The 288,358-nt window shown below is 32.7% G+C and overlaps 1 protein-coding gene and 1 long non-coding RNA gene across 3 annotated transcripts; one reads left to right on the top strand and one right to left on the bottom strand.

Annotated features, from left to right (window-relative positions):
- Nucleotides 1-45,844: 45,844 nt before the first annotated feature.
- Nucleotides 45,845-246,046, bottom strand: LOC143236821 (uncharacterized). 2 transcript variants are annotated; one of them, XM_076475419.1, is made up of 24 exons: nt 240,938-246,046; nt 146,291-146,368; nt 145,204-145,386; nt 108,670-108,786; nt 104,357-104,449; nt 95,543-95,719; nt 92,458-92,508; nt 91,693-91,802; nt 86,573-86,661; nt 84,876-84,988; nt 84,604-84,713; nt 77,978-78,069; nt 76,551-76,627; nt 74,516-74,706; nt 73,121-73,237; nt 71,733-71,770; nt 70,318-70,429; nt 59,777-59,863; nt 58,340-58,407; nt 57,159-57,307; nt 55,014-55,188; nt 53,912-54,082; nt 49,935-50,208; nt 45,845-48,064 (listed from the first exon to the last, which is right to left on the bottom strand). In XM_076475419.1, coding segments are annotated over exons 1-24 (6,663 nt in total). In that variant the 5' UTR covers nt 244,928-246,046; the 3' UTR covers nt 45,845-48,063. The 2 variants fall into 2 exon arrangements, with proteins under 2 accessions (XP_076331534.1, XP_076331533.1); XM_076475418.1 differs by lacking the exon at nt 45,845-48,064 and having other exon boundaries at nt 49,141-50,208.
- On the top strand, nt 244,766-287,613 carry LOC143236823 (uncharacterized). The gene is made up of 3 exons (XR_013019762.1): nt 244,766-244,901; nt 284,874-284,992; nt 286,986-287,613. It is a non-coding gene; the product is annotated as an uncharacterized LOC143236823 (long non-coding RNA).
- The last annotated feature ends 745 nt before the right edge of the window (nt 287,614-288,358 follow it).

The following is a 288,358-nucleotide window of genomic DNA, read 5'->3' as shown; positions in this document are numbered from 1 at the left end:
GAAACCGGCAATACACAAAAAAAGTATATAAAAGTAATATAAATTTTTCCTTTCCAAGGAACGAGTTACACATTGCTTCTGAAAACACTACATATATAATTAAGTAAACATGCCGCATATTGGTCCTTTAAATAAAACATTAAAACATACGATAACCATATGATTGCAAACACACCTGATTTTCTTCTAAGGAAACGTCGTCCTTTTCCTTACAAATAATTGGTATGCTAGATCTGTTCTAACAAATACTATTTTCGTAATCGTTTCAAAACATAGACTTGTGTTCATTCTTGACTTATTTTTCAGAGAAATCTATTCGACTTTCCTATTCGTATCCTCCCTAGCCTAACGTCATAACAATGTAGATGTAGTGTCACACATATAAAGCCTGCTTCATAAGCTTTTATATAGCAATATAAAGTATCAAAGCTTAGGAGCTATTTACACTTTTGTTAGCGACTAATCTCAATTAAAAGTACAATGTGCACTCAAAATAAAATATGTTATCAAAGAAAAAATGGAACTGAACTCGTGTAACTCACGAACTTTGAAAAAATCGAGCCCAACTGACCGATACTTGGCTTTTATATGATTTGATTTCGTTGGAACTTTGTAAAGACATATTTTTTAAGTTTTATGAAAATATCCTAATTGAAAAGCGCTTACAATCAGGTGATATTAGCTTGAGCAATTAGTGTAAATAATGAAGCTCGATACGGTTGTATTGAACACATGCGGGTGATGACAAGAATCTGTCAATCTAGATTCTATGGCGTTGTTATAAATGAAGCTGTTAACATAGGTTTAAAAAGAAACAACTATCATAATATATTTTAAAAAATCTTGTTGGTTCCATAAAGTGTTGGTTTGTCCCAAATAATATGGTTGCGATCCTAAACCTAATGTTAATTATTATCAAGTGTTATTTTTTTCATATTTGCTGTAGTTTGTTGGTGTGTATTGATAAAAGGTCCAGCCAGTCTAATAGAAAACACCTAAGCCGTTAAAAAATGATTGAGGTAGGATTTGAAAAAGTGAATTAAAAAAATTCGGCCACACTGGTAGTCTTACTTATAATATTGATAGGAATTCTACAGCAAATATTCATTCATTAGCTAACTAGGTCGCGTATTTTATTCAACTTGGAATATGGCGGTAGGTAAAACAAAATACGCGGCCTGCCTAACTAATAAATGAATATTTGTTGTAAAATTGTTATCAATACTATGAGTGTAGCTACCATTTTTATTGCCAAATTTTGTTTCCTTCTTTATAGTCGCACACTTAATCCAAAGTTGTTTTAAATTAAATTATTAATGCATCAATATATATATATATATATATCATTCATCTATGATTTACCTGAAATTTATAACCAAACTAATTTCTCCCTCCTGTAATTAAATGCACAAGCTCACAATGACCCTTCTGAGCTATACATATTGTATATGTATAACAATTAAAAGGAAAAAAAATTCACATGCTATCAACTCACCCCAGTTTATGCATTTTGTAAAAGCAATAATGATAATCTCATAAGGCACAATAATCAGCTTCATTATCCTCCATCACGTGTCAACTCTTAATACACTACAAGTATTCTCCTAACGAGTTTAAATTACTAGAACCTAAAACGCACCCAACTGAGAATCATCACACTAATATAACTATCTATCTACGTCCAGCCCCCAGCCTTCAAGTGGCTCGGCGGTACGTCTGCGGATTTGCAACGCTAAAAACCGGGTTTCGATACCTGTGGTGGGCAGATCACAGATAGCCCATTGTGTAGCTTTGTGCTTATTTCAAAACAATAACAATGTCCAGCACCGAATTCCGGTTAATACTAACGTATATATATATATATTCTCAGGCCTTTCTTGAAGACATCATAAGGCTTGTATTCTAAATCACAGGCTATAATTGTAAAGTAATAAGTATCTAGCTATATAAAAGAACAAACTAATAATAAGAGTTAGGTAACACTGTAAGCTCATAATAACCTTACCGTGAGTACTTTAAAATCACTTATCTGTTTTTGAAGTCTTTTATTTAAAGAAAAGTTTAGAAATTGAATAATTTTGATGAAACATTGGTTAGAGAAATTTGAAACGTAATATAAAATAGACAAATTTTATAAATTTTCAAACAAACAATAATTATTACATTTTTTCATTAAATGTTGTAAACTTTTATTGCACAGTTCAATTAAATATTTCATTTGGATCTATAAAAATGAGAAATATATTCCGTTTTTTTAAATATATTCTTTTAAGTTTAGTCTACATGTTTTCATGTAACAATAACAAAAATAAATGAACAAACGTTGGTGATAAAATTATTTTTTATGGAACACACAATGTGAAAGGTTATAAATTTATCTGAACTATTTGTTAATTTCTATTTTTATATTCAAGATACATTAATGTAACGAACTGTGGCTTACTGTAGAAACTATATAGTCTTCGTGAGAAATTGTGTAAGACTTAAACACAAGACAAAAAGATAAATAATTTTAAACTTGCTTTGTTGATTTATTTCTACACACCGTGAGACAGAAAAGTTTATTTTTTTGTCATGATTACTGTTGTGTTTATCATTTATTCATTATTTTTTTCAATCATTTAGCTCATCTATGAATTTTCAGATGCGTTAAAAACTCTAACTTAACGTCTAGCTAATCATTTGTATTTTGAGTAAATATGTGTGAATGATGAAAATGACACCAGCTTCCGTAGCAGCTACGTGCAGTTAATAATAATGTAACAGAAGAAGATGTAAGTTTATGTTTAAATGAGAGTGTACACTCGTGACTTACTCTGTGAATAAAGACCCTAACAATAACTTTAATAAGAGAGAGAGAGAAAGAAAGAGTTAGTCACGAGAAGGTCAGTGTACCATTTGTGTTTATTATTCGATAACGATATTAAAGGATTATTTTCAGAATATTGTATTTTCTGAATTGTTTTTGAATTAGTTTTTTCATATTTTTCTGATTCCGTTATTGTAGATAATATTGATTTGTTAATATTTATGATAAATTATTTACTGATATTGGTGTAAAGTCCTGGCCAAGTACTTCTTTATTAACTGTGTTTTGATAAGTGTTGAATTTATTTCTAAGTGTCCTTATTCTTAAAGACAGTTTTTTGGTAAACATTTATTGTATCGGCGTGTCAATTTTAGGCCATTATGTTTGCTTCTGAACAAAAAACCTTTTCTTAAAGGTTGAATTGTGACTTTGGATTTTTTTGTTTCTCAATTTGATATCGAGTGGCTAATTCAGCAATAATTTAAGTTCTGTAAACTACAAGTTAATTATAATTTGAAAATAGCTGTGACACTATAGCAGTGTGTGAGTCTGATTTAGCAAGTTTGAAGCAGTCTGTGTCAGTATTGAACAGGTGGAAATGGCAACAACATTAACGCGTATTGTTACTGATCTACTAGCGACAGAACCTACGGACCTATGGAAAATTTGGCGATTTACGTAACGGTAGTTAATACACCACTCCTTCCTATTGAAGTTTGACAGAAAGTCGAATTTTGGTATCTTGGAGTTACTAAAAAGTTCTGAAATACATTTTTATGTGTATCACATATTTCAAAATGAATGGGTGAAAACTGGTTTCTTGATTGAGGGGAGGGTTACTAGTATGACGTAATGTTTTGGGATCGGAAATTAATTTCAGATATTGCGGAAAATATAAAGAAACATAGAATAATTTGTAATCACTCGTATTACGTAATATTGAATTGGCTAAGGAAATCTTTGATAGAAAACACAATACTAATATATGGGATTCAGTTCAGATATTTAGTTGGAAAACGGTGAAAATTATGGAACCTTAAAGCTACAGAAAGAAAAATTGTGAAGTGTGTAATATCACAATTGCACGTTTATTTATGAGAATACTTGTAATGCCACTTTGTTATATCTATTGCTGATATGCTTATGTTTATTAAACAATACAAGCATCACTAGAACGGTAAACAAGAGCCTCTTACTAGTAAAGTGGTTGAAGCTGAGCATAATAATACACCTATACGATACTCCAATTGAAATAAAATAGGGCAGTTATCTATGCATTGTTCCAAGAAAATAAAATATGTGAAGTTGGAACAACAAAGCAAAGAACACCAGTTGGGAAACGAAAGGAAGGATAAAAAAGGAAGTTTGAGTCCCGTGAAAGTAAAATTTTCAGTACCTATTTAAAAAACAAACAAAACATATCTGCCACACCTAACCCTAAAAATCAATAGTGAGAAATTGGGTAGGATTATACAGTACTAAATGAATATGTATTGCAGCAGATCCAGAGAACTGAGCCAATACTTCAAGTATAAACTTTGAGTAATAGGTGCCTTGGAGTAGGAGTAATATTTTTCTTGCAGATGGAATGACGAAATAACAACCATTAGAATATGTTGAAGCAAAACTATTAGTAACAAATATCATTGTTGACTAATTTTTGTTGTTGTCAAAGATTTGGGCGTATCTCATCTTATTGGAAAAGACTTCATTCAACGAAACGAAGTAAATATTAACTTCTTCACAAATGTTATTGAAGTAAATGTACTATCTGTTAGGTATGATTCTGATAAATACTGACTGAGGAAGTACAATGTTTTCATTTAAAGTGAAAAATCAAAACAAGTTGTATTGAAATATGCCAATATATTTAACAATAATCCTGGTCTCACTGCCTTGTCTAAATATAGTATTGTAACCATAAAAGAAAAGTCTGTGTTTAGTAAAAACTATAATTATTTTCCACTAAATTACAAGTGCTGGATATTCAAGTGGACGAAATGCTCGGTAATGTGTTAATTAACCCCTTCCACTTTTTTGGCTTCTTTAGTAGTTATTATCAAGAAGAAAGCTAATGATTTTAGATTCTGTGATTACTATAGAAAGTTAAATAAAGTATTAGAATCTGATCATTATCCAATGCCTTACATAAGTGATATACTGAATACTTTGTCAGGGGAAAACTGTATCAGCATGTCAGAAAAATCCATTGTATATTGGCAAATACCTATTAAGATAGGGGATAAACATAAAACTGATATCACAACGGATATCAAACTATGCCAATTTAAAGTGATGCTTTTTGGTCTTAAAATGTACCACCACTTCCTTAAGATTTGTGGACAAAGGCTTTAAGAGGAGAAATTGAATGCTTCATGGCTATAATGATGATATGATAGTGTTTTTGCTCGCATTTTAACAAACGCCCTAGAACTGGTTTTCTGATAGTTATGTACAATTAATTTTACCGTAAATGTTTCTTATAGCACAATTTACCAATCAGAAATATCATTCTTTGATAGATTGTTTAGGTAGAGTATTCATGATGAAACTTTGTAGAATGGACGGCAACTGCCTGTTGTGGAGACACAAGTTTAGAGAACGACTTTTCGAAAGGAAATGAGCCCGAAGTTTATGTGGTTCCCCTGTTTCCTAACTTTCAAAAACTTTGAACAGTTTTTTTTTACACAGCGATACTTCAAATGTTTGATTACGGACAGCTCTGTGCCAGTAGAACAGTGAACATTACACAAATAAAAAATACTACTACAGAGTTAGAATGTCTAACCATAGTTTAGGCTATGTAAAAGTTCAAAGTATACCTAGACGGAGAAGATTTTAAATTTATCTCTGATTACAATGTCTAGAAATGGTTACAGATAGCTCTGAAGGTAACCGGTAGGCTGCATTGATCTCTAAGATTACGAGACTTAACATTTGAAATATTGCACAAAATATTAAAAGAGAACCAGTTATCTGATGTCTTAACCAGACCTCCTACTGACTCCCATTACCCAGAAGAAACTCCAGAATTGGGCATCGGTAAGCTATCACCTAAATGTTTTGCTATTGTCATTGTTATTACTAGAGAACAATTGGCTACTGAACAAGTTAAAGATGATAAATATAAGTGTATTTACTTTCATTTAAAAACTGGATTATTACCAGATCATTCTACTATATTTGCAGAGACTGTAAGTAATTCCATGCCCTAATTCTTGAACAATAATGTTCTTTATTACACAAAAAGGTTTTTAGTAATGATGATTTCAGACCATTTATTCTAAACAAACATTGAAACTGGCAATGCTAATCAAATTGCAAGATAATTGTATAGCTGGTAATCTAAGTATCCAGAAGCATTAGACAAGGTACCCAGATGTAGTTATTGGCCTGATATGAGAAAGGACATAAAATATTATGTGTCGTCAATTCACATTTGTCAAACCACTAAATTTGATCAGAAGCAGCCACATCGATTTATGCAAAGCACTAAACTAATGGAACCATGTGAGATAACAGGACTAGATGTCATGAGATTTTATTCTAACTCTCGAGATGGAAAAAGTTATTTGTTGGTTGTGACAGATTATTTCAGTAAATGGGGTTGAATTATATCCTTTCAAGCATGCAACTTTAAAGATGATTGTCAGAATACTAATTAATGTATGCTTGTGTTGATATGGTATTCAAAAGACTCTCGTATCTAATAATGGACCACAAGCTGTGTCTCATCTAATGGATGAAACTTGTAAAGCGATGGTAATTAATCACGCCTTTACAACTCTATATCAACTTACATAATATTTTTGAAAGAGAAAATAAAATATATTGGTTGAATGATAACTGTTCACAGTTTTAAAAAATAGTAGAATTTGGGATAATAATTAAACTGAATGTACTTTGGCCATTAAAACTTCTATTAACAGGTCTACAGGTTACACACCAGTCAAACTTCACTTGGGACATGGCATCTTCCTTCTTTGGGACTGACTAAAGAAATATCCAACAGCACCTCAAACCTCTGATGAACGAAAAGTTTAATTACAAGATGTGATACACAAACAAGAACTAACATAGAAAAGGCTCCAAAGCAACATCAACAAGTTTACATAGTAAGAGACATCTAGATAGATTTAAATTAGGTGATTTTGTGTTCTTAATGGCAGTCATTTGTCTTCTGCAGTAAATAATTTTACTGCACAATTTTCTCCCTGGTGGAATGGACTTTTTAAAATTACAAAATGTGTTGCTCTATTAGTGTATAAATTAAAAGTTTGTAAATTAGGTGCAGTTTTTGGACGATGTCGCATATCGAGTATAAATGTGTGTGCGTATATATATATATATCCCTAGTGACATTTCTTTCGAGATTGAAAAAAATGGTAATCGTCCTGGACAATTGTAGTAAAGCAAAAATGACGACTACAGAAGAGTTCAGAGTTGTTCACTCACAAGAAAAATGGCTTCTGTCAGTTAATTATCGTAATTAGCTGGTCTTAGTGTTAAATTCTTGGTAAGCTTATCCAGAGCTGCAAGCTATTGAAGATTAAGCTGAAGATTCAAAACCACGAATTATACTTTTCTTGTATGGTATCTGTACTTAAACTGTAAAGGCTTATAATGTTGGTATAAAGAAAGAGTGAAAATTAAGGATACGAAAATTGAGATACTTTATATAAAGTGATTAATGTCATCCTTTTGTTTTCCAAGGGAGAAAAATGTGAGATAGCAAATTCAAATTTTTACTATTATGGTTGTGTTTGTCGTTCATTTATTATTTCCCTCTATCATTTAATTTATCTATAAATTTTCAGTTGCATAAAAACGCTAGCTCACCTTCTGGTTAATCACTTGGATTTTGAGTAAATTTATACATGTATATATGATGAAGTTGACGTCAGCTTCCCTAGCAGTGACGTACAGATACTATTTATGTATCAAAATATTATGTAAATTTATATTACATTAGGCTGTACTTTCGTAATTACTCTATAAATACTGCCAGAAGCGTAACTAATAGAGTGAATAAGTCACAGAACAGTAAATTATTGCTGTTTGTCATACCATATTGATATTGAAAGGAATTTTCGGAATGTGATATTTATTCTATTTTAGGAGGGAATAAGGTTTACTTTTTGGCTCTTTACCCTAATTCCAATATTTGAAATAATATTTATTTATTATTATTTATGATAAATTGTTTATAATATTGGTGTGAAGTCCTAGCCAGACGCTTATTAATTGTGTTTTAGTTTGGTTTGTTTTGAATTTCGCGCAAAGCTACACGAGGACTATCTGCGCTAGCCGACTCTATTTAGCAGTGCAAGACTAGAGGGAAAGCAGCTAGTCTTCACCACCCACCGCCAACTTTTGGGCTACTCTTTTACCAACGAATAGTGTGATTGACCGTCACATTATAACGCCTCCACGGCTGAAAGGGCGAACATGTTTGGTGTGACGGGTATTTGAATCTGCGAGTGTGTTTTAGAAAATGTTTAATTTGTTTCTAAGTGTTTTTATTGTTGATTAAATTGTTTTTATTGTTATTGTTAAGTCCTGTTTGTAGCGGCGTGTTCACTTAGGCCATTACAGCACATTTTACTCATTTCATCATTCAAATTTGCTATACATTTGAAAAATACGCAACAGAGTAGACGAAGATATAAAAAGATCTTTATTTTTAACTTCATCTTTCAATCAATCTATGATGAGAAGTGAGTTTCATATAAGAAAATCACAAAACACGGGGAATTTTTATACATTTAATAAAGTGTTAATGAAAGATAATTCATGTTACGGTAACAATTTTAAAATATACCTGAGGAAGTAGGACTGTTTTGAAATACACAAAAATAACTGTCGTACTTGAGTTGAACAACCATGGTTTTCAACTAAACTTTTGGTATTGTGGTAATTTTGTGATGTGACTAATAATGTGTTAAAACAAATATATGCAAGAGTTATTAAACACAGGAACAATCTTGCTTTCATCTGTGTCAGTGACCACGTGGCGACCACCTATGAATAGATAAGTGTCAACGTTTGAGTGAAATGTTACTGATAAACAATAACTTCAATGGCATATAATTATGGCTACAAAGTTTTACGTGTTTTAACTGTATAGTATGTATTAAATTTAAAGTTAATAATGTATAGAAAATTGTAGGTTTTGCAATTTTAAGGAGTAGTAAACCAATTGTTTGAAGAATAATATATGGCGATCCCCTAAAATAATGACATCCTCTTATTTCTAACCATTCATGACGTTATTAAGACAATGATGTGACCACGTGATCATTTTTGGCACATGTCCTAGATCGCATTTGAGAGTTTATCTCAAACGTAATATCATTACGTTTGTAAATAATTTTTAAATTAAACAGGTTATTATTTCAGTTTAGTAATCGCATGTGAAATATTTTTAATACAAATTAATACTGACAGTATTCACGTGGAAAAACTTAGTTATTAGGGGATTCGATGTTAAATGCACGACGACAACTCTTAATGCTATTGAGCTTTGAAAATATGCTTTGTTCTTATAATTTTATATGTTGAATTGGCACATTACTTTGCACTATAGGAATTTGGAGTAATATAATTGTTAGATATGTATGAGTTCCAGCTGACGTTAAATTGACTATTAAACATGTACAGATACATGAATAAAAGTAGGAAAAACATTCCTGTGCAGTTTCAGTTTTGTTTGCGAATTTAAGCAAACATTTAAATGCCAGACATATAAATAATACATTATAGTGTTAAAATGTTAACAAATTCCTCACTACCAAATTATTGTACACTACCGATTGCCCGTGGTGTTAGTGCTCATTTGTGGTGCTAGAAGTTGGTAGAGATGACTATGCATGGTGACTATGGGCGATTTACAGCCTTGTAGAGTAATCTCTGTTGAATTCTTGTTTGTTTATTTTTGTTCAAACACAAACCAGGTCAAATACTTCATAAACTTCAAATCTGCCTGTGACCTCTTCACCTTCGTTTTACCCCAATACGCGCAGCACATTGAGCTGCCCAAATTTGTCTGTATATTTGAATGCAGAAAAATAAAGTTCTCCCTTACGGAAAAAGAAGGCGAAACAGAAAAACCGTGACGCTTATATATATATATGTGCAAATATATGTGCACACAGGATAAAAATTTCGCGATGTTGGGGATTGCACATCGTGCAATAAAAGGTTTTTTTTTCTTCCAGTATCATACCTATAAGCAAGAGTTTCATTAGCGCGTTAAGGCGTGCGCTTCGTAATCTGAGGGTCGCGGGTTCGCGCCCGAGTCGCGCCAAACATGCTCGCCTTCCCATAATGTGACGGTCAATCCCACTATTCGTTGGTAAAAAAGTAGCCCAAGAGTTGGCGGTGAGTGGTGATGACTAGCAGCCTTCCCTCTAGTCTTACACTTCTAAATTAGGGACGGCTAGCACAGATAGCCCTCGAGTAGCATTGTGCGAATTTCAAAAAACAAACAAACAATTCATTATTGTATGATGATTATTATTATTAATTCAGTCAGTAAGTATTCTGTTACTTTCTCTTTCCGTCTTATAGGTCGGGGAATATAACTGTGAGCAATGTGCATGTAGGCTATTTTGAGGTTGTAGCATCTTTTGAATTAAAGGATTAGTTTCTCTCAGTCATCAAGCAGACATTGTTAACTAGATTACTGAAATCCCAAATGGCAATGTCTCTAAAATGTTAAATAATCGATTATGCTATTAGTTCTTGATATACTTCAAGTTTAAAAATTCAAAAATTTAACTTATGTAGTTTATTTCAAGGATTTGACTATTTTGAATTAAGCTAAAAGTTTCACAATGGGCTATCTGTGCTCTGCCAATCACGGGGGCCTGGCATGGCCAAGCGTGTTTAGGCGTGCGACACGTAATCTGAGGGTCGCGGGTTTGCATCCCCGTCGCGCCAAACATGCTCGCCCTTTCAGTCGTGGGGGCGTTATAATGTTACGGTCAATCCCACTATTCGTTGGTAAAAGAGTAGCCCAAGAGTTGGCGGTGGGTAGTGATGACTAGCTGCCTTCCCTTCAGTCTTACACTGCTAAATTAGGGACGGCTAGCACAGATAGCCCTCGAGTAGCTTTGTGGAAATTCAAAGAAACAAACAAACCCATCACGGGTATTGAAACCTGGTTTCTAACAGCGTGAGTCCGCGAACATACTGCTGTGCCCTGAGAGGCTACATTAAGGGTCAGAAAACATTTAGTGATAAAAATGGTTTGAGCTCAAATGCATACATTTGTGTAAAATATCGCTCCTTTCCTTCGTTTTAGGCCTGGCATGGCCAGGTGGATGAAACACTCAACTCCTAATCCGAGGGACGCGGGTTCGAATCTTCGCCACAAGAAACATACTCATTTTTTCATCCGTGATGGCGTTACAATATAATGATCAGTCCCACTATTTGTTGGTAGAAGAGTAGCCCAAGAGTTGGCGGTGGGTGATGATGTGTAGCTGCATTCCCTCTAGTCTTACACTGCTATATTAGGTACGGCTAGCACAGATAGCCCTCGTGTAGCTTTGTGCGAAATTCAAAAAACAAACCTTCGTTTTAAAAACATTATACGTGTGTGCGTGTTTTCTTATAGTAAAGCCACATCTGACAATCTACTGAGTCTGTATTCATTCTGTAGATTAAAGCTTCGTATTTTCACTTTTTGTTAATATCTCAGAAAACAGCATATGTTATATGTTAATATCTCTTAACATGAAAAATATTTATAATAAAACATAAATAAAAATATAAAAATTAACTCACAGAGATATAATAAAAATATAATAACAATCATTAGAGTGTATATTTTTGTTATTGCTTGTTTGTTTGTTTGTTTTGGAATTTCGCACAAAGCTACTCGAGGGCTATCTGTGCTAGCCGTCCCTAATTTAGCAGTGTAAGACTAGAGGGAAGGCAGCTAGTCATCACCACCCACCGCCAACTCTTGGGCTACTCTTTTCCCAACGAATAGTGGGATTGACCGTCACATTATACACCCCCACGGCTGGGAGGGCGAGCATATTTAGCGCGACGCGGGCGTGAACCCGCGACCCTCGGATTACGAGTCGCACGCCTTACGCGCTTGGCCATGCCAAGCCATTTTTGTTATATCAAAGCCACATTGGGCTATCTGCTGATTTCACTGAGGGAAATGGAAGCCCTGATTTTAGCGTTATAAATCCGTAGACCTATCGCTGTACCAGCAGGGGACAATAATCGTTAGAATCAATAAAATAAAAATTAACTATAATAAAAAAACTAAAATACAAAATAAAATTTTCATAGAAATTGAAAAGCATAAAATTATGTTTACAAAAATTAAATAATTATCAAAATCATACAAGCAAAATATTACAAAAATAAAAAATAATAAAAACTCAAAATATAATAATACAGAATTAAAAGAAAAACATAGAAATTATGGAACTAACAAAATTGAATAATATAATTAAAGTAAAAATAATAATAAAAGTAAAGATATTAATAAAGAAACTACCAAAATAATATAAATTAAAATTGTAAAAAAAGCAATTATGATACTTGAGAAATAAATAAAAGTAAAAATAATCATACAAAATTTTAGAGAACTAATAAAACTAAAAATGTAATAAAATAATTCACATAAAATAAAATCTAAAAATTAAAAGTAATGCTTTAATTGAAAATAAAAATAAAAATTATTAATAGAAAGAAAATAAAAAATAAATATATTAAAAATATTAATACCGAAATTATAAGTAAAATATTAAGATACCAAACAATAAAACCGTGATAAACTGAAATAAAATAACTTTATTTGAATATGAAAGAAAGTAAGAAACAAAAAATGTAAACCATAGGAATAAAAAAAATTAAATAAAATAACAAAAAGAGTGAACATTGAAAGACTGAAATTATAGAATCAAATGACTTCAATTAACCCCCCAGTGGCTTAGCGGTTTGTCTGTAGACTTAAAACGCTAAAATCCGGTTTTCGATATCCGTGGTAGGCAGAGCACTGATAGCCCATTGTGTAGCTTTGTGCTTAATTCAAAACAACAACAACAGCAACGACTTCAATTATGAAATATACTTAAAATAAAAACCAATTTACCGGAATATAATAAAAATAGAATGATAATCGTCATAAGGTAAGGATTTATGAAATATAATAAAAAATTGAAACACTTAACAATGAAATAAAGTCATGTGAATAACATCGTATCATATTACGACATATCCTGTCAAATGACGTCATTTGATGGCTTGTGACGTTTTGACATCATATAATAATATTAATAGGTAAAACCATTAAAAAAAGAAATTACAAAATGAATACAATCAAAAGTTGAAAAGTGATGTAACTGAAAACAATTCATACAAAAAACAGTTAAAACAAAAATACATAATACAAACATTTATAAAATAAACAAAACTATTATAATCATCGTCACAACAAATAAAAACGAGATGTAAAGAATTAATGGATATAAAATAAGAAAAAAAAATTTTAATAATTAATTAAATTATTAAATAATTAATTCGTAGTTCTATACGAATATTTTTTCCCATAAGGTGGTCACTTTGCGCAGTACACACACATATGAATTTTTCATTTTTATTAACCACTACATGTTTGTTTAATTAAAGCCATTTCTATCAAGAAAACTTAAATATAAAGTTATATATTATATTCTATATCTATATCCTGAGTCCAGTTTTTATAGATGTTGTTTTTAGCTTATTCACAATAGCACCATACTACGCCATATATAGTCACGTTATGACATGTTCCGTCACGTCATGTCATGTCATTATCCAAATTATTTAATACTGGTGAATGTTGTTTTTATCATTTAACTAGACAAACTCTCTTTCTTAACTGGATTCATTAACATAACTTTAGGGCTCTCAAGAGCATTAAAAGCTTGACATAAAAGTAAAACAAATATCTAAAAAGCTTTTCATAATGATGTATAATACACTTTCATATTCTTTACAAATAGAGAAAACTGAAACGTCGCTAAAGGTATTTTATAACTTTTACAATATCTGAAACCAAAAGTATTCGCTAAGATATTCAGTCATGTATCTGTCAAATACATTCTAAGAGATTATATAACGTGCTATTTGATAGAGAACCTCTTAAAGTACAGAGATGTAGTACGGCAACATTCATTTTGCCACACAATGAGTTTATCGCAGTATCAAATTTCAATAAAGTGTTTTTAAAAACTGGGCCAGCTGGTGTACTTTTAATAAAGTAAAAAGTTGAATATGCGGTTTTCACTCGTGGTCAGTTACTCACACAACGTTTTTTAATATCGCTTTCTCCACATCATGAAAATTAAATATCATCCTTTTGGTCAACTTTTTAGACTTTTAAAAAGAGGATTTTATAACTAAATGAATGTTTGTAAAATTAAAGTTACCTCGCAACTATGTTTCATTAAAATAGAACATGTATGTCAAAATATCTCTTCCATCACTGTTATCTTTGATCAGAAGGATTTTAGAATTATCGAAATAGCAATATGTTTATTTACTTGAAGCGGTAGGAGGTTCAAATATTTGTATTTATACTTTTCATGCATCTAGTCTTTGGAATCTTTTAAAATAACTGAGCTTGCTAAAAACAACAGTCTTCTTTCATCTCAAATCTTGTCACAACTTGGAATCCTTCAATTTAAATATTGCCTGTGTTACAGATTTAATATTATTTTAATATTTGTGTTTGTTTCAATTTAATATAAATTTAGAAACGAATGTAACTTACATTGTTAAACGTCTACTGCGCAAGTCCAACCTGTTCTCTAAATTTGTAGAAGATTCTCGAGAGAAAGAATCAACATTGTTGAACCAAATGAACTTTCTAAAACTTAACGTAAAAAATTATAAAACGACACGTCAAGAGAAAATTTTAGTATACTGTTGATCTGCTACAGTCAGTATGTTCTCAGTTTCATGTGTTTTTTTATTGCAAAGCCACATCAGGCTATCTGCTGAGCCCACCGAGGGGAATTGAACCCGTAATGTTAGCGTTGTAAATCCGTAGACATACCGCTGTACTATCGGGGGGGGGCTCTCAGTTTCAAGAGCTATAATTACGATAAATGCTTATTAATCGGAAAATTACAGATATTTCATCAGGAAAGTTTATAGCTTTCGAACATTGTAAACTGTTCAACTTTGGATGTTAGTATTTCTACGTGGACGTTAGATATCCATCTTTGTAAGAAGTAAGCTTGTAAACCAAGATAGACCAAACAAGAATAGAGCGAGCTAGTATTTACTTGAAGTGAAGTGTACCTTTGTATCATCATCAAATTAATTCGTTCGTCGTGGACTTGGACCGCCGATTAGGTATCCAGTTCCGAACCAGATGGAAGACTGAATATTGTTTACAAGTTTGTAGAAATTGTTATTCATAAATCATTATTTGAAATAACCAATACTATAAATTTTATTGTAGGTAAATATAATAAATTAGATATATATCGACATTCCATTAGCTTCTGAATTAAATTCAATTTAAATTCAAAATTCTGTTTATTTAAACTCGAAATACGTAACATACGTAACATAACAAATTAGAGACGCGTCTGAGATAAATTATAATACGTAACACCTGTAAATAAATATAGCTGAGGTAGTCTTAATATAATGTACTCTTGTAATTGAAATAAAGCTAGTACAGTGACTTTCGAGCACTTTCAAAAAAAGAGACTGGTTAAAGAACGAATGTAATTACGTTTTTATTACATTAAAAGATAGTTTAGTTGGTTGGTTGTTCTAGACCTAAGCCTTATTAGACTATCTGCTGTGTCAACCGTGGGGAATCCCAAAACTTGGATTTTAACGTTGTAAACTGGAAAACTTACTTCTGTTCCACCAGGAGCACACATAGAAAGTTTTCAATTTAGTTGTTTTGATGTGATTACATAAACACTAATTTTTAAGAAAATGTATACCACTAGATATTTTCACGAAATTTAACGTCTAACTAAGTGAAAAGTCTGTAAAAACTAACTTTACAAAACTTGACTTTTTCAATATAAGTTGAATAACCGTAGTTTAATGTAGGAGTCCAAAGTCTTTGAAAATATGATTTCTTACAAGGGTAAACTAAAAACTGAAATTATGTTTTTAGAATTTTTCTTTTTGTTATTCTATCTAATGAAAAGTAGTCTAATATATTATTAGGTTACATGCTACACATCTCTAAACACAACTGAACAGAAAACAATTAAACTCACACACATACATATATATTATTAGTATTAGAACTCGTTGAATAGTAGATCTTAGAATAAAATGTTTTATTCTATTTTATTTTATTTTAAATTATTTTGGTCCACACGAGAGAAAGAAACGTTATTAAATGAGTTAATAAAAGTTTATTAAAGGTATGCACAGTGAAAAATGTCAAATCGCAATAAGTAACAAATGAAGCACACAAAATCGTTATCTTTTTCTTTCATCAAATAAGTAAAGCCAGACTTATTTTAATGTTTACAAATAAATAATTATGACTTAATTTGGTAATATTTAGACATTTTTGGTTCAAATAGAAATAGTTAGAGCCAGTAATTAACTTTGTTGTGATTATGTTTTGTTTTGTTTCTTTATTTTTGTTATAATGTTTAAAAATTATCATACAAAAACCGAAGGATTTCGGACGTTTCAACAAATTATTATACGTAAACCAAAGCATTTTTAGATAACTGACAATGCTTGAAAATGTTTCGTTGTTTATCACTAAAGTATGATTCACACTTCAGAGCCACTCTTGGGATAAAAGTTATTAGCCTTTTACACGCCATTACGTAGCATATGCTAATGACAATAGTTTAGTGTTTCGAGTACAATTATTACAGCTTCTAAAATTTTATTGCTTTTCAGTTGGTAAGGCTCATTTTGGTGTGAATATACAGTTAATGCTATGGCTTAGCTCGTCTTACGCACAGTATTGATCTTCTGTGAAATCAAGACTATGTTCGTTGCATATTTGAAACAGATGAAGTTCATATCCCCATTATTGCAAGGAGCTCAAATATCAACTCGCAATTAAAAATAAAGGTGCTGGAAATCACTGTTTGAGAATCAACCCAATGTGTCCTTGGCGTACACACTGGATCTTCAAAATAAAAGTACTAGTTTGTAGTACTTATATATACGCATGTGACAGTCATCACGTCTTGCATTACAGCAAGTAAACATTAATTAAAAATATCATGTTTATTTCGAAATTACAACACAATATTTTTGCCCAGTTCACTCTGTCATATGATGAAAGAGACGTCTCTATAAAACTTTAAGTTTCTTATACGTTCATTAAGAGATTGCGAAAAATGTTCCAATCATTTCAACTTACGCTAAAATTAAAGGCTCTATCATTATATTACAATGAAACTCTTGCTTATATGATATTGGAAAAACAATTTTATTACGCGATGTGCAACCCTTAAATTATCGAATTTTTTATTCTGTGTGCATGTAGATTTCCAATAGGGGCCACGGTTTTCCTGTATCGCCTCCGTTTCTCGGCATTAAGAACTTTATTTTTCTTTTTTCTCAGAGTGCATATATCACGTCATAAATAGATCACACATGGATCTAATGCACTGACATCACGCATAATTAACAATAAGCTTTCTACTTGCGAAATAGTGGAACTGATCTTCTAAAAATTATCTTTGATACTAAATAAGTAAATCTAGAAACATAATTATGATTACTTGAATCTCTCCGTGACAAAGAATGTGAAAATTTTGAACCCAATACAAACGTTATTTACTTTTATTACGTAAGTAGGAAAACGTGAACATTCTTGTTCACATAAAACTGGGACCCGGCATAGCCAGGTGGTTAAGGCATTCGACTCGTAATCTGAGTTACAGCCGTGGGGGTGTTATAATGTGACGGTCAGTCCTACTATTCGTTGGTAAAAGAGTAACCCAAGAGTTAGCGGTGGGTGGTAATGACTAACTAACTGCCTTCTAGTCTTACACTGCTAAATTAGGGACGGCTAGTGCGCCCTCGTATAGATTTGCGCGAAATTAAAAACAAACCAAACTCATATTCGTATTTATATATTTTCTTAACTTTTATCTTTTTTTTGCTCTCTATGAATTTTCGGACATGAAAAATTTAAGAGACAAACAGAGAAACAAAATATTATTTGACCATGCTTTAAACATAATAACTATCCAATATGTTGATTTGCAACAAATTGAGCATTAAATGTTTGTGAAAAAATAAATAGAATACATAAAGAATTCGAACATAATTGTAGGATTTTGCTGAGGACAGTGGTAGAAAAACGAATATATCAATCATGAACATTAAATTTTGTACGGCTATCCAGAGATATTCATTTCCAAGTAACCAAGCATTCCAAGTGATAAGTATTCAAGGGTCAAGACACATACAAATGCATATACAAGATATATGTACAAATTATTTGGAGGTGGAAACAAGTTAACTAGTGAACGAATATATGAAAATTATACAGTGTGACAAAAAAAAAACAGCTTTATATGCGCATTCACATTGAGGACTTAAGCCTAAACGAGAAAAAAGTACACAACATAAATAATTTTTATCTGTGCGTTAACAGAGCAACAACCTAAACCCTGATTATACGTGTTTGTAAAATTGAAATGGAAGGACTTAGTTATTAATTGTAAAATAGTACACATGTAAGCGCAGTGATACGTTAAGAATATAGTGTATCTTTATTTTACTCCTCACTGACATGGTAGATTTTTGTCTAATCGCAGAAACTATATCATCAAGTTACAGAGACTAGGTAGTTAATCCCAGGTATAATGAATAGCTCTAGTATATTGTCTTTACATGGAATTATAGGAAACAACATTCTATTTTGTATGGAGAGTATCTCCCCACTTTTAATTACCATTATGAAAAAAATTCACACAAAAAGTATTAGTTATTACTGTAGGGTTATTCATAGTATTATAAAAATATATAATTTTTAGTTCATCAATATTAGCTCTACCATGAAATAGTGCCTACATAAATAGTATAGTTAACAATTAGGAAGCTGAAGAGACAGGGGGAGATCAGATGTGTATATAAAACTCTGTTTATATACATATACAAAACAAATTGATCATATGATTGAAAGGTGTTACTGAGATAATATAAACATGAAGGTGTAGTCACATTTACGCAGGTCAGCAACAAAATGAGTAGCAATGAGACTTCTGCTTTCAAAGAGGTTTAACAGTAGGTGTCAATATCAGTATTAAATATCGTATTATGAAGAGACTGTTCAGCCACTCGGTATCGGACAAATAAAAAAAAACAGGCCTATAAAAGGGTTTAAAGTGTGGCAAGAAAGATCTTATGTCCATAAGCATCCACATTTCACCAAAGTAAACCCAGTATTATCAGGTTAAATCAGTGCAGTATCCCAAATTCAAGAAAGTAAATCATATAACACCCAAATTAACTAACTCAGTATACTGCCCAAATTAACACATCATAATATTAAATTAACCAAGTCAACACAGTAGAATACTCAGATTTAACAAGATACATACCAAATACCCAGTTTAGCCAACGAAACGTAATTACGTACAGTGTCGTACCTTTGAGAAAGTTAGAATCAAAGTAGAAATATGCATAGTAATAGGTCATAGCAGTTAACTGTTGAGAAGATAAAAAATTCCGGTCACTAGAGTGTAACTTTTGGCGGTTCCCAAGTATACTGATCTTATGATGCGATAAAAATAACACAGTTATTCTGACGACTAACTTGTGAAAAATCAAACTGGACATCAAACTGAATCCAGGTTGGTGTATTCGTTCAATAGTGGTCAAGAGTAGAAAATTATCAACGTGTAATTCGAAACAACTACTCAAAATCCTATATGTCAACTAACAACAAGTTTTAAAACCAAATATTCTACGAGTAGATGGAAAAGAATGTCTTCAGTGATACTTATAATATAAACTGTTCTCTGTTAATACTCATATACATTTAATGTCATCTTATTGGCCTTTTTCACCCGTTTCTATAGTAACAGTAGAGTACAAATATGTAAGAAACCACATTGTGTGTTTGTGTTGCTCCGACTGTGTAATCTATAGAGGCTGTAATAATGTTAACAACGTTTTTATGAAGTTAGTTGAATGTTTATTTTTCTGTTATAACAATCAAAATGTACCTAAGTTTGTCTACAGTTATATTCATTCTAAAATGCTGCACATACACACTGTGGGCAAGGACATTTCTAATATGTTACAATAACAATTTGCTATATGACTTCATTGTTTCGGACCAGCAAGGTCAGGTGGTTAAGGCAATCGACTCGTAATTGGAGGCTTCGAATCTTCGTCGCGCCAAACATGCTCGCCATTTCAGCTTCTGGGACGTTATAATGTGACATTCAATCCCACTATTCGTTGGTAAAAGAGTAGCCCAAGAGTCGGCAGTGGGTGGTGATTATTAGTTGCCTTCCCTCTAGTCTCACACTGTTAAATTAGGGACGGCTAGCACACATAGCCCTCGAGTAGTCTTGCGTGAAATTCAAACCAAACCAAACTTTGTTGTTTGAAACTACCTCGAAGGACAAAATAATTACAAAAATATCTTTCTTGACCAATGTGAACACTGGATTTCAATCCGATGAAGTATGCATAAGATGAACTTAAAGTTTGTATTTCTTATGGTAATCTGTGAAAGAACATCTGTGAACCACTTGTAGAATAAAAACATCGACAAATAGGGTGAATATTTTGATAGGTTCGATTAGTAATGACGGTGATGATAATAATTAAACCGGCCATTTTTGATCTATTTTACATATGTGAAAAATACTTAGATAGCTTTTCGTCCTAGGTTTCATGGTAAATCTGTCTCCAGTGCAGTGAACCTTTGAAACGTGTTCAGCAATCTACACTACAAATTAGTTCATTTAGACAAGATTATTAGTTTTTATTTCCATGGCGATTACATTATTTGGTTTAAAAATAAAAAAAAACATTTACCACCTGATGACTATTTTAAACTAGAATGAGAGTATTACCAGGTAATAGTAAAGGAAAACCTAGTAATATTGATAAATTTTATTCGAAGTGCACACACACGCGCATGTTTCTATGTGTTATTATTAATACCAAAATAAGGTATATTGTGGAAAATATATTATTATTGATACTGTATTTTTTAGGAAGGACACTAAAAATGAAGTTCACTGAAAACAAACGACGTACTTTAAGGATTTGTTTAGCCCTAACGAACAGCCTTTGAGCACCTGCCATATTGAAGCGATCTAAACGTACAAGACCGAGCTGTTGTGAATAATATGTACTACTGTATTATCTCTAATGGTATTATATGTCCTGAAAATATTTTCTATGAAATATACGTCTATTTGTAAATCTTACACCGAATAGAATGATTCGAGATTATTAACACTTACTTCAGGGTACCTGTTTAGGAACCAAAAAAAGATACAAAGAATGATATTGTACAAGGTTCTCCTTCCTTATTACTTTTCACCGTAACGACCTCATTGGATGCTAGCTGCATACCTTGATTTGTGAAAGATAATAATTGACTCATTTAACTCACATTAAGTATATGTTTCTATAAAATCAAAGCCAAAGTACCCAAAAACAATTGCCAATTTTTCATGATACGTTTTGTTCTCCTTCTCTGGAAAAAAAAAAAATCTTTAAAATAACACATATTCACCATCGAAGAGTTTATGTTTATCAAACAGAAAAATACGGTAATCGAGCTAGTCGACTTTGGGTGATAAAAGCTAGCAGAGACAAACACACACAAACAATGGATCATTTTTATAGTAATATTCTGACTGTCACGCAATTAGTACATTTAGTTACGATTATAATTGTAAACAAGTACAATTGTATTTGTGTGACGTATTTTAACAATGTTAATGTTTCTTTGAGATTTTGGATATAAAAAGAAATATTCGTGTCAATACCATGAACATAAAAAATTAGTTTTGTGTTGCATGTGAAAGTTTTGTTTCTGAAAATAATTTTTTGTACTTACAAATTCAAGAAGTTAGGATTTTTATTAGTGGTATAAAACACATCAACAAACAATACACAATAAAGAAATCATGAGTTGTCCAGTATTTTGATAAGAAAAAAATAGTCTACGAAGTTTTTAAAATTTGTGACGACTTTCGTAGACTTTTTTTTACACAGACATTTCGAGAATACGAAGAGCTTTGAAGGAGTCTTTATTTTTATATTATCTGATTTATCTAAAATCGTTTTTCTTAACAGTAAAACTATCATAATGGAAATGAACTATTAGAAGTTATGGATCGTCAAAAGCTTCAACTTTATTGTACCTGTTAATTAAATTAAATGTACTTTCAACACTGGAACACTATCACTACAATGGCCTTCTTTCGAACACAACTTTTGTATATTCCTAATCCTACATAAATTCGAGAAAGGATTCATAAATGGCATACAAAATAATTAGTTAAGGATGGATCTATGATTTTTAATTGTGAGTCTTCAAATAGCACATTGTTTTTAATGAAATAGCTAATTGTTTCCTTAGATGTCTTCTTTTCTTACAGTGACATTCTGATAAAGGCCACTTCTAGTATCGAATATGTTTATTTCCACCTATGCCACAGCTCCATAGAGATAAAGACTTCACTGTTGCTTTTGTACTTATAAGAAATATAATCACAATTTATAAAAACAATGTTCATTTTCTTTACTTCCATTATTACATGCTATTACTTTACACCACAATTACTATTGTATCAAGCTTTTTGAATGATGTCTAGGTCATTTTTAATTAAACCACACATTTGCTACAGACTTTTCACCTATTTAGACGTTCAATTTCTTAAATGAATCACGAGAAAAAGCGGCTTACAATTATACTGTTTAAAAAATAGCTTTAACGTGTTACAAAAAAAAAAAAGAAAGAAATTTGTAACTTCAAAGAATGACTTTAGGACTATCTCTTCGGCTAAAGGCTCCGTCAGGGTACACAGAACGGTGTCGACTACCAGGATAATATAAACGTCCTGGATAGTAATACAAAAGTCTGACGAGTTTTTTTAAAACGTTAAGTGGACTTTTCAATGTTGAGGTAAATACTTTGATTATTGAAAACTAACATAAAACTTCAGTTTGTTACATATTCACTAACCAAAATGCTCCCTAGCGGCAGAGCGGTATGTCTGCGGACTTACAACGCTAGAATTCGGGTTTAAATATTCATGGTGGGCAGAGAACAGATAGCCCATTGTGTTGCTTTGTTCTTAACTTAAAAAAAAAACACTAAACAAAAAAAATTATCGGCAAACTTTATTTCCGTTGTCTTTATAACAAAAACTGAGAAATAATTTACTGTTTTTAAAATGTATGCATAATGAGTGCAATGTAGTAAAATTATTACGTATAAAATGTTATACTACTGATTCAAATGAAAAGAAAAATGATATACTCATTTTAAGGTTGTCGTTTTCGTTTACCACATGGAAAAGTCACTTAGGAACGCTGTGAAACATATTTAAGTTTATTAAAAAAACACACACAAAGAAGTTTGCAACACTAAATATATTAATTTCTTGTTCTATATAATACAACAGTAGAGATTTTATTTTATAGAAATTCAGAAAACCTTTTCTAATTGGTACAAAAACTACTTCTGATGAAAAACGTCTTAAAAGCACATAAACAGTTCTCCAGCGGCAAAACGGTATATTTGTAAACTTACAACATCAGAAACCAGGTTTCAATACTCGTACAGAGCGAAGCACAGAAATCTAAACTACAGAAACTCAGTTACTTGTAATTATGTTAGTTTGAACCAAAGTAGGGATAAAAAATTTTAACTTTAAGTAATTCTGTTTTTGTTGTTTTGATTTTTTTGTTTCAATATTTTTTGTAGCATTAAAACTTTCTATTTTACTTACGTATATATTGATCCCTATCGGCCTTAATAAAATTTAAATTTTTAATACTTATTTGTTTCCTTTTTATTAGTTATTTTTTGTGCACCAGCAGTACCAAGTGTGAGGAGCGCCATTACCAGATTCGATTTTATTATCCGTCAGGATCTCCACCAATATATCCTTAGATTTAATAATATGAACAAAGTATTGTATCATCCGTTTTATACGTATAGTATTCTTTTCGGTACAATAAAGGGTCCCAGAAGGAAGAATTATGTAAAAAAATCAGAGCGATTTTTCGTAATTTTTCTATACTCTTGTCTGAAAAAGTCACTTACTTACTGAAATGAAAACTGGTTGAAATAGTGGAATTTTGATTCGCTCCATAAACTCGTATATAGCAGTTTAGGCGGTTTTATAATTATAAGTACAATAAGTATTTAGTTTGGCTCAATCAATACTGTGAAATATTTATCGTTAGAATTCAAAAATCTAAAACACGGTTTGAAACAGGTAACTTTTGCGACAGCCATTTTGTTTCATCACGATCCTTACTATCAAATGCTACTGTACTTAATGACACAAAAGCAATTTGGAAACAAATAGCAATAAATAATATAATAATTGAATTATAAAATGTAACATCTGAGTTATGTTTATCAGGACCTATCCACGTTATATGTCTGTCTTTCTGATATTTCGTAGGCATTCCAATTTCATTGGCTTATCATCGCAACATATAGTTTCAAATTTTAGTGAGCAATATAATGGAAATTGTAAGAAATAATTTGATATTTTAATACAGAAGAACGCAACACAGATTTCAGATCTAAAAAAACGGACTTCATCATGCAAGATTTTCGATACGTTAATTTTAATGTCTATTTAAATATACCTTCAGAAATGTACTGCTTAAAAACGATCTTTTATTGTGTTTTAAGTAACAATTTCCTATTTCAATAACTATATAAAAGTATAATTACATTTCTAAATTTTATTTCAGCTACAAGTGCCAAAGTTTTTATATCCAAATAGGCCACACATTGCACCGAAAACATCATCGTACTTTCTTTATTATTATTTTCTTCTTTACAAAGCCTTCGTTACAAAGCCTTTACAGAACACTTTAGTCCCTAGAGCTTGAATCATTAAGCTAATGGAGTCTCTAATCCCCAAAGAATATTAGCATTTGTTCGTTTAAAAGCCTTTGTTATCTGTGAAGTAACGTTGCTAACCTTTGAGAAATTATTCCCTTAGTTTCAAGATAGTGGACATAAGTTTAAAGTAAGGGTAACATCAACGTTTTTCCTCTGATTTTTCTAGAAAAATCCTCCAGACGTTCGTGACTGAGGCTATGACACTAAAATATTTATCCTTTTTTTGAGTAATAACTATAAATTATCCTTATAGGAAATACGTTTAAACTTATAACTTTTCAGTACATCGGTATTAAGATTACAAGTATTCCATCTTTTGCATTTTTAACATTTTTACTTGGACCACTGTACATTTCCATATTAATGTAGTGTATAGTGAGTCGAAAATGTCGTGAATACCTAAAAGTAGCCAATAATTCATCAGTTTATTTAATGAGTATTTAGTAGTCTACGCGTTTTTTGATACTAAAGTTATTTTCTGGGCCGTAATTGAAGATTAAAGTATAGAAATGACTCCAGAGTCAAAAAAGTTTCATAACCACTAGTGAATAACATTTAATAATGTGTCTCAATTAATATACTTTATTATATTTAACGCATATCTACATAATGGGCTATCTGAGCTGTGTACAATACATGGATGGAACCACAAATTTTAGCTTTATATGCTTTCAACTTTACTAGTGAATTACATAAATACAGACTTTGGAAACCAATATGACCACAAAGACAAAGTTCACAACGATTTTACTTAATTATTACAATTGTTAATGTGTTATTTATATTTCAGTATTATATTTCAATGTGCACCTCACAAACACCAATTGGAAAGAAAGGAGGCTTTTGAGCGATATTTTTCCTTTCCACACGTTTGTATCAGTGTAATTCTGAAAGTGTTTCATGATGTTTCGATACAATGGTTAGTCTTTCCACACGTTTGTATCAGTGTAATTCTGAAAGTGTTTCATGATGTTTCGATACAATGGTTAGTCTTATTGGCTTATATATGGGGAAATTAAACCCCATAGATGATACATATCATATTGCATATATTAAAACATGTTAAAATGCAGGTAACAAATATAATAATTTCATGTGCTTTGAATTACTCCTTGTAATAAAATAAAGCTAATACTGAGAAAAGAAAATCATTTCAAGTATATTGAACCAACAGATACATTTTTTTCTACAAGTGGACATTGTGCATAATACGTAAAATGTTTATCACCTCCATATGAAGAAATATGGAAGCAATGACCAAACATTATAATTTGAAATGATATATTTAGATATGTATATATAACTGGGCTTAGGTAATTGAACTTCTATCCTTGTTTCAAATAAACATTTTTAGCAGTTGTAACATTGCGTTTCAAGTTATAAAATACAAAAAGAAATAATACAGTTTTTACTCTTCCGTATGTTTTCATACTGTTTCAAAACAAAGGTATGTGAGTGACACTTTCTGGCTTTCCAATAAGAACTAAACTTGATTTTCTTCATTTCGTGGTAATACAGTTACTAACACGAAATGTGTTAGATCATAATAAGTAAAATATTTTAACATAACTACCAAATAACTGTTTTTTCTAGATACGTCAGCTTTCATGAGAATAGTTAGATCAATGATGGGAAATTTGATCTAAATATCTTTATACAAGTCGAAACTGACATTTTCAGCTGGGTCATCAAAAGCTAAACTCTTTCCAATAAGTCAATATCCTTTCTTTAGGTTAGAAGATCAAAATTATATAGAGTATCCCAAGTTAATCCTAAGTAATGATCTGTAGGTAGAAATAATTATCTCTTTTAAGTTCTAATCAAAATGACGAGAAACATATCCTAAAATACTGTTAGCTTTTGTGCTCAGAGTAGAGCACTGTCCTCATGGATGAAGTGATTTATCTACCATTACCCTTTTCTTAAGTTATATTATTAAGAGTGTTGCCATCCATATACGATAAGCGGTAAGTCTGAAGACTTGTAACAATAAAAAACTGGTTTCGATATTTTTATGTAGTTTTGTAATTAACAATAAGCAAATAATACAAACAAGAGCATTTATATTAAATATGTGATACAACTTACGAAAATAATAAAAAATAAAAAGAATGCAAAAAATAACATGTGGATAATGCAGCTATGCATTGATTATCATAACATGACTTTTAATATTGAAATTTAATGCTATACTGTAAAAATGTACGAATATAAAATGATTACAAGATTGATTGATTCGACCGATCTCGTATAGAGGGAGTTTGTAATGATAAAGATTTGTTTTAACTCGGTTTTCCTTGCCTGTAAGTCGTAGGCTCTTTGTTACATTACATTGATATTATGACAACAAAACTGCATATAAGTAGCCAGGAATATATAACTTCCAACTGCAGTAATACTAAAGTCAAGTTATTGCAGGTTGTTTTACGTAACTGTTTATGTCGTGCATTGTGTAGTTTAAAGTAATGAACTGGTGGTTGATATATTATTGTATCATGTTACTAGAACTTTTAAAATTTGTATCGTTATTTCAATTGACCATTATTGTACAATAATATCTTCTAGTGTGTGTAGGGAATGTTCTTTACCTCTGACGGTGTGTGTGTATATATATATATATGCGTTAAACATTTAGTTCAGGAAAAAGAATTAGATTTAATCTGCATGATTGTGAGCCTATCCATAAAGAGCATATAATGACGATTTTAAAAGTGAAATTATTACATATTGTATTGTAATAACAGAGTAGGAATAACAATTCGTCTTATCAAAGTATGTTCTAAAATAACTGAACCATTTTGAAATACAACAGTGATAATCAACAGCGTAACGAGCATGTGTATACACGTTTTACTTGTTTTAATATATTACTTTAAAACAAGTGGACTATGTGCTCTCTGATCATTGTTGAAATTTATCACCAACAAGTCTCAAACACCTACCGTAAAGAACCCAGCTCAGACAGAAAACCTGACACTTATGTTACAGCTTACCCATTTTATTTGCTTCGCTATGACGTATATAGGCAACAGTACTTCCTATCCGATCATTTTCAACCAATGGTTCTATTCTTGTTTTGAGGCTAAGATTTATTACAAACTTTATTGTACCAGAGAATCAATAGAAAAAGACGCAATTTCAAAATAAACTCTGTAATAGTAAACATTTCAGTTACGACATCAAAATATCACTTGCCAGTGTTTTATTCAGTCTATGATATTCAATTTCAGTGATGCCTGATAGAAAAACAAAACGTTTTTGCAAAATGCAAGTTAAAGAATAAATTAAATGTAATAGAAAAAACAAACAACCCATAAACAAATGAATGCAAATGTACTTAGAATCGTTAATTTTTTCCTTAACAAAGTAACGGTCTTCTTTTCTCTGGTTATTTTCTGACTACTGTGGTCGCAAGCAAGAGAAAGAAGAAGAAGGGTCAAAACCAGAAGATAGAAATACGAAAGTATCGAACTTATATATTCTGGTAATAAAAATAATTTGTAAGGTATCTCATAGGTCTACAGATATATACTTCAACCAACTGTATACCCGCAATCTTAAGCAAAACCATTCCCCCCAGTGGCTCAGCGGCATGTCTGCGGACTTACAACGCTAACAACCGGGTTTTGATACCCGTGGTGGGCAGAGCACAGATATCCCATTGTGTAGCTTTGTGCTTAATTCAAAACAACAACAAAACAAACAACAACAGCAAAACCAGATGTTTCGATTTCTGCATTGTTTGTTTGAATTGGCTACTTACAAAACATTCGTACAGAAATATGTACATTTTGGCAGGAGATTGAATAAATACTTCATATAATAGCACGTGTTTTATGATCTTAAGACATCCAGTCAATGATAATGGCAATAACTAAATTTATAAAAAATATCACGTGAACTATACTTCAATAAAGGTATGTAGAATAGTGAAATTAACGGCTATTTGAGTCATTACACCAATAGTATTACTACTACGTACAAACTAAGTTATCCTTAGCTTGATGTAAAAACTCCAGGCTTATTTGTACCTGTACTGCAGAAATAATAAAATCTAAACGTTTATTACGCTAGTTAATATCCTTCAAAAAACTAAAACAACTATACTAAACTTTAATAATACCTACTTTCTTCAGAAAAAAACAAACAAACCATAATTTGCAACAACTAATATTTCTAGCATTTAAAGCACACAATATACCCCCCCCCCCTCTGTCTTTAAGTACCATGTCTGGACAAAAAGTTAACAATCATAGCCTACTACAGATCCGTAACCTTCGCTGTGCTCAACACCTCTGCTTCACTCAGATTCAGTTTCGACTTATTGATAAATACTTCGTTTCCTTTAATTATTTCCTGTTAACGATAAATTTTCTATTTTGTCTTGTCTTACTACATGACCCAGAAACTGGTATTGTTATCTCCTAATTGTTGTTATCATATCTCTCGCGTATGTTCTTCTCAGTACCTTCTCATTCGTCACATAATTTGTCCAAAATATCCTCAACATAAAAAATATACATAAAAATAAATATATGATGATGACGATTGCCGTAATTACAAGGTTACCTTAATATATGTATAATGAATAAATCTCACAGTAAATAAATAAATATATATATTTATATGTATATATGTAATTGTGATGCATTTTTTCTAGCAGGTACATATTTCATAGCAAAATTCTACTTGATTTAATACATACATTAATTAAATCTACTAAAGGAAGTTTGAAACATGAGGAAATCTATTGTGCAAACTACTGTAACAGTTGATTAAATTAATTCTCTTAACACAATGTTTTGTTTCAACTTCCTTACTTTTTGTATCGAGTGTAATTTTAGAGAAATAGATCCTTATTCCAAATTATTATTTTGTTCATTAGTATATGATAGCGCCATAAGGACGTTGAAACAAGTAGAGTTTATTAATATTGAATTATATTCCAGCATGAAACGAACCTTCAAATCCAAACCTGTTTTTAAAAACTGTATGAGAAGTGTTTTTATACAGGAGCGCCACTTCTGATTTTTAACGTTTGATGTTCACTTACACTTTAGTTTTTCATTTTTTATTTTATTCAATACATTAGTTTTCATATAGCGTTTCGTCTCCGTCTGCTGCTTCCCAGACAACCAGGGAGTAAAAGTCATGTTTCATAACTGTATCTTGTCTGAGTGCATTTGTACTACTGGATATTTGCCTGCTTTTAATAAGACACAATACAGAAGTTGTTTGGTCAAAATGTTTCATTGTCTTTCTATATCCAAGCTTATACTCGTTTGGATTTGTATTCACCGCTATTTAGGTGAGTAGGGTTTATAATATGATAGTGCATTACGCTAATACTTTTAAAACCGCTTGTATCAGTACTTCTACAAATAAATCTAGTAAAATAGACAAACCTATGACTTAAAAGTATATTTCTTTTTACATTTAGTGTGCCTAATATGTATTCAACAGCATACTAGTGTGGGTATTACGAGGTTAAAATACATAATAACAATCATTCTTCATATTTGAATGTTCCATAAATCTATTATATTAATTAAATATTGAAGAAACACTGTACTGTTTGAGAGTAGTTGAACATATAAAGGCAAGAATATTGAAATACAATTAACAATTTTTTTTACTATAGTACGCAACAAAATATACGAACGTCCTTACAAAATAGCGCGATATAAAGGATTGTTAATTCCATTTGAATAGAGCTTGGTATTATGTATACAGCCTATATAAGCTGTTAAAACGTAATATATTAATAGATAATACACCATATTACCCTGTAGAACCTGTATTAAATTTAACAACATCATTATTCACAGTTTAAGACAGGTTTTCAGTAAAGAGAAAAATAGTATTTGGTAAATTTTCAATGTTACATTATTTGACATACGTCTCTGCTGACAAGTACTTTTATCAATACCAGAACTCATCAGGCCAGCTCTATTACAGCCAACAAAGTAATGGTTTAGACGTTGCTTATAAATAAGATATTTTGAAGGCATGGAGTTTCATAGTACCTATGCAGAATTCTTAATATAGTGACCTCACATTAAGTTCAAAAATATTTAAATAATATGAGTAATGCCATTCTTCACTGATACAATACGAGTTTACAGTAAGAATAGAGTACGATAGTAATACTGTTTCAACTGTATTTTGATTATTATATTTCGCTTAATACTAAAGTTAATGAGATCATCTATGTCAACATACAAACTAAATAAAATGACAGCATTTGAACAAGATTGTTTATTCTGCTGACGTATCAGTCAATCAATTATTTTTAAGCAATACGTAATATTCTTGGTTCTTGTTCAAGAATAGCTTTAAATACTTTCTACTTTCTCTAAAAATTCCCCGTAGCGAAAATTTCTTCACAATATCTTCGGAAACTTTTTCTTATGACCTATTTCTTTAAGCCTTCTTTTCACGACAAACTTATCTTACTTTTATCAATTCTTTCAAAAACAATGTATAAATGCAATACTACCACTTCCACCAGGTATATACTGCATACCAGAATTCCATCTGGTTTAGTTTTCAGCTCTTCTAACGCAGGAATATTGCATAAAAATAGTAAGAAATAATAAAACACTTTAATTTCTTTTTTATTTCAAGCGACAACTCCTAAATTTTGATTTTTAGATTGTTGTATTGTCGTGCGCTAATATTATTTACAAGAAACTTTGAGATATTCACCTCAAAAATATTACACGTTAATATTTAACAATAAATTAATTAATTTAAATATGCCATTTTTAGTTATATAACAAAGATATAAGTAGCAAATTATAACGACAATTACGTTATGGGCTCTGAGAATACCCAGAAGGTTGAGTAAGTCATATTAAAATTAAAATTATTTTAAATATACAAATCAATAATTCACTTGAGAACCACAGTCGATACAAAGTTGCGACGGAGCGGCCTCTATAAGAACTACATTTTGACACTGCTTGGAGTTTCACCAGTATTGTCATGTCACCGAAAATCGATCTATTTATGGAAAATCAAGTAACTGCGACTTCCGATGCACAGTATTAACACACTCAAATTAAAGATGTGTTCATATCAGGAATTAAGAGTTTTCTAGACGGTGGTATCCGTTATATTTAACGGTATTGGAAAACAACAAGTCTTAACCAAGACAACTAAAAAAGAAAAAATAGTGGCATCTTATGTAAAGTAATAATCCACGAATACAAAGGTCAGTGGCAAAAGCCGTCCACTAAGCGAAAGTATGCAACATAACCAAAAGGATTTCCGCCTAGAAAATCAACACAAGTCACGTGTACATAGGCTACTTCCACGAACTATCCCTTTAATTAACGAATACCAGAATGAAGTAGAGAAAAAAATGGATGTTCATGCTATTCCGTACAAAGATATGGTCAAGTAAGTAGATGCACCATCGATTGATTTAAGTAAAACAATAATTTTAAAAGGGCCAGTGGAAGACATACACTAGATGGTTTGTGAAAAGCCTGCATGGAGAGTGCATGCTTTTGACAAGCTAATCTTATGACGGAACCTTTAGAATCGAAAATTATGATGCATGGCTATTTTCAACATAAACAGTCGTCAGTGGAATAATGATTGGACATTGTGACATGGATGGTACAATGCAGTGAAGTTCCAAGATCGTTTCAATATAATTTACTTAACCACTGTAATGCATTTTATGAACACAAACAAAGAAATTTTTATGTAACTGAACAATAAAATAATTTTAACTTAATATTTTTAAAGGCACTGATTTTATTTTCTTTATGTATTAAAAACTATCCAGATTTGGAATTTGAAAATAATTATAAATATTTTGCTAATGAATCATTACTGATTTTATATCCTTCCAAACGTCTAGCAATTTTTAACAACTCACGTTAATACAATAGTTAATTCGAAAGGGACCTTAACATTAGTTTTTAAAAGATTAACATTGTAATTGGTTTAAGCAAACTCATCAAAGAATCGGGTTCACAGTAAATAAAACAACAACGGATGTTGTCAGGTAACATTTCCCAAGAGTGTAATCAAATCGAAGTGTATTGATGTTGAGAAAAAAATGTGCTTCACTAATTCTAAGAAATATGTCTTTTTAGATCAATTATCGGTGTCTTGGAAATATAAACGTTTGAAATTTCGATATCAATGAGCTGTATCATAAACGTGCGCCTCTACCTAGTTAACGTAGTATAAAATATTCTTTGATAAAGTAGTGTGGCTTTATTCTAAGAGATAAAAGTGTAAAACTATCAAAACAAGAAGAAAGAAAACAATTCAGTAAAACGAACAAGAAATTTGTCAAACGTATAAAATTAGAATACGAAAAAATTAACCTATACTATGAAATAAAGCATAATTTATAAACAATACACAACTGCGCATATAATATCTTATTAATGTGTTTACCAAATAATTCTTGGTACTAGAAAAAAAAATGTTATAAATGGTAGTTACAAAAGTAGAAATGTAACCAAGCTATATGCTTTTACCTTTTAGAAAGAAAATGCAATTATACAAAAAAATAATTTATTGTGGAACACTATGAAAGATTGTGATACAAGCTATACACTAGATTAAAAATAAAATATCTCAACAATTTAAAATGTATACCCATAAGCTTCAGAAAGAACGTTCTTACTCGTTTTGACCTATATAATTCGTTGGGCCATGTTTTCCCGAAGGTAAAATGTAAACTTCAAGATTATTGTAATTAACATCACAATCCAACTAAGCATACTAACTCTTATAACGTATTTTACGTTGTGTAATGTAATAAAGAATATAACATAGCATAATGTTCAGGAAAAACAATGGACCTATTAGTCCATCTAAATTATTTCATTATGAAACCATTAAATAAATTTAAAAACTTTCAAAGAACTCTTTGTTTCTTCCACCCAACTTATATTTTATCCAGTTAGCTAACGTATCCGTTAAACCTATCAAAATAATTTTCACAAAGCCGTTTATATAGCACCTTGTCGAAAGTATTGTGAAAATCCATATACACCAAATCTACACCCTCTCCTTCATCTATCTAAGTAGTAACCCTTTACAAAGAATGTCAAAAGATGTGTATGGCAAGATTTTCCCTTAATGAAACCATGTTTACTAACCTATAAAATACTAAACTTTGTCAATGGATTTGCAAAGCATCTTTTATCAGATTTTCAAACACTTCCTTCACAACTGCTGTAAGGCTAATACACCTACAGTTACTTGGAAACTTTTTATTGCCTCCCAAGTGAAGAGGAGAAACATTAGCTTACTTTCAATCGTTTGCCACTTGCTAGTTATTCGAGTACTTATAAAAAAAAATAGTAGCACGTGGCTCACATATGCACTCCTTAACCTCCGTCAAAACCCTTAGGGAAATACCACTTATCGTTCCTTAAAATTCCCAATTTTTTTCTTAGGCTCACTATTAATGTGATTATCTTGTTTCTATCTCTCAACTGTTCCAGGTGTGGAACACTGCTTAAAGTTTTATTAGTAAAACTGAAAAAAAGCAGAATTTAATAGTTCAACCATCTCTTTATTATCAGATACAAGCTTTTCTTTTTCACCACTTAAGAGCCCTACCCATCCTTCTATGTTATTTACTCTTAATGTACATATAGAATTCCTTACTATTAAGTATTACATTTTCAGTTAACCTTTTCTCATATATCGTTTTTGATATCTTAATTTCCTACTTGACCAATTTCTTGATCATTTAAATCTCCTGTTATACCAGTTCATTTACATTTCTTACATTTGTGTTACTTTCCTTTAATTTTTATTCCTTATACCCTTTGTGAGCCAGTTCGGTTTTTCACTTGCAAGCACCTTTTACTTTCTATAAGGATTATCTTTATCTTGAATATTTAAAAAAATTATAATAGTTTTCCACATTTGACCAGTGTCTCCAAATAACTCAGCTGCCCAATTCACAACAGGTAATACTTGTCGCATCCTTTCAGATTTTGCTTTTTGGAAATTTGTAACCAAAATGTCGTCAATCTTGATCTCCATGTGTTGCAAAACATCGAATATAACAGAGCAACGAACACTTGAATCCAGATGTTCCCTTTACGTTATGAAACTTGTATGTATATATATATACATATATATATATATATACAGTTGTGTGCTTTCATATACATTTTTAGAAAAAATTGTAATTTTACGTCTACAGGGAATCGTACTAGGCTCGCAAACATTGTGGTACAACACTAAACTGGTTAATTTTGAGTATGTTTAAGCGCAAAGCTACACAATATACTATCTGCACTGTGCCAACCAGGGTTATTAAAACCCGATTTACTGCTTAAAATGCCTTTGAACTAGCATCTCAGCCATGGAAAAAGTGGCTAAAATGATGAAATTAATAATTTATTTATTTCATCGTCTTATCGTCACAGGCGAATAAGGTGGACCTTAGCGAATCAAACGTATAACAAATTATTTGGAATAAAATATATTCATATAAATATAACATACATTATTGAGAGATTGCGCATAAACGTGGAAATGACAGCTTTGTTTCTTTCGTTTTCATGATTAGTAACTTATATGAACATCTAAACTTAATCATTAAGTTGTAAGTTTTTAACAACTAATTTTCATTCTACCACCATCAAGGAAGTCCTCACAGAGAATATTTCTAGGTTGTTAATTAAAAGGATTCGATCTTGATAAAAGACTGGTGCATTAACCATTCAACTATTGTTTTCTCCTATTAGAACTTCAGACCACTAATTATTTGACTTCTATGCTATATTGTGTTACAAGTTAGGTAGATATAGAAAGTTTACCTTCGTTTTTTCCTCGCATGTTACACATATCGTGTTATTTTAGTATTTTTTCTAATTTATTGTGTTGTCTTGTTCTCTAGTATCGTGAGTTAGTGCAGACACTTTGTATCGACGAGCCTTATATGTCTTTTATGCTTCCGAATTTTAACTTCTTGTTGGTTTTTCTTTACCCAATTTATTGGAATCTGTATTTGTAGAGAATGCTTTAAATTGTTTGTTTTTTCTTTTTGATTGGGTGGTTTGGTGTGCTCTAATTACAATAATATTGTGACTGCTGAACATTATTTTACCTCGTGTTGTTCACTCAACCTCTGCATGATTTTAAAGGCCTATGACATAGGGTAACATACCAGTATGTGTGCATTTTTCCTGTTTCACCCTGGTGTTTATATATATATTCTTTATCAAGTTTTCTAGATTGTAGTGATGTTTTTCTTCGTCTTCGTTTTTATTAGCTCCTTTATTATTACAGCTATTGCACTATTTTTTCTAGAGCTTTATTATACCTTTAAGGTATAAAAAAAGAAGTAATTGAGTGTGTGAGTTTATACGATACTTCAACATAAACAATCTTATGCAGAGACAATAAATTTTTACGTAAATTTACTATTCATACAATCATACACAAGTTAATTGAGGAATTGTAGGATGAATTTTCTCTGAATTGAGAAACGTATAGTAAATTGGATTGCAGTAGGAAGAAATAAAAATTAATAGTGTCCAATCAATCTGGACACTTGTTCCTAGTGAGGTGTCTCGTAGATCAGTGATTTTTCTGATTTATATTAAAGGCAGAGAGAGGGGCATACTTAGTAAATTAATAAACTTTATAAATGACATTAAAATCTTGAATATTTTTAGCTTACTCAACTTTGCATCTGTTCAAGAATTTCATTCACAAACACCTATAAATATGAAATATAACGCATTTGGATTAAACCTTTTATCACTGCTGTTGTACCATCTATGACAGAAGGGCATTAGTGGACCACTACAACCATATCATTACCTCATCACGTTACTGAATTTACTCCAAATCAACAACATTATTCAATCAAGAAATGAGCAGCGACAGAAAGGTGCGTTGTCAGACCCAGTTCAAAATAATTTCAAAAAAATGCATAAATAGAATAAGAAATATCAAGTTATCTATCTTGTTGCCCATTTAAAAATACGATATTTTTAAGAACACTAAATAATATTCCAGCTGAAAAACAGTTGGTTAATTGGTTACTTGGCGTTTATTGGCGCAAAGCGATTAGGCTATCTGCAGCATACAAATAGTAAAAAAATAAAAGTAGAATTATTAAAATACGTAAAAAGAAATCATGTTAAAACAATATAAAGTCCAATTTTTGAATTAAAAACTTAAGAGTTAAAAAGGCCAATGGCCTTTAAATATTTAAAAGCACAACTGAGGTGAACAGTGTCACCATCGCCAATTACATTGCCCAATATCAAGAGTGAACCTATGGTAAAAATGTCTGACAAGATGCCGTCGTTATAACCGTGAGCGACAGTCGAACTGTTGTGACTTGAGTGTCACAGAGAACATACATTGGTGCATCAGTCCCAGATAAAAGAAAACGATGAGTTAAGAAACTGTGATCAATGTTTAGTTTAGCCAGGACAACTTCCTCTTTACGATTCATACAGAAGGAATGTGACCAAAGTCCAATTAAAAGTTTTATCTGGAAAAGCTTGTAATCGCGTTGCTCAATCCAAGTCAAATGTCAACTGGCGCAGAGCCAAACCTTGAACACAGAACCATACCCCATTTATGGGGCAGGCGCAGTCGTGATAGCACCAGAGCAGACAGACTTAGCTATGGTGTCAGTGAGCTCCCACCAATACCAATGTGGCCTGATATCCAGAAGAATTGGATAGAAATGGATGATAAAGAGAAACGAGCAAGTCGGTTTTGAATATCGACGAGAACAGGGTGAGAACTAACGTGAAGCGATTCCAGGACCAGTAGAGAGTTAAGCGAATCGGTATAAATAGTGCAGTTCGTGTGCAGCATAGCTTCTACGTAATCCAGGGCAAAAGAAATGGCGTATAATTCGGCAGTAAGCAAAGAAACTGTAGTGGGGACACCTATGTGCAAACACCAAACCACAACAAACTATGACAGAGCCTACAGAGTCACTTAATTTTTAACCATCCGTATAAATGGGAATGGAATAATGGTTCGAAAGATGTTCGGCAAATAGCGGACGGTACTTCCAGTCAGTAGTATCTACCCTCTTTAGACGACTCAAAAAAAAAGGTCAAATTTGGGAATGGTAATAAGCTATGGTGGGATGGGCTAACCAGTACAGACGTCATCCAAAAGCAGATTCAGTTCCGCCAACTGTGCCTGGATACGAAGGCCATAAGGGGCAATGACAGACTGTCTATTCTGTAAATGCATAACCTACTGAATAAAAACACAACCCCAGGTGGAATGCTATGGTAAGGATCGAAGTATTACCGCATACAGTAAAGACAGTTGCAAATAGTGGAGGTGTAGAGGTACATGAGACTCAGTGTACAATCTCTGAAGTGGAGAAATGTAAAAAGCCCTTGTATAGAGCCAAAGACTCTGATGGTGAACAAGGTCCAACATCTTCAAGGCCGAGGCCCTGGCAGAGCCATAGACCAGAGACCCATAGTCCAGTTTCAATCAAATGAGGGCACGATAGATTTTTACTATAGAACATCGATCCCCCTCCCCAAGAGGTGGACGAAAGGACATAGAGGATGTTCAGTGCCCTTGTACACTTGACACGTAGCTGTTTGATGTGTGGAATAAAGGTCAACTTACAGTCAAAGATAAGCCCGAAGGTCTTTGCCTCAAAGATCAGGGAAAGCACAACTTCTATGAGATGGAGATGGTGAATACTCCATTGGTGACAGAAGTGCATGCAAATGGTTTTAGAGTGAGAAAAGGTAAAACCGTTTGCTGTTGTTCACTTCAGTAAATGACTGAGGGTAATCTGTAGCTGCTGCTCAATAAACTTCATGCTCAATGACTAACACGAGATGTGGAAGTTGTCAAATTAGAGATTGTTTGCAACTAAAGGGGTAGTTGTCCACTTGGCATTAATCTGTATAATGAAAAGTATGACACTCAACATACAGCCCTGATGGACTCCAATTCTCGTGGGAAATATCGGAAAAGTGTCAAATTCACACCAAATTGGTATCGTTAGTCAATTAAAAATGTTTAATAAAAAGGGCAAATGGTCATGCAACCCATATGAGTGAAGGTCTCACAGAATGCCATACCTCTGCATAGTATCATAACCTTTCTCAAGTTCAAAAAACACAGAAACAAGATGTTGTCACTTGATAAAGGCTTTCCTGATTGACATTTCAAGTCGAATAAAATGGTTCACGGTAGAATGCTATCGTTGGAACCAACACTGGGTAGGCGAGAGGAGGTTGTTTGATTCGACGAACCAAACAAGACGAGCATTAGCCATCCTCTTTAAGATCTTGCAAAGACAGCTCGTCAAAGCAATAGAATGGTAGTTTGAAGGAGTCTTGGGATCATTCCTGGATTTAGAAAAAGGATGACAATAGCATAGCACCAAGTTTAAGTAAAAACATACATATAAATACAGCTGGTTTGGGTTGAGAAATTTTTTATGTGGAGGAGCGAACAAAGTTTCGACCTTCTTTGGTCATTGTCAGGTTCACAAAAAAGTAAGAGGTAACTGAGACAAAATCATAAAAATTCTAAAAGCAGATAAAGGAAACGCTTTAGTCATAATGATCACGAATGAATACATCCAAAACATGAAGAACATCCTATCAAACACAAACAAATTTAAACCAATATACACAAATCCAACAAAGACACACAAAACGCAAATGAACAAAATACTACTAAAATGAAAAAAAGCCAACACAATTTCAAAAAACACTTTATTCCTATCTATACAAGACTGACTCACGCACACCACAAATATACGGCATTCCCAAACCTAATAAACCAGATTATCCATTATGACCAATAATGTCCACATATGGATCGTTTAATTACAATCTTGGTAAATACATAGCATGGGCATTCACCAAATATGTAACATCAGCCAGCTCATCCATCAAAGACTTTTAATTTCAAGTCTAATCTTAATAAACTTAAGCATAAAGCATTAATGGCCAGTTTCGATGTTATACCCCTCTTTACAGAAGTCCCAACCACTGAAGCCTGCAAGATAGCCTTAGAACTCTATATCCGAGACTCTAACCCATCAATAGACATCCCCAGCAACCAATTAGCAACCCTCATAGAATTACCACGATGAAGACAAACTTCATGTTCAACAACCACAACTATATACAAACAAATAGCCTAAGCATGGGTAGCCCAGTATCACCAGTTTCAGCAAATATTTTTATGGCACAAGTTGAAACACAAGCAATTAACACAATATTACATCCACCACTATACTGGTACAGATATGTAGACGACACGATTGCGGGATTCATATCTACACAACACACACTTAACTCTATACATCCCAGCATTAACTTCACATGTGAACAGCAAGAAAGCAATCAAATATCATTTCTTAACCTTAAAATTACATGAACCGATACACAATTTAAAACAGAAATTCACCAAAAATCACCCATATTGGACTACACATTCCTTGGGATTCATCACATGAAACAAAACAAAAACTCAACATACTAAGAAACCAAATAAACACAGCCGTGAAACTATGCTCACCACGTAAAATTAACGACGAATTAGACAAAATAAAACAATACTTCATCAACATCAATAAGTTTCCTCCACAAACCGTAGGAAACATTATATGCACACACATAGACAAAAAACAAAATCAACTAAAAAAGTAAATATATCTCACAAATTAAAAAAATCACGAAACCATATACTGCTACATACCATATATTCCCGACATCAGCAGAAAAATAACCAACATTTGGCAAAAACTAGTAACAAAATATGACATTCCAGTTAATACCAAATTTATTCAAAAACCAAGCACAAAACTGAGGTCTATACTATGTGAAAACTACACTGACAAACAGAACACCAACATTATTTATAAAATACAATGTGATAACTGCCACGACTTCCATATTGGAAAAACAAGTAGAAAAATGGAAACCAGATTTAAAGAACACAAAAAGTCACCTTCACACGTTTTCGAACACTTCAAATCAAATAAAAACAACATAACTATAGAAAACACCCAAATACTAAATAAAGAAACAAACATAAACAAACGCAAAATTGAAAAAGCCTTACTTATACAACAACTCAAGCCCAAAATAAACCAATACAAAGGAACACCTTTTTACCTATATTAGTCAATATAATCAAATGTCTAAGCACGCCCTCTACATTCCTACACTCAGTTACACAACCCCTTTCAAATATGTGGTCAGCTATCGGTCAGTTGCCTTTTTCTTTCTTTGTGAACCTGACGATGACCAAAGAAGGTCGAAACGTTGTTCGTTCCTTTATATAAAATTTTTCTCAACCTAAACCAGCCGTTTTTTACATACATATATATTTTTCTCTACAAGTGGGTTTTCTTGTCAACACTGATTATCACTTCAGTAAAAACATTCTCCTGCCAGATTCGGTTTTAAACAACCAGATGAATAGCAAGAGAGGTAGGAGAAAGATGGCGCAGCATTCCATAGCGAATATCATCAGGTCCAACTGATGTATTGCCAGACTGATGAAGAGCAAGTTTGAGTTCCACCAGTGATCATCAGAAAGCAAGATCAAAAGGGGGCAGGAGTATACTGTCAACTGACCTTCTTGTCCCATATGACTTTGGAACTGGTGATAGAAGAGATGCTGGTTGTAAACTTAATCCAAGATTCCTTCTGGCTTTAACATCTTACTTGCCGAGCATGTTTACGGGTCCACTGGAAAGCAATGCAGTTTGAAAATGTAGGACATCTACAAGAGATATCCCAGGCTTGTTTTTGAACCTTCCATGCATATGGCACACAGGATTCCACCATGGACGAGGATACCATGGAAAATGTGTCGTGGTTTTAAGAATAGATTGAGCAGTTGCTTGGAAAATATGGTAACTTTTTTCAAACAATCGTCTATTGATGGTTTACAGATGATGGCAGGATCAAGTTCTGAGAGATCAGTGAAAGAGAGCCAGTTGGTCTGGTTCAGCTTCAACCATGGCACATCAGTCGGGTGGCATCAATCACAGCCAGTCTCCCTCAACATGATAGGAAAATTATCACTGCCCCATGGGCCATTGTGAAACCCTAAGAGAAATTAGAGAAAAGTGAAAGGGAGCAGATAGTGATATCAATAGCAGTAAAAGACTAACTAGGTGCTTGAACATAAGTATAAGAACCATTAATGGGAGGGGTGGTCTATAGAACATATGTTTTTGGATCATAACCTTTCTCTATTCAGTAATGGTTTTTATACTTATGTTCAAGCACCTAGTCAGTCTTTTACTGTTATTGATATCACTATCTGCTCCCTTTCACTTTTCTCTTACGGTTTCACAATGGCCCATGGGGCAGTGATAATTTTCCTGTCATGTTGAGGGAGACTGGCTGTGATTGATGCCACCGGACTGATGTGCCATGGTTGAAGCTGAACAATAGAGACAGGTTACGATCCAAAAACATATGCTCTATAGACGACCCCTCCCATTAATATCAGCACTATCCTAGAGGGGATTATACTCACTAACGTTCCCCAGGATTTAAAAAAAGAGATGGCAACTATTCAATAAGAGCATCAAGGTTTTACTGATCATATGTCTCCTCAGAAGACGGGTAGAGAGAACAGTGATGGTACAACCCAAGGAAACACGGATGGCCACAGCCTCTAAGGTCGCGTGTATACTGAGTGGCAAAGATAGGGCGGGCACATGCTGATCAATCAGTAGTGCCAACCCTCCATCACACATCCTTTAATTTCTATACAAAGAAAACTGCCAAAAAGTGACTGTATCGGCACGTTCCAGAAATGTTTCCTGCAATGAAAGATACAGGATAGTATGAATCGATCACTGCTTTGATGTCCAAATTAGAATGAAAACCTTGACAGTTTCACTATAGTAAAGTGGCCATTTTTACTAAGTGAAGGAAAATTGGGCAGAGAGCCATTCTGTTTTCGATCATGTTGTTTCTCTTTATTAGAAAGTCTATTGACCTCCATGGATCCTGCCCTGGGTCAAGGGGAGAGGTCTCTGTCGGTAGATGAAGATTCCAGTGACTAAGAGCGTGAATGAATAATCATTCTGCATCTCGGGGACAAAGAAGGTGGACCTGAGGAAATGCCAGAAGCTGAAGCCAAAGGAAAGGGATCTGGGGAGCAACTGGAAGAAATGATGGAGATAGAGATAGATGTTTACAATGACTTGTCAACTCTCTTAACCATAGAGGAAAAAAGCTTCTTTGCATGATGTGAAAACGACTCTGTTGGAGACATGGAGGGATCTGTCTGCACTCTCACTGTAACAGTGAAATGGATTGCAGCAGCATACATCCGAGATGGAGCGGTAGAGAGTAACTTTCGAGCCTCGGGTAAGAAATGTTGTGAACCATTTTCAAATGTTGCACCTCTTTTTCCTCCATCTACCTAGGGCTAGCAAGAAAGTAAGAGGAGAGAGAGCCTCTACAATTAATACAATGAGGGTCCATTTTGCACTCATAAGCATCATGGTCCTTGCTACTGCAAGAACACATATCAAGAAACCATGACATGATGTCTTTGATTGATCGAGCCACTGACACTAGAAACATCTGACAGAATTCTGAATATATGGTCACACCTTGCGAGTTAGGTAACCCACTTTAATGGTGGTGATGTAAACGTCAAAATTCCAACTTTGCAAGTGGAGATATGCCTCACTGCAGAAACTCCTTGGGTGGAAAAACCAGTGAGGATCTCTATCTCGAGGATGTTCTTCAAACTACTCCTAACAAATTCAAAATAGCATGGGGAGTAAACTTAATGAATATATCCCCAATGGCCTTCGAATGCAAATGGAATTCATTCTGTTTTGAACTGGATGTTTCTATCAAGATGTCTCCAGAACGTACCTTTCTGATTGATTTAGAAGAGCCAGTAAGCCCCTCTAGTCCCTTCTAAATAAAAAAAGGGAGACATTTGCTTTAAAGATTTGTCTGATAAAGAATATCATAAAATTATTACATATGTTGAAGAAAATGAAAATTGATGTTCAGAATCTTCAAGACGTGGTCGTTTGCTTATGGTTTATCTTTTTATTATTTTATCTTTATTTTGACTTGATGGATCCATAATAAAGAAAGAATATTTCAGTACCCACTGATCCCACCCACCATGGATCCCTACGAGGGGAGGCACTACAATACCAAACAGGGACACTGCATCACACTGAGAATGTCCAACACTGGTACTTGGTGAACACCAGCCCAAGTTGACCAGCCAATTGACCCTGGGGGGCACCCCACAGCCGTCTGTCTACAGGAATTCAAGGCCAAAGTGGTGTGTTAGGGTTGGACCCTTTATCCACCAGGATACTCTCTTCCACTTCATGGGTCATCATGCATGGTAAGCATGTGCCTTAATGTTTAGATCCCAGAGGAGTGAGACTGAAAGTACAGAACCTTCTTTGGGAGGTTCTCTCACCATATATGGGAATCCACACCGAGGGGTTGAAAGCCAAAACAATGATCAAACTGCCTTATGAAACAGATTGGAGTTATATACTGGAAGGATGTTTCCAAAGCAAAGTTCAGAAACAGTGCATCACAAAACTTACAAAAGTAGAAAAGTTTGCCCAGTTATCTTATTCAGATGCTCCATGTGAATTGATGGACTTATTTGTAAATGACTTATTCATTGACATAGTGGATAAGAATATGTATGTTAAACTAAAGCAAAGTAGGTGCATATCCTTAAAAAATATCTCCAGTTTGTGATAAAACTTGAATCCATCAAGTTTACAAATACACAACTGAAGGCATTATTCAGAAATTATACAACCATGTGATCAACTGGTATGATAACATCAACTCCTTTTGATGATAGTCTATTTACTCCAAATGAAGTAAGAAGTTCATTTTTTTTAAGGAAACCAGTCCATTAGTTAATGGACTCGCTGATGGGAAGCCTTGCAACATGATACTTGACACCAGTTCTATAGCAAAATCTGTATGAATTGATCTGGTTATGAACTATGTAATATAGCTTACAAAAGTGAAGAAAGAAAATGGACTGATGCAAACAGAAAGTGGACATAAAACTTCAGTAAAAAAAAGTTGTATATCTTTCTGACTATGGAAAACTTTTATTGTGTGAATAGACTTATTTCATATAGTTTCTTAATCAATGATTCGGATATCTCTGTACGCTACTTAACAACTACAACACCAGAGAATGAAATTCCAATTGCAATATATACTAGAAGTTATTAAGAGTAGCATATTTTGACCATGACATGGAATAAAATAATTTAGTGTGTCTGGGAGGATTGTTTATTGGAAGAGCTCTAATGGATCTGAAAAATAAAGATAGCATCATGTTTCATGATTGATACTAGAGATGCAGCTCAATATCTCAGTTAACCAGACAACTCTCAGTTGTGAAACAGGTTAAACTCTCAAGGAGAGAGAAGTCATGAAATAATAAAGAGTAAGAAAACTGAGTGCTAGTTCTCTTTGGGTATCACCTACTGTACTTGTAATGAGGAAGATTGGAGCCACAATGGTCTACTGAAAGGTGAATAACGTCAATAAAAGGGATGCCCACCCACTATCAAAAATTGATTCTATGTTGGATGCTTTATCTAAATCAAAAATGATTTAAAAACATTATATCTGAATAGTGGATATTGGTAAGTGCAAATCAATGAAACAAGTACGGAAAAGGAAGCTATTACTATTAGTAAAGGTTTAGGGAGTTAAAAAGTTTAGATAATGTAAATGCACTTGCCACATTTCAATGAGTAATGGAATGTATTCTCTGTGAATCATCCTGGAATGTCAGACAAATCTTTCTGGACAACATTTATAAAAACCTCTCTATAATTGCAATGACAAAATTTTATACTGTATGCAGCTATAGTTTTCACTAATGTTGTGGAAACATTTTTTTCAACTGAGAGAAAACAGATAACAAATGACTTTTTTTCTTTTTTTTCAAAATCACCATTTTTAAATTTTTATTCAAAATACTTTCTTGTTTGTTGACACCAAAGGCTAAAGCTGCTACATTCGTCATGGAAAGAAAATAATTTTGAAACACAACAAACACTTTTTCCAGTTACAAAGAAACTGTTTTACACTAATGAATGAGTGTACAATACAGAATAAAAATAATAGGTGTAATGGTACCAAATGAAACAGACAGAGAGCAAGAATACTTGACAACATCAATGAGAGTTTAGGTGGTAAATTACACTGGGGACTGCTGTGAAACAGACTAAAACAAAATACATTTAGAAATTTCTGTACCTCACTTAAAGGCACAATTTTAAAAAATAGCATTTTTAATGGAAAAAACACCAAGCATTATAAGCATGCTTGATCAGGAGTCAATATCAATACCACAATTAACAGACTTGATGAGAGAAAAATATTCATTATTCACAAATACTGATTAGCCTTCTTTTATATAATTACATACATAAATAACTATATTGTACAGTTTTTACACCAGTAACCAGATTTTCATCATATCTTTCAATATTCAGTTAAATGCAAAATCTTTTATATGAATTCTTATATACATATTTTTATAACACAAACTTTCGTTTCAATTCAAATTCTACAACATATATTTTAAGCATCACACAGAATAAATGAAGGCTTAATGAACCACACTAAATTCTGTGATTTCAACAGGAGCATTTTCGAAAAACAAAACTTAAATCGCTACAATCTATTGGTCTATGATTTAAAGTTATTAGCTATAAAATAGTAGAGACCACAGCTTGTACCTAATTTAATACCTAAAAAATGATCTGAAACATTAGAAAAATATACGAAGTGCATACTATCATCTTAGTAGGAATGCATGCTTCAAAAATGAAAAAAGAAAAATTGTGTTTACCTATGATGCATTACAAATATTCATCTTTATGTCTTAACATTGATTATATGCTTTTAAAAACAATACTTGCAAATATGTACTTAAAAATAAACAGGAGAAGTCAGACACGGATACACATTGACAAAAATATTTTTGTGTATAGAAACAAACCTTAAAAAAAACCTGTGAAAACACCACATACTGATGCAGTTAAATTTACTTCATTTGTGACATTCTGAGTGCACCAGTTCAAATACTTACTTTGCTCTCACTAAAGGTAATATTTTCAATCTATTCAAAATTTAATTTGAAATACTTTATCTATATACATATAGTATGGACTGTGCACTACTACAAATCTGATCATATGCTTTTCAAAACAATCACGTTTATCATTTCCAAACAAAAATGATAATGATACATTGTTATTACTAAACATTTCTTGATCTGACTTAGATTTCATGACACACAAAATATAATTTCCATAATGAAATAATTTAAGATCATAAATTGAAGACATGCTGTTAATTTCTTTATTTATTTTCTATATATCATGAAATATGTAAAAACATATCTTCACCACAAAGATTATGTTAAAAATGTTCCTGTTAATCATCCTGTTAACTTATTTTAAAATAAATTATTCATGTATTTACCCACACAAAAAATAACAATTCAATATATCAATTTGATAAAATAAATTAAATGGCATTTAGGGTTTGGAATTTATGTTTTTCATATACTGTGTGTATCTGCCTAATTACAATAATTTTTTGTTCAATCTTTTGAAACTTTGGAACTTGTTACCTTTTGTTGTTATTATTATGTTATTCTACACTTAAAGCCCTTTAACTCAAATCACATTTACAAATGGTAACTAGTTGTTTTTAACATGACCAGAGAAAAGTTGCTAATGCTGTATATTTAGAAACATATTACTGATACCCTAATGCAAAATCAAAAAGTATATACATGGAAATCTTAAATTTTGAACTGCCTACTTCTATAAAACATTAGAAATTCACTTTTTACTCATGTTTCATTTGGCAGAATGTTGTGTGTTTGCCTTTTATGTAACAGAAGTGTAACTTTTGTTTTCATTTTCTTTGTGTTTATAAAGTATAGAATAAGTAATCTAACATTATCGGCTTCAAAATCACATAACAATAAAGAAAAATTAAATAAAAAAAATCTGTTACGATGACATAGTTGCTTCAAGTTTTTATTCAGTAGGAACAAACAATGACTCCTCTTGTTGCTGGTATTTCTCAACAAACGTTAGTTAGTTATACATCTTTCTTGTACGTAGAGCTCTATTTAACAAAATTTTACAGATTACTCTTTTTACACATGTTCATACTATTTAAAACTAAGTCAAAGATAGTTGGGTGTCTAAACTGTTGATCTTTAGATAACAGATATTTCTAACATTTGATTTCCTTGTCAAGAAAGTTTAATCGAATAAAAACTTTCATAACATCAATTTCAGGAAGAAAGAAGTCAGCATACCATAATTTAGTGGTTCCAAAACTTTTAATACCATCAGACTTTCAAACCAGAGGATTACAACTGATGCATATAATTTACTGAAAGAAATTTATGACTGGTTAAAAGAAATAATTCAAAGGTTAGTCAACAACAGAGCTGGCTAATGGAATAAATTAGTAACATACCTATACTGACACACAATTGTGAGGCATGGGGTTTATTTTCTTTTTAATGTTTTCTTTTAAAGTTCTTGTGTATCTCTAGAATGCTTTGTGCATGCTCTTGTAAGTTTCGAATCTGTCGTAATATGTGACAGAAAAGGTGTTATTTATGATAGCTATTCCATATTTTGGCCTAAAAGACTAGAAAAAAGGCAATTAGTGAACAGTACCTATTACCAGCTCTTCAGCTATTCTAATCAAAAATAGATATTTGACCATCATTCATATAAAACATATATGGCCCCAAATTGCACAGCATAATTTTATGGCAGCAGGACATGTGATTAACAGTTCAGTACACTAACCACTGGCTTCTTCCATCCAGAACAAAATAAAATAAAACAATCACATTTGAAGTGGGAAAAAGTAAATTTACATTTTTACTTGACAACTGTCACAAAAGTACTTGATAAAAAAAAGCATGCAATAAAAATGATTGTAAAAATTAACTGAGATTCACAATATGTGGATACTGATTATATCTGCAACTTCTAGTAAAAGTGAACTATTGTTGAACTGTTGTTTTTAACTTGAAAAATGAAGTGAATGAGGTGATCTATATCTATGTCTATTTAGATTTAGTTTGGTGCTTTGTATACCACCTCGCTTACTTCATCAATGCAAAGAAGGTGGGTAAAAGTGTTATGAAATAGCTTGTTAAACCACAATTCTTGATGCTCAATCAGAAACTGCTCAAGTGTTTATTCAACATCATAAAAACTACAATTTATTTGCCAAAATATTTTCAGCTATATTCAACATTTTAACATCTAGAAAATGTATGGAATTCATGTAACAATTAAGCCAACAGCCAATATAACATTCATTACCCTTGGTAAGCATCATCTAACAAAGTTAATACTTCCTCATTTTATCTAAAATTAAACAACTGATATTTTAGTTGTGTCTCATTTATCAGTATAACTGACAAAAGAAAATAAAGCTTCTTCACAAATTTTAATTTTAAAATTGATTTCCAGAAATTTCATTAATCTGAAACATTTTTTCATTCTCCATCTCATAATCACAGCTTTTCATATTAACTTAGTTGACTGACTAGTTAAACCATTCTCATCTCACAGATTAAACCTATCTAACACTTATGTCATTCCACAAACAAATAGAACAAAACAAATATTAGCTCACAACCAAACCAAGTCTTAGTGTTAAATACAATGATACACTCTGTACTGTAGTACTGCTGATATATTAAAATCCAAATGCTAAAATATATAGCAGACATCTATATCATATGATGACATATCATCAGATTAAATATAAATAGAAGATTTATTTTTAGTTTTGTGGTGAGGTTTAAGATTCCTGACTTTAATTTGTGACAACTATTTAGTTAAAGACTTGAAAACTAAAAGTTTTTCAAATATTACAAAACAAAAATGAGCTTTATGTATTCACACAGAAATAATACCTATACAAAACTGGACAGTTGCAGGGATATTGCAACTATACTTGCCAGAGTAATAAATGGTTTGTGCTATCCTCGCGACCTGCAACATCAGATTGTCCTGAGTGACTAAAGTCCTCATATCCATCTCCTCCACTAATCACTAAGAAACGATAGGTTGTTGACTTAGGACTAGAAGTCATTCTTCTAGCTGCTGCTCCCTCTTTCCCATGACCTGATCGATGTACATATTTAGAACAACTAGCTGTATCAATGACTGTACCTGGGACTGTTTCAACATATGTGAGGAAGCGCACATGTCCCGTATGGCCATGAGGAACTCCTGTTAAATTCATATTAAAATAAATAACATATCTGAGAATAACAAAAGAAATCTCACAACTAATACATTAAAAATTATACCTGTAAAGAATGTTTACAGTACTTATGCACTTTTTCTCATTTGTTTTCAACTAGTAAATGTATATTTTGCAAATTACTAGGATCTAGCAATAAATATACACAAGTTAGATGAAATTACAATATGGGAAAAACATTTAAAAAAAACATAAAAAACACATGCACCATACAATCATTCATAAACTGCATAAATTATAAAAAACGTCAATATTCATTGCTATTTTGAGCATAAGGAACAGATTAGAGAAAAACTGTAAGAAACACTAAAGAAACATTTCTCCAATGGACATTTTCCAAGCCTAGTATATAACAGTCTTGGTTACATGGAGATTTAAAACAAGAGCTACATGAATGGTCATATGATGAAAACTTTTTTTTTTATTCAAGTACAGATTGGGCTCAATTTCATTAAGAGTTCAGTTGTTTTTTGACTTGTGAAGACAACTATAGAAATGTCTTAAAACAAAAGAGCTTCAATATGAAATGATCTCACTATTCTATGTTTAGCTAGACAATGTTTTTAAATAAAAATTTACACAGATGTCAAGAATGATTTATTAGCATTGCATTTGAGATATCAAGTTGCAAGTGGAATATTCTGACTTTCATGGTCTTTAATTTTAGAAAATTTAGTTTAATTCTATCATCCTAAATATCTTATTGTGTATATCATTATACATTCAATCATTTTAGATCATATCTTAGTCAAAAACTAAAACCACAATCTACTGAAATCTCATTTTATTTAAGGAGTGTTATGCTGAAACAGTAAAAATAGACTCTATTAAATGAAAAAAAGGCTAATTTAAACAGTAAAGATAGCTAGTGTCAGAAGAAGTGCATCTTCATTTTCATGTTAATTTGTTTAAAATGAAATTATTTAATCTTTTGATTGTAGAATGTTTGAAATACAAGTCAATAATTATTATATATTTTAGAACATAATGTAAGAAATATCAAAAGTACTTGAATAGTTGACTAAAACAATGAACATGTTTAATATTGGTTCCATAGTTTTTTTGCAACGTGAGGAGCAGAGTATCTTGTTAATATAAGCAGTTTTGAAAAGTTATACATTATAAAAATCATATAATATAAAAAAAATTATTATGGATTTTCCTATTTTGAAGTCCATTATATATATTATCACCACTGTTTATGTTAATCCTAACAAAATTGTAACTTACTTAATTTTTCAGATAAAGTTAAAATACTTCAAGGAATATATAAATACCACAAGCATTAACAAAATCTTTTGGTCTATATCCACATAACTAATTATAAAAACTATATATACAAGTTATACATCACCTATTGACAACAAACCCAATCCCATATTTATAACATACAGAGCCTGAGTGTATTATATTGAGTCTATTTCAGAGTATCACTGCTCATTAAAGTCCATGTTGCCAGATCTGCTCATGTTCTCATGTTCTGTCTGACAACCAGCATCTTGACAACAGCCATACAGTGTATATTATGTTGTAACAGATTACATTATAAAGCTTACATGTCTCAAGCACACCATATATTCCTATGTGCTTTTTATAACATAATGGTTTTCTACTGCCTGTTTCAAAAGTTCAACCTCACAGAAATCAGTAGGTGTTGCATCTGCCAACTTAACCAGAATCTTCATATGAAATAGCATGAATATCTATTTCAATCTCCAGCTGTCTGAGGTATGTGATGGTTGCATGAGATGTATGATCAAAAGCCTTATCAATTCTCAAATCCACCATGTTGAACTCATTTACAGATAAAGATCCTTCTTGTTTGTGTTGGGTATGGTTGTTGTAGGCACATGGATGATTTTTTTAAATGAGCATTGACTTAATACAACTGAGGTATGGCTTCCTGCAAGTTTATTTTTGAATGATTCTGGTGGCCCAAACTGAATCACATTCCTTTGTTTTCCAATGCCATTAAGTTCGGGAGATACCCCATCTTTGCAATTCTAAACCTCTAATCTAGTTTTCACTACTGAATTAGGGCCAGCCACATTCAGCAGTAGAATTTGCCTAATAATCATCAATAGTCTTAAAGAGCCTTGAAACTCAAAAAAACGAACCTAAACACATCTTTATAATGTGAGTGATTGAATATTTCGAATCAAAAGTAGTTGTTACAAACTAAAGCCAGAAGTAATCAATTTTTAATGATGTCAATTTACCTATGAAAATCAAAGCAACTTGTTGATTTGCATATTCAAAATTGTTTTAATATAAAATAATCAGTTGTCTGTATGTCAGGTATTACTTGAAAATTGTATAACTAACAACAAAAAATATTCATTACAGATCCACTTTATGCTGAAGAAGCAGCTTCAGTTATGGCAAAAAAATGATGAATTAAAATTCAGTGATAGGTAAACATTTTTTGAATATTTTGAATTTTTAGTTTCTAATGAAAGTTATCACTAAACATAATATAAAAACCTAATTTTAATGTAGCAACACTATAACAAATTAAAAATCAAATACCTTAGGGCGAGCTCATGAGAACTGTTTATTTTGTAGCCTTCATACTAAATTGCATAATAATTAGTTATGTGTATAAACATCTAGCTTTGAATATTTCTCTCATTTATTCATAAAATTAATAGGATGTTTCTTTTAATCTTGGATGATAACAATACAATTAAATCAACAAAATATGCAGCTGAGAATTGTTTTTTAAAATTTCATTCCTCTCTGCAAGTTAATAGACCAAGCAAAAACAAATACTCATTTATTTCTGAAAAGTATGTCTGAGATTAAAATTATTTTAATTTTTGTCTGGTGTGATCACCTTTCTAGACATCACAATAAGTACAAAGAAGAAATATCAAAAAGAACATTGGAAATATAGTTTAATAATTTCATTGCTTTCAATTGATGCCTTCAACAAATTGCAGTATATTCCACTATCATACTTGAATTCTTTAAAGATAAAAATAAATCTTCAAACGTTTTTGAAGCCATAAGTAAACCATTTAGAAAAAGCCATGCTTCTACTAATGTAATAAAGTTCTATATCTATACTTATTTAGATTAAATTTTGAATATATTTTAAAGTTTATGTTCCACTGAAAAATGCAAAACAAGGGAAATATATATAGTGCATCAAAAACCTAATCCTTAAATTTTTAAAAGGAGACACTTACTGTTGATTTTCTTTTATGGAACCAGTTAATATGCAGATTGTAAGGGCAATTTTTTTTTTTCCTTTTAAGAAAGTGCCAATTTTTTAAAATTGTAATTATTGTCACTTGGTGATAAAAATATCAGAATTATTAACTGGAGATCAGAATTTTCTAAGACTTGTATAAATGACATGTTTATTTAAATATTTGGATTTCTTCATGAGAAGACTCATTGATATCCAATTTTAATAAAGGAACTTTCAGTAACTATTAGCATTACAGTTTCCTTCCAACCCATACACAATTGTTACATTGATGTTAAAACTTTTTTTATACATTTACATTATATTCATTTATAAGAACTGTAACAAAACCTCCAGACAAATCCTTCATGTAAGTTGACTCAAATTAATTAAAATATTACATGTGTACATATAATTTAACTGTGTATATTCTTTCTGCCAACATATACATCCTCATACAACTAAATTCTACTTACCAACAACATTTGGCACATTGTCCAAATGAAAGGTAGAGAATGTCAGGTGAGGTAATGACATAGTCAGTATAACACCTGCACTAGTTCCAACCCATAAATGGTCCTTGCAAGCTAGCAAAGCTGTTACTCTTAAACATGCTGCTTTGTGTTGACGAATTATATCATCACAACCTAACAAATGTAAGAAAAATACATTTTTAAACAAATATCACTCTATCAGACATTTGAAAAAAATCTATTTGAGCTGATTAGTGTTTTTCTCAGCAAAATATGAATAAACATAAATAGAAAACGTGACAGCACAAACTATATGCCACTTACCAGAATATGTTACATGAAATTTAACTTTAATCACAACCAAAAGTGAATTGTACTATACATCACTATTTTGTAAAATTAAGACTGACAAATGTATGCATTTTTGATGTTATAAGTTTAAAACTGAATATGGGTTTAACCAATCAACAACTTATCAAACTTTTATGTTTTCACACTTACAAAACACATAAGAAAAAACAAAACAAAAATCCACTTCCCATGGTTACAAGAGATACAGAATATTACTATTAGTGGAATATGCACACTAAAAACATATTCCATGCAGTATAAGTCTCAACTTACAATAAGCCATATATCACACACAAACTATAAATAAATTCTTAAACACGTTCTACCAGAAAATACTTAAGAGCTAAGAATCCCAGTAAATTTTCTTTAGCCTAAGTGTACCTGTCTTGGGAGTTGTTCATTTCGTCTTTTATAAAAAGAAACAAATACATCAAAAACTTTGCCCCAGGTATCTTAAACAATTTATAAAAATTGAATATTTTCATTTCTTTACACATGACTTGTTTATTTATAATTAAAAGAAATGTCATAGGAACTAATGGAAGAAAATTTTATATAGTAAAGGGAATTTATTCAACAATGTAGACATTTCTAACTGCACACACTTACTAATCTCTATAGATACATCTGAGATTATGAAATATACAGAGTACACAATTACATCACAAAAGCTAAAAATAATTATAATTAGCAATTTCAAATGTAATTACCAGCAATAGATGAGCATTTACACAAAAGATAAATATTCACATACCAGATAACATTTTGGTTACAGCAGGAGCAACATTAACTTCTAAAAGTGTCCCATAAGTTGTGGCATGAAATAGTCTTAAGATGGCACTGTGCTGCACAGCTATCCACACTCCCAGACCTGAAGTTACCATACAGAGCACTGTTTTGGATGTGTCACTCGTTACTTGAAAGGAGAGCTTTGAGAGAGAAAGAAAAATATGTAAATGATTTTATCTACTCCATGAAAGTTACCTCTATACTATTATTTTATTTTTCTAATTTATTTGTTTTAACAAAGATAATTTTTCTTCTGAAGTAATTTTAATACAAAACCTTTTTTAAAATTTATGTCTAATTTTCCTTTTTGATTTTTTAAAACTTTCAAGTTCCAATAGCTAGAATTGGTAAATAGGCAGGTGGTGGCATTGCTTATGTAAGAAGGATGAATTAATTTGTGATGACATGAAACCCACTCAAATAAAAAAATGTATCTCAGGATGGCTGGTATGGGTATTAGGACTTTTACCCATACCACTCATCCTGAGATAAGCTGTGTAAGAATGGTTTGAATTGTTTGTCAAAACGATATTTGAAATTTCTCCTCTTGAGGTCATCAGTACTTTACATTATTACCACACAGTTTCATTTTATAACAATATTGATGTAATGACTGAGTCACAAGTTCTGAAAATGTCTGTAAATATTGTAGCAAAAAGCTTGAATTTCTGGGTCTTCTTCCTTCTGGTTCTTTTTAATTATATGATAACTCAAAAACCAAAACAACAGTGTCAACCAATTTTCCTGAGGTGACATAATTTCAAATGGAATATCCACTTTCATAAATATTATTAACTAGTAGTAATTTAAAAAAAAAATCTAGTGTAAGCAATGTTATCACTATACTTTGAAGTTAATTTTCTTACAGAAATCTGGTGTTCCTCTAAGGTTGAAACAGCAATAATCAGTCAATAATAAATAAATGATAAATATTACAGATGGAATCTCATTGTATTTAGAACTTGGTTACAAAAGTAACCTGTATTAAATAAAAACAAGGAAACAAGTAAGAAATGAATCAAATGTAGAAATGGCTAATATTAATATGAATATTAATCCTAGTTTTTGGTCAAAAACAATAAATAAATATACAGAAAAAAGTTTGGTCTGTTGTTGTTCCTGAATATCCATGGTGTAAAACTCAATATTCCATGTGATGCTACATTTGATGTTCCAAAGAAAACTGTTAATTTATTTGTACACTACTTATTCAATATTTAATGTGTAATTAAGAAGAAAATTATCAAACAACTACATTCTCAAATTCAGTCATAATGTTTCTTTAAAACCTAGGCTAAAAGGGCTGTTCAACATTAAAGATGGAAAACAACTACTGAAACCCTCAATGGTGGTATATGAGTCCAAAGTACAACTAGTAATATACTAGATTAGTGACTGGAAGGCTATCTAGTATAGAAAATACAATGTGAAATACTAGTAATATCACCAGCTAATGTTCAAGTGAGTGTGATGTTATGCCTATCTCCATATTTGTTCATGTCACAGTCTGTGAAAGATTCCATACTAAAATATTAAAATGTCTTACAATTAACCTAAGAAAACTAGCTCTTAACTATAAAATGAGCATGCTACCACTATATTTTTAACTGTGGAAGTGTATAAAGAAAATAAGAGAATGTGGAAGCTAAACTCCTATAAAATTTCCGGAAAATAAATAAAAATGGTTAGAGAATAATCATAAAGCAAAAATACTAATTAGTATTTTATTTGAAATATATTTTTCTAACAGAGATGCACAATTTTATTAGAGACATTTACACAAGTAAATAAAAGTAAATTTATCTAGAAATAAAGTAATTAAAGTATTCACTAATGTTATCATACAGTAAAAGAAACCAGAGATTAAATATTTTACAATATTAATATTGTTTAAAACAATATCAAAAACCATGCAACATTAATAGTTTTAGGAAGAAAAGTTAGTATTTAAAGATTGTAGAAATGTAAAAAATATTCATCATAGAAAATTATTTTCACTTCTTACTATAACTGTTTTATATATTTAAAAAATCTTGAAAATACAGATGACACTAGGTACTAGTGCACTGAATATGAAATGAAAGTCAAGATAACTGAATCATCCTTTTACCTCAATCTCTAAATCTGTAGTGTTGAGCACCTTTATGTAGTTTTGACAAGCACACCAGACTTTCCCTGCAACAGCTAACATTTTTGTCACTGGTGCTGTTACACTTCCCACAAACATACACTGAGGATCTGTTGTATTCCACCCACCACCTGTAGCCATGACAACAGCATAAAAATTAAGCAGGGTATAATCATATCTATGAGTTACTATTTAAGGACAAATTGGTAACCCTTAACATTGTAGTATTGTTTCTAATATTTTATGTATAAGGAACATAACATCTCTGTGATACAAAGCTGTTAGTTAACATATGTGGTAATTACTTCCTTATCTCTCACTTTCTATTATTTTATGAGATCATGAAAACAAATAAGACTTGTAAAACATTCTCATAAATAAAAGTATGTTGAAATGAAAGTGCTTGTCAGAAAAATCAGTGTGTAACTACAGTAATAGATGATTAAGGTAACCTTGAGGTGTTAGAATGTTCTCATACACTTAATGTATTTTACAAATTATGCAATTATAAATGTCAGTGTAGATTACTGATGAAACACTTTTACCTGAACAATTCCATGTCAGTGTCAACCATTGCTTATTTAAGAATATCATATAAAATTTTTCAAAATTTGTAAAATTTTAATCTTAATAATGCTATTAAAGCAATACCACCTAAGCATCAAAAGAAAGTTACCACAGAAAACATGATCTCCTGCAGCAAAATTTATATTGCTAAATTGACAAGACTAAATTAGTCTAGCTATAAGTATGAAAAACTAATATTATTATGGTTATACACTATATGACTAATATACTAGTCATATTGTGATACTATTCCTATGGACTCTTTTAATTCTTGAAAATCCCTACAGGACTAGATAAGGAATGTAGTGATTAAAATGTAATAAAGCCCAATGTTAAATTCTAATGACAAGAATAATTGAATTTGACATATTATCGAGGCTTTTATAAACAATAAAAAATTAGAAAAATTGTTGTAACTGCTTTTGAGTAGATAGAAGAAAGTTCAAAGATGACATCTCAGTCACAATACCTTCAGATTGAATGTACATAAAGCCTGAATTTCTTAATTTAAAATAATCACAATTTTGTACTATTAAGTTTATACAGTTTAAGCTCAAAATTCTTATCATTAAACTTCACAAATATACCATACTTACTCAAATCTTGCTGATATATGATTACATCTCCATTTGTCAAGGCTACAAACACTCTGTTATCTAAATATCTAAGAAAAACAAAAGAATTCTTGCAATTTATACAGATAAATGTTATGTTTCTAAAACGATTCAAATTGTCCACAGTGAATCCACCCAATAAAGGAAAATAAACCTAAACTCCACAACAAAACCTTCTCCATAACTGATTAACATGTCCAACATTGCACATGTGCAATGTACCCCCCACCATGGTTATCCATGCAATTCTAAAACACAATGATAACACAATGATAAGTGACATGCAACGAAATTAGTATTTTAAGTGCCTTTATTTTGGATTCATTTTCACTCACCTACATAGAATTTATATAGAAAAACAATAATACAGTTAATAGTTACTGTAAAACAAACAAAATTAACTTTCTTCAACATCCTCTCAGTGAAATTAACTTAATATTGGCTTGTTCTACAGTAAACTGGTTTAAAAATGTAGTTCAACAAGCTTAAAATTGAAATATGTACATATTATAACCATAAAATATTTCAGTGACTGACAGATAGTGTATCCCCACAGCAATGTGGGAACTACTTCATCAGTCACCTCCAAAACCTAGGATACATTTCATAATCCCATGTTGTAGCTTGTACCCTAGGGTCCTTTTTTAAAAAATATGCAGCATATTTTATTTCATGTTAATGTGTTTTGGTTTATGGCTTGAAATATTTTATGGTTATAATATAATTCATCACAGGTTGGGATTTGCTGTTTATAATGCAGTCCTTCCTCATAATTTTGTTTATTCATTTAACTTCATTTAGATGTAGTTATTTAATTTCACTAAAATATATATATATATACATTTGAAAAATATATTTTATGTAAACATATACATATATATATAAGATATACCAACTGAAAGAACACTGTATGACATTTAGTCATAGCAAAATATTCAAACAGCTTACTTCTGAAATTAACATAGAATTTTCTGATGTTCATACTATAAGGCACAATTCTATATTTAAAATGTTAAACATTATGTTGAACGATTTATATTTACAAGTATTTACATGAACAATGTTTGAAATCAATATCATTAAAACAAAATTTACATGTGCAAAATGTTATGAAGTGTAGACTGTGAACTGTATCACTGTACTACTTATTAAACTTTTAGTGTTCTGACTCTCAGTTTATCATTAAGTTTAATTATACAAATGATCAACCAGAAAGCCAGTTTTAATGCAGGATTTATATTTACAGCATATCTAAGTCAAAATCAATCTAGTTTTACTATTATAACATCAACATATGGAATCAATGTATAAAATCTATTAAGAAATTCTAAAAGCACACACAAAAAAGAAAAACTTTGCTGAAAAAAACAAAAATGACTTTATAAAAGCATCTGAAACAAAATTATTGAAAATACTTACATAATACACTGGATAGAAAAAGAGTGTTGTAAGACGAGTTTGTGTTTTTTAATGCGAATGTTGTCATTACAATTGTAGATGTGGATGCTAGAAGAGAATTCAAAGAGATATGTAAAAAAGTGACAAAGTTTTCAATAAAATGAAAAATCTTAAAAATAACAAAAATTATAATTCTCCTCCACTGAAAATGTATTTCCAATAGGTACTTACTTCGTCACACACAAACAACTATTCTCATTCAATGCTACTCTGTATATACAAATATTTTTTGTGCATGCCACTAACCTTGAAGCTCCCAACCATCTGGAATTGATTAATTACAATGCACCTTGCATGCAAATCATCATGCAACAACCCTTCACTAATAACTCTCTTGACACATGTGATTCTCTCTATTCAATTCTACAAAACTACTACTTTAAGGTTTGACAGAAAATGGAAGCACCAATTTTCTGTGTGGAGCGTGAGTAGAGGTAAGTACATATTGGAAATACATTTTCAATATAGAAAAATTATATCTTCCAATATGGTACATTACCTTTGCTTATATAAATAGCTAAAATCCCACATTGAACAGGTGGATGGACTGGTACGAGGGAAAGAAAGAAGCCTCCATTAAAGTATTCAAAGGACACTCCCAAAGAGTTAGTTTTCTGAATCTAAGATCATATGTGAGAGACTGAATCACTTTTGTACTAAGTACACCCTTTGCTTAGTGTGAGAAAAAGGTGTCACAGATATAAAGAGAAATAGGTAGGAACAACCAACAGGGAGAGAACTATGGTTAGATAAAGATCCGAACCACATGATATATGAATCTCAAGCCCATAATCCATAAATGTGGGTGAGAGCAGCAGGATGTGCCTCCATGCTTGTAGAGTGGCTAGGGTGCAATGGACTGTACATCACAAATCAACTACATCCAAAACTCAGGCCACCAGGAACCGACATCTACACAGAGGTATGATGAGGATCATATCATCAGTTAACTACAATCCTATATAGGCTACTGGGAACCAAAATCCATGTAGGGAAAGGAACGAGGGCCATACAGCTGCTAAGTCGACTACACTTCAAAACCCAGGCCACTAGGAACTGACATTCATGTGGGTGTAGGAAAGAAGAGCATACCATCTTCACCTTAAATTCATGAAAGATGAATGTATGAGGTGTAATCCCAGTGGTTCACAGTACTTCCAATGAATGACAGGATTAATATGCAGGGAAAAAGAAAGGTGCATGATGAGAGTCAAGACACCAAGAATTGATAATGAGGAGAAGGGTACGAGAATAAGAGGCCAAATGAATTACAATTCGAACTCTACAGGTTAGGGAGGAAGAAAAAATTATGGAAAAAGAAGAGGATTGAGAGAAGGAAACTGTGGAAATGGATTACACAGAAATAAACTGTAAAAACAATGAAACGACCCACAAAATGTACTGTACAGGAAAAAGTAATTTGGCTATAAACATGAAAGATAATATGAAATGAAAAGTGAACAGGAATATATCAAAGGAGTCATGAAAATGTAGGATGATAAAACTGATTCAGAACAAAGGAAAAATATTGAACTGAAACAGCCAAGAAAACTAGATCTGGTACTGAAAACATTAATCAGACAGACCTGAATTGGAATAATATGGATGAAACAAACATTTTGTGAAGACGACTGATGAAATGAGAAAAAATAACAACTAAAGTTATAAACTGTATGTAATGTGGTTAGAGAATATTGACATTCAGGGCAAGTGCATGATGAACTAAAGATCAGAAACAAAAGAGATAACTACCTGGGAATTGATAAAATATCCTGAAATATATTATAGAGGAGTACTTCACAGGAAGCAGAGCCACCAACAGTTTTGGAGGATCAAGAGTTCACTACTTGGAAGAAAGTGTGATGGGAGTTGAAATTTAATCAGTGATGATGACAAAAGCACCTGGAACACAACCCTCCACGAGACATGTAATTTTTTTAAAATTCAAAATAAGGAATCCACTGTCTGCCACAAGGGAAACAAGAAAAAGTGTCTCTTTGGTGAGTGAGAGAAGCCACCACTTTAGAAGAGTCAAAATGGAACAAGATTAGTCAATATTTGTATACAGGTTAAAAATGAGTACAAATGCTCTTAACTTGACAGATACTACAACTTTCTATTTGTCTTTATTACAAATCCATAAGGGCAAGGCATGAATTATATGTGATTTGATAGTTCATTCTATTCAAGCATATCTACTTAATATTGTATGGGTATAAATTTTGATTACTTTCAAATTTTATTTCATGAGAAATTTGCAGAGAACAGTGTGCTATTATAAGCTTATAATCTATTATAAAATTATTAATTTTAAAGTCAAAATGATATTGATATTTAATACCACCAATTACTAACCTTATAAGCCTGGCATTATATAACATAGGGATTGTAGTATTAAATAATTAATACTATGATACAATACCTAGAGTATCACACTACTAATCTTAATAACAATGTGGATCAAAATTGAAAAGTAATTTATAATATTATGAAGCCATTCTACAAAAGTACAAAATGTTTTAAATCAGGATGAAAGAAAACTATAATCTACCATGATTAGAATTCAATAAACTAAATATCCTTGCTATTAGTGATATTTTCCACTGTAATCCTTATACTATTTCATGAGATTGAGGTCTGGCTTTGTATCTTGCTCTGTTTGTTCTAATTTATTTTCAGAAAATAAATAACCAAACAGCATAGCCACTTTTCAAAACTTAGTTCATCCCAACAATGAAAAAAAGTGCTACTCATTACAGTCTCAAGAAATTAAGAACTAAAATGACCTAAGAGCTTTGGGCTTCAGAGTTTCAATAGATGGAATTCCTCAGGGCTCAGTTTTATAAACTTTATTCTTTCTGATTGAACATCTACAAGAAAGATGAATGAATGATTAATAAACTACATTTCCTGGTGATATTAACGTTTTAGGTGTAATTTTCATGGGAATAACCTTACTTGTGTTTGAGAAAAAAAGTAACTTGGTGTTCTGGCTGATCAGTTTCATATGTTGTCCAAGCACTGTGTGCTGTTGCTTGAGGCAGGGCAAATAGCTTTTATTTTATATTTAAAGAAATAGCAAATACAAGTAGAAAGAGGTTAAAATTCACTGTAGAGGTTACTGGTTAGGCTATATGTGGAGTATTGTGTTCAGTCTTGGGCTCCTTACTATAAGAAGAGCATTAAATTGCTGAAAATAATTTGGAGAAAGGGTTGAAAAGGTTGTAATACAAGGACAGGTTAAAATTCCTGAAATTGTTTTCTCTTGTAAACTAATGATTATAGAAGAAATGATTGAGGTATGTGAGACTGCTGAGGGAATTGATTGTGTTGATACATTATTTACTATAATAATGAAGAATGATAATGATGCAACTAGGGGATACAAATACAACTTTTGGCAGAGTAGGCATCACCTTCAATTAAGACACTTTTATTTTTTTAAGAAGGTGAGACCTTTGGAATGGGTTGCTCACAGATGTGACAAATATAACAAATTTAGGGAAATTTATGGGAAAGCTCAACAAATATTTCAATGATATGGACTGGTTTTCAGTGTTTTATTTTCACTTAATTTTTAAGATAAAATTTAATGGAAAAAAATAGCTTAGATAAATCAAGAGATCCATTGTTGTCCTTGAGTTGTATGTTATGCTATATTATGAATGAGATTCCTTTAGGATCTAAAATTCTTTTAAATCTATTACATTGTTCAAATATTAATGTATACCATAGTATGCATTAATATTATAATACATAATGCTGCATGTAATAGTTAACTTAGTGAGCCAGTATTTATTAAATTCAATTTTTCACAAAATTTCCAGGCAGAATTCTCAATATTTCTTAAATCAGTAAAACAATTTCTGATGTATCACAAAACACAATTATATATATAATACGAAACATGCAATCAGGTTTTACATAAAAGATGTTATTTATACCTTTTTAGCATTTTCATTGAAATTCTGATACATTTACAAGATTTACTGTTACTTCCAAATCTTAGGATCATGGGTTAAAATCCCTATTACACCAAACATGCTTGCCCTTTTAGCTGTGGAGGCATTATAATGTGAAGGTCCAACCCACTATTCATTGATAAAAGAGTAGCCCAAGAGATGGTGGTGGTCAGTGATGACTAGCTGCCTTCCCTCCATTCTTACCTGTTATGAAACCAAAATCTGAGATCTTACCCATTGAAGAGCAAGAAGGATGAAAGCAATGTGCAGGGAATCCTCATTATCTGTCCATAATCTAAAATTCTGGACTGTTGGTATATGCACTCTGTCCCTGAAGCAAGGAATATGTGAATAAAATGGAACTATGGATGAGGTGTAAGTAGAGAAACACAATTTGTAATAGCATCCTGACTTAATGGGCTAATAAGCTCCTTTATGTCCCTATAAAGTTTATGAATTTATGAATATACAGTACCAGGACAGAGGGTGCATTCATGTGGGTGGAGAATATCATGTGAATTATACTGCTAAGGGAATTGGGAGGGGTATAAAAGACTGGAGCAAGCAAGAAAAATTCACATCACTGCTTATATGGGCAAAGATAAAAACTTGATGGTCAAATACTAGCTATAAGTTGAAAAGGAGATATTCATGTTTTCATGTTTTGGAAATATAACAAATTTCAGAGACAACAATGGATCCTACTGATCCATTTTGGCTGTCTTATCTTCTAAATTAAACTAAAAGTATTAAATAAATTAATTTTAAAAAATTCTCAAAGATAGCCCTTATCATTTATACAATTACCAAACTATATTTTAAACTAACTTAAATATAAATCATTCAAAACATAGCAAGGTAACCTTTTCCAGAGGCCAAGCAACCATGTTAAAAAAATAAAACTGTTTGAGCTGAAGATGATTTCTACCCTATCAAATTTAATATTCATATCATCTGTTCCTATCATTCACACTATTAAATATGAAAAAGATGATGTAACAAAATTATGAAGTTCTTTAACAATCTTAAACACTTAACTGGCTTGGATGGCTTCAAGCACTGATCATCCACAACACCAATTTTTGTTCTTTCATAAAAATGTTCAAGTTATTCTCATCCAAGTTATACTTAAAATTATGATAACCCATATACATTATCTTGCATTTATTATAATTAAAACACATCTACCATTTATTCATCCAACTCACTAAATGATTTAAATATTTCTGTACAGCAGTTATATCCTCATCACAACCAACAACACCTGAGTCTTTAATATCATCAGCAGATTTAAGTAATTTCTTGATCATTCCTTCATCTCTGTCAATGATGTAAATCAAAATGACAAAGGCATTAAGACTGAGCCCTGAGGTACCCCACTTGTGCCATTAATTCAGTTTGACTGAGCCCCATTTATAAATGCAATTTGTTTTTTTACACCCAGCCAGTCTTCTACCCAATTACCTAACTTATCCACCACACCTATAGAGAATTTTCTTTAAAAGCCTTTTATGTGGCACAATGTCAAATGCTTTCTTAAAATGCAGATACACCAAATCTACACCCTTACTCTCATCAACATATTTATTAAACTTTTCAAAGAATGTCAAATAATTTATAAGGCCAAATTTTTAAAAATAAAACCATGTTAAGTATCCAATAAAATTCTAAGCTTTATTTTATGACTTTACAAAGTATCTTTTGTCAGTCTTTTCAAATATTTTCCCACAACCAATGTAAGACTAATAAGCTTATTATTACTGGAATAGTTTTTCTTTTCTACAGCATATAGATCCTGATCATGACACACTTGAATGTCACAGTAGGGAGAACGTTTTTTTTGTTAACCATGCAATAAATCCAAATACTGCAGTCACCAGATATAAATGTTTGTTCAGATATATCTGAAAGTCAAACCAAAGGGATTAAAGAAATCCTTATTGTTATTTTTACATTTCGAGATATCCTTTTATCAAACGTCCTTTTTGATGTCCTAATTTCCTCTTTAACTAACTTTCTTGGTCTTCTATACTCTTTTAATCTTCCTTTCATACCATACAATCCATTTAAATTTCTTAAATTATCTCTTATACCCTTTGTCAGCCAATCTGAGTTTTGAATTGTAGCCATCCTTTCTTCATAAGGAATATGTTTATCTTGAATATTTAAAGATTTACTAAAGTGTTAAAGATTTACTTCAAACTTTTTCACATTTGATCAGTGTCTCCAATTTACTTCAAACTTTTTCACATTTGATCAGTGTCTCCAAATAACTCAGCTGCTCAATTCACAATAGATAATTCCTGTTACATCTTTTCAAAATTTGCTCTTTTAAATTTTGCAACTTAAATATTATTATTCCTGATCTCCATATGCAACAAAACATCTCTCTTCATAAAGCAATGATTACTTACATCCAGATAATCCCAAATTTCCACCCTCTCTTCTAACAATTTCCATGTTAGAAGTTAACAATAAATCTAAAAAAGTATTATTTCTAGCAGATTTCTAGACCAATTCATGAAGAAATCAATTTTGATCAGCTTCCAAAAACCTTTCTCCTTCATGGTTTGACTCTATCATTTCCCAGTTTATATGCCTGAAATTAAATTCACCTATAATCATGACCTCATTAACAGCTTAAATCTTAACTTCGCTTTATAGCTTCTTATTAATTTCATTAGTGTCATCTGGTGGTTTATAATAAATTCACATTAAAGCATTCTCCACTTATATCCACTAATAGAATCCTAAATTGATTCAATCTATTTGCTGTTACCTTTGATATTCTCTACTTCAACAGGATGTAACTCACATTTCATATATAAAGCTAATTTCCTAATCTCTTTAGTACTTTATGTTTATTAAATAATCTATAATCCTGTATTTCAAAGAAATATATGTCATTAAAAATTATGTACATTTAACCATGTTTTAATTATTCTGACATCAAAATTCTCCATTCCCATCAGTGCCTTAAAATAACCTGTTTCTTATACTTTTAGCATTAGAGTAGTACAAATTAAACCCACTCCTAAAACTACATCTATACTCATTTCCAATGCTAAACTTTTCCTATATCTTTTCTTTGCATTTTTTTTATCCTGACCCTCAACACTATCTACTCTTAGTTTAAAACTTCCCTTACAACTGAGTTAATAGCCCTAGCAAACAAGCCTGCCACTATCCTATTTACGTTCAAACCATTAATTCCAAAAAAACTTCCTTCCTCCATTAAACTGAACCCACAAGTTCAAACAGCCAATCTGTTCATCTTTATATATGATAAAGAGGCCTTAACTTAATTGATTTTATCAACCCCTTGTATGTATTAATTAGCTCCTCTGATCTTCCCTTCTTTACATTATTAGCCTCTATATACATTCACAACAAAAATTCCATTATTGCTAACCTCCATTATTATAGCTCTTGCTCTGTTGCTGTATCCTTCTCCTGTGCCCTTTGGTAGCATAATCTAATTCTTTTCCTCATAATTACCCTACTGACTATCCTATCCAAATGCTTTCTGTAACATAATCTCCTTAACTTTATCATTTACACCCTTCACTGACCATTTTGATTTTCTTCTCTTAAACAGTTCCTAATCTATACAAACCTAGGGCTGAAAACTGTTATTATATATACTTATTACAACTAAATTTATTAATTTTACCTCTAATGTTATTCTTTCTAACTTCCTAAAAGTCATTATTAATTAATGTATTTCTTGCATGTTAAAGCTTAAACTCCTCTAGAAATCCTGCTGCCATTTCCTAGAGTTTACACTTCGCTTTATTTATTGCCTTTATTTTAATTAGAAATAGCATAGCCTCCAACTTGTCCTCCAGCCAATAAACCCTACATACAAATTACACATCTTCACTACTTGTCTCTTTAAAAGTATGTAGAAGTCCTGACTTCTCAAATAAAACCACTTCCTTGTACCTATCACACCATACAATCTGTGAATATTTAACTCTTACATAATTCTTAATTACTGTATTTTTAGCCTGAAAATAATTTTCAATATCTTTACACTTTCTAAACCTAATCTAATGTTGTAGTACAGATTACACAAATAAGATCTAATTCAAAACTTTAATCCTACTATTTTTAGTTACCAACCTTATTGAGTCTAGTTATTGTTTTGTTATTTAACTTAAATTACTACAAATAATAATAATAACATTAAATAGTAATCAAAAATCTATAACAGCATAAGAGCTTAACTTTTCAACCAACTACCAATCCTCTGGTACCTGCTCACTATTCAATGATTTATAAAAAAAAATTGTAGTAAGTGACTTGTATATCCAATTCTTAACCTCCTTCATAAACCTTTGAGGAAATATTATCTGGCCCAGGAGCCTTATCATTCTTCAAACTTCATAATTACTACAAATAATAATATTAATATTAAATAATATTCAAAAATCCATAACAGTATAAAAGCTTAACTTTACAACATCTTTTTCTTACTCTGAATCACTCAAAAATAAAATATAACAAGAAAAACAAAATACTCTGTATCTGTAAGCTGACATATATAACTATTATGCAATTAATACATAAAACAGCAAACTGAAAGCTCATTTACTTATCTAACATTTTGTAAAACATGTCATGTTTTCAAACATCCTAAGAATTAGAAGTAGCAATGTACACTTTAGTTTCTGGTATCCAACACAGCAGTCTATGAAGGCAAAAGTAGAACCTGCGATTTTTTTAAAAGTTATTTAAAAAAGGTAGAGCACACAAAAATTATGTGCTACAATAAATTAATAAGAAGTTCATAATAAACTTACAAAAGCAACAATCTTAAAGCGAGATTTCATGAATAAATCTTTTGTTTTATTAAATATGTGATCTCAGCATGTAGTTTGTTATACAGAAATCTGTTTGTGCCAATTTTCTGACTGATTCTTACTTCACTAAGATACAAGTTTTCAAAAGCTTCAAAAATATACATGCTCAAAATAATCTCACACTGTGTTAACACTCTAAAAACTCTGTGCTGACCATGCATGAAAAATTAAATATTTATGCTAGGGATAAACCTTTAAAAAAATTATTATTCAATATTGTTCATATATTTAAAAATGTCATCAACACCATTAAGCAAAAGCCCTAAAACATAGTAAAATCACATTTTCAAATATCATACTACTTGGGATTATTAATTGCAGAAAACTTTAAGATTATTAAATTCTAAATGATGGTGAAAATTTATTACATTTAATGAAGAAAAGATTTATCTACACAGAGCAGTGTAGCAATTTCACTCTTCCTGATGAAAAATCATTGTAACTGTACTTTATCCAGTCAAAGGACTATTTCTCAAATGGCTTCAAAAACATTTAATATCACCACAAAAATAAGCTGAGTATAATTTCCTAAGAATATTCTTATTAATAATGAAATTTAACTGGCACTATCCCTAAAACAGACACTAGACTAAAACTTTCAAAACTTTATCATTCATATGTATTGTAATTTTTGTATTCCATTATCGGTCATTTTTCTTTCAAAGTAACTAATTTAATTTATAAACAGTGATAGATGATGAACTGTGAAAAGCAGTTGTATAAGCAATGGAACAGAAAAAAAACAAACCCTGAAACAATTATACACCAAAATAAAAAAAAAAACTTCACTTGCAGGCCAACCTTTACAAGATTAAAAACCATAAGGTATTAACACTTCTTCAAGCCCATCATATTAACCCTCATTTATATGTAACATATTGACACTCCTTCATATACAATGTGTCAACACTTTTTCATATACAATGCATCAACACTCCCTCATACACAATGTATCAACACTCTTTCATACACAATGTATCAACACTCCCTCATACACAATGTATCAACACTCCCTCATACACAATGTATCAACATTACTTCATACACAATGTATCAACACTCCCTCATACACAATGTATCAACATTCCCTCATACACAATGTATCAACATTACTCCATACACAATGTATCAACACTCCCTCATACACAATGTATCAACATTCCTCATACACAATGTATCAACACTCCATCATACACAATGTATCAACATTACTTCATACACAATACATCAACACTCCCTCATACACAATGTATCAACACTCCCTCATACACAATGTATCAACACTCTTTCATACACAATGTATCAACATTACTTCATACACAATGTATCAACATTACTTCATACACAATGTATCAACACTCCCTCATACACAATGTATCAACACTCTTTCATACACAATGTATCAACATTACTTCATACACAATACATCAACACTCTTTCATACACAATGTATCAACACTCCCTCATACACATCTTACCAGTACTCCTTCAAACACACTATATCAACACTTTAAAAAAAAACAAAAAACGTGAACTATCTGAAAAGAGTGGAATTTTATTGTTCTGTCTAGTTTTAAATGTTCATTTTTATGTAGTTTTTGTAAGACATAGTAATTAATTTTCAACAGGTTTTTAAGTTTTAAAAATGTATCAGAAATTTGAAACGTATACACACCAGCCATCTTCTGTACCGAGCCACATTGTAGGTTGCTGATTGTCCAATTCTTCTTTGGAATCTTCTCTTAGCAAAAAGTGTTCACTGCTCTGCTTGTTAGAAGAGTCATCTTCTAAAAACCACAAGATTTGATGATACAAAGGACACTTAGTTAAAATCAGAGCCTGAGTTTATGAAAATAATAAATGCTATGTTTTTCATACTTATCATTTAAGCTTTAAAAATACATAACTGTTCTTTGTAAATATATAAAGGAAATATAGAAAATGAAACATTAGTTATAGTTCTTGTATGTTACACTTAGATATTCTCAACTTTTTCAGTTTAAGTTTAATGTGGTAGTTATGATTTAGATAGTTTATACACCAAGAGTGTTAAATTTAGTTATGTTCAGAAGCAATAGTTTATTGCAAGTTTGTTGACGTAACTATGTATGAATCATACATTATGCAGTTCACTAGTAAGAACTGGTAATTATTATATTATTGTGTCATGTTAGTAGAACCTTCTGAGCTCTTCTTATTCTTTTAATTGAATATTATTATACCATAATATCCAATACTGTATGGAATATTATAGACACCTATCAGGGTATATATATATATATATATACTTGTTAAAAATGTAGTTGGATAAAAAAATAGATAGATCTAGGCTGTGTGATTGTAAGTTTAGTCATAAATAGCAAATATTGATGATGTTTAAAGTGAAATTTTTACAGATTGTACTGTAATAACAGAGCAAAAAAGGATAATTTGTTTTATTATTTGTGTTCTAAAGTAAATGATCCAGGCTGTTTGAACTTTGATGAAACAGAGCCTATTATTTAAAGCTCTGAATATAAGTCTGATAACCCAACAGAATAACAAACATTTGATTTGTTTCATTACATTATTTTAAAACAAGTGAACTGTGTGCTGTGTATTTACTGTTGAAATTTATTGCCAACAAGTCACAGGCACCTACTTTAAAGAATCTGCTCATAAACAAAATCTAGCAGGCCCCTTTGATTTCTTTCTAAACTATGAACATTTATTTGTAGAAATCACATATAATAACTACTAATGTAAATACATGTCATTTTTCTATAACTCAGCTTTATAATTCTTGAATTATTATTGCATCAATCATTTCAAGTTATTTTTTAAATATTTTGCTCATCTCTCAAAATTTTATAATGCTTGCCCAAAATCTGTACCTTAACATACATTTGTCAAACATTGACTATAATTTAATTCTCATTAATAATTTTCTTTAAAGTTTTAAAAAATATAACATATGTAAAACTAAGTAAAGAAACAGGGAAGTTTAAACATATTGTAAAAGCTAAATATAATACTAAGGATACACCTGTGATTTAAAAGTAGCCATTATTCTTAAGGTATTACCAAAACATTATTTTGTGTTGTACATACCTTGAGATTCTCCATCATCATCATCTGTACTGGAATCACTAGAATAACAAAAGATTGATGTCACTCACTGTAACATTTTGATATACTTGACATAAAATCACTTTTTTGAACTGAATTTATTCATCTGCACCTCTACTGGATATCTTTAGATCTGGATAAGTTTTTTCAAAAGTAAATAACTAAATTTACATAATATAACTGATTTTTAATAGGCCACTCACAAGTGAGTGTGGTACATTTTTGTTGAAAAATCAACAACAATGCAGTCTGGTTTTCTTAATTTGAAATTATATTTTTTGGACATTATCATTGGCTAAAAAGAAAACATTTCCTGCACTCTTTTAGTGTTGGGTTGCAAAAGTTGATTTGAAATGGTAAGGTGACTGAATACTGTCAGCACATTACAAGTTTAATGGCCAAGCACAAGAAGCCCAGAATAGCCAGGTGGTTAAGTCACTTAACTCATAATCTGAGGGTCGCAGGTTCAAATACGCATCACATCAAACATACTCACCCTATTAGCCATGGGGGCATTATAATGTTATGGTCAATCCAATTATTCGTTGGTAAAAGAGTACCCCAAAAGTTGGCAGTGGGTGGTGAAGAGTAATTGCCTTTCTTCTAGTCTTACACTGCTAAATTAGAAGGAGCCAGCACAGATAGCCCTTGTGTAGCTTTGTGTGAAATTCAAAACAAACCAAACAAAACACAAGAAACATGGAAGTCTCTAAATTATATACAGAGGTATTCAGGAACTGCTTAGAAACACCTTGGTATATGCTGTATAGCAAGATGAGTACAATATTGTGCCTGTAGCTGTTTTCAAAGAGTCCCCATCTGCTCATCCTATTGCTGACTATTGTTCACATCTCAATTGAAAGGTAAACATAAAAAGGTAATAGTAGAACTATTATAGTTTGGCAGGTGCTTAATTAATGCTGCTGAGAATGTGGCTTTATTAATATATACTACTATAACCAAGTGAGAAGACCTTAATACTAGCTAGTATAGAGACTTGATGGTGTTGTATTTCACCTAAAAATTTATCAATTACCAAATGAAAACTTGTCTTGAAAAGATACATCCAGATTGAGCTTACTTTTAATATTTAACAAACTGTAGTGTCAAGACACCTCTTGACTCTTGAAGGACGTGCTAAAATAATATGGCATAAATGAAAAATATATTGTTTACTTATTTGTTGGAAGTTAATCACAAAGCTACACAACAGGTTTTCTGTATTCTGCCTGCCATGGGTATTAAAACTCAAATTTTTGCATTGTTCATCCATAAATAAAATTTCTGTTACACTAGGGGAGAGAAGATCAATAATATATTAAATACTGACTACATTTATAGATCATACTACTGAATAACATGAACTTTACCTGTCAAACCGAAAATACTTTTCACTACTGCTTTGGTCAGCATCACTATCAATATCCTGGATATCACTGTTGACAGTAAGACTGCTTTCAGGTAGAAAAGAACGTCTCCTATTTATTCTGTGTGAAACAAAAACAAATACAAGGAAATAATTATTTACTATAAACTTAAAACATCATATAATAGGAACTATTACAACTATATTAAATATTTTAAAACATTCTTTAAATACAACAAATCACCTGAAAACAAGTAAAATATATGTCATCATGCTGACAAGCTAAGAAATATTTAATATTCTACTGATATGTTCTATTATAACAGAAATTCCTAAATAATAATCTGTGCTTTATGTACTAACTGTAAAAAGTTAACAATATTAGTTTCCTTTTCAAGTATGTTAATAATACAGTAAACAGCATATGAATTACTTTTAATGAACTAGTTACTAAAACATATGAAACAAACAATATTTATTTCTAAATGTTTTGACATCAACAAAATTACAATATTTCATTTCCAGATTTAAAATCAAATAAAAATTATCTTAAACACAGGAACATTAACATGAATGTTTATTAAACTTCATACATCATTAAATGAAAGTTTTTGATTTATGTATTTATTCTATACTGTACATTTTACCTAAAATATATGCAAAGTTTCAGAATACCAATGTAATGGAAAGTCTCATTCATTTTGTTTTTCAGAAAAGAATGATGATGAACTATGATCTTCCATCATTGCTTAGCAAGCTAATTTAAACTTGCAATAATGAATCACAAGTTCAGTGTGATTTAGTTTTCATGGTACTGTATTCCTGTATGCCAGTAAGGAACTTGTTAAACCATGTGAATTTATGTCAAACATTCTTTAAAATCCAGAATTCACCAATTATTATTTGGTGGAATATTCTAAGATAATTTGTTTGTTTGTTTGTAATTAAGCACAAAGCTAAACAATGGGTTATCTGTGATCTGCCCACAATGTGTATCGAAATCCAGATTATAGTGTTGTAAGTCCCTAGTTGTACCGCTGTGCCACTGGGGGCATCTGAAGACTAATTTTATAAATCTTAAGAGTGGCAGATTATTTTACTAAACTACTTTGAGGAAGTGAAAATTAATAAATAAGCAGAATTTGAATCTTTGAAACTATTCATATAATATTTATGAACTAAATCATTGTCTGTCATAGAATTGTTTATGTTTTGTATATTCAGTAACCTTAGTTGTTGAAGAAATGAGTATCCATGCAGGCCATTTACAACAACAGCTTCACCAAATATATTTTTTGTCTTATGCAATGTTATTGTAATGAAAATAATCATTAATACAAGTATTTTCAAGTTAACAAATGTGAAAGTTCACCAGTAAGAAATAATCTTCAGTACTTACACAGAATTAGCAGCAGGAATTGCTGCCATACAAACTATCCTGGCACTGCACACACCATTGCAAGATGTTACTGTCGGTTCTGGATGGAGACTTAGTATACAAACTTGACCAACATAACCATCACTATTACATACCCAAACATATTTCAGGCCAAGCTGATTTAAACTTAATGTTGGTGCTGCACATGTAAACTGAAAAAAGAAAAGAAAGAACTAAATAAACGATAAAAGCAACAAGACAATTACATACACAATAATTTTCACTAACTGGTTTTTAGGTCCCATTCATGCCAATAAATTATTACCTTACAATTTCTTCAGACATTAAACTAAGTTTTTTTAACCAATACTTATGAATATTTTAGCTCAATCTGAAATTAACAAAGCTAAAACAACCAATGAAACAAAATTTTAATATCACTCTGTAAAATCACACATTTATACTTGTCAATTGACTGCATTAATATGGTTCACTTAAATGTACATAAATAAAAATCTCAATGTTTAAGATTCCCTAACAAATGCCTTAAAATGGGAATAAAATATATTTATGAATGTTTACATTTCTGCTGAAAAACAGACAAAAACCTTTTTCTTGCTAGACTGCTATAAAACTGGTCTTGTCTCAAGATTTCTACAACAGATTCAAAAGAAAATCTTTCATACCAAGAACCAAGGATGAATTCTTCTTCCTAAAATGTGAGCGATATTTACTGACTATTTTTACTTTGAAAACTATCAGAATCAAAGAGTGAAATGAAAGACAGAATGAGTACTTCAGAGCCATAACTTAAAAAATTAATTGTAACTTATGTTACAAATTTTATCAAGAGTTGAAGTCACATCCAGAAACTCATACCTTTAAAAAAAAACAAGATTTAAAAAAAAACTTGCCAATGATTTTCAAAGGTTTATTTCACCTTGTTGGTCAGAAATTTAAACAGAGAAACAAAACTTTCTACATAAAACTTTTTCAAAATATTTATCTGTTGCAGACACTTGAACAATACTATCTATTGTTTTCGTTTCAAACATTCTGGGTTGGTCAATTCAGATGTCATTTGGATCACACTTATTATTATTTTTTCCAAATTACATGGCCCAAATTCAGCCTGATATGCTAAATCTGGTCTTAAAAGAGCCTCATAAAAAGAAATAACATTTTTCATTAGTTAAATTTATTTTTTAAGTAAATTTGGCAAATCATTTATTTTTTTACTGCAACTGAGTACTCAGTAGTAAAATGTAAAATCCTATTGGTTATCTCATCTTCATGTTCCTTAGTAAACAACAAGAGTTCTCATATGGAGTGAATATTTTCAAACTTTCAGTAAACCAGAATATGACATAATATTCTTTGATCTTGAAATATGTGTTCAAAGAACTACTGCAATTGCTTTGCTACATTACACATAGTAACAACTATATACCTACATCTAAACTTAATTAGGAAAACTATATTTGTATTAATATACTTATCCATCTCACAAATTGCTAAAGCTCATGAGATACATGAGATACAAAGCTGAAAATAATATCCTGTTTCAACTACATGTTCTTATTTTATCACTTTAAAGTTTCAGTTTTCAAACAAATGTTTTTCAGCAACAAGGTACAATTTGCTTTTATATTTCATTTATCTCTTATTCAACTTGTGCATGTTCACCAATAACATCACAAGGAAGCTAATTATCCTTTTCAACAGAGCCATCTTTTGTATTTTTATTTTGTATGTGTTTTTACAAAAATTTAAACAAGATATTTTTGGTAACTTAGACAGTATTCTAACTAAACAAAAAACTTGATAATTTTAAAATTCCATTATTTCTCAGCAATGTAATGAATTTAACTATTTTCTTAGTTATTTTTCTTTTTAATAGATAATCTTAATATTTCAGTCTGAAGAGCCTATTTCAAGCACATGCAGATGTGGTTAAAAATTTGCATAGCTTTGATAGTTATACAAACTGAGTCTTAGTTTAACAGTATAACAAAAACCTCAAAAACTTTAAACTTTATAAATATTTGTATCTTACTTGTAGTCCTGCCCTTGTCTTACGTATTGGAAGTGGGTACAGAAATTCCGGTGGAGGCCTCTTATTTGTATAAAGTGCTGAAAGTAAAAATCTGAGATGAACATGTGAACAGGTTTTTTTTTTCATAATTGCTAAATCATATTATTTTGACAACATCATGAACAGGTAAAACTATGATTTAAAAATTACAAAATTTTAAAAGTGAAATTTTATTGCTTATGTTACAGATTTATTATTATATATTTATTCAGATACCAATGTTTGTTTAAGTTAAACTTATATTTAGAAAGGTACATAACTTATACTTTTAAATCTGTATTGTGAAATTCCTACCTATTCAATGAAGTTGTGGAATATTCTTGAGTTTAAGACTCAACAATATATGTGAGTACATAAACAACAGTGCATTATCAATATTGTTTTGCAGGCTAAAATTTCTAGAAACTCTCCTCACACATACAAATATAACCAACACAGCATGCCAAGAGACAGTATATATTTTTGGTTTCCTACAGGTGGGATACAATAAACCACAGAAGCTATAACCGTGATAAAGAATTATTATTGGGAATTTCAGATATAATGAACAGGTATGTTTATAGATTTTCAACATTACAAACTATTTAACTACAGTGGACTGATTTTCAACACTTGTAATTTTTATGAAACCATTATATAACTTCATCAGTGAAAAACTCACTGAAGAACACAGAGCTAGTTAGCTCCCTGTTAAATGAATTGCACCTATATCAACACAGAATTAATTTGTTCATCATGAACCCTTTGTAAGATATCCAGTTCTAGACCAGATAGAAGACTCAATAATGTCTGTAAGTTCAGAAGATTTCTGTACATAAATCATTATTTATAATAGCCATTACTATAAATCATGTTATTGTTTGTGTATTAAAATATATTTTTGTTGGCAAATATCATAAATTTGACACCTTTCAACATTTATTTAACTTTTGAACCTAAATTACAACAGAACTCAATTTTAGGCTATGTGAAATTGTAAAACATAACATTTGTAAGTCAAAGACTACGTATAGTATATAAATATATATGGTAATAAAATAGAAAAACTGAGAGAAACAACATAAAATTAAAACATTTGCAGTATATATTGATCTGTTTCATTGACTTTACACTACTTTGCATGGTATGTAACTATTTTTCACTAATACGTTAAAATTAACCAAATCATACTTTATTTATGATCATATATATATATATATTTACAGACAATATCATATGGATTGTACAGATTAGACTTTCTTCAAATTCAGTGGCCTAGTTCTTTCTCTTTTTATAATTTACACTAGGCTTTGTGCCAAAACAAAAATCAATGAGTTTATGACTTCCAAATGCAAAAAACTCCTGGTTTGTTTACATTTATTCATGCAACAATAACTATATATCCTCACCTAGTTTTTGTTTTGCTTCGTTGAATGCAGTTTCCCATGAAGATCTTTTTTCTGGTGTTGGGTAGACAATGTTAATTGTATCTACACCTTCTCTGAAATGTCAGTATAATGAGTTTATTACAAATTGAAAACAACAGGTACAAAATTATATGTTTAAAACAAATTGTTACACTCAATAATACATATACGGTGTCCAAGAGGTCAGGAATAATAGGTGATTTTTCAGCTTTTCTTAAATTCAGATATGAGACCCATTATGCTATTGACAGAGCATGAGATGGTTGAGTTAATCCATACTTGTCTCGAATTACTAAGACAACACGTGGAATAAATTCTGTGAAATTCACTGAAGTGCCTGTGGTTTCAGACTTTTCAGGAAATTTTTGTAGAAAGATAACAAAACAAGGTCAGTATATATATATGGAAAACAAAACAACTATTGTAGAAGATTATCCTTCACAAAGTTCTCGGTAAACTAAATATAATACAATAATAAATTATGCAAGGAAAATCAAAATATAATTACTTTAATAAAATTCAATATTTATTTATTTTAATTCAAGGAAACCATAAAATCAATAACATGTGCCATATATATGACATTAACATTTTTTTTACATAAAATACAAGTTCCATAGGACTTGCTCTCTGCCAATAACAGAATAAAAGGATTGCAATTCCTCAACAACACCTACCACCAGTTTTTTTGCCTATTCGTGTCTGACTAAATAATCAGACCAAATGCTGAAAAAAACGTATTTTCCATATTATTCAACCAATGCAGGTTATGCAACATTGTCCAGAATCCAATAATACAACATTGTTTTCAAAGCTACCTAAACTATTTTTAGTGTATTAAAATAAATCCAGGTAAAGGAGGCACTCTCCTTGGTACTGTTTTATTATACTTTACATTTAGGGACAACATAGTTGTACCTGAAGTGTTTTCTAGGTTCCCATCAAACCCCTTTCAATTTGCCCATCTAGAGCAAACAGTAATTAGCAGGTGTCATCAGTTCACTTTTAACAGTTTCATTGTTCTTCTCAGTAAGTTTGTTGCTCAAATTACCATGAAAGCCAAGGTCTTGACTGTGAGTTATTTTGGCTTGCAACTCATTACTAGAATTCCTTGTGAACACATTAAAACTATAAAAAAACAGTTTCTCATCAAAGTCATAAGTGATGAACTTAATATCATATGTACATTTTCATCTTTAACCAATTTAAAGCTTGTTTGACCCAAGGAAGATAAACAATTATGGGCATCTAGACATTTTCAAAACCAACACATCCAGAGTTGTTTTATTTATTCAGCATATTATTCAATGTGGACTGTAGTAAAAGTAGATGAGCTGGGTATCTCTGGTATTCATATTACTATTACTATTTTCAATAAACATTCTTTGCAGGTCCATAAATTCTTTTCCTTACAGCAACTTGATTTAAAGTAGTCTCTTGGTGGCTATATAAGCAGTAAGCTTGAGGGCTTGTAATTCTAAAATTCGATGTTCATCCAATGGATAGACACGACACACACAGATAGCTCATTTGCAGTCTTGCACTAATGCAAACAGATACCAACAGACTGGCTGTAACAGTTACTGACCTTTTACAATCTTATACAGAACTGTAACACTGATAACGTAATTTATATAAACAGAAATGGGCTCAACGATAGCTCTGTGGTCTCTAATTTTAATATACCTTAAAAGTTCATAATATGAAAGCTTATATTGCATGTTAAAACAATCATAAAAACAAACATACGTTTATCTGAATAATAATCCTTGAAATAAAATGAGCTTGAAAACTGGAAGAATGGATCTCAATACCAAGATATGGTGCTACCAAACGTACTTTACATTTTCAGCTATGAGGACAAAACAAGAGTGATAGTCAATACTACTATTCATTACGAATTTCAGAATAGCCGCTTCTGGTTGGTGATCCTGCCAATAGGTTGTTTTTCCTCCTATCGACAATTACAAGTCAGAAACTTATATGCCTGCACCATAGTTGTCTTTGATCAATCCAATTTTACCCAGTTATGTCCATAAAATGTTATTCTGGTGGACAAACAAGCAAGCAAACAAAGCATAAAATAAGTAAATAGCTGTGTTTCAACAATATAAAATTTGCTATAGCTTTTAACAGCAAAGGACTGTAAAAAGTACTTATAAACCCCAAACCATACATCTAGAAAAAAATTTGGCAAAAACAAAATTTTACGTAATGACAACTGAGCTTCTTCATATGTATGTTATAAATATCCTGTTATCAAAGCGTTTGTTTATTTTCGAATTTCGCGCAAAGCTACACAAGGGCTATCTGCGCTAGTCGTCCCTAATTTTGTAGCGTAAGATTAAAGGGATGGCAGCTAGTTATCACCAACCACCGTCAACTCTTTGGCTACTCTTCTAATCAACGAATGGCAGATTTGACCGTAGCATTATAACGCCCCCACGACTAATAGGGTGAGGATGTTTGGTATGACGGGGATTGGAACCCCGGCCCCTCAAATGAGGAGTCTAGCGCCCTAAACACCTGGCCATACATATAGAACAAAAAATATAAAGAATGACTACATCTGATCAGACTAAAATTCATTAGAACAGATTACGCAGTAGTAGCTAATTATAAATCAATGCTGAATTAAAACCTTGAATGCTAATTGAGTTACTGTCTTAAAATAAACATGTTATTGGTTATAAATGTTAAGCATTGTTGAATATTTACTTAAGTTTTACTAATGGATAAGCTTTAGTTGACGCTTCTGCAAGCACTGAGTCCACCCTAACATTAATATAAAAAAATGGCATATTAAGAATAGTAAGTACCAGTCGATTGTATTGTTATAAACAAGACTGTTTTTGGCAGGTACAATAAAACGATCACCCGTATTAAACGTTTAAAACAACGAACTTTGACGGGCACTTGGTTTGTAAAGAACAGTTTTTGTACATCTATCTGAATGATATGACCATCGGACAATGTCAGAAGCATTCGTGTACATTCTAGTCACACACAAAAGTTTAGATTATTTCTATTTTATCTTGTGCGGTCAAACATTACTTCAGGCAGATCAACAGTGAATAAGAGCACCTCGACAAACACTAACGCTTTACGCGTTACTCTTGTGAAAAAAAGTGGAAAGAAAATCATTTATTTCCGTCACTATGGCAACAAAATTGAAACGGTATATAAGGTATGTTGATTTATATTTCCTTACTTTGACACAAGATTCGCTAAAATACCCATTTTGTTTTCCTGGAATATATTACTTGTTTTACAGACATAGCTTTCACACTATGACTTTGGGCGTCTCTGCGATTGTGTGTGGGTGTACACAAACACCAAGATTACTAAAGTAATGTTTTTTAAAGAGTTATCTTCGTTTGATGTTTTGAAGTGGTTCGCAATTCGGATAGAAATCTCTAACTTCAAAACAATTTAAATAAAATACCTGAGAAAAGTGTAAGTAAATGATGTACAATATCTTTTCGGATATTTTACAAAACTGATGGATTTTACACATTTCCTTTACTGTTCTAAATTAAACTCTTTTAAGTATAGTTTACACATTTGATTGAGCTCAGTGCGTAAAGTTCAGTGTACGTATTCCATGTATAAGGAACATATAATGAAAATCTAAATTTAACTCAGCACGATGTTATAAGAAAAACCCACGACGTATTCAATTTGAAAACTACATTTGTTGTTCTAAAATATTATCCAACTAGCTATATTTTTTTTTATTGAAAGTGCAGTCGTAATCTCACACACATTCCAGCTTCCCAATGGCACAGTGGTATGTCTGCAGAATCACAAGGCAAGAAATAGGGTTTTGATACTAGTGGTGGGTAAAGCATCGATAGCCCATTGCGTAGCTTTGTGCTTAATTACAAACAAACAAAACATATTCCATAAGCAACAAAATTTATTCTATTCTGAAATCTCTCTATTCCTTTTAATTAGATTATTTAGTGACCTCGTGCAAAGGTTTAAAAACACAAACATCTATTTCTGAAGTACTTAACACACGATTCTTCAATTACTGATATAAGAAACAAGCACACTGTTATTAACGAATACGGCTAAATTAGGTTTCACTGATAGACTACCTATGAATTATTATTGTAAGGGATAAGTTACACAAAGAATGATAAATGTAAAGATCTAAGTCCGATTTTAAAATAGGATACTAAAGTATTTTCTTCGAATATTTACGAGGTCAGTTTATTTTTTATCGTAGTTCAAGGATAATGCGTAAAGTTCGAAATAGTTCAAAAGTTCTTAAAGTTTAAGTTCCGTTTTCCGTTAACTACATTTATTTTTAATTTGAAATATAATCTACTGACAATTAAAGGCGTATATCTGCAACTTGTATGTGATATAAATTGTATTTTGTAAACAAATACACATATTTTTCTGCGATACATTAAGCCTCCTTCCCCATATATATACATAAACACATTTGCAGAGAGTCGGTTTATTTGAATACGAAAAAAAAAAAAAATCATGTGATATGTCTGAAATATAATCGTATCATGGTTAGAGAGTACACAAAAACTAAAAACAAGGAGTCTCCATGTCATTACAGTTTATTTGTTTGAAGTTAACTTCAAAGCTACACAAAGGGTTATCTGGGTTTTACACTGAGAACCCATCCATCACAGTCATATTTATCAAAGACAGCTTCTTTAACAGTTTTTCAAAGATATTTATCACCGTGATTTATCGATCGTCGAATGTTTTTTTTTACAAAGAGAAACTATGACCGTTAACAATGGTACTTAGCCAAGAGAATATTTAGTGTACCTTAGAATGATCGCAACTGAATAATTTCTTGAAGACTAGCAAGTATTCGACTATTTCCAACAATATCATTAAAAAGATATTACAAGGAATGTCATACGACAGCCACCAAAAAGTCCAAAACTCACTTATCTCAGCACTATTTCAATAATCTTTAAACCACAAAATGTGATAGTGAATGGACTTGTAGACTGTGACTTTGTCTGATAAAGCACGTTTCATTCTTCCTATGTTTACGGGAAATTTAAAATACAGCAAAAAACCATACAAAACGTTTGATTTTTTTTTGTTGTTTTCACAACAAAGCAAGCAAGTGGAGTGAGTGTAATGGTGTGGGTAACTTTTTGTTTTTTTGTATCAGGAGTTAAGTCCTTTAATTATTTTAGAAAAGCAAATAATACCCTTAGTGTGCTCGAGTATTGTATGTCATCATGCCAATTTTATAACATTGCCTTATTAGTGCGAAAGGTAAGAAATTTTTAATATTATGTTGTAAAAATCCATTGTGACTATATCGCCAAAAATGTTTTCGAAAAAGTAAGACGATAATTTTTGACAACTTTGTTGAGTAGCACACTAGTAAAACCACTAGATTTCAACCTAAATAAAATACTCAGGGATAAATGTGAACACTAATTTCGTTACTATTATTCTGTGACAATTTCTTTGAAACAGCTTCATACCATACTTCTCGATGAAAGGACTATAATAGAAAAAGCTTCCGACGCATAGTGAAGCCTAAGCTATGCTGGGTCCCAGCAATTACCGCAAAGTTAGTTTACTTCAATTATAATGGAGACCCTAACAATCTGCCCAGTAATCACAGTAAATCTACTACTGAATATGTGTATTCACCTAACACAAACAAGTCAATCTCCAGTTTCTAAAATCATGAACAATTTCACATTGCCGGAAATTTTTTTGGAAAATTTTACTTTCAGAACAGAAACGAACTGACTCAAAAGAGAGATTCTAATGTGTAAAATGTTGCTTGCCTTCTCACAACCAGAAATCATCTTATCAGAACATATTGTTTTATTCAATTATATTCACAGTTGAAGTAACTGTGCATAACTTAATAATGATCGTACATTGTTCAGTATAGAATGTCTTATGAGATAGTAACTTGAATATTTCGATTTTTTACCCAACCATAATCTCTAAGCCACGTTAGGCATTTTTAATAAGAATTTTATGAATATCGATATGGAAGGTATACATTAAGAAATCGCAAAATATGTTTACTTGTTTAGAGCACAAGTTATATACCATGACCATATTTCACTTTAGTTGCAACTAATAGGTTGTCTTTCAAAGTAAGCTTTGGTAGCTAACTTATACTTCTATGTATTTTTTAGTATTTACTACTGTTGATAATTGTAAACGTGCATGCTTCTTATTTGTATTTATTTGACTTAAAATTGTTTTAACGCACTGACAATAGTGTTGTCTACAAAAAGTTGAGCTGTATCTGTATACCATCATATAAATTTCAGTAAAATTTTCTACCGTCACCTCATTAATAACAAAGGTTTTCTAAATACATTATCAACATTTAGAAAAAAACAACATCAATAGTAATAATTTCTGATCAATTATGTGGAAAACACCAATAAAAAACGACACACAACGTTCTTATTTTGCAGAAGATTAAGTTTATAATTACAATATACAGAATCACGTGTTCCATATCTCGAAACAAATTTCCATTTAACTTACACATTGAAACTTACGATTTATCAAGGAATTTTTGTCATCTTACACATAAGGATTTTGTGATATGAAAAATGTATTGTAATAGCAATACTTACGGTGACGTTACAGTGAGTTGTACACTCAGGAGCTGTGGATCTGTGGTCTGCTTATCAATTAACTGTTTACTGACAGCATTCAGTACTTCCTCGACTGCTTCGTCCAATATCTACAGAGGAAATTTAGGCTTAGAAAACAAAACATGACCCTACTTTGTATATTATACAGAAATAAGCATTTTTTTTTATAGAGAGAAGCCAAAAAGTAATTTCTAAATCATCAGAATCTTCAATTAAATCAAACTCTCATAAAGAAAGGAAAAGAAAATTACCTGATGCTGACATTTGAGTTTTCCAACTAATTCATTTATGCGGCCTAAAAGAGAAATATCTTCTTCTAAATTTTCAATTTCTTTCATTGCTTTCTTGATGTTAGTATCGGTACCTGTGCAAAGTTAACAGTTTTCATTAACTAGTGACAACAAAAGTTGAGTTTCAAGGTACTTTTTTATCAGGCACTAATTTTTAGAAGGTGTGACTCATCTAGAAGAGACAATCGGTAAAAGAAGAGATAACAGAAAAAAATATATACATTGTCACTTAATACGTAGGTAATTTAATACCAATTAGCATGAGTAATACAAAAGCTAGTGAACAATGATTTGGTAACGTTATGGAAATAGACGAAAAAAGTCTCTCTAATTAACAATTTGTATTACTTGTTTATTTGGAAACATGTTTTATAAATGTCAACAAACTGCCATAATCTATACTGTTGATCTGTAGAAAACAAGTAATAAAGGAAAATAACTTCAAAAATATGTTCTAATATATATATACTATGAGATCTTTCATGTTCGTTTGAATTAAGTTAAATTTGAATAATATCATGACAACTCTGACATAAGTCTCTGTGTGACTGCTATAAAGTTCAGTGTCTTATTTCTGATTTCAGCAAATTATGTGGGTCAAAGACTGGGAAGCTTTCTTATTCGTATGATCGAATAAGCATTGCTTGTGACAAAAATCTAATTTGTAGTAATACAATGAAAACTTATTTGAGAACCATCGAATGAGCATATGTACTGAAACGTATTAGTTTTCGAAATAAACAACACCTCAAGAAATATCTAACCAATTAGATTTCACACCTTCTGAAATTTAAGAAATTTGTTAAACATGAAAAGAAGTCGAATCACAAAATAAAAGTTAAATATAATCAAATATGACTACTAGGTTCACAACTCAGACAAAGTTAGAATTGTCTAGTCATGAGAACTTGGGCGACAAAGACAAACATTTATCGATATTTTTGTTATAGTTTTATAAACAGAGGCCTTAGTTATAACAAACTAGTCTTAACAATAAGGTATCTGTGGTGGATAAAATTATGTTACTGAATAAATGGAACGAAAAAATGTACTTGAAGCACTTAGGGTAATTTAGTACATTTACTTTCTATCATTCTACAATTATCTAACAACAATACTGTTTGTTAATACTAATATTTAGAATAACCAGCACTCGTAAAACAATCTTGGTTGTCGAAAGGTTACCACAGTTTAGTGAATTACTTTTAATATTATCCTGTTGTTGTTTTTTTTTAGAAACTAAGCTAACAGTTACTGAAGCCTTATCAGTGATTTCAAGATTTTGTAAGAGCAAAACAAGGATTTCTTTCTTCAGTAGTGTGGTCTGATAAAAAACGTGAACAAACTTAAAACACAAAACAAGGAAACCTTGTTAACACAAACGTTTTCCTTTCGGATGGAATGCCGTTCTCCTTAGAATGGATTCCGAGAGCGCTTAGGTTATTGAGTTCCGTATTTGGTGGTTTATCGATTTTTGATTCTAGAATATTTCTTAGTATCTACACAAGCTAAGTACTGAATAACGAATGGTAACCATAAATGTGCACAACAGATGAGATATAAAAGAAGAGCTTAGGTTCCAATATATTGATACACATTACACTAGGTTACACAGGCCTGGAAACAGCAACAAAAATCAAATCGAGTAAGTAACTTACTTTTTGCTATGTCTAGATTGTCTAATGGAAATCTCATTAACATTTTGTACTTGTTCATCTCGAGGGTTCCAAAGGTTGACGGCGAATTTCTATTCAGTAGAAGAAAAATTAAAAAAATGTTCATTACTGTACTCTATTTCAACCCATAGTTTCGAAGGTACAGTTGTTAAGACTTATGAATATTCTTGAAAATGAGTGGTTTTTCAGCTAGACTTTTAAACATGAATTAGCAAAATCGGCATATCGTTTTTCGTACACTTTATTTAATTCTATATATATATTTGTTTTGTAATTTATATTGTCCGGCAGTATATATGATACCATGACGCATCTGATCTTTATGAGCAAGGGCGTAAAACTGTAATTTGATTAGTTATACTAATTAACAGACTGATTTTTAGTTTTGATTTAAGAAAGCAGGTTGCTCTAATTTGTAATTAATATTAATTGTAACTCTTTGGTTATACATCAGTGTCATTTATTCATACTGATATTTTACAGTTTTCTCTTTACAAAGTTCATTATCGGTATGAATTACAAAAAACAACTAATTTGTGTACTAATTATTTGGTTTCTCCGGTTGGCTTAGGGGTAAGTTTGAGGGTTTGTAAGGTGGACAAACAAACTAAATAAATGTTATTTATGTTAGAATGGCATATTTAAAATAAATTAAGCCAATCTTTTATTTATGATTCTTTATAATTTACTTTATATCTTTTATTCTATTCATAGAATATATATACAAAATCTTAAGGCCAATGAACATAAAGAAAAAATATGCATTTTGCGTTGTTAGACTTAATCACTTATTTGAGTAGAGCTTTGAAATAAGAAGAAAAGGGAAAATAAAAATAAAAAACTTTTTTTAGCATTTAATAGGGAAAAAACATGGCAAAGGCTATAAAGTTCACAGAGTTTGAACATAGCAGAATTGTCGAGCTGCAAAAGCAAGGTCTCTCTCAATGTGCCATTGCTGGTGAGATTGGGCGTAGTGACACTGCTATTGCAAATTTCTGAGTGATACGGAAAGAGAATTTCAAGTGGTCGGCCCATAAAATTTCGCCGGCGTTAAGCAGGAGAATTCGACGGGTTGTCCGGCAAGATACCAGCCGATTGTAGTACCAGATTAAGACCCTTACGGACGCAGAATGCAGCTCAAGAACAATAAGACGGCGTCTACGAGAGAAAGGCTTTAAAAACTGTAAACGTCTTCAAAGGCCATGAAACAGCTTGGTTAAACTTTGCTGAGAAGCACCAAACATGGGAAGTAGAAAAGTGGACAAAGGTTTTGTTCTCTGATGAGAAAAAAATTAACCTGGATGGCCCAGATGGCTTCCAACGTTACTGGCACGATAAGGATATCCAACCGGAGACATTTTATACACGACACAGTGGAGGAGGTTCCATCATGATCTAGGGTGCTTTCTCCTTGCATGGAACAACAGAGATTTAGGTTATACAGGGGCGTCAAACAGCAGCTGGCTACAATGGTATGTTGGAGAGAGCATCCTTATTGACTGAAGGCCCTCGCTTGTGTGGAAATGACTAGATCTTTCAGCAGGACAACGCTGCAGTCCACAATATCCACAGGATAAAGGACTTTTTCATGGCGAATAACGTGATTCTTTTGGAATATCCAACGTGTTCGCCCGGACTGAACCCCATTGAAAATGTTTGAAGGTGGATGGCAAGGGAAGTCTATAGAAATGGACGTCAATTCCAAACAGTGCATGATTTTCGTGAAGCCATCTTAACCACTTGAAATAACATTCTAGCTAGCCTTCTGCACACCCTTATATCGACCATGCCAAAGCGAATGTTTGAAGTTATTCTCAATGATGGCCGTGCAACTCACTACTGAGACCACACGTTGGGCATTTCCTACCCTGCTTAGGACTTCTTTTTCGTAGGGTCTTAAACTTTTGACCAGCTAGTATTTAGGCTAATTTCATAGTATTCACATTTTCTCTATTAAATGCTGAAAAAGTTTTTTATTTTTGTTTTTCCTTTTTCTTATTTTCATCTTCCGAAGCTCTACTCAAACAAGTGGGTTGAGTCTAACAACGCAAAATGCATATTTTTTCTTTGTGTTCATTGGCCTTAAGATTTTGGCCAGTAGTGTGTGTGTATATATATATATGTCTTGTACATGTACATGTTTTCCAAAGCCTTTATCGTGTTTAACTTTGATTTAATCTCTTCTTTTCATTCTTCTAAGTCTGATTTTTTATACTTTTGGTTGTCCCCTGAAATGGAATTTTGTTTTTCTACTTTAAAGTTTAATTTATATATTAATTGTTTCTAACATGTACACCATCCGTAATAACTGTTTCTGGAAAACATACTCGGTTTTCATATATTATTTCAAGTACTTAGTGTTACGTGATCTTAATGAATATAGAAAGGTGTTAAAAAATACACATACGACCAAAAACTTGATAAAAACCTTCCAGCTGTAAACAACTAAAAGCGATTACTTTACGATCGTTATTCAGAAAGGCTTCTTGTTTTAACAAATAACGGGCGACAGTAAGCAATGACCAAACCTTTCTTTACTTGAGATGATTTTAGTTTTAGTTTCCAATAATGAGTTTTATTCACAAAGTCTCTACAATTTATAAATTTTGTAACTCTCGAATTGGAAAAATACTTAAGCTTTAATAATTAGCTCTGCTGCATCAGCCCTAGCCCTCCCCTGTAGCACAGCGATAAGATTGTAGACTTATAACGTTAAAAATGTTATGGGCAGAGCATAAACAGCCCATTGTGTATAGTTCTGTATTTAATGACAAACAAAACATCAGCCCTATAAACTTTTTAACGCTCATTAATTCAACAATGCATAAGGTAGACATTTCTGGGTACAACTTACTTTATGTAACATTCTTTCCCAAGTTTTATTTTCTTTTATATAGCTTCTGTTAATTTCCCATGTTCCCTTCTTTAATTTTTATGGTAATCTGTAAGCCTAACCACGTTCGTTGCGTAGATAAGGTCTTAGCTTCTTTAATTGTCTTAAAACATAAGATGATATTTGGAAAAAAAAAAAAGTGTAGAAGCTTAGTGTTTAGAAGTTTACTTTTCATTCACAATATTTAAGTGTATATTAATGTACAATATTATATGTAACATACAGTTTAATCAGAAGAGGTTAACGTAGAGTAGTATTTTAGTAGACCCTTAACGTAAACCATTATAGTGTAAAGGTAGCGTACGATATTAAAATGTTAAGAATGTAATGTTAAATTCATCAATGTAGCAAAATATTGTCCTTTAATCTAGATTTAAAGTTTAGAGCTATTATTCTATACTAAAGTATAGTGATTATGTGTAAGTTTTCTAAGAGTGCTACTTCATGTTGAAACGCAATATGAATTTTGTTTAAATTAATATTTGAAGAAGTTCCACATATATTGAGTTTAACTTTAGACTATCTCGTTATAACCGATCTTGCAGTGGAAGGCTCCTAACGTTAACATTTAATTAAAGATTTCAAACAGTTCTTGTGTAATTGTTTCTGTATCATGCCTCCAAATAAAAGCTGTTTTTGTCAAATTCTAAATCATATGCTTCCCTTACGGTTCCTAACTTGGTTTTCACTAGCTGAGATTTTATTTTGTTTAACGTTTTTTTTATTTCAGATTCCTGCTTGTGGCAACATTTTGTTTGGACGAAATTTATAGTTAAATTAAAGTAAATTTAATTTACAGAATATGATTTTCATGTACTATGGGTATAGAAAATTGATTTATATCGTTAAAAGTCCTGACTTACCGACTTACATGATTACAACACAAAAATTCCAAATTTTGACGCAAGTCTGAGAATAAGCATTAGTTAACACTCACGAAAATAAACCGATACGTGTTGAACATTTCTGATAATGTAGGTTAAATTATATCAGTTTTTCTACGAATACTACCAGTTATTTTATGTACAAAATTTAATAAACTAACAAAAGTCTAATAACGTTCTTGATGTATAAGGGTTAACATTGCTTAATACATGTTAAAAATTTTGAAACTCGGATAATTTACAGTACAAAAATCAAAACATAATTTATTCTCTCTATATATAAAATTATCATAAATATATAATTAGTTAAGTACGTTTTACATACAGCGAAAAATGGAAAAGATTGTTGTTGTTTTGAATTAAGCACAAAGCTAGACGATGGGTTATCTGTGCTCTGCCCACCACGAGTATCGAAACCCGGTTTTTAGCGTTGTAAGTCCACAGACATACCGCTGAGCCACTGGGGGCAAATTGAAAAGAAAATGTTACGATAACTTCTAGTTTTACTCTGAATTTGTAAAGAAAACTTGTTAATATTATTTATCTTGTGGATATGGCAAGTGTGATGTGGTTGAGACATTATAACATATTCTGCTTTGCTTTTTACTCGTAAGTTTCTAGAACTGAATCAAGAGTCACATCGCCATGACATTTCGTGTTTCATTAACCGTCTTGTTCTCTTTCCGTACAAGCAGTTAGTTCCACGAACGTGTGTACGTCGTGTCGTTACATAAACGGTGCACATTCCACACAGTTGTAAGGACTTACATAAAATTATGTGCGAGTATTGAATCTTTTAGTAGAGTAAATTTATTTTTTGTGGAATTTATTTATCACGAACAACAATATTACTGAAAGATTAAAATATAACAAAGAAAAATACAACATACAATATAACAATGGTAACGAAACAAAGAGCGTCGAGTGTGAGACGACCGCTAATAACAGATAACGTCAACAGATAGCTGAGCTTATATTCTAGATGAATTAGTGTATAACTTTATGATGAGATACTTATTTAAAATGTGATCTTTCAAAGTAGATCCACACTAATATTCATTTATGTTTTCACTTTACAAAAAAAGACATGTTTACAGTTATACTCTTATAATCTCACATGTTGTGTCAAAAATGTTATTCGCTTACTACTTTAAAAGAACGAAAACATATCTATCCGCATTTTGAGAGGTTTCATGAAACGACTTCAGTAGTGAAACTGCATACTCTTGTTGAGTCTTTGTACCCATAATGCCCTATCTATTGATTTCTGAATTTACATTTTAGTAACTTTCAACAGGAACTGAGGAAAATAAAAGGAGACTCACGATGATGTTGAGGGCTTTCGTATCGTTCCACTTCTTTTCTTTATACTGGTGATAATCAAAATATCTGAGAAAAGAAAGATACACCGATCTTTCTTGATGCCTAGCCCGCCCTGTTAAGGTAATACGAGCGGTTTGAATATGTTTATATTCAAAACACTTAAAACCCATAATCCGCAAAACACGATATGAATATAAAAATATACATACACATATGTATCAACTATAAATGGATTTATGGGGTGAAATATTTCCATGTATATTCTATAGGTTTCTAAGCAGCTAAATACAAGTCACATTTCCTAAATAATTACTTTATATTAGAATGTTTCAAATATAATGAAGTAGGAAGTTAATTCAAAAATGAATTTTCTATATGATTCATATCGAGGTGATGGACGATACATTTTTATTATGAAAAGTACTCTCTTAAGTCAAGCCTAGTAATTATTATGAGAAATAATGCACAAACAGCCAAAGGCAATAATAATATAACATGTTTTTATGTATAATCAGGAAAAAGAAGAGATAAATGATAGATTACGTTTAATTAGATTAAGAAATGGTAGTCAAGTTTATTGTTTCAACACAGTTCACTTATTTCCACGTGAGGATTCATTACACATTACATGTTTGCTTTCATTATATTATTATTTGGTTGAAAACTGTTAGCTCTATAAACCTTACACACATATACATAATTACAAAGCTGTGTCTCATAACTTATCATTAAGACAAAACTGTAATGAATATCAATAATTAACTTACTGTAATGGAGACCTGGTCATAACGAATAAATATTCTATCAGGCTGGACAAGCTGTAAAAGTCAATAAAAGAAAAAGTGTAATAATTATCTTACACGTTGAATAAATTAACTGTGTTTGTATAATCACGAAGTCTAAAAAATGATACTATTTCCAAATTTAATTGACAATTCCATATGTATAAAATAGAATTCTTCTGTCAGTATAAAATCAAATGTCATGAACATAATAAGTAAATGAATTAGAAAAAAAAAACGACTATGCTTTTTGTACTGGGGAACTGTATTTTATACGTACGTAATTTTAACGTGTTTTTCTCATCCTATATAAATCTTGGGTTCACTGCGGTGAGTAACAAAAATGAAAAGATGACTAAAAACATCATAAGTATAAAATATTTATATCTAAATTCCACTGTCTGTTGGTAACGCTCAAATTGCCTCAGCTTCCGAGCCTCAATCGGAAATCTAGCGTTCAAATAGAACAATAGGGACTTGTTATAATTTAGAGGCGTGATCACGTTTAGAGCAAACTCTTATATTAATATTCATAAAAACACAAAAATAGCGATATTTCAGATTAACATTTATCGAAAGAGCCCGTACATCAAAATGCTTCAGTAGATATAACGCTCAACCTTCATGTTGAAAACTCATTTTTAAATCCCAGTTGAGTCGGGACTTCTTCAATTTTTTTTTTCAAATAAATCATAATATTTACATCAAGTTTGTTTTTTAATACCATAATATATATAGATTACAGTAGCGATTTGAGATACTGGTTAGCATTTGAATTTAATTTTTTTTATTTCAATTGTAAATTAACACTTAATTGTTTTATAATGGGTGTGTTTATGAATTATTATGCCCTTTATATGATTTGGTTGGTTGGTTTGGCGTTTTATGGCGCAAAGCAACTAGGCTATCTGCGTCTCCTTTATATGAAAAAGTTACATTTCTCTAGTTCCTCTGAAATAGCTTGAAGTTTCTTAAAATTTTGTTTTTTTTTTTCTAATTTCCCGCCATACGAAGGTTATCTACACTAACTATCCCTAATTTATCAATGGCCTACTCTTTTACCAACGAATAGTGGGATTGATCGTCACATTATAATGCCCCCACGGCGAACATGTTTGGTGTGACAGGGATATGAACTCGCAACCCTCAGATTATGAGCCGAACACTTTAATCACCTGGCTATGCCGGGCTCTTTCTTAACACATTAGTATAGCTTGTCCAAAAATTACAGTGATATATATTCTCTAATTTAATATTTTATCGCATTTACTTTTCAATATAATGGTTTTTGAAGGTTTTTACAGTTATAAAAAATAAATATTCATCGAGATTTACATTTAAAAATATCTTTTGAACATGTTAGTTTATTATTGAATGAAATAATAATCATATAAAATGCATAAAAATTATGCTATATGTAAAACAAACTATGAATGGATATAACTAAAAAAAATGTTAAAATACTATGCAATTTTTCAATTATGAAAAGCTCATAAAGCAAATAAATGTTGAAGAATGAACTAACACGAACTTTTATTTAACCAAATTAGGATATTAAGAATTGATACTCTTGCTATTGATAATACATATAACAATTGTACATAAGATGGTATGTAATAAACCTACATGAGGTTAATCAACTCTGTTCATTTTGACCCAAGATGTTTAACACTTCAGCATGAAAAATTCAACTGGTAGTTTAAAATGCTTTGTTAGGACGTATAACTAGGGGTATGACATATAGTATTAATGTTACACACACGCACATATTCTACACTTTTAAGGCTTGTACTCTCATAAACAATCTGTATAAGTATTAGGTGGCGTTTCAGTTATTACGTCATATGTTGTAAGACAGCCTGTATGGTATTGATCGCCAAACTTCGTTTGGAGTGGTATACAACAAACATGATACAGAACTAAAAGGATAGTTGATACACACTTTCTGAACGACAGACCCGCTTCAGACTAGCACAGATTGATGTGATTTAAATCATTTTATATCTTATTATAAAAAATGAATGTTTGTTCAGATTTTTATTCATAATGTATAACTGTGTCTCACTTGTATGTAATTAGAGAAACGGATTAAATTGACACCATAATAAAATGCTGAAATCAGCCTAAAGTATATGCACAGATGCTTTGATATTTACTAGGGTAAAGCAAAGCCACAATAGTAAAATACTTCTTTATTTTTCGCACACAAACGTGTGCGAATTAAAATATTCCTTTCTTGTTCATATATATATATATACACACACAACAAGTATTGTTTGTTGTTATTTATTTACCCCGCAAGGGATAGGTGCTCATAACCGTCCCTAATTTTGAACTGATAGGTTCAAGGGAATTTGTCAGCAGCAGTCATCGTCAACCCTTACCCTACTTTTCACTGCCCGAATAGTGGTATTTGACCGTCACTCTTATAACGTAACAACTATCCAAAACTGTTGCGCTCGTTTTGGCAACAGCAGAAAGCGAACCACAAACCCCAAGGATTCGTATCAGGAAACGCTAGCCACTAGGTCCTGCTCATTTCACAGAGATACAAGTAATACACCTGGTGTTCACATTAACTGAATTCTGTCATTGATATCTGAAAATGAAGTGATCTTGGAACGAGTATTCCTTTAAAAAACAAAACAAAAAATACCACTAACAAGTTTTTCAAAATCGACAGGTTAACATTTTATGCTACGAAACAAAAGTTCAGACCAAATTTTATAACTTATTTGAGATGATTAGTTTTTATGAAGATCTTTATAAAGAAAAGTGCGACCTACAGCGATTTTTAATAAGAGCGGTTATAATGAAGTGATAACTATAGATTAATTCATTAAAGGGCCTTGCCAATCACCAGACAGTATTTTTCAATAAATAACTGAGGTTGGATTAACTAAAATATAGGGCACTGCTTCTTAAATAATGTTGAGCTAACATAAATTTCCATCGGCCACCAGTTTAATCTCCATCTTTGACGTTTATAAAAGTAACGATAAACGTAAGTGCACCTAAAAGAAACAAAAAAAAACTTTTCGTAATGGAAATATGGAATTTAGTCACTTACATCAATGACTCCTTCTATTAGTTGACTTATTTCCTTCAACCGTTGCTGTAGTTGATCGTTTTGAAATGCTTCTCGTTCCATTCGATTAATTTTCACAGCTAAATCATGGATTTCCTTCTGGGCTAATACCAGAGATTGATAGTCGGGATGGTCAACGGGTGTATGTTTCAGAAGCTCCTGAAGTAAATGTATATATTTATATAAAAAACTTTTGTTAGTTTGTTGTTAAACTCATAATGGGTTACCTGTGCTCTGTTAACTATGGACGTCGAAATTTAATTTAGCGTTATTGGCTCTCAGATTAGCTGCTGCGCAACCAGGGTATCATATAAAAGAATTACTTATATGTCGTTATGAAAATTACTATGTACACCAGTAAGGATATATATGGTTGAAATTGTCATATTAATTTTAAAAAGTGTTTCATGAATAAAATGCTCACTATAAATTCGGATATTTTAAAAATACAATAAATAAACTTCTTTGGCAGTATTCGACAAAAGTTTTGTATTTTTAAAACAATTTTTGTTTTAAGCACTAAGACATAATTTTAAATATATATATACTGCTGGCCAAAATCTTAAGGCCAATGAACATAAAGAAAAAATATGTATTTTGCGTTCTTAGGCTCAATCACTTATTTGAGTAGAGCTTCGAAAGGACAAAAGACTTTTTCATGGCGAATAACGTGATTCTTTTGGACCATCCAGTGTGTTCGATCGAACTGAACCCCATTGAAAATGTTTGGGGGTGGATGGCAAGGGAAATCTATAGAAATGGACGTCAATTCCAAACAGTGCATGATTTTCGTGAAGCCATTTTCACAACTTGGAATAATATTCCAGCCAGTCTTCTGCAAACGCGTATATATACCATGCCAAAGCGATTTTTGAAGTTATTCGCAATGACGGCCGTGCAACTCACTACTGAGACCTCTTGTTGGGCATTTCCTACCCTGCTTAGGACTTCTTTTTCGTAGGGTCTTAAACTTTTGACCAGCTAGTATTTAGGCTAATTTCATAGTGTTCACTTTTTTCCGTATTAAATGCTAAAAAAGGTTTTTTTAGTTTTATTTTCCCTTTTCTTATTTTCATATTACGAGAAGCTTTACTCAAATAAGTGGTTGAGTCTGACAATGCAAAATGCATGTTTTTTCTTTATGTTCATTGGCCTTAAGATTTTGGCCAGCAGTGTAAATTAAATATGATCAAGAATTTGAAAGTACTTTGTATCCTACTTACTATTTAATTTTGTGTAACCTAAATGGCAGTAACCTAGATGGTAAAAAGCAAACATACGAAACACTTAAAACTCTAAATGACTTTATTTAGAGCACTTAGCATTTAAAAGTTTTCTTAGTAAAGCTGTTTAGAACAGTGAAGATATGTGTAGACTTCAGCTTCTCCAGATACAGTAGTTATGCTGTATTTGATAGCATGCTAATTTTCGGATAATACGTGAAATACGAAAAGGATATGCATAAAAACAGCTTTGGTTTGGGAATTTCGCACAAAGCTAGTTGAGGGCTATCTGTGCTAGCCGTCCCTAATTTAGCAGTGTAAGACTAGAGGGAAGGCAGCTAGTCGTCATCACCCACCGCCAACTCTTGGGCTACTCTTTTACCAACGAATAGTGGGATTGACCGTCACATTATAACGCCCCCACGGCTGGGAGGGCGAGCATGTTTGGCGCGACTCGGGCGCGAACCCGCGACCAGCAGATTACGAAGGGGACGCCTTACCGCGCTAGACCATGCCAGGCCAAAAACAGCTTTCAAAGAAGATGGTTTCAAAGAAGAATATCGGTGCAGTTTTTTTTTTAAATTTCGCGCAAACCTATATGAGCGCTAGCCTTCGCTAATTTAGCAGTGTAAGACATGAAGGAAGACATCTAGTCATCACCACTCACCGATAAACCTTGCGCTAACTCTTTTACAAACGAATAGTGGGATTGACCGTAAATTATAACGCCCCCACGGCTTAAAGGGCGAGCATGTTTGGTGTGACGGGAATTCGAATTCACGACACTCAGGTTAGGGATCGAGCGCTCTAAACACTTGGTCATGTCAGATCAAAATCAATGCCGTTAATGAAGAAAATTAAAGAGAAAGTATATTAAAATTGTAATATTTATCTTATCTCGGAGATACTCTTTCTTAGGTACAAAAACAAACATGGAAATTAAAGAACTGTTACTTAATTTCAAATGTAAAATATACCGTTGAATATGTTGTTCCTTTAAAAATTTTGTCCGATACCTTCCTTTTAAATGGAGATAATGTCACTTGCGCCCATGTTATTGTGCTTAATAAATTACTGTAATTTGGTATGAGTTAATATGTACAAGTAGTAGGGGAAAATTTATTGCTAAATATTAAAAGTTATGTGGAGCTGAAAGTAGACATATCCGGCATGATCCGGCTAACGTTTTGTTTTGTTTTCCTTTCTAATATTGCATGTAATAATAATAATGTAGCTAATATGATATCGTGAAGATCATTTTGTTCTATCAAATGCTGATTAAATTATAGTTACTGCAAGAATCAGGTAGGCGCCAGGTCTGTTAAAGAAAGATGATGATGAACAAAAACAAATAATTTTGGTTTTTCGATTTTGGGACGCTCTAGTTAGCTAAAAAGCGTTATATACACAAAAGATAGAGCGATTATGCCAGATAGATCTTCATATCTAGCTTCTGGTGACCTGCAGAGAAGAAAGTTAAAACAACTTTTGTATTACTTTAATACATTCGGTCGTGCCATTCGTAGATATAGCGCTAGTGCATTCTCCGAGAGTAACAAAATGATCTTTTTACAACAAGGCGTGGTGTTCTAGTTTAGATTATGTTGTTAGTTTAGCTATGTGATGACGGATACCTACATTTTGTTGTTATATATGTTACGATATATAATTGAAATATTAAGAATTGTGGAAGTTGCATTAAGAACTGTTGATATATTTGTCATATTTATTTCTATATGGCTGACACTTAAATTCATATAACTGTTGAATGTAGTAAAAAATTAGTTATACATCATTACTATTATATAGATATATTGTAGTTATCTTTATATGATAACGACGCACCATACACACACGCATATATATATATATATATATATATATGATAAAAGAGGGAAAGTTTAAAGCTGATCTTCCTAATTTAAAAATTGTTAAAAATATAGCATTAAACACCTTATTTATTAATATATTAAGATATTTAAATTTGAAAAATATAACCTTAATTTAATATTATATATTCTGCAAATTATAGCAAGTCCAGATTTTATTTTTATGAAAGGTTGATTACGAAAAAGTCATACAGTCAAATTATTTACTTCACTATACATTACACATTGATGATCTAACTAACTTGAATACTCAAAGTATTAATTAATCAATATATTACTCTTTTATATATTATATTATTCAAATTTAGACATAAAACGTCCCCATGTGGGACAGCGGTAAAATCAAAGGTTTGATTCTCCTCGGTGGACATAGAGCTCGAAGTGGCTCTATCGTGAAAACCTCAAACGTAAACGTAAAAAAAATATATACTTTGCAAGTCAAAGAATTGCTTTATTATGTTAATAGTATTACCTCATTTTTACATAAAAGCATTATAATACCAGCATATTAAATATTCCTTTTTAACATAGACATTTTAGTTACTAGATTTAAATGAATTTCAAACAACGATACTGACTATTCTTTTTCTAATATTTACAATTAAATATTTTAATATAAATTACATTTCAGAACAAAAATTGTTGCGTCAGATTTTTACATTGTGTTATTTTAGTTATACCAAATCTGTTTCTCTTACTGTGTGTTGTTGGTAGTTACTGATGGTTGTTTACAGAATTCCGTGTCTAGTTTAATATCATACTGCATGGACAATGATGAAATTAGTTGATGTTTTGCATTATTAAAATTATTTTTATTCATTATGGTAATAAATACTAATCTAGTCTTTTCTCAGTTAAATGAAACTTTATTACAGGAATGTGATCATTATGTAAGTTAAAGTTAAAGCTTATAATGATTCTTATTCACTATTCACTCCCAGTGGCTTGCTTTTAAAAAACTTGTTTTTATTTACTAATCTATTTCAATAAGAACAACTGTCTCCTTACAACTGGTAGCAAACGCTAAACGGTGATTTTACATATAAGATGTTTTGGCCTTCGGGATTCATTTTCGCTCCCAAATGTAGTTTTATAATTTCAACTCACATGTAAGGAATGCGTATTCCCAGAGTTATGAAACTCCTACGAGTTTGCATAATTGCTTCATGATTCTACCTTTTTCAAAATGTACGGCTTGCATATTATATTTATTCGTGTGTTTCATGTGTGTGTGTATCTCTATCTGTGCGACATCATGGTTTTGTTTTGTCTAATTGAGTGAAATTAAATAAATCATTAAAGTTAGAAGGATATTATTCTATTAATCGCTCTTTCTACTGGACATTAGAATGTACGTCTATTGAGTTTATATACACTAGTTGCCAACTTATGTACCGTTTCAGACCAAGCTCTGATTTGATCTGCACTTTTTTTAGATATGTCACGTCATACTTGCAGCACTGCAAACGACTAAAATATGCATATTTCAGTTCAGTCTAACGTATTTGGAAAAAAGGCAAAAATGCAGCAGGGTTTTCAATGGCAATAGGAGCACTCCTATCCGTAGTCACAATTGTTAAGACAATTTCACTGGTAGATTGCTCCATATTTGTCATTCGGTTTTATCAGAAATGGTAAAAGTTGAATAAAATGTCTTCTGTGAGGGAGAATTCTGGCCTCAAGCAGAAAAAGAAGAAATGCAGTTAAACAGGACGGTAGAGTCCAGTCGTAATCGAACAACAGATAAACTGAGAGTCATTCAGTGCAGACTAATCCATACTTGTTGCTTACAAACAACGTTGAGAGGAGTGGCTTCCGGCAATAGCTTTGTTTGTTTGTTAAAATTCGCGCAAAGCTACTCAAAGGCTATCTGCGCTGGCCGTCCCTAATTTTGAAGCTACAGACTAAAGGAAAGGCAGATTGTCAACACCACTGACCTTTACCAACGTCACATTGTAACACTCCCACGTCCCACGGCTGAAAGGGTGGGCATGTTCGGTGATGAGATTCGAGCCCATAATTTGAGAGTTAAGTCATCTAACCATCAGGGCATAATTTTTTTTTCCCTTTAAAAGGCAGAATAAACATCACAGTTCACCTCAGCATTATATATTTTCAAGTGCATTTATCAATGTTTCATTAGCGTGCTGATGGATGCAGTTACTTCTCAGACTACAATGTTTCTGTCCTTCATGCCCAGACTGTGAGTGCATAGTTTGAGAAACGTGAAGGAGACTAGTTATCTCCCAAATCATCAACCTAAGATCTCGATCCAATTGGAATATGTGAGACATGACTTGCTCCATGATTTGCGTACAATATTAATGGTTAAATAGGTAAAGATCAACTAACGACAGCTTTCAGCACCTTGTGGATTATATGCCATATCGTGTCATGACTGTTATTCGGGTAAAAGGTGGCCTAATTCGTTATTAGATATATACTTAATAAAGTCAGTAATATCTGTTGTAGGAAACTTTCATCGATTATGAAAAAACACTGCCCAATAAAATTTATAAAATAAGTATCGGGAACACCAACAGTTACAAACGATGCATTAGCATATGTCATGTATATAGATATATATTCCCCGAACTGGAAATTGAATGAAACAATCGTGTTAATAATGCATGAAAAATACTCTAAGAAATTATAAATTTCTAGTCCTCCTAAAAATCGGAATACTTCCTACTCATCATTCTTTTTTTTGGAATTTGTACAATATAAGGTTACCAATCTAAGTTCGTATTGAAATTAAATTCCTTCACAAGAACACAAAAAACAACGATGTACTTAAAGCGTTAAAGGTGCCCTCTGTCTTTTTTATTATGAAACATTAATAGTATGCATAAATTAATTAAATAATTCACTTTAGTTCGTGATGGGTATTTTCGTCACTAGAACAACAAATTAGATTTTAAACCTCACATAACGAGTTTAAGTAAAAAAATAAATATATATATCTAATAATGAAACGTGCAAATGTTTGTGATGATGAATAACAGCTTATGAGACCTACACGTAAGACCTTCCATACGGAATAAACTCTCAGCACTAGAAAACTTTCATTGACATTCCAAATATACAGGGGAATGTTTTTTCTGTCTTTTAAAGTTCGTGCAAAGCCACAAGATGACTATCTGCGCTAGCCTTCTCTAATTTAGCAGTGTAATACCAGAGGGAAGGCATCTAGTCATCGCCACCCACCACCAGTTCTTGGGCTACTCTTTTAACAAGGAATAGTGGAATTGACCGAACATTGTAACGCCCCCACGACAAAAAGGGCGAGTATGATTGGTGTGACTGGGATTCGAACCCATTACCTTCAAAATACGAGTTGAGCGCCCTAAATACCTGGACATGCTGGGTCATAGAAGAATGTAATTAACAATATTGATGTGGGATTAATTTGTGTTATCAAGTTGAATACCACAGAATAACAAACACAATATGCTTATTTATATGTATAAAGCTAATGCATTATAACTGTATTGTGTGTTTTTTCTTCTAGCAATAATTATTTGAAAAACTTTATAATTTAAACTCTGCAAATACGATTCAATTGTAACACGAATTATTGTTTAACATTACTTGTTTTGCACACTGTACGCTTAAAATTAATCATTTTTACGCTGCTTCCTTCTTTATTTGTCTTCTAGTGGTAATACTGTAATAAGTTAAACCACATCTTGCTTGTAAGTTCTTAAAGCAACATTAGCGCTACGAAGTGTTTAGTCAAGTTTCTCGATTTCTTATACACGTGTACTTTAATCAACATTTTTCCCAAAATGGTAACATTTTTGCGGTGATAGAAATTTCTTACCAGACAAACTTCTGTGATCCTCCTCAATTTCATTTTTCATTAACGAGCGTTAATTACTTACTTTAGAATAAATATTCTGTGATATTTCCAGGCTCAAAGCTTTCAAGAGCCAAATATTCTAGATACAAGGAAGTAAAATCAGTGTGACAACTGAAAGTTATACAGTCACTAAGTGTTCGTAATTTATTAATTTAACTTTAGTAGGCCGTGGCATGAGGTGTCTTCATCACAGGAGACGTGCATGAATTTACTTTGCAAATACCACAAGAAATAACTCTAATTCTAAACAAATTATAATTTACGTTAGAAAGTGTTCTAAAATTTTATTTAACGCTAATTCCCCCCACACGATGATTCTAAAATCACACTGAACTTTTGTGAAACTCGTATTTGGCACACATTCAACATTTTCTCTTTGATTATCATTCAAAGAAGTATTAAATGTTGTTAAGATCCTGTCTTATTTCTGAGTACTGTGAGTTTTTACATGACTACTAGAAATAGTTTGTAACTTTTACAGATATGTTTAAACATGTCTTCGGGATTTGATATTAGGCATCGTGCATGCGTATTCTACAAAAATAAATACACTAGTTCCTAAAAGCGAAAGTCAAAATAAGCCAGATAAGGCCCTTTTTACCAACCAGTCGATCCACAATATAGTATTAAACAAATTATCTAGCGATATAATAACAATTTAGATAAAGAAACTCAAAAAAGAGGATATGTAAAATGAGTATCATCTTCAACTTTTGAGAACAATAAACAAAGCAAATCCAACAATACTTACGATACTGCCCCCCAGTGGCTCAGCGGTATGTCTGCGGACTTACAACGCTAAAATCCGGGTTTCGATATCCGTGGTGGGCAGAGCACAGATAGCCCATTGTGTAGCTGTGTGCTTAATTCAAAACAACAATCTTACGATACAAATTACACATGAGTGCGTTTACATTGTTTTCTAAGGTTTCACACACAAATTCTTAAGGACCAGTTACAGTGAAAGTATGTGAAGATATGTTAAAAACATTTAAATGAAATAGTCGTGATGTACTGAAAATATATATTGGTTTAAGCAACATTTCAAACTGATAATATCCTTAAAATTTAATAAAGCATGATCATGCAACTTCGTGTGAAAACATTTCAAGAATATACTACAGATTCAAACTTAAAGTCGTAGACAGGCAATATTCAGCTACTGCCAGGGTGAAAGTAAATATTTGTCTACTATCAACTAATTAGGTTATGCTCCTTTCAAGCATTTGAGTTTGAAGAGAAGTTTGTGTATCGGTAATGACATTTATAACAAACATAACTGTTGCTTATATATAACACATGTCTGTTCTCGTTTAACAGGATCTGCAAAAGAATGACACCGTTCGGTGGACCTAGTCTGCTCACAGTATTCAAAATAAAAGAATAGCCACTAGTTTTAATTAGAATGATAAAGAATTTAAAACATATATATTTTTAAAACACTCCAAAAAATGAATTGTTAAATTTTCACAAGAACAGGGGTAACAAAATTACGAAAAAGGTTTCGAAAATGATAACCAGAAAGTGTAATTTAAAGTTTATGTAACAAATCAACGCACCTATTTTTTTTTTCAATGTTGAACTTTACAACTAGTACAATTTTTATCCTATGGTTCATACTATCAGCGAAATTAGTCTGGTGCAAACGTTAAATAACACTCAAGAAACATTCATTTTATAGCTTCATTAAGAAACAAATAAAAATTAAAAATTATTCTACTTAACAGAGAGTGGCAGTAAACTGTATTTGTCGAACATTTTCCAATTTTCTATATTTAATTGACACTAGAGTACCACAAAGAAAGAAAAAAGTGGCACTTACTTTGATAAGTAATTCGTACCGTGGAATACGCTGGACAGGCATTATCAACAGAGCGTCTAGTGTAAGTTTTCCTTTGTGTTCCCTTGCCATGTGCTACAGGATAATTTAACAGATGAATCATATCAGGTTCATGACAAAAAATAACAAAAGAGAAACAAACTAAAATTTACAAGTTTTTTATCTCTAGTTATAAGAAATGCTAATATTCTATTTATCATCATTAGTAAAGCTATTAGCATGTCATAAGCGAATAAAGCAATATTAGAATAATCTAAACATGTTCAACATTTAGTTGATTAATACAATATAATAAGATACTGGAAACATGATCTCTTCAGTGTTTCTTAAACCTGAGGGATAGTTGTAACTTTGTTAGGGGATAATTTTAAACAATATACATTCTGTGCAAGATTTTATCGGCAATGGTACCTATTATAAGAACTGAAGTACATTTGTCCGTGATTCTTGTTAAAATATCACAACCAGATACCAAAATAGCTCAGCATACCATAAGGTATGGAAACAAATTTAAGGCAGGGTGCTGAGCGCTGTCAAACTTTTTTTTTTAGTTTTCAGAGTACAGTGAATTCAAACTTCCAAAGCAAAATTTAAACATTACTATATTTCAAAGGTAAAGCATTTTACACCGATATAAAAAGAGAAATCACGTAAGCAGAACATATTTCCACATCCTGTTTGACCAAAGACTGACAGCATATGTTATATTGATATATACGTGTCCTTCAATTAACACTTTGTGTGAGAAATTATTATTAAAATATTTATAACGTTCAACTCTAACACCGTTTTCATATGAATAAGTTGAAAATATAAACGCATGCCGTTTAATAGCGTATCATACGTCTCGTACTTAAGGATGCATGTTTTGTTTTTGTTTTTGAATTTCGCACAAAACTACTCGAGAGCTATCTGTGCTAGCCGTTCCTAATTTAGCAGTGTAAGACTAGAGGGAAGGCAGCTAGTCATCACTACCCACCGCCAACTCTTGAGCTACTCTTTTACCAACGAACAGTGGGATTGACCGAAACATTATAATGCCCCCACGAGGAAAAGGGCGAGCATGTTTGGTGCGAGCGGGATTCGAACCCGCGCCCTTCAGATTACGGGTCGAACGCCTTAATCCACCTGGCCATGTCGGGCCAGGGGATATGTTAACATTTTCGTTATTAATAATAATATTAATAACATTTTTCTTATCGATGACTTTTGGAATTAACGCAGGCATTCTATTTTAATTTCCACATAGTAACCTTTAAACTTTTGAATTTCCAAACAGTTACTTAATAATTCTATTGTCTGGTCACATTAGTATATACAGGTATAGTTAGTATACGAAATAATCTCCCAGTTTACACGATAGTTCACAGCATATACGAGAGGTATACGAATAGAAATACGGTTTTACTTTCTCTAGGTTAATAATCCAATTTCAAAATACAAACAACGAACATACAACAGTGCTATTACAGATGCGAACAACCAGACATAGCTTTTTAACGTCTCCATTTGAGCAATTTATTTTAATATTCTGTAAACTTCGCGTAGCTAGTTTGGTAAAATACAGGTGTGTGGTGTTTTGGATATAGTTGTGTAAGCAGCTTTAAAACTACGAAGCCCGGCATGGCCATGCGTGTTAAGGCGTGTGACTTGTAATCTGAGGATAGCGGGTTCGTATCCCCGTCGCGACAAACATGCTCACCCTTTCAGCCGTGTGGGCGTTATAATGTGACGGTCAATCCCACTATTCGTTGGTAAAAGAGTAGCCCAAGAGTTGGCGGTGGGTAGTGATGACTAGCTGCCTTCCCTCTAGTCTTACACTACTAAATTAGGGACGGCTAGCACAGATAGCCCTCGAGTAGCTTTGTGCGAAATTCAAAACAAACAAACATTAAAACTACATTACAATTAGGAATATTACACGTATTTGAATATAATATGTCAAAGCAGTTTCCTTCCGAGCTCTTGATATGTTGTTTTTTACCTTGTAATACATTGTTAGAGCCAATAACTAACAACTCGTAGTTGCTATTTTGTAAATGTGTATTAATATCGCCTATTGTGGAAACCTATTACATGTGATGCCTATTTTACGGGAAGAAAAGCTCATTCTTTTTACGTCCCTTGTAGTAAAAACAGATAAGAATAATCTCTTTGCACGATGTTAAGTACAAATTATCATCATCCATCAGTGTATGTTCTGTCTGTCTTAAATTCAAGCATATAAATGATATCTGAAGTAAGGAAGTATATATATTAAATGTATCAACGTAAATGACGATAATGACGAATTTTTAACGTGTTTTAATCTTTGTATTTATTGGTTAAATAATTAAAATACAGTAAGAAAATAATTCATGTTTATGCCTGAACAGTACGTTTTCTGTCAGAACAGTTAAACTATTGTGGTCGGTTGAGTTTGAAATATTTTTTAAGAATATTCAGTTTAACTTTGCCATGAACAATCTATCTGGGTAACTTAATACTTAATAATATAGTAAGTGTTAATTACTTTCTAGTGAACGATATGCGCGAATTTTATAATGTCATTATCTAAGTAAAATGGAAATAAATACAGTGAATTTTAAATTCTAATTACTAATTCAACAGAAGAACAACTAGGCTCTAGTAGGTCAATATTAATTTAATATACTTAAAGTATTTTTATGTTCGCGGAAACAGTTGTTTATTCCACACTATTTTCTTTCTTTTTCAGGGCTTCAAGTGTAAGGAAATACATTTAACAGTTAAGTACACCATAAGTCTTGTAAAAGTTAAATCAATTCCAGGCGTAAGAGGTTAATGGTAAGATCAGTTGTATGATTTTCAAAGAAGTGCTTTCTAGATATTGTACGTTAAAAAACTCTGGTAAAATCAATAGCGCATTTTGAAAAGTAAGCGTTTATTTTAATAGTTTCGCACACGTTGCCTAACTGTAGCTACATTTTCTATTATATGTATGTTATGCCTCTCCATTTCACTTGTTCAGACGTATGAGTTCTGATTTATTTTTATTTTAGAATTTAAACCATTTATTTTGATCGTAGAGTATTAATGGATGTACCTATCTTATTACAATCACTCTAACTTTTCAAACACCCCTTGTGTCAAGAAAGAGGCCTCCCACGGAGAGATTCAAGTGGCAATAATCCTGTTTCTTCCTTCTCTAGTATTATTGCCAAGCGATAATACGTGTAATGTTCAGAAAACAAACGTACTGAAGTTAATCATACTTTATAAGAACAATGATCCGAGCTATTTCTATCCTTAATGCTTTCTTCCATCATCGAACCTGCTAAGTCAGATGGCCATCATTATGCACTATTTCTGAACACTACAGTTTGTACTGTAAGCTTTTATTTGTCGAAATAAAAATTAGACTACACATCTTAACAAACTTTCCACAGGCCCTTCACTGCATACATAGATCTTAATTTTTAAGACCACGTTTAAGAGACCAAAATCACAAGAAAATGCATAGGAGCTACATCGAGAGATTTGACATGCTGTGATTCAGTTTTCATAAAACAGCCGCTGATTTCGAAGTGCGGATGGAAACTTGTGAGCATTTGCTGACTTTACGTTCTTGTTAGTAGTGCTAGAAGGTATGCCTACATTCAGTGAAAATGAATTATTTTTGAATCAGAAGCTTCTCTTTCGCAAACATTTGTCCAGATTGGCTTTAGGTATTTCGGATCTTGTTGCTGTCCTATATGTTTTGCAGTGTGAATTTTATCACTTTCGTTGAACATTCCCTTCTTGGAAACGTTGATTTATTAAGGTTAAAATCGTTTAATAAAGTCGATTCATTAATATTCTTTTTCAAACAAAACTGCAGCATAATACTTAAACCATTAAACCTACTCTGGTGCACTACGATGTTGAATGATCGAAAAATTGCCATGAATGAAATATACATAGGTGCCACATTTCACAATTGTCTTAACATGTGTGAATGGTTCATATGTAAAATGCGACTATGTTATCCTGTGTATTAAGGAAGCTCAAACGAGAACTTATCACATTGCATAATTGCCAAATTTTCCATATAAATGTCAGTTTCTCAACATATTTTTCAAATAAGAATTTTTCTAAGAGGAGAGGAAATATTTTGTTATTTGAGATTTGTTCTTGTTTTCATTTCGTTTTTTTTTTTTTTTTTTATCATTTTCAAATGTGCACAAGTATATCTATTTCAATATCTTATTATCATAACAGTTCACATTAAATACCTTCATGGTACATACAAATAATATTTAGTCGTAAGAATCACGTTAATTATTATACCAACTTACCTGAAGAAATTTGGCGAAAGCAGGCTTTGCTTGTGATGCCAACTTAATTGCTTCTTTAGCTGACTTCCAGTTGTTGATAAAGGCGGTGTATGTATCAATGACATGTTGTTTAGTGAACTGCAATGTCAAATACAGAGTTTTAAAGTTAGATAAATATATAACAAAGCAGAATATGAATTTCAGATATGTTTTACGAACCTCATAAAGTGATCAATGACCTAAAAAACGGTAGGCAAATTAAGCCACAACATACAGAAATCTAATACAAATCTGTCAAAGATACGATTAAAAACAAGATGGAATTTGTCTTTTAAGAAAAACAAGTATTCGTAGAATATTTTAAGAGTGATAACAGATAGCTCAACTAAAAGGCTTAAAAATAAATCAAGTACTTTGTTTTCTGTAGTTGTTATTGAGCCTTCGTTCAAGATTTTATCCAAGTTAACCTAGCTCTTGCTGGAAATAGTGATGAAAACAAATACATTTTCCCTAAGCCACATTCAGTAGGAGCTCAGACCTTCAAAAGAAAGTTAATATTCTACGTAGAAATACCTCAGTAAAAGAGCTTTATACGAAAAGTTTTTTGTTTTTTTTCCTGTTGAACATAAACTTACAAAATTAGCTACATACTTCCAAGTTTTACTTTTGGTTTAATTTTTTTTCTATTTTAGCAAAGAATTAGTTATACTATACAATTCAACCACCTAGTTAATTAACAAAAAATTAACAAACTGATTTATATTAGTAAGAAACTTCACCATTAACGTACAGTGACTTACACATAAGCAATAAATATAATAATAAAAAATAGCTTAGAAATAAATTTTACAATATATTACACAATAATACCTACAATCCATTTTGTATATTTTCACATTTTTCTACACTGAAAAAGATGAAGTTGTGATGAACATGTTCATGGAAAAATAAGTGAACAAACCCATGTGATACTGCTTGAATCTCGTGAATATTTGTCTCTGACTGTGGCTGTTCCTACAGTCTAATGAATCAACTACTGGAACAGAGTAAATTTAAAAACGTTGATACGGTAGTGGTTGATTTGGGTCCAAAATAACTTCAAGGGTCTACACAGCTACAAGACTTAACCGAGATATAAGATGGCAACTTCTCTGTTACAAGTACCACAAGGTTTAGAGATGAATCTTCCACGTGTTTTAGGGTTTTACTTGGAATACAAAGATGGTTCAAAGGTATAAGTACCGTGGACTGCACTATTATTGCATAAAGTTCAAGGGATAGCTACAGGTGTTCTGGCCAGTTTAAACTAGTGTTGTGTAAGATAGAACTGGCCACAAACTCTTTTAAATGTAGCAGCCAGTTTGCACTAAAGTAGGTGGATAGTTCAGGCAGCCAAGAGCTTAGCATCACATGGTATGATCCTGTGACGGTTCATGGACCTGAGTTTGAGATGTTAGTAGTCTCTAAAATAACCAGAACATTCTCGATATTGCTGCGTATCAACAACTCTAAGTGAAATCGCTACTTTATCCAGTAAACATTAACTTTTTTGTGACAAGTGGTGACAAGCTGCATACTGCTTTGTTTTTGCACACTCCCCTGAAAATCAAAAGTAATCATCTTTGATCTTGGTTCAAGCTATGGTATGCTAATTATGACAAAATTCTTGAAGCTATCAAAAATTTCCTCTTGTATAACGAGAAAATTGCAGTTTTGTAAAAAAATAATTGGTAGAACAGTGTAATACTAGTTGTTTGTATGTTAAGAATGACGTTGGAGTGCACCCAAAGATACAAGTAGAGCTTTGAGTAGTACTATAGCTACATTTAGTAATTTTTTTATTTCTGCTGTGGTGATGGAACCAACACATGAAACACTTCAAGTTATGTTAAGCAAGCTAGCTGCTCTTCCTCGAAGATGTATCTATCACTGATATGTCTAGTTTTAAGATAGGTCACATAGCAGAGGTAAAAGTGGAAAGTCAGCTACCAATCTGAACTCAATAAAGGGCATGCTAATGTATTGCTAGTACTAAAGTAGGTATCTGGAGAGATTAACCTTAATATATCATAGTATACAAGATACAGGTGATACTCAACGATGAAAACAGAATATTCAGACTACCTTGATTCCTTTGAAGAATGCTTCGTTGCTTCCCATTGATAGGTTTAGTATGAAGGAAGTATTTAATGGCAAAGTTCTGTTATTTTAATTTGTCGTTGTAGTGCTGCCTATTTATGCCAATTGTTTAAGGTTGCCACATGACTCTATATTGATGAAAGCAGGTACACATTTTGAATGAAAACATGAATGGCAACAAGAACTCCAATTTCTAAAACGTATTTTTATGAAATATTATCCTTTAATTTTAGATAATGAAGACAGAAATAGTGTAACTGGAGGAGTTTTACCACAAATACAAGAATGCACACACTTGTAAGTAAACAAGTCTTGAATGCTCGAGTATACTGTATACTATCTAGAACTAATGCAAATACTTCTGGCTTAGAAAATTCACTGTTTGCACTCCTGAAATAACTGATAAACTTAAGAAGTATGGAAAGTATAAATACACATTGAATAATGACATAGCTTAGTTACAGAGTACCAGTTATGCCGGTGGCATAGAAACACTGATGGTTCTTTCTCCAAACCAGTGATACCATGTCTATCTTTGAATATCCATATCTTGGACATAAGCAAAAGTCAAAGCCTTTATAACAGAAACAAAACATTGATGATAAATAATGTAAATGGGGACAATTCTTCTTGTGGGTGAACACAAGAATAACTGTTTAAGATTACTTAAGATCTTCGATCTCATGATGACATTTTATGGAACCAGGGAAAAATAAAGTGGCTACTTTCTCAATTTTCATTTAGAGAAGAAGTACAGTTTCTAGTGTATCTCGAATTTCGACAAAGCCCCTAAAGGAAGAGAAAGTTAGTAGATTTAATGCGTCATAAATAAATTAGATCATTTATATTGTGTGTTGTAGAAAAGCCACATCAGTCTATCTTCTGAGTCCATCGAAGAGAATTTTAGATTTGTAAATCTGTAGACGTACCGTTGTTCCATCAAGGAACTCATCCATATTATTCTGACAGCAAAATATCAGCATTTAATTTATTTGAAAACGCAAAATTAAAATACTATTATTAGTCATTTATAAATTTCATGAAATGCACTAGGAGGTGTTTAAATATTGGAATAAAAGCCGATCTAGTTACTCAGAAATACGAATACCTGAACCACGATGAACTAAGATAGTTGTGATTTACGCCGCTGGGAGGATCTTACATAGTTTTATTCACTGATTTGTTTTCTAAATATATATAACTAACCATAAAATGATTTTCAGTGTCACCCGACACAGAAAATTTTGAATTAGAATGTTACGTCACCACCCACAATGTAAAAGTTATATAATTTACTTTAAAAATAGTTATGAAAATGTTCCGTACTAAATCGCATTTTCAATCGAATATAACTTAGAAAAAATAATATAAAAGTTTGTTTTTTATCAATATATATTCGAAAAAAATGTTATATGTTCACATATTTATCTGAAATACGATTCTAGTTTCTTCGTTGAATTTTACGTAAAATTACTCAAGGATTATTAGCCCTAGCTATCCTTAATTCAGAAATAAAAGTCTAGAGGAAAAGTAATTAGTCTTACTCTAATCAAATAATAGGTTTGATCTTCACATTATAACGTCCTACGGCTAAAAGGACGAACATGTGACTTAAGTAAGAAATAGAACATTGTAAGTCGAAAACTATAATCACTAACTCATGCTGGGCTCTTGACTATTCAAGAAGCCATCTTTCCATGAAATTAAAATCTCTAAGAGAAAATGGATGTTATGTTGTAAAAGAGACGGATGTACTTGCTACTATCTACGACCCCCAACCAGAACCCTTTATTTTGCCTATAATTTTTGACTAATGTATGAGATTGCGCAAATTTTTATTTTGTTTCTATTTACTCAGTACACGAGGTTGGTTTTGTTTTTCCTGGATCGTGCGTCATGAGAAATAAATAATATGGGCGCACGAAACATGGCACATGACAAAGTAAACTCAAAACTAAGTTTCCAGAACAACATTATTTACTGGAAACAATGTTCATAAGATACTGTTGGTTATAAAATTATCTAGCAATGACTTATTAATTTTAACAAAAACTATCATATCATGACTTTAGATATAAACCTTTAATCTTTCTACCCTTCCTGTGTAAGATTGCGTTTCTTCGTGATGTAAAAAATGTACTTAAACGTACCAAAATAACAGATCAATCACTTAATTTCAGTCTGTCTATGCATGGACACTCTTGGTCGTATCGATTGTTTCGTAGTTTAAACATGATAAAAAATAAAAAAGTGTGATAAGTTTAATAGTGTGAAAGAAGTGTTATAAATGTTAGAAAAATATATGTAATTAAATACAATATTTTAGGTTTTGTATATTGTTGATTAATTAACTTTCAATATGAGTGAAAATCAAACGTTTTATTTTCTTCTTTCAGGATATAATGGATAGCTAATGTTGCTTACAACTTTGTTTTTTTATTAAATGATCAAAATCTTAATTGTTAGTAACGCAATAATACGTAGTATTTAATTATACTCTCTTTTTTAAGCTTGTATGAACGCAAGAAACAAAATAGCTTAAAATAACAAATGCTTCAATACATCATGGTAAACACGAAAAGGATATTTAACAAAAGTCAATTTAAACCGTATTTGTACCTCTATGCCCTCATTACACAATAATACTACAGTTCCCAGCTTCCATATGTTAAGGAAACATCTACAGTGCCACTCAGATACACTTAAATCCTGTGTGTATTTGAGTGCCCTCTTCCGTTAAATGCAAATTTTCAAGTGGGCAGAAAAGAAACAACAGACAAAAGTGATATTTATGCTCAAGCACACAAATCAAGTTTAAAGGCGTAACTCGATTTTTATACTCCGAGTGTACAAAGCAAATACCTTTTAATTGTAATGCCAGAGTGGATTCCTCTTCCTTATTTACACGGCTCCTTCGTAAGCAAACACATGTGTGCATCTAAAAATAAGATTTTGGCACTGAGTTCTCCAAATAACACTTGTTGTTCCATACGCCACTAGATTAGCAACATGGCAATAAATTAACTATTTTATTTTATTTTTTCTTTATCCAATTAAACTGAATTGAACATCCGAAGTGAAAATGAACCTTTAACAACTTGGGCTAATTACAATAAGTTTACTGACAGGATCGTAGCCTTGGGATTCTGATTCAAATCGGAAACAGTAACTTTTAACAAATGTATTTATAAAGCATTTTGCATACAAATTTCTCTGTATGATTAGTTAATATTAATAATTACGTGGAAATGTTTTGACATAAAGTAAGTTAAAACACTTATAAATTTATGACTTATAATCGTTGATTAAGTTCAAGTTCTCTGGGCTGATGTTAGTTGTATTGTGAGTGTTGGTATATTGTTAAGCACAAACTTACACAATGGGATGTCCATGTTCTGCCCGCTGCGGGTTTCGAAACCTGATTTTTGACGTTGCAATCACGCAGAGTTACCACTTAGACGTTATACCTGAAATTTCTGGTGTAAAAACACTACCTGAAATTACCCTGTTTATCAGTCTACCTTGAAAACAAAATTCACTGCTGTCTAAGAAAATATTAAATTTATGTACATATGAAAAAACATATTACATGTTTATCCTTAAAATACACTTATTTATCTATTTTATTTTATTAATGTTTATAATATTAAATTCAGCTTAATTGGCTAAAGAAAAAATAAATATATATAAGTACTGAGTATTCTCTCCCAGAAACAAGAAAAAAGTGCTTTTCTAAAATTTGAAAACAACCAATATGCGAAATGCGCAAATTTCCACGATATTCAAATACTTGTTTCTACTCTTCTTCTAAAATTAGTACAGAACGTGTATATTCCGGTATATTTAGATAACCACTCTAAGTTCCTATGCAAGTTTTCTTCGTATAGTTACAACACCTTTGTAAATTCAAAGTACATATTACTTTGGTTCGATAAACATTACATACAACAACGGAAATCTCATAAATGATAGCCTCACGTGGGTCAGTGGTAAACCCGTAGGCTTATATGTTAAAAATCGGATTCTCATTCCTTCTGTGTGGTTTTGAGCTTAACAATAAACTCACTCATAAAAGTTGTTTGACATAATAAAAATAAAATTGAAACTCAATCTATTACTAAATTGACCACTTGTCAGTGAGTTACAACTGTTTCAGGGGATTATACTAATTATTAGACAAGAACAAGGGAAAACATTTATTTTAATACATGGTTTTATTCCAGCCATGATGCTAGAGAAGGAAGACAGTTAGAAGGATATGTTCTCTATTCAACCTGATTCAATAGAAGAACATTATCATGAGCATGATAATTCTGTAATATAGGTTTGACAATTTCTGCAGGTATTAAAAAGGACTCCAAAGATGACATTGCTGGCATATAAACAGTTGAACATTTCTGAGGTATTCTAGAATCTAAAAAAATAAAAACAGATCTTGTAGTCACAAAATCTTGAGTTGAAGTATGTAACTGTATACTGAAAGCTATCTGGAAGGCATAAATGTTTCAGAATCTGTTGACTGTGGTAATAAGTGATAGAGGCAAACAACAAAGGATAAATGAAGGAGTCATACAAGTATAGAAAGACAGCATACATGAAAGTTTAGGCGAGATACGATTATCTGAAATGGTACCTGGATATTTTAGAAACTAATTAAGAGTTCAAAGACGATGCTAAACGGAATTGGAACCCACGACCCTCGAATTACGAGTCGAGTGCCTTAACCACCTGGCTATGCCGGGCCGTGATGTGCTGAAAATCTGAACAGGATATATCATCTAGACCAGGGACAGTGCTGCCATTAGTTGCTGAGAACTAGTTGAATATCATGCACAGTAATGATGAGGTTAATCAGAGAACAGTTCACAGATGATGAGCAGGAGAGCGTGTCATTTATAAAAAAGGATATCTGTGATATTTATTTTGTTTATTGAACGTTGATTCAGAGCATGAAAGCACAAATCCAAAAAGGAGGTATAAATATATTTATATCTGCTTTCGTTCGTTCAAAGGCTTAGGACTTGTCTAAAGGAACAGGATAAGAATAAGTTGTTTCTTTTGTTGTTACTGTTTGTTTTTTGCCTGTCAGCAAATGAAACTGTTTCCAATATTAGGAATAATACGTATAATTACGCAGCGTATTATATATGTGATGTTAACATCCATGCTTTACTGCTTGGACGTAGTTACGAATTGTCTTTCGAAGGCTAAGAAGTCTGGATAGAAGAATAGAGTTTATAAAATGGTGGAAATTTATAAATATGTCGAGTAGAAGCGTAATAAATCTAGTACGCGACAAGGCAGTGCTAACCTCTGAGGTTTGCAATATGAAGTATGGGCAACAAATGAAACGACACATTCAATCAGAAATTCGAATGTGCCAGCCAATGTGTTCCCATGAATAAGAGAAGACATATTGTAGTCTAAATGTTGAACTGCACGAGCGATGCGACATCAGTAAGCTGACCAACAGACAATGCAAAAATGTAAAGAAAGGAATCTGCTTGTCACAAACATAACGAATCTTAAGATAATCTTTGGTGAGAGGTAATCACACTCTAGAGAGTGTAGTATGATGGTGAAAAGAAGAGAAGAAATGGACTCAAGTGGGCTACAAGAAGCGAATGGCTATAAGGAACCACAAACATGACACAGATGGATTAAAAATTGATCAAATTCTGAATGCAAGACTCTAAGTTTATTTCAGCAACATGCAATAATAGGAAACTTTGTCAAATAGTGGATCGATCAGTAGTATGTTAATGAAATACGAATCAAATATCGACAAAAAAAAAAACATTGCGTTTATTTTAAACTCCTGCCCCAGGGTCCCTTTTCACTTATTGGCTTTTTAGATTACAATCATGTTTATCAGAAAGTTTACTTTCATCGACTGATGCGATTAAATAAGAATAACCAAAAATTATATATATTTGAGTTGTATGATTTGGTGGGTAGTGCTAAGTCAACTCACTAACTGCCCGACCAAAGCCACTCAAAGAAGTAAGTTTATCCTCGATGACAAGAAAACCCACTTGTAGAGAAAAATATATATGTAAAAATGGCTGGTATGGGTTTAGAATTTTTATGTAGAGGAGCGAACAACGTTTCGACCTTCTTCGGTCATCGTCAGATTCTCAGCCCATACCAGCCGTTTTTACATATATAAGTTTATCCTCATAGTAAAAAACCCTTATAAATAAAAAAAAGAAAACAGCTGATACTCTTGAAGAGCTAGTTAGTAGACCAGTGGCTCTGTTAGCTGGAAGTCCTAGATTTCTGATTTATTTCTGTCGGATATCAGTCAACCTGAACACTGCACACTTAAAGAGGATAGGCTAGATTCCAAAATACAACTTGTCACAACGATTTCTAGGAATTTCAGAGATTTGTATAAATTAAGAGTACGTTAAAAATGCATAAGGCTAATTTTATTTTTACTTTACAAATGTTTGCACGTGTTACCCAACAAATATTTGATTGACTGTGAATAAAACAACATTAAAAACAATAAAAGTCTGAAAATATCCGTAAACAAAACAAACACTTGGTTGTTTCTGTGTAATTTCTAAGTTGTCTAAACTCGTGCAATAGCTGTAATAGAATGTTGGTTTAACTGATCATGAAGAAAATGGTTGTAACTAAATACTTCACAATGTGGGTTTAATGCATCATTCTCATCAAGAATCACCATCACAGGTGAGATAAGTAATACTTTCATCTTTAGTATTTCCGCCTACTTACCACTTGCTTAAATGCCTTTCACGAATTTCTTGACTTTACGATCAGAAGCTAATGATATAGAGCTCCCTTTTCTCTGACTTACAATTTCAGCCTTCATGTGATGTTCATTACAATTAATGTTCATGCCATTGAATTATAGATAACAAAATATCAATGAAATTAGAAACATAGTGTTATACGCATTATAAAAGAAGAAAAATGCACGTTTTGTGCATTATTCCATTTAAAATACTATCAAAATAGAATGTAAAGGAACATATACAATTTAAAAGCTTTATTTAGAATTGTAATATAATCGTTTACGCAATTTTGACCTAAATAAGCATATTCTACGGTATGAAACATTTACAGTTTCCTAACAATAGTCTATGATTTTGTGTATGCAAAAATAGGGTTCGACAAAACACCTGGTTTTAATTTGTTTGGAAAGAAATAAAATATATCGAACCTTCCCATATATTAATTTCAAATTAATTAAATCATTATTAAAAATTATGCAGTAAACATCTTTATATTTCAAGGATGTAAAGCATATACGTTAATACTAAATTCTTTCATTTTTATATTAAATGCCCACCATCCAAAATTAAACATGCTTACAATTTCTGCTATCAATTTAATGTTAATGGATTTTTCTCATTAAATATGTCTTTTTCACCTGGTAACATTAATATTTATTTATTGTTATAAATTATCCCTCGTTCGTTAACTGGTGTGTTGATTTTAGTGCAAAGCTGCTGGAGTATTATCTCCATTAACTATAAATAATTTTGAAGTGAAAGTCTAAAGGGAAGGCAGAAAGTTAAATACAACCACCGCAAATTATTTTGCTACTCCTGACCAACGAAGGGATTGATTGTCACATTGTAACTCTCATTCGGCTGAAAAATGGTGAACATTGTATGTTCGGCGATAGGTTTTAAACTCGCGGTCCGCAGATTGTGTGTTATGTGTCCTAACCAGGCCGGACTCGACATGACTTCTTCCTCCAAGATCAATGGAAGATAAGATTTCGGAATACTCCCGTCAAATGCGGTATGTATTGCGTTGGCTTCACGGAAATGGTGCGGCGGTGTATTTTCGTCATTCACATGTACTATTTAATACAGTAGTAGTGAGAAGAATTGAAATGGCAATGAAACTTGTAAAAACAGTAAGATAAACATGGTATCAGGTTTTAGAATCGTTGTTGGGCATAATAAAAAAGTTTCAAAGTTCGGTTTGTTTTGAATTTCGCGCAAAGCTACACGAAGGCTATCTATGCTAGCCGTCCCTAATTTTGCAGTGTAAGACGACTAGTCATCACCACCCATCGTTAACTCTTGGGCTACTCTTTTACCAACGAATAGTGGGATTGACCATAACATCATAACGCCTCCACAGCTGAAAGGGCAAGCACGTTTAGTGTGACTAGAAAATCAAACCCGCGACTCTCAAATTACAAGTCGAGTGCCCTATCCATCTGGCCATGCCGGACCTTCAGAGTTCGGGCTGTTAGAAAAGTTTTGTCTCGAAAAAAATAAATAAACAGACAGACACGATTTGCTTTAAACTTTTCCACGAAAATAGCATACTTACGTGCCACGAATATCAAACTTGTGAGGATGAACTGACAATTATTGAACGTAATATTATGATGTAATCTCAAAACGAAAACCGTTTGAAAACAATCGAAAAATCAAACGCACATGATGCAATGCGTATTAAATATACCAACGAAAAAATAACACGGTATTTTCATTTTAAATTGGTAAAAGAGCAAGTATACTAACATATAAGTACTACGTACGCATATCTATTACATGTCTTTTTTTTACACTTTTTAGTTATTTTATGTTCAAAATCTCAACAAATAATCCACTGTTGAACGTAAAAATAACTGAAGACCTAATACAGTTCTTTCCTCTTTTAGACTATATTTTAGGTATAACCGCACAAATAGTTACGATAAAATTATGAAACGTAATAATAATTCATCGTCTGTAATTAAGTTTAGCCGTGTACCTTTCCATACAGTGAACAACAAGAACATTGCAATTAACACCTCATGGGTCATTTCAAACTATTGGTTCACCCAAACCAGACAGCATCATGAGTGTACGTACTTGGGGTATGTATCTGTAAAACATAAATCACTGGTGAAGGTTACACCCAGATCATCATATCTTAGTACCTACTGTATTTATTATACTTTATTATTTTTACGAGGCGATTATTTTAAAACAACATAGGATTTGCCATTAACTGTCATATATAATTTTCAATCATTCCACTCTGCTCAAACAAAATGTAATAGAAAATAACCTCTATACGAACTTGTACTGCTTGTACTCACCACACCATAAACGACTCTCGATTTTTCTCATAAAATGATGCCATTAATCGTCGTTATTGTTTATAACTCGGGATTTCGCGCATGCGCAATAAGTAGTAATTAGAAATCTCACTTCCCTTTTCACTCTTAATTTGTACAACATGAATGTGCTTAGAAAAATACATGTACTCATAATGGAGTCCACTGATAACTTACAACAAAAATGAGGAAATTAAGATAATCTACATATTGGTTTGTTTGTTTCTGAATTTTGCTCAAAACTACAAGAGGACTATCTGCGCTAGTCGTCGCAAATTTTGCAGTGTAAAATTAGGAGGAAGGCAGCTAGTCTTCACCACCCACCGCCAACTCTTGGGCTACTCTTTACCAGTGAATAGCGGGATTGACCGTCGCATAGTTGAAATGACGAAAATGTTTGATGTGGCAGAAATTCGAACCCCCGACTCTCCGATTACAAGCCGAGTGTCTTAACCACCTGGCCTTGCAGCGCTTATACCTATTGAACAAAAGGTTAATATCAGGTATACCCAGAAGCTATATTTCAGCAAGAAAGGCTTTCATTTGCCAGATCTATACAAGTGCCAGCCACAATGTTTAAGTGCATATACATCTACCTTGCCAACAAAAACCCAGAAGTCCAATATCTGTTTTGTGTATGAACATCATTGTTTACGTTTACACCCGAGAATTGTCATCTGTTAATATCTGCACTTACTAACTGCTCCGTGTCTATTTCTTTTTTTTTTCTTTTATAAATATGGAATCCAGGAGGTGTTGTTACCAAGAGAACCTTTATTTGACAATTAAACAACGATATGATGTTAACTATTGTAAACGACCGAGTTCCAGTTCCTTAATCTTATGTTACTAAAGAATCCTGGATCGACATTCCTAATAAATTACTAAATACCAGCCTTTATTCAAACTTTTCTAATTCTATATGCGTCTAAAAGACAACAGGCCTAGCATGGCCAGGTGGTTAAGACGCTCGACTCGTAATCCGAGGGTCGCGGGTTCGAATTCCTGTCACACCAAAAATGCTCGCCCTCTCAGCCGTACAGGCGTTATAATGTTTCAGTCAATCCCACTATTCGCTGGTAAAAGAGTAGCTCAAGAGTTGGCGATGGATGGTGATGACTAGCTGCCTTTCTTCTAGTCTTACACTGCTAAATTATGGATAGCTAGCAAAGATATCCCTCGTGTAGCTTTCCGCGAATATCAAATGAAATCAAACATTGCCTGCTTGTCAATAGTACATAGAAGATATTAAAATATTTTTATATCAATTTTATGTGTTTTGTTACTCTTGCATGATATTTTCCAGCAGCTGATCGTGAGAAATTATGGCGCCAGCTGCGACACAGTAAATAGTTTGAAGCTTTAAAAAACTGCCTACTGTGTAAGTTAATCAACGTTACTTTAAGTTTGTTTTTGTTGTTTTATGTTGTAAATACTACAGCAAGACCTGTTGTTACTCACGTAGATAAACATTTTCTGCTTATTTCGTCTTATTAACAGTTGACAACAACCGAATACTCGGTTTATACTGTACGAGGTCTGTTCAAAAAATACGCGGACGTCATAAAACAAAATGTACTTTATTTAGAAGTTACAGGTCTGGGACCCCTTCAAAGTACTCTCCTCCCCAACGCACACACTTATCCCAACGGTGTTTCCACTTGTTGAAACAGTCCTGGTACGCTTCTTTTGTAATGTCCTCCAGCTCCTTCGTCGCATTTGCCTTAATCTCGGGAATCGTCTCAAATCTTCTTCCTTTCAAGGGTCTTTTACGTTTGGGGAACAAGAAAAAATCGCAAGGAGCAAGGTCAGGTGAGTAGGGGAGGTGGGGAAGAACAGTGATCGAGTGTTTGGCCAAAAACTCACGAGTTCTGAGGGCCGAATTTCGCAGCAACGCGGTGCATCTTCAATTTTTCGGTCAAAATCTCGTAACAAGATCCAACTGATAACTCACACTCTTGAGCAAGCTCCCTGACAGTCAGACGTCGATTTTTTCCGCACCAGGGTGTTGATTTTGTTGACGTGTGGGTCGTCAGTTGACGTGGAAGGACGTCCAGGACGCTCATCATCTTCAATGGACTGTCGACCATCCTTAAAACGTTCATGCTACTTGAAACATGCCGTACGCTTCATAGCAACATCACCGTAAGCCGTGTTAAAAACTTTTGCTATGCTTAACACATTTTCCAAGTTTAACACAAAATTTCACAGCAAGTCGTTGCTCCTTCAGGTCATTCATTCTGAAATTCGCCAAACGAAAAAATCGCACTTCACTTAAAACCGCGTAGCTAATACACAAATGAAGATATCTGCAATCGGGAAATGGCGTCGTAATCAGCTGATCTGTGCAAACCTAGCGACACGAAGCTGATTCCCCTGGAACCAACTGGAGCCGCGCAATTCAAACAGTCCGCGTATTTTCTGAACAGCCCTCGTTTTGGCCCGGCATGGCCTAGCGCGTAAGGCGTGCGACTCGTAATCCGAGGGTCGCGGGTTCGCGCCCGCGTCGCGCTAAACATGCTCGCCCTCCCAGCCATGGGGGTGTATAATGTGACGGTCAATCCCACTATTCGTTGGTAAAGAGTAGCCCAAGAGTTGGCGGTGGGTGGTGATGACTAGCTGCCTTCCCTCTAGTCTTACACTGCTAAATTAGGGACGGCTAGCACAGATAGCCCTCGAGTAGCTTTGTGCGAAATTTCCAAACAAACGTATACAGGGATTACAATTTACTTTTCAGAAACCCCACTATAAACATTGTTCCAGGGTCAGCAGTTATAGCCTTTTTATTAAGACACATGGTAGTGTGTCCTGTGGGCAAAACGACAGCAGGTCACGCTGTATGTTATTAACACGGGTGATAGTTTAGCAGTTTTTCACTTTCTGTACCTTGGATAGTGAAAATCCAAACTATCAATATATTTTGAGTAAACGCGCTTTAATTGACCCTTACTTTACATACAAATTTCGAAATGCACGAAATATAAAATCTTCAATTTTTATTGAACGTCTTCCTTGTTTTTTCGCACCTAAAGTACGGAAACATTATTTGATAGAATAACATACTTTAATAGATATTTTTAAAGTATAGTCCAATTATAGACCTTTACAACTTACAATTAGGTGTAAAAGATGCTCTAAATATAAGGAAAATGCGAAAATTATTTTTAAGAAAAGCTTGCTCAATTTTAACGAAACTTTTGCGCACGCCCACGCAAAAAGGCATGTAAGCTACGGTTTAACGTTTTTACTGCAGCTTCATCTAACAGTAAAGGTGATAGGTTTTATTTTTTGTCATTTGGATTCAAGATAATTGATTTAGAGCATTAAACACACAAGGTGAAAGCAAACTAGGTTAGCAGTGTCCAGCTCAAACTACGAAAAGAACCAAAGAGGTAGACGGTGATTATTTGTTACTAATTTTGAGGCACAAATTTGCTAAATTTTATTAAATTATACTAATTAAAAAGCGTTCGGCGTTTTGCAGTATTAGTTTAAATAATTGACGTAATGATGCTTGGTACAGCTGTACCGAGTGCATGCAGGTGATGACAAGAAACTATTAATGAGGTTTCCACGACATAATTATAAAAATATTAACAAATAGAAAAAACTACCACTACATAGTTTAAATAATCTGGTTGGTTCTGTAAAGTACAGGCTTACTCTGAATAATAAAGTTGCGATCCTAAAGTTAAATGTTGGTTACCATCGAATGTTACTTTCTTACTTAGTGTGGTTTAATGGTGTGTACTGACAAAAAGTCATGATGTCTAACCAAAAACATCTGTCGTCAGAAAAGGAGGTACAGCCAAATACAGATTGAGAACACAACTCAAAAGAATGAAATCAAAATTGGCAGCCGAACTGTAGTTACACTTATAGCATTGGTCAACATCTTAGATAAAAAAAAAATTCATCTGTTAGCGAACGTGTAGACCTATAGATGTCATATGGAAAGTTAAGAGTTCCAGTTGTGTATTATGAAAGCCATGTTAGTAATATTATCTGTATGTGCGGATGTTTATATAATAAAGTCACATCGGGCTATCTACTGTATCCACCGAGAGAAATCGGACCCCATATTTTAAAACTGTAAATCCAACTACTGTCGCTTTCAAACTGGTTCACGTTCCTCTGATATCATATCCTGGTAAAATACATTTTATATAATACAATATGCAATGGTATATATATAAAATATACAGAAAACAGACACATGCTAATTTGTATATCACTAGGCTATCTTACATGGAGTGAATACCAACATGTATGTCATCACGGAACTCGGCATAGCCAGGTGGTTAAGACACTTGACTCGTAATTCAAGGGTCGCTTGTTTGAATCCTCGTCACACCAAACATGCTCGTTCTTTCAGCCGTGAGGGCGTTATAAGGTGATGGTCAATCCCATTATTCGTTGGTAAAAGAGTAGCCCAAGAGTTTGTGGTGTGTGGTGATGGTCACGTGTCAAAATAGGAAGAGGGATTAACTGAAGAAACGGTTCTCCATATCAGAGTTGTGGTGACTGTTGTTGTAAAAACTTTATCTGAGCATATGTATCATTGCGATAGTAGCGGCCATTTTGTTCATTGAATTCCATAGAGAGTGCTAGAGTGTGAAATGTTTGTATGCTTTCTCCCCACATTTTGTGTTTGTCGTGTTATAATTTGTTTGTTTCAAGTTAGGCACAAAGTTACTCAATGGGACATCTGTACTTTGCCCAGCACTGGTGTCGAAACCAGGTTTCTAGCGTTCTAAGTTGGCAGATATGTCGCTGTGACACAGGGGCCCTTGTGTTATAGAATTTTTGCTTGTTTGTTTGGCGTAAGAACGTAGCACTATCTGTAGACAACGTTAACAACGTAAGTTACATCAAAATAATGAATGTTCAATGACAACAATAATGGGGGTGGTGGTGGAGGGAGATGTGAAATTCCAATATCCTGCCCCTTGTTGCAAAGCGCCAGCCCACAAAGTTTAGTTGAAATTGACCCTGCAATATAGGAGTAGTTAGATAACGGACATACACACAAACACATTGAATTTTTGGTGCTTTATATAAACATATATAGATCAGTTTATGGTCATAAGAAATGCAAGAGAATATTTGTTGCAAAATGCTCTAAAAAATTGTAATCTGAAAGTTCTAGTTTTATACAAAAAATTACAGACATTTTTGAAATCACTTATTTTGATAGTTTATATACAAAAGGTTCTTTGCCTGTGATTTGAAAGTAAATAAAAAAGGATGCTACACTACCTTAATTAATAGAGCTTCTGATTAAGAAGAAAAGTATAGAAAAGTTTTTAATACAAAATACAGTAACTACAGTTCACATATGATAACAGCGGAGAACATGTTTGTATGAAATTAGCCAATATCTTTTTCTTGTTTTGTTTTTTTTGTTGTTGTTGTTAAGCGCATCACAGGTATCGGAACCAGATGTTTAGCGCATTAAGCCTACAGCTGAGGTACTGGGGAGCTAACCAAATTCTCTAGTTAATTATCAATGTGTGTGTGTGTGTGTGTGTTTAGGTATATTGATGCCATGAAAAGTTGGCACAGTTTATGTTTCCACATGTGGCATGCATAGATATTAGTGTGCATACTATCCAAAACCGTGTTTAGAATTATAATAATTAACCACAGGGTTACTTATGTTTCAGATGTATTACGTATACACTGTCATACAGCGAAAAGGTAAACACCAACAATGTATGTATTTATTTTATAGATCTGACTTATTTGCTTAAACATGGATTAAAATATACACAATGAAAAAAAATAAAAAAGAAGAGATACAACAACCCGTTGTCTTAAACTACATGTCTGTGTAATTGAATTTTGGGGCATATTTTACAGCGTGGAAACTTGAGCAGTACATTCACGTTCATTCCACTTCTAAGTAACTTGTAGGTTTACTATACACCAAATAATGTAATATTTGATATTTAATTTCATCTTCTTATTATGAAAGTTTTGAAAAATGTTTAATACAGATTTTATGTGTATTACTACGCCAGTTAAGACATAAAATATATTACCTCTATTTACTGTTTGAACAATATTTAAAGTGCAATGTTCACTAACAATATTTAATAACTATGTTTAGTATTCGTATTTTATTTTTATTGGAAAGCTAGGAATGTTAGCTGTTGTCTTTCTCAACGTAAAACTATTATCCAAAGAGTTGGCAATAAGTTAGCAGCACCCTACCACTCGTACTAAGAGCCTGGCCGTCACACTTACAATGCACCCCCAGCTTAAAGTATCTGGAATTTTATGGTATCACGTGGATTTGAACCCGCAAGCTCCAAAATCCACAGGTCCATCACAAGGTCAACCCGCAACAGCTATAGTTATATTTCTAAAGGTTCCAGCTCTACAGTTCAATGGCCAACGATTTTAAACTTAAAGATACACATTAAGAAATAAAACAAAAATTTTTCGACGATTTACAATAGTGGAAGGTTGTAAGTGATAGTCCAGATAGTTGTGAGAAATGTAATATAATTTTGCCTTTCAAAGAAGAATCGTGTTATCTTCTCATATTAAAATCTCTTATCTTATGGAATGGTAAAGAACTGCGTGTATATCACCGCCTCAAAATTTCATTAGAGTTACAAAATGTTGCCAAAAATAATTTGACATTCACTCGACGACTCACGTTTCACGCTTAAGTTCTTCAGGTGTCGTGATTATTCTTCCTGTGTTGATTATGAACTTAATCTTAACATTATGATTCATATCAGAACGAGACTAAGAATCTGAAATATAAAGAACAATAGTTATAACAGTAAGTTTTATTTCATAGTAACAAAGAATGAGCGAGGTTCCTTGAGGGTCACAATGTGTACAAAAACGCACGTGTTCTTGCTATATCTAGGTAGCACTTTTATTAGCAAAGATGCAGTAAATTTTGTTTATTAGTTCATATTCTAACAATAAAAGATTCATTATTAGAATTAATACACTAAATTTATATTTCATTTATTACAGTATTCTGAGATGAATAAAGAGGCTAAGAAATGATACATTAAAATAATTGTTGTGATGCATCTTTACTGAAGCGATTTGATAATTCGAATATTAGTTACTTCATTAGTTCTGCATGGAAGTTTATTGGCATGTAATAAATTTATATATACGTCTGTTAAGGTATATCGAGTATTTTTAACGTGTTTCAGTTCTGCATGACATTAACATTTCTGTAAAATGAATTAGTTCCATTCATGGATTAGTTTTACTATTAAACTAAAAATGAAAATGTTTACCATATGCAAGTTCTACATCCTTTGCTAGTACCTTTGATACTTGCTTAGTACTTTTCTGTCTGTTGAAAAACGAATTGTTCTAACCTGTTGTTATTTCTGAGTATGCGATGTCGCGCTGCAATGGCAAGCACCTATTTGCTTAATGAAAGCCTACCAGACTTCTTGCAGGTGTACGTCTGTTGAGTTACATTTTGATGTAAAAAAGTATTTTTAATTTCTCAGTTACGCACAGATAATTAACGTCAAAGGTAACACGATTAAAACCTAAACTCCATAATTCAGCCATCCCTTTCTTCGTCTTATCATCAAAGAATACAATATTCCAGCATCGTGTATACACAATACCCTTTTTTCATAGCGAACAAATATATTACCATTATTAAAAACATAAGTACTTTATTTTCAACTTGGATATAGAAACTAAAATTACTCTTTTTACGTATACGGTATTCACTAAGAGACGATGATGCAAACATTTCATATTGTTTGCACGTACGTAACAGATTTTCTAAAACTTAGTGTTTTCAAAGTTTATTCATAGAGAGTTATTTGTTAGTTACATCTAGTTCTTGCTATATCAAATCCGTTCATGTATTTAAAGACGAACATAAAATTGTACATTTTAAAGGATATAATTAAATCATACTGGGAATCTACGAATGACTAACTAGAACGACGATTAAACAAAGTGGAGATCGTGCAAAAACAATAATAATATTTAAACAATTAAATACATATCATATAATAATGACACAATATCTTATATTTTTACAGTGCATTTCATGCCACCTTATACGAACGTTGTTGAAAATTTTGAAACACATACTCGTTTTATAATATAATTGAGTGGCTGTTAAAAACCACTTATATTTATTCGGAAAATACCCAACCATATAGAGATTTAAAGGGAGGTATATATTATAGTTATGTTCAAAAGAAAGTGCTGAGGATTAAAAAAAAATTCAATGCTCTCTGGAATACTTAACTGCAAATAAAAAAAACTGCTTGAAAAAACAAATTAGGTGTGACCGTTTACATTTTTGAAATAATTCAATAAAGATTGGATTTATAATTATCTTAAAGTTCAAACAAAACAAACAGTTGTACATTCACCAATTTCAGCAATGAAATACATCAAGTCAGGGTATACAGGAATAAATGCCATACATTTATGACAAACAGTAGTACATTCACCAATGTCAGCAATGAAATACATCAAGTCAGGGTATACAGGAAAAAATGCCATACATTTATGACTGGCTGAAAACTGTAGCTTCTGGTAATATCATCTGTAGTCACCTAACATAGGCCTATGAAGCAATTCAGTTGTATTTTTTATCATAACAATTAAATATATTTATACTTATTAATTTAATTATTTTCTAGTTTCAAATGTTGCATTGTAGTATTATTTGATCTTACTCATCTTATTTTTAATGTAAGTCTACCATAATTGTGTTCTCAACCTTGATTTAATTAGTAATTCACACCCACCTTCTCTGAAGACGATATCTTTATTAGGTGTGTATTACAATTAAAATACGTCTCATAAACAGATACACGAATTTCTATAATAAAATGAAGAAGCGTTGTAATTACCTAAAATATTTTTAATAATGAAAAATATATATTTATTGGAAGAAGATAATTATTATGTACTAAAATTTTCATGATCCATGTTAAATTTCGAATAAACTTCAAAGAAGAATAGTGAATAATAGCTACTGAAGAGATGTTTATATAAAATAATACCTATTCATAAATTCAGCGTCTGATCGCGTGCCTGCTGTAATTTATAGTCTAAATCTACGTGATGTTTTAATATGTTAGAATTAGTACTACCTATTTAATTTTTTTTTATTTTCGTTGTTCTTTTTTTCTATTGTTACGATGCTGTATTTTTATTCGCTGTAGGTGTATCACCTGATCACTGATGTAACATATTTAGCACGCGAGCTCTCTATGAATATATTGAGTTTTTTATGTTCAAAATAAAAGGTCTAAAGTTTCTGTCAGTAAAAACAGAGAAAGATAAATGTATTTTGAGAAGTTTGATTAGCCATTTCAAATAGAGATTATTTGTATCGAACTCGAAAAGTTTTTAAACCCAAGTATTACTCGTAGGTTTTTGTTATAAGCTATTATTAACTTTCTTTTTCCTTACGAGTCTAAAGAGTTAGTTAGTTTAAGATTTAGTCTTAACTTTTGTAACATCTGTAAGTCCTCTGCTTTTTTAGTACTGATGAAAACCGTTTTTGAAAATAGTGACAAATTTTGATGTAATTGATATAAGAACAGTAAACCTTTGGTAAGGTACGTCTAGTGTAAATTTCGATTTTGAATTACTAACTTGAAGCTGAATTTCGACATACTAAGTTTGAAGTGACTATGTTGAAATGGATTCCTATGTTTAAGAAATATTAGTTTTTTTGTATTGTACACTTTGGTAAATTATTGTACATCAGTTAATATTTGATGCTTATGTTTTTTTTTATATTATTTTATTTGTTTATTTTTGAATTTCACGCAAAGCTACACGAGGGCTATCTGTGCTAGCCATCCCAAGTTTAGCAGTGTAAGACTATAGTTACAAAACTACAAAATTTTCATTTTTTTACGTATTATACAGCACGGTAATATGGGATCATAACAACTGGAGGCTCGTTCGAGATGTGAAAATGAAATAAGACGATAGTTAGAGTCGGTTTGTTTGTTTTAAATTTCGCACAAAGCTACTCGAGGGCTATCTGTGCTAGCCGTCCCTAAGTTAGTAGTATAAAACTAGAGGGAAGGCAGCTAGTCATCACCACCCACCACCAACTCTTGGGCTACTCTTTTACCAACGAATAGTGGGATTGATCGTAACGTTATAACGCCCCCACGGCTGAAAGGGCGAGCATGTTTGGCGCAAAGGGGATGCGAACCCGTGACTCTCAGATTACGAGTCGCACGTCTTAACACGCTTGGCCATGCCGGACCAGTTAGAGTGGGTTGTGAGAAACTGTTAAACTATTTATAATATGTTTAGTTGTGCAATATATATTATTTCTGTTTTCTATAAATTATCTAAACGTTTAGTTTAGATCTATTTAAAATGTTATTGTGTCAATATCCAAACTATTTTAATTTGAAAGTAATTTATAGTTTATTTTGGTATAAAATTCTGTGAATATATTTAAACCATGTGAAGTTAGTGTGAAATGGCTGAAAATTTCAGTGCTGAACAGTTTCAGAAAACAGACTTTATCAAAAGAGAAAAAAAGATCAATTGAAATAATGATGTAAAGAACTTAACAATATCCGTGAAGCAAAAAAAAAAAAAATGGAATTAGGCCAAGCTAATTGAATTAAAAACATGAGAAAATACTTTGTCAATGATATCATAAAATAATAATATCAAGTTGATATTATTTATAAGGCAGTAGATGAGTCACAAACTGAAAATACTACTAATTCTAAATTTTTAAACTTTGAATAAGTACAGAATCAGAATAAGAATCTTGAAATCATTATAGAAATAAAAAGCTTGAATTTGAACATATACGAGAAGGTGAAAATCGAAGGTTTCAATACAACAATTAAGACTTGAGAAAAAAAACAGAAAAAGAAATTAGATCACAAATTATCAAAGTTCACGGTCAAAGATGTTCTAAATCTGAGGATCAGACTAGAAGATATGGAAAACTGTTGACATTGTTAGTACATATCTTCCTTCTATCAGTGAGAATGATGTTGATAGTTTTTTTTTTTGGTTTTTGAGAAAACATGTACACTTATGGAAGTTCCCAGAGATAAATGAATATATGTTATTGTAATTAAAATTAACAAGGAAGGATTTAGACGTTTTTTCAACTTTAAGTATTGAAGAGTGTGCAAATTATAATGTTGTCAAAAAGAAAAGTTTAGAACACTGTGAACAAATCCTGTAGAAAAACAGGCAAAATTTTAGCCAAAGAACTAAAATTATGTACTAAGTCATCTGTTGAATTTGCAAGACGTAAGAAAGGCATTGACAAATTAAAACAACTCATTTTGATTGAAGAATTTCTGTACAGGGCACAATTTAATGTCAAAGTACGTATTGAAGATAAAAACGTTGAGACTTTATCAAAAGTTGCAAGATTGCCGGATGAGTTTGTTTTGATTACAGTTTAGTTTGGTCGGAAAATTCAAAGTTCCAAAATTGTGTAAATTCTGGTTTTACTGCTAACAAAGATAGAAAGAGAGAACAAACAAATAAGGCTAACCAAAATAAGATAAATTCTGAGAGGAAAGTTGAAAATGAAAATTCACGCATTTGTTATTACTGTAGGAGACTTTGCCATTTCAAATCAAATTGTCCAAAACTAGAATACAAGAAAACCCTTGAACAGTCTGTGTATAAAAACAAATCTAAAGGAAGAAATTTTCACAAGTCACTTAGTTCTAATGGATCCAAGTACATGACAATTTTGGAATCCGAACCTTCAGATTTTGATCGCTTTATGAACAAGAAGATTGTTTCATTTGTTAATGCTAGTCATTCTGTTGTCTGTGTCCCTGTGCTCATTACTTCGTTTAAAGACACTGGAGCACCCCAAATTTTGTTGTAGCGAAGTATGGTTTTAGAAAATATGCTGAATCCCAAGGGAAAAAGTATTTTGATCCATGGCATCTGTATAAATTACACTTCTGAACCCTCTGCATAGGTTTCACTTATAGAGTAATTATGTTACTAGTCTAATAACAGATGGACTCGTTGTTGAACTGCCTATCAAAGGAGTTTAATTATTTTTATAAACTGATATTGCAGGTGACGAGGTTCATGTTATGCCGATTGTGCAGGATGTTCCTATTAAAAACCAGAAAGCGGAGGACCTGAACAAAACTTTTCCAGAAGCATTTCTGTGACTATGGCTAGTCAGAAATCTGATCGTAAATATATAGCTAGGTTGAATAAATATTCAGACCCTAATGACAGTTTAAGCACTATGATTTAAGCACTACATTTTTTGTAGATTTAGATTCTGGAGACAGCTTGGTTCCTTCAGTGAAATTTAGGATGAATAAGCAAACTTTGGTTCAAAATCGGAAACAGTATCCGAGTTTGATTCCTCTACAGGAGCAAGCTAACTCACAACAGGAAACAGAGAAACTCCGTTTGTTATTACTTTCAAAATGACGTGTTGTTTGAGGAAGTGGAGGGATGTTAAGACTCTTGCTAATAGGGTTTGGCAGATTAGAAACTAAGTAGTTGTATCTGATGTTCATAGACAAGTAATTATGTCTTTAGCACATGACTTATCTCTGACTGGACATCTTAAAATTACCAAAACTAAACTGAGGTTCATTCAGCAGTTTTATTGGTCTGGACCAGTAAAAGATGTAGGTGAATTTTCTAAAATATTTAAAGCTTGTCAAATAGTTGGAAAACCTGATAATAAAGTTTGCGAAGCACCTTTGAATCCCTATTCTTTCTGTCAAAGAACCATTCTTTAGAGTTATTCTAGATATTGTTGGGCCCCCTCCAAAGAAAAAAAAAGGAATACGACTTTTATTAACCATCTAGGATTAGAAAACTAGGTAGACTGAAGCTATTGCTATCAAAGAATGTTTAGCTACAATTGTTGCTGAAAGATTAATTCATTTCTTCTCGCATTTTAGTTTACCTATGGAAATTCAAAGTGATCAAGGTGGTAATTTTATGTCACACGTTTTTCAGAAAATCATAGAAGATTTGGCATCAAGACACTTAGGTCTACAAGTTACCATCCTCAGAGTCAGGGAGCACTTGAACGTTATCATCAACTTTTGAAAAACATTCCCAGGAATATTGTTTTGGAAAACAAAGAGGATTGGGCTTAGAGACATCTTTAGTTTTGTTCCACAAGGAATGTTCCTGTTCAGTCAGTGGAATCTCTAGTTTTAGCATATTTTCTCACAATGTGAGAGAATATTTGTTGTTGCTCAAATACAGCTGGTTGGAAATCGATAAGTATAAGCAAATTTCAAAAGATCCCTACTCTGAACTATAAGAAGAGTTGAGATATGAAAAAGTATACTGAAGTGTCACCTAGTGACCAGTTTGTTCAAAAAAATTTAAAGCTCAAGCAAAAACAGAGCAATCAAGAAAAAGGATGTATGCTAAAATTGAGCTAACATCTAATGGAAATGGTTATCAAGTAATTGAGAGGAAGAATGCAGAATAAAAATATAAAAAAACAAGATTTAGAAACTATTCAGCCAGATTTTAAAAGGATTTGCATAAATGCTGTACCACATGCATACACAGAGAAGGTGCATGTACATCTGAAATATACTGTTGAGAAGACAAAAACACCAAATTATAGAAACAGAACTTTAGCTGGTGGTCCTTAGTATAATATGATCCTGCCCTTCAAGGCTCGAGTTGGAAAGACGAAATCAGCAGAAAAAAACCCATCTTTAAGCAATCTTGACGAGGAATAAAGAGGAAAAGTAAGAGAATTTTGAAATGGAATTTGTTTATAGAAATAAAGCACAATGCTGGAAAAGAAAATGTGCTGGTAGATGCTTTATATAAAGTGTAAATACAGAATACATTGTAAGTAGTATTATTTTTCTATGTTGAAAAATTTAAACAAAATTAAGGATTTGTTAAGTTTTGTATTTTCCTCTTTTTGTTTTCTTTGAAGAAGAAAGAGATCTTACTATGTCGATCAGATGTCTCGCCTGATTGTAAATAACGTTTTTTTCATTTTGTTTTGGTACGTGCGCTCTCTATAATGGTTTTCTGATGTTCTACATAAGAGGTCTCTAGTTTCCGTTAGTACAAATATATATATAGAGAGAAAAGTCTTTTTTGGGAAATTTGAATGGCCATTTCAGACCACTGATTTTTTGTATCGAACTCAAAAGATTTTGAACCTGAATATTAATCGCACGTTTTTGTTATAAGTTTTTAGTATTTACGACTATAACGAGTCAGTAGGTTGGTTGATTTAGTGTTTTATGGCACAAAGCAGCTAGGCTATCTGCGCCGAGTCAGTAAGTGCAAAATTTAGTCTTAATTTTTGTAATTTCTGTAAACCTTGTGATTTTTGAGAACTATTGGAGACCGTTTTTGAAAATATCGACAAGTTTTAGTGTATTTAACATCGTAACAGTGAAGTTTTGTAACTGTACATCTAGCGTTAATTTCAATTTTGAATTTATAATATGAACCTAAATTTACTTTTGAAGTGATTACATTGAATTGGAGAGAATTCCTACATCGATCTATCAAGAAAGATGGATTTTTTGTATTGTAATCTTGTATAAATTATTGCATATAAGTTAAATTATATTTGTTTTTCATATCATAATATATAATATAGCTATAAAACTACAAATTGCAGAGTTGCCTTTTTTGTTTGTACGTATTACAGAGTATGGTAATATGGGTTCATAACAGTGTGTAATACCGTATAACCGTTAAGAAATATGTTGAAACTAAATGTAAACCAGAACTTAAATTTTAAAAAAATGGCAACAGTTCTGTCGTTTTCAAAAGGAAAGATGTTAATCATCTCAGCACTATATATGACATAGCAATGCCGAACGAGAACACCTTGTAAATGTTTAATGAAGTAGCAGTAGACTGTGGTATTACATTGTACAGAATGCAGGATGGACCTACGGCATAGGATTTTTGGATCTAGCGAGTTTGGTTCGAATCCGTGCAAAACAACAAAATATATTTTGCACTTTACACTGTGAATTGGTTATAAGAGTGACAATCAATATCCTACCTTAGATAGTGGATGATAATGTGCTGTTGACAGGCTGCCTTTCCTGTGGCTGATCAGTAGAGAAGGCGGCAGTTAGCTTTAGTAGTTTTATTATATTACATATAGTTTATTTTTGGAGTAACAGTGTTCTCTGAATTGAGGAATTAATATCTGTTTCACCTAGTCTTTACTTGAAAATGCATTTTATTATGAGAAGCTACAAAAACATTTTGCGATATTCAGTAATATATTTTTTGATAAATTAATTCTATTCAATTGTAATTTCAATCACGTCCTACAAACCTGTAGAAGTTTGTTTGATAGAGGCCTTTTGAGAAAAAACTTAGTAGTAAAATTTGATAGTAATGCAGCTTACTAGATTTGATATTATAAGTAGGAGAATTTTATGCAAAAAAAACAACTTTTGTTCCTTTTTCTATTAACTAAGAATTGTACAGACTCTTAAAACCCCAAGTGAAGTAAGCTTAAGGATTATTTGTAAAGAAAATATTTCAGAATCAAAATATTAACAGTTCATTCAAAGTTAAGTCACAAGTATAACGCCCCAAAACAAGTTTATACAACACTGTTTGTGAAGTATCCAAAAATCTATTTACATACTTGAATGTCTCTTCTTTTATAATACGATATAAAGCAGAATCTGAACTTAGTAGAAATCGTCGATGAAAAACATTATAAACAAATATACGACTAATCTTTTCCTGTACTTTAAGATCTGAACAAAAAACGTGAACTTCTCATAACTTAGAGAATCAGTTACAGCTTTATTTTGAACGGTTCAGAATTTAGTATTTTCAAGTTGTTGTTTTTTTTGAAGGACACTCGAAAGGTGACAGAGTGAAAAAAAAAAGAAATTGATCACAGAGCTTTTCACGTTTCACAGACTTTGTTAGAATTGTTATATTATAAATATAAACTATGTGCTTTACAATTAAAATATTTAAAAATTAAAAACGTAAACTGTTAAGTTGGTGTTAAATTATAGTCTATCATGAAAACTTTTTAACTATTTTGTATTCTAAGACGTACCTATACCCAATTCTATGGTTAAGATGTCGAACATAGGTGTAACAGGAAACCGGACATAAGGATGCAGTAATGCTTATTCCTTAAATTGCGATATTGTATCCAGCAGCATTAAAGTCTAAAAAGCCACAAGTCACGTACATGCTACGGATCAATGCTTGTTTCTTGCTTTGTAAAGTAAAGCAAATTGAAAAATACAAGTCCAACAGGTAACATCCAAAAACATGCTGCAAATCCTAACCAGTTAATAAATATACTTAGATGTAGCAACAAACGTTGCTAAAGTGTATGATAGGCAACTAGGTAGACAGAGTTGTTTGTTTCTTTTTTAATAAGTTGCTTCCTAACATTAAAAGCCGAAGCTCAAATAGAATTAAAACTTAAAAGTTGAGCTTTTTGTAAATTTCCACTCTTCGAATAAAGCAGTCCACATGTTAGTCGTGGGTAGTATTGACTTGATTTCTTTCCTCTGATAAATCATTTCATAATTAAGTACAGCTAACGCAGATAGCTATCAAGCAGTTATGCGTCGCATTCAGTAAAGAGCAACAACAACAACTCCCCTGCAAAAGAAAAGAAACGTCAGTTTTAGTCTCCTTTAGGGTAATAAATAATTCAATAAAAACAAAATTTTAAGTATATTTCATTAATAACCATAACTCGAGTCTAAGTGATAATTCGAAGTTAAACATCTTCATTATGTTCTGTGTTCTGATAACTAGCATTATTTGACTGAATGCAACTGATTCTAAATAATGAGCAGTTGTAAGGGTTGTCTCGTAAAGTTCTGCAATTAATTTTTTTTAAAAAAAGGGCAAAACATAACGACTGGAAGAACTGTAATGTTCAATTTGGACTATATTTTATAGTCAAAACTTACCCCCAAGAGTCAAAGTTTGGCTAACCCTTGTTACGAATTACTAATCAGGTGGAAAGCAGCCAACCAATGTCATCTGCCGAATAAAGATCTGTTCTTTTGAACTAAATAACGAAATTGATTGTCATTTTATCGCTCCATCAAACAAAACTACGAAGTGTGTGAAACGACATTACAGTTCGAACCTTGGACACTCCATTCGCAGCCCGGCACAACACTATGGTTGATAACAATATTTATCTTTTTATTACAAAATATAATTTGCACTCATAATGTAGGTTCAAGATAGAAATAAAATAAAAACCCTATAACCAGAACGCTTTTGAAAGGTCCATCTTTTCACTTGAACTTTAATATGAGTATAGCAAACAGACTAACTTGATGCACGTCAAATATTTTGTTTGTTTGTAGTCAAGCATGAAGTTAGAGAATGAGCTGTCTGTATTCTCTCTACCACAGGTATGGAAATCCAGTTTCCAGTGTTATAAGACTTACCGATGTGCCACTGAGGGGTGCATATCAAAGCCAAAAGTATTGTGAAAAAAGTAAATAACATAACAAAACGAAAAGTTTCATGATCCAAGTTTTAAAAAGTAACGAATAATGGAAGAAAAATAACCTATCAGACAACTTGCACAAGAGTGTTCTTCTTTCTGTAATAGCGATATACACTACATGGCCAAAAGTATGTAGCCATCCCTTCTATAGAATTAGGGGGTTCGGCCATTTCAGCCATACCCATTGCTAACAGGTGCCTAAAATCAAGCACACAACCATGCAATCTCCATAGACAAACAAGGGCAGTAGAATGGATCGTACTAAAGAGCTCAGTGATTTTCAACGTAACACTGTCATAAGATGCCACTTCTCCAACAAGTCAGGTCATCAAATTCCTGCCCTGGTCAACTGTAAATGCTGTTATTGTAAAGAGAAAACGTCTAAGAGCAACAACAGCCCAGCCACTAAACGGTAGGCCACACAAGCTCACAGACGGGACCGACGAGTGCTGAATCGCGTCGCGTGTAAAAATCGTCTGTCCATAGTTGCAAAACTCACTACTAAGTTCCAAACTGCCTCTGGAAGCAACGCCAGCACAAGAACTGTTTGTCGGGAGCTTCTTGAAATGAGTTTCCATGGCCGAGCAGCCGCACACAAGCCTAATATCACCATGCGCAATGCCAAGCGTCGGCTGGAGTGGTGTAAAGCACACTGCCACGAGACTTTGGAGCAGTGGAAACGCGTTCTCTGGAGTGATGAATCACGCTTCACTATCTGGCAGTCTGACGGACGAATCTGGATTAAACGGATCCAGGAGAACGCTCCCTGCCTGAACGCATAGTGCCAACTGTAAAGTTTTGTGGAGGAGAAATAATGGTCTGGAGCTGATTTTCATGGTTTAGGCTAGGCTCTTTAGTTTCAATGAAGGGAAATTTTAACGTTAAAGCATACAATGACACATCTTTGGTTCCAGTGTTAATTTGTTTATAACTGCATGTGAACCAGTTGATAATTAGTGTAGTTTGCTGCACATATAAGCTTAATTGTAAGTTAGTTTCAATTTAAAATATCATTTTTTGCTAGTTTAAAATAAATATCATTCGCACCTTACTTTTTTCTAGGCCTCTACATATGTCCTACATCTTATATTTTGTGTATGAACAACTCTGTCAAGGAAGTAGAAGTTCACCGATAAAATGATGGAGGGTTGCTAGTTTCAGTAGATGGTACAAGCTATGCCATTTACATGAAAGATGAGGTTGATCGTTATCGTGTAGTCATAGGAAACCAGACCTGTGTGTTTGAAAAAGAGAATGACCCCACAGTGCTGAGGTAGCTTCAACCAAACGTTTTAGATATGCACTAATATACCAAAAAAATTGTTTTTCCTTTTTCTAATATTTCACAAAAAAACTATTTTGTATGTTTTGTGTGCTTCCAAATTCGTGGCAACAGTTTGGGGAAGACCCTTTTTTGTTTCAACATGACAATGTCCCCGTGCTCAAAGAGAGGTCTATAAAGACATGGGTTGCCAAGGTTGGTGTGGAAGAACTTCACTGGCCTGCACAGAGCCCTGACCTCAACCAAATCGAACACTTCTGGAATGAATTGGAATGCCGACTGCGAGTCAGGCCCGACATCAGTGGCTGACCTCACTAATGCTCTTGTGGCTGAATAGGAGCGAATTCCTGCAGCCATGTTCTAAAATCTAATGCAAGAGCTTCCCAGAAACTGGAGGCTGTTATAGTAGCAAAGGGGAAACCAACTCCTTTATAATGCCCATGGTTTTGGGATGAAAAGTTCAACAAGCACATATGGATATGGGTGTCCACATACTTTTGGCTATGTAGTGTATATGTACAACATGTTGTAGAAGTCTTGACTTTCAGTAGATCGATATTTAGAAAAACAATTAGCATACTACCTATATCCTAGCTCAAACGAAGGTAAAATTCTAATTGTAAAAGCTTGTTTTTGCACATTTCAGCTGACAACATGCACGTCTCTCTCTATATATATATCTTCTTTTTTCCTAATTTGAAAGCATAGAAGAGTAACATATTATTATTGCCAGGGTAAAAATAAAAGTAAAACAGGAAGAGCGTTTCGTCTTCATTTATTAACTACTTGTGACCAACTTTTAACATCTTTGTCTAACATAGAAATAAAACACTTGTTTATTAAAATGTTTTTTTGCACTCACTTTGATGTGCCCAACATTTTAAACTCAGCAGTAAATCAAGCAGTGAGGTAATATCAAGTAACTTATTTATATATGGTAACATCAATTGCGTATTCAATTCAACAATTAATAAGAATGTGAAATGGTGGAAATTACAACTATATAGGTAGTAAAGTAATTTGTAAAGTGGGTCAAAAGTGCTTTACTGAAAAAGTCACGAAGAACGTGCTCGAAGCCGTATTTTTTTGTCTGTGAAATGTTGTTATTTTTCTTTCTATCCATTACTGTGTATTTATATTAGTAAAATTAAAGCTCTGTGTGCTTAAGGAATGGAATACGTGCAGATGGATGCCAAAAACTGATTAGGTTATGGGCTACACGATAAAGTGTTATCACAGTTGCTCTAGATCGACTATTAATACTGATTTTCATGTGTGTGTATGTGAGAAAGACTGACTATTTTGATGCATTAATATCAGAAGATTTTGCATAAAAGCATGGTCGGTGATAAGTTTAAAACTTAAGTGGAGCATGTCACTAATTCTGAATTCCACTTTAATAAACTTACAAAAATAAAACACTTGAACCTTATCTAACTCTATGAACCATATGAAGCATCTCGCTAATACTGAATTTTACTGTGATACACTTAGAAACACGATAGTCTCAGCACTTCTAATTCTATGATCCACATTCTGAACTTAGTTATTGACAATGTCATATATTGCAATTGCAATGTATGTAATTCCAAATGTAAATAGAGCTAAAAAATTTGGAATTATTGTTTCAAGTTCTATGAATTAGTCTTTCAGTTTGTGAACAATAAATACTATTTCTCTATGAAACAAAAACTCGAAGAGTGTGTTCTCGTGACAAATGCATAAGCAGTAGTTATAATGATCAACACTCTACCAATTTATTAAATGAATACACTTTAACTGCATGACAAAACTGGTTTAGCTCCAAAATATTAAACTGCAAAATGCACATGTCGCAATCATCTACAGAGTGCTGTTCCACATGATATTATGTATTTGATGTCACAATTATTAACTATTTCTTGTAACCTACAATGATGATTTAGAGACAGTTCGTAGTAAACTAAGAATAAGATACAAAGTAGAAGGATACTGTAGCTATGCATTTCTGAGGTTCTAGAGGTTAGTCAAATACTATATGCGAATTGTACTCTTCAAATGAGTATCATCTTCCACTTCGACTGGTCAGTCTAAGCCAAATTGGTTTCAGGAAGTCACAGACATATCTCCAGTACAAACGAGTTTGTAATACATCTGATTTTTGTGTACAACAGACCCTACATTTTACTAAATATTTACCATAATTTGTATATATCATACTCAGTAACATCGGAATTATAGTCAACATTCCTTGTCAAGTACGGAGTCGGTCCAATGGACCGACCCTATGCACACTCAGTAATAAAATATTTTGAACCTCACTTCTGAATTTGAATATATGATGGTAACTGGACTATCTTCAATATTTTGAACACATCGTATATTCCATACAAGTTCAAATACTTCACTATTCTTTTCATTAAAGGAAACTTGCCAACGAAACTCTGGTCCAGTACCTTCATCTACAGTATGTTTACCTTTTGTCTTGCAAGACTTACCTTTCGGCAAAACCTTGATATATGCTTACAGCACTTAAAAAGTGTCTTGATGTAAAACATGAAAATAATGATGTTTTATATTATATTTTGAGTGTTGGTTTTCAGAGTTAAAGTATTCAACTTGATGTAAAAACAACATTGTTGATTAGGTAAAGTGTGCCCCTCAGTCTGCGGACTTAAAATACAGGTTTCAATCCCGTGTTCAGCAGAGCACAGATAGCCCAGTGTGTAGCTTTGTGCTTAATTTAAAACAACAACAATACAAAGCGTTTGGTGAATATTCATGAAAATTAAGACATTTAGCTAAATATCACACTGATAGAAGTTGGACACCCACAAAGCAATCAACATAAAAGTGCTTGCATGAAAACCAGCAAGTGTTGAAACTATTGTTTGTTATAGTTGCTTTATAATGCGATTTCATAAATTTACACAAGTTCATTAAATCTGAATTTCTAGGTCTGAATAATCTTACACATAAGAAATGTTCTTTATTCTTTTCCTTCTTGAATTACCATCTGAAGTTCGTAACATATTTATATTCTCTGCATTTGTAAATGGACTTAATAAGGACTAAACTAGGAGTGACTGGCGCAGATAGCCCTCGTATAATTTTGCGCGAAGTTAAAAAACAAACAAACAAAACAATTGCGAATTTTAAAGTAGTCAGGCGCTCGTTTTGAGTTTCACCCATGATATAAACAAGGTAATTTGGGATATCTTGGAAACAAGAGGATTCTGATATCGAAGGAGGAAAATGCTGGGATATTATTATATGCGGTAAATTTCAAATACTTCATTTTCTTAATTTCTAGACATGTGTAGTATAGTAGAAACTGAATTAAAATATATCTCATAAACTATAACAACTCTTATCAACATGGTAAGTTTTCACTGTATTCTTCGAAACATTGTTTTACTAACATACTGAAAATTTCAATTTTTGAAAAGTACACATTGATATTACCACCTGCAAAATATATCAACCACTTATACGTACCCTTACACATTCCTCAAAGTGCCAAAGGTATACACATTTATAATGTTACGTTTGTCATTGCTATCTTAAACAGTTGTCAGTTTTTCTTCCTAAAATTCTAATTCCTCTATACGATAAAATTTTCAAATAACAATACATCATACTGTTTACATTTACCATCTGAAGTTCGTAACATATTTATATTCTCTGCATTTGTAAATGGACTTAATAAGGACTAAACTAGGAGTGACTGGCGCAGATAGCCCTCGTATAATTTTGCGCGAAGTTAAAAAACAAACAAACAAAACAATTGCGAATTTTAAAGTAGTCAGGCGCTCGTTTTGAGTTTCACCCATGATATAAACAAGGTAATTTGGGATATCTTGGAAACAAGAGGATTCTGATATCGAAGGAGGAAAATGCTGGGATATTATTATATGCGGTAAATTTCAAATACTTCATTTTCTTAATTTCTAGACATGTGTAGTATAGTAGAAACTGAATTAAAATATATCTCATAAACTATAACAACTCTTATCAACATGGTAAGTTTTCACTGTATTCTTCGAAACATTGTTTTACTAACATACTGAAAATTTCAATTTTTGAAAAGTACACATTGATATTACCACCTGCAAAATATATCAACCACTTATACGTACCCTTACACATTCCTCAAAGTGCCAAAGGTATACACATTTATAATGTTACGTTTGTCATTGCTATCTTAAACAGTTGTCAGTTTTTCTTCCTAAAATTCTAATTCCTCTATACGATAAAATTTTCAAATAACAATACATCATACTGTTTACATTTACTAGTATAATGTAAATATTAAAAAGTTTCTCCATTCAACAATTTAAGCTTCTGTTTTTATAAAAAATATTGAAACTTCTTTATCTTTCAAAAATTGTCTTTTACTCCCACGACACCTATTCCAGGTCTTCTGTATAGAGGTTAATTATGTTATATTAAAACGATTTTGGAGCCTCACCACGTACTTATAATCGATATCGCCACATACGTTCATGATGTGTCTGATGATCACCTATTTTGGCAGTGCAGTTTCTTATCCAAAATTCTTCGTAAGGCTGTCATGTCCAAAGTATGCATTTCCATTCCGTAGGACTTCAATAGTCCAGTGAACGACGACGGTGGTTTCTGGGTAACAATTTGAAGAGTAAGATCGCACAAAAATCTGAATTAACCGGTGTGCCTACATGTGGAATTCACAAATGTTTGTTTTATTCTCCAGCTGCTTGAAGTAAGCAACGTTTGAATGGATATGCCATGGAATTATCTAGTGTAGCTGTGAGCTTTTTCAGCCAGAGACACTTCTTGATTATGATGAGTACTGTTGCCTGGTGCGTGCACCTGGACGGCTTTTGCTATTAACCTTCTGTTCTTTGCGTTCGTATATTCTAAACTATCACAAGTCGTCTTACTTTGTTTACCATGACTGGTGCGCGACTTGTTACAAGTCTCATTCCTAACAGTTCTTGTGTCTCAAAATGAACTCTATTCCTTTGTTTTCCAATGTCATTAAGTATAAAAAATATCCCCATGTTTCTTTAAAATTAATTACAAAGCTTCAAAGTGGGCTATCTGTGATCTGCCCACCACAGGTATCGAAACGCTGGTCTGCAGACATACCGCTGTGCCAATGGAGGCCCCCATGTTGGAAAAATTCCAAGTACCCGATCTAAACACACCTTTATAATCTGAATGTAGGAATTTTATGTTGGAAAGGGCTGTTACATACCCTTCCCATAACCGATCAATTTTCTGGGGCATCACACTACACTACAAACATGCGCTCATCAAACAATGTCAAAATGTAGTTTTGATATTCTGTTCCACCGCGACTTTAAATCAGTTGTGATTGTCATGTGATCTACTGATTTACATAATCAAAATCATTTTAATATAGCTCAACACCTGATACAGGTATTCAAACATTTATGTATTCCAAAGTTTATACTCATCTAATACATCGGATATATGGAAATTCTTGTTTAAATATTTTATACTTTATCTATTTACTGCATTATACACATTTCATTGTTTAACGTATAGAATATTCGGCCTACCTTAACAATCATACTTAAGTCATTATAAGGTTTACAGTTTAAATCTTTTTGTCTGTAGTATCAATATAGAAAATATTTCACAGACCAGTGTTTAGATGTCTCTATTACAGAAAAAATATACTGAAGAATTTTTATGTTCCAGAACATACATTTGTCCCCTTAGTTAATATCAAAAGTTAGTTTTGCTTAACAACCACCATTCCTACAGTAAAATATAACTTAACGTGGTGTAAGTATTATGTGAACTTTTAGCACACAAATACATTTTATTCATTATAAAGTTCTTCTTACACCTGTAGACTCGCATAAATATTTTTCTGTTGAAATTACTGTTGAGTATTTAGAAAAATCAATACATTTGTAAGTAAAAATGAGTAACTGATGTTATTGTTGACATTCTACCTCACACAGTTACGCTATGTCAAATACATTTTAATTATTCATTACTCCAAATAATAGGTGTTAAATGTAATACAAATATTATTTTGTTTTATATTTCAAAGTTGAACTCGGTGTATTATGATTGATGCTATGTTTGTGTATTAGTCATCAGTAATATGTTTGTCGTTTAAAGTTTTCATTATAAAATATTAGAAAACTGCGTGAATTTCCCAAGTACTTGATTTGCTAGGACAAACGTAGCAGCCTGAATTAAAGTTTTAGATGCAATTTACTTTTTGAAGAGGTTTATTGCATACATAGGTAGTTTTCAAGTTCATGTAGTTCGCTCAGCCTGAAATTATAGGGATGTTGCCAAGACATATATTGATTGAATCACAGTGTGTAATCTTACCTTAGAGCGCGACGAAGATAGATTGATTGAAAACGTAACTAAAAACTCATAAAAACAACGACCAGCAATATCTTAGCAATAATTATTGTTCGTAGTCAAGCTATCAAACACATTTAATACTAGTATAGCACTTAGGAGACTCCAAATGTTATATAGTTCACGTACTACTTATCACTACAGTTTCTAGACACTTGAAGAAGCAAAAGAAAGACTCACAGCGTCTACAAACAAATCTCCAATCTTCTGTTTGTTATCCCAATAAGATAGTCGTTGGTGAAGCGATTCTGAAAATCTCTCGTGATGTGTAAGAATTTCTGGTATTTTGTAGAATATTTCGTCAACAAGAATTATGTCCACTAAACCAGCATTCTCAGAGCTCTTTAAGGGCTTCATATATTTCTAAAAATACATTAATATTAAATATTACTGCTTGAAATTGCCATTGTGATATAATTTTAAAGAGAACAACAATAAACAAAAAAAATACCATGATTGACAAAGCTTATAGGAAATAACAACATTCATATGTTTAAGTTTTCAAGGAAAATTACTTTACATCGAACAATTTCACAAATTTAATACTCTTTTATATTTGATTTTTACTTGAAATGTCATATAAGTCACCCTTATTTAAATATAACGATGCATGAAAATATTCTGAGATACACAAAACGTATACATTCTAGTGTTGTAATCTCTGCTTATTTTGCAATAACCCATTCAGACGTGTAACGACACAACACTTCAATTTGTCATTTTATATTCATTATAAAAGTACAGTAAATCAGGTACAAAAACATATTCCGATTAAATTTGCATTCATTTAATAATTTATTGACCAATTCTCCACTTAAAAATGTTTTAAAATATATTTTATTGCATTTCTGGAGCTTAAATAATTTTATTGTGTCCAAAATATGTAGATGTAGACACGTTACTAAATTATTTCAGAGTTTATTTCTTTGTTAATACAATATAACATAATGTATTAATATTTAAGAAAAACGCACACACACAATAACACCGAAGAGTTAATATTCACAATGCATTATTTTTCCTGCACTAGTTACAAAAATAAATAAATTAATACATATTAGCTACTTATTTAATGTGTCACTTGATTAACCTTGAGTCTCTTGAAGTCTAACAAAGATTAGTAACAGTCATATTGAAAGTTTGCTTTTACAACTTTTATTACATAAGATGTTACAAACAATCCATATGTTTATGGTGTGAGCACTCTGATAGGTATTAAAAATAAGAAACAAACCATGATTCAACAATTCAAGCCTTTATTACTTACATTCACTAATATCTTTAGAGAATCAACATAGGAAACTTCTGTGTCATAAATTTCTCCCACTACATGAGTCCTGGTGTCCTGAGAAAAAAAACAAGTCAGTCTTAAAACTTCAAAGTGTGATACTACAGTATTGAAATTATTCCAAATATGAATAAAATTTCGTTTAATAAAGCAGATGCACTAAATACATTTTTTACAGAAATACAAAATAGAAGTGACTCAATATATCGGGTAACGTTTTTTGATAATGCAAATCACTAAAAAAATCAATCTAAAAATTGAACTAACAAATGTTTGAGACTTGTTATTTACACCAAATATCAATTATTTAAAACTAATTGTAAAAAATACAACTAATGTAAAATATATGATAGTATAACATCTGGAACAACAAACACACGTCGTTTCTTGACAAACAACATCCAACAGTACTCGGTAAAGCGAATGTTTATCTCAGCAGAGGATGGAATTTCTCTTGCATAACACCGAAACCTTTAAGAAAGAAGTTCTAGTTTTATGGCGGTACAATAACTTCGGACTTACAACTCTAGCAACCGGGTGTCGATACCCTTGGGGTACGAAGCATGGATAGTCTATTGTGTAGCTTTGTGCTTAATTACTAACAAATCTAGATCTGTGAGGAATAAAGATGGAAGTTATAAAAAATTAGTAAATCATCGGTGTAGGTTGTTTGTTAAAAATATAAAAGACAGAATCGTTAAAAATTATTTACTTCAGAAATATCTGACAAAATGACACAAAAATGATATCATGCATTCAGTTATATCTGTAGAACAAATATGCATTTTAAATGCGATGAAACCCAGAAATATTTCAAATGTTTTCTGATGAAATTTACGTAAAATATTATCAGAAAAAAATACTGATAAAACGAATGCAGTCGGTTTTAATTTTTACTAATAATAAGGCCTAAAATAACTATGAAGCCCAACCTATAATTCGATTCACAACTTATCTATGAAATGTACTGACTTCAAGGATCCCACCCCTCGTCAGTCACCATGGGCAAAAGCCAATCGAAAACACAAGACAAGACGAGAATTTTTATAGTGTTTGGTTGTTATATTGTACGTATGCTATTTTTAAGAGTCCTATATTCAACCACAGTCAACCTATATTTATACAGGATTTGAACAATATAGCATTGGTGTGGATGAGTAAAAATACAGTTAAAAACACCCTAAATAAAATACAATGTCTGTTCCTTTCGAATATCTCGCCAGCCTTCGGCGTTCAAGCAGTTACTCCAAAATTATTGCATTGCATATACAGATAGCATTTCAAACAAACCATTGTCTATCATCGACCAACTCAGCTGACAAGCTCTGCTACTTAACGAAAGGTTTCCTGAACTGTAACTTGTGAGAGATAGATAATAGATGTTAAATGTTATTTTTACAAATCTCTAAAGCATGTAATACAAGAAAAAATCGCGGCTTAAAGTGATGTTTACAACAAATATCAGGCTTATAAGTGTTTCAAACCCGTAACTTTAGTTTTAATTTAATATACGGTTTTTATCTCCAGGTAAGTCGTTTTGGTTTAAGATAAGTCATTTTGAATAATTCTAAGCTTGTTTTATTGTTTGTTTTGTTTTGTCTTCGGATAAGTGTTTTTATTGGATTGTTTAACGTAAGTCGTAAACGGTTGCAAGGCGCATGGTAAAGTAAGTAATTTTGATTGGATTACAGGTTGTATATTTTTATTCTGATAAAGTAGGTTTATTTTAGTCATTTTGATTGATTCCAGTATTTTTTAAGTAATTAATTTTGATAAGACTTACAGATTGAGTCTTGAAAAACGTAACTGTTCGATATGTAGCTTCTGCTATGTTTGAATGTGTGATGTACGTTTTCGATTGACTGTATGACTTGATGGTTTAGTCAAATGGCGTGAAATTACACTACAGCTTATAGGATTAAGCTACACGATCGACTGTAGCTTAATTTGCCTTTTGGTTGAAAACAGAATGTACAATAAAATTGCTATTTGGTATATGCAAATTGAGTTATACTTTTTTCGACACATAACTAAACGCCAAGCTCAGAGACCTCAAGGTCCAGAATTGCTGACCAAACAGATGAGAACTAGTCAGTAGCACCTAACATCTACAGAGATACTCTTAATCAAGTAGAGGGATCAACTGTTACCTTTATAACGCACCACAGCTGAAAGCGCAAAGCGTGTTCACGGTTTATGATAATAACTCTAACCTCGTATTTTCCTACTCAGAATCTGACACCCTAACCATTTAACCATGTCGGACCCATATTAGCACAGGCGGTCTTACCCCTGAAGCCACGCCATTTAATCTACTTCTGAGTTTTCTTGTCATTATGGAGCTCCCATTTACTGAATTCTTCCCAGAATGACTAAGACCGCTCCTACGTATTAGAACAGTCAAATGTTAAGATGCAATTCAAGCCACAGTAATGTTTGTTGTTAATGATAATCGTATTAAGTGTACTAAACAATCTAGTTGTCAGTATTTTCATATTATAAGAGCTACATTACAAAATATAACAATATAAACGTGGTTAAAAATAAAAACCATCCAGCAATAATTAATCTCGTTATCAAAAGAAAACGAAATGACACAATTACATATTTTTTCTTAAATAAGTCTCAGTCATATTAATTTTTAAATTATAATTGAACATAGTACAACTGTGTACGTTATAATTGTTTCTTTGTCTATTGTGAAGTTCAAAGCTAAAACAGTGGGCCATCCGCGCTGTTCCATCCTTGCACAACTGATCTTTCAAAGATTTAAGCTCCAGTTGCAAATGGTCAAAATATTAAAATATTTAGCATTGTTACGGTCAGAGTAGGTAATACACCGAAAAAAAACATTAAAAATATAAAATATTCAATAAGTATGAAATTCAAACTCGTACTTGTGATAATAGAAGAGTTAAGGACGATATGGATACTCTCATTTAAAAAGTAAGTAATGGAAACCAGTTACGTAAAGTTGACAAATCGTAAGGTACCTAGGTACCTACAAGTCCTTCGATGTTTTACAAACAAACGTTCGTCGATTCGAACGACTTCAACATTTAAGTGTGTAGTGATCGAACGTCAATCTGTATCATGGTTAGCAGCCGAACACACCGATGTTCAATTACTATTAATTCTCAATAAACAATGCGTCGATAAAAATTGTGTTGCTTTAATTAAATTATACGGCATATCGAAAGGAGATGTTTTAACTACGGCACTGTTTTTCAATCAACATGCTAAATTCATAGGTTGGGGGAGTCTCAAACGTTTTTATCCACATCAAAGGAGCCTCAGACTAAAAAGAGTTTGGGAACCACTTAAGGCTTACTATCAATTAATAACTTCTTTTTCTTTCTTACAAAACTTATACTAATTACTAACTAGTTTTATAAATATGTTTTGACTACTTAGAGTCCCCCGCTAGTACAGCGGTATGTCTCCGGATTTACAATGCTAAAATCAGGGGTTCGATTCCCCTCGGTGGGCTGAGCAGATAGCCCGATGTGGCTTTGCTATAAGAAAAACACACACATAGACTACTTAGAACAACTGTTTTCTGCGTTGATAGTGGCCAAAGTTCAGTCCTTAGCCACCTTATTCACTCGACTAGGATTACCTTCCCTTCCCCTTTTAGAACTTTAATCAACCAAATGCTTTGAGCGTTTTCAAAGGGATTATACAAGTTTACTGAGTCATATACAATGATTACTGAATGTATTTTCAGTTATGTAAATATATAAGACTTTTTTACCTTTCTTTCACTCAATTGTGATTTTTATCCTATTATTTCAGCATTATTCCAATTTATTCTATGGTATTTAACTCTGCTATGGCAGACAGATCAGTATTACTGAATTTTGTATCTATACTGTGTTTCTAAAGTGTAGCTTTTCTTGATCCTTTTGTTTCTCCAGTGTGTTGGAATCCACATTCACAGAGGATGGTATAAATGGTGTTTTTCCTCTCCATTGGTCTTTCTTTCTGTTCGTGTGTTAGATCGTATTATGTTGTAGCTTCTTAATGCTGTCCTGACTTTACGTTTGTTACATATCCCTCCATATGGTTTCAGGAGGAACTTCTGATGTAGTGTAATATGGCTTATGTCTGCAGGTTTCTTCCTGTTTATTCTCAGTGTTTATCTTCCTTGTTTTCATCTTTATCAAGTGTTCCGGGTATCTACTGTTAAGGATAGATGTAGTGGTGTGTTTGTCTTCCATCTTTTTAATTTCTTTAGTATTACAAATCATGTTCATTTTTGAAATGTCAAGTTAATTACCAAGACATCCTACATCATATGTACTTCATGTAAACGGTGACATTTATGTTTCGCATTTACGAACATTGCACATTTTTGTTTCATGCCCCACTACTGAAGGCAAAACAAACTACGATGATTTCTTTAGGAAAGTAATATTAGTCAAACATAAGAAAACAAAACAAACACTACTTATAATATTGTAACTAAATGACTATTAATCACACACGTATATATACTTTTGTCGTCAAACTGAGGTATACCTAGCGTTACAACACAATAAAAAGTGTTAGGTGCTGCGAACATAAAGAAATCAGTTGTGACTGAAAAATCTGTTAATGCATTGGTGTTCAAACTAATTCGACGTGTTCCTTAGCAAGAAACTTGAGTTTTGATTAAGCATAGCTTGATTCTTGTGTCAGCGTAATCTACTATTTTCTATTCATTAAAAATAATTTACCAATGAAATATAACGGATGTACACTCTTCGTAATTTGAAAGCTAAGCTATTTCTGATTAACAAAGCATAAATACAAGGACTTCGTATGTTACGAAACAACATAGAATTTTACACCTACGTAATATATTTATATATATTTTTTAACACCCATTATCTCTCAAAATTTAACCTTAGAAATAAGTCTTTCAACTTAATATAGTTATTATAGAGTTCAAAACGTGAACCTCTTCCTCGTTGCATTTACCTTGTTCTCTTACATTATATATTTTGGGCAATGGAATTTAATATCAAGATAATTTAGTCAGTTATACCTTCTAATGTAGCATGATAATTAGCCTAACCTTCCCTGGTGTATCATAGTGTTATGTAAGGACTACCACAAATGAAACCGAATTTAGAAGTGTTTTTTTTTTTACATTCATTAATTTCTATTGTTTAGTAGTAGCGAATATGTGATACAAAACTTTGAATATACACTTGTATACACACACACACACACATATATATATATATGTAGATAGAAAAGGAGGAGGCTTGATTGTATCTCTCTACTGTTATTAGACTACTCAATACCTTTGGGCTTTGCAAATGTGGATGCCAATGAAACGCTTGAATAAGGAAGATTCTAATATATGCAGAACTCTTGTATACAATAATACTAAGACGTGTAAATGAACGACAAAAGACGTTCATTAAAGTGCATCCGTACACGACCTGCCTCTAAAGGATGACGTTCAAGTTTTGCATTTACGAATCATCGCATACTCTGTATCACTCCTGACGTCAAAATCTAAGCTTACAAACCAAAGTGGCGATTCTCTAAGATAATAAGTTAAGTGAAATATAAAACAAGTAAGACAACTGGCACCTATAACATCGCAAATACGTGACTAAACACACAGCACGTCTTCAATCGTAATCGCGCTATGAAATCACAAATAAAGAGTTGTATAATAAATAATAGCAAAGATGTCATTACAAATTAGAACACAATTTACATGCGTTCAATTTGTAATAACAAATGAGGGTAACGAAAAAGCGTGAAAAAAGGAAGTTATTTCATCATTGTATAACATTTTGTAACTGCACTTTGACTTTCTCTCTCTCTCACTTGTTCATGTTATCTTAATGTGACATACTTATTATGATTATTTGACTAAGTGTGAAGATTTGTATTGATATTGTTATGATACAGGGCCTGGCATAGCCTGGTGGTTATGGCGCTCGACTGGCAATCTGTGAATCGGGGTTTCGAATGTCCTTCACCGAACATTCTTGCCCCTTCATCTAAGAAGGCGTTATTATGTGATGGTCAATCTTACTCTTCATTAAGTAAAGTAGCAGTCTAGGAGTTATTGACTAACTTCTCTCTATAGTCTGTCACTGCTAAATTAGGGACGACTAGCGCAGATAGCCTTCAAGTACCTCTGCGCAAAACTCAAAGCAAACATTACGAAACAGAGTGCGTATTTTGTGTTATGAAAGTTAGATCATAATTCCTTGCTATCTGTTCCAAACTTCGAAGTTCTCTTCTTTTGGTTTTTCCGTTGCAAACTTACTCCCACCCAGTTGAAGTAGGTCGGTATTTTATTAATCCCAGAATTTTTTTTCCCTGAGTGGTTGGCCCAGTTGGCAACCATATTGAACGAGCACGTTCAGCAACGAGGATTCGTACTAGCGACCCTAAGATTGCGAGGCAAATGCCTGAATCCACGGACCATGCCAGGCGGTCTAAGTTTTTTGTTTTTTTACAGGTGCTAATGAATAAAAAACACTGACAGTCCCACATCGGATACTATCATTCATTCCAACCAAATCCATTCTCATTACATATAACTGAGTTCAATATAACATGAAATAAATCCGCTCCTCCAAAGCCAAATAAATTTTATACATCCACACATACTAATGTCTTTCCATATAATAACGGAACCCTGACAATGTTCTACCTAAACAAATCTTTTATCGCTAGCTTTGCAAACAAGAACTCATCATTCGAGTGTGAAGAACACGAGTGGCCGACGTCGTTAATTCAAATCATTACTATCTTGATAAATGTCCAAGATTATATATTTGGACATAATATATAAAACTTTTATATATTATAAAAAAATATAATGTCCAAAAGGAATGTGTGGTCCTTTTCGTTGACGTCCTGAAATTCAAATATAATGGACTGGCGAGACTTAAAACAATAAAAAAAAGATTTCATCTTGCATAGTTGACCTTCCACGACCATGCTCAGGCTATTTAACCCACAGACAATTTTGATATTGTTTCCACTACCTCCTAATGTGAATCTACATACAATTAAATAAATCGTCACTTGTCTCTGTGCTCGTCCTTTTGTTAATAATTTGAACAGTTCTATATCAGTTAAAATCATCGTCACAATGTAAATTGATTATATAGAATCAATAACTTAAATTAAATCAATCCCCAAAATAATAAGTTAGCAGATAATCTGACATCAAGATAAATGGGATGTACTATTTCTTCAGGATCAAATAGGACGTGCACAATTAAAAAAGGCTTACTTAAAATTTCGCGCAAAGTTACACGAGAGCTATCTGCGCTGGCTATTCCTAATTTATAAGTGTAAGATTACAGTAAAAACAGCCATTCATCACCACCCACCGCTAACTCTTGGGCTACTTTTTTACCAACGAATAGTGAAATTGACCGTAACAATATAATATCCCCACGGCCGAAAGGGCGAACATGTTCGGTGTGAAGGGGATTCGAAGCCGCGACCCTAACCACTTGGCCATGCTGGGCCTTAGAAAAAGCTTTCGGACGTTCTACCAAAAGCACGCGTAAAGGGTCCTGACAACCAAAAACATACCAATCTTTGAAATTTGATTTAGGAATAGCTTTCCAAGTCATACTGAATTTCGTTTATTCTAGTTTCTAGATATAAAAAAAGGAAATTTTATCCTATCCATTCTATTATAAAGAATTCATGATATGCAATTTGAAGAAGGAAACATAATTAAAATATACATATAAATTGAATAAAATTCTGTCTTGATAAAGTCTAGTAATTGTAGGCTTTACTTTGCGCCATCATAAAACGTTCTGAATCATAAACTGGAATCGTGTCATTTCGTTTGAAGTTACCTTGGTCTATTCAAACACTCCCTTAAAAGCATAAACACACATGATCTAAAGCGCAACATTAAAGTAAATAAGTAAAAAAAAATAACTGATTTAAGTCAATAAAAGAAATTTTTACTCACTTGAGAGATTTTATTAAAATAAAAGTGTTAAGAAAATAACACTGATCTACAATTTCATATTAACAGGTATGTAGAAAAGTGTTAATTTCATCAAAGGAACGATAATTTTGTAACTTGTTTACAAAATAAAAGTTGAATTTTAGAGAAAAGTACGTACTTACCTGGTTAGGAGACAACACAAATATGAAATAATTACGACGAATCGTTTTCATGCAGTTTTGTATTGCAATCTACACTTACGAAACCGTAAACAGAAATATTGGTACTAGACTTCAGTTGTACATTTCTATGTTGTTTTGTATCAGCAGTTATGTCATAAAATATGTCTTAACTAGCTCTTTGTACATAGAAATAATCTAAAAACATATTTTTTGTAATTCTTTCATCAGTTGCTTATTATCAGTTAAGCAGTTATTATTCAATCAATTGTTATAAATAATTGTTTTATTTAAAATATGCATTACTTAGACCGCAAATCCTGCCCAATAGAACATGCTCCCTAACCCCCTACAGTCGACTCACTATAATATTTTATTTCAAAAATATCACAAAATATTTAATATCTTCTTCAACTTCAAACCACACATAGCAACATAGTCGTTAACTACTAAATATTGTTTTCAAAACATCTCTGAATATTTTTCTAAAAATATCAAAATGCCAAGGATGAGAGTAACCATTGTCAAAATCCACATTTAGTTAGGTGAAAAATTTATACTTTCAAGTTATTGAAAAAAAAATGAATGAGTTTGTTCATCTGAACATCACGATTGAAGGATATGCCGGTCATACGCTAGCCCCAATGTTTTCGTCAATACTATATTTTATTTCTCATCCTTTGGATGGGCTGTCGTCAGCATAGACTTGTTTTGTTAACAAACAGTTGAGTATAGTTAAAAATATTTCAAATACATTTTCGCTCAAAGAAAACTTATAATTTATGAAATTGTGAAACGATAAATTACGACCACACTCTGGCATTCAGTTCTATTATGTACACGATAAACATCAGATGGTCTGAGAACTAAAATACTGAAGTTGAATGTATATGTATGTATATATAAACATATAGATTTACGAAAGAGTAAGATGCAATCAGTAATTATCGCTTATGTAGTAAAGAAATTATCATATTATACTTTAAAAATTGCAACATTTACGGACGTAAATAAAAAAAAAATCACTACACGAACAAAATATGTCCACGATTTCTACTCGCTACGAAACCAGCATTTAAGGTATTATTTAATAGAAAACAAATGTTATTAACTTAGTGCTTTAATGTTTCTTGAAAATGTTACTAGGTTTGTTTGTTTGCCTTTGAATTTCGTGCAAACCTACACGAAGGCTACCTGCTAGCCGTCCCTAATTTAGCAGTGCAAGACAAAAGGGAAGGCAGCTAGTCATCACCACTCACCGTCAACTCTTGGGCTACTCTTTTACCAACGAATAGTGGAATTGACTGTCACATTATAACGCCCCCACGGCTAAAAGAGCGAACATGTTTTGTGTGACGGGGATTCGAAGCCGTGACCTTCGGATTACGGTATTACTAGGTCAGGACGTAGTAGATTTTCGAATAAAAACACTGTTAACAGTCGAATCTTTATGGAATATACTTATGCATTTTAAAATCAAGGATCACGTTACGAACCAAAAAGGCTCGGCATGGCCAAGTGGGTTAAGGCGTTCGACTCATTATCTGAGGGTCGTGTGTTTGAATCGCGGTCGCAGCAAACATGCTCGCCCTTTCAGCCGTGGGGGCGTTATAATGTGACGGTCAATCCCACTATTCGTTAGTAAAAGAGTAGCCCAAGAGTTGGCGGTGGGTGGTGATGACTAGCTGCCTTCCCTCTAGTCTTACACTGCTAAATCAGGGACGGCTAGCACAGATAGCCCTCGAATAGCTTTGTGCGAAATTCAAAAAAACAAAAACAAAACATACGAACCACAGAAAGAACGACTGCCTTAAATTCTGTCGCCTAAGGTTGTATTCTTTAATTCTGTTAAAGCTATTACAAACTTCCCATTACACGAATTACATTATTAACTAATGTTCACATCAGATTTCATGAATTTAGAAGCTCAGTACTCTTCCAAAGACATATACAAGACAACTGGTTCAAACATTTAATTCGTTTAAATCACTTTAGACACACTAAAGATATTATATATAATTTAAAGAAAGATTGAGAAAGGCTATAATTAGTAAATAAGCCTACTGCCAGAAAAACAATAACAACACAAAAAATAGCCATCATTCAATTATACGAAAAAATAAAAAACAAAGATGAAAATACCAGAAATAAATATTAATATGTGATACTACAGCCAACAAAACAGCTTAGATACATGGATAACTTCGTGTTAGTTAAATTACATGAAACTCGATATTTCTATAAATACTACAAAATCAAAGACTAATGTAAATTTATACACATTCCTAAATATTAACAATTATTTGTATACGTTTATCTTACATATATTCTTCTTTACATTTTGGACCCACTAACAACTATTTTACTCTATTATTTACTTTTACATTTCTTAAATAATGTATTCATTCTGGTTAATTAATTTCGTTTTCAAAGATCAAGTACTCATAATTGTAGGTCAAACTGTTGTTAGTTTTCAGCAGTACTGAGTGTTTAGTTGTTTGTTTATTTATTGTAATACAAGAAATTACCGTGCTCTGGGAAAGGCTGGTTCCAACTGTGAATCTCCTACAGAAGAAGTATCGCCTGATGCGATCTGATATCCACGGATCACTTCTTGCCCGCTTGTTGTAACGTCTCATGAAGTTTAGCATGATCAAATGCGTACTGGTACGCCTACGGTTTGAGCGTTTACACAGCTCAAGTCAGTACACTTATACTTCTCCTAACGAATACATTTTCATCCGCAGATAATACCAAAGATGGTGCCACACACTAACAGAAAAATTGTTCTGTACCTTAAAAGTCATTGTCGTTACACGTCACATTTACAGGTTTTCTGTACAGTATAACAAATGCCCACTGATTTAAATATGTTTCAAAATTAAAATGTCATTGACTAAAGTCATAAATTAGTTGAAAAGTAAATCTCTTAAAATAACTTTCCTATGCAATTCTTAAAATACAAAATTAGCTTTAATATCTACGCTGTACACATTTTCTTAGATAATCACAACTGAAGTTCGCCCACGCTCGTTTATCACAAATAAGCTTCAAGTTGAAATCATAAAGGACTTGAAAGTTAGTCTTAAACCAATTCAAACTGCTTTTCAGTCCTCCCACGATAATAAATCTGACAGCTACATTCCTTCAAAATACATTATAAATCTATTCTTCAAGATTAATATTAGTAAATATTCATTTCAGTTCTTACATCTATTATTTTTGCCAACAACGTGATTTTTTATGAAATTTTTTTTTCATAATATTTTTAATCGGTAGTTATTAATAACTGAGTTTCCCTTTTTATAGGCAAGTTCAAAAACTTATAAATTTCAAATAATTAAAAATGTATTCAGCTCTCTGTAAAATTAAGGAAACATTAGGTTTGTCGAATATTTTTCCGCCTTTCATAACGAACAACTTTCTACAACATTGTCAAATACATCCACAGATTAAACTCGTGATCATTTTCTAAAGAAAAATTTTAAAGATTAGGTAATTTTTCGGATTGGAAAAACGTTTCCTATTGTCATCCAATGATATACTGAAAAGTACAAGAATATCTGTTAGATATTTCCACATTTTATAACAAAAAATAAATAAAAAAGACGAATTATGTCTTCAGCCTGTAATACCTCTATTACCACTATTTACAAACCATTTTACTGATTTTATTTTTTACTATAATAAAGTCTTTAACTGAAAAAGTACTCAATCAACTAATTCAGGCTTATTATGCAGTATTCGGTCTCAGTGAATTCTTCCATAGCTTAACTACATCTGTTGTGTAAAGAAAGTATAATTATGATATGCTTAAAATTCAGTCTGATTAAAATGTGATAATATGTTAAAATCATTACATTACTATAAAAGCATTATTATTCTGTCCCTCTTTCTTGTAGATTTGTTGTTTTCACTCTGTTACAAAAAGGTAACAAATACTCTAATTGTCATAGAAACAACATGTAACATATCTCTGAGCTTGACTGGATAGAAACTTAAAACATTCGTAAATGATATGTAATAGTTACACTAATTATATATCACACAACTACGAAACAGAACAACAGTAAGCGCAGATATAAAGATATTTTCTTCTAACCAAAGATTTGATACGAGAGTTCTCTTGGAACTATTTACTGCAAAAAATACGGGAACAAAATCATTTCAGAAAAACAATCAAGCCTGTCATACTGTACAATAACAAACGTGATATACACTATTTGTAATACACAAATATATGTTAAGCCTAAATTAAGAAGTAAATTTTTTCTTACAAAATGAAACAACTTCAAACTAGTCTTGGACAATATAGCAAATGAACATGAAATAGAACAGTAATCAACACAATGTTTCTTAAAGTTAACAACCGTTATCTAACAGTCGAAAACAGTGCAGTCATCTAAATACCTAGTATTTAGTAACAGAGCAGAAAAATATTTACAGGAGATATTTGAACCAAAAGACAAAAAAATTATCCTAATAAAAATACCAGTGCAGACATATAGAGCGACACCCACAACCGACGATATCGGCAAGGTTAAGCTGAGCAGAACGTTATAGCCTAGGGTTTTTCCAAAGGAAAAAAAAAAAACTTCTACAGCAAGATGACTAACGCTTAGTTATACGTTCACAAAAAAGACCACACGAAACGCTTAGGTTGAAGCAGTTACCGAAACTACATTTCGTATATCATTTCTTGTATAAACACCATATCATAACACATTCACGATACAATGGAAGTACTAATAATGAACAAAAACGCCAAAGTAAGTCACCGTAACCAGCTACACAAATTGTCTTCACCACAACTTTAGACGTTCTACCCTTAGAGACTCTCTCCAGACGATTTGATTATTACTATTTCAGCTAGTGATCTCAAATTGAGAATTCTGATAATTTTACTAGAACGATTGTACGAGAGCGCCGCCTTCAGAAAAGGGTCACGGTTACTGAGCGTAGGCAGAACAAAATGCGATTCTAATACGCGTGCTCGTTTTGTTACCATGACGACGAAGATGGCTGTTAGTATTCTCCGAAAACCTGGAGGATCAGAATCATCTGTACACTAGCTCCTGCGTTAGATTATCCAGTAGAGTCTAGATGTTATAACTTTATTTCATCTGCGAAATATACCTCTAGCGATGGACTATTAGGTTGAGGAATAATTCGTGAGCGTTTTTAAATAATTTCATTCAAGCATTACATGCAAGACTATACAATACTTCAATGCATGAACACATTACACCCAAAACATTTATTATGATACTTTATTTCACGTAATACCTAGGTATATAGTATGCATTGTTTTAAACGAAATTGCAAGAAATTAAATGCGAAAAGCAGATGGTGTCGAAAATGCTCGATTTTGTCCACTTGACATTCCATTTAATGAGCTGAAAATGAAAGCAAAAATTAAAGACATATGAAAATCAAACACACCATCTATTAGAGCAAAAAATTATCTACCAAATGATATGAAATATTTTGCGAAAGCGTTTCATTTATGACTATATTTTTTTAACTTGAAAAAACGCTCACGAATTATTCCTCAACCCAATACATTTTGTATTATAAGAGATGAGTTATTTTATTTTTTTAACAGATAGAAAGTGAATCGAGTATAATGAAATGTTTGCAAAATAGTAGACCACTTGCATATATAACTCATATCATTACGAAAAACGCTGGTTGAAATACCTTAAGAAATAAAATACTACGTCTTAAAGATAACAATAAAAAATATTCATTTTAAAAGATCACAGTAATACACCTAAATGATTAAAACTATTTCAACAATTAGAATGAATATGTTAATTTATATTTACAAAGATATTTAAAAACATATTAACGTAGTAATTACAAAAGCAAGTAGAAAAAAGCCATAATTACTACATAAGGTATCGTAAAGAACAATGAAGGTAAATATTTCAGTGGTGCTTGTTCTTCTGGGTCCCTGTTTTTAAATTATTAGCTGAAAGTACATGTTCAAAGCACGGATAAAACGCAGAGGGGCTAGATCCGAACTCCGATCCTTTATGCCACTTTTCTGAGCGACCTTAAACGTGCATGCGAAGTTAAGCAAAAACTGGTCAAGCGATTTTCAATTATATATAAGTGGACACTACATAGGAGAAAAATATAGGGCTCCCATGAAAGTGACATTGGGGAAGAGTCAAGCCAAATTCCCCATTTTCCTTCCCGTGGAAGACCTAAGGGTACATATCAAGTTTAGTGACAACTGGTCCAGACTTTCAATAAATAATTTCTGGTAAGACGATTTTTCTAGTAATTAAACACCTTGTGGGAATTATCATATGAATATTGCTTAACTATACAGTACGTTTCTGTCAGCTTGTACATGTGTAGGTTTTCGTTTATCAATACTGAAAACATATTTAATCAAATTCTCGTCCTCTAGTGGCTGGCTCAGAGGTAAGTCTGCAGGCTTATGACACTACAGAGCAGAGAATGTCCATTGTGTAGCTTTATGTTTAACAAGAAATCAAACTAATAAAATTATTTCATGGTATATGTACACCATATGTACAAAGATTTGCCTGTGGAGGGCATTCTGATAATAAATATCTGAGATTGATCATTTTGGAATGGCGAAATAAGAGGTTACCAGGAAATAAACATGTTCTATTGTGTATTCTATAAGGATCACATAATAAAACTCATCAATTTATTAAATATTTGTCTGGTAATATGCGAAATCCGTTATCAAATAACAGGTATTAATTATAAAAAATCTGCAGAAAACACTCAGCGGTAAGCCTCAAGACTCAAGGTTAAATACCAGGTTTCGATACTCGTGGTGGGCAGAGCATAGATAGCCCATTGCATAGCTATGTACTTTATAACAAACATATAAGTAAATAAATATTTGTATTCCATAGACGTTGCCTAACTATTTGAAAATTAAGGTTTAATGTATTTAACAGAAGAACAACATTAAGAAATGTTGAGATATATATAACTTACCATAAGAATACATAAAGACATAACCCCGAATGGCACAGCGACATGTCTGTGAACTTAAAACTTTAGAAACCTAGTTTTCAATACCTGTGTTGGGAAGAGCACAGATATCTCATTGCTAAGTTTTGTGCTTAATTTCAAACAAAATAACAGTTTATATTTTAAATATTCGTAATTGTAATTTAAAAATTCAACATATTCTATTTTCAATTCTTTTATACATGCATAGCCCATTGAGTAGTGTTGTGTTTAATTACAAATAACCAAACATAGTTAGTTTCGATCACGAAACTTAAAACTTAAACATTATGTTGTCGTACACTACTTTACAATGAGAAATGTCTTATACTTCAAGATCATAAATTTATATGTGTATATAGAGTAATGAAGTTGTAGAATCTATTCATACATTTAGTCCTATTTGTTTCAATTCTATCTTTATCCAGATGATTATAGGATCCCAAAAGTTTGCTTAAATCCATATTTATTGTTTTAAACAATAATGGCGAACTCTTAGGGTACTGTTTGATGTTTAAAAGATGGAGTCAGGATTACTGAAGTTGGCTTGTGAGTCATCGTTTCAAAGGATCGAAAGACATAGACATATCAGGTGCAATGATGTGTGTATAAAACACCTCGATAAAGTTTGATCAAGTACACACAAGTGAATGCTGAATAAGATATTGGAAAAAATACGCACTGATATGTTTGGAACGTGTGTTTAAACAATGAGAGAGCGGAACTGTTTGTTTTACTTTTCATTATGCAAAGTACACATCTCGTTTGTCTGACCTCTTTTCCTTGGTCTCGGTTGCTCTAAAGACGGAGAAGTTAAGGACGGTGAAAATTCTAATGAGTTCTTAAGTATCAGATATAGCGTAGTGAGCAGCATAGCAGGACTATAAATCTGACAATCCGCGTTTCGCGTGCTGTTGCTCCTAAAACGAGCTCCGCAATTTGGGACCATGGTTGCACTATACGAATGATGGACAAATCCAATTGTTCAGTCAGGTAAGGTGTCTAAAAGTTGAGGTTGATAGTCTGAGAAAAACAACAACACGAACAATATTAATTAAATATGGATTATTTTTTCCATGTCCAGTGAAGTAAGTATACTATTCAAAACAGTAAAAAAATGGTTTTAACTTGTAATGTTAAAATCGTTTATATTTGTGAAAATTTGTTATACGATGTTCAGTCATTCAGCCAACATTCACAAATAAACAACTGACATATGTTTTATATCGTTACAGATTATGACATCTGTGTGACATCAATACCGTACGTTTTTTAAATTAATGCTGACAAAACAAATCGTGAGTTTTTCTCAACCACTCTTCTGAATGATATATTTTCAGATCATCCTTACTGTCTGAGATCATTTGAGGATATTCGATGCGTCTCCCAAGAGCATCTTGAATATGCTGAATGATTCTGAAGTGTTAAGTGAAAGGTGTTCCATTCAGAGCATTTCTTCTTTAAGGAACGTTATTGACCAATTTATCACGGAAAGTGGACGTTATCACTCACTTTGTTGAAGTTAGGACCAAATGCACCAAAGTATCATAGGACATGGTCCCTATAATGCGTTGCAACATTCCGAAGAATAATTGTTCCTATTAACACCATACTTCCACCACCATCATGTGCATCACGTTCCGTATAGAAATGGAGTAGATACAGTTACAGGTTTCTTCCGAATGAGTAAAGGTCTGTTATCAAATTGCAGGACTAAGCTTGGTTCATCTACAAAATAATATTGAGCTACTGTATGTTTTCTTAGCAGCATTGCAGGCAAGGTTTATTGTGCTTTACTATGAGCAAATGTATCTACCTGAGCGTCTGCATACAAGTTGAATTAGTGAAATCTTTCATACCCTTTGCGCACTGACACTATATCCTGTTGCGGTAGCGAGTATCTGATTGAATCTCAGAGCCTTTATGTACCCTACGATCACAGTCAGCAAGAACTCACACACATCAGTCACCTGTACGTCTTGCCAATGATAAACAGCCTTGTGTGGATTTCTTAAAAGCCGTACCATTGGACACTTAGAGTAAAATGATTCACTTTGTATTTTAACATTCTAAACTCAAAATATCTAGATCATTTATCCCTCTCGAACACTAATTTATGATTGATAGAGAAACTTGTGACCTGAAGTGCCATGTATTTTTAGAACTAAGAATGAAACATTTCATTTGAATTGAATTTGAACATTATCATAAAAACTTAGAAAATCGTTTAATACATACACTAGTAAACCTTTTGGTACATAATTCATATGATTGTAGAATTATATGCATGTTTGGTGATGATCAAATTACATGAAGCCAACACAAAAATTCTCCTTAATATTAAACCATTTCATTTGGACAAGTAAATTTAACACTTTTCTTTTCAGTTCCGATGTGTTACTCTTTGAATCATTTTATTTTAAATTACAATATTCCGAGCGAATAACCCTTCTTGTGACCTTATATTTTCATGCACAAAACGTTTCTTAGCTTATCAGTTTACAACACCTTCATAGTCTTCAAATCCTAAAACTATCCCTTTAAAAATTAAGCAAGAAAAAACGTAATATATTTGATGTATCTTCTTTCCGTTTGTTGAGGAGGCCTGTCATGGCCTTGTAATCCGAAAGTCGCGGGTTGGAATCCCTGTCACACTAAAATATGCTCGCCCCTTCTAGCCGTGGGGGCGTCATAATGTGACTGACAATCCCACTATTCGTTGGTAAAAGAGTAACCCAAAAGTTGGCGGTGAGTGGTGATCACCGACTGAAGAAAAAGCAACCGGTGATCACCATCCACCGCCAACTGCTAAATTAGGGACGGCTAGCGCAGATAGCCCTCGTGTAGCTTTGCGCAAAATTCAAAAACAAACAAACAAAACCAACCCTTTGTTGATCGAAATATGACTACGAAAGATAGAAAACAGTAACATTATAAAACAGGTGTGACAAATACAGTCATGTGAAAAAGTTAGGATAAACTACGAAAGCCTGTGTATTTTTGTAACATTTTTGGATATATATATATTTTATCTCAATTTCAACAACACTAAGAGATCATAGGAATATAACTAAACAATTAAAACTGAAGAAAAGACTTTTCAAGATCTTCTGTAAATGTAATTATACAAAAATGCATATTCTAACTGAGGAAAAGGTTAGGACACCCTACCCCCTAATAGCTAGTGTTACCCCCTTTGGCTGAAATAACTGCAGTGAGACGCTTCTTGTTGCCATCTACCAGTCTCTGGCATCAGTCGGTCTGAAGAAAGTTTGTCCCTCTCCTCAATGCAGAATTCTGTCAGCTATGAGATATTTGAGAGGTTTCTTGCATGTAAAGCCCGTTTCAAGTCATTCCACAGTATCTCAATGGGATTAAGATCTGGGCTTTGACTCGGCTATTCCAGGACTCTCCATTTCTTAGTTTTTAGCCAGTCCTTGGTGGATTTACTGGTATGATTTGGGTCATTGTCGTGTTGCAGGGTCCAGTTCCGCTTCCGCTTTAATTTTCGTACAGATGGTCTTACATGATCCTCAAGCACCCTCTGATACACAGTAGAATTCATGGTGGGTTCTATTATTGTGAGCTGTTCAGGTCCTGCTGCAGCAAAACAGCCACAAACCATGACACTTCCAACTCCATGCTTCACAGTTGGTATGAGGTTCTTTTCCTGGAATGCTGTATTTGGTTTGCGCCAAACGTGTCCTCTGTTCTGGTGTCCAAATAACATTATTCCAGAAGTCCTGGTCTTTGTCTACATTCTCTCTGGCAAACTTCAGTCTGGCCTTGATGTTTCTCTTAAAGAGCAAAGGTTTCCTCCTTGCATACCTCCCATGCAAGTTAAACTTGTGCAGTCTCTTTCTGATTGTAGAGACATGCACTTTCACATCAACAGTAGCCAGAGCCTGCTGTAGGTCCCGTGATGACATGTTAGGGTGTTTGGAGACCTCTTTTAGCATCTTGCGGTCTGCTCTCGCGGTGAACTTGCTTGGACGACCATACTTGGGCATGTTGGCAGTTGTCTTGAAAGCCTTCCACTTGTTGACTATTTTCCGGACATTGGAATGGCTGATTTCAAAATCTTTTGGGATCTTTTTAAATCCCTTATCAGGCTCATAAGCTGCTACAATTTTCTTTCTGAAGGCCTCAGACAGCTCTTTTGATCTCACCATGGTGCTCACTCTCACTTCAACAGTCAGGAGCACACCAAACTAAATGTCTGAGATTGAAATAGAGCAAGCCTCATTCAAAATGCTGAGTAACGATCTTCTAATCATGTTCATCTGGATGATACTCCTGTGTGTGAGTTGAGCCATTTTAAGTAGGAATAAATGTGGGGGTGTCCTAACTTTTCCTCAGTTAGAATATGCATTTTTGTAGAATTACATTTACAGATGATCTTGAAAAGTCTTTTCTTCAGTTTTAATTGTTCAGTTATATTCCTATAATTTCTCAGTGTTGTTAAAATTGAGATTAAATATCTATATATCCAAAAATGTTTCAAAAATACATAGGCTTTCATAGGGTGTCTTAACTTTTTCACATGACTGTATATTATATGATATTGAGTAAGCCTTCGACTTTGTGAGTAATAAAGTTAAATGCTCGTTTAAAACTCATTATGTTGCTGATTCATTTTTAATACTACTGTGCAGCGTATCTATGCTTCAGCGGTTCGATTCAAGATTTTGAAAGTGTTCTGTTATAAACACATTAATCTTAAGACGTTGAGGTTACCAATTTGAAGCTATGCTTTTCGGTAAGAAATAAAAGAAGTAATACATAAAAAACGAAAAAAGATAAGCCAATTTCAATCAAACTTTCTGATGAAAATTGGTAAAAGTTTCTAAGTGATGCTTGTCACAAAAAAATAAATGATTAAATTGAACCATCCCAACTGTTAAAAGAAAACTGCTTGGGCGAGAAATTCGAAAGAAACAACGCAACGCAACTTATTTTTTAGTATTGGCTAAGAAAGACAATAATATAGTGCTATATCTAAACATGGATTATTAGAAACGTTTTTCTACAATACTACTGTTCAAAAACTGCGTATTATGGAAATAAATCCGTATAAAGTACGTATATGTTTATGAACACTTTACGATAATTCCTAAACACGTGTATCAATTCTTATACAATCATACTGAGAACTTCTATATACATATAAATAAATAAATTTGGTAAGAATATTTTCAGTTAATGTAACACAAATGAAGACAAGAGAAAATTTGGTGCTTTCAGGCTGTCCCTAAACACCACCCTTGAGAATATTAGAAATTTAAGCCCATTTTCTATTTTTCAGATAATCATCTATTTTTCCCGTTAAACTCCAATAAAATATTGGTATCTACGTACCGACAGCAGCTCATTTCATAAATCAATCAATTTCCTTCTAAGAAAAATAAAATTGAAGTAAATGGTCCTTAGCCTTTCTTTTCCAGATCTTAAATTTGTGTCTTCTCATTCTATTACCTTTAGAATACAGCAGAACGAAATCAGAAGCCTTTATCCTTCCAATTTCCCTGATAATCTCGCAAGTTTGAATAACCGCACTCTTCACTCTTATTTTTAGCAAAGAAAATAGGTTAACAGATAATAAACTATCCCTATACGACAACAGTTCCATCCCGGCAATCATTCTGATAGCCCTCCAATGAACGATTTCCAGTAGGTAAACATCCTTTGATAGATACGAACAAAAATGTGCATCTGTTGACAGCTGAAGTGCGAATTGTTACAAGTCTCTTATTAGATAGTCCCCGAGCCCTAGCTACTCCATTCATGTTCTAATAACTTACACACTATTCACAAAAATATAATCAATTTTCAGTTACATCACATCACCTACGCGACTCCAGACAAAATCAAACGTACTTCTGAAATAAGTTTTCCACCGTAACTTTATATCGGTCACTATTTTCACGCGGGTTAAAGACTTGTATATTCAAAATCGTTTAAACTTAACGTATTCTACTCTTTGTAATTAACAAAGAAAAGATATTTTCAGACATAATCCTCTTGTATACGTTCTTTAAGTTCCGAAAAACATCTTTGAAAAAACCAAACAAGTTCTTTTATAAGTGTAAGAAAACGTTGTAAAACAAAGTTTAACTTATGATTGTATCTTTTTCAGCTTTACCGTATACACTTACTTTTCAGAAAGAACAAGATAAACAAGCTGAATTAGGACAGTCTGACATTACTTTAAGTTAATTAAAAAGGCTGTAAAGTTAAGAAAAAGTGAAAGAGATACGTTTTCTTTGCATTTTCCAGAAGTTTGGTTTTGGTTTGTTTTGAATTTCGTGCAAAACTACACGAGGGCTATCTTCGCTAGCTGTTCCTAAGTTAGCAGTGTAAAACTAGAGGGAAGGTAGCTAGTCATCACCACACATCGTCAACTCTTAGACCACTCTTTTACCAAAGAATACTGGGATACTGGGATTTACCGCATAATACAACGCCTATACGGCTGAAAGGGCGAGCATGTTTGATGTAACAGGGATTTGAAACCACGATCCTCAGATTACGTGTTGAGTGCCTTATCCACCTGGCCATGCCGGGCCCCAAAAGTTTGTAACTGTCTCAGAACATAAAGTAAGAAATATGTTTGTTTAAAATTATTATGGAAAAACTGCCAGTATTATTGCGAGCTCAGGGCATTAAGAACGGTATTAAAACAAAATCACATACTTTCCATAAACGTTTCGTCAGATGAATAGATAGTTATTACTTGTTGCAAGGATACTATTAATAATTTCCAATAAGTAGCATAATTGTTAATTAGACTTAAATATTGTAATCTTATTTAATTGCAATATTTGGATATAACTTGCAACAGGAACTTTATTTTAAAAAATATAAATGTAGATTTTCTTGAAGTTTTAGATTGAACAGTTACTAATGAGGATGTTCAATGAATCCATGATTTTTATTCCCAAGGTGACAAGATTTTCAAATCAGGTAAACTAGTTTTCATCATCCAAAATTTATGAATAAAAACCAGGTTCGTGCTCGTGTTGAAATTGTTGCCTCTATTGAAAAAGATGAGTCATAACATTTAAAATACTACTCGTTACACTTTTTTCACGAATGAGTTTTGTTTTCAAAGATATTTTATTAAGGATGCACACTGGCCATTTGTTAAATCCACAAGTTCTATAAAAACCAATGTAGCAGAAAGTGAAATATGGCAAAATGTTAGTGTGTGTACTGCCAAGCGATTATAGGTTCGATTATTCGACATAATAATTGATTAATTTTACGAAAACAATTAACTATTATTCACGATAACCACTATTTTCGATTATTCTAGCCATCATTTAACTGAAATATTACCATTATATAAGCTTTTTATCGACAATGACGTTGTTAAAGCTTATTTAGATGCAATTTAATTTATCTGAATCATTTCTTGCACTGCTAAATAAGTGATAAATAGCACAGATAGGCCTCGTTTAGCTTTGCGCAAAATTCAAACCAACTCAATTATTTTTCCAAGTGCGTTCATTTTATGAACTGTAACAGGTAATAACTAAACGGCCACATTTCCTAAAGTATGGGGTAATATCAATATTGAATTCATTTCATACCGGGATAACAAGGAAAACGTTAAAAGATATATCAAAGATGCTGTGATGTTTCCTGTAATAAATATATTTTAGAAACAGACATCAGTCATAGATCTGGATCTAGAGTCAATAATTTGCTATGATAATTGGCTAATATGTTTGCTACATTTCTCCAATTGCTCTGTCTCCCACGCCATGTTTATTACCACACTGCCTGATGCGTAAAGATAAACTCTCTCTTCTTTCTAGTATCTTCTAAATTTCGTCATTTCTTACTAGTTGAAAGCTGCAGATAATTTTTCTCCCTATCTTACTAGTATTGAATAAATTGGGACTGTATAAAATCAAGTAAGGGATTTCATAAAGGAATTTCAATTAAAAAATCCTATAACATTTGTTTTTTTCACTCTCAAGCTTCAAAAGATATCGTTTCCATGACAACGAAAATCGTCAAGCATCATCAGCTACTGCGACTAATCTAATACTAAAGACCACATGTGTGGTTAGTGCTGTTTACAAGCTTGTATAGCCCACGAGAGAGAAGGCCAAATCTCTTGTGATAATAAAAGGACATAACGTGTCTCATCGACTTATTTCCTCAAATAGGACAAATATTTTTCTCCAACGTTATACTTCTCTCGATGCTTGTTTACTCACAAAAATAGAAGAAAAACAAATGTGTCACATACAAAACGGACCAAGAAAACAGAAATGGTATGAAAATATTAGAATACGATTGAGGGAAATATCACAACTAAAAAAAAAATATTTTGTACGAGAAAAAAAAACGAACTTTAGTCAAGACTAAACGTGTACGAGATTCCACAAAAATGCATTGTTTGTTTTTTTGAATTTCGCACAAAGTTAGTTACTCGAGGGCTATCTGTGCTAGCCGTCCCTAATTTAACAGTGTAAGACTATAGGGAAGGCAGCTAGTCATCACCACCCACCGCCCACTCTTGGGCTACTCTTTTACCAACGAATAGTGGGATTGACCGTCACATTATAAAGCCCCCAAGGCTTGAAGGGCGAGCATGTTTGGCGCGACGGGGATGCGAACCCGAGACCCGCAGATTACGAGTCGCACTCCTTAACACGCTTGGCCATGCCGGGCCTCACAAGAATGCATCATATTAGTGTTTTTTTTTAATTATGCAGGTAAAATAAATCTTAAAAGTGAAAACTAAATAATAAATTAGAAAAATACAGGTGATTACAACATCCCTAACGAAACAAAATAAAATACAGATAATAATTTTCAGTCTTAAAAACCAATATTACCGACTGAGAACTAATGTGATAACAAAGCTACACAGAGAGAAATATTTGTTTTATGATAAAGAAAGAAAACAGAGAGAAAAGATGCTTGACCTTCAGATAAAAAACAATATCACAGATAATTTTAAAACAAAATAAAAGTTCAAGAACGAAACATTCCGAAAAAAACCACAAGACAACGAAACAGTAAGGTTCGTTTTGTTTTGAAATTAGCGTGAATCACACGCAGGCTATCTGCGCCAACCATTACTAATTTAGCAGGGTAAAACTAGAGGGAAAGCAAGTAGTCATCACTACAAACTGACAACGCTTGGGCTATACTTTTACCAACGAATAGTGGATTGACCAAGACATTTTAATGCACGCACGGCTGGAAGGGCAAGCAGGTTTGGAATGAAGGGGAATCGAACCCGCTACCCTCAGATGATGTGTCGAGTGCCTTAACCAACTGGCTATGAAAGTTGGAAAGGTGGATACTTGACGTAAATGAGAAAATGATAAATCAAAAAAAAATGTGAAGTCATCTATACAACAAGATGAAGGAAAAATAAAATATTTAAGTTGTTCAAAAAGCAATATGTAAGCATATTCTCAAGAAACAAGTACTAGGCAGTGGTAGATAATATTACTGGTCCCCGAAAGTGGTCTGTTTCAAGAATAAATAGAACAAAATTAAGAGTAATAAATATTTTTTTATTCTTGCTTTAAAGTTCGTATGTCATGCCGTGTCGAAGCCAACCAAGTGTATAATTCTTCTCATGATTGTGGCATGGACACGTTTTAATGACGTCTCGACAGTACAAATTGCACTGTTAAGTATTCCTTATGTGACATCATTTTAGTGTCTACTGACTAGCTGACAGACAACACACCAATATACAGTGGTGCGACTGGTTAAAACATATGATCCCTCTAGATGGGCTTCGACTCTTTTTGGGGAAATAAGGTAACAAATTAAATAGAAAGAAATAAGACAAAAGAAGTAAAACACACAATTAATACCAGAGAAGGAAAATTAACAATTACTTGAATAATGTCCTATCTTCTAATGTGATTTATTACAGTAGTAACCAGCTGTGACTGAAGAGGAAATGAGGAAGAAATGACAATTCAGTCTATTACAAACCTAATGATTTGGAACCGCTGTAAAGGAAATAACTTCGTTGAGTCACATAAAGATCCACTTCGTTCTAAAATCGATATACAACAATAGTGAATAACAACGCCATATCATAATATGGTGTCCTTTTTAGTTGTTTTATGTCAACAACTTGTAGTGTTTATTACATACATCAAAACGTATAGATCGACCAGCACCCAGGTACATGTGAAACATGGAGTAAAGATAGATGTCTATGCCGTGAGACATCCAGACACTATACTCATATGACCTGATGCTGAACCTGTTTAAAAACATCGGCCTTTCTCAATCAATGTGCTACCAAATATTTTAAACAGGTCAAAGAAATACTCAAAGACAGAGCACTTTCACTGCACAACAAAGTTTTTGCTTCTTGAACACTGTTGGGTGTTCCTTGTAGATTTTTGGCTGCTGATCACGAAAATCATATCCAAATTTGCCCTTTTCATCGAAATCTTCAGTTTCACCAACGGAAAAACGATATCAGGGCAACTGGAATCTGTCAATGCTTGCTGACTACTGTTGGACACTGCAACGTGAGGCACCGGACATTGAATACAAACGAAAATCAGGAGCAAAACACTTTTAATTATGTTGAATTTAATAGCGAATTAAAAACATAAACGCATTTAAATACGTTATTGCTAGTAAACACAATTAACTGTCTATTTCTCAGAGTTCCTACGTGATGAGGCAAAACTATATTTGTGCATACCCACCAGGTACCTGTCACAATCAGCAAAAACTTTTCAGGAAGCAAAACTTTTCAAAAAAATCGTTGTGCAATGTTTTCGGGTGAGTAAGTGTCTCAAAAATTCAGTTTACAAGCTAAACGCATGCAAAGTGACGATAAACCATGACTGCAGAAAAAATGTAAGTGTACTGTCAATATGAGAAACGTATGACAGAAAAACACTAAGAGACTGATTATTACAGGACCAAGCGTGTCCTAGTGATTAACGTTTCGGGTTTTAAAATTGACATTCGTATCCCGTTACTGCCAAAAAGAAAACAAAAAGCATTCTCCCACTTTAGGGCAGTAGATAAGAGTAAGGGACACCAGTTAGTTCTGACACAAGAGCAGCCCATGAGGTGGTGATAAGTGAATGGAGTCGAGTAACTGCGTTCCTCCAGCCTATCATTACAAGAATATGGACGACTAGTGTTTGTTTGTTTTTTTTTAATTTCGCGCAAAGCTACACAAGTGCTATCTGCGCTAGCCATCTCTAATTTAGCAGTGTAAGACTACAGGGAAGGCAGCTAGTCATCACTACCCACCGCTAATGCTTGGGCTACTCTTTTACCAACAAATAGTAGAATTAACCATCACATTATAACGCCCCCACGGCTGAAAGGGCGAGCATATTTGGTGTGACGGGGATTCGAACCGGCGACCCTCGGATCACGAGTTGAGCTCCCTAACCACCTAGCCTAAATGACTAGTGAAGAAAGTAATCATCTAACATACAAAATTATTTTATGAAAGCTATTAAGTTCGCATTAATATATTCGCAAATTTAACACTGTCAATCTGATTCTGGAACTTCAATCCAAAATATATTGTTAGTTTAACAGATTAATTTTAGGTGTATAACAAATTACCAAGGTTTTGTGATATTTGCCATCACAAATAATGAAAATGCTGGTACGATATTTCAACTGTCACATACAACGATTTTTTAACAAGGTAACATATCCGAAAGTATGTTAAACAATAGATATAGAAGTTATTAGCTTAATTAAGATCACATTATATTCCATGACAAAAAGTTTAGGTTTGGTTTGATTGAAGTTAAGCACAAAACACTATGTAACACAAATTTTGTTCCTGGATAATATGTGTTATTTCTTAATTGCTTATGTTGTAAAATATAGAAAATGGCTATTATTCTCTTCAAACTTAGCTTTTATGACGCGGATAATAAAATTTAGAAATTAACCTATTTTCTATGTAAAAACAGGCAAATTTGCACATTTTCATTTACATAGGGTCTGAATAAAACAACATATGAATCAAGTTTGACATGTATATATACTAAAGTTATACAAAAATGAACAAAAATATTTAGCAGCGAGTAGTTTTTTCGAGATTTGCGACTGTAATGTAAATTATTTTCACGTATCAGTCCCCAAATACAGTCTCCCATCATGTTTTCGTCATACGCTCCTTGATAGCAGTGTTCAAAGTCCAGTATATTTTGGTGGAAGCGCTCGCCTTGCTCCTCTGAGTATGTTCTCATGTTCTCCTTGAATTTATCAAGATGAGCGTCAAAAATACGGACTTTTAGAGACATCTTGCAGTCAATTTTGTTGTAGTTCTCACCAGAGCCTCAGCCAATTCCTAATAGGTTTTGGCCTTGTGATCGCCAAAGAAGCCCCGAAAAACTGCGACAAATCTGCCTCAGGCTTTTTTCCCTTCCTACTGAGCTTATTGGGGAATTCTGTGCACTCCAGGATTTTCTTTAATTATGGTCCAATGAAGAGACCAGCCAAACTGGCCTTTACCTCAGACAGCTTAGGGAAGAAGTCTCGAAGGTACTTGAAGGCTGCAGACTCCTTATCAAGAGCTGTAACAAATTGTTTCATAAGACCCAATTTTATCTGCAATTGTGGGAACAACACCTTCTGGAGGTCCACTAGTGGCTCACACTTGGCATTGTTCCTCCCCACAGAGAACTCGGTCCGTTGTAATAAACTGGCCACATGCACAGCAGAATGCGTCTAGAGAATGCTTGCAGCTTCTTCATGCTATGCCTGATAAAATCAGCTAGGTCTATGTGTTCATTTAGGGAGCTAGAACTAAATTGAAGTTCGAGAAAATTCTCTATCAACTACTCAGCACTGAATCTACCTGTAATGTTTTGGAAAATTGGTATTTTGAAATTTCATTATCCAGGTCTCAAAAGCAAACTTTGAAGAGAAAAATAGATCTTTTCCATTTATTTTAGGCATAATTAATTGAGAAATAACACTTTCTGCCGAGGAACAAGAAAAAAGTACAAATTTTGTTACATAATGCTACCAGTGCTCTGCTAACCACTGGTATCGAAATAAGATTTTTAGCGCTATAAGTCCGCAAAATTGCCGCTGTGCTAACGACAAAACAAGCGGAAACACTGACAGTATCAATACGAATAAAAATAGTGCAAAAATGAGAATTTGTTCTTCGAATTTCGTTCAAAGCTACTGAAGGTCTATCTGCGCTAGCTGTCCCTAATTTAGCAGTGTTAAGACTAGAGGGAAGGCAGCTAGTAATCACTACCCACCGCCAACTATTAGGCTACTATTTTACCAACGAATAGTGGAATTGACGGAACATTATAACGTCCCCACAGCTGAAAGGGCGAGCATATCTGGTGTGATGGGGATTCGAACCCGCGACACTTCGATTATGAGTTGAGTGTTTTAACCACCTGATCTATTTGATGAGGTTTTGTAAACAGATTTAGAAAAAAAATCATAAAATGAACACTACTTTTCAGGTTCTAAAATGTTCATGATTCATTTGGTAATTTAGAATACTAGAAATTTAAGTCATCTGGAATTTTAAAACAGAAAAAACACTTTAAAATGTTTAACATGAATCTTAAATTCCGAAAATGTGGACTGTATTAGTCACTGTATTGACTCTAACATAGTGTAAATGTGCGTGAATGTTAAATGTGAGTATATTTATGCATTACATCATTTTTAGAGTTGCTCATTTATCAGACAGATTTGATAGTCTTACAATATAACTAGTATGTGGTTGTAAGTATTCTTTGATTCGTTATGTGTACTTTGAATACATTAAAACATAATTAGTACTTACATTAGCCGATGAATAGCATAAAGGCCCGACATGTGTAGTCTTGCGTGAAATTCAAATAAACAAACAAATGAACTTAAAGCGTGAACGTTTTCACAAACTTTCTATTGTAAATATCATAGTTTTATCGCAGTTCATAAACAAATGTAAACGCTATAACTTTAGGCATAATGCTGTACTAAGTTTAACTTCTTGTTTCAGTCGTCCTCCGCTGGTACAGCGGTAAATCTACGGATTTACAACGCTAAAATCAGAGGTTTGATTCCCCTGGGTAAACACAACAGATAGCCTCATGTTGCTTTGCTGTAAGAAAAAAAAACATACACACACAACCTTATATAACTTACAATTTAATTACAAATGTAAATAGAGAGTTGTAAATATTTTCAGAAAAAATACTAACAGAAAAAAAAACGGGTAACTTCTCTCACATGTTCAGAAATTCGTCGCGTTCAATCGTTATGGCTGTTTTATCTGCGAAGGGTAACGTTACAGTTGACTTATATTTTGCACATACCCCCATTTCAACAGCTGGAAAATATTGCGTAAGTTTCATTGGTCCATGTATGATATAATTCTCCAGTGACACCATGAATTAACTTGAAATTATAATTTTTGTCTAATCCACCGATCAAAAAAATTAAAATGTACATGTTGCTAATTTTATAAAAATGTCTTTAAAATATGAAACGTAAAATATTTGTTTTTTTTAGAGGAAAATTACACAAAAGGCTGTGTCTATTGCAGGGAATGGAATACTTATTGGATTTAGCGTTGTATGTTCGTGAACTTGTCACTGACCCACCGAAATTCTAAGTAAGAGCTTTTTTTTTTTAAGTTTCAAAAGCAGTTACATTTTGACTGATTTTGTATACGTAACTTTTAAATAAACCAATATTAACGTAATGTTAAGTTTCATGAATGAAACATACAGTATAAACCAGACTGCTTGAATGTTGAAGAACCAGCATGCCGTACAAACTGCGAGTTCATAATGACAAGATAAAAACCATTTTATAAGGTTTAATACTGCTGATTAGATGAAAGGTCAGTGGCTTGGAACTTCGCCATAATGATGACAAAGAAACAAACCTGCCGATCTCTAACTACCATCATCCAAAATCTGTTATGAAATTAAATCTCTAGCTATAAATAGAATGATAAGGATACGTGTTTCCTATGTCGTCCTAGACTATATTAAGGTTAATGCTTAATTGTATAGCTAGCTACTGTAAAACAATGTACAGGAGTACGGAGCATAGTAAGTCCTACACGAGGGCTGCTTGCACTAGCCCTCCCTATTTTGGTTTGTTTGTCTTTGGATTTCGCGCAAAGCTATTCGAGGGCTATCTATGCTAACCGTCCCTAATTTTGCAGTGTAAAACTTTAGGGAAGGCCTCTAGTTTTCACTACCCACCGCCAACTCTTGGGCTACTTTTTTACCAATGAATTGTAGGAGCGACTATTACATTATAACTTCCACAAGGCTGAAATGGCGGGCATGTTTGGTGTGACGGGGATTCGAGGCCGTAACCCTCAGATTGCAAGTCGAGAGCCCTTACCATCTATCTGACCATGAAGTGCGTTTCATTATAACAAAGCCACAATGAGAATTTCCAATTATAACAGTTTTATTATCTCAGAAATCGCTTTGATTCGTCACACATGAAAAACATTAAACTTTTGTTACTAAATACTTTGAAACTCCAACTATTATATATGGCAAGATTATAGTATTTTTCTATGTACATGTCTTATTTTTTCAACTATAAAAGTTTTATTCTATTGTTTATATCGATTATATCTCTTGCTTAAATTCAATTTTTTTTATTTAAAGTATAAAAAGGGAAGAAATTTGACTCTTTGATATGGTTCACAAAGTGTCCTCATAACACCCACTTCAAAATAAAATATCATGTTTCTATGTTTCAGTGTTTGAATAATAACCGTGTTGATGTGAAACGTACAATACAACAGGAAGTTGAATCTATGCTTTCCTTCAAGACACAGCTGTTTATTATTAATAAGTTCTGTAAACTAAACTGCCTACATGGCTCAGAACTAAAATGTATTCCATAAATAATGTATCTAAGTTAATATATCAGTCTATCTAGGCGTATGCTACGTATAAAACAGAAGCTTAAACTTATTGGAAAGCACTTACTAATTATTAGACCCTATTGTTATTTACATTTACGACGGTGATCTCAATAATATAAAAAAGTGTGACATTGGAGTTTGTCATAAACTTGGTTTGACAGTGTTATTTATACAAACACACATATATATTAAAGAAGTTTGAAACTAAAGCAAGGTATTCATGAAACGTTAGTTAAGATTTTTTTTGAAATTTTACCTGTATATAATTACTAGAGGTTATTAATCTGGTTCACAAACCATATAATAACCGTGTTGATGTGAAACGTACAATACAACAGGAAGTTGAATCTATGCTTTCCTTCAAGACACAGCTGTTTATTATTAATAAGTTCTGTAAACTAAACTGCCTACATGGCTCAGAACTAAAATGTATTCCATAAATAATGTATCTAAGTTAATATATCAGTCTATCTAGGCGTATGCTACGTATAAAACAGAACCTTAAACTTATTGGAAAGCACTTACTAATTATTAGACCCTATTGTTATTTACATTTACGACGGTGATCTCAATAATATAAAAAAGTGTGACATTGGAGTTTGTCATAAACTTGGTTTGACAGTGTTATTTATACAAACTCACATATATATTAAAGTAGTTTGAAACTAAAGCAAGGTATTCATGAAACGTTAGTTAAGATTTTTTTGAAATTTTACCTGTATATAATTACTAGAGGTTATTAATCTGGTTCACAAACAGATAAATAATATTAAGAAAAAAACTGTAAATAGCTTACTGTCCTAATTTTGCTACTGCTGAATGGACACGAGAAGAGAACAGCTTTGTTGAGCTCTTAGAGTTACAGATGAATGCTTATACATATAAAAACCAAATTATGATACTCGTAGTGGGTACGAAATAGATAGCCCATTGTGTAGCTGTGTGCTTAGCTACAAACAAATATCATCAAGTAATGTCCCATAAAAATTTATTATTATCGTGTTGTTGTATATTGAACATGGTGATAAACATAAAAGTAAATAAATTAAATTAATTGGACTTAGGCATCTACGAATACAGTTAAGATGTAGTTTGACACGAGTGTTTAAAATTCCATATTTATTTAAATTCAAAGAAACGTAAACGTCCACCGGAAATTTGCAAACTTATATGTCTCTCTCTATATATATATATATAACACTTACCTTCATGAACTGATAGCAACACTGGAACAACAGTGAATTTCTTTTTTTTTCATGACATTTCTAAACTTCGCACATCAGTGTAGCCACTTTGTAGCAAAACTACTTAAATCAGTAATTCTAACAAAATACAATGGTAAATAATAATGACTTCCGATCATAGTAAGCTACGTACTTAAGAGCTAAGCTGAAAAGCTTATTAAGTATAATTTTCTTACATATTTTCTTACAACGATTATAATGCACTGTTTCGTCATTTGGGTACCCTTGCTATTAACGACATTTTCGTTTATAATAAATGGATTTTAAGCATTACAAACCGATAAGCATTATAAAAAGTCTTCCAAGTTTCGTCCTTAATAACCAATCAAGTAGAATTTGAGTTTTGTACCATTCAAGACGCAGGACCCTCGTTGATAATGCATCTTCGTGAACCATCTTTGGTTGGCTCTTCATGGTTGCTATTTTTAAAGCCTATTTCTTTTAAGCTTAACTGCGCCCCCTGCTGTGTTACGAAATCGTCGTTTGCGGCTTGGAACTTGCCGTATTAGCATCACTTTACACAAATTGCACTAACTCACTTCCGATGTTGCATTTTTCTTTTTTGCAAGGTCTCACTGAAGAACCTTAAGCATATTTTAACTTGTTCTACCTGAGCAAGAGCACGTCATTTCCTTACCATTTATACTATCTACTTTATTAGGGGGACCAACCCTGTTTCTCGTTAAATATCTGGTGTTAGAATTGCGGTATTTGTGTTTCTAAAGGTTTTTTTCTCTGTTCGCTAAGCCTTTAACGCATTATGTCAATTATTTGAAAGTTGTAGTTTTCTCAGTTTTAGAATATTTATAGATGTTGCCTCTTTGTACTCGTTAATCTTGCTAAGTTTGAAATGCACGTCCACAGAAGAAGATTTACGAATATATATTTGTGTATCAACAGTCTGTAACACCGATACCAACAGCAATCATTTCAGTGTTATAGACACAGCGCAAAATGAACAAAAATTCGGGATCCTTGGAAATATTTTAATATTTCACCAGGTGACAAATTTCAACAAACAGTTACAACTGTTTAGTAACTTATTCAATATAGTGTAGTTATTTAGAGAGAGACCAAATGAAGAAATACACTAATTTAAGTATTCTATTGTCATTGGACTACGAATTATTTTTATTTTTTTATTTCTACCTTTGTTGTATTTTTAATTATTTAAAATTGTGATTAAAAATATGCATCTCGCTAACTCTAGTATAGGTTCCGTTTTGAAAACCGAATATAAGCACAGTTTACAAATAATAACATAATGTCCTTTACAGCATCTTAAGCTCTTTACACAATTATCTAAATAGGATTAGCTCAGATTACGAGATTGCATCATCAATTTATTCAATTTTAAATACTCTAAATGTTCAGTGTTTGACAACCTATTAATGTGGTGGTGAAAAAGAATCCTGGGTTTGCTTATGCTTGCACAGGCTTACTCAGTATTGTGCAACTTAGCAAGTAAGCATAATAAGTTAATAAACAACAACTTTTCGGATTTAAAATGTACATGAATTAACACACAGCATGTATTACAGATTGGAGTATATATTCTAAGTACTTACTTCACATGCTTAAAATCTGAACGCACATATTCTAGGCACCACTAGAACGTAGTTAGTTGTACTATTTTTCATCTCAAGATAAAAGTAAACTGAAAAAATAGAGTTTATGTCACTAGTTATGTAAGCAAGAAATGGAATAATTCTTCCTGATTCTTTGTTTCTTTCAATGTATGAAACTAAGCGACTTTATTGCCTGTGATGTTAATGGGGTAATTATAACCACATAAGTTTCACTTAATTCATAGGGTTTCTCATAAATATGCTTTTTTAAACTGAAATTTCGTTATTTTGTGTGTTTATTTATTCTCAAGGTAAATTTCTATCGACAGTTGACGATTGGATGGAAATATGTCACTTTAATGTCCTTTATCTAAGATACTAAGTCTTTTCAAACAAAATATCGGGCATCACTTATAAGGCTCAGAAAGTAAACTGACATATCACATGATCAGTTTAGTTTGTATTTGTAAAATAAATGTAGTGTTCTGTAACTGTGTCTTGGTGAAGTCGTAACTAAACAATAGGTACATGTAATTAAATATTATTTATGACTAGATTCACTGGTATTACGTATACTCATTTAATATTATTTTCCTATAACACTTTTATTCAACAGGTTTATAGCACTTATATAAATATATATTATTAATATTTAGTACTTGAATAATTAATTTCATGCTTAAAACAATAACATTTATCCGTTCTTTAGAAGTTCTTTAAAAGTATTCTGATAAAAAAAGCAAAGTCTAAAAAATGACGTTTCTCTCCAGTAGTCAGGTATACAATGTATGTTGTTATTATTTTTACATATAGATTTAATTCGCTTTACATATGAACAGTCACAACAAGTTACTCTTAGATATTGAAGTTACTTGAAGCTGTGTTATCTGCAGCGGTATGTATTTCTGTAAAAAGATTATATAATGACTTACAAGAACTTTACGAGTCTAAAAGTAATGTATTTCTCAACGGTTTTATTCTAGGTCTCAATTTCCTTCAAATAATCAGCAAAGGTCAAAGTATGATACAAGTAAAACACGCAAAATGTCATATGTCATATTTCATGACAGTTCTAATATTCATTTTTGCCGAAGCAACGGTAACGACTATGATTTCTTTTAGCCTTTAAATTTTATTTAAACTTTTCTAATTCTAAATGAATCCAAAAGACAATAGGCTCGGCATGGCCAGGTGGTTGAGGCGCTCGACTCGTAATCCGAGTTATCTTCATTTTCGTCTTCATAGCTGCACTTTATCAGTTGTAGTTCAATGATGAACGAAACGTTTCTGCAACAGTTATTCATTCGAGCTCTTATTAGCGATTGATACATCATACGTTTTTCAACTTTATAAATGTTACAAATCCCATAATTATTCGCAGTATACATCTTGTATCGAAAAGTTACAATTACAAAATGAAATTTAGTAAATTATGTGAAATACATATATTTTAACACCTAAACATAGTATAAAGTGATTTTTTTAAAGATTGAGAAAAATAAAATAAAATTATAATGGCGACGTGATGACCTGAAGGTTTCTAAAAGCCTCATTTTGTTTTTCTCACTTTTTATTACAAGAAATATGATTACAGAAATTAGATCTGTATAGGAAGATCAGTGATCTATTCAGCCAGTGTATAAGTAAAAATCCAATATATATAGAAATTCAAAGTTTCATTCTTAGTTTTTTTTAAATACAAGGTCAAACTTATATATTTATTTTGGACAGTAAATTTATGAACTACGACAACAGAAAAAAGAACTTGAAAAAATTAGATTTTCTTCCAAATTTCTGCATAATTCTTAGTTTAGTTATAAGTACAGACTTTGAAATATCTTACAGCGTGTCAAATGAAATTGTCAGATACATTTCTTGATATTACTTTTTACATTACCTGCCAATTAAACGGAATCTAATTTACTACGTACAAGAACAACACTCTATGTATATTGTTAATTGTTTTTTGCAATGCTTTTAAAGAGGAAAATGTGACGTAAAACTGAAAATATTTTATGAGCCACTTCAATATTCCAACTATAATGTTTTAAAAAATAATCGTATACTAGTTTATTTTTAATTTCGCGCAAAGCTACACGACGGCTATTTGCGCTAGTCATCCGTAATTTAGCGGTGTAAGACTAGAGGAAAGGCAGCTCGTCATCATCACCTACCGCTAACTCTTGGGCTACTCTTTTACCAATGAATAGTGGGATTGACCGTAACATTATGGCGTCCCCACGGCTAAAAGGGCGAGCATGTTTGGTGTAACCGTGATTCGAACCCGCGACCCTCAGATTTCGAGTCGAGCACCTCAACCACATTCACATATTAATTTCAGGATATGATATATTCTAAAGACTGTCAGTTGACACTGTTAACAGTTACAATTCTATATTAATAGTTTCTACGAAACTACAGTTAAAATATTGTAATTATATAATCAACGCCTGTTGATGTAATTACATAAAGCTTGTGACAAAATAAATAAGCTTCAGCATCTAAAAAAAATTTCTATTGATTTCCACGTTATACAGTTTTCACAAGCAGAAACTGGACCTGCCATCTGTCGATATGCACAAATACTATTTAATAATTACGAATAACGACATGTGTTTACTTTATGTATTGCTTTTAAAAGCTATCATTTATTTATTTTACTAATGGCCTAAATTTATAGATTTGTAATATAAGAAAAGCGGTTTAAAGTTATTGATATTTCACAAAAATAAGAAATATTGTATCAATTTAATTTCATAATATAGTGGTGCCATCTGAAGGGCATATATATATATACAAAAAATAAAAAAAACTCATTTTGCTTACTTCAATAAGATGTTATTGTTGTGGTCTTTTCTTTTGTTAATAATCCATAACATAACTCTCCAACAGTTTTTTTACGTTTCCTCCCATTAAATTTATTTCTTCTCCCGTCCCTCTTCTAGTGAATGGTGACGTCGTTAACTACATTAGATGGATTTGTCGTTGTCGTTTCATTTTTAAACAACACCCATCTGAAGTACAAAATGTGACTTAGAAAACATCCCATTAGTTAGTGTGGTAAACAAAATGAAACAATCTTCATACATGCAACAGTATCTTTGGTTTATCTGCTGCTCATACACTATACTCATACTCCTTAGAAATGCATGGGATTGATTACATAAATTGGAAACACAAATTATGTTGTGTGTGTTTTTTTTTAGCTTTCAGAATGTGAGATGTGCCAACGTTTTCACATGTTACAGTGTTCTGTTTTAAAAAATAATGCTGGTTTTGATTCTATTTATGATAAATATTTTCCAGTTCAGCGTACAGTTATCAATACGAGGATGCCGAAAAACAGATACATCATTCACTTTGAATTATTTAGTACAGGCTGTAAGGAAAATACTTAATTACCTGAAAGAAAATCATTCGAAATAATTGATTACCGGAGTTTTTTTGTTTTCGTACTGGCAAAACAAAATATTCGACTAACAAGTTTTCTGTGCGAATACCGTACAACATTAAATAGCTCGATGAACTGGACGAGCTTGGTTTGTTTCTTTTGTTTTCTGAATTTCGCACAAAGCTACTCAAGGGGTTATCTTCGCTAGCCGACCCTAATTTAGCAGTGTAAGACTAGAGGGAAGGCAGTTAGTCATCACCACCCATCGCCAACTCTTGGGCTACTCTTTTACCAACGAATAGTGGGATTGACCGAACATTATAACCCCCCCACGGCTGAAAGAACAAGCACGGTTGGTGCAATCGGGATTCGAACCCGAGACCCTCGGATTACGAGTCGAACGCCTTAACCCACCTGGCCATGCCGGGCCAGGACGAACTTGGAGGGGAGGGGGAAATCATTGTCTTTGTATTTCTTGTACCTAAAAAGTATTATGTACTATATAAAATATGACTATCAGCACTGAAACTCAAATATAAATGTATCAAAGTAGCTATATTGCAAAAATTAAAAGGATACTTAAATAAGCAATCCTCGATACCACCTTAAATTTTCATTTGAAATTATACCAATGCGGACATCTGAATATAAATAATATAGCGTTATTATTGGGCTGAGGAATAATTCGTGAGCGTTTTTTCAAGTTAAAAAATATATTCATAAATAAAACGCTTTCGCAAAATATTTCATGTCATTTGGTAGATAATTTTTTGCTCTAATAGATGGTGTGTTTGATTTTCATATGTCTTTAATTTTTTGCTTTCATTTTCAGCTCATTAAATGGAATGTCAAGTGGACAAACTCGAGCATTTTCGACACCATCTGCTTTTCGCATTTAATTTCTTGCAATTTCGTTTACAACAATGCATACTATATACCTAGGTATTACATGAAATAAAGTATCATAATAAATGTTTTGGGTGTAATGTGTTCATGCATTGAAGTATTGTATAGTCTTGCATGTAATGCTTGAATGAAATTATTTAAAAACGCTCACCAATTATTCCTCAACCTAATAAATTCTGTATAGAAAAATATCAGTACAGTCAGTTCTAACGGCAACTATATGATATGGCATTATTCAAAACTTTGTTATCTCAACACACTTGATCTTCAATTCAATTGACTATAGATTTAATGACATTCATGCCTAGTTACTTAAACCTCCTAATGAATGTAAGAATAAAGTAATTGTATGTCAGTAACTTTTACTATTCTATAAAGGACATTAACAGAGATAAAATTAGTTTATATAAAAAAGTGGTGAAACTGGAAACGAATGCTTTAAATGTGAGGATAAAAATTAGAAAAATTTCTTACTATGTCGGAAAAACATTCTTTCATTCTCAAAAGCTTTAAGCACTCTTGCTAACCCGATATCTTAAATATATTTAGAAAATATTTAATTAAGACAGACACCAAAGAATGTGATATGTCAAGGTTTTGTGTATAAAGTTACATAATTGTATTTTACTATGAAATACGGATTGCCTTTTCTTTTCCTCCAGGTGTTACGTATAGTTATTGGAACTCGGTAGTGTTTGCACTTTTTAATATTTTATTAGTTTCATTTTACTTCCGTGAAGTCGTGAAGTTTTAATGTAAAAGAACTTTGAGGGCATATTATACATTTTACAATATTTCATTTACGCCATTCATAACATCTGAGGCTATAATATTATTTTCAAAAGCCTGTTGTCACGGGAAAGAATGCAGCAGTGACGTATAATAATTATATATGTGCATTTCAAAGAAATGTTTTAGTAGCAAGTCTTGAAACGAACTGCAATTTTCTTGAGTTTGGAAACTTGATAACTTTTTAGTTTATCTATAATTTCAAATATACATAAACCACTCAGTTCCTGTTCTAACAACACACAACTGTGAAGAACTAGCTTTTGTTTACATCTATTAAAATACTAAATGTTCTGCAAAAGTACTTTTGCAAAAGAAACGTTATATACCAGGAGCAATATCAATTTAACGCTTTCCTAAAATGGAGTGAAAACTAGTTGTACCGCGATATAATAAGTGAAAAACTTTTAAAACAGAGACTGAAGAACATTAGAAACAGATTTATTAATGTATATTTAATATCGATGTTTATTTTAGATAAAAATAAATTTGAAAATGCGTGTAAGTTACAGTTAAATATGTATTCGAAACTCTCGCCTATTCATTAAATGTGTTTAATATTTTCAACTGTAAGAATGAACAATATAATGTCTTACGAAAGTATTAGCATATCAACAATGTTGTTGCCTTAGCGGAAATTTTCAGAAACTCTTCTCTCAATCTTATAAAAGGTAACCAATGCAACGCGAGGGGACTGTTTCATATTGTTGGTTTGCTACAGTTAGTATACTATAAGTCTCGGAAGCTATAACTGTGATAAAAAGCTTATCAATCGGAAAACTACAGGTATTTGACCAAGAACGTTCATAGATTTCAAACATTAGAAACCGTTTACCTTCAGAGAATTAACTTTGGACGTTATTATTTCTATGAGGACATTAGATGTGTTCCTTAGTAAAAAGCCAGCCTACAAACGGTGTGAGGCCAGCCACGATAAGAGCTAGCTAGCTATCCGTTAAGTGAACTGCACTAATATCAATTCGAAACTAATTTGCTCATCGTGAAACGTCGATAAATTATTCAGTTCCATACCAGATAGAAGACTCAATATTTTTTATAAGTTTGTTTAACCTTTTATATAAATTATTATTTGTAATAACCAAATAAAAATTAACTTAGTGTTAGGCTATTTCAAATTGTAATAGTAACATAATATATTGAAGACTCGTCCAAGATAAATTATAATAAGTAACAACACGTAGAACTCGTGCGAGAATGTTTAACTAAGCTAGTCCTTTTTTTTTCTAATAGCTTATAAAACAAAAACACCTGCATATAAAAATTATTATGTTTTACAGCACAATAAATTCAAGGACTAAAGACGTTGATGCGAAGTTAACCATTGCCTATAGACACTGCAAGTATCTGTAAATTATTCGCTATATTATATATTATTCGGATAGCGTGAATAATTACAATAGACTGATTGTTCCTTCCTAGGCCTAAAATGTTAATGCAGAAACGGAACAGATGGGTTAAAAAGAGAGAAGTGGTTGATAACACAAGCAAAGTGCTATTGTTTCAAGGACATTAACAGATTCAACTAAGTTGAATACGAAAAACAAGACAACGCTTTAAATACAATATTTATTTCCATCTTTACCACCGACACAAACAGCTAATAATATGACGGAAAGTTGTACAAATCGAATACACGTTTCATTCCTGTTAGTCAAAATTCAGATACCTTTTATGTTGATAAAACACCGACAACAAAACACAATATTGCCTCTGAAGTCTGTAAGTGACCCAGTGTGTTTTTCGTATAGCAAAGCCACGAAGGGCTATCTGCTGAGCCCACCGAGGGGAATCGAACTCCTGATTTTAGCGTTGTAAATCCGGAGGCATACCGCTGTACTAGCGGGGGGCGTAAGTGACCCATATCGTTTTATTTTAAATTGCGACTAAACCTGTGCACAGCACATAAAAGTGGTACAGGCAAGTGACTAGCTTGAAAATAAAACTTCTTGGAATTATTGGAATTATATTGTGTTGTTTATATTTTTAGATTATATCTCATACACCTTACCTAGCTGAATATATAACAATGTTAAAATAAAAACTTTATAATTAATCAAAATGTTAAATAAAATTAAGAAAATAAGACGTCCCTAATGAAAATAATAAATCATATCAGCTTGCAAGTTAACAGATATTATTCGGTGTAAGTTGTTTCCTTTTGAGAACACCCCCGCTAGTACAGCAGTAAGTCTACAGATTTACAAAGTTAAAATCAATGAGCCTGCTGTGGCTTTGCTATAAGAAAACACACACACCTTTTGAAAAAATATATAAATTACATTTTTATTATATTCAACATAAAAAGCTTGAGAAATATTTTAACTATTTTAACTATAAAAAATAGTAACTACTCGATTTTGTTTTTTCTTATTTTCATGTTTAATCACTGTATATATTTGATAACAAAGTTCTAGTTTACTGAATGCGAAAAGTAAAGACATAGTGTACATCCAGTAAGGTACATACGGAGAAGATAGTCTGACAACTAAAAGAGCACTTACTCTTTGCATATACAGTGGAGCGCTATTAAGCCGCGGACCAGTAAACCGCGGAATCGCTTAAGCCGCTGTAGCAAGTCTTGTGAGCGATGTGAGCGAGGATTATCGCGGCTCACCGCTAATTTAAGAGCATGTAAAAACGCGGCTTACGAATTTAATCCTGGCTTTATAACTTCAAGGGGATATTTAAAAAGGATTTGCTTTAATTTGGGAAATAAATAAAATATATTACAACAGAAATCGACCGTTAATCTACCTTATCCGCTCTCTATGTCAGCTTTATGGAGGCTGCCATTGTTACCGAATCACACCTCTCATACATTAAACTTAATCGCGGTAAATCCGTGAAAAAGTGATCAATAATTAAAGTATTATTTTTAATTCGATAATCCGATATAATGATCACGCAATGGTCCGGATGAGGCTCCTCGGCGGAGCTGTTGGCGACTTCGGCTTTTCAGTCACAAAGGTTTAAGCCGCGGTTAAGCAGGTTGACCCCCCAAATACCGCGGCTTAACGGCGCTCCACTGTATATGAACTTTAATAAATAAATATATATAGTTAAGTAACATTTAAAATAATTTTGAATATTTAACCCAACTATGAAAATTAGGCAGTACATCTCATATATATATATATAAATTTCATTGAAACTGTGACATTTTATAAATTAGCCATTATATGTCGCCTCTTTAAAACGAATTGTTAGAACACAAGTTCTAGACATTGAAGTTTATTATATGCTTTTGTTCACAATTCCTAGAGAAAGAGTTGCTCTAAAAATAAAAGTTAATGCACTGCCCAACGGTTCAACGAAGCCAAAAAAAACGCCTTTTATTCTCTCATTTTCCACTTAAAAGCTGTCGAAACTAAGTTAAGAATTAAAAAATCTTACTCGAAATTCCAAAATATTTCTCTCTTTTAAGTAGTAATTATAATTATACTATCGCTAAAAAGTAATCAACAAAATATATCTGTAGTTAATTATTTAATTTAATGCACAGTTTTAATTAGACGTGTGCGAAGTCATCAAACAAATGTTTATCAGGATTAGAAAACACTGATTCATCAGTTGGGTAGCGATATTTTCAGCCCTAATTCTAAGAATACTTAAGGATGTTTAGCTTGCTTAGATTTAGGTTAGTCGTAAAAACACAAAATTATTATTATTATGAGAATTACTTTGCGATCCTACTGATATGTATAATAAAAATTAAATAGGAACATAAATACTAAACATTTTAACTTAAGGTATGAATGATCCAAGTTAAATTTCTTCTATTGTTTGGTGAAATCAAACACAGGGTTTAACAGCATATTTGAAAAAAAAATACATCAAAATGTACGTACCTTCTGTTCTGTTATTATTTATGGTATCTTGCTGAATATTTGGGCCCGAAGAACCTTAAATTTCACATGATCAAATTTTGAAGAGTTACCACGTATCTGAACAAAAAAGGCCAATGTTTTGTTGAACTACATTTAACCAACATTACCAGAAGTACCTGCGACAAGCGTAGAATTTATTTAACTGGTTTCAAGTGGATGGATGGCGGGAAGGCGAGCATATACAGAGATTCCAACCATTACGATTTGAGCGTAATCATTACGATCTTGGTGTATACATCACGACTATACGCTCATAGAGACAAATATTACGACTTATTGCAACTCCAAATTATTATAGATTATATACCAATATACGATAAAGTGATAAATTGTTCCTCCAGGGCTTGAAAGGGGTGAAAAGAAAATTTCTAGTGAGATACAAATAAATTTTGATAATAAATAAAAGACATAGTCCAAATGGCTACTTGCGATAATCATGTTTGTGCTTGAAATAATAAAAAAATATTTGTATCTCCGACGTCTACCAATAGTTTGAGTGCGCTGCTTCTCCATACTGGGTACGTGGGGGAATCCATAGTTGCGTTATAAGTAAATCAGCGCTCGCGTAGATGGGTATTTCTCGTTTTCTAAGCGGCATAGAAACACCACTGCGATTGATCACAAGATGAAAAAAAAGAGGCCTCGTTCACCAGATTGTCTTGTTTCTGGCAAATCTAAAAGGACTAAAACTGTGAATCAAAAATTTAGGAAAAGTATAGTGCAAAATATCCGGTCATTGCATCAAAAGTCAGTGACAGTCATGGGTTTTATACAGTTTGTCACATAGGTTTTTGTGTGGTGCATGGCGGGATAAACGATTGTTCCAGACATACAAAATCGGCATCTCACTAACAAAAGACTGAGGCGAAGACAAAAACGATGCATATAACGACACGTATGAGTAAGAATTCAGAATATAAAACCATAAATGCAGAAGTGATGTTCAGCCAATTCGTTATTGCTCATAATTTACCCCTAGCTGTAGCCGATCATGCAGGACATCTATTCAGAAAAATGTTCCCAGACTCTGATATAGCGAAAAAATATGTCTGTGCTAGAACCAAATCTACAGCCATTGTACAAATGTTGGGTTTTGAGGGTGACAAAATTATTTCAAGCATACTTATTAGTAGTGTTTACAGTTTAGCCACAGATGGATCCACAAACATGGATGACTCAAAACTGTATCCAGTGGTTGTACGATATTTTGACCCTTTGCTTGGAAAAATCGTTTGTTCTCTTTTGACAATGGTGGAATGGAATGAAGCTTCAACGGGAGAGAAGCTTTTGGACCACGAACTGACAAAGAGGAAAATTCCATGGGAAAACTGTCTTAGTTTTTCTTCAGACAATGCCTCAGTTATATCTGGTATAGGTAAAGGTGTGATGGGATACATCTCAAAACGTGTAACCAAGAAAAGTTATGCGCAGAGCAAGTTAGATAAGTTAACAGTTTTCTTGGACAACAAAATGAACTTGTTATTTCATCTTTTTCTCCAATTTGCAATTCCTCTATTTGAGCAAGCCAATTTGATATTGCAAAGAAAAGAAACTTGCATACACATTATGCATATAACTCTGAAAACACAAGTTAAAAATATACTTGTCAGATACATCAAGTCAGAATATCTTGAAGGCAACATCACTGAACTTGACTACAACAATGAATCCTCACACAAATCTGATGAGGCAGTTTCTATTGGAAATGCTGCCAAGGAATACATTGTTAAATATGAAAAGGACCTGGACCTGATAAGCTTCTACACCAGTGTCAAGAAATACTATATTGTAGCTACAAATTACATGATGAAACATTTCCCTCTAAATGATGAACTTCTGATTCATGCAGAGATTGCTGATCCAAAACTGAGTCACCAAAGTAACCAAATATGTCTCTTCTTCACAGACAGGCACCCTGTCCTTGTCAATACACATGAGCATGACACTATTGACAAGTCAGAAGGGCAATATTTGAACTATCAAATTGATACTTTCTCAGAAACTGTCCTTCAGTTGAATGTTGACAAGTTTTGGGTTCAGCTGTCTGCAGTTAAGGATGGAAATGGCAACCAGAAGTATGACATTCTGTGTAGGGTTATGCTTAGAATTCTTCCAATCATCCATTCTAATGCTGACAGTGAAAGGTTATTTAGCTGAGCGACTAAAAACAAAAGCAAGTTCAGACCAAACTTGAGCACCTCAGTTTTGAGCAGTATTATAACACACAAGATGTGTATGCAGTCAAATGGACAATGTTGTTATAACTCCCAACCATCCAGAGACATTCTCGTGAAAGCAAAGACTGCAACAGCTGCAAAACTATTACAATAACTGTGATAAACATGATATAAACTAGTCCTTACACAAAGGCTTTTCTGCTTACTGTTTGAGCATGTTCAATGTTGTTTTACCAGTATGTTTGTTACTCTGAACTAAATGAAAGACATAATTTCAAAATAATTTTTAAATTTATTTATTAAATACACAAAACACAGTCATAAATAAGCAATCTATAGCAGTAATAAATAATAGTTATAATAATAATATAATAATAAACAGCTTAGAGACATTGGTCAGCCCTAGTAGCCGCAAATGATAAAGGGCTCTGTCTACAATCATTACGCTCAGTCATTTGAAATAGTTGGCATCTCTGCATACGAGAGCTGTTCAAAAAAATACGCGGACTGACGTCATAAAACAAAATGTACTTTATTTAGAAGTTACAGGTCTGGGACCCCTTCAAAGTACTCTCCTCCCCAACGCACATACTTATCCCAACGGTGTTTCCACTTGTTGAAACAGTCCTGGTACGCTTTTTTTGTAATGTCCTCCAGCTCCTTCGTCGCATTTGCCTTAATCTCGGGAATCGTCTCAAATCTTCTTCCTTTCAAGGGTCTTTTGAATTTGGGAAACAAGAAAAAATCGCAAGGAGCAAGGTCAGGTGAGTAGGGAGGGTGGGGAAGAACAGTGATCGAGTGTTTGGCCAAAAACTCACGAGTTCTAAGGCACAAATTTCGCAGCAACGCGGTGCATCTTCAATTTTTCGGTCAAAACCTCGTAACAAGATCCAACTGATATCCCACACTCTTCAGCAAGCTCCATGACAGTCAGACGTCGATTTGCCCGCACCAGGGTGTTGATTTTGTCGACGTGTGGGTCGTCACTTGACGTGGAAGGACGTCCAGGACGCTCATCATCTTCAATGGACTGTCGATCATCCTTAAAACGTTCATGCCACTTGAAACATGCCGTACGCTTCATAGCAACATCACCGTAAGCCGTGTTAAGCATAGCAAAAGTTTCAGTCGCAGATTTTCCAAGTTTAACACAAAATTTCACAGCAAATCGTTGCTCCTTCAGATCATTCATTCTGAAATCCGCCAAACAAAAAATCGCACTTCACTTAAAACCGCGTAGCTAATACACAAATGAAGATATCTGCAATCGGGAAATGGCGTCGTAATCAGCTGATCTGTACGAACCTAGCGACACCAAGCGGATTCCCCTGGAACCAACTGGAGCCGCGCAATTCAAACAGTCCGCGTATTTTTTGAACAGACCTCGTATGCGTAAATTAAGGCACTAAGGCAGATGGAAAAGGGAAAAATTGAAATGGCTATCACAATAGTAAAGCAAACAAATAAAGAGCTTTATAATCCCTAAAAGTATTATAATAACCAGAGGTCAATGAAAAACAAAGAAACACAAACAAAATCCGCTTTATTGTATATTGATGTGCATGCAGAAGTACTGGATATAAGTTGTAACTTTTAAGATGCATAAAATAAAATTATAAAAATCTAAGTTATATATTTTAAATTTTCAATCTTGTAAATTTGGTGTTTACACGGAAGTGTGAAAGTTTGAAATATCAGTTGATAACTTGGTATATATATATAATCTGGGAAATTTAGTAATGCACATAATATCTTCTTAAAATTTTATTTCCTTTTCTTAAAACGTATATATATATATATATATATTTAAAAAAATAAATCTCTAATTTTACCAAACTGATGATAATATGAAACAATAACTTACCTTAAACTCAGAATAAGTTATTTGATAACTACTTTCCATCCCAACAACAAAGGTCTATCAAAATAGCAGTTTTTATGTTATATTTGGTAGTGATATCGATCGTTCAGTATATTTAAAACAATACGACATGTTCCAAATCATCCGTTTGTTCTTATAACAATTTCAGATTTATTACCTTGCATATACATGCAATATAAAACAAAAGTTAAAGTCCGTAACCTGTCTTTCACAATGTTCAACTTATTTCGATATATAATCTACACAGAGAACCACACTTACAAATCTATATGTCTGTTTTCCCTCAGACGAAAAGATAAATATGGCTTTAAGCCAGCGTATCTTATTACCATAAAAAAGTATCGATATCCTATTCAATGATAGACGCATTACAAAACAGAATCAAATTTCGTATTCACAGAACAGGCATGCACAAACTATATGATATTTAGGAAAAAAGTGTTCTTTTGTTATTTAATTAATAACCACTGTGCAAGTTGTAATGGTAATTTGGTAATTCATCTATATCAAGATTAACAGATGAAGTACATTTGTAGCGTTTTATCACTTCAATGAATTTTATCTCAATTTATAAATCAACTTTGCTTCCGAAGAAACAGATTTTTAACATACACAATGGCTGAAGAAAATATCAATGTACCAAAAACATTAATACACAGTTATAGAATACGTATTAGATAACATCTAAATGTTAATCAGTGGTGACTGTTAACAGACAGATTTTATTCAAATAAATTATTTGTCTAACTACTATAGTACCTTAATGGTAGAGGAAAATTTTAGGTGACTTTAAAGTCTACCACTTGAAATTACAATAGTCCCCATAAGATCTTGAAATACGTTCTCTTGCCTTCCCTCGTGCCTTAATTATGTTGTTAGAAGAATATAAGAGGTCTTTAATTAACATGAAATATGTGTATTACACTCAATCCAGTCTCTTGGAAGGAAGTTTTCTTAAGGGTTCTTTGAAGTGCATCTCAGTGTGCAATTTATATCGCTTCTACAACGAAATGTTTATTTCATGTGTGTGTGTGTTTTCTTATAACAAAGCCACATCGGGTTATTTCATGTGACAAAATTTACTAATCATTCTCGTAACATCATATGCTATTTTTCTTTTATTATCTTTACATCCCTCACGGTAATTTGAAATCAGTTATTTCCTTAATAAATGAATAAATCTTTCAAGCAGTTAAATAAATCGATCCCCTGGGTGGATACAACAGATAACCTGTTATGATTCTGCTATAAGAAAAACACCCACACAGTTAAATAAATTCTGACTGGAATTGTGAATCTGAAACACTTCCATATATTACCGTCATTATGAATATTAAATAAAATTCCTGCAACCATTTATGTTATGTAGCCATAAAAAAGTTATTACTTCTTACAATCTCTACCATAGATAGCTCATTATCTTTAACAGTATTTTACCCAGTGCAGTAAATTTAATTTCTTGCACATGAAACATATCACAGAAACAGACAGCAGCCAATAACAAAATAGGCCTTAAAGATCACAAGCACATTTGAGAGTTTTAATTAGCGCCTCATGAGTGATGATGTAATATAACTATAAAGTCAAAGACTGAGTTTCGGTTATACAATAGTATATGTGTTTATGTTTTACAAATTAATCCAAAATAATTCACAATGACGAGAATTCACTTGAAGCAAATATATATATATAGTAAAAACGCTTATACAGGTATTAAAAACTTTTATTTAAAATACAAAACAAATAAGATCCAATAGAGAGATTGCATACCCTTCCCCGTCACAATTTTTTTTTTAATGTTTGGTCTCAATGTGCGCCTCAAATTCGGTCCTGATCTGATCATTTTTTACAGTTATTATCAACAAACTGAGAAAATGTTCTAGGTCTCCAGTATAAATATGTTTCAAAGAGATCTAGAATGCGGATCTTATTTGTGGAAGATCGTCCAATGAGGACACCTCATCTCCTGTACAAATTTCAGGTAAATCAGTTTACTATTTTTCAAGATATGCAAACTTTAGAAATGACTCAATGTAAGATTTGGAAGATTGTTTGTTTTTGTTTTGACTTTTGAATTTCAAGCACAGCTACATGAGGGTTATCTCCGCTAGCCATTTCTAATTTGGCAGTGTAAGACTTGAGAGAAGGCAACTAGTCATCACTGCCCACCAACAATTTTTGGGCTACTCTTTTACCAACAAATAGTGGGACTGAGCATCACATTATAACGCCCCCATGGCTGAAAGGGCATGGATGTTCGTTGTGACGAAAATTCGAACCCGCAACCCTCAGATTACGAGTCGAGTCCCTTAACCACCTGGCCATGCCGAGCATTTTATGTCTGGAATCACTGTTGTATCCGTATACAAAGCAATGAAGCACGTTAAAAGGGTAAAAAAAAAAAAGTATATCTTATATTCTTAAACGGCCCGGCATGGACAGGTGGTTTAGGCACTCGACTCGTAATCCCAGGGTCGTGGGTTCAAATCTCGATCACACCAAACATGCTCGCCCTTTCAGCCGTGAGGGCGTTATAAAATTTCAATCAATCCCACTATTCGTTGGTAAAAGAGTAGCCCAAGAGTTGGCGGTGGGTGGTGATGTCTAGCTGCCTTCCCTCTAGTCTTACACTGCTAAATTAGAAACGGCTAGCGCGGATAGCCCTCGTGTAGCTTTGTGCGAAATTCAAAACAAACCAAACCAAACATTCTTAAATTAAATTCAGTATACATAACACTGGCGCCTTCCGATCAGATTGCGTAGCAGATTGAAGAGTTACCAAGGTCACAGCACGAAAGCTTCGTTTTGAATTTAGAAATATGCTTGAGAGCGAAAACAAAACCATCTGTGTTTACTTGGAAATTTATCAGGCTCCCAGGTGTATTTTAATCAGTTTAGAATCAACAGGGGAAATTCATTTATGATATACAAAATGAAATTAAGAATAAAAAACAAACATAAATAGTGTTTTGTTGATCAGCGTCCTTTAAGCTCCAAAGGTATTACGGAATAATTTGTGTATGCTCTGAATTTTACGTAAAAAGCAAAACTTTACGAAGGCTGTCCGCGCTAGCCGTCTCTTATTTAACAACGTAAGACTAGAGGTGGGAAGACAGCTAGCTAGTCATCACAGCTCATTGCCAACTTCTTTGTGAACCACATATGCTTGTATTGCAAACAACTACACAGCTCATTCAGGTGAATATTAGAAAAAAATCTAAATGGCAGTTTTAGCATAAAAAAAGAGAAGATGGAAATGAATTTGAGGGGGGGGGATGTTTTATAAATGCTTTGCCGGGGTTTTGTTGTTGGCGAAAGATGCTTCGTTGAATGGCTGAGATATTTTTAATACGACCGTTAATTTAATTAAAGTTGTTCATGGGAAGATAACTTGACTTCTTAGAAACGTGTTTGGCTTGCACTGTTATTATGAACTTATGTTGAAACGAAGTCTGTAAATTGACAAAAAGAGTTTTGTTTTGTATTAATAGTCTTTCAAACGTTATTGTTAAATATTTTGTAGTAACTTCTTAACTCATCAAATTACTCGTCTGTTTGTGTGTCAAATTCCTTAAGAGCTAATAGCAATAAAGTGAGATGATGTCTGATCTATAACATCAGAATGTATTCTTTATATTGCTATGGAATCAGACTTAAATTTGCTTATTGTTCTTAATACCGTGACTACCGATAGCGTTGATATGAATTACAGGACGGAATAGTCAAAAATAGTGAATTTTGTTGTTGTTGTTTTTTTTATAATGTAAATATGCGCAATGGACAGCATATACTTATATTCACCGCAGAGAGTCCAATCTCAAATTTCAGTATAGTAAACCCTGACACACCGGGATCCATGAAAACTTTGCAGCTCATTAACGAACAAGAGTTCTAAAATAAATGTGTCAAATTTAACTAATTCTGGAACAGTGAATATCATAAATTACTTAGGTTTCCGAAACCATTAGGAAAATGTCACTAGTAGACCTATTTATACCTGTAACAAGAATTCTCTTCCTACACACATGTATTTAATATTTCCTTAAAATGTTCCATAAGTAAACTATAAAGGAACATGAAAACAGCAGTAATATTTATATGGTAAAGAATACAAATTGAAATAAAAATTTAGGATGAAAAAACTATCTTATTAAAATGAATGATGTTATTTCTAACTGAAATGAATACACAAAATGAAAACGTACTGATGAAGCATTTGTGCACGTGACTGTGGAATTAATTTCAAAGTGCACAAAGCAGTCTTGTACATCTTGTCAAAAGCAATGTACAAGTTGCATGTGCTCCTTGATGTGTCCTAAAAGACCTTAATCATCAGGATGACGATGTCATTTCATTTCTCTTCTATGCTTTTTATTACTTCATATAAAGCTATTTTGGCCGTTTATCACGTGCTTGGTATGCTATTAGATTAAGATGCTTTCATCCTATATTTGAAGATATAAACAATATTGATCTTAATTACATTTTTGTCCCCACCCCCCCACAATTCAAGAAATCAAGTTAACACAAAAATATGATACCCTATAACTGGACGCCTTCCAAAGGTATGACAAGTCTCTTTTTCTATGGTCCTGGTGTATTAGATGATCCATATTCCTTTATTTTCCAACATCATAGACAAGGAAGTTACGATACCTTGTAACCCGACCACTTCTTTCTTCAGGAGCGAACTGAGAATGACAGTGTAAAGCAAGTGTGAGATAAACTGAAGTTTGAGTAACGTCGTACAGGTCACTATGAAAATTCGGAAGTGTTTTGAGTTGCTTTCGTGGTATTGTTATAAAGTTTCTCATTTCCAGTGCAATGCTACCGGAAACAATATTATTAGTTATAGATAGGTTAGAGAAATAATAGTTTAGAATAGAAAAATGGTCAAAAGAAGTTTCTGAGTATTGATAAAGTAAAATAAAATTAAGATATGAAGATTGGTTGAGAAAAATGTTACAAATATATAATTAACAAGAGGGCATGGAAATTATCCTAAATAAGTAATAAATAAAACAGTGATGTCGAGAAAACCCACTTGTAGAGAAATATATATGCAAAAACGGCTCGTTTGGGTTGAGAAAATATTTTACGTAGAAGAGCGAACAACGTTTCGACCTTCGGTCATCGTCAGGTTCACAAAGAAAGAAAGAGGTAACTGACCGAAAGCTGACCACATGTTTGGAAGGGGTTGTGTAACTGTGTGTCGAAATGTAGAGGGCGGTATTAGATGTTTGAATATATAATTTTATTTTATGATATTTAATATAGGTATAAAGGCGTTCCTTTATATTGGTTTATTTTGGGTTTAAGTTGTTGTATAAGTGAGGCTTCTTTAATTTTGCGTTTGTTCACGTTTGTTTCTTTATTTAGTATTTGAGTGTTTTCTATGGTTATGTTGTGTTTATTTGACTTGCAGTGTTCGAAAACGTGTGAAGGTGACTTTTTTATGTTCTTTGAATCTGGTTTCAATTTTATTACTTGTTTCTCCAATATAGAAGTCGTGGCAGTTATCACGTTGTATTTTATAAATAATGTTGGAGTGGTGATTGTCAGTGTAGTTTTTACATAGTATAGACCTCAGTTTTGTGCCTGGTTTTTGAATAAATTTGGTATTAACTGGAATGTCATATTTTGTTACTAGTTTTTGCCAAATGTTGGTTATTTGTCTGCTGATGTCGGGAATATATGGTATGCAGCAGTATATGGTTTCGTGATTTTTTGATTCGTGAGATATATTTACTTTTGTTGGTTGATTTTTCTTTCTGTCTAGGTGTTTGCGTATAATGTTTTCTTCGGTTTGTGGAGGAAACTTAGTGATGTTGATGAAGTATTGTTTTATTTTGTCTAATTCATCGTTAATTTTATCTGGTGAGCATAGTTTTATGGCTGTGTTTATTTGGTTTCTTAGTATGTTGAGTTTTTGTTTTGTTTCATGTGCTGAGTCCCAAGGAATGTATAGTCCAGTATGGGTGATTTTTCGGTGGATTTCTGTTTGAAATTGTGTATCAGTTCTTGTAATTTTGAGGTTAAGAAATGATATTTGATTGCTTTTTTCCTGTTCACATGTGAAGTTAATGTTGGGATGTATAGAGTTAATGTGACTGAAAAAATTAAGTGTGTGTTCTGTAGATCTGAATCCCGCAACCGTGTCATCTACATATCTGTACCAGTATAGTGGTGGATGTAATGCTGTGTTAATTGCTTGTGTTTCAACTTGTGTCATAAAAATATTGGCTAGAACTGGTGATACTGGGTTGCCCATGCTTAGGCCATTTGTTTGTATATAGTTGTGGTTGTTGAACATGAAGTTTGTCTTTATCGTGGTGAATTCTATGAGCGTTGCTAATTGATTGCTGGGAACGTCTATAGTTGGGTTAGGGTCTCGGATATAAAGTTCTAAGGCTATCTTGCAGGCTTCAGTGGTTGGAATTTCTGTAAAGAAGGATATAACATCGAAACTGGCCATTAAGGCTTTATGATTAAGTTGATTTAGATTAGACTTGAAATTAAAAGAGTCTTTGATGAATGAGCTGGCTGATGTTACATATTTGGAGAATGCCCATGTTATGTATTTACCAAGATTGTAATTAAACGATTCATATGTGGACATTATTGGTCGTAATGGACAATCTGGTTTATGAGGTTTGGGGATGCCGTATATTTGTGGTGTGCGTGAATTGGTTTTACGTACTAGGATTAAAGTGTTTGTGAAATTGTGTTGGTTTTTTTCATTTTTAGTAGTAATTTGTTTAGTTGCGTCTCGTGTGTCTTTGTTGGATTTGTGTGTATTGGTTTAAATTTGTTCGTGTCTGATAGGATGTTCTTCATTTTGTGGATGTATTCATTCGTGTTCATTATGACTATAGCGTTATCTTTATCTGCTTTTAGAATTTTTATGTTTTTGTCTTCTTTCAGGTTTTTAATGGAATTAATGTCTCTTTTTGTAAGATTGTTTTTTAGCTTTCTGTTTTGTGAAATTATGTTGATGGTTTTGTGAGAAAATTCTTTGAAAAAATCGTTTAAGATGTTGTTTTTAGGTGTTTCTGGGAAATATAAATTTTTAATTTTAACTGGGAAGTTTTGCTGTTGGATGTGAATAAAATTATCTAAGTTGTCTTCTTTCTGTTGGTTGTTTTTGGTTGCTTTCTTGTTTTTGTTTTCTGTAGAAAGTATCACAAGTCTCCTGGCTAGATCTTCCAAACATGTTTTGATTTCTGTGGTTGGAATGTACTTAGGTGCTATTGCGAAGGTGAGTCCTTTGTTAAGTAGATGTTTCTCGTCTGTGTTTAATTGTCGGTCGGATCTGTTAATTATGAGATTAGTCAACGGTTTGTCGTGTTGGTGTCTTTTTTGTTATTTGCATCTTAGTTTTTCTAGTTTTTTGTTGTGGCAGATCTTTTTGTCTCTGTTGTTCTTAGTATTGATTTGGTTTATGTTTCGTTGTATAAGTCCGTAAATCTCTGGTTTAATGCAGCATGCCAGTTGATGGTCTAGGTTCATTTTTTGTTTTTGTAAGTCATGTAGTTCTTTGTATTTTGTGTTCAACATGGCTTTAAGTAGTTTTTTCTGTAAATTTTGGATAATGTTTGTGTATTTATTAAATTTTTTTGAAAGTTTTACCTTTACAAAATTAGGGGTTAGTTGTTCCTTTCTACATTGTTGAATGAAATAGATGTCATTTCTTCTATTGATAATTCTTTGGTTTAAATTTCGTAGTTTCTTAGCGATCGTGTGAGCGTGTACTGTTAATAGTGGTGTACGGTATGCTAGTTCAGACATAATGGTAACAGGTAAGTACAAATACACTGAGAAAAACACAAAGACTTACACTTCTCGTAGAATCGCCGTGATGAAATAATAATCAATGATGTCGAGAAAACCCACTTGTAGAGAAATATATATGCAAAAAGGGCTCGTTTGGGTTGAGAAAATATTTTACATAGAAGAGCGAACAACGTTTCGACCTTCTTCGGTCATCGTCAGGTTTTTGCATATATATGATAATTCACACTGTCTCACTTTGATTTATACGATCATTCCCACTGTGTCCCTGAAGAAGAAAGTGCTCGGGTCACCAGGTATCATAGCTTCCTAGTCTATGATATTGGAAAACAAAAAAATATGGACACCAAAACGACAAACCGTTGACTAACCTCATAATTAACAGATCCGACCGTCAATTAAACACAGACGAGAAACAACTACTTAACAAAGGACTCAACTTCGCTATAGCACCTAGGTACATTCCAACCATAGAAATCAAAACATGTTTAGAAGACCTAGCCAGGAGACTTGTGATACTTTCTACAGAAAACAAAAACAAGAAAGCAACCAAAAACAACCAACAGAAAGAAGACAACTTAGATAATTTTATTGACATCCAACAGCCAAACTTCCCAGGTAAAATTACAAATTTATATTTTCCAGAAACACCTAAAAACAACATCTTAAACGATTTTTTCAAATAATTTTCTCACAAAACCATCAACATAATTTCACAAAACAGAAAACTGAAAAACAACCTTACAAAAAGAGACATTAATTGCATTAAAACCTAAAACAAGACAAAACATAAAAATTCTAAAAGCAGATAAAGGTAACGCTATAATCATAATGAACACGAATGAATACATCCAAAAAATGAATAACATCCTATCAGACACGAACAAATTTAAACCAATACACACAAATCCAACAAAGACACACGAGACGCAACTGAACAAATTACTACTACAAATGAAAAAAGCCAACACAATTTCACAAACACTTTATTCCTACCTACGTAAAACCGACTCACGCACACCGCAAATATACGGCATCCCCAAACCTCATAAACCAGATTGTCCATTACGACCAATAATGTCCACATATGAATCGTTTAATTACAACCTTGGTAAATACATAGCATGGGCATTCTCCAAATATGTAACATCAGCCAGCTCATTTATCAAAGACTCTTTTAATTTCAAGTCTAATCTAAATCAACTTAATCATAAAGCCTTAATGGCCAGTTTCGATGTTATATCCCTCTTTACAGAAGTTCCAACCACTGAAGCCTGCAAGATAGCCTTAGAACTCTATATCCGAGACCCTAACCCAACTATAGAAATTCCAAGTAACCAGTTAGCAACCCTCATAGAATTCACCACGATAAAGACAAACTTCATGTTCAACAACCAAAACTATATACAAACAAATGGCCTAAGCATGGACAACCCAGTATCACCAGTTCTAGCCAATATTTTTATGACACAAGTTGAAACACAAGCAATTAACACAGCATTACATCCACCACCATACTGGTACAGATATGTAGATGACACGGTTGCGGGATTCAAATCTACAGAACACATACTTAATTTTTTCAATCACATTAACTCTATACATCCCAACATTAACTTCACATGTGAACAGGAAGAAAACAATCAAATATCATTTCTTAACCTCAAAATTACAAGAACTGATACACAATTTCAAACAGAAATCCACCGAAAAATCACCCATACTGGACTATACATTCCTTGGGACTCAGCACATGAAACAAAACAAAAACTCAACATGCTAAGAAACCAAATAAACACAGCCATAAAACTATGCTCACCAGATAAAATTAACGATGAATTAGACAAAATAAAACAATACTTCACCAACATCAATAAGTTTCCTCCACAAACCGTAGAAAACATTATACGCACACACCTAGACAGAAAGCAAAATCAACCAACTAAAGTAAATACAGCTCACGAATCAAAAAACCACGAAACCATATACTGCTGTATACCATATATTCCTGACATCAGCAAACAAATAACCAACATTTGGCAAAAATTAGTAACAAAATATGACATTTCAATTAATACCAAATTTATTCAAAAACCCGGCACAAAACTGAGGTCTATACTATGTAAAAACTACACTGACAAACACCACACCAACATTATTTATAAAATACAATGTGATAACTGCCACGACTTCTATATTGGAGAAACAAGTAGAAAATGGAAACCAGATTCAAAGAACATAAAAGTCACCTTCACACGTTTTCGAACACTGCAAGTCAAATAAACACAACATAACCATAGAAAACACTCAAATACTAAATAAAGAAACAAACATAAACAAACGCAAAATTAAAGAAGCCTTACTTATACAACAACTTAAACCCAAAATAAACCAATATAAAGGAACGCCTTTATACCTATATTAATAAAATAAATAAAATTATATATTCAAACATCTAATACCGCCCTCTACATTTCGACACACAGTTACACAACCCCTTTCAAACATGTGGTCAGCTTCCGGTCAGTTACCTCCTTCTTTGTGAACCTGACGATGACCGAAGAAGGTCGAAACGTTGTTCGCTCTTCTATGTAAAAGTGTTTTCTCAGCCCAAACGAGCCGTTTTTGCATATAAAGATCATCCACATGTCTCAGGAAAGAGTACGCAAAAAAAAATAAAGAAATATTTCCATGTGGAAGAGGACAGAAGTTGTTTTAATACCGTATCCATTCAACCATTGCCTACTTCCAGCGGGTGCAGAATAAAACGAGTATCACGTTGTTCCGTACAAAGACATACCGCAGTTTTATATGTACGTATTTTGTATCTTCCTTTGATGTTATAAAAACAATAACACATTTAACAATATCATGATTTTGTATGTCGTCTGTCAATTTCTGTGTGATAAGTTGTTTGTTGAATTTCGCTCAAAGCTACATCAGGGTTATTTGTACTATTCGTCTCTAATTTTGAAGTGATAGACAGGAGGGAAGGTAGTTACTCATTACGATCCAAGGGTAAATCGTGAGCTACTCTAACTGATTAATGGTATTTGACCGTCATATTTTTGAAGCACCCATGGTCCCATAGTGTTGAGTGATTTTTATTTTCGGGGGTAGCAGGTCGCGAACTGGGTAACTTCGTATTCAAGGTCTGCTACGTTATTCATTGGACTCCGCTTGACCTCTGTGCGGCTGGACTGTGAAAACGGTTTCTGAGGAACCGTCGCCCTCGTAAAGTAGATTGATTATAGAAAGCAACAGGGAGAGGTTACTAATTTAAACATAATAGCCTTACGATGGGGCCTGCTGCAATGAAAACCACGCTGAAAGTATTTTGTCTAAACACATGATCATCATACTGACCACCACAACCGGATGTTTCTACATGGACGGTAATCACGTGATGTGGCCCCATAATTATTTTCATACAACATACTTACCTCTGTAATTCTTTATATTAAAACCAAAAACAGAACGTGAATGTAAATGTAATTTTGTACTTATAAATAAACATAAAATGTAGAAATGGAGAGAGCTTTATATCTAAACATTTGTGTTGTTATAAAAATAGTTCTACAAGTATATATTAAACAACATCGCTACTTTATTTCACGTCATCAATATTTTATCTCTATGGTAGAATAAGTTGTGTGAAAAAAAAAAGGAAACTCGTACACATAGAGGTTTTTGTTTAAGTTGAATAAAATACTGAAACACCCATTAAAAACGTTCTATTCTTCGAAACTAACGAAGCACTTCTGCCACCAGGATAGTTTTATGAATATGTTGTAGCATGTACGTTTTTATTTACGTTGAATGAAATATTGAAACTGATTACAAACGTTCAATTCTTTGAAAGTAACGAAACACTTCTGCCACCATGATAGTTTTATCGATATGTTATAGTAGATACACTGGTGTGTATTCAGTTTGTGATGAAATGTATGTTGACATTTTGAAGTGAAAGGTATAACATCCGTTAAAATTATATCGGTGATGTGGAATTGATATCTTGGTAATATGATCTAAGTAACGCCACACAACTTTTGTATGCATGATAAATAACCTTGTCAAGTCCGAGTCTGATGTAGCAGCTTGGGGTGTTCTCATCTTTTGGTTGTTATGTCTGTTCTTTATCCTTGTGAGCACGTAAGCGTATTTAATGCAGCGTATAAATGTATATTTACAGAATGAGAGCACGTAATTTCGAAAAATGATTAATTACTGAATATATTATTAATAAAACCTTCTTAACCAATCACATTCACGTGCTATATTCAGCCGAAAAGGTATTTCTCCGAATACCCGGGTTCTTCAGGCAATAGTTAAGACACATTTGTCTGAACAAATCGCTTGGTAATTTGTACAACGTGAATTGGATCAAGAACTCAAACCACCGCTAAAAATATAAAGAAACAAACTGATGACCTAGGTCGGAGTGGCAACAGAAATTTTGTCTTTTTTTTTTACCTCTCACTAATAATTATTACTGGTTGTTATTAGCTGTAACTTTGACCGAATCTCTTGTATACATTAATGAATGTTTGTTTGTTTGGAATTAAGCACAAAGCTACAAAGTGGTATATCTGTGCTCTGCCCACCATGGGTATCAAAAACCGGTTTCTAGCGGTGAGAGTCCGCAAACATACCGCTGTATAACTAGAAGATGTAGGACTGATTCCTAAGTTTTCGATTAATTTGTTAAAAAAAACCCTAAAAGAGCAACATAGTTGTAACTTCAGTAAGATATCATAACACTATCTTAGGGTAAATGACAGTATTCTTGACGCAGCCTGTTTTATTGTACAAAAACAGAACATAACTACAATAGTATAATGCACAATGTTAAACAATTCAGAGGAAAAATAATAATTACTGAGAAGTGTGTGTTGGGTATCTTTTAGTTTCTTTGCTTTTTTCAATTTAAATAAATAAATCTATTAATATATCTACGTACACCCTTACGAATTATTATATGTCTAAAAACGTTACCAATAGCATTTTAGCTTTTATAATCAATATGCCCCCCGCTAGTACAGCGGTAAGTCTACGGATTTACAACGCTATAATCAGGGGATCGATTCCCCTCGGTGGGCTCAGCAGATAGCTCTATGTGGCTTTGCTATAAGAAAAAAAGACACACACGCCAATAACCAATATGAAAATGGTGGAATGACATCATGTTTTACTGAGAAATAGTGTACTGAAGGATGACTAGACTGCAAACAGCGAACAACCAGGAAAACATCAACAACGAAAGGTAACAGAGTCATAAGAGTGTCATGAGTAATTGCGATCATTAAGCATTTTATGCAAGATTCCAAATAAAGAAAAAGCAAAGACTGTAATAATAAAAAATAATAATTGCTGCAACCTGTAACTATAAGAACTGTTCATCAGAAACTTCACAAAATGGTACATTACAATAAGCCAATGATCCATAAAATTCATTTTTCACCCACTAATGCACGTCACCGTATTCAATGGTGGATTGATCAGGAGGTTTGGGCACAGAACCAATGTAGAGTCCCATATTATGATCAACCCTATTTTGCCATCAAAAGATCATGTATATGGATGGCGATAGCCGAAGGAAATATATGTATGATTTCAAATCCTTATTTCCTATAGTCAAAAGAGAAAGCGGTTCCACAATAATCTGGACACCACTGTGGTGATGTGGACTTAGTTCTGTAATTTCTCTGAAGGGTTGCTTAGAAGCAAATATCAACATGAGGACCGTTGCATACTGATTATTGCCCAATATGCCTTTACATTATCTTGATGAAATTAGGAGGTTCCAAAACGATCATGTAACATACAAACTGCTAGAATCGTTAAATCATAGTTGGTAGAATAAAAAAACGACTTCGGACGTCTGCGGTAATCTGTCCAATCCCTGATTCTAACGTTATTGAAACTTTGTTGCCAGTTCTTGATGGCAAATATAGCAACCGCTTTTTAGTTTCTTCCTCTGTTCAAAAGTTAGATATGGTACTCATGAAAGAACAGTCACATATGTCGTCGCAAACAGTCAGTAATTTTGTTGAGCCGTTGGCCTGTGAAAGAAATACAGTTTTAGCTGTTCGTGGTAGGCCTATAACTTCTTAAAATACTGTTTGGTAGGTGGTTTTAGGTTTTTCCTAATCCCTCTATTTATATCACAATTGCTTATATTCACAGGGTTACTATATGATTAAAATCACATACACAACATTTTAAGCATTCGCAGAATGAAACTGCATAAAAGTCCGCTACCTTGCGCATATAAATAAGAATAAGCATTCTAGTCGGTGTCAGTTTGAAATGCAAAGATCAAACCTGTTTATAGAATCTTTAATCGAAATTTAATGTCAATAGACCTTCTAGTGTTAGTTTCAAACTATGTAATAAATACAACTAATCCATCCTAGGGGTTTGGAGGATTTTAAAAAAGACCTAAAATGTGGTTGAGACTATTGGTTTCATCAATGGGGTGGTCATTTTCTTTTTCAATGTAATGCATTATATCGAAATCGTGGAATGTAGTCTTCATTGTATCGTTTTACTGCTAAACCCATGATTATTTCAGTTTATTATGCTAAAAGCTACACTTACTAAAGGTAGCACATACCTCTTCATATAAAATTATTTCAAGTCTCTAAATAGTTTCTTGAATAGTTTAAATAGGAGAAACGCAAACATTCTTAATTAAAATGTGTGCGTTTTTGTTTCAGCACCCTTATTTATACATCCGTGCAAGCTCTTAACAACAAAACACGATGTAATTTAATCGTGAAAATAAAGCAAGAATCCAAAATGTTTTCATTATTTTAAGAATGTAAACGAGTGTTAACAGTTTTGAATTGACCAAGGATGTGGACTCGACTTTAGAAAAAAACTAGTTGAACTTTAAACTTTCCGCGTCTTTCGTGAGTAAAAGTTTATCGATAAAAGTAGTATACTGTATCTACACATAACATCTACACCACACACACTGTTGATGTGAAAAGTTATCTTTATATCCAACCAGCCAGAGTTTACTCTTGGTGATAGCGCGGAACGCTGGCATAAAAACAAGTTGTTAACAGTAGGCCGCGTCTACCGGAAATCTGCGAAGATTGAACGTATTCAAGGTTGCTATTTTCTAGAGCTCTTAAAAAGCGCTGAGGTTGATGAAACCTGTCCACAGTAAACCCAGCTCCTTTGTAGAGTATGAAAATCCTATCAGAGCCTAAGTGCGTCTAAACAACATGCTTGGTATTCAAAGTTTAAAATGAGTTTACGTAAACCTTTAGGGATATAATTATGCAATACAATAACGCAATTGAAGATTGGACGTTACAAGCAACACATTCAGCGTTCTATGTATCATATACAGTTACATTAATACTAAAATTTCGACTTTTAAAAAAGTTACCTGCTACTGTTGCTATAAGATATAAATCAAATTTACACAACCCAACAAAATCCATTAATTCCGAAATACTGATATTAGTGATAAAAACTTTAAGCGAAATGCTATCAAATTTTCAGGTACAAATGTGTGAAAATTTGGACGCTATTTTTTAAATTTTTGAATTTATTAAGTGAAACATTCCTATAGAATAAAAAAACTCTTTTAGCTTGGTATGTTTTAATAATAACCTATATTGTACGATTTCAGCTCGAAAAACAACAAGCAATTTAATGGCAACTCCTATAAACGGTTTTAATATTTGACCTCTTTTATATTTACTGGTTAGCTGTAGTATAGCATACTTGCTTGTAATACCTTTTATCAAAACCGCTAAATTCCACTGAAATAAAAACAATCCATGAAGTCACACCTCTTAAACTATTTAAAGCACACTACCAAAGTAAAACGACATATTTTATCGTGGTTAAAATTAGCTAGCTTAGCTTTATAAATAATAATTCCAGACTTGACTGGACATGCTTATAATGCCAGATTTCTGACAGCTGGAGGTTACAGGTGTCAGCTGTCTAATATAGTTTGTATCTGAATTTTGTGAACACTTTAACGCAGAAGCCAGTAAGCGCTTCTTATAAATAGATACATTAATTAATCAAGTCTGCGCAAACGTAACAGTTAAACAAACGTTATAATAACAGCGTGTTCAATTTGAAAAACAAAAGCATTTTTACTTATATTTCGTGAACCTCTAGCACAGCAAAAACATCTTAAATAGTCATTTCATTCATTATAATATTTTATTTCAACAAATAGCATCTCATAAAGAAGAAAACTTTAATATACATATAATTAAATGTGCGTGACATTAAACGCCCTTATTATTATTACAAAGCTTAGTGTTATGGTTAAAATAACTTAGTTCAATCAAAATGGAAATTTAAAGGTGTTAGTATGTTAGTTTTTACAATGTTTCTTCTTGTTTGGAATGTGCTAAATAAACGAAGAGGTGTTGAAATACACGTAACACGTCTATTCAATAAATTGTCTATAGTGATTTTAACATTTACATTTTTTTTGTAAATGTCAAATCCATCTTTCTGTAAACATTTTGCATAAATAGGAAGAGCACTCAGTGAGAAACAAATTAATCGACTTCTTTCTTGCTTTTTCTTTGTTTTGTGTTTGCTTACACTGCGAGCTGGCAGTTTCGGCAAGACAGCAAACACTTTAAAAATATAAGTTGTTTTCTAAATTAGTTGTATGGTAATTGTATTACATTCTACTAACAATTTATTCCATGAATTATTCAACAGACAAGCTGTTTATGAAAACGTGTTCCTTTTATTGTCATCACCAAAATTGAAAGTTGTTTTTTTTTTGTAATTCCGCGCAAAACTACACGAGGTCTATCTGCGCTACCCGTCCCTAATTTAGTGATGTAAGACTAGACAGATAGTCATCACCACCCACCGCCAACTCTTGTACTACTCATTTACCAACACATAGTGGGATTGACCATTACATTATATCGCCTTCACGGTTGAAATGGCGAGCATGTACTATGCAACGGTGATTCGAACCCGCGACCGTGAGATTACAAGTGAAGCGCCTTAACTACTTAGCCAGAAACGAGAGACATAAAATCTAGTCTATCATAAATTCAAGAGTAGTCCCTGCATGAAAAGTATTTCAGAGGTTTCCACTCGTCTTCAGTAACCGTTTAATAAAACCGAATAACAAGACTCAACAGGCTTCTTATAGTGATTACGGAGTGAATTGTTTAATCGCCACAGTGAACTTTTTTTACATAGGTTTTTGAATAATGTGTAGCACACATGCCACTAATTTATTCTTCTAGATTATTTGTCCTTGTCTAGGGTTACTCATGGAAGAAGGAATATCACAAAACCGATGTAACTCAGAGGTATATCGTGTGTTTTCTTATAGCAAAGCCACATCGGGCTATCTGCTGAGCCCACCGAGGGAGGTATATCGCACAATACCCTGGGCTCACCAAAATTTACAGTTTTGTTGAGGAAAAGGAAACGATATGCTTTCAAAAATAGTGAGACGCTTTGGCTTTTTAAAGCCGAACAGTTACGAACAAGTTAATAATAATTTTAAGAACTGAGAAATTATTCATGTAAGTTTCTTGGTGAACAATAAGAAAGGTATGTATTAATATTAAAGTATGTTATCACCACATTCTTTAATAGTTTGTCAGTAAAATTTTAATAGTACAATTTTTCGGGACAATTCGTTTGCCCACAATATACGTTTTTGAATCCAGATAAACTGTAATATTTAGATTTTCGTCCAAAGCGAAGAAGGGTTATGCGCACATATTCTTTCCTAACTCTGAATTAACGCACAAACAGTACCCACCACCAACGCTTGGACTTCAACTGTTTGAATAAATACTGGGATTTGACAGCCACTCTGGTATCGCACACGTGATTCCAGTAATGTCCGGTCAACTAACATGTGAAAGCACGTAAACTATTATAAAATATCATTACTTTCAACGTAATTTACGAAACTCACGAATAGTAATATATTTTGTTAAGTATGACGAAAATGTATTAGGATCAGTCAGGCCTTATATTGTTGGAAATGGTGTATTGTTTTTTTTTCTTCCACTATTATAATTACATTAGTTATTAGTATACAACACTTGCAGTTATGTACGTACACAATCCACTAAAGTGCTTATTTAACTCTTAACCTGTTGCTTTTGAAACACGTATAACGAATATCATTAAGAAATAACAGTTAAAATGCTTTACTTCTTGATACTGTGGCAGTTGTTTTGTTGTTCCATTTAATAACTTGGGAATACATTAAAACATATGGTTTATTAAGGTTACAGAGACATTAACTAACTATTACAACCCGTAAATGCAGTCGTTGTTATCAATCATAATTATGTTACGTTTCCCACTGATCAACTTGACACATATGAGTCTGCTGGTATACTCGTAACACCTCTTTCTTTCCCTCCCATCTACTTCTCTGGTATTCAGATCAAAAGTAAAACGTATTTAAAGTTTCAAAGAATAAAATAAATACGAAGAATTTATCGAGGCATAAAGTTTTCAGAAAAGAAGGTGTGATAAAATACTGCTATGGCATTGAGAATAAATATTAATACATCTATATATTATTTTGCATTTTATAGCTTATGGAACACGAACTAGTCGCTCAGCCTCAGAACCCATCAAGCCAGGAAAACTACAAAATCAGTAAATGTTCTTGGTTCTTTACACTACTCTTGAGCTACTCTTTTATTAACGAATAGTGAGATTTACCGTACATTATAACGTTCCTACGGCTAAAAGAGCGAGCACGTTTGGTGTGGCGAAGATTCGAAACCACGACCCTCAAAAATTACTAGTCGAGCGCCCTAAGACAAACTATTTTATTTTAACTGATAATACACTCCTCGGTGAATAAAAGCTAAGTCGATTAGAAATTTACTTGTTATGAATAACATCATTAATTACGAGGCATTTTATGTTTGAAAATTTATTTTTATTGTTTAAATATCTTTCTCTGAGATTTGTTGATCATTTTGTTTTTATGTTGCCCTGTTGTTTGTTTGCTATCGCCACTTTTGTGTGTGTCCTTGTTGAACCAAGAACTTAAAATATACTGATCTCAAAATAATTTCATGAAAACGCTCTATTATCAGTTCCTGTTTACAACGTGTATTTATACCTACTTCGTAATCTCGTTTCTAGGTCAAACAAAATGCTTCGAGAAAATAATGTGGGATCACGTGATAAGCTTTTCAACAAAGATGCTAAAATGACGTGAACGCATAAACAAAACGATTAAGAGGAAACCATAAGTAAAATAGTATTACTGGACAGCTTTCGTCAGCAAGATCCGATTACTAGTCGTACAAGGAAACTATTGTTCTATTAAAGAAGTAAAGTAACCGTATTTTTACTGCAGAACTAAGCCTAGAGAAAACGAAAAGAGAGGGATAAAAAATATAAATAACAAGTTTAGAAACCAAGTAATTATATCCTTCCTTGAATGTCATTCTCCTCGGTCGTCTGCAGCTGGCTATGAAGAATGAAATTAATGATGTCTTAACTAGTATATATGCAAAACAATAGAAACCAACTAACAGTGTAATGAAATTATCACATAATAATAGACATTGTATTTCTCTTTAAGAAGGCCAACATAAAAAGTAACTAAATATCTGACAATCAACATGAACTATAACAACAAGCCTTATAAAGTTCTGTACTACTGAGAAATGAATTTTTTTTCTAATGTTACTGACAGAAGTTCATGAAGAAAAAACACACGATAAAACCACAATAAATTAATGTTTACACGTTCACATGATAATTTCGACTGATTATATTTAAAAAATGTGTCTTTAATATACATGTAGTCTTAGCAACTATCAAGTGTGTGCATATCATGTGTGTGTGTGTGTATATATATATATACATTATAGGATTTGCTCTTAGACATGTAGATGAAAGACCAATCTTAAACTGATTCAACGAGAACTGTCTATACGTTTTAGCAGTGCTACCACACTAAGAAATAAACAGACAATAAACTGGAGTATAAAAAAAGGAGTTGATTTCTCACCTATGGCATAAAGTAGTCAGAATTTGCCCTTTTTTTTGTCAATACGATTAAAAACAATTACAGAGCTTAAGGATAAAATATTAACTTTCAACTTGAATTTCATGGGTTTTCATATTACGATATTAAAATGTACGCTTCTGAATTATACTCAAAACATTACTAATTACCCGTGTCCGTTTCATATTAATAATTATTTATTATTTTGCAACATTTATACACGTAACTAATGTAGACACGTTTTACGATTATTAAGACACCTCGATATCTATTCTATTATTACGTCCAAGTGTTTGTAATTATAATCAGTCTCGAAATATCGTTATTGTTCAAGAGTAATGACCAAATTCAAGTATATTTTTCAGATCGTACACTACCTATAAATGCAATTGTAATGTTACCAGGATTTTTTTACACTATGACTATATGAGCAATAACATATAGTAAAATTAAAAGTTTAGTTTCATTCATAACTGTCGAGCACGAACTAATATTACGTGAATTACTACTCATTTCACATGTTTAGATGTACATAAGATCGTGTCTATAGGAATATGCGGTAGGAATATGTAATGGATTTCTAATTATATTCACCCCTTTAAATAGATGTTTACTTCTTTTACTGAGGGGGTAAATGCTTATAACTGAAATAAAAGCTTATATTTCAATTATAATTCGTTGTGCTAATAAGCACATGTACATTTGTTCTTGTTAATGTGTTTTAGGTCTACTATATTGCTCAAACTTGTCAAACTTAAATTAGGAAGACAAAAAATACAAAGTTTAAACACTGTCGATGTATTATTCGAATAATTTGGAAATTGTTTATCATATTTTATCAGAACTTACTTTACAGCAACAATTTATAGCGTCTTAAACGCTAGTTTTAAAATAATTGCATTTGTTGTTGTTTTTCAACTAGTTTTTTGTTTTTTTTTCGTTTTCCTCATTCTTTAGATGAATATTTGTTTAATATGGCAACTTAAATAAATGCACATGCTCATCCACAATATATGCAGTTTTAGTCAACACATTAACATCGGTTTACGAAAAGGCAAAAAATATTTCATCCTAATGATCACAGCGTTTATTCTTTATGGGATGCATAAAACCATAGGAATCAAATCAGCGTTTACATTATAAAAATCGATACTTTTTCCATCGTTTTTAGTAGCTTTTATCCTCTCTCAAGAAGGCGCAGATAGCCTAGTTCCTTTGTGTCGTAAAACACCTAACAAAGCAACCTCTCTCAAGTGCTTACAAAATTTCACTTTATTAGGAAAGTCAATACTAAACTGAGAACGGGACAACATCGCAGTTGTATAGTATGGCTGTGAAATTTATAGAGTAATAAACTAGCGATATGGTGTGAAAGTGTCGTGTCAATTTATACAATAAACCAAAAGCACACTAATATATCTTCAGTTGTTTTTTATGTTTTATTTCTAGTTTACAGTGATAATTATTTTGAAAACCAACTTCCTCTCTAATTAGCTCCGAACCCAAACGTCATCAGACAACAGTGGAAATAATTGAGTGTTAACGAAATTTGAGTTTTATGTCAAAACAAAGTCCAAACACATTAGTACAAGAAAAACGGAAACATAAATAAAATACTAAGAACCAGGGAGTTAGTTCTGAAAGTATTTTATATATTTAGCATATAATCAATTATTTGTCATAACACATTATTAGGCTTGTCATCTTTTTAACACTATATTTGTAATCTAGTTGGCAAGGGATATGACAAATAGTATTTTAAATATTGTTATACGCTGCTCTAATTCTTAAAAATCTGTATGGAACTATATGAAGGATGTAGTGTTAAAAATATAACAGACCTAATATAATGTCTTATGAATGGCAAATATAATTCATTATATCATGCTTGACCAGCTTCTAAATGGTGTTCAAGCCAAAACAATTATTATTTGTTAAGTATTATAATAAATATTATTGTGATGTCACAAATTACTAGATGACGTTTTGGTGGCATAAGGCATTGTTGTTTTAACCAACGGAATAAGACTATAAAATGTAAAATGCTTTATCCATGCAGTATTTAAATAACCGTGCATGAAAGCTAAAAATGGGAATAATCCAGGAAACTGACAAATTAATGCCGCTCAAAGCTTTAACCTAGTTTCGATAATATACTTTAAAAGATTAAATGTAACGAATCTTGCAATAATAGTTCCATTACTAGCACGAATAATATATTAGATCTCACCATCGAAGGTTGATCAACATGTATAATAGCAGGCAATAGTTAACATTCCAAGTCACAAGTTTTAAAATATAAAATGGGTTATTGCTCTGAAAATATCTGTCACTAGATGCATGGAATTGATGAGTGTGGTTAATAATAATTGAAAAACCAAATGTCTTAACTTGCTCTGCACATAACTTTTCTTGTTACTTCCTTGCTAGCTTTCATTTTTTCCTTTTTTTTATTGATTGTTTCTTCTTTAGTTCAAGGTCCGACTGCCTAAACATACAGGGTGAGCCAAAAGTAGGTGGACAGTAAAAAAACATTTATTTAGAGATCATGTATACGTACAACTATATCTAATAAGACAATTATATTAATGAAAATAAAATGTTATTTATTAACGCAAATGCTCAAATTGATTTCCTTCTTGATTTACACAGCTTTGAAGTCTACCTCTTACGCTTCGACAAACATTTTTGCACAAGTCACTCTGGGCATTAATTTCTTGAAATGCATCTCTTATGTAATTTTTTAAATCACCGACACTTCTTGGTTTTTGACTATAAACTTTTTCCTTGAGTACTCCCCAAAAGAAAAAATCCATAGGGGTCAAGTCCGGTAAACGTGCCGGCCAATCGATTGGACCTCTTCGACCAATCCATTTCAATGGAAATGTTTCATCAAGATACTCACGAACTCCTTTGGAATAATGTGGAGGGGCCCCATCTTGTTGAAAATAAAAGTCATGTAAATTAGGTTGTTGCTGTAACTGGGGAACAACTTGATTCCTTAGAATTTCGAGATACTTATCTCCTGTAATTGTTCCGTCCAAAAAAAATGGTCCATAAACACCAGAACTTGAAATACCACCCCAAACATTGACACCAGGCTGATTTAGCTGTTGTTCTAATGTTAAATGCATGTTCTCACTATACCAGTAAACACAATTATGTCTATTGACATGCCGGATAATTTAAAAGAAGCTTCATCACTCCACACAATGTTATCTAAAATTCCTGGGTTTTCTTCAATCTTGTTCAGCATAATTTCATTAAATTGCAGTCGCCTGTCTGGATCATCCTCCAATAAGCCATGAATTAGTTGTGGTCGATAGGGTTTCAACCCAATTTGCGTTATAATTCGCCTAATAGAGGTTTGTGGTATGTTCAATTCCATAGAAGCTCTTCTGGTGGATTTGTTTGGACTTTGAACAAATGCATCGGCAACACGTTGCTTATTATTCTCTGTACAGACTGTTTTGGGTCGACCAGTTTTAGCAGCATTAAGGATTGAGCCAGTGGCGTCGAATTTGTCACGGATACGGTAAATGGTTTGTCTTTTTGGAGCTGGAGTATCAAATGTTTCAACCCACTTTCTCCTTACGGTTTCAGTATTTTGATATTTCCAATACTCTTTTAACACCCATATTCTTTTATCTGTACTTAAAGTATTTGACATTATGGGTTCTATTAACAATCTAAAAAAAAGAAAACAGATTAAATTAAAACAAATGTAATTATACAATTGTAATTATATAACACAAATAATATAGTTGCAACATAGTTATAATATACAATTGCATTAATATAACCTATACATAAACCTATTTCAAATGCTGTCCACCTACTTTTGGCTCACCCTGTATATTGAGTTATATCAAATGTTTCTTTGTCTGCTTTTGGAGACTGTTGTCTTGTGTCCTGTGTGGCTGAGAGGATGTCTTGACTGTGTCCCTGTGTGGATGAGAGAATGTCTTGACTGTGTCCCTGTGTAGCTGAGAGGATATCTTGAGTGTGTCCCTGAGTGGCTGGGAGGATGTCTTGACTGTGTCCCTGTGTGGATGAGAGAATGTCTTGACTGTGTCCCTGTGTAGCTGAGAGGATATCTTGAGTGTGTCCCTGAGTGGCTGGGAGGGTGTCTTGACTGTGTCCCTATGTGGCTGAGAGGATATCCTGACTGTTAAAGTCTTGCTGCCTGACTGAGCTGCAGGTTTAGATCCTTTTAAATCTAGTTTTTCCTTCTCACAGTGTAAATACTTCTTCAATGGCTTCCATATATCCAATATTCTGTTGAAGCACACCTAAGTGATAGCCATCTTGTGTTAACAAGTTGTAGAATTTTTCTTGTTTCTTTGTCATAAATCCTTGAAACTCTTTGAAATGTTGTTTCCTGCTAGCACTTTTGTCCAGAAAATAGCAGATATCTATCAATATATTAGAAACTGGGCAGGGCAGTTCTCTGGAAGCTTTCTGGGCAGCAATATTCATGAGATGACAGGCACAGCCCATGAAGTAAATGGTAGGTTGTAGTCTTAAGATGTGTCTCATCACACCTTTACCAATATGAGACATAACTGAGGCATTGTCTGAAAAAAAAACTAAGAGAGTTTTCCCATGGAATTTTCCTCTTTGTCAGTTTGTGGTCCAAAAGCTTAAAAATATTCTCTCCCATTGAAGCTTCATTCCGTTCCACCATTGTCAAAAGAGAACAAACAATTTTTCCAAGCAAAGGATGACGATATCGTACAACCACTGGATACAGTTTTGGTCATCCATGTCTGTGGATCCATCTGTGGCTAAACTGTAAACACTGTTAGTAAGTATGCTTGAAATCATTTTGTCATCTTCACAACCCAACATTTGTACAATGGCTGTAGTTTTGGTTCTAGCACAGCCATATTTTTTCGCTATATCAGAGTCTGGAAACATTTTTCTGAATAAACGTCCTGCATGATCGGCTACAGCTAGGAATAAATTATGAGCAATAACGAATTGCCTGAACATCACTTCTGCATTTATGGTTTTATATTCTGAATTCTTACTCATACGTGGCGTTATCTGCATTGTTTTTGTCTTCGCCTCAGCCTTTTGTTAGTGAGATGCCGATTTTGTATGTCTGGAACAATCATTTATCCCGCCATGTGCCCCACGAAAATCTATGTGACAAACTGTATAAAACGCATGACTGTGACTGACTTTTGATGCAATGACCGTATATTTTGCACTATACTCTTTCCTAAATTTTTGATTCACAGTTTTAGTCCTTTTAGATTTGCCAGAAACAAGACAATCTGGTGAACGAGGCCTCTTTTTTCCATCTTGTGAACGATCGCATTGGTGTTTCTATGCCGCTTAGAAAACGAGAAATACCCATCTACGCGAGCGCTGATTGGCTGACAAGCACTGATGACGTAACTATGGATTCCTCAACGTACCCAGTATGGAGAAGCAGCGCACTCAAACTATTGGTAGACGTCGGAGATACAAATACTTTTTATTATTTCAAGCATAAACATGATTATCGCAAGTAGCCATTTGAACTATGTCTTTTATTTATTATCAAAATTTATTTGTATCTCACTATAAATTTTCTTTTCACCCCTTTCAAGCCCTGGGGAACAATTTATCACTTTATTGTATAGACCTATATAATATATAATAATCTGGGAGTTGCAACAAGTCGTAATATTTGTCTATATGAGCGTATAGTCGTAATTTATACAATAAAATCGTAATGGTTGGCATATATGCAACTGTGATAAACTCTTATTAATGGGAAAACTAAAGATATTTGACCGGAAACGTTTACAGATTTCCAACATTACAAACTTCAGTCAATTGTTACGTATTATAATTTATCTCGGACAAGTCTGCTATTTATTATATTACAAACGTTACGTATTACAATTTCAAGTGGCTGGAAATTTTAGCTTTAAGTTAGAAGTTAAACGAATTTTGGAAGGTACGAAATTTATATTTGCCAACAAGATTGATACACACAACTTTCTTTATTAACACAAATATATTTTAATACACAAACAACAATACAATTTATAACAACAGTTATCACAAATAACGGTTTATATACAAACGTTTTACAAACTTACAAACTATACTGAGTCTTCTACCTGGCTTGGAACTAATTAATTTATCAACCGTCCAGGTCCATGAAATCTAAATTACTTTTATATTGACACACAGATACACTTCACTTGGCGGCAATGCCAGCTAGTTTCTATTCTTCACACTGAGTGTTTTTCTGATGAAGCCATACGACGGCTTCTTAGAAATACTAACTAATGTCCGAAGTTAATTATCTGAAGTTGAAGAATAAGTAACGTTCGAAATCTATAAATGTTTCTGGTCAAATTACTGTAGTTTATCGATTAATAAGCGTTTTTCACAACTATAGCTTCTGAGGCTAAAAGTATACTTACCGTAGTAAACTAACATTATTTTATTACTGTCCATCGGCGCGTCAATTTATAATCTATAGGCGAGGTTCTTGAAAGAGCAACACCATTCGAATATACGCTAGTGTTTTCGTAAAACATATATTGTCTTACTCTCAAAAATCTATAAATTTAGAGATAAGCGGGAGTTGCGCAATGCACATCCAACAATATCCGTTACATGCATCAAACTAAAACAAACGCAAATATTAAAATAAATGTATAAAAGGTTACTCCGCCACAGAATTAACTTCGAACGTTAGTATTTCTACGAGAACGTTAGATATTTTCATCGGGGAAAAAAAAACTCACATTTGAAAATTTCCCATCAAGAGAAGTGTACCTGTGTATCAACAAAGAATTAATTCGCTTTCTGTGAACCTTCGATAAAAGATTCAGCTGCAGACCAAACAGAAAACTCAGCAGTGTCTGTAAATTTGTAAAACTCATATATAAACCGTTATTTATAATAACTGTCGTTATAAATTGTATTGTTGTTTGTATATAAAAATATATTTGTATCAAGAAAAAACTGTGTATCAAATTTGTTGGCAAATATCACAGATTTGACACATATTGGCATTCACTTAACTTCTAAATTAAAATTAACATTTCTGGCTATTTAAAATTGTAATACATAACATACGTAAGATAGTAAATCGAAGACTCGTCCGAGATAAATTATAATATATGTATATGTAAGTACGTTGGGACTTACATAAACAGCCAATTATTATAAAATCTTCAAAGAAAGATCCTATTATTTCATGAACTCTGGCCTTAAGTTTTTCAGCTCTGTTAAGTCTTGCAATCACAAGTGACGTGCACATACGCTTATGTTTATTCATTTTGTAGTATATTATTGAATTTCCTCGGTGATTTATCTAATACAATTTGTTTTCTTCCATACACACGTACACACTAGTTTATCTAGCGGTATAAATAAAAGAGAATAAGTAATATTCTAGGAACATTAATATAAAGAAGATGGCTTTATATGTTTAGTATTTCTAAAACTCCAAGGGTATTATGTTTCGTTTCATTAGTAAACCATGAAGAAAACGTATGTTATTAAAAATTATCACATTTACATTTACAGTTCACAAACTCACTGAGCGGTGCTCAGACAAACTTAAAATTTTGACTTACAAACCTTCCGACTGCACACTGAAAAGGGTTTTGTTACATGAAGAAAAATCATATAACGGATATATTAGTATTATCTAATTTTACTTATTATCGTTGAGTAAGGCTGGTAATAGGCCCGGCATGGCCAGGTTCTTAAGGCGCCCGACTCGTGATCTGAGGGTAGCGGGTTCGAATCCCGCTCACACCAAACCTACTCGCTCTTTCAACCATAGCGACGGTCAATCCACTATTTATCGGTAAAAGAATAGCCCAAGCGTTGGCGGTGGGTGGTGATGATTAGTTGCCTTCTCTCTAGTCTTACACTGTTCAATTAGGGACGGCTAGCGCAGATAGTCCTCGTGTAGCTTTGCACGAAATTCAAACAAATAAATTGCTAATACGTTTTAATAACTAATTACATTATTTATACATGATTCAATTTTTAAAATCCTACTGGTACAACATTAACATTTTAGTTACTCTTCATACTTTTATCCACAATTAAATTCACATTGCATAAAAATGTGCATGTATACATTTTGCACTAGATATCCCAAAACCTTACAGAATGACTTTTCATAATAATATCAATATACAGAATCTTAAAAAAAAGACATTGTTCGAAAACTATGTTCAATAATGAGCCTTTCAACGAAACCATACCCCAAAGATTATTTGAGCACTTTATTCGGGAACTGAGAAAAAGTGTTTATATCCGAAACTCAAAAGTCCTCGGCTTATACTCAAGCCGACATATAAAAAAACTATGACATGCGTCGCTTTAGACATTTTTGCGCGATATTAAAAAAAAATTGTTTGTTCTGGAGCTCACAAAATATGTCTAATTCAAAACTAGCATTTGGTTCAAACGATGTTCACTCATTTGTAATGTACTTTGGATAAACTTGTGGCACTATCGGATATACTTCTGGCACTCTTAAATATACTTGTGAAAATCAGATAATCTTGTGGTATTATCAGATAAATTTTTCACACCTTCTGCTAAATTTGTGGCACTTCTTAGATAAACTTGAACCATCCACATGTGAGTTACTAATTTCGATAGAACAAAAGAATGCATTCAATAAATAAGTGATTACACAGACTAAAGCTTCCCACAAAAATAAAGAAAACAATTTATTCATTATTTTCACCAAAATAAGGCAGAATGTAATCATTTCTACCACCAGGCCTTGCGATACAAGATAGGACATTGCGGTTGTACGCAACCGCAAAGTTATATCTGCAGATTTTGTTAAATTCTAAAATACTTCAACATAAGAAGATAAGCTACATAATCCCCACGTGACCACCAAGTATGCTATCTCTAAATAGCTTCAAATGATTAAGAGAAAAGAGCAAAAACAAACAGTCAGGTACTTAATGAAAGGTATAAATAAGATCGAACTTCTTTCAAAATGGATTTCATAAGCGTGTTATTTGTTTTTATACGAGTTCAACTGATCATCAATATTAGTAAACACGTAACAAGAATATATATATATACATATATTTAACCGCAGCATAATAAAAATCTCAAGAGCCTGAAATCCTAATTCTGTTAAATTCTAAATGTACGCCCTCAGCGACACAGCGGCACGTGTGCGAATTCATACCGCTAGAAATTCGTTTCGATGCTTTCGTGTTTAACTCAAACAAACAACCATATTTTAACTGTAATGTTTGTTTTTTATACTACTGGTACCGAAATTTAGATAATTTTTATCTGTATAAAATAAACCGAGCTTTCATGAAAACTCGTTGAAATATCACAAAATTAAAACAGGAATAATGGTTGAAATGTCCAATAAAATCTATATTTGGACGATGGCCAACATAAAAACTATATGTTTTGACAGCTTGAAACTACTATCGTCAGGAAGAAAATATACACGGCAAACGGATTGGTTTAGAAGAAACAGGTTTAACTAACTATCAACTTTAAAAGTAGTTTAAACATTAAACAAAATAAATTAATGTTTCTTTCTAAAGCTGTGTGTTAACAGCAACTAATTCTTCATCTCTGTTTAGTACAGAATTAACATATCCTTCTGCTTCTGCTCTTATACCATTATATCGAACGGCAGTATCCAATTATTATTGGAGGACGTTATGTGCGATAGACACAGTGAAATCTGAGATAAAGCACGAGTTGAATTGTTTGGTTACATTTTTCAACCCGTTTAAATGCATATCAAATTTAGTCATAGCAAAAAAAGGTGGAACCATTGTAGAAAGATTGATTTTAAATTATTGGTTATATGATACAAAAAATAAAAGAGGTGTGGACTTTTTTTTAAGGAAAACTCTTAATCCCTGCGATCTATTTCATCAAAAACTACACAAATAAATGCACATTTTCCCAGCTTTGATTTCAAACCCACTTTCTTAACCATTGAAAAACTATTCTTAATAGAATCAAATGTACGTCTTAACATCCAAACGTCATTAATATAGATGAGGCATCTCAACCATTACAGCCTAATCTATGCTTCCAAATAGCTTGAAATGAAATTCATACAAATCATCTCAAGTACTGAAAAGAGTCTTGGGTATTCTTTCATTGTTCCGTTTCAATTAACTACAAAACAAACGCTATTTTAGTGTATTGAGCTAACAAGTTGAGACAATCATCTGTTCATGAAAATGAAAAGGCATTGATGCAATGACCTATCTAACAAACAAAGAACCTGGTCAATAAATAACTTGATCATTTGCTCCTTCACTTCTCGACAACATTCCTAATTAATGGGAATAACCGAGAACACCCTGATATATGTATATATATATAATATCAATACTGAAGAGTTAAGTTAAATAAAACAAAATCAAAATGAAGGATTGCATTAAAAAGAGCAAATCCAAACCTCTCACTAACCAAAAATAAGCCAAAACAAAAATAAAAACGCTTCACCAAGTAAAGGATCCGAGAGTACAGGATATAATGTGGGATATACAATGTACTCTAGGTTTTGGTGGTGATTGCTGACGTAAGATCGACATTGCGGTGGGGATACACGGCGTATCAGTGTTAATCTCCATTTGTCAGTCTCACACAAAGAAATAAAATAAATTAAAATTAAAATATTAGAAATTAGGAAAGCCAGATGTAGAATCTCAAGCCCACAACGTCCTACATCTATATCACCCTTCACTGCTTGCAGACAGTTGTGGGAAGATGAAAGCTCTCCCAAGAAGTTAACTTGCCTCTTGAAGTTAGCATTTCAGGCCCCATTGTGATAGAAAGGCACTAAATTGGTACACCAGTAAACGAATTATACTAGTATGAAGAATTCCAACCAGTTATCTAAACTAACTAATACAACATCCAACCAACATACATCAAGTCTACCGTAACTATCAATTTTCATACTCTAAGCAAGTCTTCATATACGGTATTAAGAACCAAACAAAAGGCTGACACGTATTTCAATTTGAATCTCTTTGTCCCCATTGCTTGGAAACAGAGTTAACCAGGGTTGTTCAGAAAATTGCTTTTTCTTCACCTCACTCCTGAATTTGGTATTTTGATGATGCAACTCGAAAAAAAATAAAAAAATACGCATAAAGTTGTGCCAAGTCTTTATATGCGGTAAACTGTTCATCCACGTAAAGTAGTGCGAAGTCTTTATATGCAGTAAGGTGTTCTTCCGCATAAAGTAGCGCCAATACTTCATTTTTACATTAAAAATACCCAGACCTTTTGTTTGTTCCTAAGTTTTCTAAACTTTCTATTAAATACCTTCAGAATCTCCATCAACAGATTTTTACAAAAACCATTATTTACTGTTCCAATCACTTTATTTACTGTACAATAATGTAAAAAGTTTATAATTATCTCTATCTAATCTTATTAAAATGTATCATCATAAAATGCAAACAAAAAGCTTTTGACAACAAATCACTGAAAGAGAAGAAAAGCTACACATGAAACACGGAAATGGTAATCGTATTCCATGTTTCATATTTTCTTAAGAAAAAATAAACTATAGTGAGTGGCCTGTTGCAGATAGTTCGACTGTCTACTGAATCAAATCTCCAGCTCAACTGCGTTACGAATAAGACCTGGTCACCATGTTTTTCCTCACCCAAATGCCCTCTACCTTAGTAATACTGATTCTCCAAGTTTAATCAAGAGTTGTACCACTTGTCTCTAAATCCAATTAATTTATGTAAATAGCTTAAGGAACTTTTGACGCTTCCTAGGTTGTTTCTCAGAAGAATGTGGAAGGACAGGCGATAGAGTTCATGTAATATTTCAAAGATGGAACAGCTGATATATTCTTTCTCAACAAGCCATCAGTTCTCCAGAATATCTCTCCTTATAAAAATAAATCAGATTATTTTTCATTTTGAAAAGAATCATCGAAAGTATGTATTATTAGTCTTTCAATGAGATGATGACTTCTGTGTCTGCACATATAACAATTCTGCCAGCAGATTGAAAGTCCAATGGCACCTTCTGATAACTAAAAGCTCTAGCCAATGGCGAAGTTCAATGAAACAAGTTGATAACCCTGAACACACCAACTCATTTTGTGTCAGGATAGATAGACGGGTTATAACGAGTGCAATCAGGAGTTATAATCATCTTCTCCTGATAGTTGAGATCAACGCAGAATATTTGCATATAATCAGTTGAAAAGAAGATGTTCCTGATTGTGACTTAACTTCTTAGACCTGAGATTCAATACAACTTTCCAAACGGGTAGTAAATAATATACAACGAGGAAAAAGCTCGTCCTATGATTTACAACATCCATTAATCTTGACCTCTTCTCTGTAGCCATCTCTTTTCCTATATGATTATCTATTAGTCTTCTAGCAAAAAATCTTCCCTAAGTTAATGAAAATAAGACTTTCATATTGCAATAATTAACAATGTAGAAAAAGTACTTAACCACTTGTACCATACATTAAAAAAATTATTGGTCATTGTTTCATGAACTGGTTCTGAGAAGTTGAGTATACGGTAAAAAACAAGGTTCACTTGACGAAAAATAATAAAACAAAATACCGTTTGAAATATAAGCAAAACGAAACTTTATTCAATGGTTTCACTGGATTATACTTGAAAATAATGTCCTATATCATCAAGCTGGCTCTGTGTTGTTAAGACTTTAATAGGACTTTAGGTATTAGTAAGATCCAAAATTCTCATGAGACAATCTCTTAGAACCGATTTCAACTGAAATTATACATACAACTCTGATGCTCTAAGTTGGTTCCTGGAATGTAATTATAGCTGCACTGGTTATTTAACTCCATTACTTCATCATGGTATATTGCATATCTATCTCTCCATATAATTGTCAAGCTAGTGATCTTTCAGGCACTTCCAAGTGATCATTAATATTAATAGACACAAAATAAGTCTTGCATCACACGTAAAATTAACTAAACCCAGGATTAGTATCACTCAAGAGCAAAGACGTAGTTGCATCTTCTCAACACAAGAGTTGAGCTTAATACGTTTAAAAAATCATCTTTAATTTCTATATTGTGAAAACGTATGGTTTATGATGGTGATGGATTTCCCACTGTTTTATATCAGTTTCTTTCATTTTCCTATCACTTATGAGTTTAATTTTGATTTTACGTTATTATGTTAGCAAATTTGATTCATACACAAAATAATATTTACCCAACATTTAAGGTAGAAAACTAAAGATGAAAAATTATTTTCAGAAAAGTTCCATGTAATAACAAAGCGAGGTAATATCTGTTCAGATCGAAGTTGAAATCATCAGCCCCACTTATTAAACTCATTGTTAACATATTGATGATTTAATTGATATAACTGCTAATTAGTATACAATATAACTGAGGTATAGCAGGGTATGATTTTGTAAATTTTCATGCAGATTCTCTACACATAATTAGCTGTTAAATGAAATGAATATAAAAAGGTAATATATTACAATTATTGTTTAATCAGGCTTATACTTATTTGAACTTGTTTCTATGTCATACCTTCCCGGAAGTTATAATAATTTCAAGAGGTGGTGAAGGATTTGTAAAACCTAGTATAAGTTGGGTATTTTTCAACCTTGAATCATAAGATTGATCGTTGACATGATCAATCTGCGGATTGTAAGATACTGTAATAGGCTACTAGCATTACGGACTGATCTACTGCCTTGTGTTGAAGTGCGTTTTGTAGCTCCATCGGACAGAGGATTTAATCGGTAATATAGAAGTTGACCATAGTGTTATTTTCATTTTTAAAAGTTTTTTTACTGTTTATGTTACTATGTTTTCGTTTGTTGTCCATGTACATTCTATTCTCTCTGAAATATTTCCATAGTTTGCTGTACTGCAGATAATCAATAATTTTCTGTCAGCCGCTAATACACATAAATACCAAATAACAAGTTATCAAGTTACCTTTTGGAAACACGTCCATAAGTATTGTTCTTCAGTAGCTTATTTTCAAAAACTGATTTTTGTTTTTGTTTTTTGTTGTTGTTGTTTAATCTTATGTTAATGTGAATAGGCAAAACGGTTTTATATTGGTTGAACTTCTAAAATTACATAAACTTGTGACAAATAGAAGGGAGTTTTAGTTGAAGTAGACACGATCTTTCAATACAGCTAAGAGTAGAAGAGACCTCTTCCTAGACCATTAGTTTTGTCATCCACATTCTCAGCTTTATTTTGAGATTAAGGCTAATAAGCAGGTATAGGAAACAAATCTGCTACTACGTGTTATTTGCTACCTTTGTCCTGCATGTAGGATCTTAAGACACAAGAGATGAGTAACGCTAGTAATGATCAGTTTGTGCATCCCAAAATTACTTGTTTGGTCCATATGTCACTCCCCGAGATTTTGGGTTAATTGAAATACTGCTAGACTTTGATGATAATCATCCACGATCAAAAAAGGTAATGAGATGTGTGCCTGTGTGGAAGGTATTACATTTGCCACAGTGTCATAAAACAGAGAAGCCACTAGTTCACTATAATGTGGGAAATCTCTGGAACATTTAAGACACCTTCTGACCAGCAATACACGTTTGCAATACTTTGAAACAAATTAAATGATATAAGGTCATTGTGGAATTTCACAACACGTATCCTTACATGTCAAGAAATTTTGCTGCTAACTATACGTCCATCCCCAGACTTCGATTAGAAAAAGAAAAACACCTGGAGATGTCTACCAGATTGAATCATTCTACTGCAAGTTACAGTCAAATTATTTTTTCTTCACATAATGATGAACACTGACACAGCTGAGAAGCTTCCAACAAGAATGGTTGGGCTTTTAAATTACACTACATGGACAAAAATATGTGGACACCTGACCATCACACCCATATGTGCTTATTGAACATTCATCATAGGCATTAATACGTAGATGGTCTCTCCTTTGCTACTATAACAGCCTCCACTCTTCTGGGAAGGCCTTTCATTAGATTTGGGAACATGACTGCGGGTACTCGTTCCTATTCAGCCACAAGAGCATTAGTGAGGTCTGGCACTGATGTCGGGCGAGAAGGCCTGGGTCGCAGTCGCCGTTCCAATTCATCCCAAAAGTGTTCGATGGGGTTGAGGTCAGAGCTCTGTGCAGGCCAGTAAAGTTCTTCGACATCAAACTCAGCAAACCATGTTTTATGGACCTCGCTTTGTGCACGGGGACATTGTCGTGCTGAAACAAAAAGGGCCTTCCCCAAACTGTTGCCACAAAGTTGGAAGCACACAATCTCTAGAATGTCATTGTACACAGTAATATTGATATTTCCCTTCACTGGAACTAAAGAACCTAGCTCAAACCATGAAAACAGTCCCAGAACATTATTTCTCCTCCACAAACACTTTACAGTTGGCACTATGCATTCAAGCAGGTAGCATTCTACTGGCATCTGCCAAATCCAGATTCGTCCGTCAGACTACTAGATAGTGAAGCGTGATTCATCACTTCAGAGAACGCGTTTCCACTGCTCTAGAATCAAACGGTGGTGTACTTTACACCACTCCAGCAGACGTTTGGCACTGCGCATGGTGATATTAGGCTTGTGTGCAGCTGCTCGGCCATGGGAACCCATCTCATGAATATCCTGACGAAGTGTTCTAATGCTGACGTTGCTTTCAGAGGCAGTTTGGAACTCAGTAGTAAATTTTGCAACTATGAACAGACGATTTTTACACGCTACGCGATTCAGCACTCGTCGGTCCCATTCTGTGAGCTTGTGTGGCCTATCGCTTCGTGGCTGAGCTGTTGTTGCTACTAAACGTTTTCATTTCCCAATAACAGCACTTACAGTTGACCAGGTCAGCTCTAGCAGGGCTGAAATTTGACGAACTGACTTGTTGGAGAAGTTGCATCCTATAACAGAGCCACGTTGAAAGTCACTGAGCTCTTCAGTATGATCCATTCTACTGCCAATGTTTGTCTATGAAGATTGCATGGCTGTATGCTTGATTTATGCACCTGTTAGCAATGATTACGGCTGAAATAGCCGAACCCACTAATTAGAAGGGGTGTTCACACACTTTTGGCCGTGTAGTGTACTTCATTGTCAAATAAAATTATGATAAATTTACTTTCATTTTCATCTCTTAGTGATGACTAGAACCTCTACAAAACCAATAAGCTGAAGGACTCACGTTAAGTTTCGTGACATATTTTGGCAGTCTTTATTTATGAAACTACCTGAGGAAACAAGTGTTATTGTGTACAAGTTGATATGATCTGTATTGTGTTGATATGTAAGATCGCATCTGATAGTTTGGAAAGTCGACAACAGTCTTCTTAAAATGAAGTAAGAGAGTAGCACTCCAACACATCATGAAAACGTTATGTGGGCAAGATAAGTCAGGCCTATGTTATTTAACGATATACCTTGAACTTCCGTCATACTAAGCTTATAGGGTGGCCAGGTGGTTAAGGCGCTCAACTCGTATTCCGACGGTCGTAGGTTCGAATTTCCCTCACACCAAACACGTCTTTTGACTCGTAGGGGCGTTATAATGTGACGGTCAATTCTACTATTCATTGGTAATAAAGTAGCCTAAATTAGGAACGGCTAGTGCAGATAACCTTCGTATAGCTTTGCGCGAAATTGAAAAACAAACAAACCAAGCTTATTCTAGTTTAGTAATCCTAAATTATCTGACGATGCAGTCAAATGCTGATTAAAATTATACCTACCACGATTGTGTCGGTTTTGAAAGAATAATTCATTATTTTTACGGTAAAACTTGTACATGATTGAAAATTATTAGTTACTGTATTTTTTTTCAATCACTGAAGCATGCACTATAGTAACTAATTAACTTTGTTAGCTATTTAATGACATATAAGTAATAACTTCAAATTGTATCATACTGCATTGTCAAGATTGTTTCTTTTGATACAGCTGACAAAATAAGTAAATTTATTGATCGCAAAAGTAATTGACTGTATAGTATAAAAGGTTATACATTTTATATCAATTTATTTTTAAGAAATAGAAGATTCACAAATAACGCTCAGTACCTGAGTGAACAGTAAAAAAAAATGCTATCTGAAATGCCCGACCTTCAACTTTTCATTTCACCACTGATGTATGACTCGGTTTTTAAGTGAAGCATCACCAACTCTTTTTGTTTTTCATCTGCTACAATCTGCATCTTGCTATTGAAATAAGAAATGTCAATAGGATGGTTGATAGCTATGAATTTCGTTGCAGTTGAATCATAATTCGGATAAATCTGATGTTTTATTTATTACAACAAATATATATTACATGTAAACAACTTTAAGTGTGAAAATCCGCAAAAAAAGTACTCCTTTCTAATTACCTTTGGCTTCTATTTCAGGTACAAGTTATAAGAAAATAGTAAATACCTCATTTACTTATAGCATTTTGGGAAAACTTCAACAAATATGTAAAAGGTATGGAAAAATTCGATAATTTGTTGGCAGAAGTTATAAAAATTTAAAGCCCATGAACAGTAATAAGAGCTGCATAAAAACTTTGTGAGAAAAGATGAATTTGTGAAGATTACTAAGCTGAGAAGAACCTACGAGTGCAATGATTTGAGAAGTTGCTGCAAAAACACGTCAAGTAAACAGAATAAGAACTGTTTCTAATATTGAAGATAATTCTCACCTATGACCAGCATAGCATTACGTTACTTGGGCATGGTGATAATCATACAATCCTGAAACCAGATGCAATTTAGGAAAATTTTCAAGCTCCAATAACTTCAAAATTGATGGACATATCCTGAAAACGTACTTCGTATCTGTACATGCCAATAAAATAAATCATACAAAAAAAACAACCCAGAATAATTTCAGTGGCTGATGCAAGGTTCGAAATACACAATGTTGTCGAGGAGACTTCACCACACATTCCACATAATAGTATTTTAGCAGAGAAGGTGATGACTATAGTAACAAAGCAAAACTGTCCTTCGTCATTCACTATTTGGTAATAACAAAATATTAGAAGTCACGTAAAATTATCGTAAAAAATAAAAATGACGTGTTGCAGGAAGAAATTTCACTGAGAATACTGTGAAATAGCTTGTCTGTATATGACTACTTGTTGTATTCAGGGTTATGATGAAGCTTGAAACATGGCTAGCAACTTTAAATAAGAAAGAAAAAGATACAATCCAAAGCTTTCAGGAAACCTATTTACATTCATTGTACATCACAACAGTTTAATTTATTGTGATGATGGCTATAAAATGAAGACTATTAAAAACATAATGCGACTTCTTTTACTCTAAAGTCTCCCTTTTCTGTAACCTCTCACCAAAGCATCATTTAAGACAAAAAATATGTTGCATGGTCGCTATCCAGAGAAAAACATGAGACACTTCTGGATGTATATATAATTAGGTGGATAAAAAGAATAGCTTTTGATACCTTTGCCGAGTTGCAACTTTGCATGGAGAAACTGGAGACAATAAAAAATAGTGGATGGTGATGGACGTAACGCACAGTCCTGCACCAAAGCTAATAGCTTGTACTGTACATGTAACACAGCTATTGGCTTCCCTATAAACATGTTGCAAAATCCTGGATTCACATACAAAATGACAAACTGCATAGTCAGATAATTGATGTTTCCGAAGTATAGTGTGGAAATGAGCTGTAGGAAAAGCGTTTTGGAAAAAGATAAACATGGTGTTTAATATCAGACAAATAGCCCTTCAAAAAGTAAACAAAGATGGCAGATACTGTGTATATGTTGTCCACAATAAAAAAAACAGGGACAATCTAGATTTCCAGACACCAAATGAGTAATACTGAGTCATAATTACTACCTCTCCTGCATAAAGTATTGAAGAGGAAACATTAGATTCCTTTCAGTAACGTGGAAACAGTGTAATAGGTGTGCCAAAAAAATTAATATTAATGTGGTGCTCAAGGACAGTTAGAAGAAAGTGGAGTTCAACACATTTGACAAATGTATGACAAGGTATGTCATAATTCTTCCATTCATTCTAAGCTGTTCCTCCGGGAAGTGAAGTAAAAGAAAGATGAACTACAGTCAACATCCGACAACACACAAGAAGGCAAGTAATACGTAAGTTTATAGAGCACGTTTCCTTGCTATATTACCTGTAACCACACTTGATAACACAGATCTACCTTTGTTTATACAAAAAAAACATCAGAAAAATGTGGACGTAAATATAAACATTAAAGGTAATTATGCAAATATATTTAAATCTACACTAAATCAATTATCTTTAGTTTCATCAGTTTCTTTCATTCTCTAGTTTTACATATGCATATAATATAAAAAATTTAAGTTAGGTTTTAATACAATGGAGCTCCTTTTCTTGTAAAGCAGTTTCTTTATTATAACTTGACTTAATGATAACAGATACATTATATAAACCAGCCAGAATGTCCATTTGATATTTTGACTAGCTCTGTTATTTGGTAGTGATTCACTAGAATGTTGTAATTACAGTATGAGTTTCAGTTCAGAGAGGTGCTGCAACTAACATTAGGCCATATTATGTGATTTATATATACTTTACTGTATAATAAAACTAGGAAAACAGGTAATACTCAGCATTTCCCATAAATCCCATGGTCAACTCAAACTAAGTTTCCATATTATGTCGAGTAAAATTTCACACAAAAAATGTGGTAAAACATGCAACTTAATTTGAACTTTACACATGCCTGTATTTTTTGGAGTTAATCCTTTACTAAGTATCAAGCGTTTCATTAAACACTTATATTTAATTGGTTCTTGCAATGTTTGCCCTTCCTTTTACCTCAATATAAATGAAAAATTGCAAGTTTGCTACATAAGCAAATCTTTTCGAGTAAATTTTCAGAGCTATTCTCTTGTGAATAACTAAGTATATGGTGTCCAAAAATTAATATATATATAAAATAAAGTCCAATAACTTTATTGCTATTTGAAATGACAATAACAAATGAACATAAATACAAGTAGTAGGCTTGTACCTTTTAGTTTAATAATTAATGGACACTAAAAAATTGGTATAGTGTTCCTTCCTCTTCCAAGATAGCTCTTTGTAAGAAGCTAGTAATTTCTTGGATTTGTTCGTGTAGCATACGCAAATACGGAGTAACAGTTCGTTTATCAAAGGAACAAGAACAAAACTAAATTAAATAGAATACAAAACTTACAAGCTTACTACTTGTATTCATATCCAGTTTTTGTTATATCGAATAACAATAAAGTTATTCAACGTTATTTTTAGCATATTCATTTTCGAACACCCTATATTACTTGCACAAATTACGAAAGGTTTTAAAAATTATTATCCTATCAATGAGAGCGATAGAGTTATTGAAGGGTATATTTATTGCCGTTTGTCACGCGATATTGAAAGGTATTGTTTGGATATTATAATTGCTCTTTTCTAATTAGTATTTCTTTTTCTGGTTCTTTTTCCTGGTTCCTTTATTGCCGACTGATTAATATTTATGACAAATTAATTTTTAATATTGCTGTGAGGTTTTAGCTACGCATTTGTTTACAAACTGTTTTGAATTCATCTCTAAATGTTGTTATTGTTAATAAATTGTAGTGGTGTGTTTATTTTAGACCGTTACAAACAACATGAAGGTTTCTTGTTTAATAGTACCAATTCGTCGAGGAGTATATATAGTTAGCTACCTGCTTGTTTCACAGATGCTAGCAGAAGCTCATGGAAGCAACATGCAAATTCGATGTTCAAGTTCATTCCAATGATCCTCAATGAGATTGAGAACTGATGAATATTCTAGTCATAGAAAATAACTGACGTCACTCTCAGGCCCTTCGAACCAATTTCTAAAAGTAAGCTATATAATGTAATCCATTATCATCTTATGTGTCGGGATAAAATTTAACATTATGAGTGGATATGCTCGGAAACAATATTTAGTGAATCAAAAGTGATTTTTTCTGTCAAGAACGTTCCTCATACTACTCCATTATTTGCAGTAGTTTGCAAAACCAGTACATCATGAACACGGTAAAGTACCTCACAAGTTTTTCATACTTTCACTCTATAATTCATTAGACGACTCACACGTTCTAAGCACCAATGAGGCTGTGGTCTTTTGTTTGCAGTAATAACTGATTTTAAATTGCCACACAACAGCCTTCGTAATGTGCTTCGCATGGTAGGTAGTACCTTCGTTTGCGATAGTTGAACCTTAACCATTTTTAGAAAAATCAATAAACTGGAACACAAAATGACGTATGCACTTTTGCAATCCTGTCAAGTTGTCGTTTGACTTTCTCACTCATCAGCGAGTCGGTAGATATAGTTTTATCTAATAACATATGTATTTCCTTTTCAATGTCATAGTGCAAGAATTTTAACAACAAATGTCTTCAGACAGACGGTAATATATAAGGTATTTGATTATCACACTCCTACAGACACATCTTCAAAGTCAGTGATGTATTTGTTCTTGCCCGTTGGCCATTGTATTATAAACCAGACTTCTAAACTTTGTGTATTTTGTATATTAAAATCATTAGAACTGAATAAAAATAGATAGTGATTATAATATTAATTACTACAAACATAAATCAGAAAGAAGTGGTTTCTAATTTTACCTGTAGTTCAACAGTATTTTGGATTTTTCTTTTGTTTGCTTATTATTACATTTACAAATAATACCAGTAGCATGTGTGCAATTGTCACTAGGTGAAAAAATCAGTAGCTAACTGTTTGGGATCTTGACAAATTGATGGGACAAAAAATCGAACAGAGTGATGAAAATAAAAATAATTTATTTATGATAAATAATAAACCTTCACCGCGCTAAATATATACATATATATATTGATAAGTTATCATAAACTAGTTAAGTGACACCTAGAATCCTGTGGTCCCGATTCTTCTAGCTCAGTGGTTCCCAACCAGGGGTGCTCACACCCCCTTAAGGGTGCGAGATAACATTTGTTTTGGCCACCTTCACCTTTATTCTTAAATAAATAATTACTGTCAGGAGTGTGAGAACATATTAAAATTTTTTAGGGGTGCGGAGCATAAAAAAGGTTGGGAACCACTGTTCTATCTTAACAACCAATTAATAACTGATTGTACACTTTTTTTTTTCTGAAAATAAACAGCCATTTGCAATGACTACGTTTCTTGGAGTTTCACAAAGATAAATAATTGTTTTTCAGTAACAATAGAGCCTTTCAAATGAAATGGTTATTGTCTCCGTTTTTGTTTTTTTGTTTTTTTCTTGTAGAAAATACATACACCAACAAATACGTAAACCAAGAGACGGGTAAACCAAACCTCAGAGTTAAAACAAAACAAACAAAATTATATAACATTCTAAAGCAAAACTAAAACTCCTGGGCTTAGTAAGTGCAGAGTAAAGCAACTTTAAATTTTACATAAACTGTCTACTACAAAGAATCGGAAGTCATAGGTTAGTTTCTAAGCAAGTCGTGTGAACAAAGGTTTAACTGTTATAATACGAGTCTTTAAACATTTCAATGACTAATGGGTTAAAAATTATGTGAAATACTTCAAAAAACTTCTCGTGTATCATCACTCATGAAACGGTAAAGAAAAATTTATTATCTTATATTATTATGCATATTATTTCAGATAACTTTCATTCAACACGTAGTATCTTTAGCAAAAGAGGAAAACAAATTAGCAATAGTGACATAAAACAACTCAATTTTGCATGATAATGTGTTTTTAAGACACTGAAACACATTAACAAAATAAATCGAAATCCAATATTCAGCACCAAAGTGCGAAGTAACACAAAAGAAATTTAGATACTTTAAAAACAAGTCAGGAATAGGTTCAGTCCAGTAACGTCGGTATTGAATAAAACTAAAACAGTTCTTGCTATGGTTCTAAAACTTTTGCAATCAAACGTTTTATTCTATCTGTCTACGAAATCTTATTTTTAAGTAGTATTTGATATAAACTGCAGAAATAAACGTAGTCTCTGACTTTTAAGCTGGCTGTTCGTAGTTAATCAGTTCAACACGTGTGGTATTTAATATCAAGAAAACCTTTTCTTTTTATATCTTATAACACTTATAAGATTACCTGAGATGGCTTACACAGTTTACACATATCAATTAAGCCATACGGTTTAGTGTTAAAATACACGATTTATTTCCTCAAATTCGTCCATGCCGAAAATAATTTGAAACTACGAATATTGCGATGTATTTCTCTACTATAAGACCTATGCGTAATTATTCAAAATATAGATAACAATACATGTTGAAATGTAGTGTAAGAACTAACAGTACCACACCAAAAAAGTAAATACTATGCCAAATGAAAGAGGACTTGTGGAAAATCCGTGCTGCATATTTTGTACATAATAGTTTTAAGAACCCAAAGTACATCGCTTGGAAAGCCATATGATACTAAGTATCTTCCTCAAACAGCTTGTGTTATACAGAACGATACAGTTTAAGTAAGAAACTTAAAAATGATTTTGCAATAGATAATCATAAAATTAGTTTTAATAACGGCACCTGCACTCTAGAAATGTTTTACCATGAAAGCAATTAACTAACAAAGCAAGCAATCTTTTCATGGGGATATATGAATTAGAATATTTCACTTCTGCACACACACAAAAAATTAATCCCTAGTCAAAAAACTTACTGTTAACTTCCTTTAACAGAAAATTTGCAAAGGAACCGACCATCCTTCAACAACAGATATAGATTTCAAATTATATAGTGAAATATATAATACTGGAGTAACTTTTGAATTCAACTATAAAATATAATACTATTCTCTGAAGTATACATTTGAAATAAGTTTAACTTAATGAAAAACATATTTTTCTGACAACAATAACTGAAAAATATAGTTATGTATGCAGTCAGACTTTCCATTTATCAAGTCCAAATCAATGACCATAAGAAGAAGAAAAAATATGAATCTTGATTTCAAACTAATATGCAGAAAGTTTACTTTGTCAACTTATATAACCTAATTAAATTAATTTAAATAGTATAACTTCAGAACTTTCAGCTAAATGAGGCAACATATGGAAAATCTTTGTAAAGTAATAAAAATCGATATTTTTTACAGTTGCTGCTTTACCTCCCTAAATGTTTAAACTATTGGCCAAAAAATTATAAAATATTGTATTTTCTTTGTTAATATATAAGGCTTAATCATAATTTAAATCTACAAAATGACGTGTACAAAATTATAACTATACGATCAAGTTACCACTTGGAAATATCACCATTTTTAATAATCTTAAATTTCCCAATTTATTTTAGATCATTTACCCTTATGTTAGAATTTCCTATAAACTTTTTATTATAAACCAGTGTATGCAATACAAAAACAAATTAGAATTGATCAAATTATTGACTAATTTTACTGATCTAAAAGAGCGAAACTCCAATGAGTTTAACTTGATATTATTTCAACTTTGTGAGTTCAAGATATAACATTCTTTTTACATATGAATATTTTGCACAAATTCACTGTTGAGATGAGCTTTAATTAGTATTAGGCATACTAAACTCATAATTATATTTGACATTCTTGTAGGGATCTGGAGTTATTTGTACTTCATCTTAAAAACTGTAAGTAAAACCCGCAATTCATGCAACTAGTCCTTTACGTTTGTATGTGTATCACAAAGCAAATACCTCTCGTACTGACTAAATGTTAATAAAATCTGAACTCATCAACTGCTCAAACAAACAACATGAAAAAGTATGCAGAAAACTTCTGTCATATCTGTTGTTTTTACACGATGCGTGTAAACGTGTTAATAACAGGACTGTACTTTTACATCTTTATGAAACTAGTTGCATAAATACTTATTATTATAATCCATTCCAACACTTTGAAAGAAAATAATATATAAGTATATAGGTAGGAGTTTGTTTGTTTGTTTTGGAATTTCGCACAAAGCTACTCGAGGGCTATCTGTGCTAGCCGTCCCTAATTTAGCAGTGTAAGACTAGAGGGAAGGCAGCTAGTCATCACCACCTACCGTCAACTCTTGGGCTACTCTTTTTCCAACGAATAGTGGGATTGACCGTCACATTATAACACCCCCACGGCTGAAAGGGCGAGCATGTTTGGCGCGACGGGGATGCGAACCCGCGACCCTCAGATTACGAGTCGCACGCCTTAACGCGCTTGGCCATGCCGGGCCATATATAGGTAAGAAGATTAGAGAAAAGCTGAATGGGAAAAAACGTATTTTTATTATTACATATATAATGATAGCTAATTAACAAATTAATATTTATAGGCAGAAATAAAAATATGTAATAAAATACACTTTCTCTCTACTAATGTTATACACACATGCACCAGTGTCTGACATTTGGTTTTACTTATACATGGACAATACGAAGATACGAGTTGTTTTTTTTTGTGTTATTTTCCATGACAAGTATTGAAAGATAAAATTTTGTCCGCGTTCAAAAATGTCACAAGATGTGAACTTACATCATGTCGAAACTTTGTATACTCTGTTTGACAACGGTACTGAAATGGCCTTCACCGTAGAACACATAAGAATGTAAGTATTTGATCTGCATTAATAAATGTTGTGTCTCATTATGTTGGATGCAAAGAGACAGTACTGGACTTCCATCCAGTTTACATAAGGAATGCATTTTCATCAGATTCCTTTTCAGCCGTGTACGGTCACAATGGTATATTAAACAGATTTTACTACACGTCTCATACACTATCTCAAAACATACTTTTCATGTTGTTGTAATCAATCACTGCAACCAGAACGAGAATTATTAACATGTTATACATTACATTTGTCACATTTTCAATATAAGATAAAACGTATTACATGTCAAACCTAGTGAAACGCGTTTGTCTACTCTTAGACTCAAAAGTGTACTACCAAAAACGTGAGTCGATAATATAAGAAAACACTCACTATCAAAACAGATAATCAGTGATATTATCATAGAAAATATATAATTATTGTAAAGTGTTTTATAATTAACATTTATATTAAATATGAGATTAACAGTATTCTCTATACCAATGATGGTCTCGTTTCCACCCTCAACTCTCACAGATCACTAAATTGCAAACGCAACAAAAATCCATCACGATTTAAATATGAATATTCTATCAGTTTATATTCCCTTGTTTTCATAAAATATCATGGGCAAGCAAGGTCGTTTTTGACGAACCGGTGGTTGAGAAACACTCTTCGATATCATACTCGCTTATAGAAACAAGTAGCAAGTTGAATAGCGTTTTCTTCTCATCCAAAGCTTATATAAGAATGCAAACAAATTAATTCAATGTCGGATCTTCAAGACGGATTTAGTTGTTTGGAATTGGTTGATGATTTTTCTTTGGTTTCATTAGTACCTATCCCCGTCGCGCCAAACATGCTCCCCTTTCAGCCTTGGGGGCGTTATAATTTGCGGTCAATCCCACCATTCGTTGGTAAAAGAGTAGCCCAAGAGTTGGCGGTGGGTGGTGATGACTAGCTGCCTTCCCTCTAGTCTTACACTGCTAAATTAGGGACGGCTAGCACAGATAGCCCTTGAGTAGCTTTGTGCGAAATTCAAAACGATCAATCAAACAATCAATCATTAGTACCTGAAGAAATAGCCTGCGTGAACATGGAAACTAACAGAGCCTTATATTGAGAAATGGAGGAAAAAACTGTATGTCAGCAGTTAACGTGTTTTTACGCACTTTGCATCTGAAGTCTCAATAACGACTGTTCCTTCTGTTTTTACAAAATGTAAGATAGAATAATGACAAAAATTCTTATAGCATTAAATTGCTTTTGACAGTGTAAGAAGGAAGTGTTTACTTCCATATTACAAAAGATGACCCACGAAAATTTGGAACAATTTTCCAAATCTACACGTAAATAAAAAATACAAGTTTGTTTCGAAAAGTCATGACACAGACAACCGGACGAAGCAAGAAATTTTCCCAATTTAAAAAAAAAAAGATTTTTTTTGTTTTTTATTGTTATTTTGAGATATATTCTTTATGTAAAATAACTCCTACAGCAATATTTTATTTCCCTTTAAACTAGCAAACGATGATAATCGAATATATACAAGAAATGCATATTAAGATAAACCTGATAATAAAAGAAACACATAGTTGTGCATATGTTTCGAATTTCACATGATAATGAATCATAATGTAAACGAAAAAATAGAAAATTATTAATAGGTATTAAATGTTGCTTTAAATTCTAAACCAAAGTTAATGTCTTCCATTAAACAATGTTCATGATAGCTAGCCAAAACTGCATATATTGTATACAAAACAAAGATACATCAATACGTTTCGCTCATCTTTAAACAATTACAAATGTAATTATGAGCTTCATAATTATAATATTACTAATTGCATCTTAATAATGAATATATTAATAAATTTCTTTCATGGTGGACAGTTTATACTATACTTCGTTCGCAGATGGTGTTAGTCAGTGATCTATCGAATCTATGGTGCCCCTATTAAATAACATCTCAAAAACTCCTAGATTTCTTTATCAATTGTTTATCAAGGTTTACCCATATATTAAGAAATTGACAGGTAAACTGTTTGGGCATCATGATGTTGTTCTTTACACACGATAGTTAAATAAAACCTACTAGTATTTTTATCAGGAAATCAAAGTATCTGCAGGGTACTGATAGGAAACAAAGACTTTTATTTACAGTGTTTTCATACACTTTGTGAATAAAGCGTAATTTATGTGATAATTTCATCACATACTTGTATTCTTCTTATGCCCAGATCTCCTATACATTAATACAATTCATTTATCTTAAAACATCGCTACTTTTGTGGTTACTTGATAATTACTTTTTCTATCAGACAACAATAAACTTAATTTTTATGCAGGTATTAGATTATAAAATTCATACGCAAAAAAACGTATAACATATATCAGTCCTACCTGATGCTTCTGTGGAGATCCTACACGTTCAAGCTGACAGTGGTCTTTTTTTTCCAAAACAACAACGCCGGTGTTGTCCGCAGCAAGAAGTTGATCTGGTTTTGCCGCATCTTCAAATGATATCACGGTATTTGTTTCACTAGAAGTCGAATCACATGAGAAAGAAGACAAACTTACAGAGGATATCAACTGTGTTGATGATTTTCCACTTTGCACGTAAAGAACATTAGCACTCGTATTTTTATTATTCATGTCTGTATCAATGCACGTACTTGATTTTTGAAAGTCTACCTGATCTAAAAAGTGGCTGCTTGGAAGATCGCATGGACGAACGTGAAGTTGAGATAAAGAAACTTTAGCCAATGTTTCTGTGGCGCACGTGGTTTTCTGCACTGTGTTTTCTTCTCTCGTTTCTTCTAAGTGACGAAGGTCCTCATCCATTTTTAGTTTTAGCTTTTCCCCTGATTTTCTCATTTCTTCCTCTAACATTTCACCGTAAGGACCACGGAGACGTTTCTTTGAGTAACGCATTTGTTGATCAGGGCTTTTGGAAGGTTTTTCTTTTTCTAAATTGCAGTTTCTTTGACATTCTGCAAAACATGACTGTTTCGAAAAGCAGGAACTCGTACTGCCAAAACCATGACTAACAGATTGTTGTGGAATAAGACAAGCAAGACCAAATAGCTCAGTAGAAGTTTTTCTGCCATGTAACATTACTCGTTGTTGGTGCCTTTGGTGTCTCTCTTCATTACCATCTCCAAGTCCGGGTTCACTTCTGTAACGTGAAATGATTTCAGGGAACTCCACACTTCCTATGTCAATGCTTCCACTAGGATCACTGTGGTATTTTTTTTTCAGCAACTTTTCACTTCGTTTTGCAGAGCACATCTCGCCGGTAGAATGAGTTATCATTCCAACAGTGTGCTCAAATGTTTCATGATCAACAATTACATTCCTGTTGAAGAAGCTGTCCGATAAAGATAGCTCACTTTGTTGAGGAAACTTTCTTACAGCCAATGGTGATGTCTCAAGTGGGCTTAACGTATTGTTATCCAAAGTGCTAGACTGTAGGATTTCTTCCTCTGGTACAGACTTACGACATTGTGTGCGATACGACAAACATTCGTTATTTTCACATTTTACTTCTTGAAAATCAGACTTATAATCCACTTTAAAAGATCGAACGACATTTATATCTTTATTAATTTCAAAACCACTAAATTGCCTACTCTCATCAGACAAAAGCACTGTTTTATTTGTGGAAGGTAAAATACTGTAACTCGAAAGCTTATCCTTTAGGCAAGAATCATAATCAAGAACGAAAGTTTCCTTGTTAACTGATTTATTAGCAGAATTTACTGAAAGATCAGAATTGTTAAGGTCACCACTGATAACTTCAACGTGACGATGTTGAGCTACAGTATCAATATACTCACTCTTGTCAAGAACTGCTGACGGATTATTTAATAAAGGCTGAGAGGAGAAATACTGTTGATTGAATTCCTTGGATTGTTTATTCACTGGAAAGATTTTTGATTTTTCGTATGAATTATTAGAAAATACTTTTACTTGAGGAAAGGAAGAGCTTCTGTTTATCGGAAAGAACGTTCGCATTATACCGTTATTACATTGTAGAGCTTCGTCGGTGTTGAACATAAATGTTTTAGCTGAAGAATTACATAATGTGGGCTTCACTTTTTCGATCACGTTCATGTGTTTTTCACTCCTCACGTTGAAATTATGATGAGACAGAGAAGTATTACTGTCTGCTACACTTTTATCACTTTGTTCTAAAAACTTTCCACCTTCTTTTACGTTATGTTGGCCAGACAAAGAGTTAGAATTTATACATTTGTTTATATTCTTGGAAACTTCAAGCGTTTTCCCCTTTTCATTCGTATATCTCTTTACTTCTGGACAGAACGACACAACATCTAATACTACAGCATCTTGGTTTAAAACAGCATTATTCTCCACAACAGAATGATCTTGCTGCGACCTTAATTGATCGACGATTCTAACGTCATCTTTATTGGTATCCATATCAATACCGCTCTGGTGGCTTGCGATATGTTCATCTTCTGAATCCAACTCAACGTTCTGGTTGTGTTTACTTTCCATACCCACAGAGCTGTTTATTTGCTGGTCAGTACCATAAATGTTTTGACCTCGTCTGTATTTAGAAAAATCCAGACCTGCTAATATATGTTGGATTTGTTCTACTTTTGGTTCAGGTGGCTTGTTATTATTATTTGTTGCTATTTCTGATTTTCCCTCTTGAATTTCATAGTTTATTTCACCTGGTTTTATGACAGCTCTTGCGTCGTGTTCACGTTTATCTTGACATGTCACATACTCGGAATTATTATTCGACTGGTCTTGTTTGAACCATGATTCAGAGACATGCTCCTTTACTTCATTGACATTCATAGATGGTTGTTGAGAGTCATTTAATCCCCATTTTTTCATTATAACAGCATTCTCTGCTTTTAATGGATCTCGACATTTCACCTTTAGTTGTGACAAGAATTTATTAAACCCATTAACGCCTGGCTTCTGAGAAAGCAAAGGCGAACTCAACATTTCTGATTCATTCTCTGAACGATGTGAATCGTACACTGAGGAACTATTCCAATAACCATCTTTTTCTACATTAAAAACGTAGTTTTTCTCGATACTTTCGCTTGGATGTTTTAAGAAGCACGTGCTGTTATGACTCTCAGCCTTGTTCGCTGAGATGTTGTCACACGATATCTTACTCAAATCCGCAAAGACGTGCTCACATCCCAGCGCATGCACTGCTTCTTTGTTCGTAACGCTTTCACTCGCGAATATTGCTTCTCCGAAGCCTGAGGAGCACTCACTTAAAGACGCGACTGGTGCCTCCTTGCCTGAAATAGTCTTAGAAGTCGTTGTATTTTCAAGCTGAGTACTTGATAGTTCGAACTCGTCGCGTATTTTTTCTAAAGAACTTAATATTTCGTCTAGAGACGACTGTTTCACATCTGCAGCAGCAAACCGGTCTTTGTCGCAATTTTCGTTTGAGGTTGTTTCCTCGTGAAATTTATCAGGACACGATAATTCACTAAACACAAATGTGTTTGTCTTTGCCTCATCCCTCCCATCATCATGCTTTTGGGTTTTAGATTTTAAAACACACAAAGTATCATGATTTCTTTGCTTGTTCTCTGAATTTCCGCTGAAATTTATGGACGAGGCTGAAAACGCTTTTGATGTGGGAAACTCAGAATATGCCGTTTTGTTCGCGTTGGTAACACAACAATTTTCCTTACGGGAGAAATCAGCTAGTTCTACGGTTACACTTACACAGTAGATCGGTGCTGCCTGAGTGTATAACTCAGTCTTTGTATTTTTATCACACATAAATCCATTACTGTTGTTATGGGAGTCTCCTTGAAACGCACCATATTTAGCACCGTTGGTACTTAAGTTTGATTCATTCGATTTCCGTTCCAAACTTAATCCACATGAGGTCACTGTATCAAGACGCGAAGAACAAACAGACTGAGACTGACCTTCCAGCGGGGAATGTTCTTTAGGTTTATCAGAAGACTGGGATTGGTTTAATGGTGTGTGAATATTGCCCAGTAGCACACTAGAGCCTTTGTTCAACTCATTACTCATATTACCACTCTTCTGAACTGATATCGCTATTTCTTGCATCTCTTTTCCTGGTGGGCTCTCTCTCCCTTTCTCAGTAACAGCTGATTGTGTTGATACACCGAGTACCATGTTTATTTTAGAGCTGGATGATCCATGCTGATTGTTTACATTAAGGACTACATCATGATGCACTTCGGGTTTAATATTGGAATTATGATCTTTGTTTAAACTTGGAGTTGGATCAGGGATCATCAGGCTACCAATAGCTGCAGGGTGATGGTCTTCTTTTAAAGTCAAAGTTCTTCCACTAATTTCTTGTGACCTGTCCCCGGTACAAATGGTAGGTAGTTTATGTTGTTCAGTCATACGTTACACTCAATAATGATTGCAGTTACTTAGAAAGTCGTGAAATTTTTCAATTAAAGTAACGTTTAGTACGGATGATCACCAATTAAGAAAGTCCGTTGGTATAACAAATATTGTTGAATACATCTTACTTTATAAGCCCTTTTTTTTTCGAGTATTATGCAAAGTTTTTAGCTTCTCTTTCTTTCTCGCTGAATCTGATGTACTTTTAGTTTTTTATTAATTTCAATAAGTGAAATTCTGGAGTACTTCTGGAGATGGTTGTTCCACATTAACAAAATATTTCATGTATTATAAGATCATTAGATCTGAAAGAGCTTTAACTTAAGAGTTGTGTTGAAAGACTTAGAGAATCATACTCAGAATCAGCTGTAACGGCGTTTAGTCCTCTAAACATTACTTTATGTGGTTTAACGTATCATGACATCTGTTTATCTCGTTTAACTTCAATTGATATTTTGAAATCAAATTCATGGCAATGTCTTAAGAGTGCCCTACAACACTGTTGGTATTATAACTGAACATTTCTAACTTTTAATGGAATTGATAATACTGATGTAATACGGCAATTGGATTTTCAAATTTAAGTATATTGTTCACAGTTAAATATAATCATGACTTAATTCGGCTCCAAGTAATTCAGTTAGTCATAAAATTAAAAAGACAAAAAAAACCTTATACTGAAACTCTTAATAAAAATTATATTTATATTGCTGAGCATCAAATACGATATCTCTCTGACAAGGAAAAAAAGTTTTGTAGTATTACTAGTAATGTTTGACGTGTCTTGGTTGTGTTTCAACTTTCGAGTCTTTACAGTGAAAGTCAATACATCAACACATTTTCTTACCCATAAGTGTTCGCTTCTTCACCGTATTATTAGGCCAGTCTTCAAGAAGTCGTACTTCCTTTTCAAAGTTTTCTGCCCACCTTAGAATTTACAGTTTAACAACAACTTAAAGCAAAAAGAAAATTTAGTTGTATATGCTGGTGCAGTCATAGTATAACCACGAAAAGATACCATCGCGATCATTTCTTTTAATGCGAAGAATGTACACGTCAAACGACGAGACGAACACGTCTATCAAGCCCAGGCCGTCTTAAACATATAATGGACGCCAAAACACCGCGCTTTTTACTGCTTTAATATCATTAAACCAGCAGATGGCGCTAGCTTACAAAGTGATGTCATAAGTTCAACACATGCGCAAGGGATGCAGTGAGGTTTCCATTCTGACAGTTGTATAAACAACACCGTCCATTTTACTCATCACTCACAATCGCTCACGGAGTTAATAATGTGATAGTTAAAAAATAAACGTCTGTTGGTATGGAAATATTCAGAGGATTTTATTTCATTAGCTGTGGTTCAAGAAAATTGATGATTTAATGCCCTTCATAAACGAACCAGTTCATTTACAAATCTACGATATTAAAAGTGCAGTTATCCAGGAATAACGAAAGCATTTTCCACCATTGTGAATTTTATCTAATGAATTGTGTAACAAGGTAATACCTAATATATTACCTTGGCATTAAACATATAAATCACATGAACAAGTACAAAAAGTGTACATATACAAATGACAACCGAGACAGAACCTTTATACTTTTATGTAAGAACGTCATGCAATGAAATTTCGTTGTATAAAAAAATCCCCTGGTGTCTCAGCAGTGAGATGGAAAATTTAAAACTCCAAAAATCAGAATTTGGGACCCTCAGGAGTTATAACCTGACATTAGATGTTTTTAAGATCTCTGATAAACCTCTAATAGTCTAATATCTTATTGTACAAAATGTCTACTAAATTTTATATTACATCTGTATTTCGTTTATATTCATTGAGTGAAGTACGCGCATATACGCGTTTAAATAACAAGTTTTATTTTTCAATGTCGTGCAAAGCTACGCGAGGGCTATCTGCGCTAGCCATCCCTAATTTAGCAGTGTAAGATTAGAGGGAAGGCAGCTAGTTATCACCACCCACCGTCAACTCTTGGGCTACTATTTTACCAACGAATAGTAGGATTGACCGTCACATTATAACGCCCACACGGCTGAAAGGGCGAGCATATTTGGTGTGACGGGGATTCGAACCCGCAACCCTCAGGTTATGAGTGGATTGCCCTAATCACCTAGCTACACAGGGCACTCAGCAGTAATACGAGCATTCTGGGGATATATATCTTAATGATAACTAGATTGCTCTACTGCTTTCAAAGTATTAGCCTTTTACTTACTTGGTCAAGCTGGGCTAGACAATCAGGTAAGTAGGCATTTTTAGTTTTCAGAATAGACAAAATTTGAGTATTATTGTATTATAAGTAAAGTCACGACAACTACAATTCACTCCATGTTTTTCATTAATTTTTTTAAAAATAAAACTGAAAAAAAAAGAATAATCTACACGGATATATAGTTTCAATTCATGTAAAAAGCAATCTCATTGATTGTTTGATTCTAGATTAGGTTTATATCTGTGTTATCAAAATTTTAGAGTGTAAAATAACTGTACTACAGATGAAATAATAATCTAATCCCTTATGTTAGTAGTTCAGTACAAACATCTAAATAGTCAAGCCAGTAGTCCAGTAAATATTCTACAAAGTAGAAAAGAAGAACCCAAACTACTGGTTTTGTAATTAACTCATTTCTGTTTTATTATATTTAAACAACAAGTAAATTATAAGCTATTTGGTTGTAATTAAGTCGGTTCAGTTTTATTACATTTGCTAAGCAACAAGATAATTATAAGCTATTTGGTTGTAATAAAGTCGGTTCAGTTTTATTACATTTCTTAAACAACAAGATAATTATAAGCTATTTGGTTGTAATAAAGTCGGTTCAGTTTTATTACATTTCTTAAACAACAAGATAATTATAAGCTATTTGGTTGTAATTAAGTCGGTTCAGTTTTATTACATTTGCTAAATAAAGTCAACAAGATAATTATAAGCTATTTGGTTGTAATAAAGTCGGTTCAGTTTTATTACATTTCTTAAACAACAAGATAATTATAAGCTATTTGGTTGTAATTAAGTCGGTTCAGTTTTATTACATTTCTTAAACAACAAGATAATTATAAGCTATTTGGTTGTAATTAAGTCGGTTCAGTTTTATTACATTTCTTAAACAACAAGATAATTATAAGCTATTTGGTTGTAATAAAGTCGGTTCAGTTTTATTACATTTCTTAAACAACAAGATAATTATAAGCTATTTGGTTGTAATTAAGTCGGTTCAGTTTTATTACATTTCTTAAACAACAAGATAATTATAAGCTATTTGGTTGTAATAAAGTCGGTTCAGTTTTATTACATTTCTTAAACAACAAGATAATTATAAGATATTTGGTTGTAATTAAGTCGGTTCAGTTTTATTACATTTCTTAAACAACAAGATAATTATAAGCTATTTGGTTGTAATAAAGTCGGTTCAGTTTTATTACATTTCTTAAACAACAAGATAATTATAAGCTATTTGGTTGTAATTAAGTCGGTTCAGTTTTATTACATTTCTTAAACAACAAGATAATTATAAGCTATTTGGTTGTAATTAAGTCGGTTCAGTTTTATTACATTTCTTAAACAACAAGATAATTATAAGCTATTTGGTTGTAATTAAGTCGGTTCAGTTTTATTACATTTGCTAAACAACAAGATAATTATAAGCTATTTGGTTGTAATTAAGTCGGTTCAGTTTTATTACATTTGCTAAACAACAAGATAATTATAAGCTATTTGGTTGTAATTAAGTCGGTTCAGTTTTATTACATTTCTTAAACAACAAGATAATTATAAGCTATTTGGTTGTAATAAAGTCGGTTCAGTTTTATTACATTTGCTAAACAACAAGATAATTATAAGCTATTTGGTTGTAATAAAGTCGGTTCAGTTTTATTACATTTGCTAAACAACAAGATAATTATAAGCTATTTGGTTGTAATAAAGTCGGTTCAGTTTTATTACATTTCTTAAACAACAAGATAATTATAAGCTATTTGGTTGTAATAAAGTCTGTTCAGTTTTATTACATTTGCTAAACAACAAGATAATTATAAGCTATTTGGTTGTAATAAAGTAGGTTCAGTTTTATTACATTTGCTAAACAACAAGATAATTATAAGCTATTTGGTTGTAATAAAGTCGGTTCAGTTTTATTACATTTGCTAAACAACAAGATAATTATAAGCTATTTGGTTGTAATAAAGTAGGTTCAGTTTTATCACATTTGCTAAACAACAAGATAATTATAAGCTATTTGGTTGTAATAAAGTCGGTTCAGTTTTATTACATTTGCTAAACAACAAGATAATTATAAGCTATTTGGTTGTAATAAAGTCGGTTCAGTTTTATTACATTTCTTAAACAACAAGATAATTATAAGCTATTTGGTTGTAATAAAGTCGGTTCAGTTTTATTACATTTGCTAAACAACAAGATAATTATAAGCTATTTGGTTGTAATAAAGTCGGTTCAGTTTTATTACATTTGCTAAACAACAAGATAATTATAAGCTATTTGGATAATCAGTTTCAAGTTTTTCTTTGAACAAAAATTTCTTTACACTTTTCATCAAAGTTATTGAGTATGCTTATTTTCTCACTAGTTAAATTTCCTGCGGGTGTTTAACCTTAAGGTTAGAAAAGCTGTTACATACAGATTAATAGTCCACTTTTGACGATAAAGAAACCGAAACCAACAATACCAGAGTAGATCAATAACAGATAGTTTCACCAATCAAACATTTTGTGTCTTTTTAGTTTCGGAGTTTGTGTTGCTTTTCTTTCAATATGCACACATCTTTATGGTCGTAGTATGGGTTTTGTCATCTACTGTGAGCTAACTGTTTTGTATTATAACTTGAGACTTAGCGACTGAAAGATCAAATTGTCTCTTGTCATTGACGTCGTCTTTATCATCGATGTCACTGATGTTGATCTTCTCTCTCTGTCTCTGCATCTATCAGACATCCGCCAGGTTTCTTTGTTGAAAAATACCATCAATCACTAAAAATTACCATTAAACTCTGACTTATAAGAAAATTAACATCTTCGCGTGCGGGGCTAGGAGTGATAATACTATTCTTAAAACCCCAGTTTAAGAATGTGCGACATCTTTCCTTAACAGCTGAACACTTGCCACGATTCTTTTTCAAAGTTGGACAACAAAAAACATCTATGTTGAACGGTTGTCATTTATGCGCGTGGCATTGTACTTCATTTATTTTTCCAGCAGAGTAAAAAACCGATGGTTTATTAAGACTTAATTAAAAACAACCTGTTGAAGAACATAAAATGGATATGAAGATATCTTATAGTGTAATATTTCAGTTACTTACAGATAAATAGTTGCCAGGTGTTGAGATAGTAAAAATGTTCCAACAGTGAAAACACGCTGATTCATATACGCTTATTTTACAAATAACATCGGGAATCATCTTACCATTGTAAGAATAAACAGATAGGTACTTTGTGCAATTATTGGTATTATCACATGATGATTATGACTTATTGTATTTTGAAAATCAAACAGTTTATAAGCTTTGTTGATTTATTATTCATGCTTAAATAAAATTCAGTTATTTAATGAAATGTTAAACTTCAATGTTTAGATGTAGACCTAAAGATATAGGCTAAATATATTACGTGACATCACTAATTAGTCATATTTTAGTAAAATTGTAAATAGAAGAAGAGGTAAAAGTTGCAGAGTGAAATAATTATTGATTTATGATTTCAGGCAACATATGACAAAACAAGAAGTAATTTTAATGCATAGAGTTATATAACTGTCATGGCAGTTGACGCATTAAAGTAAGTTAACTTTTCTTGATTCCAAAATAATAATAAAAATGTTTAAAGATATTTCGATATGATGGAAACTAAATTGTAAGTGCTAACAAAAACATTTTAACTCTTATATCGCCATAAGTGTTCTGTAAGAATAAACTGATGTATATTCTAACCTTTCTTCGAGTAAAACTAATCAGAGTTGTACAACTACACTATGTAAGAAAACTTTTATTATTTCTTGTTCCTGGGCAGAAAATGTTATTTCCCAATTGCTTATGCCTAAAGTAAATCGAAAAGACCTGTTTTTCTCTTCAAAGTTTGCTTTTGTAACCTGGGAGCGTATAACGAAAACATGATGGGAGACTATAAGTGATTTACATTACAGTCGCAAATCTCGAAAAACTACTCATTTCTAAACATTTTTGTATAACTTTAGTATAAATACATGTTAATCTTGATTCACATGTTGTTTTATCTAGACTTTATGTAAATGAAAATGTACAAATTTGTCCATTTTTACATAGAAAATAAGTTACTTTCTAAATTTCATTATCCAGATCACAAAAGCAATGTTTGAAGGGAATAATGGCCATTTTCTGTACTTTTACAACATAAGCAATTAAGAAATAACACATACTATCAAGGAACAAAATTTTGTTACATAGTATTATGTAAACCTACGAGCTTCTAACATTCTATTAATCCCTGATAAAGTTCTAAACTGGTAAAAAAACAGTTTTATTTCGTTTGAAAGAATTTAAAAGGTTAACGTCTGCGCCCCCCGCTAGTACAGCGGTATGTCCACGGATTTACAACGCTAAAATCGGGGGTTCGATTGCCCTCAGTAGGCTCAGCAGATAACCCGATGTGGCTTTACTATAAGAAAAACACACACGTTAACACCTTAGTAAATCCACTGGAATTTGTTATAAAGATAATTATAGAATTTCAAGTAAGATTATCGCACGGTTAAGTAGCTAGTGACTTGAAATACTTAATTCTTTGTAAAGCGCATACTAAAAGCATATTCACTATTGTTATATAAATACATCATCAAACACAGAATTTAAATATTTTTATACATCTATGACGTTGTTAGTCGTTGTGACGTCTGCGTGTGGTGTTCAAACAATCGAGGTTCGTAAGTTTAAAATAATGTTGGGAGAAACATCTAGTGTAAATTAATTCGAATTCAAAGCTTGATTTTAAGTTATATGTAAATTAATTTTCACAGAAAGAAAGAATTCTTTCAGTTCAATTGACTTATTTATGATTGTGAACATAAAAATAAATTCTCCACCTATAAATGACAAGCTTAGAGTTTAATAAGTGTTTCCCAATTAAAAACAACATACGACACCTCAATATAATTAAATAATTTGACAAATTGTAGGTTTTTTATATTATTTCCTATATCAACTATAGTTGATAGTTACATTTTACTTTGTTTTTGTATAATTGTAAAGTGATGTAAAATACAATTTTAAACTTTTCAATTAGTAGTATGAAAATGATTTTGTTTTGTTTTAAATTAACCAATACGTACAGAATAACCATTCAATTTCTGTAAATGTAACATGTTCAAAATCTGTAGAACGAATAAAAAGCACAATAAAAGAAGCCAAGTTACAAGAACCAGCGTTTAAATTATAACTCTTTTGAAGCTATAAGTTTCAGTCCCGAAAACATATGCATAGGTCTTGAGTGTTTATTGTTTATTGTTTTATTAAGTGAAAACTGTATGTAGCCCAGTAAGATACTAGTTGTTGTGTTTTCGAAACAGAAAATATAATTTTCGACGATTGTCTAGTGAAAACGTCTCGTTTCTTTCAAAAATAGGTTAAATATACTGAACACTATTTTAATCATGGAAATAACTTTTTTTTTTTTAGTGGGGTTAGTTGTCAACGTATATCGTTTATTTAACGAGTTGGTGCAGTGACGTTCAAATAATTGAAACTTGTTATTCGTGACAGTGTTAAAGATTGCATGTACACGAACCTGATTATTTCTCATGAACCACACAGAGGCTGAAAAATATATATTTGTGTGAAGGTACCCTTGCACCTTTAGACGTATGCAAAATTATTTTAGATGACGATTTCCCATATAAAAGACTGAATTTTGTAAAAAAACATTGCATCCCAAGGAAAGTCGAGGAAAGAGGGTTTTATTAAATTTCTGAATGATTTATATTGAACATAATAGACTGTCTTTATATTATTCTGATATTTGGTTAAACTAGAAAAAAATGTTTGTTCCAAAGAAAATGCGTAAAATCTTCAAAAATGTATGCTCTTTTTATTATAACTAAAAAGTCTTACTAACTCGAAGATGATACACACTAAACAGTAAGCAAAACCTTTAAACATTTGGTCTGTTTGTAAATCAACAACAAAGTTTTTGTGATGTGTTTGGAAGACATTTAAAATAATATACGAATATATTTTGTACTTATAATAAAGAATAGTTCTAGTTCTCAAACACGAGAGAATGGGTTCTTTCAACACTGACTTTTTCAATAAATAAAGAGTAAAAAGGCCGCTTTTTTTCTTCAATCATTCATTTTTATCCTTTTCTTTTGTTGTTTTTCATTTTTGCAAATCAATTTTATTTTTACATATAACCCTGTAAAAAACTATGCAACAGAAGAGACTGAAAGATAATGCTTAAGTTTAGTAACATTGTAAATACAAATTTTATCACTCCCGTCCTACTCTAAAGCATTATTTCCTGTATATAAGTACTCGCATCTTATTTGTTTCACTGAAATGTAACTGAATTGAGTTTATTCTTTTCACAATAGATTTTCAGCTTACGCGCCCGTTACTCTATGATTTAATTATTAAAGATTATTTTCATTATTTTTTCACATAAACAGATTTGTGTTGCTAATTTTGATATTGTATCTTTTTTCTTACCCCTTTATATTATAAGGGATACCAGATTACAACCATTAGAAAAGGTTCGGTATACAAAGCTTGAAATATAATGGAAATAATTCCTAAATTTATATTTTTTAATATGTAATATTTAAAACAATGAATTAACACTTTTCCTTCAAATAAATTGTATAAGAACATATTTTTCTTGTTATTAGCGATGTATGATTTCCTAATTTATCGAAACATTTACTTGGTTTTAAAAGTGGATAAACCAAACATTTTTATACGACCCTCGTACCTTACTGTGTGAATTTATTCCCTTATGTTATTCGTACTTCTTTCGTAACGAACTTTAAATATTTTGTTAGAGATTCCAAAATGTCTTTTTTGTTTCTGTTTTGTCGTCTTGTTAATTTTGCTGCTATTGTTAATGAAAGAAGTACGTGAGTTTCTGTACTTTTCCAAATTATTCAACTTCAAGTGCTTTGTTCTCATTATCACCTCAAAAGATTAATAATACCAACTTCAAATTCATTGCATGCGAAATCGTGATGATTCTGTCTTTGTTTTCATTTGGGAAGGGAGAGATTTCCTTTACAATTAGGATAACAACAAAAAAAGGATTTTCGATTGTTTTGTTTGAATAATTATATTGGGAATGCTTTTACACCTTTCATTAATTATTTTGAGAATTTCCTTTTCGTGCTTAGTTTGGTTTGTTTTGAATTTCGCGCAAAGCTACAAGAGGGCTATCTGCGCTAACCATCCCTAATTTAGCAATGTAAAGCTAGGTGGAAGGCAGCTAGTCATCAACACCCACCGCCAACTGTTGAGCTACTCTTTTACCAATGAATAGTGTGGGATTGACCGCACATTATGACGCCTCCATGGCTGAAAGAGCGAGCATGTTTGGTATGACGGGATTCGAACCTGCCTTCCTCGGATTACGAGTCGAGTGCACAACCACCTGGCCATGCCGGCCCCTCTAATAGCGAAGGGACACAATTACTGAAACATTGAATTATACTCTTTAAGAGTAAGAACGTAGAAGGAAGAAAAAGTATATTATAAGGTGCTTATAGCTTAGGAACTTAAAGTTAGTCCTTATTTAACAATGAATAAGAAATTTGTATAATAAAAACATAATAAGAAGAAATAAAAAGACAATAAATCTGGATGTATTAAATATTCTAGCCAAGAATATCAGGAAAGCAACTTTAAACAAATTATAGGATATCCTTATTTATTAGCCTCAGCGTAATACCAGTATACCTATTTATATAAAAAAAAAAAATTCTACAATCTGCCCTAAAATCGTTTTATGACTAATTAAAACCAATTAAACTGTTTCAACCATATAAGTTTAGAGCAGCCTGACCCCACTAGTACAGTGGTAAGAGTACAGATTTACAACTCTAAAATCAGTTCGATTCTCCTCGGTGGACTCAGCAGATAGCCCAATGTGGCTTTGCTATAAGAAAGCACACACATATATCTTAGAGCAGACTGACATCTGTGATAAATTACTAAAACACATTACGAGATACAGAGGCAAGTAGCAGGACAGTACCAATAGTATAGTTAAAACTAATGCTTACGAAGATACAAAATAAACAACAGGAGTAATTGCCGTTACGTCACAAAGTCACTTGAGTGGCCGGTGGACAAAACAAAGTAATCTTCATACTTGTGTCTCCGAGTTTATTTAATTTTTTTATCATATTATTGAGTAATGTTGCAATCTGTTGTTATTGAGGAATGTAAACAGATGTAGTGAAGAATATGATTTTTTTCATAGATCTCTATCATAAAAATATGCTGTCAGAAAACGAAAATGGATCACAGTGTAAACAGTAAGATTAATAACTGAAAAATGATGATCATGTTTGTGATTGACACTTCACATTAGTTAAAAAATATTAAGTGTCATAACATACCTACTAAGTGTGTACAATGTGGTCATAGCAGACAATACCATCTGAAGATAAAAAAATGTAGAATGGAATTACGCGTACACACACACGTATATACGAGGTCTGTTAAAAAAATACGCGGACTGACGTCATAAAACAAAATGTACTTTATTTAGAAGTTACAGGTCTGGGACCCCTTCAAAGTACTCTCCTCCCCAACGCACACACTTATCCCAACGGTGTTTTCACTTGTTGAAACAGTCCTGGTACGCTTCTTTTGTAATATCCTCCAGCTCCTTCGTCGCATTTGCCTTAATCTCGGGAATCGTCTCAAATCTTCTTCCTTTCAAGGGTCTTTTGAGTTTGGGGAACAAGAAAAAATCGCAAGGAGCAAGGTCAGGTGAGTAGGGGTGGGTGGGGAAGAACAGTGATCGAGTGTTTGGCCAAAAACTCACGAGTTCTGAGGGCTGAATTTCGCAGCAACGCGGTGCATCTTCAATTTTTCGGTCAAAATCTCGTAACAAGATCCAACTGATATCCCACACTCTTCAGCAAGCTCCCTGACAGTCAGACGTCGATTTGCTCGCACCAGGGTGTTGATTTTGTCGACGTGGAAGGACGTCCAGGACGCTCATCATCTTCAATGGACTGTCAACCATCCTTAAAACGTTCATGCCACTTGAAACATGCCGTACGCTTCATAGCAACATTACCGTAAGCCGTGTTAAGCATAGCAAAAGTTTCAGTCGCAGATTTTCCAAGTTTAACACAAAATTTCACAGCAAGTCGTTGCTCCTTCAGGTCATTCATTCTGAAATCTGCCAAACGAAAAAATCGCACTTCTCTTAAAACCGCGTAGCTAATACACAAATTAAGATATCTGCAATCAGGAAATGGCGTTGTAATCAGCTGATCTGTGCGAACTTATCGACACCAAGCGGATTCCCCTGGAACCAACTGGAGCCGCGCAATTCAAACAGTCCGCGTATTTTTTGAACAGCCCTCGTATATACGTGTGTACATGATGTAAATGGTCCTAAATACCTCTCCCCTTTTAACATATATTTAATAAATGTAACACAAGCTGGCCACTATGCACTAGACACTTAGTCCTTGTTTCTTTTTATTATTATAATTATTATTTTCTTTTTTAATCATTTTTTCCTCTCTTTTTGAATTATTATTCAAGTATTTATTGAATAATAATAATTATTATTACTTTTTGTGCGTGTGTGTGTTACTACAAGTAGTAGCAGCATTCTCTCTATCGAGAAAAAGGAGAAAATTACAAAAAAAAAATATATATATGAAAATAAAAAAAATAAAAATGAAGAAAAAAAAACACAAGAGAAATAATAAAAGGAAAAGAAAAAAAACTTTTTGTTCGTCCATGCATGGACTGAGCCCTGAAATGGGCCTGAGTATGATGTTATACTTTTACTCTGGCCCAAAGCTTAAAAAAACAAACAAACCCTAAAGACAGACGCTATAATCGTTCGGGAGGGAGGAAGAGGTCAAATGTACCTGACCCTCCTGGGTATTTAACAACCTCAATACCCAAATACCGACACAGTGAAACTTGGAACAGCCCTCGTATATATATATATATCATTTGCTTAATATAAATACGTTACTGTAAATACAAAGTGAAATAACAAGAGCATTTATATTACAAAACGTAATTAAGAATGCTAGATAATTATACAACGAGCTAAATATTATCTAATAATTATCGGGTAAAGCATGTGCAATTTCTTAGAGCAAAGCCACATCGGGCTATCTGCTGAGCCTACCAAAGGAAATCGAACCCTGATTTTAGCTTTGTAAATTCGTAGACTTACCACTGTACTAGCAGCGGCAGGTAAAGCATGTAATAAAGTAGGAAATTTTCACAACGTATTACAAGTTAAATAATTTGGAAAGGTTATCATAATATTTTAATCTTTGAATCTAAAGTGGTAGGTTTTGAAAAATATTTAATTTTCTATATGTACTATTGAATAACAGTAACTTTTCAACAGGCGTCAAATAACAAATCTGCTTGGCTTAACATTAATAATTTACCGAATATGGTCAATGAGTAAAAAGGCAAGAGTCAAGCGCTTGTAATAAATAGTAAATAGCCATTCTACCATTAGTTTAGCAGATATTACAACATTTCACAGTCTACAGTGGATGATACTGGAAATATTGTCAAGATTGTCACATTACATGTTCAAGATAACATGTAATGTGAAATGGAACCTTAAAATATACATGTTAATCGACTATGATTATGTTTCTATGTACGTTTTATATTCATAAAACACCAGCAATTTAATTTGGACCTATGTAGTTTTAAAAAGAAAGTTCTAACATCAGTTAGAATATACACAAAATTGCTATTTTTTATGGGTTTTTTCATCTTAATATAAATCACATTTAATGTCTTTTCCGTTGCTCAAAAGCTTCAAGGAAAGGATTAGAACTGCATATTGGTAAAAATAATGAACTTTAACATTTATATAATTGAACATTAATTATGACTGACATTACATTATTCAAAAGAAAAAGGAACTGGTGCAGCCTTACATGAGGCCTTCATATACATTGAATGAACCATTTAACAGGAATAGCTGAATACGTGAACTATAAAAAATAACATTGCAGAAGAAATGTATGCATACGTGTATTCCTTCAGTTATATAAGTAAAGAAAAATGAAGTAAATGTATGAATGGCTAATACCAATCCTTGAGCTGTAAGCTGATAAAAATAGGATAAATTGAGCTTGGTTGTGGCTCAATATTATTTCTTGCTTTCGTTATTATGTAGCGATGATGCAAATGCCATCCCGACTGTCTTGTTTGGATTCTTTGTGCAGGAATAATTTAGTCATCGCTACATTTATTTCCTTTTTTGAAAACATTTTCTTTATTTGCTCGTTGTTGTTTTTTTTTAATGCACTGTTTTAGTAGACTTAGGAAAATTATATTTATAGCCAAATTCTAAATAAAATGAGGCTCCAACTGTGATATATATCTTATGTTTTGATATTTACAGACATTCTCTGAATTTTTCATTTGGATATTTAAAATATAATTTCGATGAACAATTCAAGCCAACTATACGTGGACAATGCTACCGCCAACTTCATATAACTTCATTGTCTTTTCAATGTAGATACTGTTTCTATACATCAAGCAATAAATGTTAATGAATCATAAGTCAGACTAATAGCATAGATCATGTGTCCATCCACTGTTTAGTAAAAAAGTATGGTTTGTCCATTATTATATCATATTGTCAACATAGGAGCACTTTGCTGCTGAGAGCAGCCCACACACTTACGTTGACTGTTTGAGACATTTGAGCGTAAGTGACAACGAATCAGTTGGATCTTTGTCTGTAATAGCTGAAATATTTGTCACTTGTAAATGCAAAGTACTCACCAAGACACTACAAGTTCTTGTTTATAGATACATTTATGTACTATGAAATGTGTCTAACACATCTAATTCGACTTTAACTGACCCCTATCTCTTAATTAAACACATAAAGAGAGCAACAAAAAGTAATAAATAAAAGTTAAATCTTTATTTATAATCTACATGATAATTTAGACAAGAAACTTACCTTCCACCCACATAAAACACAAACATTTTGAATATAAAGCACTTACTAATGTTATTTCATTTAGCTGTAAATTATCTCATCCTAGAGAAAAAATATTCAAAATACAAGTAAAATCTTATTATGCCGTTTTACGACATAAATAACAATAATGACACATCGCGTTCGGTTGGTTACGCTACTGGCGAGGGTTATGGAAGATTTTATTATAATGAAACAAATTCATTAAATGAACAGTCAAAAGCTCTCAGCTATGCTTTAGAACATATATTTAATCAAATTAATTCCTTGTTGGTCATAATTTTCAGTAGATAAGACAAAAATAATAATTTCGAAATCTCGATAGTCTGGGAAAAAGTTACAATGGCATTTTCACAGTTTCTTTTCGTTCATTGACTAAGTAAAGGGCCTGGCATGGCCAAGCGCGTAAGGCGTGCGACTTCGTTATCTGAGGGTCGCGGGTTCGCACCCGCGTCGCGCCAAACATGCTCGCCCTCCCAGCCGTGAGGGCTTTATAATGTGACGGTCAATCCCACTATCCGTTGGTAAAAAGAGTAGCCCAAGAGTTGGCGGTGGGTGGTGATGACTAGCTGCCTTCCCTCTAGTCTTACACTGCTAAATTAGGGACGGCTAGCACAGATAGCCCTTGAGTAGCTTTGTGCGAAATTCCAAAACAAACAAACAAAGACTAAGTAAATTTTAATTAGAGTCTTATTAATATTTTGGTCCAATAAAATGTTAAAAATAATAACTGTACAGTCGTTTCTTTCTGAAATCTTTAAAGTATGCACCAACACATAATTAGTACTGCTGTACTGGTGCTAATTAATCATTATAAACGAATTAATAAAAAAATGACTAAAACATAGCACGAATTCGTGAAGAAATAATTAAAACATGGCCCAATTTTACGAAAGAATATAAATAACAAGCAAAAGTACCCGTCCCCAGTGACGGAAAAAGTTTAAGTTAATATATCAATTCAAATAAGTTCATGAAAAAAGATTAATTATTTTGCATACTTAATTTCACTCAGAACTAAAGCGCTGAGCTACTTATACTGCTTCCTGCAAAAAAAAGTAATTGTTTGTCATTTCAGTCCTGCTGAGAGCCGCTGAACAATAGTATCCAGCATATCTACTGTAACAGATTTATTGCTGTATATTTATTTTAGTGCCTACATTTGTTTCATTATAATTTTCTTTTTTTGCCTATGACGTATATTGTTGGCTGCGTATTGCACAAGTTCCGTCTGTTTTCGAAATTTGTAAAAGATTCTTGAGAGTAAGAATCAACGATAATTGTTTCACGTAAACTCGCTAAAGCATTCTTGAAATTTCTATAAATTATCGTAATTCGTATATAACACGGTTAGCCGAGAGAAGAAAAGAATTATAATAGAACAGCTTCGGTCAGTGTGCTATAAACTTACGAAGCCATAATTGTGATTAAAAGTCTATTTGTCGGAAAACTATAGAATTTAACCAGGAAAGTTTATAGACTTCGAATATTACCAACTGTTCAAAACTTCAGTGAATTACTTCGGACGTTATTATTCCTACGAGGTATTAGATATTTTCATCGGTAAATGTCAGCTTATAAGCGTCTTTAGCAAAATCAAACCAGCTAGCTCAAGCAAAGTATGTGTATCAACTCAGAATTTGCTCGTTATAGACCTGGATCATCGATTAGATATTGAGTTCTAGAACAAATATAAAACTTAGTATTGTTTGTAAAACTCTTGTATACAAAGCACGATTGTAATAACTACTAGTAATAACCGTTATTTATCATTTTTTATTTATATATTAAAATATATTTGTGTTAAAAAGTAAACTTGTGTGTATCAATCTTGTTAGCAAATATTATAAATTTGATACACATTAATATTTAATTATCTTCTAAATTCAAAGTTCTGGTTATTGTATTTTAAGCCTTTTACAACACTTTTTCTCTTTAAAAATACCGTGAAAAACCCCATCCGTCTTCCAAGACGAAAGAGGTGGGTTAACGCACGAGACTAACTTAGGATCTCCTCGAAACGGCCTTTCATCCACATAGTAATCTCATTACTTACTAATTACAAGTATTTTCAGTAGCAGAAAACATTCAATTTAACTAATATTATCGATATACTGTGAAGAATAAGATGTATTTGACTGTATTTATTCAGTAGGATGAAAAAACGTCAAGGCTGTATCAAGGTTTTGGTTGCTGAATCAAAATATTTTTTCTTAGAATTGTCTTTCTAAAATTAGGGTGTGTCTTTCACGATGTAGCGTCTTACAAGACGTAAATTACGGTATTTGAAATAGTAATACGTTAACATACGTAACATAATAAATCGGAAACTTGTACGAAATAAATTATAATACGTAAGACTATATATTTTTCCTTAGCTTACGTCACATTTTGAAATGTGAATGAATATGTGATTGATTCCTTAAAATGTTGTGGTTGGGTTTGTTTTGAATTTCGTGCAAAGCTTCACGAGGGCAATGTAAGACTAGAGGAAAGGCAGCTAGTCATCACCACCCACCGAGCATGTTTAGTGCGACGGGGATTCGAACCCCGCGACTCTCAGTTTACGTGTCAAGTGCCATAACCACCTGGCCATGCCGGGCCAAAACGTTGTGTAGAAAGAATATCATGCTTGCAAAACAAAATTTGCCATCAACATTATTAGTGCTTGTTCTCTTGTTCTCTTGTCATTACAAAACTTAATCTTGAGCTTTGTTTGCGTGCCCAGATTTTCAAACAAAAGAGAGAAGAACACTTAGACAGACACCACGGTTCGCAAATTTATAAGATTAATTGGTATTAGTTATAAATTCTCATCGAATGCATCCAGAAAGTACAACTAGCACACAACCCGATTTTACATAATATAAAAATAATTAATTGGTATTAATTAAAAATTATCAACGAATTCGTCGAAAAAGTAATTGAAACACGACCCAATAAACAATATGCTAGCGTTTGTCTACTGAATCTGCCCACTAATGGCAAGCAGTACGTCTAAAGACTTACAAAGTCAGAAACCTGGTTTCGATAGCCGCGATGAGAAGAGCACAACTAGCCCATTATGTAAATTTGTGTTTAATTACAAACAAACTATCACGCCTTTTCTCTCAAATTTCTCGACCAAACGATATAAACCTCATGTCCACTGTACATTGGGTATTCCAACTAGCACTGTTTAAAGTCACGTATACGTTAATCCTTGACATTTAAATTGAACATGCATTTAAACAAACAGCGTAGCAAAACAAAAACAAAAAAAACTAAACAATGTGTATTCATTCGAATCTAAACAACGCTCTTTTATAAGATCTAACACAAGTTTGGGACCAAGGAAACAAAAATAAGCTTAACGTAATGAAATAATAATTTACTGCAATTTTACAAGAGTTTTATCTATATAAAACTACCAATAACATCGTCTCGTGAAAACACCCTATCAGCTATGTTTATATCAGTAATATCCCATATGTATTGATAAATTATTAACAGAAACAATTATCTACACCCTTAGAAAGAAGTCTTCTAAAATGTCAGTATTTGACTTCCAAGGGCATTTTTCAGTACGCACTGGTTTTTTTATACATGTTATTGTTTTGATTCTCTTTTTGTATAAATATTAAAAAAAAACATGCAAGTAAAAACGTGTTTTGTTTCTTGTTAAAATTGGTATCGAAATATTGAAGACCAATCAGTTTCGTTCTTACTTAATTTACGTTTCTGTAGTTAACAGCTTACGTTTTCACATAAAGGCATAAAAATCCTTATAACTTGTGATCTCAACACTGCGTTCCAGTGCTCCTTTCAAGGCGAACAATTGCCTCCGTATATTCTCCTTACTAGTCGGTTACAAGAAATATATCCTATGCAATTGTTTCAGTATCCAGTATTAATAGTCAACTTTTACACGTACTTTTAGCAAGCTGATATTCCTGCTCGGACTACAACAGTCATTACTCATTCACGAGAAATGTGGAGGTTTTAAGCAATTCATGTATTTTTGATAAAGTCTTAGGAGTAGGCCTAAACTCAAGAAGGATTGTAGTGTATATCCAGAAATTTCGGTAAGAAACAAGTGGTTTTCAGAATGCTTGTAATTGAGACTAAGCCAACACTGCAGATCAGTAGGCGTGTGTTATAAGTCTACGTTCCCTGAAAGATTCTCGTTTCGAAAGTTGAGACATGGGCGAGTAGTAACACCAGGTCTTGTAGAACTGGTACTGTCTCAAAAATAATGAATATACTTGCATAACTTGTAAAAAATAAGTTAGAACCGTGGAATATTTTATATTATCAGTGTTTAAAAAATGCCGGTATTGAGTTTATTTATAATTATTTAAAATAATAGAAATTTAATCAGACTCCCTGTACTTTCATCACATCAATTTGTGATTATTAGAGGTAATTTATCATATTGAATAAAAAGGTTGAGTGTCTGTGATTGTAATTATGGTTTTCGATGAAAACGTATCATTTTACAAGTATAGAACTACAGTTTCCATGGTCTACCTCTTGGTACATATAAACAGCTTTGCTTTTATTCAAATTTCACATTGTTAACTATTTCCTTTTGAAATCCTATGTTTGTAATTAAGTACACATTTCTTAAGTTCATCATTTTGTTTAGTGTTTAAACACAAATATTAAAAAAAAGTTAAAAGCAATTCATACTATTTTTGAGAGTGAAATAATAAAAGCGTTTACAAAGAATTTTTATATCGAAAATAAATTAGATTTCGTAATTTAAATCGATTCTATAACTTGCATTTACACTCGAATATGAAAAGGTAGATAAATCATTACTTAAATCTTTCTTCTAAGTAAAATATAGCATATTTATTTTTCTTTAGTTTAAAGTGCAAAGCTGTACAAGACTATCCGTGTTGTGCCTAATGCAGGTATTGAGCCATGATTTGTACTATTATAAACCTACAAGCTTACCGCTGATCCACTGGCAGACTTTTAATTTAAATCGAAAGCAAAAGCCACAATCTTACGTCACTCGAAATATTTATTTTGCATTTTATAAACTGGATTAAAATTAATAAAATAAAAGATTGGGGTTAAAACCTCACTTCACATAACATTGAAAATCTGACATTCCTAAATTACTCAAAATAAAGTGAGACATCAAGATATTAATGCAGATTGATTTTTTTGACTGATTCGAATGCTGAAAGTATCAACTAAGATTTTGCATTATAGCATTTCTGTCATTTACTCAAATTAGCAATGTTGGCTTATCTTTGTAAGTTATTTAATACCATTTCTCTTCTTTATATGCCTTAGATTTTGCGTAAAACTTTGATTTTCAGTTTTACTTACGTCAAGAAAACTATTACGTCATAGATATATTTTTGTTCAGTGACACAAGGAGCTACACAAGAAAGGTTAGACAAATGTCTGATGAACGAAACATCGCTTACGATGCTCCTGGTGGCAAATCGCAAGGCAGTAATTTCATAATCTTATAAAACGATTAAATTAAAATAATATGAATATTGTTATTACATTACAGATTTCAAACTAAAAATCTTAACAAGAATACAACATACAATTTAATTACGAAATAAGAATGGCGATCACTGAACAGGTCATCAAGATAATACTATTTTATATGGTCAATAAATACCATATACGGTGCCTATATGACCTTTATCTGCAAAACTCACTAGTAAAATGAGTATAATAGATTAAGAACATTTTAACGTAAACATTCCCCGAAAGTATCACATTTAAAACCATAATTCATCATCTGTAACCGCTTTTGGGAAGGTATTTGATGTTAGTGAAGCAGAAATGCATTCAAAATAAAACAGGTTAGTAAAACAAACCACTCAGTATGGCTTCTACAACTTGTTGTCTATGCTGCTGGTTTTATATAACAGTAAGCTCCTACTGTTGAGACTTATCTCAAACGAGAAAAAAAAATCAATTTGACGACCTATAACTTCTGGCACGTAATGAGACATGACTCGACACCAAATATGAAAATCTGACTGAATAAAACTTTCATCTATTTTGTACAAAACAGGTGTGTATGTGTGTTTTGACGAACAAATGCTCAAAACAACTTATGTAGACCATAATAATAACTCGTACATGTTTGTCCAATCATACACTACATTTTGTGTTACTACTGTAACATCAATATAGGACAGTGTGTAAACATTTTGGCTACGACTGTAGTTCTTGCAGCATAGCTTTTTTGTGTAAAAGGCTCTATCGTCAGGCTGTTTTGGCCAGAGCACACCACTCAAAAAGTTTATCTATATTGTTTTCTCAATAACATTAAGTGCACAGACTTTTCCCGTCTTGAAATTCTAAATACCCGATCTTAACATACATTTATGATTTAAGATTATGAATATTTTGGGTCGGAAAGAGTCTTTCCATGTTCGATCAATTTTCGGTGGCACCACGAAGCCGACAAATTATAAACAATTACGTTTGATACATACTACACCACTGGAACTTATAACGACTACAGTTTTCACATTATTATCCGATTTGCATACATAAAATATTGTTAAGATAACCTACTCAACTTTGCATTCCTATCGAATTTTCATAGAGAGAGATTCATTCACTTTCTGAATAATATCCATTTTCTCACTGATATTCTCATTTGAAGTACAATGCAAAACACATTATCATTTGGAAATATTGAGTAAAACAATAATAATGGCGCCATCTTTTAATAAGTACAATAATCATTACCCATAGGCAAGTTAAACAAATAGTACAATGTTGTACGTTTCTTATGCATCACTCAAAAACTGGAGTAGAATTTCAATGAAATTAACTTAATCTAAAACATATAGTCTATCATTACAATATGTTAAGGAGACAAGAATAATTCAATTGCAATTGGTAACGTTGTACAAAAACAGAAAATGAAAGTATATATCCACATAATCAATAACAATTCTGTTTGACAGAACTATCTTAAGTAATCGCACTCTAAAACTTCTTACCTTTAGAGTTTTATCGCTCTGAAACAACCAGAGATAAGATAGTTAATGAACAGTATGAACGAATATTGAGATTGACCATCACTCATATAACGCGATTTTGCAGCAACTTTTCCTGGACCATTAATTCTAAGATTATACATTTTGATAATGAATTATATGTAAATCTATTGATTTGACCAGTGTCAGTGATATATGAAATACAAACGCCAGTGCCATGAAGATTTTAAGACAAACTTACTATGAGCATGTTAGATTCAATCTTATATGTGACAAATGCAACTCCCACTTTTATTATAATAATTTCTTTTTTCAAGGGGCCTCCGAAAAGCTACATTACAATCAAATAGGTGAATAAACTTCACTGTACTTGTCGAAATAAGTATACACCATTGAGTACAAACTAAGTCAAGACATAATCTTTTTCATACTAAATGTTATAAATCAGAGTGGTTGCATGATGTGAAAGAAATCAGCCATGTTTCTAATCAGGATTCCGAACTCAACGATACCAAGATATTCATACTTATTAATGAACAATAGAACGGCAAGAAAAACATATCTATTAAATTCCAGCATCTTTGAACTTAACGTGAGGTCTCAAAGAGCCTTTGAAAGTATTCTATGGTTGGTTTCAGAAGAAGGCTAAATATGCATCTCCAAGAGGAAATAGGATATGTTCCCAAAGATAAGTATATGTTGGGAGGACGTGTATGCTGTGATAAGGAAGGTAAATGATTTAATGTTCTGTTTTGTAGAGAACAGGTGATCTCAAGGCCGTTCACCGTAATTATCTGGTCTATTCGCTACCTGCCTAAGCAGTAAAATTGTTTACAGTAAAAAGTTTATCAAATAAAGATTCGGTAAATTATGAACAGCATGTCTCCTAAACCGCTTGTAGGAGGTATATACTTCTATACTTTAGTTTAAAGTAAAGGAAAGAAACAAACTTCTTGGTACCCAAGAGATTTCTAGATATATTTATATACTATTATAATTTATCTCAGACAGTTCTCCGATTTACTATATTACATATTACGATTTCAAACAGCTGTAAATTTGAAGTTACAAGTTATTTGAATGTGCATATGTATCAGATTTATGGTATTCACATACGCAATTTTCTTTCTTAAAACATATATATTGTAATATACAAACAAAATACAGTTTATAATAACAGCTCTTACAAGTATAGTTATTATAAATAATGGTTTACATGTAAGAGTTTCCCAAATGTACAAACAAAGTCAGTCCTCTATATGATCTAGTACTGAATACTTTATCGACAGTTCACGAGGAGCGACTTGTATGCTGATATTGTTACATCTCGCTTAATGGCTGGCTTCACGCCGTTTATAACCTGACTTTTCTCCGACAAAGATATCTAATGTCTTCGAAGAAATACTAGCGTCAAAAGTTAACTTACTAATGTTAAACTGTTTGTAATGTTCGAAATCTACACGTGTTCCTGGTCAAATGTCTATGGTTTTCCAATAAATAATTAAGCGTTCATCACAATTATAGCTTCCAAGGTTTATGGTACACTGACTGTAGCATATCAAAAATATTAAACTGTCTCATTAGGCGAGATTCTCAAAAATTTAGTTGCAATAATACTGATAATACACTAGTATTTTACACACACACATTATAAATTGTTGATTCTTACACACGAGAATCTTCTACAAATTTAGAAAACAGGCGAGACTTGCGTAATAGACATTTAACAATAAACGTTACATGCATTTCTAAATATGTACTATACTGAAACAAACATAGATATTACAATAAATGTGTAATATTAGATCCGTTACAAGACAAATAATTTTTCCTTGCTGACAGTGTAAGGTAATTAGTTACCATCAGAATCATCTTTATCGTCAAGTTAAACAATTGAATAATATTTCCCCTGCCAAATTTATTTATTTAACAGTTCACGACTATACTAAATTATGTATAATTTTATAAACTGTCTAATTTTCTGATTTAAAGAAAGAAGCTATGTCAACAGCAATACGTTATTTATTGTAAAAATTTAAAAAAATACTTTTTTATTGTTTTGTAACAAAATATTTGTGGATTAACTATTGCATTTCTGAATATCAATTTTGACCTACAGGTTACAGTTGCAGCGTATGAATGAAATACGTATTTTCTGTTCTAATTTTTGCAATAATATGTTAGAAAATATCCAAGAAAAAATTATTGCAACACAATTAAGCTTTTTAAAAGATGCAAAATTAGTTGGGATTAAAATTTGATTGTGATAACAAACACAGACAGCATACGAATGTGCTGGGCCCGGCATAGCATAGTGGTTAGGGCGCTCGACTCGTAATCTGAAAGTCAGGAGATTCAAGTCCCCGTCACACCAAACATGCTCACCCTTTCAGCTGTGGAGACGTTATAAAGTTAGGGTCAATCCCACTATTTGGTCGTAAAAGAGTAGCCCAAGAGTTGACAGTGGGTGGTGATGACCAGATGCCTTTCCTCAAGTCTTACATTAATAAATTAGAAGCGGCAAGTGCAGATAGCTCTTGCGTAGCTTTGCACGAAATTAAAAATAAACAAACAAAAGTAAGTGCTGAATAATCATGATTAACTTAAAAAGTAATTGCACAGATATGTGGGGAGACCTAGTGTTAACTATTTACCGTACTGTAGGCTTCATATTCAACGATCAGTAGATCATTTCACTTTCTACCAGATTTAAACTAAGAAATTACATATTCAGAGTGATATTGAAAGTAGAGAACTTGGAATCGCGACTGGTTAAGATAATTTTTTTAATGTATAAGATGATAACATTAATAGTGTGGAGTAGGAATAGTCAAACAAGTTTGCATTTCTCAATCGTAGATAAAAAAAAAATGTTGAACGTCCATCAAACATGTTCCTTTTTTTGTGTGTAAGAAAACCAGCAATATAACTGGCCAGTATAGCGAGGTGGTTATGCTGCTCTACCTATATTGTAAGTAGTTAATATACACTTGAAATTGGCCCGGCATGGCCAGGTGGGTTAAAGCGTTCGACTTGTAATCTGAAGTAACGGGTTAAAATCCCCGTTACACCAAACATGCTCGCCCTTTCAGCCCTGGGGGCGTTATAAAGTTACAGTCAATCCCACTATTGATTGGCAAAAGAGTAGACCACGAATTGGCGGTGGATGGTGATGACTAGCTGCCTTCCCTTTATTCTTACACTGCTAAATTAGAGACGGCTAGCGCATATAGTCCTAGGGTAGCTTTGCATGAAATAAAAAAAAAAAAAAACTTGTTATTTAAATGCGTATGTGCCTGTACCTCACGTAGCTAATGTAAACAAAAGACAGATATGAACATAAAATTTGGTAGACATTTTGTACAACAACATATACAGATACATTACTAAGTGTCCCTGCATATGTAGGGTCACAATAAAGACACAGTAGGTGGTGATGACTAGCTGCCTTCCGTTTAGTCTTACACCGATAAATTAGAAATGTGTGTGTGTTTGCGCAAAATTGAAAAACAAATAAAACAAAAAAATTCGATAAGAAACAACAACTAGTTGAACGTCCGATTCATATTAATAGTACTGTTTTTAACATAAGTACTCTTCCATTTAAAAAACCCCTTCCTTCCCCCTTAGCACTGTGGTATGTCTGCGAATATACTGCTAAAAACCTGTTTTTGATGCCCGTAGTGGGCAGAGCACAGATAGTCGCATGTGTAGCTTCGTGCAGGATAACAAAACAAATAAGCAAATCCCATTTAAAGAAAGATCAGGATCCATCGGTTGGAGTTCATAAAAATAAAATTAGTTTATTTGTATTAATTTGTAAGTTATGTGCTAAGTTGAAGGGTACCATTTGTCTTCACAATATTCAAATTAATCCAGTTACATATTGTGCGAGCGTTGTGTTATTTACTTGGTTAAACCAATTAAATGATAACAAATTAGTTTATTTCATATATTAACGTTTTTACTAGCTTCAATGCCTGTGATAAGTTATTGACCGCGTTACGGTCATGCGCTAACCAAAAAAAAATTACTTACTTGCACAAAGGGCCTGGCATGGCCGAGCGCGTAAGGCGTGCGACTCGTAATCCGAGGGTCGCGGGTTCGCGCTCGCGTCACGCTAAACATCCTCGCCCTCCCAGCCGTGGGGGCGTTATAATGTGACGGTCAATCCCACTATTCGTTGGTAAAAGAATAGCCCAAGATTTGGCGGTGGGTGGTGATGACTAGCTGCCTTCCCTCTAGTCTTACACTGCTAAATTAGGAACGGCTAGCACAGATAGCCCTCGAGTAGCTTTGTGCGAAATTCCACAAACAACTTGCACAAAGTAACACATTATGCACATTAGCCAACACAGATCAAAATATTTAACTAAAAGCAGAACTGTAGCTAGAAACTATACTACAGTCTTCACAGTTATCTCCTCCATTCTCGTATTTATAACCTATTCTCGGATCACAAGGAAACTTGACAGCAATTCCTTAAAATTATCTATATTATTAAACCGTTCGATCATTACGATCTGCAGCTCCCTCTAGTTAATAGAAAACGGCAACATTAAAAATATAGCTTACAACGCAACAGTGAGATCCATTACATTTTCTCTAGCTACTATAGGAGTTACGTCGGGTATTTTGAAGTTATTAAATATAGCACAGTGATATATTGTAAATCCACACTTATATTTAATTTTGACATCCTTCTGTTTAATAATACCCAAAACGTTGATTATAAATAATAATTTTAATATTTCATTACACATATTAAACTGTACATTTAACGACAAATTTTAGATGAAAGGAAGATCTTTCGAGATATGAGTAATCTAGATTATTTTCAAATAATCAGAAAGCATACTAGTCTATATATATTACCTCAAAGTAACAAAAAAGTTTGAAAAATATCATGAAGATAATTTAAGTATTTGCTATAACATAATAGTACAAATTTATTACTTTGCGTATAATATGTAGTGTTTATGTCATCGTAAAAATATTTGGCATACATTGCACCATGTTACGTGTAATAATGGAATTAATTTTCTTTAAATGAGCATAAATTTAGAAAGATCGAACTTTTTTCCAAATAATATTCTTAAAGTATGATTAAGAATGTTATTCTAAATAGTTTCTGGTAATAGAATGATAACACATGAGTGTACGTGTTTTAAAAATGACGATTTTTGTTATAAGAAGAACCACTTTTGCATCAATTTTAATTAGATAAAGTAATAACAAAGGAGGATTTCGTCTGTTTGTTGTTGGAATTTCGCGCAAACCTATACGAGGGCTATCTGCGTTAACCGTCCCTAATTTAACACTGTAAGACTAGAGAGAAGACAGTTAGCCATCACTCCCCACCGCCCATTCTTGGGCTACTTTTTAACCAACGAATAGTGGGATTGACCGTCATATTATAGCGTCTTCACAGCTGAAAGGGTAAGCATGTTTGGCGTAACGGGGATTCGAACTCGCGACATTCAGATTACGAGTAGAGCGCTCTACCCACCTGGCCACTCCATTCATAGTAAGACTTACTATTTATATATGTAATATAATATATTTTAGGTAGCAATTACCAACTTGCTAGAATGAGAGAAATTCATTAGCAAATGGTTTGACGTTTCAGCTATACAGAATCGATACTAATAAGGTACGTCTTATTGATTATCTAAGATCCTCTGCTGTTTAAAGTGTAATATTTAACTCATAGTTATAATGATGGCTAAAAATCAATCATTGACAATGATATGTACAAAATATTTAATTATATTAATATGATTTAATAGTAATGCCCCATTACATTATAAATTATCACAACAGAGCGGATATTTTAAGTCTATCTTGTTATTTCACACACAAGTTTTTCGTTTCAATTTTTACGATAGTTCTTTTATGACTCAATTTGAGGATATTTGTCAGTCAGACACTTAAGAACTGAATTTATATTCTAATGTTTAGAACAAATTAATTATTATATCAGTCGCATTCAAGTGAATGTTGTTACAACAGTGCTGTCATTAGTGAGTAACAAAATTAGTACGACAGAATTTTGATAAAAGTCAGAATGGAAATCATCTTTTGAGCAAACGGTAAAGAAAAAACTATATTAGTAAGAAGTAGTTTGTTCACAATATACTTTCATGATGAAAATTAAATCACTTTGAGTTTGACTTTGACATTTTCTTGGTTGAAAATGACTCCACATAAATGAGGTCCTTATTTGATAAAGGTTTCTTGGTAGTCCTTGTCTTGGTCAAGTATTTGATGTTTTCTCACGTGATATGATGACTAACAGGGATTGCACGTTCAGCCACTTAAGTTGTTGAAGTGGTGGTAGTTAAGAGAATTAAAAATAGCTTATAACGCGGGTGACAAAATGAAAATAAAACTGATGGTAACGGTTCACATTCAAATTCAGCATCTGCTACAAAAAAAAAGTGTCTATCTTAACTTTGAAGAACGCTGTATTCTTTTATATTTACTAAAACACATTTCGACTGTGCAAACAAAACCTTAAATTAAACAGAGTAACTTTTTTTTTTTGTGTGTGTGCGTGTTTACTCATAGCAAAGCCACGTCGGGCTATCTGCTGAGTCCACCTAGGGGAATAGAACCACTAATTTTAGCGTTGTAAATCCGAAGACATACCGCTGTACTAGCGGGGGTCCAACTTTATGTTACATTGCTGACCTTGAATGGGAAAGTATTCATTTCATTTTGTTGCAAAGGTTAAGATTAAAAATAATATTAATATGGCCTGGCATGGTCAGTTGGGTTAAGGCGTTCGACTCGTGCTCTGAGGGTCGCACCAAACATGCTCGGCCTTTTCAGTCGTAGGAGCATTATAATGTTACGATCAATCCCACTATTCATTGGTAAAAGAGTAGCCCAAGAGTTGGCGGTGGGTGGTGATGACTAGCTGCCTTCCCTCTAGTCTTACACTGCTAAATTAGGGACCGCTAGCGCAGATAGCCCTCGAATAGCTTTGGCGAAATCCAAAAATAAACAAAATAGATATTATTTTCTGTAAAATAGATAATGTGGAAATAATTGAAGAAATCAATATCTCAAGTTATTTATTTGTTAATGTGGGAACTTGAATATTACATGTTAAAAAATATTTGCTTTGGCAAATTTCTCGATGTGAAGGGAAAATAGCAGCAATTTAACGTTTAGCGTACAAAACCTGGCGTACAGCGACAAACATTATGCTATTAGAAAATGTTATAACTAAAAGAGGGAGTAAGATAGACTATAACATTGTCTTAACAGTAACCAAAGCCTAGATCAATCATCATCAATCATGAACATTTTTTTTCTCGATTGCCTTCAGGTGCAGTAAGGATCTTAATTGTTTAAGTAAATGAGAAACAAATAGATCGTCTTATTAAACCTTTTGACATCATTGTAACAACATAACTGTGGACCAAATATATTGCAGTTTTCATTAGGATAAATCGTAAATACTCAGTAAACAGTGTATCAAACTACTATGTCTTATTGATGTACTATTTGGCTAAATTTAATAACGCTTATTGTATAAAAACGATAGAAAATGGAAACCAGTATTAACTTTCGTCTACTTTAGAAAGTATCAGTCACCCTACCTAAGTTTTATAATTCAAGAATTTAAGTTTGATTACTTTAGAAAAGAATCAAAACATAAACGCTGAAGTCAATATAGACTCATAAACTCTTCTATATATAATTATTTTAGAATAAAGCCACATTATGCCATCTACTATGTACAGAGCAGGGAATCAAATTCGAGATTGTATCGTTGTAAGTCCGTATATTTATTACTGTCTCACCTAATAGGTTAAACATTAGATAGTATTAGGTTTACAATGAATTCTATTGTATCGTCTATTCTTTTTGATACAATGATCTCTGGAATTTCTTTTACCTGGAAACTTTTGTTAGAAACATTTTGTTACACTGGAAGCACAAATCCTAAATAAATCATGTTACAATAAATATCTGTATATGTGGTTTATCAAGTACTACAAAGAAACTACAGGCTTTGTGTTATTAAGGTTTCTAAACCTACAAGTTAATATTTAATCGTTCTAGATCGCTAGCGATATTTCATCTATGAAACGTTTTAATACAGGTAATACAATGTTAAACGACTGTTTTCTATAATCACAGAAATTATCGTATCCACCAGTTGTTATAACAGAGACATTAATTTATGGTATTTTTGATCATTTTGTTATTTGTTTTATTTTGCATGACTATTTTTGGAAAATCTACGTTATTGAAATTTAATAGATATCATTTGTGAGTATGTATGTAAAATTATACATTAGTGTGGATAGAACGTATTATATAAAAAGACATTTCATATTCATCAAAGTAGCTTATTTCTGAAAGCACTTTAGTGCTTATTTTGTAGAGAAAGGGGTGTATTTCACAAGAGTTTTTAGCTTGCTATTTCTTATGCTTAACACTTAACATAAAGTAGCGTTTTTTATTTTATTCACTAGATGTCGCAGTATGTGATAACATTTATTTCCCCGATAGGAGGTCACTTGGAGGAATCACCAGTTTTAACGACTCGCACCACTATACAGTAGTGCGTTACCTGTCAGTCGGTCAATAGGTAGTAAAATGACATTACATAAGAGATGCTTAACATTGCAATTTGTACTGTTGTGGCGTCAGTAAAGCGTGCGCATGCTATGAATCACGAGAATAATTATGCGCTATGTAAGCTACAACACAGCATGATATATGAACTTGAAAAGCAAAAAATGAAATATTTGTTACTCCTAATTTTGATTTTACTTACTCTTAAACAGAACACTTTAGGAAACCCCACGGAAGTACATCTAGTTAAATATTGTTTATTGATTTAGAACTTTCATGTAAAGCTGCATAAAGAATATCTACGCAAAGCCATTTTTAACTGTGACAGAAGGCAGATAATTAACAGCAATCTCTTGAAGTTTCGAAATTACTTTGATAGTGCATTAATGGCCCTAAGTACGAAGCGTGTTTTTGTAGCAACGGGATGCAGGCTGTAAACCCTCGAATTCATAGACAAATTGCACTAACTATATCTCACGTGAACCATTATACAATCGTAAAAATATAAATATATTAATAACAATTTGCTAATTGTAGGTTTTTTGTTTAATGATCTAAAAATATCACTCATCGCTCGATCTCCCTGGGCTTGTGTTATAAACACTTGAGTCAAGGATTCAGTAGAATGAAACCTGTGTGGAAGCCGTGGGTAAGTCGTGTATTTTTAGAAAAAGTTTTCATATTCTCATTATTTATACGTGAAGATTGAGTATCTTTTGTTAAGTAATTAAAATAAGGCAAACAACAACTGTTAGTGACCAACCATTTGAAAGAAAATAGATCAGCTGTGAGTTTATATGGCAACGGAATGCTGTTTTACTAAACACCTGAATAATCTAACCGTACAAACATTTATTTGCTGTTGGTTTAAAGGAGAGAGAAATACGGAAACATTCTTTTAAGGCGTTTTTCATAAAGTATTATTTTCATTTAATGCACTAAGAATTTCACTACAGCTTAATGACTGCTTATGAAAGTCAAGACATTTCGAAAGACCTGTGAACTTAAACTTCATAAAAGGTGTTTTGGTTTTAATAACGAATTTGTATAATTCTGCTACGCATATTTCGAAAATAATATTTGTTTTTTTTCTATTCCATAAGAACTTTTTTATAAATCAGGAATAAATAACTCTTACATAGGTTAAATTATTAGTTCGTTTACCACAGTTAACATGTTTCATTATTAAGTTTGTTAAAAAAATAAATATAAATTCAAGGAAAGGAAAGAACATTGGTGTTAAATGTATCCTGATCCATGTATATTAAAGTTCACACAAAAAATATTGTGGGAATAGAACGAAAATCACGCCGTAAAACTAAATAACAATAACAAAAGAAATATGGAAAAAGATTATTTTACTTACTCTTCTAACAATTCTTATAATTAATACTTTCCATACAACTTATCTACTTTATATATATATACAAGATCATGTATATATAACAGCTAAGTTAATAGCCCTGGACTCAGTGTTTCATTTAGTAACGATGTTTCTAAATGGACTGAAAATATTACATCAATTACAAAAGCGATTCCCACTTGTAAAGTACATCATTGTTTTTCGAGACCTTAAAAACGATTTTACGCAACCGTGTTTCACAATGTTCTGAGAGAGAAGGGTTTTACTCAAGCAAACTTCTCTATTTGAGCCATACAGTAACTAATTTTGTACATGTCATGTATGAACAACAGGAGATATAAAATTCCAGTTATTCGGTTTGTTTGATTGTTTGGAATTTCATACAAAGCTATACAAGGGCTATCTGTGCTAGTCATCCCTAATTTAGTAGTGTAAGACTAGAGGGAAGGCAGCTAGTTATCACCACCTACTGCCATCTCTTGTACTACTCTTTTTACTAACGAATAGTGGCATAGACTGTAACATTATAACGCTCAAACAGCTTAAAGGGCGAGTATGTTTGGTGTGACGGGGACTCGAACCCGCGACCTTCAAAATTCAAATCAAGAGTCCTATCCACCTGGCCGACTCGGGCCCTTGTTGTTCGGATAAAACGCACTTGTTTGTTTCTATATTTGTGCAAAGCTTTCACAAAAGTCATCTGTGCTAGACATCCATACTTTTGAACTAGTGAGCTAGAAAGAAGATAGCTAGCCAACAGCACTTGCTGCTCGATGATTAGGGTATTATAGTAACAGTCAAGCCCCAGTATTTGATCAGAGTGGAACGCGACTTTCCACTTTTGGGACCCGAACTATAGCCTATTTAATCCATATCCCAACATGATTATAACTGCAATTCGTAGCTTGCTATTCGCCGCGGGCTCAGCGCAAATAATTCATTGTGGAGCCTTGCGATTATAAACAAACAGTCATTCTTTATACTGCCACTTCAAGTTTTTTTGTTTTAAAAAAGTGTAAAGTGACTTTGCGCGAAATTCAAAACAAACCAGTCTAACGTTTGTTTATAAATATTTTCAACTTGATTGCGTAGAAACCAAAATTATTATTAAGACAAAAGTTTCCACGTTTCTTATAACGTATGCTGAAGTAAATATATGAAAGTGCAGAATCAGTGTATTTATGCTTATATTACAATGTTATGAATACATTAAATGTTATGGAATTATATAACAACAACAATAAAGAAACGCTACATATATTATGCAAGGTCGAAATCATACACATTATATGGTTTGACAGACTCCAAAATCTTACTATACTTAAAGCTGATTTGCAAGACAAGTATGTTTGTATGTGTTGTATTTTGAATTAAGCACAAAGCTACACAATGAGCTATCCGTGTTCTATCAACCACGTTTATCGAAACCCGGTTTGTAGCGTTGTAAGACCGCAGAAATACTGCTGTATCACTGGGGAGCAAACAAGATAAGAGGCAATGTATTTTACTTGATGATTAACTATAGACGATTGCAAGTATAAGAAACAGAAAACAAGATTTCAATAACACATATGATAACCTTAATGTATTAAAACTAGGCTTTATGGGTTGAACAGGACGTGTTTTTCTTCAAAGTGTGCTGTACCATAATGTCAGGTCCTACAGAATATTTCTATGATTATAGTCTGTGTATGTAAATGTATTTCCCCTTCTCTCCCCACAGTGATGCAGAGCTATCTATACGGATTTACAAACAACAACAACTAAATCTGTTTATATCAGGAAAAGGCCTGGCGTGTTAAGGCGTTCGACTCGTAATCCAAGGGTCGCGGATTCGAATCCCGGTTGCACCAAACATACTCGCCCTTTCAGCCGTGGGGGCGTTATAATGTGACGGTCAATCCCACTACTCGTTGATAAAAGAGTAACCCAAGAGTTGGCGGTGGGTTGTGATAACTCGCTGCCTTCCTTCTAGTCTTACACTGCTAAATTAAGGACGGCTAGCTCTGGAGTAGCTTTGCGTGAAATTCAAAACAAACAAACAAATAAACTATACCGGAAAAAAAGATAACCTTTGAATATGTTCAAAACAATTTCAATCCAGAATCTGACAAAATCTGTGGCATTAGTTACGAATAGCAATTATTAAACAAATAGGATAGCCCAGAGATGTGTATCATTAGACGTCTATTTGATATTAATGCTATTCGAGGTAAGAATGTAATTTTTAACTTTCTTGCTTCGTAAATGAAAGGATAACTTTACTCTGATGCAGTACAATTTCACACTAGAACAAAGTGAATGATATTTCTTTAATATTTGCGTTTCTATCACTTATCTTCACTTTTTCCTTAATTATTTCTAGCTAGTAGAAACGCCGTCCAGCTGGCAGCTGTTTGTGCTGGTAATTACTAATCGTACTATTCAAACCTCATTCAAAAAATTTAGACCAAATGAAAATTTTCTAAAAATGTTTTTTCCTGGAAGTACTTCACAGGAATTGCATCACAATCGTTCAATGTACGAATCTCAAAACCTTCATAACTTTTACTCGTATTAAATGTAACGTATTTTGAGCTTAAAATGATGCTGTTTATAGAAAAAAAAGGTTTTTAAGAACTCCAATTTTGCAATATTACATTTTAAATTGTATCAATAAGAATATAATCAAACCCTCACGTTCAGTCCTAGTGACGATTGTATTCTTGTTATGAGGAGAGTAGTTTTATTTAAAATCGTGTTCTATTATAAAGAAATGGTTTTTCACAAACCAGTAGTTTTTTAATTGACTAAATCTTGAACACATTAAGTGTGAACATATTTTTGTTTTTGTTTCTGGTTATATTCAATAGATGGTGTGTGAGTTTTGGTTACATACAGAGATATTGACATAATGCTACGTCTATTCTAGTGAGATAGTGCTCGTTGATGATCATTTCATGTGACACGTGGAACAGGACCTACCAACTCATAGTAACCTGCGCAAGTTTCTAAGTCCCCTTCTTGAAATATTCTATTGTACAACGAGGAATAAGCACAGACAGGGTCAAATTCGTACAAGCTTGTATGAAATATTTGCTGTATTCTGAAACCATTACCGAAACAAGGGGCTTGTGCTGTATTTTTGTTCAGCCTGCTTGTTTGTAAGATACTAATTACATACAGAATACCTACATACAAATTATAAAACGAATAAAGACATATTGTAATAGTTATAGAAAAATAAAATCTGGTGATTTTAAAATCATCACCTTCTCCCTTAACTCGAGGCATTTCAAAGATAAAGCCAATGCTAAGATTATAGGTTGAAACATTTCTGTGTAAAGTTTTCTTATCTTGCCACTCAACAACACACCATATCTCGTCTGAATGCACAATAGATGCAGGAAGGCCAGCTTTATGCAATAATATGACCACTGATATGGAAATAATGGAAGGATCATTTTATCTTGGAATGAGCTGGGTAAAACTTTATAGTTTGCCTCTTATAGGACACAGTAAGATAATGGAAATCCTGGTTGTCATGGTAGCAGAACTGATCATAATGGGTACCATTGTTTATCAGGTACTTTGAAGAAGAACTTCACTTTAGCCAGTAAACACTGAATTTGTCTTGGCTAATAGTTGATGTCTGGACGTGAGTAGAGAAACATGTTTTAAACTACTTATGTGTTACATAAACCAAAGGACGAGGATATACATGAGCAGTCACTATTTTAGTATTAACTCTATCTGGCTTGGACCACATTCCCTTCAAAACCAAATTACTGTAGTACCTCTGTTCACACAATTTGTGTGCTGTGGACATGATCGAATGTGTTGTCAGTACATCAAGCAGGCGTAGAACCAACCTATGAGACCCAATATTTCCTGTCAAAGGAGTAGACAGCAGTAACTCCAATAATGGCATGTTCATTAAGATATACACACCTAATGCTGCTCTACACAACAAACCATTAACACTTCAGCTTTCCCCTGGAATGGTCATCATAACAGTAAGCAAGGTAGAAGTGACTGATACCAGCTCTACGATTGGTGCTGCTTCCAGCACACTATGCCATAAGATACACATTAGGCTTCAAGAACACAAGAGTGTGCTAGGTGATGAGATTAACAGCAATCTAGCTTAAACTCAGCAGCTGAGTCTTCATAACAATATGTTATTTTGAACAGAAATCCATTTAAATAAAGTATTATCACACATTACTACATAGAAACCAGAGTCTCATGTCCAATCAAACAGTTGATATTCAAGCTTCCTTGAAGCAGTATGGATGTAGCCATTGCTGAGAAAATCCAGACAAGTATTTATCGTAGATAATGATGCCATGCAACTGTGTGTCATTGTGGTACGTGCTGGCATCATGGACTCATCTTGATTCTTGTTGAAATAGTCTCCTTCTAATATTTTATTTTTACAAGTCAGTCTCCTGATGTACGAAATACAGCATTTAGAGGGTGCTTGTAACCACATGCTGCACATTTAAAAGCTACAACCATAAATTATGTATACATATCTTATGCCCTGGTGCAACTGGCATTTGGACGTCAAGAGTGATACGACAGAGAAAAACAAGCGTACTGTTAAAAAGCCCCTCAGCTTAGCTCATGAGACAGAAAAAGACGCTGCATATATTTATATAGCTGGATTAAATGAGCTAGACGAAGAAATACCAAAAGGTGTGTGTGTGTGTGACTGATTTAGTATTATGTATTTATTTTAATATCGATGTTTGTTTTAATCAAATATATATTTAGAAATGCGTGCAACTTATACTGTTAGATGTGCATTGCAAAATTTTCACTAAATTTGTAGAATATTTTCGAGCGTAATAATCAATAATGTATGTATGTAAATACCATTGTTGTTGCATTAGAAGAAATTTCTAGAAACTCTCCTCTCAAGCTTATAAAGGGTAACAACGCAACGTGACAGTATATATTGTTGGTTTGCTTTAGTTATTATACAATAAACCTTGGACGGTATAACTATGATTAATGCTTATTAATCAGAAAGGAACGTTTGACCAGGAACGTTTATAGATTTCAACATTACAAACTATTTAGCTTCAGCGGATTACCATCGAACGTTAGTGCTCTACGAAAATCTTAAATAACTTCAGTGGTAATAAACTCATCTGTGATCAGTTAAGTAAACTGTTCCGATGTCAACTTAAAATAAATTCGCTTGTCGTGAACCCTCGATAACTTATCAAGGAAGTTTCAGATCGGACAAAAGATTCGATATTTTTTGTAAGGTGTAACACGTTTATATATAAATTACTCTTTGTAATAACCATTATTATAAATGATGTTGTTGTTTATATATTAAAATGTATTTGTATTAATAAAAACAATTCCGTGTATCAGTCTCGTTGCAAATATAAATTCGATACATCTCTGCATTTAATTAACTTCTAAATCCAAATTATAATTTAATTCGGTTAATGCTACTTTAAATCGTAATAATGAGCTGGAACTGTCTCTAGTTTTAAGATCACTGGCTGAAAGATAACATTCCTTTGTTTCTGAGCTACCATGTGGTATTTTGAATAATTTGTGTACAATATTGAGTGATTTTTTCCTTAGTAACCCCCTGCTAGAATGATTGTTTGGTCATGCCATCGATGAATGAAATGACTTTCAAGTGTGAATACAATGTACGTACTACATGGTGTTATTACTGCTCGTGTATAAGTTGGGGCAGCTGGAGTTAGTATTTGTAATATTCATTATAACTACAGTTTGCACGACTAAAAATAATGTTTAGTAATTCAAAAATTACATTGCTTGCTTTCCAAACACGTGAATGCAACACGTTGTACAGTTACTACTCTATCATAATAATCTAGGATTATTATTATTGAAAAGTTGATGACTACAAAATATGGTGACTGCTGGCCATAATGATTTTCTTAATGAAATCGTAATCTTTCTCAGCGCAGTGACTATTCTATCTGATCTTCGGGAAAAGAACTGACCATCCACAATTATGTCTGATTCTTCGTTGTATATTCAGGAAGTTATGTTTTACCCTGTAGCTGAGAGAGAATTAGACAACTTTTCAGTTAAATATGTCTTATTTTCTTGAGATTGCAAATGTTTATTTTCCTATAAAGCCACTAAGCACAAGTCATTTTATTCGTGTTAAGGAAGTGTGGTGACAAAAAAGGCTTATGGTCGTAATAACAGTGAATGTTCATTTACCGCAGTTCAGTGTATTAAACCTGTTTTTGGCAACGGAGTGTGTTGATATACAAGTTAAAGACAATGAAGATTACATTACTAGCTAATGAATTTTTGGCTGAATTATTTTGTTCATCTAAATTTTGCCAAGATGTGTTTATTTTATGAGACATGTGAAATATTATTTACATTACTCACAGATGACATCACATTATAAAACCGCGACTGACATCTTACGAGGTCTGTTAAAAAAATACGCGGACTGACGTCATAAAACAAAATGTGCTTTATTTAGAAGTTACAGGTCTGGGACCCCTTCAAAGTACTCTCCTCCCCAACGCACACACTTATCCCAACGGTGTTTCCACTTGTTGAAACAGTCCTGGTACGCTTCTTTTGTAATGTCCTCCAGCTCCTTCGTCGCATTTGCCTTAATCTCGGGAATCGTCTCAAATCTTCTTCCTTTCAAGGGTCTTTTGAGTTTGGGGAACAAGAAAAATCGCAAGGAGCAAGGTCAGGTGAGTAGGGGGTGGGGAAGAACAGTGATCGAGTGTTTGGCCAAAAACTCACGAGTTCTGAGGGCTGAATTTTGCAGCAACGCGGTGCATCTTCAATTTTTCGGTCAAAATCTCGTAACAAGATCCAACTGATATCCCACACTCTTCAGCAAGCTCCCCTGACAGTCAGACGCCGATTTGCTTGCACCAGGGTGTTGATTTTGTCGACGTGTGGGTCGTCAGTTGACGTGGAAGGACGTCCAGGACGCTCATCATCTTCAATGGACTGTCGACCATCCTTAAAACGTTCATGCCACTTGAAACATGCCATACGCTTCATAGCAACATCACCGTAAGCCGTGTTAAGCATAGCAAAAGTTTCAGTCGCAGATTTTCCAAGTTTAACACAAAATTTCACAGCAAGTCGTTGCTCCTTCAGGTCATTCATTCTGAAATCCGCCAAACGAAAAAATCGCACTTCACTTAAAACCGCGTAGCTAATACACAAATGAAGATATCTGCAATCGGGAAATGGCGTCGTAATCAGCTGATCTGTGCAAACCTAGCAACACCAAGCGGATTCCCCTGGAACCAACTGGAGCCGCGCAATTCAAACAGTCCGCGTATTTTTTGAACAGCCCTCGTATGTACAAGCTGTCCAAACAATAATCCGTTATGCTGGATTCAATGCCCTGAGAAGCAAAAGAAAGGACGAGGAGTTGGAATACCAATAAATCAAAAATTAAATTATAATCTGGGTCTGAACTTAAGGAAGAGAACCCTAACGTAATGATACGCTCCTTCAGAGTGTATTCCATTAATGTACTTGGTCAACAAATCATGCGTAGACACTTCAAGTGGAACCTTATTAAAAAACATTTACTCCTATTTCTGAATCAACACACTGAGAGTAAAGTAGGTTACTACTCATATGTGGCTCTACCATCAATGCCCACCTCAGGAGCTGTATTCCAAGTAATAGCATCTACTGTGGTTAAAAGGCTCTGGTGTCAACAGTGGTGATGATAACAACTACAATGTATACTTCTAATATGTCTATTACAGTGTCTTTTACTGTGAAACTAGGAAGGTGAAAGTCGAGAGGTTGGCACTCCCTACAAAACCCCAACCAAGGTAAAGGAACAGATCAGACTGATTTAAACAGCAGAGGAATGGGCGTTATGTAACTGTAAGAAATAAAATCTGCTGAAGTGCAAAAAAGCCTGCTATCACAACTTGAGGAAGAAGTATTTCAACTCCAGCAGGGTTTGTGACACAAACTCTAAAGGGTCTTGTGACAGCCAGATCACAATGATGCGCCCAAAATCCTTGGCTGCATTGGAACACTTGCTGGCCAATTCAGATTCTTATTTAAATAGTATATATAATAAGTGAATTGTGTATATCTATTTGCGTGGTTAATTATACTTGTTTAATGTAATTTCATGCAGTGTATATATGCATATTTTATCATTTTGCTTTTAAGACTTCTTATTAATATATAAATGTATTTCATGTGTAGATATATATTTATTGTTTTAAGATTAAAATGTAAGTGTTTGTGTTAGTTTGTACAGTGTAAATATGTATTCTATTAAACAGGTTAAATTTAGTATTATATGTGTTTTTAATGTTCCCAGGTTTAATTTTGTTTTACATGCTTTCATTTACGTGTTATAAATAATTTGACTCTGTGGTTTTGTATTAAAGGATCGTTCATGCTATTGTGATGATTTTGTTTAAGATTTTTTATTAATTAATAGGATTTAATAATTTGTATTTTTGTTATTAAATATTGATGCATAGTGTGGTACATTAACCACGTTTTTATATTATAATCTTGTTTTGCTCTCAAATAAGTTTTATTTGTTAAGGTGAAGTGAATTTTACTGTTTATTGAATGATATGTGGTTATTTTAATAGATTAAGATTATAGTAGATAGATCAACTTGTAGATAAAGTGAGGAAGAGATTTGGTATAGGAGAGGATGACCATATATTTTCTACTTCCTTTGTTCTGGTGTTGTTTTTATCCAAATTATCGTGTTTACAGAGTTTCCTTCTCAAGTCTCATATTTTCTCTTTTCAACATATTTCATTTTTCAGTGTTTCAGGAACATAAGTACCTTTATTGCAAGGAAAATGGTATAGAACATCCAAAAGAAGAAACTTGCTTTCTGTTATCAAATCTCAGATAATACTCAAGATCTTTCATGTTATAATGGGTAAGGATCAAGCTTGGTTTTACTAGTGTTACTGAGATCTATATTTAAAGCTGAATTTTTTATTAGACTAACTTTACAGAACAACTTTAACTTTAAACATTAACTGTGATTTTCTTGATTTAATTTTAACTTTGAGAAGTGTGTGTAGCTAGCTTAAACGTTTTCTTAAAAAAATATTTTATTATTAGATTTGATTTATGTTTGACTAGGTTTAAACATGAAGATAATTTCACCTGTAATTTTTGGTTTAAACCTGATTTTGATTCTGTTTAAACGGTAACGTAATTATTGCTTTGTTTTAAGATTCATGGTTATTTTCGTTTAAATAAGAGATTTGGATTAGGGCGACATCTTAAGCTGATAAGAACATTGGATAAATGCTTCATCTCATTTATAAGTTTAGTACCCACTACATAATATTAGTCCTTGTTTATTATTGTATTTGCTATCATATATAAATATTTTTATTATTGTATACCTTTTGTTTTTGAATTTATTTATCGAATATCCTAAGGTGTTCTAGCTAAGTATTCGACAATTTTCGTTCAATCGGCTGCACAGACATTTTTTTACAACTCAGCCAGATAAATATCAGAATATTTTTGAGAACAACCAGTTGAAAGTTTGTTCTTTTGGATGGCACATTATTATGCTGTGTATGCTTTGTAGTCAGACAGAGGAAGAGCTATCTAGACCGAGGGAGATTCTATTAAGAGGAGAACCTAAAACTCTCTGTCATAGATTCCTTGACTCGATAATATTTTTCTAAGCAGCACACATAAACACGTTACTACTATTCACTGTAAGTGTGTGTTTTCTTATAGCAAAGCCACATCGGGCTATCTGCTGAGCCTACCAAGGGGAATCGAACCTCTGATTTTAGCATTGTAAATCCGTAGACATACCGCTGTACTAGCTGGGGGAGGGGTGCTAGTTATCAATGTTTATGAGTGAATATGATCAAAAAACAGCTTTAACGTGTACAAAATGGTGTTTAAAACCTCTGGTGATTTATATCTTGCAATTTGCAAAGCCTATTTTATATATTTTATTAGTACTTTGGATACTTCAAGCTGAATCTCAGTTTGGCTACCACATCTTGATGATTCTATTGAAAGTACAACATGCTATTCTGCACTCATTATTAACTAGGGAAGTGCCAGAAATTGCAGAAATCAGTAGTATACCCAGAAATTTCTGATAATTTATTCGAACTTGCTGTACAGTAAGTAGTGCCCCAGAGATGTCAGGGTTTTCATTTACTCTTGACAAAGTTTCTCACTTCTAATTTGTCATAAGTGGGAATATCTAAAGACAGTATTGCCACTGTTCGTATGGTCCATCATCAGTACTTCTGCAATGGTTGTAACTTAGACGTTCTCTAAAAATACATGACCACATTGGTTGGCAATTTATCTTGTCAGTATTTTCATATAACTAACCCAAGTAGTATCGTACATTGATGTTGTACTCTTAGAACATTATTATCAAATATACAATCAAACATTTTAAATTTTTGAAGTTTTTTTTATCCATATCAGTCATAATGTAAACTACTTGGCGAACGCTCAGTTCGCGTTATCTTATAAAATGACGTAACGCAGTAAGTGCTCACAAACATACCTCATAAATAATTTTTATTATTGCTATTTCTTCGTTGTCGTATTAGTATAATCTAATGAGTTTTTATTTTTACATTTTAAGTACTTTTATAATAACAAGTAAAGAATATACACGAGAAACAAGAAATATATTACCTCTTACCTCTTGTGTTTTTGTTGTTGGTTGTCAATGAAATTTTATTACTACTTTTTAATGTTATTGGTACTAGTACAGTAAATCAGTTTTATTTCCTTAAATAATGCAACTAAGAACACAAAAAACAATAAGCACAAAATAAACAATATCCTATGATTATCATAGTTTAAATGGGTTTCTAGTTGGTATAAGAGCTTTTAAAATATTCCGTAATCTTTTCGTTTTGAAAATTCAGAGAGAAACTTTCAAGTTGAAGACAGAATGGATGACCCTCTATAATGAAAACAACATATGTTGTTTGGTAGATAATATCCTGACTTTCTATTGGTTATAAATTATGTAGCATAAAGAGACAATGTGTTAGCATGGCAAATAAACTTTTTACTTGTAATATCTATATCATAATGAATAATTTATATTTAATTTCATAGAATACAGAGCAACAGCAAATAACTTACATTCTCTTGCTAGAGGAAATTTATGATTTTTATAAAATATTTTTATAGCATTAGTAGCTTAAAATTTATATAATATTAAAATTACTAACCATATTTTGATGCCTTGTTTATTCGTATACATTAATAATAAAGTAAGTTAGTTAAATTTTGAAGATAAATTTATAAAAGGTTGTAACATGCATATTTTTAAATACTCATATAGTCAGGGTTAAGAAATATTACAATTGCAAGCAGTTCTTTATTTGTTATAGAGTATTGGTTCTCATTAATATCTGGTGTATGAATCATATATGTAATCACACACTCCATACCATCCCATCCTTGTGAGAGTAGTGTACCAATTTCATTATTACTTGTATTGTCCGGGATGAATTACCAATGAAAATAAACTATTGTTAGAATGCATCTTTATATTTCTTTGTCGATATAAAACGTGTTACAACCTATACCGGTGCAAACAGTGATTGTAGCTTTTTGTAAGAAAAAGTAAACACAACTCCTTGAAAATATGGTGCAAAACCTATACATCTGTAAATTTTTCCTTTGTTAAAACATTCTTGATTCATTATAATACAATTCGAAAGTTCTCAATAGCAGTTTGAGATGTGGGAGCTAAGATAAGTATATAATTTACATGAGGTATCTTTTGGTGTTTCAAATGTATGCTATGTTAATTTTTAGAAAAATATAAACAAAAATACATTATTCAAACCAAATGACATGATGCAGAATTCTCGTCAGCTTGCTAGTTTTCTAAACCTGTGTGTGAGGTAAAGCATTGATGTTTGTTGCTGCAGTCATACAAACTAAAAAGGGTCAAGCAACTCTCTGAAAGTTGTATTATCCTATTTTTCATTATCCCCTCAATTCATATGCTGGCTATATATCCCTGGTACTACAAGATATCCTACTCGATAGTTGTTTAGACACATCACAGGTGTCTATCTGATGGCACGTGACTGTTTTCCCATCAATTCAACCATCTGGTTTCACAAACATACTAATAAATACCACAAGCAATTCACAGCATCATATCTCATTGTTCGGTTCGGATTGTTTGCACAGTCCTCGATCGGAGACTTCAGATTATCTTTGAATTCCACATTTATTCTTGAATGTGATACAGTGGCTCGAAGTTGAATAATCTAAT

This window comes from Tachypleus tridentatus, chromosome 13 (assembly GCF_004210375.1).
Source record: "Tachypleus tridentatus isolate NWPU-2018 chromosome 13, ASM421037v1, whole genome shotgun sequence".
Classification (NCBI taxonomy): Eukaryota; Metazoa; Arthropoda; class Merostomata; order Xiphosura; family Limulidae; genus Tachypleus; species Tachypleus tridentatus.
Note: the sequence above shows the minus strand (reverse complement) of the source record. Positions and strands in the feature narration are given on the sequence as shown.

Excerpts from the sequence above, each read along its gene's own strand:
- LOC143236821 (XM_076475418.1), bottom strand. The coding sequence starts at position 244,927 with ATGACTGAACAACATAAACTACCTACCATTTGTACCGGGGACAGGTCA. Across the intron at positions 70,430-71,732 it reads TGATGATGGAGAATCTCAAG|AAGATGACTCTTCTAACAAG; the intron begins GTATGTACAACA and ends TGTGGTTTTTAG. Across the intron at positions 57,308-58,339 it reads CATATATCAGCAAGATTTGA|GTGGTGGGTGGAATACAACA; the intron begins GTAAGTATGGTA and ends TCATGGCTACAG.